The sequence below is a fragment of the Dipodomys merriami genome, unplaced genomic scaffold, assembly GCF_024711535.1.
Source record: "Dipodomys merriami isolate MVZ:Mamm:240054 unplaced genomic scaffold, mDipMer1.0.p SCAF_6, whole genome shotgun sequence".
In the NCBI taxonomy this organism is placed as follows: Eukaryota; Metazoa; Chordata; class Mammalia; order Rodentia; family Heteromyidae; genus Dipodomys; species Dipodomys merriami.
This window is the reverse complement of record NW_027206179.1, coordinates 66883346-67171703: the sequence shown is the minus strand read 5'-3', so window position 1 is coordinate 67171703 and position 288358 is coordinate 66883346. Positions and strand designations below refer to the sequence as shown.

At 40.3% G+C, this 288358-nt stretch overlaps 2 protein-coding genes across 3 annotated transcripts; one reads left to right on the top strand and one right to left on the bottom strand.

Moving 5' to 3' along the window:
* Positions 1-48144: 48144 nt before the first annotated feature.
* Wasf3 (WASP family member 3) lies at positions 48145-168652 on the top strand. 2 transcript variants are annotated; one of them, XM_070003079.1, is made up of 10 exons: positions 48145-48284; positions 98928-99019; positions 125083-125225; positions 145085-145219; positions 147519-147672; positions 151434-151551; positions 156493-156668; positions 161242-161508; positions 163316-163683; positions 165590-168652. In XM_070003079.1, exons 3-10 carry the CDS (start codon positions 125093-125095, stop codon positions 165745-165747), a joined length of 1509 nt encoding a protein of 502 aa, XP_069859180.1. In that variant the 5' UTR covers positions 48145-48284; positions 98928-99019; positions 125083-125092; the 3' UTR covers positions 165748-168652. The 2 variants fall into 2 exon arrangements, with proteins under 2 accessions (XP_069859180.1, XP_069859181.1); XM_070003080.1 differs by lacking the exon at positions 156493-156668 and adding an exon at positions 160243-160409 and having other exon boundaries at positions 48146-48284.
* A 71283-nt stretch (positions 168653-239935) lies between these two features.
* On the bottom strand, positions 239936-242365 carry Gpr12 (G protein-coupled receptor 12). The gene is made up of 2 exons (XM_070001978.1): positions 242279-242365; positions 239936-241502 (listed from the first exon to the last, which is right to left on the bottom strand). The coding sequence occupies exon 2, from the start codon at positions 241485-241487 to the stop codon at positions 240489-240491; it is 999 nt and encodes a 332-aa protein (XP_069858079.1). The 5' UTR covers positions 241488-241502; positions 242279-242365; the 3' UTR covers positions 239936-240488.
* Positions 242366-288358: the final 45993 nt, after the last annotated feature.

Sequence of the window (288358 nt, the reverse complement as noted above, 5' to 3'; positions counted from 1 at the left end):
CTCGCAATCTCAGTCTTCCACAAAGCTGGGATGAGAAGTACACATCACTATATCCAGCTATTGGTTGAGATGGGGTCTCAAGAACTATTTGCTGGAATTGCCTGAATGATCCTCCTGATCTCCCAACTCTATTTGTTTTATGCTCTCTCTCTCTCTCTCTCTCTCTCTCTCTCTCTCTCTCTCTCGCTTGCTCGCTCACTCGCTCTCTCTCTCTCTCTCTCACACACACACACATACACACACACATATATAAAATTATATATTATGCCTTATATAAAAAAGAAAAATACTATTTTTCTAAAACATTTGACATCAGTTGACATCAGTTACATGCTTCAATGTCTGTTTCCTATTAATAAGTCCTAGGATTCACTTTCAAGTGGAAAAAGGTTACCTTGATGCTAAATGTGACACTAAATGACTAAAAAGATTCCTTGGTTTACCTTAGTGTTATGTTTAGATAAACCAGGGTAAGACAAAAATATTGTAACTGGAGCATGGATGTGCGTATGCCTATATTGTCTGACTGGATAAAGGCCAAGAATGGTTTCACTCCATAGGAGAGTAGCTGTATGTTTAGTTTTTGGTTGTGTGTGTGTGTGTGTGTGTGTGTGTGTGTGTGTGTGTGTGTGTGTGTGTGTGTGTGTGTGTGTGTGTGTGTGTGTGTATGTGCCTGTACTAGGGCTTGAACTCAGGGTCTTGTGCTCTTGCTTTGCTTTTGTGCTCAAGGTTGGTGCTCTACCACTTGAGCCATACCTCCACTTCTGGCTTTAATTAGCAATGAGTCCTTGTACTTTCCTATCCAGGCTGCCTTTGAACTGTGATCTTAGGATCTCCATTTCCTAGATAGCTAAGATTATCGGAATGAGCCATTGACATCTGACTCTATGTCTTTTTTTGTTTGTTTTGTCAGTTATGGGGCTTGAACTCAGGGCTTGGGCACTATCCCTGAGCTCTTTTGTTCAAGTCTAGCACTCTACCACGTTGAGCCACAGCACCACTTTTGGTCTAGTGGTTAAATGGAGATAAGAGTCTCATGAACTTTCCTGCCTCAGCTAGCTTTGAACCATGATCCTCAGATCTCAGCCTCCTAAGCAACTAGGATTACAGGCGTGAGCCACCAGCGCCTGGTTCTACATCTGTTTTTAAAACATATCTTTCCCACATACCTTTTCCTTTCCCTGCTGACAGAGTAAGGCTGTCAGATTTATAATACTACAGGAAAAACATGGAAGCAAATGTGGCTCTGGAGATATCAATGAAGACAGTTGAAAGTATGACTTTTCTACTTTGTCATTCCCTAGTCCACTATGACTGCTACATATAAATTCGTAAAATAAGCTTGGTCAGTACACAGGTCCCTAGCAACTCTGCTGCTAATAGTTAAACACTAGAGAGAACTTCATTTAGAAGAAAGCATCTTTAATGTAAATTAAGCATTTTTAATGTAAGTCAAGCATTCTTTGGGGGAACTGTCATATACTCCTTACTTCCATGGGAGCCAGAGTCCATTGAGTATTCATTCCAGTGGCTCCGGTCTCCTGGTTCAATTTGCCTAACTTCAATTTTGGCCCTCAAGACTTTTGTTTTGACAGTGAAAAGAATTGCATAGCCAGTGTATAGACTCTAACGTGTGCAATGGTTCTGAATGAATTCTAACAAATTAGTTTATCTTTCTGGATCTTTCTGGAGATATAGGAAGATAAATTGCTTCTGTCTTCTCAGAGTTACAAAGTCAGCAGATTGTCAGACCAAGAAGGCATGAAGGGCAGCATTCCTCTAGAAGGAACTCCACAGAACCACTAGCATAGAATAAAAGCCCACAGTCTCTGACAGAGAATGGAATGGAGATGAAAGATAAACTCCACAACTCAGGGATCATTTTTGGCCTAAAGATAACATTTAGGTTATCTATAAGTCATTCATTTGGTAAATTACAATGTTCTCTGAAAAAACACTGTTGAAAATAAGCTATACAATTTGGGTGGGGGAGGAGAAGAGAGAAAAAACTGAGAGAAAGCGAGGGAAGAAGCAACATTGTCCAAAAAGAAATGTGCTCTTTTTAAAAAAAATATATTTTAATTGTAAAGATACTGTATAGATGGGTAAGAAATGTGCTCTTTACCTGACTTATGTAACTGTAATAATATCTCTACATCGCTGCTATAGTAACAAAAAAAATTAAAAAGAAAAAGGTTGGGAGTGCAGCTCAATGGTAGCACTTGCCTAGCTTGTGCAAGGTCCTGGGTTCAATCACCAGCACTGTAACAACAGCAAAAAGTATTCTTTGAGCAGAGTGATGGTAGCTCATGCCTATCATCGTAGCTGTCATACTAGCTCAGGAGGCTAAGATCTGAGAATTGTGGTTCAAAGACAGCCAGGCAAGAAAGTCTGTGAGACTCATCTCCAATTAATCATCAAAAAACCAGAAGTGGAGCTGTGGCTCAAAGTGGTAGAGAGCTAGCCTTGAGCAAAAACAGCTCAGGGACAGTGCCCAGGCCCTGACCTACAACAGACCAAAAAAAAAAAAAAAAAAAAAGGAAAGTGTTATTTGAGGCGGTAACAAAAATGCCACCAATGGTCCTCACATATTTTTTTCTTGAGAAACTCTCCTCTCTGTCTGTCTGTCTGTCTGTCTGTCTGTCTGTCTGTCTGTCTGTCTGTCTGTCTGTCTGTCTCTCTCTCTCTCTCTCTCTCTCTCTCTCTCTCTCTCTCTCTCTCTACCAGTCCTGAGGCTTGAGCCACAGCCTCACTTCTGGCTGTTTGGTTGTTAATTGGACAGACTTTCCTGCCTGGGCTGGCTTTGAATCATGATCCTCAGATCTCAGCCTCCTGAGTAGCTAGTATTATAGGCATGAGATATCGAAGGCCAGCTCTTCAGGCATTCTTTCAGGCCTTGTTTATTACTCCTTCACTCAGAGAGTTCCAATCAACTTGGTTACCTATGTCCAAGTCACAAGCAGTTAAGAGATACCTTTGGAGAAAGATATAGACTGCTAGAATCAAGTATGGGAAACGGGGGTGGGGGGACTGGGTAGGAGAAACTACAACAAAACAAAACTATCTCTAAAAACCAGTAACAATCCTGGACAAGCAGAGTGCCCTGGGGCCACTTAAAGAGAGGCAGATAACTATCTCTCAAGTTTTCAGAAGACTGGGCAGTGCCACAGAATAGACTGTGAGAAAGTGACCGCAACAAGATCAGATAAAATCCACAAAGGGTTAAAGTATGCTCATTATATCACCATTCATAAATCTATAAATACTCAAATAATAAATATAGTAAATATACCCAAATAACATGAATACACTAAATAATACATATAAAAATAATCAAATAATAATAGTAAATAGATACTCACAAGTTTTGTATTTAAAGAATGAGGTTTGAGTCATCTGGAAAATCTATTTACTAGTTGCCTGAGTCTTCTCAGGCTGCTTTAACAAAGCGCCACAGCCTGTGAGCCTGAACAGTAGACATGTATTCCTCACACGTCTGGAGGCTGGACATCTAAGAACAATGTGTCTTCAGGGTTGATTCTCTGAGGCCTCCCTCCTTGGCTGCCTTTTCACTTTGTCCTCGAGTGGCCTTTCCTCTGTGGGCACACCCTTGCTTTCTCTGTGTCCCTCCTTTAACAAGGACATCTGTCACATTGGATCAAGGCCTACCCTAATGGCCTCATTTTTACTCAAAGTCCCCTCTTTAAAGTTCCCATCTCAAAATACAATAGTCTACCATACTGGGGCTTAGGATTTCCACAAAGGAATTTGTGGAGAAAATAATTCAGTCTATTCGATTAACAAAACTTTGTTCTTTTAGTTGTGCCCTATTATGCATTATGTTAGTTATCTTTCCATCACTATTACAAAATTTCTGAGATAATTCATGAAGAGAAGGGATTTATTTTGGTTCACAATCTTGGAGTCTATGGCTGATTGCCCCCATTGCTTTTGGGCCTGTGATGAGGGAGTACATTGTGGCAGGAGCATCTGGCAGAGAAAAACTGTTCACGTTATGGCCAGAAAGAAAACATAAGGAAAGAAGGGATCGAGGTCCCTCGAACCCTCACACTCTCACACCCTCACACACACACACACACACACACACACACACACACACACACACTTAGATTCAGACTCTCCTCATTCTTTCCTGAACAACACAGCATTTTCTCTAGTCTCCCCTCAAGGTGATTTTTCTGAAATAGACTTCGTCATACCACTCTTCTACTTAAAGCCCTCAGCAGTTCCTTCATTTGCTTCCAGGAGTAAGTTCACCTTCAACTGTTAGCAAGGATTTCTTTTAGTATAATAGAATACATAGTAAGGAGAAATAGAAAAGGAAATGGACATTAAAGACTTGCAAACAATTCTTCCTGAATATCTGTCCTCATCTTCCAGTCTCAAGTTGTACTCCTTGCTAGGGGTTGATGAAACAAAGGCATTGAAGTAGGCCCTAACTCAATGTAATCGGTATCTTATTAGAGGAAATTTGAAGCTGATGACAGTGTGGCTCATGTCTGCAATACTAGCTATTCAGGATGCTGCTATTTAGAGAATCATGGTTTGATGCCAGCCAGGCAGAAATGCCCATGAGGCTCCACCTCCAAAATACCCAACAAAAAACTAGGTCGGGGATATGGCTCAGGTGGTAGAACACCATCCGTGAGGAAGCAAGCTGAGCAAGTGGCAAGGCGTGTATTTAAACCACAGTAGCAGCACACATATACGAAGAAAAGAGGAAAATTGGACATGCAAACAGATGTCAGGAGTGAACATATACACAGAGGAAAAGCCACATATGACATAGCAAGGAAATACCTGGTATAGTTTGGATAGGGAATGTGCCCTAAAGCGCTATATGGTATAAAGGCCTCTTCCCCATAGTGGTAGTTTTGGAAGGTGATGAAACCTTTAAGAGATGGGCCTAAGGCTGGGTGCCAGTGGCTCACACCTGTAACCATAGGAGGCTAAGATATGAGGGTTGTGATTCAAAGCTGGTTGAGGGCAAGAAAACCCATGAGACCCTTATCTTCAACTGACCTCCAAAAAGCCAAAAGTATAGCTGTGGATTATAGAGTACGAGTCTTGAACTCAAAAGCCCAGGCCCTGAGTTGAAGTCCCAGGAACAACCCCCATCCTCCCAAAAAAGAATTGGGCTTAGTGAGAAGTCCTTATATCACTGGAACATGCCCTTGCTAAGTTAGTGAGTCACTCAGTTCCTTCCTTTCTGTTTCTCTCTTCTCCTAGCCACGAATAGATAGATGTTGTTCTACCATATGCTGCCGCCATGATGTTCTGTCTCACCACAGGCCCCAACACAAGGGCTGATTGGCCATGGACTGAAATGTCCAAAACTGTGAATAAACTGAAAGAAGCCTTTCTTCTCTATAATCTGATTATCTTAGACATTTGTTATAGCAATAGAAAACCTGGCTAAGCACAGCTGTTACATTCTTCCAAATAAGAAGACAGGTCTCAGAAGAAAATAACACTTTGATCTTGGATGTGTAGCCTCACCACCTAAGAGAAAATAAATGCCTGTTGTTAGAGCCTTTGAGGGCAAGGTACTTTGTAATGGTAACCCGAGCAAGAGAAAACACCCCTGGCCTGTGATGCCAAAATTCCTAGAGCATATTTCTATTACCCAGCATCCTAAAGCTTGAGAATCTCTGATGCTCTTGCTCATTCATCACTGGATTGTGGATTCTTTGAGGACTGTGGGATTTTGTTAGCTAGTGTTCCCTAGTGCTCAGAGCAGTGCTTGAAATCAACACTCACAGACTGACTAAATAAACAGAAAAATCCTTATCTCATTTCGAAATCTGAAGAAACTATAGCTGCTGGTACCATTAGAGGCTTGGATTAGAGAAATAAATTTTATGAAAACTATACTTGGGAATGTAGTTTCAGCTCATAGATTGTGTGCAATATAGAAAAAAAATGTCACAAGAGCTAATGGGTTGGCTTTTATTCATATTCTGAATTACAACTCACTTTACTCTTTGCCTGTATCTTTATGCTCTAACGGAAGAAGACAATTGACTGCTTTCTTGATCTGGTTTCTCTCCAGCCACCCCTGTCCACTACATAAACCATGCTGGGCCCAACATCCTTCTTGGCACTCACATTGTGTGGTGGCTTGAATATGATTTTAGTGTATCCTCCAAAGGATCACTGCAGAAAATGTGATCTCCAGTGCAATGGAACAGAGGTGGTAGAGCCTATGAGTTGGTATTTAATGGAAGGAAATTAAGTCTGGGGGCTTTTCATCAAAACAATATTAGTTAATGCTGGTGCCCTGCAGTGAGAGCTCTCAAGAGCAAGTTATAGTTTGCCCATCCCACACATGAGGCCCCTTTGTACACTGCCATGTACATTACTCTGTAGTGATGTACCCAGGAAAGTCTTTGCCTAGATATAGGAACCATCCTCTAGACCTCTAGAAGTGTCATTTATACATCTGGCAGTACTGAGGATTGAACTCAGGGTCTTGAGTTTGCTAGGAAACTACTCTGCTATCTGAGTAATTTCCCAAGTCCTTTCATTTAGGTTATTATTCAAAGAGAGTTTTGTGATTTTGTCCCAGTCAATCTCAGACCAAGATTTTCTACCTCCCATGTAGCTAGGATTATAGATGTATGCCACTGGCATCTATAATCTTTTCTTTATAAATTATCTTTTCCTTGAGTATTTTGTGATAGCAACATAAAACAAGCTAAAACATTCTTCTTCAGTTCACTATCCCCTATAAGACTTTACTCAAACATTATTTCCCCTGGGAGCTTGTTCATGACTGATTCACATTAAGGTAAACATTCTTCTTCTATGCTGACTTTGTATCCTGTCTGCCAAAGGGAGTATCTTTGTACCTACTACATCATATCAAAGTTACTTGAGTCCAAAGAAGTCTTCCCAATATAATATAAGTTATTTTAAGGCAATAACATGGTATTTTTCATAAAAAGAAAAAAATTCTCTCTGGTGTCTGCTACAGTGTCTTGTAGACAAGATACTCAACACCATTATTGTGGTTTTTCTTCAAGTTATGGGAAGAAAAGTTGGGCACCATCTAAGGTTTTATGAATGATTTCCAAACTAAATAATTTCTGTTTTCAACTTGATATGGTGGAGGAAGTTTTAAAGATTGAATATAATATTTGACTTGGATTGTGTAATATGGATAATGAATGATATGAAGATATAAATGGAAGTGTGCTGTGGATAAGACTTCCCTGGTAACTAGCTATTTTAGCTAGTAACTGTAATTGTAACTCTATAACCCTGTAACTCTGTAACCCTATAACTCTGTAGTTCCGCTTCTGCTGTTTTCTGAACAATGTGAGCCCTAACCCAGCTGAACCATCACTACCCTTTGTTCTATTCCCCTGCTTCCTGCCAGCAAAACCTTGGCGGGAAATTTAAACTTAAGGTGAGAATTTCTTGTAACAATCATTGGCTAAAACCAACACCCAGCCTTCCCCTTTCCCAGCCCTAGCCCCAAATGCTTAAAAGCCGACGTGGGCTGGCACTCAGGGACATTTCCTGGGATCCCAACTCCAGGTGCAGTCCTGGAGCATCAGCACTTTTTGCTCAATAAAATCTTTTACATTTTCACCACAGACTGAGTGGTCTCACTGCACCTCCCCACTACAAACTTTACTTCTTTTTCTTCTTTTGTTTGTTTGTTTGTGCCACCATCCCTTAGCTTATTTACTTAAGGCTGGTGCTCTGTGAGTTGAGCCATAGTTCCACTTCTGAACTCTTGGTGGTTAATTGGGGATAAGAGTATCATAGACCTTCATGTCCAAGCTGGCTTTGACTCTCAAACTCCTGGGTAACAAAGATTAGTTTCTTTCTTAAAATACTTTGTAAACTACTTCTCTCTTTGATCCATGAGTTAAAAAAAAGAATAAAAGCTGTAGAGAGTAAGAGAGGCCATAATTAAAAGACCCTTTCAAGTTTGAAGGTAAAAAAGTTTGCTGACTCTATACCTTGTTAATAACAGATTAAATTCCATCATTGCTTCCCTTAGTGCCCCAAGGTAAGCTGCATATGCTCTGGAATCTCTGGACAGGGATTCATAATGCATCTCTCTCTCTCTCTCTCTCTCTCTCTCTCTCTCTCTCTCTCTCTCTCTCTCTCTCTCTCTCTGCCAGTCAGGGCCTGGGCACTGTCCCTTAGCTTCTTTTGCTCCAGGCTAGCACTCTACCAGTTGAGATATAGCACCACTTATGATCTTTTCTGTTTATGTGGTACTGAGCAATCAAACCCAGGGCTTCATGCATACTAGGCAAGCATGCTATTATTAAGCCACGTTCTCAACCCTCAAAATGCATCTCTTATAACAAGGGGCTGAATGTACTAATTAATGCTCTCAAAGCTCTTCAAGGATGAAGATTTGTACCCAAAGCCTTGTTCGTGTTAAACATGTCCTGTAGAATTAGCTTCACATGTGAAATTTATGCAATAAATTGAGTAACATAGCTCAGAAATAGAAAAACACATGCAAGGTACATGTTGAACATCTGTGTTCATTATACAAAAGCAACACCACCCAATCATTCCAGACTGAACTATCAATAATTGGAGTGGTAAACTCCTCCCTGTGCATTCTAGTGTGCAGTATTGCAAAGTGTAGACCTTGTGATATGTATCCTAATGCTTTCTAAGAAATTTCCCACTTAGAGAAGTCTCCTTTCTGATAGCCTTCTTTTTTCCCCTCAGTAAGGAAAAAGGTGACAGCACCGTTTCATTTTATGAGGTTTGAAGTGCTGGGTTTTTGCCATTGTGCACCCACTAGAGAGGTTATAACTAGGCTGTTATAATGGTAGTGGTTTCCTATGTCACTTCTTTTCAGTTTGCTAGAGAGTCCTTAAGCTCTTAGGAGAAAGTGCCTTTTCACTTCTGTGAAACAGAGTTTTACAGATGCTAACACTCCTACTTTATGGTAATTGCTTATTTAATGCCTGTCTTCTCCCTCAGTGGGAGCCTCAAGAAGCCTGGAAAGGTGTTTACTTCCTCATGTGGTATTTGCCACTCAGCAGGTATTTGGTAAACATGCTGCACAAAGTGGATGGGTAAGTGGAGAGAAAAAGATAATGGCGATTAGCATTATTAATATTATCGAAGGGTGAGTGTTGGATACAGAAAGGGAGAGATAGTTGAAGAATCTATGAGGGTAGAGAACAAGGGTGAAGAGTTGAACACAAGGTCAATTTTGCTAAGGTTGTCAAATCCAAGTTCAAATGATCTAGCTATGTAAATATGATCGGTGAAAAATCAAGTCATGGCTTTTTAAGTGAGTAAGATGTCGGGCAGATCTCTGAGCTCCATGGAATTCATAGCTCACTGATTTGGGGGTGCTGTCCTGGGTGGTGTTTTGCACTTGGTTGCTATTCAGTAAGATGAATGAGAGTTCATTGTTGATCTTAGTATCGGCTCTCATTTGTGGATGTCTTAATCCTCTTCAAGTTATACTACACAAGCTACCTGCCTTACTGCTGCCACACAAGATATCCTTGCACCCACTTTACACAATAGTAAAATTGAAGCCCTAATTCTGCACAGTGAATGAGAAGTAGAATGGGTTTAACCCAACTTGTTCTAAGTGACTCTTAAAGAGGCAACTTCAAAGATGCTTTTTCTGAGTTTGGTGCCAGTGGCTCAGTGCTGTAATCCTAGCCACTCAGAAGGCTGATATCTGAGGATTACAGTTCAAAGCCATCCCAAGCTGGAAAGTCCATGAGACTCTTATCTCCCATTAAGCACCAAAAAGCCAGAAGTAGAGTTGTGGCTCAAGTGGTAGAATGCCAGCATTGAGCAAACAAAGCTCATGGATAGCTCCCAGACAATGATGAGTTCAAGCCTTGAGACCAGCAAAAAAAAATAATCTTTTGGGGGGTTCTATGAATTAATTATAAGTTCCCTGACTTGTATCTCTGCCCTTTGATCTGACTATTCACTGCTGCAGTCCCTTTGCAATCTCCTTGGGCTGGAGGGGGTGGAACAGAGAAAGATTCACCTGAGTATCTTGTGTGGAAGGTAAACTGTTCCTCCAACAGGCAATGGCTTTTTATCATCTTAAAGAAAACAGCTGAAAACTCCTGAGATCACTCACCAGCCATATCTGTTTCTGTTCTGGTAATACAGTGATAACTTCTCTGGAATTCCTCCAGAGACAGAAGATAAGAATCAACCCGGCTGTACCTCTGACTTGAGACTATTTTAACTCCCTGCCCCCAATTCTTCCTCTGAAGATGTACTTAAGTTCTGTCTTCCCATAGCTACAATGTAATAAACCTCCTTTCTCTGCCCTTCACCATGTCCCTTTATTTGGCATATGGGGTGAATGGCTGGACCTAACTTGAGACTTGGGCCTGGGTCTAAAAACCTAGTTTCAATTCTTTCCTTATGTACTGTATCACTTCAGAAGCTGGATTTTTTTTTACTTTGGCATGTGATTTGTGTCTTTTAACTTTTATGAACATTAGTTCTGTCATCTGTCAAGTAGAGGTGTGAAGAGTCAACCTTTCAGGTCTATTTTCTTCTCAAGTAGAAGAATGGAGTCTGGAAAGACACAGCCTAATGAGGTGGAGCTGTCCGTGGTACTGAAAAGGCTGGCCTCAATATAGCAATAATCAGCTTATCAAAGGAAGAAGCACAAGAGGCCAGAAACGCCTCCGTTAATAAAGATCTTGCTGCTATTCTCTGGATCTCTTAAGTAATTAAGAATTCTGCCTCTTACTGCTCAGTGGAAGGATTATGTCATGAACTGAGCTATTACAAATTGAACATGCCAGTAGACTTCCACAACCTTCCTCCCACACCTGAAAAACTCCATGTGTTTTAGCCAAATAAGCTGAAGTAATACTGTCTTTACTTTTCCTCTTCTATCTTTAATTAACAATCCTCTTTTTACTGAAAGATGTTCTTGAGTCTGATTTTTCCAAACTTAACCACCCTCAGAACTAAGATTAATTTAATGAGATCTCTTAGAAAACAAGTAAGTCTCTTTGTTTAGCTATTTTTACTTCTTCGTTGATCCATAGGACTATATTATCCCATATTTGTTTGTGTCCAATAGCAGAAAAATACCATATAAACAATAGCATAAGCACTAGTTGCACTTAAGAAAAATGCTGTGACCACAGAAAATATATAGGATAGTTTCATACTTCATTTTTCAGTCAGAGTGAGGTGCTGTATTTTGTATCATCCTTTCTTATCATTTCCATAATATCCCCTAGAATATAATTTAACTTGTAAAATAGCATCAATAACAAACCTCTGTTACTTTTTACCCCATCTTTTTTTTTACTCCATCATAAGCTTTTGTAAGGCCTCTTTTAAATTGGCAATATTGCTTGCATGAGGTGGCTTATGTCTGCAATGCTAGCTTTCTGGGAGGCAGAGACTGAGGGATTATGGTTTGAGGCCAGCCCATCTCAACAAATGGCTGTGCTCAGTGTCAAACACTTATATTCTTGGAAGTGGCGCTGTGGCTCACAAGGTAGAGTGCTTGCCTTGAGCTGAAGAGCTGAGAGACAGCTCTCAGGCCCAGAGTTCAAGCCCCATGGCCGACCAAAAAAAACCCCAACAACCCCAACACTTATATTTTCAAGTTATGGGGGAAGCACAATGACTGGGTGTAGTAGCATGCACCTGTCTTTCTGGTGACAAAAGGAGGCACAAATAGGAGCCCAGGCTGGTCCAGAAATAAATCAAGACCCTACCTTAAAAATAACCCACATAAAAGGGGGCTAGAAGAATAGTTTCAGTAGTAGGGTGACTACTTAGCAAGTGCAAGGACTAAGTGCAAACTCCTACTCTACAAAAAAGTGCCACTGTGAAGGAGAGGTGTTTTCCAAATAGAGGACAGTCTACTGCATGTCACACTGAAGCATTGAGAATTAATTATGAACCAGACTGTGATAATAAGGATGCATTGGACCAGCAAAAGTAAAGCCAACAAGTGCTAAAATTATGAGTTAGGTGCTACTCTTAGTGGTTAAGATCCTGTTTTGTGTATTTGTCTCATTAGTTTCCATGCATATGCCTGCTTATATAAATATAGCTATTACTGTTTCAAATACATGTGTGTGTTCCCATATAAACATACATAAGTGAATATACATGGCTCTCTCTAAGCTATTTAGACATGACACCAAAGATGATCTTGCTTTCCTCTCTCCAAATAATGTGTCTGAAAGATTTGCAAGGGCACTTACTCATGTAACTGTAACCCCTCTGTACAGTATCTTTACAATAAAAAATATAAAAATAAATTTAAAAAAAGAAAAAAAAAGATTTGCAAGGGCAAAGGAGAGTCTGGGGCATCCTTGGACAAGCAATGAAAGAGGCAATGTATGAAGCCAAAGCAAGGAAAAGGTGCTCATTCCAGCTCTAAGGACTAAGATAGACCATAAGGAGAAAGAAGGAGAGAGACATCCTTCCTCACTTAAGAGGCAAAGTAACAATATATAGAGTTGTGGGACCTGAGGAGATCAGAAGACTATTTGGGCCCCTAGAGGCTTTGAAGCTTCGGGACTGTTGGAAGCAGCTGCCTGGGCAAGGTAACATCACCTCAGGGGGCTGTAGCAGAAACAACTGCCTGGAAGTGGGAGGCATCCAGCACTCAGGGTAGGAGCACAAGCTGGCCAGGTTTCATCAGCTATCCACTCATGTAGATGGAACAGATTCCATGGAAGGCAGCCAGGACCTGAAGAAAACATGCATTCAGCTGCATGTGAGGTAAGAAATCTCACCTCTATGGCAGTTAAGTTTATGTGTCAACTTGACTGGGCTACAAGGAGTACATATATTGGAATAAACATGATTCTGAGGACGTTGGTAAGGGTGCTTTTTGGATAGCATTAACACTTTGAACTTATAAACAGAGTAAAGCAGATTTCCGTGCCCACTGTGGGGGCATATCATTATCCAATCCACTGAACAAAAAAGGGCTAAGGGAGACGTGTGTGTGTGTGTGTGTGTGTGTGTGTGTGTGTGTGTTCACACGTGCATGTGCACATGCTATACTTGACCTGGGAAATTCACTTCTACTACCATTATTATTAAACTCAGACTGGAATTCATACTTGAAATTCCCGTGTCTTCAGCTTGCCAACTGGAGATCTTAGGATTTCACAGTCTCCATAATCATGTGAGCCAGTTCCTTACAATAAGTGTGTGTCTATCTGTCTCTGTGTATTTTTCTCTCCTCCCTATTTGCCTTCCCCTACTCTAGCTACTGTGTATCCTATACAATGTTTCTCCAAAGAACCCTAATACAATACAAAGAACCCTAATACGGCATATTTTTATCACACAATTGCCAGAGTTTATTTAAAATTTAATTTTAATTATATTAGTAGTACATGAATATATGCTTTTTTTTTGAAAGCATACAATAATTACAAAGAGACTAAGCTTAACTGTCATTACCCTGAAACCTGGCTCTCTACCTTTGTCCAGCAATAAATAAGATATGTTACTGCCACATAAAAGGAATATTTTTCCAGGAAACATATTTACTTGAATTTAATAAGACTACATATTTCAACTTTGCCTTTTTCTTAACTTGCGATGGGTCTATTAGGAAATAACCTGATTATGAGTTGAGGAGCATCCTGAAATCTCAAAAACATGAGAAAATACTGTGCAATGAATGCAAATAGCCTTCATTAAAAATAAGAAAAAGAGAACTAAGAGAGTGAAGGAGGACAAATATAAACATTGCCTTTTAAATTACAGAAGCATTTGAAACACCAAGAATTTAGTGATACAAACCAGAGCAAAAAAAAGAACTGGAAAATATTTACTACAGTAAGCCCATATTCATGAATGGAGAATTTTGTAATAGGAGAAAAATATAGTGAATGATTTGAATCTAAGTGATCAATTGACACACAAAGTATGGAAATAAAGAATAAGCAAAAAAGAGAGAAAGTCGCATACTTGAAATTTTTGTTTAAATAAAGCAAACCTCAGTTGATAATGGCTTTTTCCCAGATAGTATCTCTCACCCCTTTTATGTTTTTTGCCAGTCCTGGTCTTGGGCTTCAAACTCTGGGCCTGCGTGCTGTCCCTAAACTTCTTTTGCTCAAGGCTAGCACTCTACCACTTGAGCTATAGCACCACTTCCAGCTTGTTCTATGATTAATTGGAGATAAAAGTCTCATGGACTTTCCTGCCTAGGACAGCTTCGAACTGCAATCCTCAGATCTCAGCCTCCTGAGAGCTAGGATTATAGGCATGAGCCACTAGCACTGAGAAATCTCTCTTTTTGGGGGAGGGGGCACGTCTAGGGTTTGAACTCAGGACTCTGTGCTTTCTTATTTGGCTGATGCTCTACCACTTGAGCTTTCAGTACAGCTTTATTGATTGTTTTGAAGATAGAGTCTCAAGGTCTTTTCCACCTGGACTGGCCATGAACTATGTTCTTCTGATCTCACTCCTCTGACTAGCTAGGATTACAGGCATGAAACAGTGCTTGCAGCCCCAAATACAGTTTTTTGTTGTTTTTTTTTTTTTTTTGTATTTTTGGTTGCACTATCCCTCAGCTCTTCAGCTTAAGGCGAGTGCTCTACTGCCTGAGCCACAACGTCACCTCTGGTTTTCTAGTGGTTTTATTGGAGATAAGAGTCTCACGGACTTTCCTTGCCCGAGCTTGCTTTGAACCATGATCCTCAGATCACACAGCCTCCTGAGTAGCTAGGATTACAGGTGAGAGCCACTGGCGCCTGGCTCCAAATGCAGTTTTAATGATTTGAGGCATTGAAGAGATAGAAGCATGTCCACCTCTCAAGTGAGGTCGACTAACCATTGATTAAAGAAGGATATTTGAAAACAAATTATAAAATTTTAGAAAATTTCTTGTTTAAAATGGTTCTCAAAGCAAAAGTGGTTCATAAAGCACACACAAACACTCCAAGCCTCTGTGTTCTGGTTAATTCCTCTTCATGTGTTCTAGTGCAACTATGTGCTTATCCTTCTTTTATTGAGTACATTAAGTACTTTCACTTTCTGAAACAGGAATCGAGTGAATGGCACTTGCTGGCATGAAAGAACAAAGGTGGCTTCCAGAAGTGTTAGGAGTGTTCCCAGAGGCAGCCATGTTCAGGGAAATTCTCTCTGCCTTACTGTCCATGAAGAGTCCCCGAAACCAAGGCTAAGTGTGGTGCTGAACACTCAGCTACTTCCGAGGCAGAGAGATAGAAGGATCGAGATCTGAGGCCAACCTGAGCTAAAAGTGCAAGGTTCTATCTGAAAACACACAGGGCTTGAGGTATGGCTCAAGTAGTAGAGCATCTATTTAGCAAGTATAAGGCCCTGAGTTCAATCCTCAGTGCCACCAAAAATAATCCTTGACACCAGGGCATTTTTTTTCCTTTTTACCAACTAGATTATTACCGCCCATGACAAAACAGATGACTTAGCAGCTCTAAAGTGTCAAGAGAAGGAGACAGGATTCCTTCATGTGTACAGGCTAAACCAGAGATGAATTAACAATATCCCCATGGCTTATGAATTCCTGCTTATAAACAGCCATGTTTTTACAGGCAGTGTCTGCAGAGAAATTTGGAGGTCACACTTGGAAAATCAAGTAATTATCTTCTCTGTGCTTTTCTTTTTGCAAGAGATGATTCTGGAGGCTGTAGAGAATAAACCACCTGTATTAGCCAGCTTCATGTTACTTTAACGAAATATCTGGTGCAAGTAACTGAAAAAGAGAATATATATTGGCTTACAGTTTTGGAGGCTCTAAAAATGAGAAAACAATATGACTTTGGGCCTCTGGTGCTATTATGTCATGGCAGGAGTGTATGGTGGAACAAACCATTTCTATCACGAGTTGGAAGAGAGAGGAAGAGAGAGAGACAGAGGGAGTCAAAGAGAGAGAGACTGAGACAAAGAGAGAGTCAGAGAGAAAGAGACAAAGGGAGAAGAGAAAACAAGAGGAAGGGAGGGAAGGAGAGACCATGATTTTATTCTTTATGGTGAAATAATACTGCATTCTGTGTGTGTGCGTGTGCGTGTGCGTGTGTGTGTGTGTGTGTGTGTGTGTGTGTGTGTGTGCGTATAGTCCTTGCATGATTGGAATAGAGAAGATCAACTGCTCAAATTCCTTTGCTTTCTAGAGCATTGGCAATGGCACTAGGCCGTGCACATATTTATTAACTTTACATGTATACATATCTTTTTTAAATACCTTAATATTGTGTTTTTGTCTTTTATTTTTATTTTTTACTTTTTATTGCCAAGGTGATGTACAGAGGGGAGACAGTTACATAAGAAAGGTAATACATATCTTTCTTGTCAGCTTTGTTACCCCTTCCCTCAATTTTTTCCTACTTTCCTTTCTCCCAACCCTCCCCCCAAGTTGTACAGATCATTTCCAACATATTGTCTTGTATATATTGCTGTTACATTGGTTCCCCCCTTGTCCTTTGTCTCACCATTCTGTTGTTCCCCTTCCCTTGCCTAATTCAAATAAATGTATATACAATATCAGGGTAGCAAAATTAAATACAGTGACAACAGGGGATATACTATAGAGGGAAGAACATACAAAAGAAACAAATGTACGGTATTCTCACAATAAAAACAACCCCCCCCCAAAAAAAAACCCAACAACAAAAAGAAACAAAAAATCACAATGACCAGGCGCCGGTGGCTCACGCCTGTAATCCTAGCTATTCAGGAGGCTGAGATCTGAGCATCGTGGTTCAAAGTCAGCCTGGGCAGGAAAGTCCATGAGACTCTTATCTCTAATAAACCACTAGAAAATCGGAAGTGGCATTGTGGCTCAAGCAGTAGAGCGCTCGTCTTGAGCTGAAGAGTGCAAGGACAGCGCCCAAGCCCAGAGTTCAAGCCCCATGACCGACAAAAAAAAAAAATCACACTGATGTACACGTATCTTAACAAGTTCTTCCTTGTGCTAAATTCAGATGGCTGCAAAGAGTAAAGATCAATGCTAGATGTATCTCCATGGCAAAGTGCTTGCCTAGCAAGTGCAACATCCTGGGTTTGATCCCCAGGACCAAAATGAAAGTACAAAAAAAAAAAAACAGTTAAAAAAAAAAAGAGACAAAAGATCAAGCACAGGAAGCTGGCCTGGAACTGTATCAACAGTGGGCTGTTGCTTAGTTTGACTAAACTCATTCAGATCCACCCATTTGCTAACAAGAAGATGGATGAAGACATTCATTTTCTATCTCCATGTTTTCTGCAATATTCTGAGATGAGCAAAGAATATTTTAGGAAGAATAAAAAGAACTTGCCCAAATAGGAGTTCTCTACCTGCTAACTCTTCCGTCCTGTTACCAGTCTCTCCATCTATAAAATGGGAATAATTAGGGTTGTTATGACTGGTAGAAAGTGGCTGGGTTGCCTGACATCCTAGGTGAGATTAAGCAAGCAGAAACTGCGTAGGTTGTTGTTGTTGCTGCTGGACAAGATAGTGGTGGACAAGGGGAATTTAAAGTCTACTACAAAGGACTCAGAAATGGGAACTAAAGAATTAAAAAAGAACTCATTACAACACATTCCTCTCTCTGTGTCTGTTAAAAATAAATAAATTCAAGCTGGGCATCTGTGGTTTACACCTCTAATGCTAGCTATTTAGGAGGCTGAGAGCTGAGGATTGTGGTTCGAAGCCAGTTCATGCAGGAAAGCCCATGAAATTATTTTCTCCAATTAGCTACCAAAAAGGCAGGAAGTGGAGCTATGGCTTAAGTGGTGCAGCTCTGGCTTAAGTGGTAGAGCTCTAGCTTCAAGCAAAGAAACTCAAGGATATCACCTAGACCCTGAGTTTAAGCCCCAGGACTAGCACAAAATAAATAAACACACAAACAAATAAATGCAAAGCAAAAAAAATCCCTCTTCAGGGCTTGCTCTGTGCAAAATTTTTAAATGAGCAAAATTTATTTGTAAATTTCACTATCCTTAATTTTGTGTGTGTGTGTGTGTATGCACATGCATACCCATGTATGCACCAGGACTGGGTCTTGAACTCAAGGCCTTGTTTGTGGTCTGGCTTTTTCTCTTTTTTTTGGCAATCTTAAAAAAATGTTATTATAAAGGTAATGTTATTATAAAGGTGATGTTATTATAAAGGTATTATAAGGGTATTATAAAGGTTATGATAAATGTTATTATAAATTGTACATTTCGTTTTGGACAATGTCACTCCTTCCCTCACTCTCTCCCAGTTTTTTCCTCCCATTGCCACCCACTAGTTGTATAGTTCATTTTCAACACAGTGTCAAATGAGTAGCATTGTTGCTTGGCTTTTTCACTCAAAGTTGGTGCTTTACTTGAGCCTTACCGCCACATCTAGCTTTTTGCTGGTTATTTGGAGTTATGAGTCTCTCAGACTTGTCTGCCTGGGGTGGCTTTGAATTGCAAGCCTCAGATCTCAGTTTCCTAAAGAGCTAGGATTATAGACATGAGCCACCAGGACCAATTTCACTACCTTTAACTTATTAAAAATTATGATAAAATACACACAGCAAAACACTCACTATTAAAACCTTTCAGAAGTAGACAGATTGGTAGTGTGAAGTACATTCATATTTCTCTAATCTTCTCCTCATCCCCAACAAAAACTCTGTACCCATTACATGCTAACTCTCTCCTTTTCCTCTTCCCCAAACCCTGGCAACCACCATTTTACTTTATGTTTATGAGTTTGACTATTTCAGGGACCACATACATAAGTGGAGCCATTTAGTGTTTGTCTTCTGTGGCTTTCTTATTCCCCTTAAACAGACTCTTCAACACTTGTCTATATTGTACTATGGGTCAGAATTTACTTCCTTTTTAAGACTTAATAATATTCCATTGCACTCCAACCTAATGATCTTTTTTTGCTAATTAAGATGGCATCTGATTACACTGCATTTTATATGTCATCATGAGAAAGTCACTTTTATAGAAATGGCTTTCTGAGTGTCCTATTGATGGTTTTAGATTTGTGTTATATTTTGACTCAATTTACAAATTTAATTACATATTGAAAAATTTCATGTATTATTTATAATACGTATATATGTATATATGTGTATATAATTACACTGTATTTCATGCATGCATACACATTGTATGCATAGATGCATGTGAACATATGCATGTATACATATATGTATATATTTATGTGTACATATACATGTGCAGCACATGTGCCATGTTTTGTATTATCACATTGTGTGATCCATTCATTGCTGGACAGTTGAACTCTTTGGCGTTTGGCCAGTTTGGCTCTGTGTGTGTGTGTGTGTGTGTGTGTGTGTGTGTGTGTGTGTGTGTGTGTGTGTGTGTGTGTGTGTGTGTGTGTGTGTTTTGGTTTATGTTGGTCCTGGCGCTTGAACTCTGGGCCTGATGTCCCTAATCTTTCTAATCTTTTTTGTCCAATGCTAGAGCTCTACCACAACACCCCTTTCAGCTTTTTGGTGGTTAATTGGAGATAAGAGTCTCACAGACTTGCCTGCCAGGACTGGCATTGAACTGTGATCCTCAGATATCAGCCTCCTGAGCAACTAGGATTACAAGTATGAATTACCTGTGCCCAGCACCTTTGGGCTATGTTGAATAAAGCAGCTATGAACATGGATATCCAGACCTTCTCCCTTCTGTGTGTGTATCACCCTCTTCCTCTCCATGTGTTTCTTTCTATCTTTCTGCCTCTGCCTGTCTTTGTCTCTCTCTTTCTCTGTCTGTCTGTCTGCCTGTCTGTTTGTCTGTCAAGGTTCTGGTGGCTTCCCTCTCACTCAAGCATCATTAGGCAAGGGAGGATCTGAGATCTGAGAATCATTAGCACCTTGGTGCAAATGTGCTCAAAGTGTTAGCTCTAAATAAGAGTGCTTGCATTTTAAAAATTGGCTCAAATGAGAGGAATGAAACAGAAGGATATGAACACCAAATTGCTGGCTTCCAGTTAAGGTCCAAAAGTGTGGTGCCCATAGAGCTTTGGGGCCTTCCACAGGCACCTCAGAGCAGCGAAGGAGATCTCTGCCAAACAAAGAAAGCATGACTCTGTCCACATTACTCCAGGATGTCTTCATCTTATATACTAATCTTGAAGTGAGCCCTGTTTTAACCATTAAACACATACAGGAAATATAAAAAGTAATTAGACATGCAACTCAAACTGCTATCATTTAGTTTCCACTGGGAAGGGAAATCCTTGTAATATACTAAAGAGGTTTCATTCAGCTCAAATTATGGCAATAGTCAACCCCCCCCACACACACACCTCATTCCTTCCTGTGCAGACTCCTTCTCCCCACTGTGGGCTTGCTAATCTCTTTCTATTATCTTTGCCTCCTGACAGGCTTCTGCTCTGCCTTGCCACACCTGCCAATTCAGCCTCCTCTCCTAGTTAACCACAACCATCACATTGTTATCTAAAACATGCCTTTCCTCTGGGGAAAGATGTACAGCCTAGCAAGTAGTTTTCTTCCTACATAATATGAACACCCTGTTCTCAGAAGTTGTCAATAAGCTGCAGGGATTCTTGGTTGTCTGGTGGAATATTGCTCTTCCTTCTCCCATGACATCACAGTCTTAGCCTGTCATATCCAGTCAGTGGTCAAAAGTGATGCTTCTTTTGCAGTGCTCTTAGATTTCACACTTCTCTGTTCCAGCCAATCTGGGGATAAGAGCTATGTGGAGTTACATCAGAAAGCCTATGAGTAACTATCAAGCAGCATTCGAAACCACAGCCAAGGCTACTCGCTTGGGTGGTGCACTGGGAGCTACATGTGGGGGTGAGGGCCTGGAGCACAATTAGGGAGGAATGGATATCTAAATAGTGAGCTGAGATTAGGAACTGATGCAAAAGTAAGAGAGCATTGTTTGGTGTCTGTGGTTCACATCTATAATCTTAACTATTCAGGAAGCTGAGATTTGAGGATCACTGTTGGAAGCCAGCCAGGACAGGAAAGTCTCTGTAACTCTTATCTCCAATTAAGCACCAAGAATTTCAGAGGTAGAGCTGTGGTTCAAGTGATAAAGTACTAGCCTTGAGCACAAATGCTCAGGGATGCAGCAGGCCTTTAGTTCAAGTCCCAGGACTAGCACACACCCAATACACAGGCAGGAGCAAATGACTCAAGAAAGAAAGAGGGAAGGGAAATTAATGCTGCAACTAGCTTTTTGCTGACTCTAAAGAATGAGTATTTCATGAGCTCATGAACTCATGCCTGTAACCCTAACTACTCAGAAGGCTGAAAATCTGAGGCTCATGGTTTGAAAGCCAGCTTGAGCCAAAAAATCCAAGAGGTACTTATCTCAGCTAGCAAAAAGCCAGAAGTAAAGGTACAGTTCAAAATGTAGAGCACCAGCCTTCAGGGAAAAATTAAAGCAGAGTATGAGGCCTTGAATCTAAGCCCCAATACTGGTACACTCACACACACACACACACACACACACACACACACACACACACACACACACACACACACACACACACACACACACACACACACACAAGAATCAGGGGCTGGTGGCTCATGCCTATAATCCTAGCTACTCTGGAAGCTGAGATCTGAGGATCATGGTTCAAAACTACACCTGGAAGGAAAGTCCTAAGACTCTTATCTTCAATCAACCACACAAAAAACCAGGAGTGGAGTTGTGACATAAGTGGTAGAGCACTATCCTTGAGCAAAATTTCTGAAGGGCAACACCCAGGCCCTAAATTTAAGCCCTAGTGCAAGCACAAGGAAGAGATAGAAGTAGAGATAAACAGACAGACAGATAGATAGCAGAATTTAATACTTTACCCTATCTAATACATACACGCACCCATCTTCCACATTGCTTCTAGATAAATCCTTTGATGCTCTAAAACCCTTAATGCTCCATTTTATTCTGCGTTTAACCATGTCCTTGACCCACTGCTACTGTATGTTACCAGATGGTCCAGTTTACCTTCTGACTATCAGCATCTGCAGCTTGCTCTCATTTTTTCTTACTACTAGGCCTGCTGGCTTTCTTGTCCTGTCTCTGGACATAGGTGGCTATCCTCTGGTAAAGTTGTATAGTACAAAAGCCCTGTGTGGGACAGAAGCTAAGAAGGAAATCAGCATTAGAAAGAAATCAGCCACCTGAGTCATGAAAGCAGATACAGAGTGCCCTAGGCAGGGATTGGAACTAGGAGCAGGGTTGTTCTGAGATTACAGCAGGTAGAAGACCCTAGTCTGGAGTAGGATGCTAGCCATGGGCTTGGTGGTCCAGGGAGCAGACCCAGGAAAGGCTATGTGCATATATAGGTGGGAAGAAGATATGATACCAGTCCCTTCCTCCATCCTTCTCCATCCCATGCTTTATACCAAGTACCCAGAAAGCTGCCATCTACATCCTCTCTCCCAAGACCACAGAATTCACTCAAGAAATATAACCCCATGATCTGTGAAGTTGGTTACTAGACCCTCAAGGGTCAGGCCATGCCACCTAGGTCATCTGAGCTGCCAATCCAGCACCCCTTGCCGCTCTCAGCACTCCAAAGCCTGGGCCCAGCTCTTGTTTCCTAGCATCTCAAGTCTCCATCCTCTGGTTGATAAGAGTGACCCATTTCTGCAACTGCCCTTTCCCATCCCTTTACTCTGCTTTTTAGAAACCCTGTCACAGCATCAACCTTGACAGCCTCAATTGGCTCCTGCCACACTCTTAGAATTAGTTCATGCCATCTACTGTCCTATTAGGTTTGACCTTGGGAGCCCCTCTCCAAGGCTACTGCCTCATCTCCTTCATCCAGTGCACGATCAACTCATGGGCTGCTTCTTTGGTTCAGACCCCAAATAACCCCATGACTTGTCAGTGCACTTCATACCTCGCCTTATCCAACTGCTGTTATGAGATAAAGCTTAGAGGAAACCATTTGAAAGCAGACTATAAAGTCATATTTGTTGACGTGCAAAGATGTTTGCGTTGTGCTAGTGGCAAAAGCAGATGGCAAGATAGTTTGGATTTGTGTGTGTGCTCATTCCAAGTCTGTATGTGTATGGAGATGGCAGGGAAGGATCCTTAGCAATATGTTTTGCTCTGTGGGGTAGAAGTATGGAAATGGAAGTCTTTTAGTTTTCTTCTTTTTGTTTATCTTTATCTAATTATTTTACAGTAAACATTGCATGCGTGTGTGTGTGTGTGTGTGTGTGTGTGTGTGTGTGTGTGTGTGTGTGTGTGTGTGTGTCCATGTGTGTATGTGCTGAACCTGGAGCTTGAACTCAGGGCCTGGTGCTGTCCTTGAAGTTTTTGGCTTAAGACTAGAACTCTGCCACTTGAGCTACAGCTTCACTTCTGGCTTTTTTGTGCTTAACTGGAAATATGAATCTCATGAACTTTCCTGCCCAAGCTAGCCTCAAACCACAATCCTCAGATCTGTTTTTGGAGTAGTGTGGATTACAGGTGTGAGCCACTTTTCATTCCTTTCTTAATGTAATGTAATGGCCCTTTTCTGATGGATTGATTTTAACACGAAGTTTTGCTTTTTTAAATAAGGAAAACATGAAAACTTTTTTTGTTATTTTTTACAAACATAAATGTAACATGATCACAAGGATCGTGATTCTCAGAAATGAGGCAGGGTCCAGTTGACATCACTGGCCAAAACTGGAATCAGGTTTAGCCGTTGGAGGCTGCAGCCAAATCCCAAAATGCTGTATCCAAGTTCTTGAGGGTAAAGGAGAAGACACTGTAGTGTGTGCCTGAGTTTACATTCCAGCCCATTATTGATTTATTTATTTTTCTGGGTCTCGAGCCCTTTAAAAAATATTAATTGTATTGTATTGTAAGGGTGATGTACACAGGGTTACAGTTACAGTTACATAAATGAGTGTATTCCTTGTTGAACATCAATGCCCCCTCCCTCATTTTCTCCCACTTTCCCTCCCCTCTCCTCAAAGTTGTAAAGTTCATTTCCAACATAGTGTCTTGTGAGTAATGCTGTTGCATTGGTTCACCCTTTGTCTCACCATTTTGTGATTCCCCTTCTCTGCCCCTAATTAGTACATACAAGACACAAGGTACCAAAGTTAAAACAAACAAACAGTGACAATAGGGGATAAACCAAAGGAAAATAAAACTGAAGAAAAAAGAAATAACTTCACATAGTATATTAAAAAAAAATAACCTCTTGTTCCCATACTTGGAATTCATTTTGATTAGCATCATTTTATATGGTCATATGTACATAGCTACTGAGCTATTGTGATCCTCTGCTATGATTATCCTAGACATATACTAATTATTACAAATTAGGGAAACCATGGAGCCTATTTCTTTAGGTCTGGCTTACTTCACTAATATTTTTTTCCAGGTCTTTCCATTTCCTTATGAATGGGGCAATGTCATTCTTTCTGGTAGAAGCATAGAATTCTATTGTGTATATATACCATGGTTTTTTTTTTCTTTTCTTTCTTTGTCTTTTCTTTCTTTCTTTGTTCTTTCTTTCTTTCTTTCTTTCTTTCTTTCTTCTTTCTTTCTTTCTTTCTTTCTTTCTTTCTTTCTTTCTTTCTTTCTTTCTTTCTTTCTTTCTTTCTTTTTCTTTCTTTCTTTCTTTTTTGGTCCACTTGTGGGGCCTGAACTCTGGGCCTGGGGGCTGTTCCTCAGCTCTTCAGCTCAAAGCTAGCGCTCTACCACTTGAGCCACAGCACCACTTCGGGCTTTTTTCTTTTTTTGCTTATGTAGTACTGAGGAATCGAACCAGGGCCTCATGCATGCAAGGCAAGTGCTCTACCACTGAGCCACCTTCCCAGCCCCTATACCATGTTTTCTTCATCTATTTATCTACTAAGGGGCATCTGGGTTAGTTCCATATCTTAGCTATGGTAGATAATGCTTCAGTGAACATAGTTGTGCTGGTAGCTTTAGTGTGGCCTTGTTTGTGATCATTTGGGTAAATGCTTTCCACCAACAGTGTAGTAGTGTTCCCTTCTGGCCACATCCCTGCTAGCATCTATTATTTATTTTCTTGATAATGGCCATTCTAACTGGGGTGAGGTGGAATCTCAATGTAGTTTTGATTTGCATTTCTTTTATGGCCAGAGATGTTGAACATTTCTTCATGTGTCTATTGGCCATTTTTATTTCCTTTCCAGAGAAGTCTCTTTTTAGTTCTAACCCTCCCCCCCTTATTAATGGGGTGGTTGTATCTTTGAGGATTTGTTATTGGAAGGTATAATTTTTTGAGCTCCAGGTATGTTTTTGATATGAAGCCCTTGTCTTTTGTATAGCTAGTGAAGATCTCCCAATCCATGGACTTTCTATTTATCTTGCTAGCTATGTCCTTTACCATGCAGAAGCTCCACACTTTATTGCAATCCCATTTATCCAGACTTCCTTTGATTTTTTCCTGTTTCTGGATCTTTATTTAGGAAGTTTTGACCTGTGTCAAGGAGCCCTAGTGTATCCCCTGTCCTTTCCTGTAATACTATCGGGGAATCTGCTTTTACCTTGAGATCTTTGGTCCATTTGGAGTTGATTCTGGTGATAGGTGATATGTAAAGATCTAACTTCAGTTTTCTTTTTCTTTCTTTCTTTTTTCTTTTTTTGTCAGTTGTGGGTCTTGAACTCTAGGCCTGAGCACTGTCCCTCAGCTCTTCAGCTCAAGGCTAACGCTCTACCACTTCAGCCACAGCACCACTTCCAGTTTTCTGGTGGTTAATTGGTGATAAGAGTCTCATATACTTTCTTGCCCGGGCTGGCTTTGAACCACAATCCTCAGATCTCAGCCTCCTGAATAGCTAGGATTACAGGCATGAGCCACTGGTACCCGGCTAAATTTTCTACACTTGTATAGCCAATTCTACCAGCACCACTTGTTGAAGAGGCTGTATTTCTTGCATCTGATGATGGCTCCCTTATCAAAGATTAGGTGGCCGTAGGTCTGTGGGATCATTTCTGGGTCTTCAGTTCTATTCTATGGGTCCTCAGGCCTGTTCATGTACCAGTACCAACCTGTTTTTATAACTATTCCAGCCCACCCTAGTTGTTAAATTCTAGACAACTTGCTTATCCTCTCTGTGCCCTGGGTTTTTTTGTTGTTGTAAAAAAATATGATAGACTTATTTAATGGGAAAGTCTCATAAGAGTATTTTGGGACTTTTAAATGAACCCTACTATATAACAAGCAAGCACTTCAGTGGGTGTCTGGTACATAGTAAGTATTCAAGAAGTATTAACATTGTAGGGAAAGGTAGGCCAGCCTGAGTAGAAAACTTACTCCCACACCCTTAGCATCAGGTTTTTTGGGTTCTTCCTTTCTTTCTCCCTGAAGCCCACCCATTCTTTCAACGCTATCTCAAATGCTGTATCATTCATTTAAGCCTTTCTTTTTGGAGCTTCTCACCAAGACATGTTTCACTTGTTTCCTGCTCTCTCTGACCTATACACCATCTCTCCAGTCCCGAATGTATTAGGTATTTGTGCAATTCCTCCATTTCTCTTTGTAACTATTCCTGGGATAACTGTATTGTGCTTTACATGCAGAGGAATGCATTAATTATTTGAGTCATACTGCATGTTTTCAAGAGAATCCATTTGCCCTACAAAAATTCTAATGGAGACCACCATTCAGGCACCTGAAGTGTGACAAGATTTACTTCCTTGATGGAATTGTGTTTAACTTGTTTCTTCACACATAAAGGAAGACATAATGCACATTTAAAAATATGGTCTTGAGGGAGGGACAGGAGGGGAAAACTATGGTCTTTGGCTAGACACCAGTGGCTCATGCTTGTAATCTCAGCTACTTGGGAGTCTGAGATTGAAATATCAAAACCCATGAGACTTATCTCCAACTTACCAGCAAAAATCCAGAAGTACCAAAAACCAAAAAATAAAAAACAAACAACTTTCATTTGGAAGTGGAGCTGTGGCTCAAGTGGTAGAGAGCCCAGGCCCAGAGTTCAAGCCCCTGACCAAAACAAACAAACAAAAAAAGCTAAGAGTAGAGCTGGGGCTCAAGTGGTAGAGCACCAGCCTTGAGCAAAAAAAGCTAAGGCACTAGGCCTTAAGTTCAAACCCCAGTATTGGTACACACAAAAAATTACCATGATCTAGCTGAGCACTGGTGGCTCACACCTATAATCCTAACTACTCAGGAGGCTGAGATCTGAGGATCATGGTTCAAAGCCAGCCCAGGCAAGAAAGTCTGTGAGACTCTTTATCTCCAATAAACCACTAGAAAACTGGAAGTGGTGCTGTGGCTCAGCTGGTAGAGCGCTCACCTTGAGCTGAAGAGCTGAGTGATAGCATCCAAGCCTATAGTTCAAGCCCTACGACTGACAAAGAAAAAAAATTACCATGATCTAAAGGTGGCAAGGAATACTGCCTACATCATCTCTGCTAAGTGAGTTCTCAATAAGATCAAAATAGTACACTGATATCTAGCAAATGTCTGATAGGATCTAAATACTGAACAGCGATAGAACCACAATCTTGGCCAATTTTAATTGGAGGAGCTGTGCAAAGCTGTGTTGTTGGCCTGTAGTCAGCAGCTTTATATTTGGAGGAGGAAAATGCTAAACTTGCTAGAGTTTTGTTTTATATTTACCTCCTACATGTCTTGGCAAATAAACTATAAATCATTTGTTATTCTCTATCTAGACCAGACTTCCTTTTCAAATTTTTTTAAAAAATTATATTTGCCAGAGAGCCACAGAATCTTAATCGTGATACTGCATCAAAATCTGTCAGTGAGAAGTGTTTAGAGTATTTAGCATTTCTTTGTGCAAAGCTGTATGTTTGCCACAGGTATTGAGGTGACATGTCTGAAGATCAGAGCTCAAGGTCATGCACCTGACTCATTTTATCTGGATTAGACAACAATCTGCATCATCTCCTACCTGAAGCAAGAGCTGTTGTTGACTTTGACAAGGAGATGTTCAACGGATGCTTATTTTGGTTGATTTATTGATAAATGTTTATTTTGATTGATTCATTAATAAATGCTTATTTACTGATGGACTATCTTGTCATATTTTAAACATCACCCCTCCCTTTTTTTTTTTGGTGCCAGTCCTGGGGCGTAAACTTGGGGCCTGAGCACTGTCCCTGAGCTCTTTTCACTTAAGGTTACTGCTCTCTACCACACGAGCCACTTCTGTTGTTTTTTTTTTTTTTTTTTTTTCCTGAAAAGTTGATTGGAGATAAGAGTATCATGGACTTTTCTGCCCAGGTGTTGACTTCAAATCACAATCCTCAGATCTCAGAGTCCTGAGCTAGAATTACAGGTGTAGGCCACCTAACTAACATCACATTTTGAAAGGCAATGAATGGAGCATGTAGATATACTGTGTGTGCCTATGGTGTTAATGGGACAATGCCTTTATGAACATGAGCTAAAGAGGTGGGAATATATAAAGTGACTTTGGGGCATAGTATCCTATGTTGAAAGGTAAGACCTACTGTGTGTGTGTGTGTGTGTGTGTGTGTGTGTGTGTGTGTGTGTGTGTGAGAAAGAGAGAGAGAGAGAGAGAGAGAGAGAGAGCAGGTTCTGGCACCTGAATTCAAGGCCTGGGCATTGTCCCTTAGCTTTTGCACTCAAGAATTACACTCTACCATTTGAGCAACAGCTCCACCTCTAGCTTTTTTTTTCTATTGGGAGTTTCCTGTCCCAGGCTGGCTTTGAATCTTGATCTTCAAATCTATCTCAGCCTCCTGAGTAACTAAGATTATAAGTATGAGCCATTGGTGCCTGGCTAGAGTTCTATTTTTGTTAAGGTATTTCAGAGCACCAGAATATTGAGTGATGTGGAGATGGTGGGAATGTGTCTTCCTTGAAACCAATCACTGGAGATTTTCTTTGTCTGAAAGCATTCCTGCTTTTCTACTAGAGCTTTCTCTGAACACGTGGAAGTGAATCAAGCACAGATGGATGGATGGAGTTTGAGAATAAATCCTTAAAACAGGAAAAATATGGGCACAATTCTTCAGAATGAAAATGTATTATCTATTGATGCTGAAAGGTTTTTAGCTTTCATGTGAGCTCTAAAATATAATAAGAATAAACATGTGAATAGAATTTTTTGTTGTTGTTTTGTTACTGCTTTTTGCTGACACTGGGGCTTGAATTAAAGCCTTGCTCTCTTGCTTAGCGAAAGCTTTGCTTTTGCTTAGACTGGCACTCTATTGACACCTCCATTTCCAGCTTTTAAGTGGTTAAATAAAGTGGAAATAAAGGTCTCTCAGATTTGTCTGTCCAGGTTGGCTTCAAAGCATGATTTCAGATCTCAACTTCCTGAATAGCTGGGAGAAAACAGCACCTGGTAGGAATAGTTTAAAAGGAGAAAATGATTTCCTTTTCAATTTTTTTGCTATTTTTGTGATTGGATGTGGAGATGAAATGAGGAGTAGATATGTTAAGTTTCAGACCTAAATCTAGGAAAGAAAGAGAGGAAGGAGGTGGATAAAGGGTGGGAAGACAGGACAATGCTAAGTAAACATAGAATACTATCACTTTCATGTACATACTCATAAGGACCTTGCTTGAAGCTCAGAAAGATTGTAGGTCACTGATAGTTTCCCCAGGCTGGCTCAGCTTGACCTCTTCTGGCTTCCACTGGCAATTCAGTGGGAAACTGCTTTTAGCAGAGTTTCACTGCAATAATCAATAAGTCATTAGCTGTAGCTATATTTAAACCTACAAGAATTGATCTTTAAGATCCTGGCAATTGCTGTTGACAGATAGGCAGCTCCTCAAAAATATTTTTTATTATCCCTAAGTAGTTGCACAAAGATGTTTCAATTCAATTCATGTCAGTATATGAGCACAATGCATTTTTTTTAAAAAATTTAAGTGGGTGTACAAAGGAGTTTTAATCCAATGAATTTTGATCGTCATGCCTTCCATCATTCTCCCCCATCTCTCCCAACCACATCTATCCATTTTCACATGTGTATATTGAATATTACAACTGAGTTTGCTCTAGATCTGAGGTGAATAGATGATGAGGGACAGACGGGTAGATAGAAGCTTTGTTTATTCATATCTGTATGTAATTACCCTCTTCCAATAACATCATACAAAAGGCATAGGAAGAAATTTTAAGAATCCTATATCTGTGTTGAGAATGAAAATCTTACAGAAGTATATAGGAACTGTTTTGCCAAGCAATTTGGCCGTCAAGATGCTAAGAGAAGGGCTTAGTAATATTCAGAAGGGAAGCCAGGCTTAGGTTTATCATCTTTTTTTTTTTTTTGGACGTGGATCTTGAACTCTGGGCCTGGGCACTGTCCCTCAGCTCTTCAGCTCAAGGCTAGCGCTCTACCACTTGAGCCACAGCGCCACTTCCGGTTTTTTTCTTATGTGGTGCTGAGGAATTGAACCCAGGGCCTCTGGCATGCAAGGCAAGCGCTCTACCACTGAGCCACCTTCCCAGCCCAGGTTTATCATCTTATCTATGCAGGTGGCTAAAACCAGAAAGATTACAGTGAGAAGCCAGCCAGAAAAGAAAAGACTGTGAAACTTCATGGTGAAAATGAGAAAAATGCTGGACTGGAAGTGTGGCTCAAATGGTAGAGCACCAGCTGTGAGCAAGCAAGCCAAGTGAGAGCTCAAGGTTCTGAGTTAAAGCCCCAGTGTGTACACACACACACACACACACACACACACACACACACACACACACACACACACACACACACACACACACACACACACGAATGGATACAAAAGCACAAGATACATTTTAGGTCTTGAGTTTCTTTCTGAAATAGGATAATAACTTAGTCACAATTCCATCCAGTTCATGCTAATCACTCTTCATCCTGTTTCACTTCTCATAAAGAACCTTTGTGTGAGTACATAAGCTCTAAGTCTCAAATCCATTTGTATCAAAAATTAGGATAAAAGTGTTAGTGTTGTTGATGAGCCAGCAAGAGTGGTTTTCTTTCATCATCATATCTCTGTTGGGAACAAAGTAGGGAGTCAGTCACTAACTACCTGTCACCAAGAATGGAAGCCACAGCCTTGTTCACAGTACCATCAAGACAGTTAAGTGAATCGCAAGTGTCATAAAAAAGTGTGAGTACTAATAATAGAAATGAAGCTAAGATCTAATTAGTGTTAATATGTCCCAGTAATGTCATAACACAAGTTGTTTTTGTCATCTACAGAAACAGAATCAAAGAGGAAAAGTTTATCATTGTTTAATCTACATTGTATTGTTCTAAGTAAAAAGTATCCTGAGCCAAATGGCTCAGTTTTGCTCTTGGCAAAATCTGCTGCCATGGGGTCTACAGGACCACTCTCAGTCAAGCAGGGCTGCTGTAGGTGACATTCTAACACGATCTGGGCCAGGAGGTTCTCATCACTCTGTGGACATCCAGAAAAGCTATTCACACTCCACCTGGTTTTCCTCCATTTCTCAAAGACAGCCCTCAATAGACAGACTTTCTACTCGGTACATGCTAAATAGCGTGTCTTCCATTGACAAAGATGAATACGGGAAGGGTACTTCCTCAGAAAGCATGGGGCACTCTTAGATGTATGAAGTAAACAGAGTGCCCTGGAGCTCATACACTAGCTGAGAGATTGCGTGATGGATGGAGAGACTGCTATGGCATCATTTGGAGGATCATGATGTTCTTTGCTCCTTCATTCTGTCCCTCTGGAGAAGAGAATGGGTGTTAAAGTCTCTTCTTAGTGTTGAATTCCTCTCTTTTCTTCTATTTTAGTAGAGGAGTTGAGTTTCCTTCAGCAGTTTAGTTCTTGTACCTCAAGAGTATTTTAGGGTACATTGTGTAATTTCCATTATCTGTCTTTGTATTTTATTTTGTTTTCTTTTATTGTGCCAATACAGGGACTTGAACTCAGGGCCTGGGTACTGTTACTTAGTTGTTTTGTTGTGTTTTTTTTTTGTCCTCAAGGCTGATGCTATATTACTTGAACCATACCTTTATGTCCTACTTTTTGGTAGTTAATTGGAAAATCTCAAGGACTTTTCTACCCAGCTTTGAATCTCCATGCTCAGACCTCAGCCTTCTGAGTAGCTAGGATTATAGGCTTGAGCCACATACCTGGACCTCTTTCTCTTTTCAGTCCCTCTTTCCCTGATATTCAAAATGCTTAGATTTATTTCATTAAAATGCTTTTCATTTTTATTCTATTACTGTTAAATTTTGTTTTTACTATTGATTGTTAGTTTCCATAATGCCATCTAGCTTTATATATTTTTGTCTTGATTGTAAAAGTTTTGTCTTTTCTATATTTGGTCTTCATTGTTTATCCTTTCTTCTTTTAATTTTTTACTTTCTGAGATTATGTAGCTTTGGGTAAATTGCATTTATCCCATTTCTTGTTTTATTATTTAAACATTTTCCACTTTGAATCTTGATGTGGTTTAACAAAACTTCTTATTTGAAATACTTGATTGATGCTTAAAGTACCATTAATTAGTTGGGCCTTGTTATTTTTATATTATTATAAAGGTGATATACAGGGGGGTTATAGTTACATAAGTCAGGTCATAAGTACATTTCTTTTTGGGACAATGTCACGGTTTTCCTTGCTCTCTCTCAGTTTTCCCTTCCCATCCACAAGTTGTATAGTTCATTTTCAACAACTTATTCTCCTCTTAACAATCCTGTCTTTTGTTCATTTCCTTCTTTCCTTTTTTATTTACTTGGAAAATTAATATAAAAAATTATACATAGTTTAGGATGTTATATGAGATAATCATAAGGACTAGTAAGAGACACCAATGTACTAAGTGGGTTAGATTTGGGGCAAAAGGGGAGCAGGCAGCACAGGGCTTCTAGAAACTTCCTGTCTAGAAGGTCCAGCAGGGGTGAAAAAAACCTAAGCAAATAGCTAGAAAAAATGCAAGTGGTAGCAGTAATCATTTCAAGTAGGAATGTAGTTTTGTTCTTTCTGGTTTTTGGTTTTCTCTAAATCTTTTACAGCTTTTGTAATAATGAGAGAAAAAGTAAAAACAAAAATAAGAGACAATGACTAAAACACTGTGCCTACAAGATACAACACATTTGTTGGATGGTATGGCCTGCTGGATACAGTGTGTAATTTTTTTTAAATAAGTTTTTTATTGTAAAAATACTGTACAGAGGGGTTACAGTTACATGAGCAAGGTAATGAGTACATTTCTTATCAAGCATTGTTGCCTCCTCCTTTGTTTTTCCCCTACCATCCCTTTCCTCCCACAACTACACTCCCCACCCCCACCTAAATTGTAACGTTTGATGTTCAACAGTGTCTTGTACATATCTTTACAGTGGGTCAAACTGTATCCATATTTAAACATTTTCTTTTTTCCCTTTCCCTCCCCAAATTAAACTGACATCAAATACAGTGAAAACAGGGGTAATACTGTGGGGGAGGAACATTCAAAGCAACAACAACAAAAAAGTCACATGGAACCTTATAAATACGTTAAAAACAATAGCAAGAAAGAAAAACAAACCACTTGTGTCCCTATCTTGGGGTTCATTTCACTTAACATCATCTTATCTGGTCATATGTACATAGCTTTTGACCTTTTCTGCTTGTCCCAGACATATCCTAGTTATTGCAAGTAAGGGAAACCATAGGACCTATGTTTCTTTGGGCTTATGTAATTTTGATTTATCTTCAAAAGGGGCAGGAAAGAATGTGAGATTTCAAGGGAGCTAAAAAGCTTTGTTCTTTATGTCTTCCCTACAGCTTCCTCCTCTCTATTAAGCCTATGACTTACCCTCTCCTTCCTTTCCTCCTTCTCTCCCTCCTTCCCTCTGTCTCTTCCTACCTTCCCTCCTTTCTTCCCTTCCTTCCCTCCTTCCCTCTTCCTTTGATTCACTTTATTTTGATAAATACTCTGCTATGTAGCCCAGATTGGCCTCAAGAACCTCACAGCTTCCTGAATCCTGATATTTAAGGGTCCAGCACCTTGCCCAACTCAGACTTCTGAATTCGACAATAATTCTCAGCCGGATGCTAGTGTAATCCTAGTTACTCAAGAGGTTAAGAACTGTAGGATTGTGGTTCAAAGCCAACTTAGGCAGAAAAGTCTATGAGGCTTAATGTCCAATTAGCCAGCAAAAATCAAGACTGGACATGTGACTCAAGTTATAGAGCAGCCAACAGGAGCAAGCAAGCTGAGTGTGAGTTAAGCCCTGAATCCAAACCTCAGTACAAAAAAAAAAAAAAAAACCAGGAAAAAAGAACAGCATTCCCCAAACCATCAGTTATCACAGCTCAAAGGCTCCTGTCTGCAAAAATCACTTACTAGTGAACACAAGGGAACACTTGTTATAGCCCAGGGCTTGCGATTTCTTCTGACTATGCAGATTTCTCTTATTTAGCAGATAGTGTAACTATATTGCCATCCTGGGTTGGCAGCTAAGAAACTCAGATTAAAATAATGACCTGCCTTTAACTACAATCCAATGATTGCAACATAGCCTCAAAATGCCCAGGTTAAATTTGCTTTTGTTTGGTTGCTTAATTCTTTTCTAGTACTGAGTATTGAATTTAGGGCTCCCCAATTGCTAGATAGATGCTTTGCCATTTGGGTCTGCTCTCACTAATTTTGAGACTTTTGAGTCAGGCTTTCTACAACTTATCTCTTTTTGTTTTGGTAGTAGTACTGGGGATAAAACTCAGGGCCTCAAGTTTGCTAGTCAAGTGATCTCATAGTTGAGTCATAGTTAAGTGAGTAAACTCCTACTCACCAACCCTTGATTTTTTTTTTTAATTGTATTTTTATTTGGGAACATACTGTACAGAGGGGCTACAATTACATGGGCAGGATAATGCATACTTTTCTTACCAAGCATTGCAGCCTCCTCCTTTGTTTACCCTTCACTTCCCTTCCCCGCCTCCCCCCTCCCCCCACCCAATTTTACCCCCCTCCCCCCACCCAATTATACCCCCCTCCCCCCCCACACCGACATTGTAAAGCTGGTTTTGACATGACATTTTGTACTTCTCATTGTTGCAACAGGTCCACCTGAATCCTTAAACGACTTGTTTGTCCCCATCTCCTCCACATGTTATACTGACATCAAATATAGTGAAAGCGGGGGTTACACTGTGGGGGAGGGACATACAAAGCAACAAAGAAATAATCTTGTAAATGCGTTAGAAACACATGCATGAAAGAAATGAAAACATTAAAATACATATTTAAGGGTTCATTTTCCTAACATCACATTATCTGACCTTTTCCGCTTGACTCATACCTATACTAGATATTGCAAATAAGGGAAACCATGGGACCTATGCTTCTTTGGGCCTGGCTTACTTCACTTAATATTATTTTTTCCAAACCTTTCCATTTCCTAACAAATGGGGAAATGTCATTCTTTCTGATGGAGGCATAGAATTCCATTGTGTATATATACCACATTTTCTTGATCCATTCATCTACTGAGGGGCATCTGGGTTGGTTCCATATCTTAGCTATGGTAAATAATGCTGCAATAAACATAGTTGTGCTGGTAGCTTTAGTGTGGTCTTGTTTGTAAACATTTGGGTAAATGCCCAAAAGTGGGATTGCTGGATCATAGGGGAGATCTATGTGAAGTCTTTTGAGGAACCTCCATACTGCTTTCCAAAGTGGTTGAACAAGTTTACATTCCCACCAACAATGAAGTAAGGTTCCTTTCTGTCCACATCCCCTCCAGCATCTGTTGTTGTTAGAGTTCTTGATTTTTGCTGTTCTAACTGGAGTGAGGTGATATCTCAATGTTGTTTTGATTTGCATTTCTTTTATGGCTAGGGATGTTGAACATGGCTTTTCTATATGCCAACAATGAGAAAAGTGTGGCTGAAATTAGGAAAGCAACTCCATTTGTAATAGCCCCACAAAAAATAAAATACCTAGGAATTAACTTAACCAAAGAAGTGAAGGACCTCTATGATGAAAACTTTAAAATCTTGAAAAAGGAAATCAACACAGAACTTAAAAAATGGCAAAACCTCCCATGCTCCTGGATTGGCAAGATTAACATCGTGAAAATGGCAATACTTCCCAAGGCTATCTACAAATTCAACGCGATACCTATCAAAATTCCACCCTCATTCTTCAAGGAAATAGAGGAGGCAATCCTTGATTTTGTTTTATTTGGATATATTGCACAGGATAACTTAAATCTTTGTAATTCTGTAGAGTAAAAATGTATTGACTAAGCTAGGCACTGGTGGCTCATACCAGTAATCTTAGCTACTCAGAAGGTTGAGATCTGATGATTGTGGTTTGAAGCCAGCCTGGGCAGGAAAGTATGAGATTCTTATCTCCAAATAACCACTAGAAAACCAATGGTACTAAGGCAAATAGTAGAGCTCTAGCCTTGAGCAGAAAAGCTCAAGGACAGTGCCCGCCCAGGTCTTGAGCTCAATCAAGCCCCATGACTGACAAAACAATAACAACAAAAAGTATTTTGACTAGATGAATGCATTCAGCCTCAGTTTACTGGCATAGTACCATCTTTAACCTCTCCACTCCTCTCCTACCCCATGAAAACACACACACACACACACACACACACACACACACACACACACACACACACACACACACAAATCCAAAATGAATAGTGAAACTCACTTGAATTTACCATACTTCCTTCATGCTTCTACATTTTGTATCAACTCCTTCCAGAGTTGGTCTTACTGATTCTGACTCATTCCTGAGTGTGAACTTTGAATTTCCTCCTTGAGAGGATTTCTTTTATTAGTTTTCTTTCTTTTCTCTTACCTTTTTGGGTATGATGCTTCACTATGCTCTTGCAGAACTCTTCAGAATAATGTATATTCAAACAGTCCCCTGCTTGTTTCTCTTGATCTTTACTGAACTGAAATGTCCTCAGTGGCTGAGATTTTTTTTATTTTTAAATGTTTTCATTATGTTCAAAGAAAATATTATCCAAACATATGACCACTTTAGAATCACCAACCCTTGATTTTGTTTTATTTGGATATATTGCACAGGATAACTTAAATCTTTGTAATTCTGTAGAGTAAAAATGTATTGACTAAGCTAGGCACTGGTGGCTCATACCAGTAATCTTAGCTACTCATTCTCACTAGTGAGAACAGTTTTAAGGGCATAGCCTTTTTTGTTTGGTTGAATTATTATACCTTACATAGTTTGGGTTTTTTTTTGTCAGTTGTGGGTCTTGAACTCTGGGCCTGGACACTGTACCTGAGTTGTTCAGCTCAAGGCAAGCATTCTACCATGTCAGCCACAGCACCACTTACAGTTTTTCTGGTGGTTAATTGGAGATAAGAGCATCATGGACATTCTTGCCAGGGTTGGCTTTGAATTGTGATCCTCAGATTTCAGCCTCCTGAGTAGCTAGGATTACAGGTGTGAGCCACGGGCACCCTGCCCTTACATAGATTTTTATTTAGTTGTTTAACTAAGCATCAGTGCCAATGAGTGGCATTGTCTAAAATTGTTTGGTTTCCTTGAGAGGAAAAGATTTCACTCGATTGAAATATGTCAGGATCAATCATTTGGCTTGACATGAATTGATCATATATTAAGTTTTATGGAGTGAGACAGTTCAGTCAGGTGTCTAGCTCTGACTTGGTGAAGTTCTGCACTGATGTATTCTTGACTGTGACATTTCTATCTTTTCATTTATATAACACCCAATACATTTCCTTAGCATTCTCCCTGGATTTACTTTTGAAAATCTGCTTTTCCTTCATTATACCCTTCTCCTCCTTCCCCAAAGCCTTCAACTTCAAAATAATCTCTAATAGTTTCATCTCCTCTGGTTATATCCAGTTATGGACAAATTATGTTCCACTTCAGCTCTTCTTTTTTCTCCTTCTTTTATTTATTTGATCACCTGAGGTGATCAAATGATAATGGGAAAAGTGTTATTTTGGTTCATAACATTGGAGGTTTCAGCCCATGAAAGGCCCTGTTGCTTTTGGGACTGAAGCAGCACATCATGATGGGAGTGTACAGTGGAGCAAAGCTGCTCACCTCCTGTCCAGAAGACAAAAAGCAAAAGAAGAATGGGCTGAAGTTCCACCATGCTCTTTGGGGGACGCCCTTAATGACCATCTCTTAAAGTTTTCACAACTTCACAATAACACCACTGGAGATCACATCTTTACTCACAAGGATCTCGGGGGACACTTAACAATTATAGTGCTTCCTGTCTTCTCCAAAGTACTGTTTTTAGATGATAGAAATATTTATTAAATATACTGCAACCTATTTCACCCTTCTCTGCATGAAGCTACCCTCTCCCCTAAGGGCTCTTTATTCTTTATTGAAAGAATAAACTAGACTGCTTTCAAAGTTGCCTTATCGTCTATGTGTAGGCTCCTAGCAAGATGTTAACTAAGTGCCAACCTCTTCTTCCATCTTCTCCACAACTTTGTCCATCAATTCCCCAACTTCTCCATCACAGTGCCATCCCATCAGCCTTTCTCCAGCCACACTGACCTGCTAAAATGACATCTAATCTCCCTATGTCACTTGAATGTCACCTCTTTCATGCTTACACTGGAATAGATACATTCTCCCTCTCTTTGATGTGATCTGGTAGTAGAATTTATCACCTTCTCTCCTAGATGCTCCACATATTTTTTTCTTGAACTTACAATCGTTGTACTTAATTTCAAGCTTAAGGTCTGCCTCCTATGCTGTAGGAGTTCCTCTTGGTGGAATATTGTACTTTTGTAGCCTGTCTCTCCCTATATTAATGTTTGTTCAACAGAATTAGCATTTTGTCCCTAACCAAGTTAATGATCTCTTGCTGGTAGAGAAGTGGACCTTACATGAGGAATCACAAAGTTAAATAAAATACAGTCTTTTCCAACAAGAGTGACTCAGACTGAGTACTAAAGCAGTCAGGGAATCTGGGATTTGTTAACATAATAATACTTTGTGATTCCAGTTAAGTTATTTAAATATCTTTATGTCTTAGATGACTCCTATCAAGTATCTTATCTTTCTAAGAAAAAGTAGAATTTAACAAACACCCAAGGCAATTAAGATCTTTATGCTTTGTAAGAAAAACCATTACATCACAACCCACAAATGGTTAATTAAAAAAACAAACAAACAATAAACAAAACAAACTAAAAACTAGACTCTGCCAGGCCAGAGGAATGTGATTATAAAGGCACAGTTGTTTAGGCAGCATCAACTTGAGAGTTATTTTCTTCCTGCCAAAAGCCTGAGTGGGTTATACAACTAACTCTACCTCACCACAGAACAGATATAAAAGCCAATCCTCCACAACTGCAGCAGGTAATTTTGCAGAGTAAGCACTGTAAGAGAGTGTTGTAGGTTTCTTTTAAGAGAAAATTAGGATTAGCAATAACCCAAGCAATGAAATAAAAAACTCTGCAATTAATCAAATGTGGAGCAAAAAACTCTTCAATTTGTGTTTTGTCTGTGTGTGTGTGTGTGTGTGTGTGTGTGTGTGTGTGTGTGTGTGTGTGTTAAAAAATATACATGGGTTAAAAAGCATCATAAGTTCCCAGATGAAAACAGACAATATGGTGGAAGATCTATATGGGGAAAATCTAGGGTCATATCTCTTTCAGCTGTACATCAGGCTACAGTGGATGAGTTTTAAAACTAATTTGTTTCGGAAAACATAGGTTCATCTTATATGCTCTTTTCTATTTGTTCAAATATATACAGTGAACTCCAGTTTGCCTCATAAGCTTTGATTCAATCATTCCTAGGTAATTCTGGGAATTGTGGTGTTTGTGAAATACTGACTTGAAATGCATGTTCTTCATATGTTTTGTTAGCTTCCCATCACTATAACAAATAACTGATAATTAACTTATGAAACAGAAAAGTTTTGCAGGAGGTGTGGCTTAAGTGCTAGAACACTTGCCTTGCAAGTAGAAGGCCCTGAGTTTAAACAAAATGCTAAGTTCAAATCCCTAGGAGAGAGAGAGAGAGAGAGAGAGAGAGAGAGAGAGAGAGAGAGAGAGAGAGAGAGAGAGAGAGGGGGGGGGGGGGGGGAGAGAGAGAGAGAGAGAGAGAGAGAGAGAGAGAGGGGGGGAGAGAGAGAGAGAGAGAGAGAGAGAGAGAGAGAGAGAGAGAGAGAGAGAGAGAGAGAGAGAGAGAGAGAGAGAGAGAGTTTATTTTGGCTTAGGTTGGATGCATTGCTTTGATCTTGTTGTGAGGTAGCACAATCATGGTGGGAGTACTTGGTGGAATAATACCTTTACCTGATTGGCAAGAAGCTGAAGAGAGCAGAAATATGCTCCAGGATTTTATAGTCCTTTTTTTCAGGACATGCCCCTGATGATCTAAAGACCTCCCAGTTGAATGATGGTCAAGAGAAGATACTCATTGTTGGGTGGGGTTGGACAGTGAGAGAGCAAGGCGTGTGCACTGGCCAGCACACATGGAGCTTCACGTACTGCCATCTGAGCCACCTCTCAACATCTTTGCACCACCACCAGCAGCATTAGGACCTTCCTGGTGGGTGGAAGTTTATTCTCCACATGTTCACCATGGACTTATGCTGTCTTGAAGCCCTCTGTCTTTAAGTGGTATTTGGATTGGTTTAGGTATTAATTATTCTTAGGATATCATGAAATTTATTCAACAAATATTTACTGGATACCTTAGTATGTGTTAGGGGCTAAGGATTCAAAACCAATAAGAATAGTCTCTCAAGACAGGTGCCGGTGGCTTACGCCTGTCATCCTAGCTACTCAGGAAGCTGAGATCTGAGGATCACAGTTCAAAGCTAGCCTGGGCAGGAAAGTCCGTGAGACTCTTATCTCCGATGAACCACCAGAAAACAGGAAGTGGCACTGTAGCTCAAGTGGTAGAGCACTAGCCCCCTGAGCTGAAGAGTTCAGGGACAGCACCCAGGCCCAGAGTTCAAGCCCCATGACTGACAAAAAAAAAAAAAAAAAGAAAAGAAAAAAAAGAATCATCTCTCATTGAAGAATTCCAGGTCTCACAGTAGACAATAAAATAATGATATCAGTAAAGGCATAGGAAAGAGTACAAGAGAGTAAGAGAAACAAGCAAGGGTAACTGTGCCCAGAAAGGTACCAAGTGAACAGGACATCTGAATTGTGTATGGAAATTGAGGATACCAGTTAAGGAGAGGAGAAGGGCTGTTCACATACAGAACACATAGAGCACATTTGGAGATTGTCAGTGGTACAGGGTGGGTTAGGGAAACTTGGACTATCCTAAGTGTAAGGACTTTATTGAATTTATCTGTGGATGGTAGAAGCCCCTTCTGAAGGCTTCTGATAAGAGCTAGATGCAATCAGATCTGTATTTTAGAAATCACCCATCACCTAGTCTGAAGGTAGATTGAAAGAGAATAAAAGGGAGAGAAATGCGTTAGAAATATTGTCACCACACAGAATGGCATGGCAGTGACCTTGGCTTGGGTGGTGGCAAGGGAGAAGAGATAGTTTCAAGAGAGTATTAGCTTGTCAGAATATTGTGCACCTTATTGTTCTCAGTCTCATTTGGCAAGAATAGTTGCTTTTATAGCTGTCCTGGGTCACTAAAAACAACTTACCTATGAAAGTATCAGTCACTCTTGACTGGGAATCCTTGGGAAAATAACACAATTTCTCTGTTCCTTATCTGTAAAATGAATGTAACAACACATCCAATAGAAGCGGTGGAATTTAGGTATAGCCAGTAGTGAATTTATGAGAAGGGTCTTCTCATAAATTTCCTTGTCTAAGGATATAAGGTTATTGTCAATAAGTGTCCTGTTCTCATGAGATACCTTTTTTGGGGAGGGAGGGTTCTGGTCATGGGGCCTGAACTTTGGACCTGAGAGCTGTCCCTCAGCTCTTCAGCTCAAGGCTAGTGCTCTACCACTTGAGCCACAGTGCCACTTCTGGCTTTTTTCTTTTTGCTTATGTGGTGCTGAGGAATCGAACCCAGGGCCTCATGCATTCAAGGCAAGTGCTCTACCACTGAGCCACCTTCCCAGCCCCCCTCATGAGATACTTTGATCAATGGTTAAGATCTGGATTCTAGTTGGGCATTGATGGGTTCATGCCTATAATCCTAGCTACTCAGGGGACTGAGATTTGAGGTATACTGGGTTGAAGCCATCCTGAAGGCAGGGAAATCTGTGAGACTCTTATCTCCATTTAAACATCAAAAGGCCTAAAGTGACAGAGCACTGGCTTTGAGTGAAAAAGTTAAGGGACAGAGCCTAGACCCTGAGTTCAAGCATCAGTACTGGTATGTACACACACACAGACACAGACACAGTCACAGACACAGACACAGATACAGACACACACCACACACTCTAGATCTTAATGTTTCTTTTGAAGGTTTTATTCTTGTGAGATGCGAGTATATACATGGTATATTTATATTACTCTAATGTCAAGATAAAAATAGATACTCTCCTTTAAGAGAAAGCCAGAGTAAGTGAAGTGTATTTATAAAGATTTATGTGTGGAGCTAAATTAATTTCTGAGAACTAAGGTATTTGTAGTCATTATTTCACTTCATTCTATGAACAAGTAGAAATGAACATGTCAGAAATGATGACAATTATTGTGCTTTTATAATTTGATTTCTTACATATTCTAATTATATTCTTTTAATTAGGAACCACTCTTTGTTCTTTAGCTTCTCCAAAGTGTGACTGAACTCAGTTCCTGATATAAAACAGTTTGCAATTTTTATGTAAGATGACATGCTATTAACTAAAAGAATGACAGTTGTTTTTCCATTAACAACCTTGTAATGACAAAAGGGAACTTAAGCAAATCACCCAGAAAATATCCAATTTATAAAGTGTCTTGAAAAAGTCACTGTGTCATTGCTATCAGATTCCAAGCCAGGATAACATCAGGGTTGCTTACATTTTTAACTTTGGAAATGTATCCAATATTTTGGCCAAGCAAGAAACAGAGATGGCACATTTTAACAGGTTTGAGAAATGACAGTGTGAAGATCTTATTACAATTATGCTTGAGAATGGTCCAGTTATGATAATAACTCTAGATAGAGGATCCCAAGCATTCAGAATTGCCAACACCATGTGCCATTTGCACATGACTTTATGGAACAATAATAATCCACTGGGCCAATAATGGCTATAGCCAGGATTCTCTTTATTATCACGCCCCATCCCCACCTTTTTCACTTCCAAATTTAAAATTACTACTTTAGTACAATGTCAATGCGTGGGGATAAGAGCCTTGTCTATCAAGTTGGTCACATATTTACAAGGGGAAAAAAAAGAGGGAGGCTGCTAATTACCAGTAACTGTAATCCTAGTTACTCAGAAGGCTGAGTCTGAGAATCACAGTTTAAAGCCAGCCCTAGAAGAAAAGTTCTCAGGGCTCTTGCTCCAATTAACCATCAAAAGAAAATCTGGAAGTGGAGCTGTGGCTCAAGTGGTAGAGCACTAGCATTGACCAACAAAAGCTAAGAGACAGTGCCCAGAGCCGGAGTTCAAGCCCAGTACCAACAACACACACACACACACACACACACACACACACACACACACACACACAGACCCTTAGTTATAAGTTCCTTGTTTCTGCTTTGTAAGTTCTCATATGCTAAAAAATAAAATACTGTTGTGGTTTGGATCGTAAATGTTTCCAAAGGCCCATGTGTTAAAGGCTTGGTCACTAGCCCGACACTAGTGGGAGATGGTGGAACCTTTAAGATGTGAGACCTGGTGGGAGGATGGAGGTCATTGAAGGCATGCTCTTGAAAGGATTAGAGTCCTTACTTTTTCCTCTTTCTTTGCTTCATAGCCACTATGAAGCGAGGAGAAGCTTTATTCTACTACATGTTACCTAGCATGATGTTCTATCTCTCCATGGGCACAAAACAACAGAATTTACCAACTGGAGAGGTCACCCATGAAATCTTGAGCCCAAACAAGTATTTCCCATTTTAAATTATCCCAAGTAGTTAGTCACAGTAGTAGATGGTAACACATTTAAGGATCAAGTATTTTAGTGTTTGTATTTGCAATTTGCCTTTAAAGTAGTTCAGTCACAATCATGTGAGATGTAAAGGGAAAAAGAGGTGGAAGGGGAGCTAGTGCGGTTGTGCATAGAAAATGGTTTCCCTAGACAAAAGACATGTGGGTACTCATTATAACATTCCTTCAGTTATCCTTTGCATTTGAAAATTTTCAAAATTTTTATAAAAACTTAAAAAATAATGTGTGTGATGAAGAATTTTTAGTTTCACCAGTTGTTGAAGTGAATACAATTTTTGGCCATGATAAAAAGGTATACAAATGAAGAAAAGTGTCCTTTCTTGAAAACAAAAATGCTCTTCATGATGTTGTTAACAGTTGTTCTTACTGTCTTTTTAGTTTGTTTCTTTGTTAATGATGAACTCCTTTTATTTTTTTTACCCAGTAGTTGCAGATCTACAGAGTAACTGAACAAGTAGTACATAGAGTTCCATGTACTCTTCTTAGTTCTCCTTTTAGAAACGTCTTGCATTAGTGTGGTACATTTGTAACAGTTAGTGTACAATTCTTGATACATTCTTGTTAACTAAAATAATTTATTCTTTATCTATTGTGAGGGTTTGTACAAATGTATGACATATATTCATTGTTACAGCATCACCAGAGTAGTGTCCCTGTCCTAAAATATCTGTCCTCCACTGTTCAACAACCCTCCATTCTTCCCATCCTCTGGACCCTGGAAACAACTGACCTTTTTATCCCCTCCATGGTTTGTCTGTATTCACTTAAATTTTCTTCATGTCTTTTCATGAATTGATAGCTCACTTCTTTTGTATTGCTAAATAATATTCCACTGTATGTATATACTACAGTTCCTCTATCCATTTACTCAGTGAAGGGCATCTTAGTTTCTTCCTGTATTTGGTGACTATGGCTAAACACTCAGGCAAAAGTTTTGTGTGGATGTAAGTTTTCAACTTAATTGGGTAAATTCCTGATTAGCTGGATCTTATGGTAAAATGGTATAATGATGCTTAGCTTTGTATGAAACTGACAGACTACCCTCTAGAGTGACTGTATTATTTTGCATATCTAGCAGTAATGAATAATGGGCCCTGTTGCTCTGTAGTTATATCCTTGCCAACATTTGGCATTGACATTTTTTCACCTGTGTCATTCTAGTAGCTGTGTTGTACAATTTCATTGTTGTTTCTAATTTGTAATTCACTAATGACAATATGTTGTAGAGTACATATATATGTATATATGTATTGCTGTTCTTACTTGGATGAACTATCTGTTTAGCTCTTTTGCTCAATTTAAAACTGGATGATTGAGGGCTGGGAAGATGGCTCAGTGGTAGAGCGCTTGCCTTGCATGCTTGAGGCCCTGGTTTGATTCCTTAGCACCACATAAGCAAAAAGAAAAAAAGCTGGAAGTGGGGCTGTGGCTCAAGTGGTAGAGCGCTAGCCTTGAGCTGAAGAGCTGAGGGACAGCGCCCAGGCCCAGAGTTCAGGCCCCACGACCAGACCCCTCCAAAAACCCAGCCAAACAAACAAAAAAAAAATGGATGGTTGGTTTTTTTTACTGAGATTTCAGTGTTTTTTTTTCTAAAGTGGGTTCTACATAAAAATTGAATGATGTCTCAATCATAAATTAATTTTTTTTAGCAATTATCACAGGTACTACTCCTGTCATACCCTATATTTGCATTCTTTTTTTTTTTCTCTTACTAACAGAACTCTGCCATTTTTTCAGCTTGAAGTAGTTGGTATTTTGGACTACTTTGTAGATAGCAGTGGTCATGTGACATAGGTCTAATTGAAAGTATACAGAACATGATGTTTGGAGCTTTCTGGAAAGCTAAAAGGATACATACTTAATTGGCTTGCACCTGTTTGATCTTTTACCTTTAGCCTGAGTACTACTTCATATGATTCAATGCCAGAAGAAAAGCAGCCTTTTTGTGAAGGTGAGGTCAAGAGTCACATGACAAGGACAACAGTGCCAAGGGCTAGAAGAAGCCTAGGACACATCACACCATGAGGAATCTTCAGAAGCCCTAGTGTTCTCTCCAGATGTCTTGTTTTGAGATATGATATGCCTTTATCTAATAAGTATCTTAGTCAAGTTCTTGTGGCAGGGAACTAAGGTACTGTATTCTCTGACTCAGCAACATTTTTCAATTACTTCCTAAGGTTGAAGTAGCAATTAGTGGCTGGCACTACCAGCTTTAACAAAACTACTTTGAGCAAATTTGTATTTCAATGAATAGGAGATGTAGGGTATTTGAAATAATTTTGTTATATCACAGGCAATGATTATATACAAAAGATAGAGTTATACTTATTACACATTCAGTATTGTACAAGGCACTATGAGACAAGGAAAGAGGATAAAATAAATACTCTCAAAGAATGTAGATCTAAATAGAGAGAAAACTGATCTGTGTGAACCAAACTAGAATATTCTAGGACTCTGTGATTCAGGATTACTAGTGGGTCTTGGAACAGCTTAGGTAAGGCAGGGGTTATTGAAGAGAGAGAGAACCAGTAAAATGTTGTTAGTTACTCTGAAAACACCCTGTTGGTATCCTATCCTTGATCTCTGAAATCAATGACCTAAATATAGACAGACATGGCAGCTCTTCTTCTGGGTAAGTGAAGATGAAATGAAGGAAAGCAATTTTAATTTGAATGTCAATTCAGCTTTGGATTCAGGAGAAATTTATAATTCCAGTATCAATATTTCAAATACCAAGGACACTATAATTATTCAGGTAAATAATGTTTACCTGAATTATCAGTGTATTTCATACTACGATTTGGAAAGTTAAATATATGTTGGATTATAATAGTTATGAGTGTGTGTGTGTGTGTGTGTGTGTGTGTGTGTGTGTGTGTGTGTGTGTGTGTGTAAGCACTGGAACTTGAATTCAGGGTTTCACACTTTCCCTTTCCTGTGCTCAAATCTGGTGTTCTACCACTTGAGCCACAGCTCCACTTTTGAAATTTCACTGGTTAATTGTAGATACGAGTGTCACAGACTTTCCTGCCCAACCTAGCTGTCCAAGCTGAGATCTGAGGATCACAGCTTTCAGAGAAGCTAGGATTATAGAAGTGAACCATCACCAACTCGCTAAAACAGCTTTTAAAAATTCTTCCTTCGAAACTAATGTAGATCAATACATTAGACTTAAAGAAGGGCGCATGGTTTTTCTGTCTTTCTGGGTGCAGATTTTGCTACCATTATTAACTACTATGCATTTTTTTTACAGCTTTTAATAGATGTTATTAGCTACAACTGAGGTAGATTATTGACATGTATCTGCAAAAACAACTGAATTAATTTCTCTGGGGTTCGTTATTGGGACTTCAAGGTAGTTGCCCCACCACCATGTCTTTCCATTTTGTGATCTTATTTTTAGATTAAAAAAGGACATGCAAACAAAAATAAAAACAGCATCTATATTCAATGCTCTAAAACTCATTTCCTTTGGGACCCAGAACATACCTTGCCTGTTCTATCCTCTCCTTTCCTCCTCTCTCTTCTTAAATCTGTTTCCGCCTCAGTCGTCTGGCACCATCTGGTTATGTTACACCAAGACAGACAGGGCTAGGTTGGCGAGGTTCAGGAATCCCCTGTTTTCATAGGTACTAGCTTTCCCCACATTAGAATGGTCACATATTGGAGATAGGGCCAATTAAAAGGGAAGGAGAGTCTTCCGAGTGGGAAGATGGGAAGATTTTGAAGGCAGAGTATTAACGGATTTGGATTTGGCCAGGGCATAAGACACAGGGTTAAAAACAGGGCTGTAATCCTCTCAAGGGTGTCAGAGCTCAATCCTGCAGGATGTCTCAGCTTTCAGGACCCCGCGAAAACCAGGTGAGATTAGGCATAGGTGGAAACTCAAAGAGACCTCCGTGGGCACGGCAATCAGGGGGATGCAAGAGCCCCCAGATGGGAACTTGGGCCCTAAGTCTCCCCACCTTTCCGCGCAGAGAGGCTCTGGGCTCAAAGCCTCATTCCCAAGCACTGGCGGAGGACTAAGGGTAAAGAGCCACCTCCTCCGCAATCCCCCGCCCTCCGGCGCCGACGCTCCGCGCTCCTGCTGGCTCCCCATTGGCCTGTACGCTCGCCAATCCTGGAGAAGCGGTCCTGCGAGGGGGCACTGATTGGTTCAGCTGGCTCTGAGTCCCCCCCACTCCGGCTCCGGCCGGGCCCCCCGCCGGGAGGGGGCGTGGCCGCGGCCGTGGCCGGGCTGGAGGCGGCGTCGCTCGCGCCGCTGCGTGCGGTGTGGTGCGGTGCGGTGCGGATTGGGGGCCGCCGGGTGACCGCGGGGCGGCGGGACCATGGAGCTCGGATCGCAGTCCCGACGCCGGCGGTGGGACTGCAGGCCGGTGAGTACGGGTTTCAGCCAGTTGGGCTGCCCGGTCCGGGCGCTCATCCCTCCTCCGGGCCAGCCGATCGACGGGGCCGGGGGAGCAGGAGCCGGGCCCCCCGCGGCCGAGCGAAGTTGCTGCATCGCGTCGCGCGCGCCCTGGCCGGGTGGCCGGGCCCACTGCGGGCCGCGGCGCCGCCCCGCAGTCCGGCTGCATCCTCCTGTCGGGCTCCCGCGCCTGGTGGGCTTCCCGTCCTAGCCTCGCGGCCCGGCCACCCTTCTCTCCCGCGCCCTCCCGACCCTCCAGCACCCCCGCTGCCCGGTGCGCGCCCCTCGAGTACGGGACAGCCGCCTGCAGGTGGCACCCGGGCCTCCTCTCGAGCCCCACGCACGACGCTGTCGGCCACCCCGCGGCCGGGATCTCGGCATCCATCCCTCCTCCTCCATCCCTCCGGGCTCCGCGCGCCGTGGCTCGCATCTGGCCCAGCCCCGCGTGTTCGCTCTCTCCGGGGTCTTGCCCTGCCCGGGCCTCGGCGGCGGCGCCCTCTCGGTTCCCGCGTCCGTGGCGACTGTAAGCTCTTTTTCTCCCGAGCTGTCGTCGGTCGCGGGGGTTCCCGGCATTCGAGGCCAACTCGGCTGTCCGACTGCCGAGAAGGAGGGCAGGGCAGCCCGCCAGTGGCGCGCTGGCTCCGCGAGGGGAGCGAGGTGCGCCGCCTGCGTGCGCCGTCCCCCCGGGACTCTCCTGGCGCTGGCCGCTGGACGCGGGCCGCGGCGCCGGAGCCTCAGGGAGCGCAGAACCCTCTGCTTCGCCACTTAACAGGCCAAGGGCCACAACGCTTTCTTCTTGTTTTGGCTTCTCTGCAAGGGGTAGTTAGTTCCCTGGTGGAGAGGAGAGTTCTTAATTAACGGCCAACTCTGCGATGGGCCAGGGATGAAGAGGGGGCAGGTTATCTTGGCTGCTGTTAGGTGGCATAAGGAATCCTTTCTCATTTGACGACTCCTTTTAATATCTGATTGTTTTCTTCCAGTCATTGAGTTTTCAAACGCTTCAAAATGAGAAGGGCTGTGTGTGTGTGTGTGTGTGTGTGTGTGTGTGTGTGTGTGTGTGTGTGTGTGTGTGTGTGTGTGTGTGTTGAAGCTGTAAAATCAAATGCCTAATGAGACCTGATATTTTGACTTATGGCTGGGAACATACATTTTATAAGGGGAGAGGCTAACCTTGGAGATACTTTGTATTTTAAAAGTTAGGATCATCTAAAACTTAAAATGTCTGCCATGCCGTCAAAACTGTGCAGAAGTGTTTCTGTCTCTTTTAGGGAAAATTCTATTGAGCACTGGCTGTTTCTTTTTGTATACACTTTACCAAACTTTCCTTGTCCAGTAGAGAAACAATGCAGTGATTCTTTACAGCCAGTTCTTTTTATCTTCTTGAGAGGTTAAACAAGAGAAAGCTAGCTTGACCTTTCCCAAAGGCAATTCTCATTGTATTCCGCTTCCTTCTCGAAGTACTCATTTTTCTTCACTTTAAAAGATCCCCTGAATTGATGTGCGTGCAAGTTATGTCTTTTTAGATGTTTACAGCTCGGTTGGAAAGTTTGGTTGTTTTACTGCTTGGATCTGTATTTGTGTTGCTTTAAAATGGTGTAAATAAACTTGTTTTTAGAACTATGTACATATAAAAATTGTTCTTAGAATTCCAGTAGCTCAAACGAAGTTAGTTTGTAGCAGTTTCCATCTGTTTATGACCTAATTGTCATTGATGTGCTTCACTAATTACAAAAATTCTGAAAATAAGGCTGGAACACAGTTTACTAAGTGGTCATGCCAACCACATTGACGACCCTGTTCTATTGTGGGGTTGCCTTTGTAGACATACTTTACAGTTTCTATAGAAACCTGCCAGTGACAAGCAATTTTTTTTTTGGTTATTGGGATCTTTTGATTAAAATAATTGTCTATTTTAAGTATAAAAAGAAGCATAAAGAATATTTATGGGCATTATTAGTGGTATTTAGACTCGAAGAGTTTTCTTTGAAGAATATAGGTTATGTTTTCACTTGGGAGTAGCTCAACATTGCTATATAAATCTTAAATCACTCACTTTCTCTTCTTAGTCTTTTTATTTTAAGTGCAGGTTCTGGGTCTTGAACTTAGGGCCAGAACATTCTCACTTTTTTTTTTCCTTAAGGCTGGTGCTCTACCACTTGAGCCATAGCTCCACTAACAGCCTTTTATTGTTGGTTAATTGGAGATAGGAGTCTTTTGGACTTTTAAACTGGGATCCTCAATTCTCTGTCTCAGGAGTAGCTAGGATTACAGGCCTGAGCGGTTGTGCCTACTGCTGCCTTTTTTTTTTGGATACTACTTTAAAGTCAATTTTGTGTGTTTGTGTGTGTGTGGGGGGGGCATAGGCTTTACTTTGGGGCATTTGGAATCAAATGCTGCATCTAGTCTATGCATTCTACTTTAAGATTGGTTCTTTACCCATGACCTAATCTTTTTTTTTTTTTTTTTTTTTTTTTTTATTGCGGGGCTTGAACTCAGAGCCTGGGCATTGTCCTGGAGCTCTTTTGCTCAAGGCTAGCACTCTACCGCTATGACCCATAGCTCCACTTGTTTTTTTTGTCTGTCATGGGGTTTAACTGGGCCTAGGTGCTGTCCCTGTGCTCTTCAGCTCAAGGAAAGCGCTCTACTGCTTGAGCCACAGCACCACTTACCGGTGACTTAATCTTACGCTGGTCATTCAGGAATAGTTTACTTCATCAATATATAATTAATGCACATTGTACAAGAAATTAAATATCAGTATTTAGATACATGGACTAAATTTTAGTCTTTATTTTCTTTCTCCTTTCTTATTGCCATATTTGTTTCTTCAGGGGAGACCATACTTAATATTACAGGGTGTTTCCTTCCAGTTTGTTGCCTTTTAATGACCTTTTATATTTGAAATTCAATTAATGAATTCCTGTTAAGTATTGGACACTATTTTAATTGCTAGGGTTGCAGTAATAAGCCAGGAGAGCTTTTTTTTTTTATTGTAAAGATGCTGTACCGAGGGGTTACAGTTACATGAGTAAGGCAATGAGTACTTTTCTTGTAGAGCATTGTTATCCCTTCCCTTGTTCTCCCACTATTCTTTCCCATCCCCACCTTTCTCACTCCTCCCCCCCTCCCTGCCCAGAGTGGTAAAGTTCATTTCCAGTATACTGTCTTGTGAGTATCATTGTTGCAATGGGTGTCTGTGACCTCGTTTTGGCATTCTGTTATTCCCCTTCCTCTCCCCAAATTAGACAAATGTATATACAAGATGCAGGGTATCAAATCAAGTACAGTGACAACAGAGGATATACCATAAGGGAAAGAACATACAAAGGAAACAAAAACATCACATAGTACATTAAAAACAACAACAACAAAGAGAGACCTCTTGTGTCTATATCTTGGGGTTCACTTCACTTATCTTTTTTTAATTTATTTTTTTCTCGAGTCTTGTTTACTTTGTTCTATCTCCTTACATATTGTACTTAGCATCCATATATCAAGGAGACCATGTGCCATCTGTCTCTTTGCTCTTGGCTTACCTCACTCAAAATGATTTTTTTTCTAGTTCCATCCATTTCCCTGCGAAAGCCATTATTTTGTCTTTTCTAATGGCTGCATAATATTCCATTGTATGTAGATACCACATTTTTTGAATCCATTCATCTGTACTGGGTTGTTTCTATATCTTGGCTATTGTGAACAGTGCTGTGATGAACATGAAGGTGCATGTGTCCTTGTATCCTGGTCAGGGTAGATGCCTAGAAGTGATATGGCTGGGCCTTAGGGGAGGTTTATATTTAGCTTTCTGAGGTACCTCTAGACTGCTTTCCAATAATCTTTCAAGGCAATTATAATGCAATGTGATAAGTACTTTGATAGAGCCAGTAATAAGTGAGTGAAAGATGGATGAACCTCACTTGATTCAGTACTATAGTACACCTTATTTGTAATGCCCAGTGAGGATACAGTGGTAAATAGGACAGATATCTGTTAGCCACTGATGAGCTTGTTGTTCAGGTCTTAGGCATTCTAACCATTGGTAACCCCACAGGCCCTGAAAGGGAGTGCAAAGGAGTATCACAGATGAGAAAAGCCTCTTGGAGGAGCTAAATCTGAGGGAATTGGTCAAAGTCTGAGATAAGGAAGAAGTGTACAAACTGTTGGCCAGGATACATTAGACTAATGAAACAACACAAATTTAGCATGATAGTGTGATAGGGTGCAGAGGCAGGGAAGTAGTAAGTAGTGAAGGAGGAGAAATAATTAGGTGCCATGCTCTATAGGCAATCCTATTCTATGGGGTTTGGACTCACTTATGGGTAATAGGAGTCAAGTGAGATATTCTGAGCAAAAGATATATGGTAAGATATATCATTTGTTGAATGGATTCAAGTGGAGGTGGGGCAGGCTGGAAGTAGGGAAAGTTTAATAGGTAGAATTTCTGGGAGTTGGTCCTTGGATGAGTATGCATGAGGCAGGGAAACTGGGAGAGGAAGAGTTTTAGGGGAATGCCTGGTTGCTGTGGGTGATTTGACCATGGCACCATGCTTTCATGCTTAAATGGGGGTTAACAGCGCACACTGGGCTGGGGTGGGGAAGATGGTGTATTACTCTTAGGTTAAATTTCAGTATGTGTGGGACATGGTGTTCTGCTGGCTGCATTAGGGATCTGGATATCAGGAGATATCTTGAATGGAGATGGAAATTTGAGAGTTCCGATTCTAGCACAGGCTGAGGTGCTGCAAGGATAGAGAGATGGGGATATTTTAAATTGTTGAAGAAAGCACAATGACAAGTCAGGTCACTACCATCTCAAGATAGTGAAGTGTCTAAATGACATCATACTCCCTTCCTATTGATGGCTTCCTTTTTGGTGGTTGGTTGCTGTACCATGGGAAAATTGGTGTGGAACAGGAAATGACTAGGGCTGCAGACCTGAACTTGGAAACTGTTCAGAGAGATGAGAAAAGCCTTCAAGAGGAATTATCTGAGAAGGAATTGATCTAAGTGTGGATTGAGGACAGCCTGTGTAAAGAGATGACTAAGGAGAATCAGCATGGAACAGGAAATGAGGGAGACTGTGTCTAGTCAGACCGAGCTTTGAGAAGTTGTACAGTTAGTGCTCAGTAGAAAATACTTGAGACTGTTTAAGAAGGAGATGAGAATTTCATTTTTTTCCCTCTATTTGAAGCATACCTTTTTCAGATGGGTACTAAATACTTACGTTAACAGCCTTATTATTCAGTAAGCATTTCTTTTGCCCTGAGATGACCTGGATGCAGTGAAGACATCTGTCCTTGTCTGTATTTGTTAGTGGAGGCTGTTGAAACATATAGGTTATTCAAGGAGCAGATACACAGTAGGAATAGGAATGGGGTACAAAGATCTGTGAAAGACACATATACCTAGACTGAGAAAGAGGAGGTCATGATGTCCAAGGGAACCCCTGCCAAGAGGGAATGCTTGGCAGCCGGGAGGTCATCCTTAACTTAGGCACAGCAGTGACATACAGTACAGTAATAACACAGTGGATCAGAGCCAGGGGGTCCATCTGTACTTGTATTTAGTAGTGAGCGGGAGTTAGGAAGTGGAATCTCAGGTATTCAGACTGTCTCACTCAAAAAAACAACGTGGTGGTAAAGAGCAGTTAACAGAGAGGATGGGCAAAGAGGTTGCTTATTGGGTTTTGGTTGTTACATGGAAGGCTTTCCCAAGAGGGAGAGGAAATTGGACAGAGAGGTCCCACCAAATGGTGGTGAAAAGGTGTCCACTGCGTTCAGCTTTGGGATGTGACTAGTCATGTTGGCAAGGACTTTTGTGAGCATTTTTGAGTGGCATAAAAATAAAGATGCTAAAGGAGGGGAACTCATCAGGACAGGCAGTTCACTCTAAAACTTGAGAAAAGAGTTAGGCAGATGGCTTGGAGGAGCTGTCGGGTTTGCAAGACAGAAAAAGGTAGTCATGAAGAGGAGGGAAGGACATTAACTAGCCAGGGGTACTTGATGCATCATGATTTTTTTTTTTTAAAGCAGTGACTTTATTTGTGTAATAATGCATATATGTCTGTATTTGTGCTGGTACTCGGGCTTAAATTCAGGGCCTGGGTCCTATCCCTGAGCTTTTTTGCTCTAACACTTGAGTCACAGCTCCACTTCCAGCTTTTCTATATATGTGGTTAATTGGAGGTAAGTCTCACTGACTTAACCGCTCCAGCTGTCTTTGAACTGTGATCCTCAGATCTCGGCCTCCTGAGTAGATAGGATTGCAGGCATGTGCTAGTGGCACCTGGATTTATGTATTTATTTTGAACTGGTACTAGCACTTGAATTCATGATTTTATGTTCTTGTTCGGCTTTCTTGTTTTTGGATGACACTCTTTAACACTCTGACTTTTGCTTGTCATTTTGGAGATGGAATCTTGTGGACTTTTCATGCCTCTTCTGGCTTCAAATTTCAGTCTTTCAGGTCTCAGCCTCCAGAGTAGCTAGGATTATAGGCATGAAGGCACTGGTGCTCAGCTAAATTATTTGTTTCTTTTTTGTTTCTTTTTGGCAGGTTCTGGGGCTTGAAATCAGGGCCTGGGTGCTGTCCCTGAGCCTCTTCATGTTCACTACCACTTGAGCCACAGCACCACTTCTGTTTTTTTCTGAGTAGTTTACAGTATTGGAGATAAAGAGTCTCGCAGACTTTCCTGCCCAGGCTGGCTTTGAACCGCTATCCTCAGATCTTAGCCTCCTGAGTAGCTAGGATTAAAGGCTTGAGCCAGTGGTGCCCGGCTAAGAACAGGTTTTTTTCCATTCTCAATACATAGTAGTATGGTTAGTAGTATAGTCTTAGTATTGTTTGGTCCTTCTCACGATGAGTGTAACTGGCCTGACCTTGCCTTTCCCTGGGTGATGCTTGAGGTCATGTTGTTCCTGTGAAAGAATGTCCCTCCTTTGCTGTGCTGTTCTTCTGATGAATAAATACTCTGTTGACAATAGTCTCTTTACTCTCCTGAAGGCCAGCTACTTTTGTTTTTGTTTCCTTTCCTTTTCTTTTTGTGTCAGAGGCAGCCTCCTATCTTTGTTAGATGTCCTTAGATAGAACTTAGATAGAAAGATTTTTTCCATGCTCAGATTTCATTCTTAATCTTTGGAGCCAGCCCTGCAGTTCCTCTTTCCTTGGATCAGTGCCCACTCCTTGGTTTAGCTCTTTTCTTCTGTGGACTTTTTTCTTTTTTTTAAGTTTAGACATCCCAGTTATCTCAGGTGTCTTCTCATCTTTCAGGCCTTGAGCTTCTAGGTCTTGACTCTGAGCTCAGTATCTGGGATCTTCTCTTCTCTCTTTTTATCTTCCAAGACAGGGACTCACTTGGTATTTGCCACTTTTGCTCATTGGGTATCAGTTTATCACCTGAGCCATGCCTCCAACTCCTGGGATCAGTTTTTAATTTGTACTTTCTGAACTTTTTCCTGAGGCCTGTTTCAGTGGTGTGGTTTAGCTTCCTGACAGAGTGATCTTGACATTGATCTGAAAATTTCTTTTGTCATGTTACATATTCTTGAACTGTGTTCCCATTCTACTTTATATTTTTCTCTCTTTTCACTGTTGTTTTAAGTTTCCTTTGCAGTTAGTGTGGTAGCTTCTATCATAAAGAATACTTGAAATAACCAATTAAAAAGAGAAAAAGGTTGTTTTGATTTAGAGTTGTAGCAGCTTTAGGACATGATCCTTGGCTCTGTTGCTTTTGGGCCTGTGGCATGGTGGGAGTGTGTGATGGAGGAAGAATGGTTTCTTCATGACTTGGATGTTATGGAGAGAAAGAAAGAGACATGCTCTTGAGGGCATGTCCTGAGTGACCTAAAAGCTCCAACTAGATCCCACCTCTTAAAAGATTTTATCACCTTCCAATAGCACCACTCTGGTACCAACCTTTTAAAACATGGACCTTTGAGGATATTCCAGATCTACAGTTGATAATGTTTTGAATGCCTGCCTTCAGACTAGTTATTGGTGATCTACAGAGTTACTTTTACTCTCAAAGCTTATACAGATAAAGTATCCTTTATCTAATCTGCTTGAGAATGGAAGTTTTTTTTTCTTTTTTAAATTTTAGAATATTATTGTATTCATAAAGAGACATCTTGGGAATGAGATTCAAGTCCAAACACAGAATTGATTTATGTTTCTTTTTTTGATTTATGTTTCATATATGCTTTGTTCACATTGCTTCAACGTAATTTTACACAATATTTTAAATAATCTTTTTCATGGAACAAGGCTTCATGATGGAGAATTTTCTACCATGGCATCACATTGATGCTTAGAAGAGGTAAGATTTTTGTAATGTTTTGGATTTTGGTCTTAGCATTCTCTGGAGGTAAAATGGGATAAGTAGTCTTGCTGATTAGCTTGAAAAGTCCTGTGGTCAGGAGCCAGATAACATGGTATCTGAGAGACAATTGGTACTTTGTGTGTATATGTGTTCTCCTTGTTAAAAGTCTCTTCTTGAGGAACAGAATAAGTGGGAACAGCCTACACTGAGCAAAAGGAAAGAAATGTAAACATCACCTGATGTGGAAAAAATAACTTGTATTGTCAAAGCTCATAGAATTCACAAACTGTATAGACCATGATAATGACAGTTTGCCTTGTGAAAGTTAAAATGTGTTTGCGGCTCTAAGTATCACTTCCACAGTACTGTGAAATACGTGAAATTTGTGTAATCACTTAATCTCAAAGAAAAAAACTGAGAGAAGGGATGGGTTAAGAGAGATGGGTGACAACGTTATCAGACACTTTGTACTCATATACTGTTTTGTAGAATGGGAACTTCTTTGTACAATTACTTAAAGATAATTAAAAAAATAAAGTAAAGGGGCTGGGAAGGTGGCTCAGTGGTAGAGCGCTTGCCTTGCATGCATGAGGCCCTGGGTTTGATTCCTCAGCACCACATAAGCAAAAAGAAAAAAAACCGGAAGTGGCGCTGTGGCTCAAGTGGTAGAACACTAGCTAGCCTTGAGCTGAAGAGCTGAGGGACAGCACCCAGGCCCAGAGTTCAGGCCCCACGACTGGATCCCCCCCCTCCCCCAAATAAGTAAAATAAAATAAAAAGGAAAAAAGTCTCTTCTTGTCTGGTAAAGTCCGTTGTTCAGATCTTCGCCTTGTTTGATAAACAGTGCTACCTCCTGTCAGTAGGTAGGATTACAGGCATGAGTTATCAATGCCCAGCCATTTTTCACAATTTTACTGATGACTAGATTTCTTGATATTTGACTTTGGGTATTTTTGTTTTCTAGAGATTGAAAGCTGTGTTGGATTTTAAAAAGTCTTGCCAAAGGGCTGATGCTGGTGGCTTATGCCTGGAATCTTTACTCAGGAGGCTGAGATATAAGGATCATGGCTAAAGTCAGCCAGGCAAGGAAGTCCATCAGATGTTTATCTCTAGTTAAGCACCAGGAGGCTGGAAGTAGAGCTTTGGTTAAAGTGACAGAATGCTAGCCTTGAGCAACAAAACAGGACAGTGACTAGACCCTGAGTTCAAGCTCTAGGATCAACACACACACACACACACACACACACACACACACACACACACACACACACACACACACACACACACACACACACACACACACACACACACACACACACACACACACACACACACACACACACACACACACAGTGTTGTGCCAGTATGTGTTGGAGATTTTATTACCAGTTGCATGTATTGGGTTCATTTCTTAGTGTCTTCACATTGAGTGTTGTTACCCATTTTTTTGCATATAATTAGTTTAGAGAAATTACACTGCAATACCAAAGTATGGATGTGATTGTGAATTTGAATTCAAGCAGCCATATCTTATCAACTAAGGGGATGAAATGATGCAGTAGATGCTCATTGTGCATTTTTATACTGAGTGAAAGTATGTGTTTTGACTGATGATTTTGTAAAGACCAGAATACGAAGATGACTATAACTTGTAAAATTTGGTCTGAGTTACTTTGGCCTACTAAAAATCTCAGTTAGTTTTTAATCTCTCAAATTAAGAGATTGCATTTTGTCTTTATGTGTTTTGTTAAGTAGTTTTGTGTTAGGGTAGTACTTAAGTAGGTTAAGTTCTGATACTCTTTGCTGGGCCACATTCTGTCCTAAGTTTAGAATTGATGTTGATGGAGTGGCTCATGCATTTAAATTGCTTCCTGTGATGAGTGAAAGAAACTCACTGCACTCACTGAGGAATGATATTTACCATAATGGTGAATATCAGAGAAAGAGGGGGAGGGGAGGGAGATATTGAGTCATGCTTACATTTGTATCTATTTGGGAAAGCCTATCACACATTTTAGGAAGAGGAGAAAGGCTGACTTTCTATCTCTTGAAATGTAAGAGCTTGATTTTTGTCCATCCTCACATATTTTATAACCAATTCTGTAGAATGTAAAAACATATCTGTGTTCTTGGGTTTCCATGCTATTTGTCTCCATTTTTACATATCTTTTTAGAGTTAATGATCCTGGTTTTTATTTTTAAATCATGGAGAGACAAATCCTCCAATCCCCTGGTCACCTGTCATTAGGTTTTAATTACACTGTACAAACAACAGTGTTTCCCAAGGCTTTACTACAATTGTTCTTTGAGATATTCCAGGGAGGATGATTATTAAAATGTTAACTTCTTTTCAAAAGTCTTTATTACAGTTTATAATGTTACAAAATTTGTCAATGATAATGAAGATCATGTCTGGGCAGTCATTAAAATTTTCATACCTTCTGGTTTTGTCCATTTTCTGTTTCTGTGTTTGTCCATTGAGTTACCTAAGTTTTATTAAAAACTTCATCCTATTTTGCCATGTCCAGTTCTCTTTGTACCTGGGGTCCAGAAAGATGGAAACCATAACTTTAGGACATCATTTGAAAGAACTGTATAGTGATCAGCACTGCAGGGTTTAGGATAGCGATGTTATGCTAAACTATAGCACTTTTTCTTGACAGACAGAGTTTAGAGGTTTGTGTTTTTTATTTCTTAGGCTATTTGGTTTCTAACAATTGTCAAATTTAATTTCGACAAAATGCATTGCCTTGCATTTAATATTGACTCAGCATTTTGAACAAATGACTTAAATCACCTCTTTTGTAAGTAAAAGTTACCAAGAGTGTGGTTTAAATGGGTACATACTTTATCCACATATGTCTGAAATGGTTATGATTTTATGGACCAGAATCAAGAGAGTCTTATCCTTCTTATCCTCATTTAAATGAAGATCTGAATTAGCTTATAGGAAGTGTTTATAATAATTAAAAAATTTAACCATGAGCAGTAAGAATAAAAAGTACATGAGGATCAAGAATGAGAATAGTAATACTTCTGACTTCAGTATGATTCATGGCTTTAGGGTTCATGTCAGAGCTAACTCTTTCAGAAACTGCAGGATTTATGGGCTCAGCATGAGAAACCTCCATTGCTTGCCCATGAGGAGGCTCATCTTGATGGGATTTGTGTGGTGGCTCCAGTATTCAGCCCCCTTTCCACTTTATAGTTCAGCTTCCTGTGGAACTGATCTGGTCAGTTCTGTTGGTAGGCAGAGAAGTAAGAGCAGAGTCCTGTGGAAAGTTTTATGAGCCAGCAACTCATCACCTCCATCCTACCGGTTGTACTGTGACATGGCCTCCCTTAGCTTATTTTAGGCTGGAAATGCAATATAGCTAGAAATTCTTGGAGAAGAGAGAACATGGACATTGGTGGCATCACCAGTCACTGTCCTAGACTAGCTAGAAACTTGCTGAGCCTCCTGATGGCCATAATGAAAGGGAACATATTTTAGTTCTATGCTGTGGGTTTTCACCATCCATGTGTTTTCTGCTTTTTATTCTTGATGGTATCAGTTAACGTTGAAAAGTGCATTTGGTAGTGTGCTCAGTGGCATTGTTACAGCACATAGAACAGTGGTTCTTGTAAGGCTAATTATTGTAATGTCCTTAAATTAAGTGAAAATACAACTTAAGGGTATTTTGGCAAGGGTCAAATGAATATGACTTACATACTTTGGGTGGTAAGAATAAACACATTGCATATCTTCAGACAACCGTTCAGGAACTTAGTGAACTTAAATGGGTGAACTCACATGAACTTTTTTTTGTTGTTTTGGTCCGGTTGTGGGGCCTGAACTCTGAGCCTGGGCGCTGTCCCTCAGCTCTTCAGCTCAAGGCTAGCGCTCTACCACTTGAGCCACAGCGCCACTTCTGGCTTTTTTCTTTTTGCTTATGTGGTGCTGAGGAATTGAACCCAGGGCCTCAGGCATGCAAGGCAAGCGCTCTACCACTGAGCCACCTTCCCAGCCCCTCACATGAATTTTTTTAGTGAGAGATGTATGCAGGATTAACATTGTTCCTACACTTGCTCTTAGCCAAAGGGCCAAGAAGCCATGATGTTGTTTCTATTGAGCAAGCAGTGGCATTGTTTTATGCTGTCATTTAAAGGTGGCTTTAGAAACTAAGGAGAATGGTTGATTAATTCAGAGTCAATATGCTACATGTCATAGAGCTGAATCTGGACTTTTTGCTGGGTTGGGAAAGGAAACTGTGTTGGAGCACAGCTGTGGCCATTCATTTATGTATTATATGTGGCCCCTTTAGTATTGCAAGGTAGAATGGAGTAGAGATGAACAGTGGACAAGCCTTGCCCACAGAAAATGAAATTTACCATTTAGTTCTTTATAGCTAATGTTCCTGGCTTCTGGTTTGTTGTTGTTTTTGGTGATGGTGGTGGTGGTGGTGGTGGTGATAGTGTGTGTGTGTGTATATGTGTGTGTGTGTGTGTGTGTTGTGTGTGTGTGTGTGTGTGTGTGTGTGTGTGTGTGTGTGTGTGTGTGTGTGTAAGCCAGTCCTGTGTCTTGAATTTTGGCCCTGGGTGCTGTCCCTGAGTTTTGTTTTTTTTTTGTTTGACTAGTTGCTAGTTTGGATAGAATAGTCAGGAAAGGATGACTCTTGAAGCCAAATGAAGGTGAGGGTGAGACAGCTAGGCAAATATTTTGGGAAAGAGGAGAAGAGCATGTGTATCCTTGAGATGCTTTGAGTAGCAGGAGGAGGGCAGGCTGAGAAAGGGGATTGCCTAGTGAAAGATGGTAATAGGCCAGACACAAAGAATCAGATAGAATGGTTGCGCTTTGGCTCTTATTTTGTGGTGAAAGTCATTGCAAGGTTTTGAGTAGGAAAATGGAATAATTTGTCTCTGATGGCAAAGGATCACTTGCTCTACATAGAAGGTCGAGTGTAGTGAGCAAGAGTAGAAGAAGAGTGTGCATAAACTATGCATTGCTAGGTTCTGTGGCTCTCTGGATAAATCAGGCATTCCTGTCTTTGAGTGGCTGATGGTAGAATAGCCAAGTGAAGAGACCACTGAAATATGCTACTTTAGATGGAGAAGCAAAAGCTGTCTCAGAGGGATGCAGGTTTTGGGAGGTGTCGCAAAGTACAATCAAGACTTATTCCATACCTGTTCTGAGATTCTTGTACTACATTTCCCCCAATTGTATGACAGGAGACCATGTAGTGTGTGCTGGATTGTCACAGATTTTGCAGGAGCAGAAGTGCTTATGGCTTTAAGGGTAGGTGCCCTGTCAGTGGTGCTGTCTGGAGGAGGGTGCGAGAGAGTGGTGGTGTCTTGGTTCAGTAGGACAATGCCATGGGCAGGATGAAACTTGTCCTCTTTGCCAGAGAGCAGGACCAAAGTAATTCTGGCTTGGAAAAATTAGTCTCTGGAGCTGGAGAGAGTTCTCAGTCATTTGTCTGAAGTACAGAATGTTGTTATGCCTAGAGTTGCCAAATGTTTCTCTGAATGATTACTCTAATTGGTCACTGTCTAGAGTTACGAATATGACCCAATTAAACTTTGGAGAACGTATCTGAAAAATTATTTTACTTTTGATAAAGGGGATATTAAACCATTTTGGATAACAATTAATTGAAAAAATGCTGCAACTTTTTTGTAAGTGTAAAGGCCATTCACCTTTCTTTTCTCTACAGTAGGGTATCTAAATCACCCAGAAGTATTCTACTGATTATAATACAGTTTTGAAAAGAAGTAGGGAGAAAATATAAAATCAACATAGTTTTTCAAAGTACTGTCTGTAAAACCGATAGAACAAAAGTTGCTAAGGATTTGAATAACACAATCAAGTGCCTTGACATGTCCAGATGGTGTACAACAAATATACATTCTTTAGAATCTTTTTTTTTTTTTTTGGTCAGTCATGGGGCCTGAACTCTGGGCCTGGGCGCTGTCCCTCAGCTCTTTAGCTCAAGGCTAGCACTCTACCACTTGAGCCACAGTGCCACTTCTGGCTTATTTCTGCTTGGTGGTGCTGAGGAATCAAACCCAGGGCCTCATGCATGCAAGGCAAGCATTCTTCCACTGAGCCACCTTCCCAGCCCCGAAATATACATTCTTTTCAAGGACATATGGACAATTACCCAGGCTATCTGCTTATTGGGGAAAATGACAGTTCAGTGTGTTTTAGAAGATCAAAATGCAGCGTTAACAGTGTTTTCTAAAAAAGTCAACAAGTAGCAAAAGCAACCTAACCCATGGCCAAGGAAGATAAGACAGCTGGAATTAGAAAGCTTCATAAAATATTTTGATTACAATGAATTATATGAAGATAGTGGGTACTAAATTTTGTAGAGTACAGCCAAAATTGTATGCAAAAGAAAGTTCATTGCCTTACATTCATGTTAGGAAAGAAGAAAACTTGAAAAGTACTTAGTGACCTGAGTATTCACTTCAGGAGGTTAGAAACAAACAGTAAATTAACTGTTATAGAAATAGGTGACCTTTTTAAAAGGAGAGATTAATCAAAAGAAAAGCCAGATATACAAAGAGTTTTTCTTTTGAAGACTTGAGCCATTAATAAATTAGGTGAGAGTATACATTTTTCAAAAGACATACACAAATAGTATAAATGAAAAGGGAACATCAGAAAAGTTCTGTTAGGTAATAAAGATTTTTAAAAATAAGATATTATGGACATTAGTACAGATACATTTTAATGAACACATTCTTCCCAATGTGCTTTTATTCATACCTGGATCATTTGCTTAAAAGTCACTTCCCCATCCTCAATAATTTTATTCTTTTAGCATAATTCAACATTTTCCCAATCAAAATTTTACCAAAAGGGATAGTTTCAGAGAGTTGCTGCTCTCTATTTCTTCCCTTTGTGAGATAACCAGATGCATTTTTGTCTGCTTTCTTTGGTGAAGAAAACACGTGTTTGTGTTCTTTTCTTTTTTTCTAAAGTAGAAAGTTGCATTCTTTGTGTTCTGTTGTACATTTCTTTTTCACATAAAGATATCCAAGAAACCTGTACGCACTGTAGATCTCTTTCTTGTTGGTTAATTTTACAGCTGTACAGCATGCTCCACAGTGTAAATGTAATATAATGTGATCATCTGTCTTTTACTTTTGGATATTTAGGAAGTTGCCAGTAATTTTCAATTACAAATAATGTTGTTATGAATAATATTTCAATAGCATTTTTGTACTGCAGTGGGTTTAACTTGAGGTTTAGTAAAGATAAAGGTTGAAAGATAAAGGCACATGCAATTTTTTACACACTACTAAATCCCTCTTCCTTTATGTGTCTCTATGCCTTTATGTAATAAAGTGTATGAGTGTTTATTTCTTTATAGGCTTTCCAGTTAGTTTTGTCAAGCTTTTCTGGTTTCACCAGTGTAATTGGTGAAAAATCTTGGTGCATATTAGTATGACTAAAATTGAACACATTTTCTTGTCTAGAGGAATTTTTATATTTTTAGAGTGGTTTTGTTGTCATTTTCCCCCATGCAACATATTTTATTCTTCGTATAGTAAAGTTTCTTAAACTTTTCTTTTCTTGTGTCTGGCATCTTGAGTTGGGAGCAGGAAAACTTTATTTTACATTCATATTATAGAGAGATTTACCAATGTCATAGAGGGCTTCTTGTAGCATTTGGGTGGTTTTTATGATTTCTGTTTAGGCTTCTGATATACTTGGAGTTCCTTCTGAGATGTGGTATGAAAAACAGATTAATTTGATCATCTTCTAAATGTCTACTGAATTGTCCTACTACCACTTATAAAGTAGGTCACATGCAGATTTTGAACATTAAGTTTGATCCTGTGTTTCATCTATTCTGTTCTTTACATATTCTGGTTATTCTTTGTATATGTTAATACTATTAGTTTTGTTTGTTTCTAATCCTACCTTTTATTATTTGAATTAGTTTTACTGATTCTTGGGATTTTCTTCAAATCTGTCTAAAGTATGTTAAGGATGTATTCATTCCTGTTTATTGAACAAATTAAAAAATGAAAGAATAAATGTTGAATCTGTCAAGGGCTTTTTAAGCCTCTTTGGAGGTAATTATATGACTTGTCTTATCAGACTTATTAGTATGTGAGTTTTAACCACTCTTGAATTTGTGGTATGAACTTTTCCCATCCATCCATCCATCCATTTATGTTAGGACTTGAATGCTGTAGCTGGCACTTTGTTCATTGGCTGACATTCTACAGAGCCAAGCTGCTAACCCCTCATTCATTTTTTTTAAATTACAAGTTCAGGCTGATCTTGAACTTGTGATCCTAGACCCGAACTCACAGTAGTATTTCTGTAAATACATTTTTTTCTTGCTTGTCCTGGGGCTTGAACTCAGTGCCTGGTCACTGTCCTGAGCTTCTTTGTGCTTAAGGCTAGCTCTCTACCACTTGAGCCACAAAGCCACTTCTGAGTATGTTAATTCTTTATTTCATATTTTTGTGTCAGTTTCTATACCTGAGATTGATTTGTAACTTTTTGTGCATTTTTAACCAGGTTTAGGTATAATAAAAGAATTTAGATATTTTTCTATCATTTGCATGTTTTAAGACAATTTACAAGACATTGAGACTATATGGTTTCTCAAGGTTTGCTAGAGATTTTTTATCCTCTAACTCTTTTTTGTGTGTGTGATGGAATTTAGTTCTGTTTCTACGAGTTAATCATCAAAGGAATTTAGTTGGTGTAAGTTCTCCTTTTTCCCCTATCCCCACTGGTGTCCTTTATCCCAAACATTTCCCTAAGCAATTATGCATTCTCCAGGTTTTAAAATTTCTTGTGTACAGGTGTACAAAAAGGTCTCCTGTGACTTACATATTTTAATCTTTCTTATGTGAGTGATTTACTTGTATTTTTTCCTGGATAAAATTAGTTTGGGCTTTGTTTCATTGTGGTAAGATATCGTACTTTGTTCATAATCTTAATTTCTTTGTGTACAATTTAATGGTATTAAGTACATTCATGTTGTATAACCACCAGCCATTTCCAGAACCCTTGGCTCATGCAAAATTGAAACTGGTGTCCATTAACCAACATCTTCCCAGTGTCTCCTTTCTCTCGGCAGCTACAATTCTTTGTCTCAATTTGACTACTCCAGGTACCTAGTATTAAGGATGTCTCAGTCAATTTGACTACTCTAGGTACTTAGTTTAAAGGAATTTAGTTCTTTTATGAACAGAGATTTAAAAAAATTTTTTTTATTAATGAAGTCTGTTTTCTACCACATTTGTTTCCTACCATATTATTATTACTTTCATTACTTATTTTTACTTGTTCTCATTCTAGGCTTTTAAGTTAGGTATGTAACTTATTTTGTATTCTCTTAAAATCAATATAAATGCTTTGATTTTTTTTCTTAGCATTCCTGATGTTGGTGATTCATGCCTGTAATCTTAGCTTACTAGAACACTGATGATTGTGGATCAAAACTAGACTAGGAAGAAAAGTCCATGAGACTCTGTCTCCAATTAACCAGCAAAAAATCTGGGTAAGAAGTGAGGTGTAAATGATAGAATGCTATCTATAAGTGGAAAAGAAAGATGTGAAGAGCTACAGGCCCTGAGTTTAAACAACTGGTACTTGAACCAAAATTAAGCAAAAGCTTAAAAAAAAAACACCTAAAAAAAAGGGGACAAATAATAACCATAAAATCACATAAATGTTGTAGAATAATCCAATCAAGATAATTAAGAAATCCACTGGTTCACATACTTTTTTTTTGTGGGGTAAAAACATTTGAAGCCTATTGTTATAGAAAATTGAAATATATAATGTCTTACCATTTATTATAATATTATTCTGTGCACCAAGTGACTGAAACTTGTCGTCGCCCCCCCCCCCCCCAGTCTAACTGCCTAACTGAAGTTTTGTCCATTTTGATCAACATCTCTTTCTCCATCCAACTTTCTCTGAGGATACCTTTTGTTAACTGCACTATTTTGTTGGAAATGCTCATCAGTCATCCATTCGTTTTGCTAAGTAATATTATATTGTATGACTACACCACGGTTCAGTTTGGTACAATATTTGCATTTCTTTCAGTGCTGAGTATCTATAGATTTTTTTCCTGTTTGTGATATTTTCATTTTATGACTGTTGATTTCTTTGTGCCTTTATATATTTATATATATATTTCCTTGTCTATGAATGTTCACTATGCCCTTGAGAGCACACTTCTATTTTTGTTGTTGTTGTTGTTGTTGGTCATGGGGCTTGAACTCCGGGCCTGGGCACTGTCCCTCAGCTTTTCAGCTTAAGGTGAGTGCTCTACTGCTTGAGCCACAGCACCACTTCCAGTTTTCTATGGTTTATTGGAGATAAGAGTCTCTGGACTTTCCTGCCTGGGCTGGCTTTGAACTGTGATCCTCAGATCTCAGCCTCTTCACAGGGGTGAGCCACTGGCGCCTGGCTAGAAGCTTCTATTTTTTTTTTTATAAGGGCATGTTGTATATTATTCCCTTCCAAAACTGACATTATATTATTTAGGTCTTGTGTATATGTGTGTGCACGCACATGCTGCACATGTGCCATTCCTGGGGCTTGAACTCAGGGCCTGGGCGCTGTTCTTGAGCTACTTGTTGCTCAAAGCTAGTGCTCAACCAGTTGAGCCACAGTGCTGCTTCTGACTTTTTCTGTGGTTAATTGGAGATAAGAGTCTCATGGACTATCCTGTCCTGGCTGGCCTGAACCATGATCCTTGGATCTCAGCCTCCTGAGTAGCTACAATTACAGGAGTGAACTACCAGTTTACAAAACATGTTTTACCATTACAAAGCTCCTCAAAAAACCACATCCCCAGATTCAATAACCCAGTTAATAAATGGGCCAAAGAGCTAAATAAATACTTCTCAGAAGAAGTGAAAATGACCAATAAATATATAAAGAAATGCTTAACATCCCTGGACATAAATAAAGCAAAAGCAAATCAAAACAATCTTGAGATTCCATCTTATTCCAGTCAGAATGGCTATCATCAAGAATGTGAGCATCAACAAATGTCCTCTATGAGGATAGAGAGGAAATGGAACCCTATTACACTGTTGATTTGCTTGTAAACTAATATAGTTTTAATTGACAGTAATTTTGCATACCAGGGGGTATTTCAGTGCATATATACAATGTGTAATGATCAGATCATGGAAATTGATATTATGGACTTCAGTAGCTTTTTAAAATTACTGTCAAAGTGTAAACAGTATACAGTTGCTGCCTCAGGGTCCATTTTAGGCCTGACCTGAGTCTGGTAATTTTGCCCATTCTTAATCACTTTGGTCTCTGCTAAAACTTCCCCTCCCTGAGTGCTTGTTTACAACACAGCTTTCTTGTGCCTCATCTCACTGAGCCCAAACTCCATACGCCCTAAAGCAACTGCTGACCATGGGTAAGAAGCCGGAATGAGTATATGCCACTGCATCTAGCCATTGGTTGAGATGGAGTCTCAGTAAGCTAGCTGGGGTTACTGGTTTGAGTCATGGTTCCTGCTTTGCTTTTTTTTTTTCCTTGGTTGTGGGGCCTGAACTCTGGGCCTGGGCGCTGTCCCTCAGCTCTTGGGCTCAAAGCTAGCGCTCTACCACTTGAGCCACAATGCTACTTCTGGCCATTTTTTACTGCTTATGTGGTGCTGAGGAATCAAACCCAGGGCCTCATGCATGCGAGGCAAGCACTCTACTTCTGAGCCACCTTCCCAGACCACCCCCCCCCCCGCCTTTTTTAAAGCATACATTAGTTGTACCAGGGGGTTCCTCAATGTGACATTTCTCCACATGCAAACAATATAGTCTCATCAACCTCACACTCTCTATCACTCTCCCCCATATCACCCACTTGGCATTTGGATTAAAATTTTACTGAAAAACCAAACAGTTTGGTGGCTGAGTGTGGCAGCACATGCCTGTAATACTAGCTACCAGAGAGTTGATATGAGGAAGGGCTCAGAGATCACCCCAAGCAAAAAGTTAGTGAAATCCCTATCTCAACCAAGTATGGTAGTACACATGAGCTATTCCAGCTACACAAAGGTAGACATAGGTAGAAGGATCATGGTCCAAGGCCATCCTCAAGAGGAACCTCAAGATGTTACCCCCAAGAAAGTAAAACAAAAAAGAACTATGGCTAAAATGGTAGCATCTCCCTAGCAAGAATGAGGCCCTGTGTTAAAACCTTAGTACCTAAAAAGAAAAAGATATTAAAAAGATACAGAGCTGGGCACTGGTGGTTCATGCCTGTAATCCTTGCTTACTCAGGAGGCTGAGATCTGAGGATCTCATTTCAAAGCCAGTTGAGGCAAGAAAGTTCTCCAACAAATGACTCAGAAAATGCCAAAGTGAGCTGGGTGCTGGTGGCTCATGCCTGTAATTCTAGTTACTCAGGAGGCTGAGATCTGAGGATCGTGATTCAAAGCCAGCCAGGCAGGAAAGTCTGTGAGACTCTTATCTCCAACTACCAGAAAACTGGAAGTAAGTGGCTCTGTGGCTCAAGTGGTAGAGCACTTGAGCTGAAGAGCTCAGGGACAGCGCCCAGGCTCAGAGTTGAAGATCCACGGTCTACAAAAATAAAAAAAAGAAAGAAAAAGCCAAAGTGGAGCTGTAGCTCAAGTGGTAGAGCATTAGCCTTGAGCCTGAGTGGCTCAGAGACAATGCCCAGGCCCCCTGAGTTCAAGCCCCAGGATGGGCACAAAAAAACAGAAGAAAGGAAGAAAGGAAGAAAGGAAAAAAGAAAGAAAGACAGAAAGAAAGAAAGAAAGAAAAAAGAAAGAAAGAAAGAAAGAAAGGAAGGAAGGAAGAAAACCACTGCATTTATGGGTAGGGAGCCCAATTGGGTATATTATCAGTAGCTTTTAAAACATCATTTATACCTGTTAGAGATTATTTCCTTTTTGTCCTTAGCAAGAAAGGAGGCTTAGCAATTAGAAAGAATAGTATTATTTCATTTTCAGGGAAATGGATGGACCTAGAACAAATCATATTAAGTGATGTAAGCCAAACTCAGAGAGAAAAAAGGCACATGTTTTCTCTCATAAGCGGAAGCTAGATCTAAAACACACCAGGATATAATAAATTATACAGGTCTCTAGGCATTCACACACAGTAAGACCAAAGGAGGATACTTTTAGGAAAGGAACAGAAAGGTACAATGCCTCTGTGCATCTGTACAAAATAATATTCATCAAAATGAACTCGAGGAAATGGAAACAAGAATTTTTTGTTGTTTGGTTTTTTTTTTTTTTTTTTTTTTTTTTTTACTGTTTTTGTTTTCTGTTGGTTCATTGCTGTCTTTGGGATTGTAAGGGGAGGCACGGAAATGGAGGAACAAAGGGTAAACAAATTAAGCAATAGTTCACACTGGACACTATGTTGAAAATGAATTATAAAACTGGTGGGTGGGACTGGGAAGAAAAAACTGGGGGAGAATGAGGAAAGGGCAGCATTGTTCAGAAAAAAATGTACTCTTTGTCTGGCTTATGTAACTCTAACCCCTCTGTACATCATCTTTACAATAATAAAAAAAATTTAAAAAGCTGAAAAAAAAAGAAAAATGAGGCTTAGGCAACATCAGCACAGGAGACATTGAGGACACTGAATGTAGAGCAAAGTTTAGTGATTTGAGGCTAAGATATAAGCAGGTATGGAAGTCATGACGTTTGCTGAGAAGTTAGAAATAAGGGCATTTGGTAGAACAAGAGTAGTTGGTATGTTCATGGTTTATAGACACTAAATTCAGTCATCAGCCACCTTCCTCTTTACAGCTTCATGTATTGGCTGATGTTTCACCCTGAGCCAATATATAAAATTTAAAGGTATGCTTTTTTGTTTGTTTGTTTCATAAGTCTCATTTTGAGATTGTTTGATGATTCCATTTCTTCCAAGAAATGTTACTTACTTTTGAAACAAAGTGGGATGTATGTAAATGCAGTCTTAAGTGGGCTGTTTCTTAACAGGGTTACAAACCCGGTGTCGATTCAGGCTCTGCCTGGGTAATTGATTATCCTTAAGACCTGATGGATAGGAGCAGAGACTTTAAGTTAAGCTATTTATTAGCTGTATAATTTTGGGAAATGGGGAGCTTCTGTGAACATTGATTATCCCCATTTAAGAAATCATACCTAGTCAACATGGTTGTTTTAAGGTATATGCTTAAGTAAGAGAATGTAAATAATAAAGGGCCAAGTACTGTATGGAGAAGAGAAAATTGCCTAGTAATAGACAAAGAACAATAAGAAAATCCCTAAACCTTCAGATCTTTCTCTCTCTCTTTCCCTGTCTCTTTTTCTCTCCCTTCTGTCCTCTCCCCCCACAATATGTGTGTGTGTGTGTGTGTGTGTGTGTGTGTGTGTGTGTGTGTGTGTGTGTGTGTGTGTGTGTGTGTGTGTAAACCAGTAACAGCTGAGAGGTCTTTTTCTAGCTATTATCATATCTCCTAATGGGATAGATTTCTTGAGAAAATTGCCCTGCTAACTGTGAATGTTTTAAATGAGGGCAGACAGAAATGAATGCTAAGATAGTAATATGAAGACTGGGTTCTTACTTAGGGAAAAGATACTAACAGTTATGACCCAATGGCTGGAACAGAGGTAAGTGTGGATAGCATATTTTCAATTTCTATAGGAATATGTGGTGTTAAGTGTCTTTAATCCCACGCTATCATTGATGTTTACAACATACCGTAAGGTAGTTTATTATTTACATGCCTCAGTTCACATAGAAGCAAGTTCCAGAGTGTGCAAACAACAAGCAGAAAGAATGGAAATATTTACTCTAATGGCTGAGAAAGGGAAGGTTCTCATGGTCATAGGCCTAAGAGTTTCTCACTCTAGTCTAGGGCATTTTCTCTTAAAGTATATTGTTATTTAATTTTTGCTCCAGATAGGAGTAGTAAAGATACAAAATAGTTAAATGAGAGTAGGCAAATTAAGGTAGATCCCAGGGCTTAAGCCCAATTGTTATTTTCTGCTAGGTGGTATTATGTTATTGAAAAGTTCTTATTTCATTGGAACTTCAGACGTACCAGCTCTCTATCACTATAGCAATATATTTGAGAGAATTAGTTTATAAAGGGAAAAGGTGTATTTTTGACTCACTATTTTAGATGTTCTTGTCAGCAATTTGTTGGCTGTGCTTAGGGATTGTAGTGAGCCAGAGACTCTTTACAGGAGCTTATGGTGGAGCAAAACCACTCCCCTGATGGCCAGGAAGTAAGTAGAAAGAGTGAGGAGGGGACTGACATCTCATAATCCCCTTCACAGGTACACACTCAGTGAATTAAAGCTTCCATCACCTCCCCAGTACCATCAGCCTAGGTACCAAGCCCTCAATTTATGATCTTTGGGGGACATTTAACATCCTAACTATGAGCATATACTATAGTGTTAAGATTTGATTTAAATTTTCTTTCTCTATTTTCTTTCTAGGATATTCCATTTTATTTCTAGGCCATTCCCTTTTCCTTCTTTTTAAAGCCATGATCATCTTTCTGAAGTCACTCTTAGTTGCAGTTTGCTTTTGGATCCGGGAGGCTGCCCAAAGATAATTTCAGTCTTCAATACCCATAGCAGATAGTAACAGGAGCCAGGTAGCAGCATGGTTTGCAGCCTAGAAGCTCACCATAGACTCACCAGAAACTGAATTCACTTCAAAGGATCCTTGAAAACAGTTTGGGAAATGCAAGTGTGTTTGGGCTTACGGCATCAGACTAGTGTACTCAGTGTGATAGTACATTTTTGCCTAATGTTTGCTAATCCCTTTCAACTTTTTTTTTTTTTTTTTTTTTTTGTCAGGTGTGGGGCTTGAACTCTGGGCCTGGGTGCTGCCCCTCAGCTCTTCAATTTAAGGCTAGTGCTCTACCATTTGAGCCACAGCGCCACTTTTGGTTTTCTGGTGGTTAATTGGAGAGAGGAGTCTCACAGACTTTCCTGCCTGGGCTCGCTTTGAACAGTGATCTTCAGATCTCAGCTTGCTGAGTAGCTAGGATTATAGGCGTGAGCCACCAGTGCCTGTCAGTTTTTTTAAAAATTTATTATCTTCAGTTGAACAAAAGAATTTCACTTCAGTAAATAGTTTATCATACAGTGCATCTTAATCAGTGTCACCCCTTCCATTGTTCTTCTCCATTGTTCCCAACGCTACCCATCCCCTCAAGTTACATGATTCCATCTTTATATATGTACATTGAATATAAGGCCAGTATTTGCCTCCCTTCCTCTTTTCACTTCTAAATGGAATACCCATACCTAAAACATACACTGGATTTTACAGGATCACGAGATCAAGAAAGTATCCAGGGTGTGGGGGCGGGGGAGGATGGGAAGGGATGGGAAGGGGAAACAAAGGAGGAGGCTACAATGCTTGATAAGAAATGTACTCATTATCTTGCCCATGTAATTGTAACCCCCTCTGTACGGTATTTTCACAATAAAAAAATAAAAATTGAAAAAAAAGAAAGTATCCAAACAAAGACACTCCAGGTGGCCCTTTTGTCTCATTGTAGCATCATCACTTAATTGTGAGGGACTCACAATTTCCTGTTGCTTTTCCTTGATGGCTAGTAATTTTTATCAGGATTTTTAAACGTCTTTACTATGAAAATTAGAGTGTGAATTAAGAAAATGAAATCTGTTTTTACTCCTCTGATAATTCTGATAACTCATGCTCTAATAATTTTGATAACTCATGCTAACTAAATAGCCAAGTGGGTAGGGGAATACTTGGAATCCATCCCGTTGAAAAGATAGTGGTGAGGTAGAGTCCCTTTGAATCAGAGCTTCCACTCAGCATTCGTGATACACAGCAATAGTGTGAAAAGTTATGGAAGGGGTAATATGGATCGGTGTGCATTGTACTAATAAATTGACATGTTGAATTGAAACCACTTTATACAACTACTTGAAGATAGTGTCCCCCCTTTTCCCCTCACCCCAAGTCCTGGGGTTTGAACTCAGGGCCTGGGCATTGCCCCTGATCTTTTTTGCTCAAGGCTAGCACTCTACCACTTGAGCCATAGCACCACTTTGGCTTTTTTTGTTTATGTAGTACTGAGAAATTAAACCCAGGACTTTATGCATGCTAGGCAAGCACTCTACCACTAAGCCACATTCCTAGCCTCAAGATAGTTAAAAAAAAAAAGCAAGGGGAAAGAAAACTGGAAAAAAAAAGGAATGAAAAAAGCCAGTTCATAGTTGTAAATATTTCCGTGTCAAAAGGAAGAACAAATTGTTAAAAGACTTTGCAGCAATACCAGATGTAGCTAGGGCAGAAAGCCCCTTGGAAGTACCAAGGCAGTTGAGGATGCTGGACTAGGGTACATGTAGCACTGTTTTCCTTGCATGTGGATAGAGCTCTCCTCACTGAGCTGGCGAGCCTTTGCATTCATGTTTTCAGACTTGGGCTGAATAGTACCTGCCCATAAAACTACAAAGTCACATAGTTAGCTATGGTTGCTTATTAGTTGCTAGATAGATTGAGGTATAACTATGTTGCTAACTGTTGAGAAGCAGGTATCCTTTTCTCATGGTCCTTTTAGATCATGAGCTTCAGAAGGCAGAAACCTATGCCCCATCTCTGCTTTGGCATAATGCCAAAGGTACTCAGGCATCTTGGTGGTTCTAAATTTGGCAGCTATTCAATACTGAATTTTCCTGTTGGAAGTCAGACCATGGATTCCAGGGCAAGCCTAGAAAAATTTGTGACCCATTACTACCTTATGAAGTATATCTTCTGCTAAAATTAAACTGTGACCTCTCACCTCATTGTGGGCTGATGGTTTCTAACTCAAATGGGTAATTACTTCACAGGCCTATAGCAATAAGAAAGGTTTAAAGTTCTGTTAGAGTGTTGGATTAAAAAAAAATTCTAAGTGATTTGGGATTGTATGGAATGTAGAGAAGGCTACACTTGGTGGATGTCATAAGACCCTGTGTATATATGTTGGATAAGGCCCTAATGGACCTCATTTAATACAGTCTAGGTTTTGTGCATAGATTTTTTTTTCTTTTTGTTAGTGCTTGGGTTTGAAATCAGGGCCACATGTTCGCTAGGCTCAACCACATGAGCCATGCCTTAGTTATTTTTCAGATGTCTTTCATTTTTTTGATAAGAACAAAAGATCATCAGACAGTGACCTCAGCCGGTGATTCTACTACCTGAACTTCTCATATAGCTGGGATCACAAATGCATGCTATTTTACTTGGCTTTTTTGTTGAGGTGTGGATTCTACTAACTCTGCTCGGGCTTTCCTTCAACCTGGCTCCTCTTGATCTTTGCCTCTCAAGTAGTTAGATTATAGCCATTGAGCTACTGTTCTTAGAATCTTTTCTTCTTTTAATTAATGTACTTTATTATTATTATAAGGGTGGTATACAGAGGGATTCCAATTACATGAGTCAGGTAATGAATACATTTCTTTTTGTACAGTATCTTCTGTTCCCTCCTCCTTCCCAGACCTTTCCTCCTGTTTCCAGTCACGAGTTATATAGTTTACTTTCTTCTGAGTCCAGTGAGCTCCAGTGATCCACTTTGTGTCCAGTGAGCTCCACTGCTACACTTTTTTCCCCTTTTCCCCCTTGAATTCTGTACTAATGAAATAATATTTGATTTGTTCAAGTGATTTATTTTTGGCTTATATTGTTTTTCAGTAATATTTGAAAGACTTTTTCTCCTTCAAGATTTTTTTTTAAGTCTGTGTCTTCTAATTTGGCAGTTTCACTTTATAACTTGGGGGCTTATATTTGGGATTCTTTTATTATAAGGGATGAGGTAAGGACTTAATTTCTTTTTTCTTCTCCCTCTGAATGGTTATACTCTCTTGTTCGCCTAATGGTGATGGTTAAATAAGTTAAATTTAATGAATAGACCTTGCCCTAGTTATTTAAGGCTATATTCCTCTTAGCCTGAATTCCTAGACGTGTTAGTTTCTGAACTTTCTGATATGTTCCATTGTAGGTTTGTTTACTCAAATCATATCAATGCTACACTTTTTAATATGTGTAGCTTTATAGTGTCTTTATATCTAATAAGAGATCATTACTGTTGTTTCTTTTTTAGATTTTCTTTGTTGTTATTCATAAGAATATTGATGTCTTTCCTATGAATTATCAGAAATACTTATGAAAATTGTTTCTTCTGTGATGAATTCTTAGCGCTCATCTGTATTACCAGACCTGATGTCAAGCTTTGTTCTGACATTGACTGGTTCTGCAATTAAAACAAATTGGATGCTTGTTTGGTTATATAGGTATTTTTAAAATGTCTTAAAATAATTACTGCATAATTCATATTTTTTGTCTTCATTTTTGTCAGTTTACAAGGCGCAGAGCTAATGTAAAAATCCTTAACATTTGGTAGCACTGCACAGGGTGCTCATACTTGCAAAAACCGGAAAACAACTAGTGTTACTTGTTCTTTTTTTCCTCCTAAGATTCAATTGTAAGTGAATAAAGGGTAGTATATCATCAGCCCAATCAGGGATTGAATTTAAATCTTTGTAGCCATTGAAAGGGCTACTCTACCAAGAGAGGCTTCAGAAATGGTTCTTGGCAAGATCATTTGTCTGTTTCTTTCTTTTCCTCTGAGACCAGTTGGTGTTTTGAAAGGAAACATATTGTCTAGATTTTCAGAGTTCTCCAAAAACAGGATGAGAGAGTACATTATTTTTGAAGCATGTAACATGATTGCATCTTTAGCAAAATAAAGTACTCAAATTCTTTGTGTGTCATAGCTGGCTATTTTGATTGAAGTAAGCACATACCTATCTTCTTCCCTTTCTGAATGACCATTGTTACCTAGAATGAGAGCTGCTGGACAGAATGGTTGGTTTATAGAAGCCAATTCTCAAAAGCCACACTCCACATTTTGAAGGGAAAAACCAAATATTTGTATAATTCTATAACCGATTGGAAAATAATGGAAAAAATGATGAGAGAAAATTGATCTTCATCTGTTTGAGAATGACAGTTAAAAGAAAACTTTTTTTTTCAGTTTTGGAAAATTATTTTGAAGATTTATTGATTTGTGATTGCCAGAAGGCTGAAAAAAAAACCCTAAGAAAAAGTTTACTAACTAGCAATCCTATAATTTCATTACAAATAGTACTCTGAAATAGAAAAACTGTAAATAATGTTAAGCAAAGGTAAATATGATAATTACATGAGTGGATATAAGTGATCATTATTGTAACTAGCAAGATGAGAGAGGAGAGTTTAGGGAAAACAAGAATATAAGCAGAAAATAGTGTACGCATAGTGTCTGTATATGTTATAGTATGTAGTATGTAATACAGTTTGAAAAATTGATAGGGTTGGGAAGGTGGCTTGGTGGTAGAGTGCTTGCCTTGCATGCATGAGGCCCTGGGTTCGATTCCTCAGCACTACATAAGCAGAAAAAGCTGGAAGTGGTGCTATGGCTCAAGTGGAAGAGCACTAGCCTTGAGATGAAGAGCTGAGGGACAGTGCCCAGGCCCAGAGTTCAGGCCCCATGACCCGTTAAAAAAAAAAATCGAAGTGGAAGCCAGTTTATTGTGCTACATAGAAGTAGATTATGCCAGGAATGTGGGGCTCCTTGAGGTACAGCTCTTGATGTGAGGTTGTACATTTCCACTGTTTCAAATCATGTGTGACTAGATTGAGCCATAGTCACACAGTTCCAATTCCACATTTCCGGAAGGGAAACTCTAGCCCAGATGGGCTGGAGGTATGTGTGTGACTCAAGTGATAAAGCATTAGCTCTGAGCAAGAGCTAGAGGCCTTTAGCTCAAGCTCCAGTACTGGAACTAACAAAAAAGGTCACATAGTATGCCCAGATACCTGTATGCAGTTGTCATCACAGACTACATTTTAAAAGGAAAATACAGATTTCTTTCCTCTAGAGCTCAATTTCATTAGGGGACTCTGCAAAATTAAAATGCAAGCCATGCTTTCAGTATAGTATGAGAATACCTCTTCTACCATCCTGGGCAATGCTGGGATTTTCATGTAATTTAATCTTTGCTAATCTAAAAAATTAAAATGGTATCACATTGTGTCTCTAACATATTTCTTCATATTGCATGAAGTTGAGCTTTTTCATGTTTATTTTCATATAGTCAGTGATGACATTTTACTTTCTTTCCTGTTTTTTTGTTCAGCCAAGTTGGTGGGCTACAGGGAATTTTCTGTTTTGTTAGACTTATTAATATTGAAGAAGTTTGAGTTTGTTCCGTCAGACAAGAAGTTGCATGCCAAAAAAGAGAGGCTAATTTCAGGATTGGCTAAAGTGTAGTAGAGAGGGCTAGTTTTATAATAAAGCATAAAAAGGAAAATGGTCCAGACCAGAATATCTTGATGGGAACTGTGGTGGGGGTAGATACTGAACCTTGGCTACAGATTGAGCCCAGCAAGGATGGATACCTGTGTAGTGTGGCAAGTGTCCTGTGTGGACAAGCAGTAAGACCTACTAAGACGTAGAGATTCTGATCTGTGGTGGCATCCTTAGTAGATGCATTTAAGTGAGGGGTGTTGTTTTAGCATTAGTTGAATATTAAGAATAAAATAGGTTGCTACAGTAATACTTTTAGAATGACCTTGCCTGTATCTAGTGTTTAAGTTATTCCTTTATTTCTTCAAAGCACAACAGTATTTCTTTAAAGCATATATGTGTGTGGTATTCTTAAAATTAAATGATCCATTTAGTGTTAAGTTGAGGTGTAGGATTCCTTCTCCATCTTGAGAGGATATGTCAGATCTCATGTTTGGGTTGTGTTGGTTAGACAGAACTATAGATTTTTTTTTTGTCGGTCATAGGGCCTGAACTCTGGGACTAGGCACTGTCCCTCAGCTCTTCAGCAGAGCTATAGATTTTAATATTAGAATATTGTCATGTCATGCTTCTTAAATTGAACTAAAGCTAATGTGGTGCTGTGTAATATGTGTTTGTTTTACATTGGTCTCTTGACTGACCACGGTCTATTCCTTCAAGGATGCAACTTCCCCTCCTGTTAAGTTCATTATGCAGGAGTTGATGGAATACATGAATATGCCTTTGCACTTGGGTGTTGACCTTCCCCTGTGGAGCTGGTTCCTTTGGGGAAGCTGAAACTGAAGATCCATATCTTGAGTAACATTCAAAAAGTGTTTCTTATTAACATGCCTGCCAGTTCTGAGTTTGCAAGGCGCTGTATCCATGACCCCCTGTGAGAGGGTTTTTTTCCCCCCCACATTGCTTAATTATACTCAGGGAAAAAAGGTGAAATTTGTGGTATTTAATTTCAGTTGTTTCTGTATGGTATTTACTTTAACTTCAGAAACATTTTGATTTCAATCTTTTTTAAATTATTAATACTTTATTGTGAAAATACCTTACAGAGGGGTTACAATTACATGAGCAAAGTAATGAGTACATTTCTTATCAAGCATTGTTGCCTCCTCCTTTGTTTCCCCATACCATCCCTGCCCTCCCATCCCCCATCCCCATTCCTACATTCCCCCCCTCCAAAGTTGTAAAGTTCGTTTTTTGACATAACGACTTCTATCTCATTATTGCAATGGGCCCACCTGTATCCCTATTTAAACAATTTGTTTTTTTCCGTTCCCCTTCCCATATTATACCAACATCAAATACAGTGAAAACAGGGGTTATACCATGGGGGAGGGACATACAAAGCGACAAAAAAATCACCTTATAAATATGTTAGAAACAATAACAAGAAAGAAAAAACATTTGAGTCCTTATCTTGGGGTTCATTTCATCTAACATCAATTTGTCTGACCTTTTCTGCTTGTCTCAGACATATAGTTATTGCAAATAAGGGAAACCATAGGACCTATGTTTCTTTGGGCCTGGCTTACTTCACTTAATATAATTTTTTCCAAGTTTTTCCATTTCCTAACAAATGGGGCAATGCCATTCTTTCTGATGGAGGCATAGAATTCCATTGTGTATATATACCACATTTTCTTGAACCATTCATCTACTGAGGGGCATCTGGGTTGGTTCCATATCTTAGCTATGGTAAATGATGCTGCAATAAACATAGTTGTGCTGGTAGCTTTAGTGTGGTCTTGTTTGTAAACATTTGGATAAATGCCGAAAAGTGGGATTGCTGGGTCATAGGGGAGCTCTATGTGGAGTCTTTTGAGAAACCTCCATACTGCTTTCCAAAGTGGTTGAACAAGTTTACACTCGCACCAACAATGTTAGTAGGGTTCCCTTCTGTCCACATCTCCTCCAGCATCTGTTATTATTAGAGTTCTTGATTATAGCCATTCTAACTGGGGTGAGGTGGTATCTCATTGTTTTGTTTTGTTTTGTTTTTTAAATTAAAGGGGGAAAAACCTAAAAGAAGGTGGAAAATTGCTAGGTGTTGTGGCAGTCCCAGCACTTAGGAGATGAAGGCAAGAAGTAGGTTGAGTGAGACTGCTTGCTCTACATAGTTCCAGGCCAGGTTGGCCTACAGAGACCCTGTCTTGAGGTGAGGGAAACGAGGAGGAGGAAGAGAAAGATGATGGTTATTCTCTTTAAATGCTTTAAATGTTTTCCCTCCTACATATGTCATCTTCAAATGTGGATCTTAAAATAGAAGTATACCTTGCAGATACACTCATGGAAAGTAACCTGGATGAGAATTAAGTGTAGGCAGATACAGACAAGATCGTTTTATGAGATCAATGAGGAAGGAGGTCTTAAAAGATAGTTGTTGGTCAGTATTTCAAGGGAATTGCTTCTAGAACTCCTTTCCTTACCCAGGTGCCAAAAGCCCAAGCTCAAGTCTCATATAAAAATGGTGTACTCTTTGTGTAGAATCTGTGCAAATCATTCTGTATGCTTTGAGTCATTCCTTAGGTGACACAACAACTAATACAGTGTACATACTTTGTATATAGTTGTTATGTTGTACTATACAAGAACAATGTCTGCAGATATCAATACAGACAGATCCAGTTTTTTTTTCATATTTTCAACCAGCCATTGGGTGAATCTGCAGATGTGGAACCTGCAGATGTGGGAGAAAACTGAGTATCCAGTTATTCCACAATATCTATATTTTTAAATATAAAATATAACAATAAAGTTACACATAAGCATTCTGTTATTCTCACAACTAGTTATTGAATACTTACAATATGCCACACCCTGTTCTAGGGGCTAAGGATGCATGACTCATCAAAATATTTTACAAAAATTTTCCCCTTCCACAAAGAGCTGAAGACTAATGGGAGGCACACATGAATGAGGAAAATATTTAAAAGATCCTTGCCCTGCCCTCACAGAACTGGAATCTCTTGGGATAATTAGGCAGTGAAGGAGGCAAGTTAGTAAATTGTACACATACAACAGATCAGAAGATGACAGGTAGTAGTGGAGAAAAATTCATTATTGATGAAGTTAAGGAGGTTTGGGAGTTAGGATTCCAATCGAAGTTAGGTCACAGGAAGTAGTGTTTGAGCTGAGATTTGAAGAAGGTGTACAGAAAAAAGCCACTTTAAAGTCGAGTGGGTGAAAAAGCCAAAAGAGATGGTTACAGGGACAGATCTCCTTGTGCTCATTTCTTGGTATATATAGAAAGAAGGGAATCTAATATAGAACCCAGGGCCTCTTGCATACAAGGCAAGCACTGTACCACTGAGCTACCTTCCCAGTCCCTGTTTTCTGATTTTTGTGGGGCAAACTCCCTGAGTTTTTTTTTTTTGTTCAGTTAATATGGTCATTTTACTTTATAATGTGACTTAGTCTTCTCTGTCTGCTATAACTGAATGGCTTAAACAATAGTTGTTTATTTTTTCACACTTCTGAAGGCTTTGGCTCCTGGTGAAGGTGTTTTCTTAGTTTGGATATAGATGCTTTGGCCTCACTTGGCCTTTCTTCTGAGCATGTGCAGAGAGAGCAAGCTCTGGTATCTCCTACCTGTTCTAATAAAAACATTAACCACAGAAGTAGGGTGCCACATTGTAAGTATTAACATTTAACCTTAATTTTTTCTAAAACTGGTCCTTTCTCCACATACAATTGCATTGGGGGTTGGAGGTTTAACATATGAATTTTTTGGAGGGTGCAACTCAGTATGTAACATAAGTTTTCTCAAATTTTCTATTTCTTGGATGAAGGTATTCTTACTATTTTCTTTTTCTTTTTTTAATGCATAAATTTTTTTATTGTGAAAATACCATACAGAGGGGTTACAATTACATGGGCATATTATTATTTTCTTGAGACATGTGCAGGGTAATTTTTTAAAGGGTAAATATTATATATGTGTGTGTGTGTAGCATAACTAAGTTATTTTCAGAAGGCTTTTTTTTCAGAAGGTTTTTGTTACATATTTTTACATTTTTGTTACATATTTTTGAAAACTAATTCTTGGCTTTAGATTATTTTTAATTTTATTTGTAAATTGGCAGTTAAATTCTGTGCATTTATTATATACAATCATAGTGACTTAACGTTAAGTACTTTGTGATATGTTTAGCTAAGTAATAAATGCATTATGCCAAGAAAAGTGTCACCTTAGCTTGTTTACGAAAGGTTTATTTATCTTGTAGCATTTTCTTGCAGTAGTGTTTCTGAGAAATGCATTGTGGTCTCAACTGGTTCTGTGGAAGCATGGGCCTCTCTCAGCATATTACCTATTTGTGAGTCTTGGGTTTTTGTTGTTGTTGTTGTTTGTTTGGGAAGAGAAAAAAGATAATTCAGGAAGCTCTGCCTCATGAGTATACTGAAGAAAAACCAAAGCAAAACAAAATGTTTTGATGATTAATTTTGATTATCAATTTGATTTGATTGAGAAGCACCTAAGAGATTAGAAAAACACATCTCTAGGTAGTCGGTGAGGGTGTTTCCAGAGAAGATTAGCTAGAGGAAGAACCTCCATGAACATGGGGGCACCATCAAATAGGCATGAGAAAGAGTGAAGAGGAGAGGGAGAAAGTCAGAGGGTTCAGGTATTCTGTTGCTTTGCTTCCTATTCTCCCTGAGGTAAGCTGCCCTGTTACACCATACCATCTTACCATGATAGACCAAAACATCAGCAACCATGAGCCAGATAAATCCTGCTATAAGTAAGTTGCTTGTCAGGTATTTGTTAGAGTGATACAAAAGTAACTGATACAGAATCCACTAACTTTCTGTTTGTTAAAGCTTGAATTTTAAAAAAGCCCTTTTCTCCTAGTATTTCATTCCAGTGCTTTTTGTTGTAGATTTGTATCCACTCCCTTTGGCAATCCCATCTATTGCTAGTCTATTCTTGATCTTTGATTACAACAATAGCTGATGATTTGTGGTCTCTGCTCTAGGCTTTAGCTCTACTTTTGTTAAATACAGGTGATTCTTTCTGCATCTAAAGTTCACTATCTCCAAAAGTACAATTATTACCTTTCCATCAAAACTTGATCCCTGCTGCTCTCTTCCCTTTTGAGATGATGATAAAATGTTGTCACTGCCTGCATGGAAATGTGGGAGTGAGTCTCAGTTCTTCCTTCCGTCTTTCTTCTTTAGCTGCCCCTTTACTTTATGCTCAGCTTGCTGCCTTGGCTTGAGCTTATGACCATCTCTTTCCTGAACTGTGGTGTTATTATTCCTTTCTGGGTTTTTTTGTGTGTGTGTCATTTAACTTCAGTATATCACCCACACTGCCAAATTTATCTTCCTAAAACATCCTTTTTCTGTTACATTTCTTAGTTCAGTTATATGTACAATGGCATTTGAACTTTTTAATTTAACAGATACTCTGTGCTCTGCCTGTATACCAATTTGCCTTTCATAATCTCATAGGGATTTTCTTCCTCTTTATTCTTGGGTATCTGAAACTCTTGCTGTTCTAATTAAATGTCTTTCTCTTTTAAGAAGTACTACTGTGCTATGCTTGAGCCAGACCTTTTGCCTAAAATAATTCCCTTACTGTTTGTTCTATTTAGATTCAGCTTCTGGTAGGCTTTCTTTTCCAATAACAAATCTCTCATTTGTATATACACTAGTATAGTATTTTGATGATATAGTTGTTGTATGTTTTTGTGTGATGTTGTATGATTGATGTTTTATGTAGCAGATATTAATAGAACTAATAGATATCACAATAGGAACATGCTCCATTGTGAATTGGTATCTTTCCAGTATTCTTTCTTGTTATTTCCTCTCAGTCTGAAGAACTTCATCTTTTGTAGTATGGATCTACTCAGCTTTGGCTTATTGAAAAATATCTTTACTTTGCCTTTTTAAAAATAAATGTTTTTTTTTTTAATAACTGCAGTATCATAGGAAATTGAAAAAAATGTTTATGGAGTGCATGTATACTTCGTCCATGTTCTCCAGTGTTGATATTTGTATATTGCTTGTAGAACAATATCAAAAACAGAGAATTGACATTGGTATATTACTGGTAACAAATCTGAACCTCATTCAGTATTCACTATATTTTAAACTGCAGTTGTGTTTATGTGTATATAAAATTCTGTGCAGTTTTATCATGTATTATACAACCACATCAAGATACTATATTTTTCTAACACTGAAAAGATCTTTATGCTATTTCTTTATATTCTTTTTTTTCTTTCTTTTTTTATTTTTATTTTTTGTGAACATACTGTACAGAGGGGTTACAATTTCATGGGCAAGATAATGAGTACATTTCTTATCAAGCATTGCAGCTTCCTCCTTTGTTTACCCTTCACATCCCTTCCCAGCCTCCCCCCACCCCCCCACCCAATCCCCCCCCCCACACCAAAGTTGTAAAGTTCGTTTTTGACATGACAACTTGTACTTCTCATAGTTGCATTGGGTCCACCTGTATCCTTAAACGACTTGTTTTTCCCCATCTCCTCCACAAATTATACCGACATCAAATATAGTGAAAGCAGGGGTTATACTGTGGGGGAGAGACATACAAAGCTACAACGAAATAATCTTATAAATGAGTTAGAAACAAATGCATGAAAGAAAAAAACATTTAAATACATATCTAAGGGTTCATTTTCCTAACATCACATTATCTGACCTTTCCTGCTTGACTCATACATATACTAGATATAGCAAATAAGGGAGACCATGGGACCTATGTTTCTTTGAGCTTGGCTTACTTCACTTAATATAATTTTTTCCAAGCCTTTCCATTTCCTAACAAATGGGGCAATGTCATTCTTTCTGATGGAGGCATAGAATTCCATTGTGTATATATACCACATTTTCTTGATCCATTCATCTATTGAGGGGCATCTGGGTTGGTTCCATATCTTAGCTATGGTAAATAATGCTGCAATAAACATGGTTGTGCTGGTAGCTTTGGTGTGGTCTTGTTTGTAAACATTTGGGTAAATGCCCAAAAGTGGGATTGCTGGGTCATAGTATTTCTTTATATTCTTTTTTTTTCTTTTTCTTTTTTGTGAACACACTGTACAGAGGGGTTATACTTACATGAGCAGGTTAATGCGTACATTTCTTATCAAGCATTATATTCTTATGTATCACCCTCTCTTCCTGTGCCCTGTTCCCATTTCTATCACGTCATTTTCATAATATCCTATCCATGGGACCATATAGATGTTTCCTTTCTGGATTTACCCTTATCTTTAAGCAAAACACTTTTAATATCTGTCTGAATTGATATATCTCAAATATCAATAGTCCATTCCTTTTTATTGTTGAGTAGCATACCAGAGTTAATTCAACTATCCATCGAAACAACATTTTGGTATTAGGAATAAAGCTGCTGTAAAATTTCATAGAAGGGGCTGGGAAGGTGGCTCAGTGGTAGAGTGCTTGCCTTGCATGCATGGGGCCCTGGGTTCGATCCCTCAGTATCACATAAATAGAAAAAGCTGGAAGTGGCGCTGTGGCTCAAGTGGTAGCATGCTAGCTTTGAGCTGAAGAGCTGAGGGACAGTGCCAAGGCCCAGAGTTCAGGCCCTACGACCAATCAAAAAAAATCATGGAAGGTTTTAATGAAAGTGCCATCTTCCTCATATGTTCCTTTTTAAATGTCATTATGTCAGGGCAGATAAAATCCTGCTTATTTAGCTTTGAGCCCAGCAGAAAACGCATGTTACAAACCCTACTGAAAAGGTGTTTTAAATAAGTCCCATGGTATCTTCCTCTTGTGGGGTGGTGAATATTGGAGGCCAGATGTTTCAGTTCCTCTTTTACTACCTCATCTTGTATGGAGTCATCAGCAAAGAGGGATAGGAGTGTCTTCTCCAAATCACTATGTCCAGAGGAGCAATGATTCCATGTGGTAGCTGTCTCTTGCAGGTCATCTGTCAACCTCCTACTTGCTGTTTGGCCTCTTTTCTTCCTTGTTGTAGGGCTATGGTATAGCAGTGTAATTGCTTTTTTTTTTGTGGCTGGGCAGAGATGATCAGCATATGATTTGATTAGGTTAAAAATGCTGACATTTATGCAAGAGGGAGAGCCATGATATGTTGAAATTATTCATGATTTCATTGGCCTATGAAATTTCATGATTTCACTTTTAGTATTATTAGGTATAATAAATCATTCACTTGTTTTCAAATGGGTTTTAAAAATTACTGACCATGGGTCTGGGAAGGTGGCTCAGCGGTACAGCGCTTGCCTTGCATGCATGAGGCCCTGGGTTTGATTTCTCAACACCACATAAGCAGAAGAAAAAAGCTGGAAGTGATGCTGTGGCTCAAGTGGTAGAGTGCTAGCCTTGAGCTGAAGAGCTGAGGGACAGTGCCCAGGCCCAGAGTTCAGGCCCACAACCGGACACCCCCCCCCCAAAAAAAAAAAGTCTTGTAAGTAAAAATAAATAAGAAAAATGAGGTCATTAATTTTAAGCATTGAGATTTAAGCTACTGAGTCTATATATTTTAATACATGAAAATGAATGTAATTTATAAATTGTTAGTCTCTGAATTATACAGTATCTTAGGAAATTTCTGTAGAATTTTGTATTCTCCAAAGGTGGTGAGAATTTCATGTTTTTGGTGAAACTTCTAGTTACTTTGATTTCAGGTCTCTTGCTGCTTCCTGAGTATAGGTTTGTTGCCTCTGTGATTTCCTCAGTGTGCTTTATTGTGGCTTGCTAGGTGTGCTGGAAAACTCTAAGAAGTAGGGTTAGCTTGTGGGATCCTTGATATTTTCAGAAATACTCCAGTAGTAATGATGGTGGATGATAGTATAGGACAGAATCTGGATCCATGCTTGCAGAATTAGTAGATTCTGCTATCATGAATTCTACTGTCATGAAGAAGTCAATGCAAGTAAATGACACTTTCTTTAAATATAGTAAATGAGAATTTTTCATGTATGAAAATACCTACTATTTAGACTGTCCATACTACTTTACTTCTTCAGCGGGTAAATTAGACATTATTATTTGTAGAAATCACAGTAGTTGGTTCAGGGATCTAAAACATTGGTCATTGCTACATGCATGCTATCATGTTGTTGTTTAGAGACAGATTGGTGCTACTACCAGAACCTCATAGATAAGGGGGAAAAGGGCCTGTCACATGTCACACATATGGGATGGTGTCAGTACTTCCTCTTTGTGGAGAGTATCCAGGTAAAGCTGCCAGATGTGGCAGTTATAGTTTTCTGCCTCTCTGCTGACAGAATGTGCATTTTGCTCTTTGTAGCAGGGGAGTAATAGTTGTCATTCATGAAATGCTTCTGCAACCTTTCTATGTTTTATTCTTTGCCTGTAATAGCTCACCCTTCCCCATCTTCACACTCTGAGGGAAGATGTATTGGCTGAATTTTTACAGATGGAGAAATTGAAGCTTATACACAGCTTTTCTAAGGCTCAGAGCTTTTGGTGGTCTATCCAGGCATGGATATCAGATCTCTCTGAGGCATATATCCTTGTTCTTGCCCTTTTAGAATGTAGCCTCGATCCACAGAAAGTATCTCCTCCAAGATTGTATTGGATGCCATTAGTTGAATGATTACTGCTATTTTATTAGAGAAAGAATTTAATGCTAGAAATACTTTCGTTAGTAGTGCATTACTTTCTGGGTGACTGAAATTTTACATTTACTGTTGGGACTCTTTGTTTTGAAGTTTTAATCTTCTAATAGTGAGATGGTAAGCCATTGAGCATTCTGGTTACTTTCACTGTAGTGTGAGTTAGGGTTTGACTAAAGGCTCAACAGAATTGCATGTAGACATGTTGTAAAACGTTATTGCTGTGTTTGTTAGTCTTGTTTGAAAACAGAAGCTCCCGCTGGGTGGAAGTTTATAGACCCATTTGTTATAGTGGCTGTTACTATACTTTATCCTCAGGGAGAAAAAAAGAAAACAAACAACTGAAGTTACTCCTTGAATTGCACATGAAATCTTTATGTCAGGTTTAGTGTTACAGCTTACTGTGAAATATAGTTTGACCTGGAATATGTAAAAATTGTCACAGTAATAAAATAAATGAAAATAAAAACCCACTTCTACAATGCATTTGCTAGTTCCATCTTATACTATGTGTATTTCCTAAACTTTTTAATTTTGTTGTTGTTGTTGCACTTACATGGTGATTTTCTTTGCTCGTATTTAATGAAACAGAATGGTTCCTAATCAGTTTGTGATTTCAATTCATCAGTATCCAAGAGATTTCTGAATGTGGTGTTTTAGGCCTGGATATTTGTCACCTGTTTTGAAGTATAAATTTAAGGAGAAAGTAAGAATCATGAAGAAAGTGAGAACAACTTTCATTAGGACTATGTTTACATTTGTCTTTCTCCTGGAACAGTTGTGGACATGTAGAGCTCCAAATAGCAGCTGAAGGACAAAAGAAGGCCTGATCCTTCTTCTGGCCAGTAAAGAGAGCTCAGTAGTTCCCAGTGGAGGGGTTGAACTGTTGTTGATATGAGGACAGATTAGATAGGCACATTCAAGAGACTCCAAGTGGGGCTACAGTTAAAGAGTATCCAGGTAGGTCAAAATAGGAAGACAAAAATATACAGGTAGGTGAGTTCTGAGGGAAAATCATGTAGTCACATTCCAGGGCTGGCACATAGTTATGGGAGAGAGTCAAAGACTCAAGCGTGTCAAAGATGTTAGACAATTTAATTCACAATTCATGAATTCTCTTTTGTGCTTATTTATGTCTGCCTGTGGATGACTTTAGAAATTTTCAGGTCAGAGCCAAAGCTAAGGTTGATGCCATATTTTTGTTACTGAAGTTAGGGAATACAAGATGTTTGCCTTTTAGGTAATTCTGTTTTCTTTGGGGGAACTTGAACTCAGGGCCTGGGTGCTGACCCTGAGCCTTTTTGTTCACAGCTAGCACTCTACCACTTAGAGCCACAGATCCATTTTTGGTTTTTAGGTGGTTAACTGGAGATAAGAGTCTCACAGACTTTCCTGTCTGGGCTGGCTTTGAACCATGATCCTCTGAATTTCAGCCTTATGAGTAGCTAAGATTATAGGCATGAGCCACCAATGCCTGGCTAGATAATTCTTTGAGGTAGCATCATAAAGAGTAATTTAATATGAGATCTAGGCATTAAGAAATATGGAATTCTTGCCACCAAGGGTTCTGAACGAGTTGAAAAGAGTGTAGACCTCTGAAGGTAAAGTGCAGTGGAAGACATCATGTGTTGTCACATGAGTGATAGTTGTATCCAGTGAAGAAAGTAGAGTATCACAGCAGAATTGACTTTGGATAAGTAGGTGTGTCTCCACCTTTACTGTGATATGTTTTTTATCTTGGATTAAAATCTAATATGCTATTATTAATAATAATAACTTGCCATATGCAATGAGGAGCCTGTTGGATAACAGCTTCCTTTCAATTCATTCAACACATGTAAATGAGATGATGCTACTGCAATCAAAGGTGTTTAATGAAGGTCATGATTAGAGAGAATGAGACAGGAAATTGTTTTTAAGTAAGGTTAGTGTATACCTGATATTTCACTTACAAATACATAATTAGTAGTGAAAATTAATACTTAATATGTGTCTGACGTGATTTTTTTTGCTAATAAAAAGGAAATATATTTGAAGAGTATGTTACTGAGCTGTGGAAGAGTATTTAGTAGCAAAACTACATGATGCTTTTCATTCTGCATTTTGAAACAGGCTATTTTTAGTAACTCTTTGAATTGGGGATAAATTCTAGTTTCAGGATTTAGTGATTAAAGCAGAGAAAATAGAAAGTAGTCTAGGCAAGAAAAATCTTTTCATTTGGGTTGGATCTGTTTCAGGGTTTAGACTGCTATCTTCAAGGGCCTCCCTTGTAGCCATTGGTTTGTAGTCTTCCTAGGGTCAAGAAAATTACCAGCAGACAGGCCAAGTACATGGTGTCCTACTTTTTTAAATGAGGATTTAAAAACTTCTGGAATTCTTTTTTTTTAAACTTGTTACATCTGTGTTGCCAGTGTAATTCTGGACAAAAGTTCAGGATCCTAGGGTCTCCCTGCTTTTCCTGTCCTCAAGTTCTGTTTGCATCAGTTCCTGTCCTATCAACTCCTATCACTGTCCCCTGTACCTCTTGTCCCTTTTCTTTCTCTAGTTCTCAGGCTGCCTCTGAGTATTGCTAAAGAAAACTGCTTATTGATGCCAACTGGTACCAGTCCACATTTATATTTAATGATCACAGATTGTCCCATCTTGTTTAACAGCATTTTAACTTGCTCCTAGTCAGCAATCTTTCCTCAATCTGGAACCCTTATTTTATCTTGAACAAGTTATTATTAGTTTGTTTTTATGCCCATTGCAAAGAAGCTCATTAACTGTTAGGCTGAATGGAAGCAACTGTTCTTTTGGCTCAGATTCCCATGTTTTTGGCCTGTGTGGCACTTTAAAATGGTGGCCAGCTACCCTGTTTCCTCAGGTCATTGAGTACAAGGCATGTCAAACTTTCTCTGCTTGAAGGAGGTCAGGAAGATGCATTGTGTTTTTTTCAATGCAGGCATCTGACATCACTTATTTGCCTCTTTTTTTTTTTTTTTTTTTAGTATTGTTTATGTATGAAGTGCTGGGAATTAAAAAAGAAAGAAAAAGAATGGTCACAGTGAAGAGTGGAGCCAGTGGTCAAAAGTACTGATATTCTCATGTAATCACCCAGGGCCATACTTTCTACCAGCAAACAAACAACAAAAAAAAACAAAGCAACTTAACTGGAACTTTTTTTTTTTAACCAATCCTGGGGCTTGAACTCAGGGCCTGGGCACTGTCCCTGAGTCTCTGTGCTCAAGGCCAGTACTCTACCACTTGAGCCCAGCACCACTTCTGGCTTTTTCTGTTTATGGGGTAGAAAGGAATCAAACCCAGGGCTTCAAACACTCTACCACTCAGCCACATTCTCAGCCCATTAACTGGAACATTTTGGCAAAAAAAAAAATACAACTAGACTATCCATTTTTTTTGAAAAATAAAGTTTATTTGTGATGAATATCTGACTGTTTTCAACCACTACAATTTTTTTTAATCTCCAGCAGTTGAATTCTTTTTGTTGTGATAATGAATAGACAATTTAAGACTAGAACCAGGCTTGGACTGAACTTCTGAAATCATCCTTTTAAATACATCATCTTCTTTGTTTTGTTCTGGACTGTCATTGATGCTGGAAGTCCTTTCTGTGTGGAGCTTTGGGGAGGAGACTGACGTGCAGTGATACTCACCCATCTTTAGTGGCTCACACAGTCCAGTGGAGGAGTGGTCCCTGATGGTCATGGTGGCACATGATGATAAGGTGGCAGTGATCAGTGCTTTTTATTGTTGTTGTCATGTGTAGAGAGTAGCTCTTCTTATGCATTAGCTCATTTAATTCTCCTTAGCTCCTCTTTGTAATAGTGAAGCAGAATTAATAGAAATGCCATAGTACCCCGCATACAAGTGAGCTTTTGGCTGCATTAAGAGCCTTCTGCACTGTGGTCTTCTGCATGGGGGGCACGGAGAAGGGAGACATGGATGCCACCAGGGAAGCTGAGCTGTGCTTTGTATCAAGTGTGACTATTGGATTTGCTCACTGATAAGAGCAGGGCAAAGCTAGGAATCGGCATATAGAGAGTGCCAGTGCATCACTTGCTAGAGGTGGGGCATGCTGAGTGGGTGGAGGCTGCTCTGGAAAGGCAGCTGGCACTCCGGAAGGAAAGCTTGAGGATCTTGTTTCGAGGAACTGGACATCATTGCTTTATTGTGCTGTAGAATGTGGTGTACTGACAATGTCAGTGAATCAAGATAAAACTAATTGAGGCTAGTTGCTGCTGGTGGCTCATGTCTATATTTTTTAGCTACTTGGGAGGCAGTTCAAGACTAGCACAGGCAGAAAGTGAAGAAGATTCCATCTCAACAGAAAAAGATGGGCTGTGGTGGCATATGCCTGTTATCTCAGCCATGGTAGGAAGTATAAATAGGAGGATCATTGTCCAGGAAGAATGCAAGACTCTATCTCAAAAATAACCAGAGTAAAAATAGGCTGGAGATGTGCTTTAACTGGTAGAGCTCTTTTCTAGCAAGTATGAAGTGCTGAGTTCACTGAGGGAGACTAGGAAGAGTGTGGGCCTTCCCTACAGCCCCAGCGATGGTTTTGAGTAGACATCTCCTGAGACAAGCTAGAGAGCACTGTTGCCCTTTAGCCCTGCTTCAGATCCTGCGAGGCTGGTAGAGTTGTGGGATTCCTTAGACTGATTTAATGGGCGGAACAGGAAAGCACTGGTTTGAAGTTATTAAAGTTGCAGGCGCTTACTCTTAAGTACAAAGAAAACCTTATTTCAGATAGTGATACTTAATTATTGAGTTATATGTCATGAACTGTCTCTATGGCACAGACAGTTTATGAGCACTTTCTAGCTAGTGTTAGTGGTATCTTCCTCTGTGTAGCTATACCTTTGATTCAGTTTTATTTCTAATGCACATTAAGAGACTCGGAAAAGATGTAATTTTTTTTGTGACTCTAGGATGAGACAGCACCTTTACTGTTTGAAGCCAGAGTTAAGTTTTCCAATAAGTTGAGTAGAGGAGGTTTGATTTATAGCACAAAAGGGTTGAAGACAGCACATATTAGGAATGAAGAATGGATTGTTGCTTCAGGATTTCTTTCCTTGTAGGTTTAAAACAGAGGGAACTTTCTTAGACTATCCCAGATAAAACTAGAACTTTGCTGGTTGGTTTTGGCGAGTCTCCTGCTTTTAGAAAATGGATCCCTTTTATTGTTTAATTTGATAATGTGGCACCTAGCTTGAGTGACTCTACTCTGGTTGGTCTAGGGTCTTGAATAGGAGCTGACTTCAAAATAATGGCCTTCAGTGGACCTTAACACTAGTACACTAGTTACTAGAACACTATTAAGTGTTTAATGTGTCGATGCCCAGAGTGTTTTTTTTTTGTTTTTGTTTTTAATCTTCCCTTTTGATTCTCTGACTAAGAACTGTTAGCCCCAAAGTATCAGCAGTCCTGGGTATTAGGAATTGAGTGCTTCTCATATTTTATTAGGCAGTTATTCTTTAAATAAAAGGAAGAAAATTGTTTTAAGAGTCTTGTTTTAAGGCTGGTAATAGTCAAGTTTTGGATGCTTAAAGTACTCAAAGATGGAGAACTAAATAAAGTGGTTTTATTGATCATTAAAAATCAAGTGCATCTAGGTGAGAATGTAATATGCATAGATATATTTAATAAATAACTTCCAACCTTGTTTTTATTTTAACTTATACCAGTATCTCTATTGCTACCCATTTTATACTTTGTTTATTTCTCTTGCCCACTAATTAAATAAAAGGACTTTTAAGGGCAAGGACATTTTCCTATTGTCTCATTATTTAACATCATTTTTGCAGAAGTGTCTCTAATAGTTCATTTATATATGGGATAGAATGATGGGGCCAGTTAAATTATGTTCATACTGGCCCTAATGTCAGATATGCTGGACTATTAATGCAACAGGGACTGGAAACTCAGATAATCAACTTGTGACCACAAGGAGAAAGAGATTCTTTTTTTTGGGGGGGGGGGTACGGTCGTGGGGCCTGAACTCTGGGCTTGGGTGCTGTCCCTCAGCTCTTCAGCTCAAGGCTAGCACTCTACCATTTGAACCACAGTGCCACTTCTGGCTTTTTTCTTTTTGCTTATGTGGTGCTGAGGAATCAACCCAGGGCCTTAGGCATGCAAGGCAAGCACTCTACTACTGAGCCACCTTCCCAGCCCCGAGAAAGAGATTCTTGCTCTTTGTGCTAGATGTCTGCCTCATGAAAGCATAAAACTAAAATGCCCATATGTTCTATAGTCTAGGAGAGTCTTATTAACAGAACCTTAATGTGTGGATGGCTAATTACATTGATAATACAGTTTCCTCAATGAAAGTGAAAAGAATATAGATTGTGAGCATCATTGAAGAGGTGGTGCTGGAAAATGTGGGGAAACAGATATGCCAGGACACTTCATGAGGGAATTATGTATATACTAACATTTGAAAAACTGGAATTTGGAGGTTTAAGAGAAATGTCAAGGACCAAAATAGCAAATAAATCCAAATACAATCTAAGTAATATTGGTAGATTAATAGTGAGTCATTTAAACACAACCTGTTCTCAGGTTAAGTGTTTTTATATCACAAAATCCTTTGGTGACTTTAAAATGTCATGAATAAGATTCACAGGCTTATTACTAGGAAAAACTTTTATCATGGACCTGAAAAATTGCCCTATGGAAAAAAATAGATATTTCATGAGATAAATTCAGCGCTGGCATGACATTGGCCTATGTTTATTCCTTGAATTATGGCTTACTTTGGTTTTATGATGTGATATTTCTTTTATTTTTCTCACCAAGAAATTTTTAGCAGCATGACAAAAAATTTAACAGTATTTTAACAGCAACATCATACTTTAATCACATTTTAATTTTGAGGTCAGATACATTTTTAAATGGGATTTTAGAGGGAGAGGTTTCTTAAAGATCACCTACTTTGTTCTTTTAAAAAAAATTTTTTTTATTGTGAAAATATCATACAGAGGGGTTACAATTACATGGGCAAGGTAATGAGTACATTTTTTATCAAGCATTGTTGCCTCCTCCTTTGTTTCCCTTTCCCATCCCTTCCCTTCTCCCTCCCCACCCCCGCCCAGCCAAAGTTGTAAAGTTCGTTTTTCAACATAAGGACTTGATTTGTACATCTCATTGTTTCAATGGATCCACCTGTATCCCTATTTAAACGGTTTTTGCCCTTCCCCTCTACAAATTATACCAACATTAAATACAATGAAAGCAGGGATTATACCATGGGGGAGGGACATACAAAGCAACAAAGAAATCATCTTATAAATATGTTAGAAACAATCTCAAGAAAGAAAAAAAAATTTGAATACTTATCTTGGGGTTTATTTCACCTAACTTCAACTTATCTGACCTTTTCTGCTTGTCTCAGAGATATACCAGTTATTGCAAATGAGGGAAACTATGGGACATATGTTTCTTTGGGCCTGGCTTACTTCACTTAATATAATTTTTTCCAAGTCTTTCCATTTCCTAACAAATGGGGCAATGTCATTCTTTCTGATGGAGGCATAAAATTCCATTGTGTATATATACCACATTTTCTTGATCCATTTATCTACTGAGGGACATGTGGGTTGGTTCCATATCTTAGCTATGGTAAATAATGCTGCAATAAACAGTTGTGCTGGTAGCTAGCCATAATAATCAAAACAGCTCGTTATTGGAACAAGAACAGACCTCAGGATCAATGGAATAGAATTGAAAACCCAGAAATGAACCTACAGACCTATAGCCATCTAATCTTTGATAGGGGAGCTAAAAAATTAGAATGGAAGAAAGACAGCCTCTTTAGTAAATGGTGCTGGCAAAACTGGTTAATAACTTGTAGAAAACTAAAGCTAGATTCTTATATATCACCCTGCACCAGAATCAACTCCAAATGGATCAAAGACCTCGGAGTCAAAGCAGACACCCTGAACACATTACAGGATGGAGTAGGAGAAATCCTAGGTCTCCTTGGCACAGGCTGAAATTTTCTTAATAGAGACCCAGAAACACAACAAATCAAAGAAAGGTTGGACAAACGGGATTGCATGAAATTGCAGAGCTTCTGCATAGCAAAGGACATAGCTAGCAAGATCAATAGAAAGCCCATGAATTGGGAGAAGATCTTCACTAGCCATACAATGGACAAGGGTCTCATATCTAAAATATACCTGGAATTCAAAAAATTAAATTCCCCAGCAACAAGTCCTCAAAGAAACAACTGCCCAATAAATAAGTGGGCTAAAGACTTAAAGAGAAACTTCTCTGAAGAAGAAAGAAGGATGGCCAATAGACATATGAAGAAATGCTCAACCTCTCTATCCCTAAAAGAAATACAAATCAAAACAACATTGAGATATCACCTCACCCCAGTTAGAATGGCTATAATCAAGAACTCTAATAACAGATGCTGGAGGGGATGTGGACAGAAGGGAACCCTACTGCATTGTTGGTGGGAATGCAAACTTGTTCAACCACTTTGGAAAGTAGTATGGAGGTTCCTCAAAAGACTCCACATAGAGCTCCCCTATGACCCAGCAATCCCACTTTGAGGCATTTACCCAAATGATCACAAGCAGGACCATACTAAAGCTAGTTTGTTTGTTTTTTATTGGTTTGTTCATTCTTCTAATCAATAAATAATTGAGTGAAAAGAAATATAGTATTTGTTATATGCCTTTGTTTATATATTGGTAATAAGACCTTCAGTCCAACTATCTTGAGCCAAAATTCTTAGAGTAGTATTTCCAACATAGTAGGCACTACCCATGTGTTGTTGCTTAACATAATTAAATAAACTAAATTAAGTTCTTTAGTCATATCAACTCTGCTTCTTGGGTCTGGAGACTGCTATGTGGTATGGTATTCTCTGTGGAACACTTTCATCACTTAGGGAACTTATTTGAACTGGGTGACTCAGAGTATTTCCCGACTTCACACTCTAGGAAACATCCTCTTCCACTTCCCACCTAATATTTAGTCTGTACAATTTGTTCCCTTCAAAAGATGCTTCCTTATCTTACTTTAGGTCTCTATCATCTGTCACCTGAATTAAGGCACAAAATCAGTTTTCAGTTCTGTGAATTTCTTTCCTGCTTCTGCCTCCCTTTAGTGGTGGTTCCATTGCCTTGTGTTACATTCACATCATGTGTAATGCTCACATGGAATACCACTTGCTTGTTTTTATTACCTTTTTCTTCTGGTAGGCTGAGAAGTGCTTGAGGGTGGGGCTGTGGTGATTCCAGGGCAGGAAAATACTCGCTACCTGACCCATATCAGAGTATAAATGTGTTCATTGAGCAGATGGAGAAAGGCCCTAGTGGTTGAAGGAGGCTGTAGTAGGTCTCATCCTGAAGGCTGGAGACAGTTTAGGTCACTGGACTTTAGAAGAGAAGGGGCATTCCTGGCAGAGGCAATGTAGCTGCAGGGCCACCACCCAGCTTACCCATGGACATGAACAGAATTGGAATGATAGTCCTGAGTGTAAACATGCACCACTCTTGGCAGTATTTCACACTATTGTCACTATTAAGTGTGAACACTGTAACTTCAAATAAGTTTAAATGACCTTTATTGAGAGGGGAGGCTACACTCACATAGTGTAGTTAATTTTTTTTTATGACTTTTTTGGATCCCAGTTATTCTGGAAATGCTAGCAGCTTGATAGGAAAGAAAACACACATGTCTGTATGTTCAAAAGGAGACAGCATAATGTAATTAAGAACAGTGATTCCGTAGACCTCACCTTTATCCTTCCTTCTCCTCCGCTGTGTGATCCCGGGCAAGTAAGTCGCCTTTTGATCTTCACCTTTTGATTTTCATTTTAGTGGAGATACTATACTTCTAAAGACTAACTACATTTGTTCATGATGCAAGAACTATGAATGGTTTAGGATAAAGCATTTACTAAATAATGGGTAATAATAAAAGAGTAATTCTATAGTAATTGGAAAATTCCTAAACATAACCAATAACGCAGAAAGTACATGATATTGGATACTTTCTTCATGGGCACAGTTAACTGGATAGAAATAGCTGTAAAGTGAAGGGTATTAGTGCTGGTTGTTGCGAAATTAACAAGTCAAATCAGTAGGAGAAGTAGAATGGGGCCTGGATAATCTAAAAGTCAAGGATACTTTTCTGTATTTGTAAGTAAGATGATGACTTATGCAGATTACTTAGGCAAAAGCTCACTTTTTCTTTTTGACTTTGAATAATCAATAGCATGTTATACAGCTGCTCCTAAGAAAGGGAAAGAAAGCTGTGTTCTGCTTTTGATTTTAAGCAAAATAGGACATGTTTAAAATAGAGCAGCACTGAATGATCATTCTGTTTTTTTAAAAAAATATATTTTCAAAAGGATGATGTCAGTTGTCCTGTGTTGGTTTTCAAAATCAAACTATATATAATTCTAATCATTCTCTTTAGTACACTCAGAGTTGCCTTTCTTCATATGGAAATTGCACATTTTCTGCTTTGCCAAGCCTGACTCCCTTTCTCAAACTCTATTTCCTCCTACCTTTGACCTCCCTAAAGCTGTTAGGCACCTCACTTTGGGCTACTTTTGTTCTTTCTTACTTGTAGCTTTTTGAATTAAAATGACCTGCATGTATTTGCTACCCAAGTTCTTTGATGAAAAGTTCTTTGTCTTATTTAGTTTTGTGTGTTCAGTGTTTAAAGAGGGGCTGACTCATAAGATGTTTGGTAAAGTTTTACTGAATGATTCGATGCCTACTCTGTAACTTTTTCTTGTATACTTCCAAAGTCAACCATTACTGTAAGTAGGAAGCTGTATTATACTTTTTGTTAAATTCAAACTTGTCAGATTGTTCTGCAGGATTCCTGCTAATATCCTTTTCTAGGTAATACTTTATAGGATCTAGTCAGCAAGTATAAACTCTTTATTAATATTTTTATCCTCATATGTACTATTGAAGTACATATAAAATGATCATCAAGATTTTACTTTAAATGCTGTTGTGGGAAAAATTAATTCAAAAACTACTATCAAGTACATTTCTTATGTGAATGATCAATATTATTTGATTCATTTTGTCAGCAGTAACAAAGGTAAAATGCACATGTTACTATCAAGTAAAAATATTGAATAGTTTAGTTGAAGATACCTATACTCTCCTTCTCCCCTTTAACTGATACTAATTGAAGTAAATTTTAGAGTTTATTCCAGAAAAGGGAATTGGAATGGCACAAGAATTCACATGCCATTTTAGTTCCTTGCTTAAACAAATTAAAAAGAACTAGCTCTGGGTTTGGTTAAAGCTCCCTTGGTGAAATTACTGAAATGCAAAATTGAATTGAAGATATTGTTGAAGATTTGAAAGCATTTTGCCTACTGGCATTTAATTTTTAATTTTTTTATTTTAGTTTTAATATTGACTGCTGTTACTACTGATATCTGAGACAAAGTGGTTATGCGACAAGTAGAAGATCTCTGTAACCCCGTCAACAATTAAAAGGTAAGACTGAATAACTTTTACTCTTAAAGCCATTCAGTGCCAATAACATTATAGTCTGGCATCTAATTGGAAGGAGAACAGCATGAAATATTTAAATATATTTGAATATTTAATATTCATTATTAAGTTTTGATACATTATTGATAGCTATCAATACTTTAGGAATTTTAAAGAGAAAAATATGTTTTGGTACACTCGTCATCTTTTTCTTATGTGATTAAAAAACACAGATATCTCATCTTTGACTCACTAAATTGAGTTCTCATCTTCCCTGTGCCTTTTGTCCATTCTTATTTTTTGAGAGTTTAACCAGTTTTTGGTTTTTGTTATCTGACTCTTGCTAGTGAAAGGCATGAGAATCCAAGGTTTAATGCTAGTCATTTTACTGTAATTCTCTTTGAAGTAAGGGTAGTTCCAACTGTGACTAAAATGAGGTTTTAAAATTACTTATGGATTTTAGCTATCTGTGTTGCTGCATCTTTGAGGGATAATAAAGGAGTAATGAGACATACTAGACTAGTAGGGTAAGTCATAGCTTTGAGCTTCACCTTCCTCATGTGTAAACTAATACCATCTGTCTTGCCTTTTATAGGGTTATAAAAATCAAATGAAATGATAAATGTGTAATTTCATTCTTTTCTTTTACTGCTGGGACAGACAGAGAAGATCTAGTTCTTTGTGATAACATTGATAAACCTGTAGCCCTGTTAATCAGAAACAAAGCAGAAACTCCTATTACTAGAAAATAAGTAGGACCATTACTATATATCTTAGAATATTAAAAGTCCTATAAGGATGTATTGTGGATCACTTGATGTTAATAAATTTGATAACTTAGATAAGTAGACTAATTCTATCAAAGACATAAACCAAGCTGTATTCGAGTTGTATAACCTTATTGAAGAAATTAAATCCGTAGCTGAAACCATTCCCACAGCTGAGCACCAGCAACTCGTGCCTGTAATTCTAGCTACTCAGCAGGATGAGATGTGAAGATCACAGTTGGAAGCCAACCTAAAACATTCCTACAAAGAAAAGTAGTAGTTAGTCTTCAGTGCCTTACTGTTAGATTATACTACTATATACCTTTGATATTGTGTCAAAACTCTTAGAAATAATCCTAACTACTCAGGAAGATGAGATCTAATAATTATGGTTTGAAGCCAGCCTAGGCAGGAAAGTCTGTGAAGACTTTCTTTACAATTAACCACCAGAAATGCTGGAAGTGGAGCTGTGGGTCAAATGGTAGAGTGCTAGCCATTGAGCAACAATGTCCAGGCTTTGTGTTCAAGCACCAATACTGACATAAAACAAAAGTAAAATAAAAAACAAAATCTCTTAGAAATAGAATCAAGGGAACATGAGATTATTTTAGGAGGTCAACATTAGTTGGATACAAAAAGGGCATTATTTAATAAAATTTAATAAGTTATATACAGTTAATATTACTGAATCAAATAATGGCTGCTTGCCTATAACAACTCACTGAAGTCAAATGGCAAGGTGTGAGTGAAGGAAGCAGCTTCAGTATGCAGGCTGACTAGAGTATAGGACAGAGGATCTACGGGAAATGTTAGAAATAATACTTCAAAGCTTAGCACACAATAGGCTCCCAGTGATAACTGTGCTGGAGAGAGTTGCAGAAACGTTGTATGACTTTAGCTTTGTTAGAACTGGTTTTGAGTACAAGTTGTTATAATGACTAATTATGTCACTTGGGGTACCTACTTTTTATTTTTAACCTATTTATTCCATAGTTCCTTAATCTGTTTAATGGGAGGAGGGGGTGGAAACCACACTAAACTTGTAGTGGGATGGAAATAGCCCAACATACATAAAATGTTCTATTTTTCACATGTCATCATGATTTACTGTTATTAGCTCTATGGTTTTAATATTTCTAGTTAATTTTTTATCAAGTTACTGCCATTTTCTGATGGTTATAATGATTTTGGGGGGGATATTTTTCAGAATAGTAATTTGCTAGGATGCCAGAGTTGGATGTTTTGAGAACAAATGGTTACACATTTGAGATATTTTAGTAACTAGTATTTCATGGCTGAAAGAATTGGGTATAGTTAATGAGAATAACCAGTTGCTCTTACTTTCTTGGGTGAAATTTTTAGTTGCCAAAGATAACTCCATAAAGGTATGTCTTGTTTCTAAAAATACAGAGATCAAAGGTTGATAGTATCTGATGTTGCTTTGATTATGTCATTTAAAAAAAATTGTATCCATTCATAAGAAATTGCCAATATTTGAGAATCAACAAAAATAGTAGCTTGTGGCCACATTTATGGTGAAGTACATGCATAGAATCTAAAGATTCAGTCTCCTGCTCCACCAAAAAGAAAAATGTTTGAATTGGACTACTTGGTTGTTGGGATTTTGTTCCTGTTTTCTTGTTTTTTGTTGTTGTTGTCGATGTTTTGTTTGTTTGCTAATAGTGGCTTTGAATCCAGGACCTTGTGTTTGTTTGGCTTGTTTGCTTGGCTGTGCTCTGTCATTTGAGCATAAGCCACTAGCACCCTGCTCAACTTTCTGTTTCAGACCATAGTAACAGGATTTTCTTTATGTACACTTGGCAAATTGTCCATATTTTTTTCTCCCTCTTTATTCTTTCCTCGCTTTTGTCTTTACGTAGCCTAAGCTGGCCTTGGACTCCTGATCCTCTTACCTTAGTCTCCTGAGTTCTAGGATAATAGAGCAATGCCACCATGCCTAACTAATTTTGTATTTTATGATTTGTTAATTCCCCATAGAGTTTAAATTTGTATCTAATGTTTTTGGACTTTGGTTTGTGATTTATGTGAATGCCACTTTCAAATAATTGATCTACAAGAGTTAGGCATAGAAAAACATGATACATGTTGCTTAATAAAAGGAGTAGTGCTGATCATTTCTAAGCCTTGTAATTTATAGAAACAGAAACTAGACTTTTTAAAATTAATTGGATAGGAAGAAGACAAGTCCTAACAGACTCTGAACAACTAAAAATTCTTAATGAATTTAAAATTTCTTTGTGATCAGAAAGTCATCTTTCTAGCCACTACTACAGTACTATTGACAATTTTAGATTCAGAATATTTATAGATATATTTTACATTTATATGCTTTACATTATAAAATAATGCTGCTTTTACCATTTTAAGCTGTGCTTCCAAATTATTTATTTACTTATTCATTTATTTATTCTTTGGTGCCTGTCCTGGGCTTGAACTCAGGGCCTAGATATTATCCTTGAGTGCTAGGAGTCTGCATATATATGCTTGTCTGATGACTTAATTTATCTTCCTGGTCTTGTTTTCTCATGTCAAGAAATTTAGTCTTGTGTTTATTGATAATAGTAGATCTAATGTTTGTGTGTGTTAATAATTTGTATCTACAATGTTCCCCAAAGTTTCATAAATCTTACCTGTTCACCAAAGTCTCACCTACCTTAGTCCCAGCTTGGGGTACTATGGGAGTTTAGGCCTTTAGGAGATGGAAGCAGATCTTGGGGATGTGCTTATGAAGGATATATTGGGACCCAGCCTCTTCTCTCTCGCTTCCCTGCGGCTATGAGTTGAACAGTTTCATCTGCCATGTACTCCACCTGTTCTGTACTTCCTCACCACAGGCCCAAAGGAAACAGGACCTGAAACTTCTGACATAGTGATCCAAAAGTAGTCCCTTTCCTTATTAGTTGATTATTTCAAGTATTTTTTTCACATAAAAACTGACCTACATAGCATGCAAATACTAAATTATGTTCAGTGATGATCCATTTTGTTGTATGCTCTTACATATCTCTGATTAACTATGCCTCATTCCATTGAGGCATAGATCACTGACAGTAAACTATGCTTACTTAAATGCGCAGCTTGATAAGTTCTGAAATGTGTATGCATCCATAAAATCATCACAGTTGAGATAGTGAACATACGTTACTCCTAATAGTTTTCTTATGACTCTTATTATCCCTTTCTCCACTCTCAGACTACTGATCTGCTTTCTGTTACTTGATTGGTTTGCTTTTGGTAGAATTTATACCAATGGAATCGTATAGTCTTGTTATGCCTGGCTTTCATTATCATAATTATTTTGAGATTCATTTCTGATGTGTGTATCAATTTGTTAATTGTATATTATTGCTGAGTTATATAGTACATTGTGTATCCATTCAGCTATTGCTAGATATTTGAGGTTTTGTAGTTTTTAGCTATTACAAATAAAGCTGCACAAATGGTCGAGTACAAGTCCTCATGTGAGCACATGCATATATACCTAGGAGTAGAATGACTCTATCACATAGAAAGTTTATGTTTAACTTTATAACAAACTGCCAAACAGTCCAGAGTGGTTTGATTATTTTACATGCCCACCAACACTTCGTATGGTTGGTCTAAATTGAGTCATTCTGATGGATATGCAGTGACTTGTGACTTTGACTTGCAACCATGGTGTGCGTTTTTTAAAGAGGTTATTGCCATTGTGCATCCTCCTTAGGTGTCCAGATCTTTGCTCATTAAAAAAATCTTTGCTCATACCAAGAGTTGGGCTGGGAAGGGCTCAAGTGGTAGAGTGCTAGCTTTGAGCTGAAGAGCTGAGGGACAGTACCCAAGCCCAGAGTTCAGGCCCCACGACCGGACCCCCCCCCCAAAAAAAAAATACCAATAGTTTTTATTAGTGAGTTTTTTTGTTTGTTTGTTGTCGGTCGTGGGGCTTGAACTCTGGGCCTGGGTGCTGTCCCTCAGCCCTTCAGCTCAAGGCTAGCACTCTACCACTTGCTACAGCATCATTTCCTTATTAGTGAGTTTTGACAACTCCTACAAACATTTGGATAAATGACTTTATTTGATGAGTGATTTGTACTTTCCTCCATATTAGCATTTTTTTAACATCAGAATGGAATTGTTCAGAGTGATGTGGTGTTAATTTCTGTCCTTACTTTGGCATTTTCTCTAGTCCTCTCTCCTAAGAATTACCCCTCCCCCCAAAAAAGAAATAGTTAATCTTTGCCATTCTTTTCCCCCCTTACTTTTCTTCTTCTTCTTCTTCTTTTTTTGTTTTTTGTTTTGTTTTGTTAGAGCATTTGTGTTCTCTTGTTGCCAGTTTCTCAGCTAGCTGTACTTGAGTTAATCCCTTCAAGGGGTTGCTTTCTTCTACAGGACACAGATGGCCCCTGGTAAATGTCTTCATTTGGCTCTGGGATAGTCAGTCTTTGTTTCTGAGTCAAGGGGATCTGTCATTCCAGTTCTGATCAGCATTGACTTACCTTCTCTGATGGCATAGTCAAGCAGTTTAAGCCTAGCCTAAAGTATTCCAAAAAGTTGTTGTCAGAAGTCAGAATAGTGGTTCAGATTGAGTAATGAGAATGCTGGAGGCAGTTTGCCAACATTCCACAATTTATTAAGCACCATTTAGCTGTGATTTCATTTGCTCTACATTTATTGTGTAATTTCTATTCTTTGTATCTTGTTTACTTTTTTTGTAAGATCCACTTCATGGCCATTTTTACAACATTTTCCCGAATTTCAAAAAAGAAGTTTATTTTCATATTAATGTCTATTAGAAATAACTAGCGATTAAAATTTGTTAATCATTCAAACCTTGTTTTTTATTTTTGGTTTCTGAGAAAATTACTGTCTTTTATAGAGAGAGCAGTAAAAGTTCATGGTTATAATTTTAATGAAATTTAACCCATTAGATGTAAAATGTCTTTGTCTGTTTTATTGCTTTTGCTTTGAGTTTCCGTTGTGTCTTCTGTTAATATTGCTGTACCCTATCACCTATTTGTCAATATTTGCCTGGTATATCTCTGTAGTCCCTTCATTTTCATCCTTCCTGGTTGTTTTGGTGTAGATATGCTTTTAAGTACTATTTTTTAAAACTCAGCTGGAAAGTTGTTTTCTTTTAATAGATTCATTTAGTGTAACAGGTGTTTTACAAAAGTTATACAAGAAATGCACTTACTATCTTACATATATAACTGTAATCTCTCTGTATATTATTTTGACAATAAAATTAAAAAAAAAGAAATTTTATTGAAAAAAAGTTTGAACTTAGACTATGCCATAATCTGCCCAGTAGTATTGGTCATGTTTTCTTATGTATTGGTAACTCAGGTTTATTTCCTTGTAAAATGGAAATATTAATATTTTGTCTCATTTTTAAAGAAGTAAATGAATTGATCTATGTAAAATGTTTAATTTTAACATTAGGCACATTATGTAAGTCTTCACTACAAATACATGACTTTATTAGTATTTATTATAATTATTGGTGGGTCACCAATAATACCTTTTTATTAGGAAATAAAAAAATTCCTATCCATTTATGTCTTTGTTATAGGTTTTTCCCCCCTGTAATGGGCTGTCATTGATTCTTCCAATATTTACATACTAAATATTAGCTATACAAAGAATATTCATATACATATAACATTCTTCCTTAAAAAAATACTTATATTTGAGATTAAAATGTCCTTTAGGTGTAAATCTGCTCATCCCAAGTATAGGTACCCCATAGTTAGGAATTTGGGATGTTTCTTTGCAGACTGAACTGTTGCTGTATAAATGCATAGTCCTTTCACAAGTGGTACACATTATTCTTAATCTTACTGTTTTCATTCTACTACATTTTGGAGATCACTTCATAATATATTTGTTTTTCTCCCTTTTCCTGTTGGTAGTCATTTCCAGGTTATCACTACATCAAACGGTGTTGTAGTAAACATTTTTGTACATGAATCATAATGCAAAAGTGATAATATGTGTTAGAATAAACAGTGGAAAAGTTCAGTAATATACATGTTCTTAGGTTAGCTGTTAACCCCTTGGAGAGGCAATTTGAGAGTATTTACATGTTAAACTAACTGTTTAATTTCGCAACAGTTTTTCCATCATTTGACAGAGTCTCACATATATTTTTGCTGGACTGCAAAAGGAAACATGGTGTTTCATTGCTCTTTTAATTATGAGTGATTGATCACCATTTGTTTCTCAGATAAGGCTTGCCTGGATCTTCCCATTATGGTTCTTTTGTCATGCATACTGATGTCTACATTCTTCCTGCCATACTTTTGGCTTATGGTTTTTTCTATTATTCTTACTGCTATTAAACTCTTTGAGGTTATCTGTCATTTGTAGGTCTTTTTATTTCTGTGAATTTTAAACTAAAGGTACCCCAAGATCAGTTGCTCTGTTTACCTGATCTAGACCTATATTTATTTATTCAGGCCTCTGTTCTATTTCTTTAATCTCTATTTTTGAGTATATAACTTTTGAAATAAAAATTTTCTTTATAATTTACTTTGTTGTTGTTTTAGAAATGATATATAGTGGGTTTGCATTTATACACGTCAGGTAATGAGTACATTTCCTTTTGCATAGTGTCATCTGTTCCCTCATTTTCTCCCATTCCCTCGCTCCCATCTCCACCCACGAGTTGCATAGTTCACCTTCATCAATGTTCAGTGCATACCACTGCTATACTTTTTGCCCCCTTTCCTCTGATTCTGTGCCTTCCTCCCACCCTCTCACAGATGTGCACATGAATACACTGTATATAAGGTAAAGAATACAGAGTCATCAGGAAAAAAAACAAATTAAGAAAAAAGTCCTTTGTTTCCATATCTTTGGAGTTCATTTGAAGTAATTTTCTATAAACAGTTACCATTTGCACATACATACATATCATGCATACCTTATCATAAATTTCTTATTTCAGTTGAGAAAGATGGTTATTATGTGCTGAAGCCTAAAAGAAGAGTAGCTTACATACAATTCTAAATTGAGAAAAAGGAAATTGTCCTTCCTTATCCTGTAAATTAGTTTTTCATACCACCCACAACACTATTTCCCTAAGTCTTCTTAGAGACTGGGTAGATATCCTAGTCTTTTGCACATAGCTTCTTGGCAGATATCATATGGGGTTAGTTACCAAGGGTCGACTGAATCCTGGTCTACAGGAGTCTAGAAGGGGTATTTTCCTGGCTTGGGAAATCTAAGTTAAGACAAATATCTGTGTCTGTACAGTGGTTAACCCAATGTTAGTCATGTATATTAACTCTAAAACAGAATAAAGTAGGGATGTAAAACTTCAGCACAGTCAGATCAAGGCAGTATATGAAGCTGAGGGACCAGACAAAACAATTTGTTTAATTTGATAAAACATAAACCAGCTCTTCCCTTAGACATTCAGAGATGACAATTCTGATAAATGGTCCATTGCTTAAATAGTTAAAAACTGAAGTCTGGTGCTGGTGGCTCATGCCTATAATCCTACCTACTCAGGAGGCTGAGATTTGAAGATTATGGTTTGAAGCTTGCCTAGACAAGAAAGTCTATGAGACTTTTAACTCCACTAAACTACTGAAAAAGCTGGAAATAGAGCTATGAGTCAAGTGGTAGAGTGCTAGCCTTGAACACAAAAAGCTCAGGGATAGCACCCAAGCCTGGAGTTCAAGCCCAGGACTGGCATCAAAAAAATTGAAAAGAAAAAAGAAACAAGGAATATTGGTAGGAATCTGCAGAAATCAAGGGAAGAATGAATAGAAGCATCAGATAGAATTTAAGGATCATTTATATACTAGAGCAGACAATTTATTTATGGGACTTCCTGTTTTTTAAAAAAAAAATTTTTGTCAGTGTGGGGCTTGAACCCTGGGTCTGGGCTTTGTCCCTGAGCTCTTCAGCTTAAAGCAAGTGCTCTACCACTTGAGCCACAGTGTACTTCCAGTTTTCTGGTGGCTTATTGGAGATAAAAGTGTCACAGACTTTTCCTGATCGGACTGGTTTTGAACTGTGATCCTTAAATCTCAGCTTCTTATGAGTAGCTAGTATTACAGGTGTGAGCTACTGGCTGGGACTTCCTTTATGTCCTGGTAAGATGCAGAGCTGAAGTAGCCTTGGCTTATTGGTATATTTACAAACTATGTTCATAAGAAGCATTTACAAGTGAGGGGTAGGGGTAAGAGCACCAGTAGAAGTTGGATGCCCAGATTATAGTGTATATTCCATAATCTGGAAGATTTTAGTCTGTTCCAATGTTTGTAAAATGAAGAATTTGGTCTAGATATTTTAAAACTATACATAGTTTTTATTAAATATTGGGCTTTTTGTAAATTGTCAAAACACAAAAGGAAAATAGTTTGTGGTGAAAGCATCTCTAGTAATGTGTCAAAATAAATTTTGTGCATAATAAAGGACTATATACACTGTAGACTCAACTATAGAATAGGTTTTTATGGCCTGGTGCACTGCATATCTGTTTATGTGGAAACCAGAGCTTAGAAAGAACTTAGTTTCTTTTTTTTTTAATTGTGAAAATACTGTACAGAGCAAGATAATGAGTACAGTTCTTACCAAGCATTGTAGCCTCCTCCTTTGTTTCCCTTTACCATCCCTTCCCAGCCTCCCCCCACTCCCCCACCCATTCCCCCCCCCACAAAAGTTGTAAAGTTCGTTTTCGACATGACAACTTGTACTTCTCATTGTTGCAATGGGTCCACCTGTATCCCTATTTAGATTTGTTTTTCCCCTTCCCCTCCACAAATTATACCTACATCAAATACAGTGAAAGCAAGGGTTATACTGTGGGGGAGGGACATACAAAGCAACAAAGAAATAATCTTATAAATGCGTTAGAAACAAATGCATGAAAGAAAAAAACATTTAAATACATATCTTAGGGTTCATTTTCCTAACATCACCTTATCTGACCTTTTTTGCTTGACTCATACATATACTAGATATTGCAAATAAGGGAAACCTTATTTCTTTGGGCTTGGCTTACTTCACTTAATATAATTTTTTCCAAGTCTTTCCATTTCCTAACAAATGGGGCAATGTCATTCTTTCTGATGGAGGCATAGAATTCCATTGTGTATATATACCACATTTTCTTGATCCATTCATCTACTGAGGGGTATCTGGGTTGGTTCCATATCTTAGCTATGGTAAATAATGCTGCAATAAACATAGTTGTGCTGGTAGCTTTAGTGTGGTCTTGTTTGTAAACATTTGGTATAACAGAAAAATATTAATGTAAGTCAAACACAGTGGATATAACATTAAGCAATAAAATCAATGTAAGTTAGATACATAGGACTCAAAGGAGGCTAGGTCTGGAATAGAAGTTATTCTCTGAGTCTTTTCTGCTGTGTCCAGTACCTAGGAGGGAAGGAAAGACAGGGTTTGGAAGGATTATTCCCTACCCAAGCTCTTCACTTAAATCACTTTGTGTTCACTCTGGATGCATGGTTTTCCTTTGACTGGCTTTGAGATTTCTTCCTACAGCAGAGAAACTATAAGACAAGTGCCCATGGTACAAACCTTGGTGGAGAGAAATCTCAGCCTGGATATCAGATCTTTGCATTTCAGTTAGAAGCAGAGATTAGCTTCTACTTGGTGACTTTAGATGCCATTTTTGTGGCCCACAAAACACAAATCGCCTCTTCTTAACCTAGAATGTCTCCATAAATAGATACTTGACAAATATGTTTCATATTTATAACTGTATTTTTCCATGCATAATTAGATTCTGAAGAAGGCCAAGTTACTTTTTAAAAGTAATGGAAAGCTATTATTAAGCCTCAAGAAACTCCACTCTCCTCAAGTGGTAGAGTGCTAGCCTTGAACTGAAGAGCTGAGGGACAGCACCCAGGCCCAGAGTTCAGGCTCTGCGACTGGACCCCCCCCCAAAAAAAAAGAAACTCCACTCTCTCACCCTCATGGTGAGTAGCTTCTCTGTATTCTTGTACCATACATAGTGCTTAGGATTTAGTGTTCAGGGTTGTCCCTGATACCCCATTCCAATTATGTGTTAATGTCCCAGTAGGAAAAATACCTCCACTTGTATGGTAGCATATCCTCCCCAACCCACCACCAAATCATTAACTCCTCAAGGAAAGGGATTTCATTTTGCTGTTTTTTATCCATTCAGTCTTTATATGTCTATTGTCTACAGCATATTGAAAATGTACTAAATTGTTGGAGAGTAGATGAATCTGGCATGGCAGTTATAAAAGCTAATTGAGAGGAAATAAAGCAGATCAGAGCTGGAGGGGGAAAGCAAATCCATTTCTCCAGAGAAGCAACTGAAGCCCATTCTGATTTATAAACTTGCACAGGTTCATATAGTGTTAATTCCAGCCCACTCCCTGATTCAGTGTTGTTTGATGGAAGCTTTTGTCTGTCATGCTATAGAAACATACAGGCCACATTCCACATTGCAGACAGAGGTAAACATTTATCCCATTGAAATGCTTTGATAATATAATATGATCTCTGTTCTCCCTTGACCTCTTCAAATCACAGCTTTTGTCTAAAGCATAACTAAGAGAGGAAGAGGTAAGGCAGTGTGGATTGGAGGTTTAGATCACCAAGGCCCTTGCTTTGAGAGTGTAATATTATTGGTGGCTGTCTCGTGGGAACTGTCGGGAGGTACCTGACTCAACACAAACAGCCATAAAACTGGGATAGACAGCCACAACCCTTGCTCATCAAAATGGAAAGGGTCCTATGAAGTGAAAAGGTAGGGGAGGGGTTTGGGCCACTCTCTGGGGCATACGCATGCTTATTATGAGGTGAATACAAGCAAATGAGATTAAAAAGCTAAATATCTGCAGTAGGAACACATTTCGTTCTGTATGTATGATGTAGTCTGTACTGCCTGATTTAGCTCTTCCACGCACTGCACTCTTAATTGCCTGGCGTGCAGCAATCAGAGCAAAGGTTACCAGTATATCAGGAATAGAAAGGACAGAATTATTAACATTCCTAGCTTCTGCAAATTGGGGTACTCAAAACTCATGAGGATGTCTTGATGTCTGCACAGTAAAGAAAGAAACTCATAACAAAATCTGTTTAGTCTACACTCATCTAGCCTATTAGTAATAAGGTTCTAACATACATAATAGGGGCTTAAAAATTAATATCTTACTCTGAATCCTATCCACTCTAGCTGCAGTGGCAACATATGCTCAGGAAGAATCACAGTTGGGGTTTCATTTTAATTTATACAGCCCATTGTAGTGTAGCCTGTATGTGAAAGCTGTTTTCAGTGCTAATCTAGCAGTAGTATTCTTTTCTTTCCAAAGTTGTTTGTTCACTTTGGGGTCTCTGTACATGAATACCAAGAGTGTACTCAGTGTTCATTCATCAAGAATGTTAGTTTGCTGTTTTCCTCCTTTCTGAATATGGTTATTACTTCAATCTGAAACAAAGCTGATATGGTAATTTCATGCTTTCTGTGGTGCAGAGTATTTCCCTTCCAATTATGATCTAAAAAGTTGTGAGAGAACATGGCTTCTGCTGACATAAACCAAAGAACCCAGAATAATCACTTAAAAAAAATCTCCAAATGTAATAACTTTTCTTAAAATCCTGAAAGTGACAAGCTCTCCTAACATGACATAAGATGCTTGGGCTGCTCCATGTATGGCAGGGCACAGAAGGAACAGAGACTACTATAGAAACAAAGAACTCAGTTAAAATTTTAGTGCACTAAGGGATTCTCAAAGATTGAGTGTGAGCTAACACAGTGGTTTGAAATAACTGGGAACTGCAGATACAGGGGAATTCACTCTCAAGGGCCTAATTGACGATTCACAGAAAGACACCAGACAGAAGTCTCTTGGTGGTTCAGCCTGCAGCAGGAGCCACCTGGGGCATGCACAAAGGAATGTCTACTTCCCCAAAGCCTTCTCTTCTATGGGATAAGGTTGTTGGGAGGAAACAATCTTGTACCCAGAAGGATCCAGCAAGGTCTTCTCCTTCTGGTCAAAGAATAGTAACAGCAGTAGGACAACTTCTTTAGGTTTATGAGTTTTCACGGATACAAAGCCAAAGTTTGCCTCTGCTGCAAGGGACAGGAACTCTCATGTCCAAGACAGGGACAAATATAACACAGAGTTTAGTTGCCCTAGAAGAGGCAGATTCATGAGCTCATAAGCATAACCTTTTTAGCCCAGAATTTTATAGCCGGAGAGACATCTTAAAGTAAGTCATATAAGTTTTTCGAGACAAAAGCCAAAGAAACTTATTGTCAACTGATCTTTATTATAAGAAATATTAAAGCACATTCTTTACACAAAAGAGTGCCCCATGGACTCCTTTTAAGAGACTCTGAAGTGGCAAAACAGCTCCATGTAAGTCATATTTTCCATTATTTCACCTAACTGTTGACTGTCCAAAGCAAAAATAATGTATTATGGGCTTATAAAAAGTAAAATATATGATCACATATTCCCCAAATACACTTTTTACATTAGGATTCTCCAGTAAAGCAGAACTAACAAGGTGTGTGCGTGGGCACGCATGTGCATGGGCATGTCCAAAAGCAAGAGAAGACAGATGTCTTAGCAAGAGAATTTATCCAGTCTCCACTTTTTGTTTTATTGGAGCTTTCAAAGGATTAAATGACCCCTCCTCATTGCAGTTTTAATGTCTTCCAAAACATTATCACAGACATCCCCCAAAATAATGTTTTACTAGTTACCTGGGCTCCCCTAATCCAGTCAGTTCACCACCCCACTTATCTAAAATTATGCTAGGCACAAATAGTTTAGTATTAATCAAAGATAGGTGAGTAGGTTAGAAATGTACATTAAAAGCTTTGAACAGCCACTATAAAAAAAGTAGAGCAGAAATGAATAAAAACTAGTTATGGAGGTATAGTGAGATCGTGAAATTAAATACAAGAGGACAAAAAAGTAGAGTTGGGAGCAAAGAAGAGATATCACTATGAGAAAACCACTAGCAAGATGAAAACATATTAACTGTTCATGATCTAAACACTCAGTTAAAAGAGGTTATCAGATTGTATTGCTGTCTAAAATATACTCAATCTAAATATGAAGACCAAGGAAAATTAAAAGGAAAAAGTTACTCTATAATCAGTAAGAACAGACAATAATCCTAAATTGTGTGGGTGCTTCAAAACAGACTTTCATGAGGACTGGCAGAGTAACTCAGAGTGGTAGAGTAGTTGCTTACCAAGCACAAAGCCCTAGGTTCAAACTCCAGTACTGCCTGCCTGCCTGCCTGCCTGCCTGCCTGCCTGCCTGCCTCCCTCCCTCCCTCCCTCCCTCCCTCCCTTCCTTCCTTCCTTCCTTTCTTCTCTCCTTCCTTCCTTTCTTCCTTCTTTCCTTCCGTCCTACCTTCTTATTTTCCCCCAACTCCCCAGATTTTCAAATAGGTAAACAGAAACTACTGGAACTCAGAGAAGTTAGAGTTTACACAGTTGTCATTGACCCCTTCAACAACTGAATAATTCATAGAGGAAAATACTGAAAATGAATTAAGGCCACAGAAGAGCTCAACAACACTGTCAGCACTGTTGAATATACATTGTTTTGAAGTGCACACAGAACATGCACCAAGATTGACCTTTTTTTTTTTTTGTCAGTTGTGGGGTTTGAACTCTAGGCCTGGGTGCTGTCCTTCAGAATTTCAGCTCAAGGCTAGCACTCTGTCACTTGAGCCACAGCGCCACTTCTGGTTTTCTGGTGGTTTATTGGAAATGAGTTTCATGGACTTTCCTGCCAGGGCTGGCTTTGAACCACAATCCTTAGATCTCGGCCTCCTGAGTAGCTAGGATTATAGGTATGAGCCACCAGTGCCTGGCAAGACTGACCATTTTTTAAAAAATCATATAGACCTTGTTCTCTGAGCACAGTGGAATTAATTGGAAAATTAGTATCAGTAAGATACTGAGGAACACCTAAATTATTTTGATTACTAAAATGAACTGCCTATTGCAGAGACAATTTTTAAGATGACTCATTCAGAAAATTTTGTACTGTTTCAATCATGTATTAAATTCCTTCCCTTTTTAAGGAAAAACCATCCTGGTTCCATCATGGTATAAGAAAACTTTAGTTTGACTATTAAGAATTAATTTGACAATTAAGAATTGAAAGTATCAGTATTTTAGTAATGAATGTAATATTAATAACATCCATGCCCTATGTTGTACATTATTTATATACACTATTATGTGAACCTTTTCTTCAACCCATAAGGAAGGATTGGGAAGTATAGCTAGCACTACTGTATAGTAATGGAGGGATTAAAATCATGGAGAAATTTGGAGAAGGGAATATCCAAATCAAAGTAGAGTGCATAGTTTTTGTGCTGTGTTTAACATTGTCCACTCTATTTTCTATGCAGAATCCTCAATAACCATCTTTTTCATTGTTCTCCTTTTTGATTTTCCACCCATTATTGGTCAGCAGTTGGTATATATTGTGCTTTCTTCATTCACAATAATTTGAGGCAGGGAACATGAGACGAGAACATGTGGCATCTACCAGAAATGAACGGCCAGAGCTGAGCTAAGAATTCTTAAGGAGTTTTTTTTACAAGTGACAATAAGAAATAAAATGAGCTACTCAAGTTGCTATAAACACATAGGAATGAACAGTGGATAAAGTATACCAAAGCATGAGTATATGTTAATGCATTTCCATGCTTAAACAGATTGATAATCCCTCCATAGGAGTTATGAGCAAAGAGAGTTGAAGGGGAAATCCATACTGAACTGGTACTGAAGGCCAAGGTTATATGTAGAAGTGGATCTTGACCAACTACTAGAACTGCGACCTGACGTGTAAATGCTGGGATTTGGAAAGGAAGTTGAATGGAAAAATTGTGCTTACCAACCTTGAGGAAAAACAAAATCCCTACAGTTTGCCTAGGGCTTCAATCAGAAAACAAACTCACTAAGGAGAAATTAAGAACTTTTATAAAACAGGATATGGAGAACAACCCTCCCCCTGCCACAAGCAAGAATTTATGGTAGTGTCTTTTACCTATGATCCTAGCTGCTCAGAAGGTAAAGATTAGGAGGAACACATCCTGAGCAAAAGGTGAGACCTGCATCTTAGTAAGTTAGGCATAGTGCTCGTTACCTTGACCTTAGCTATATGTGGGAAGACTGAGGCCAGCCCTGGGCAAAAATTCCGAGCCCTACCTGAAAGATAGCTAAAGGAAAAAAGGCATGAGAGTGTGGGTCAAGTAGAGTTCTGGACTAGCAAGCAAGAGACCCTGAATTCAAATCATAGTACCAGCCCCATCCCCCAAGTTTATAATAGTACATTAAACATGAAGACATATCAACAGATGAACACCTAGCAAACAGGTACTGGAGGGAAGTTGTTCTTATCTTCCCAGGCACAGACCCAAGTGGTGGTACATATTTAAGGATCTTAAATGGGCCACCTGGTTCTTCTGCCTACTTTGTGTGAATGTAGCCAGCCAGATGACGTTCCTCTGACTCTGTCCAAGGACTTACTTTCTATTCTTTGGTCCTTAATGATACCAGAACTAAAAGTTCTGTGAGATCTTTGCTGTGCCCTGACAAGATTGAGCCCTGTCTGCCCCCATACACCAGTGTTTTAGGAATTGAGACCATATTTTGCCTTTATGAATTGTTCACAGAAATGACGAGTGGAGTCATTCTTCTTAACTCCCTGGCTTCTAAGCCCATCTCCCTTTATTCTTAGGGTGCAATACCATGTAGCAGTCTATAATTTTGTGAGCATCCTACATTGTAAAAGTTTGTTCCCTCCCTCCTTCCCTCCCTCCCTCTCTCCCTGCCTGCCTGCCTGCCTTCCTTCCTTCCTTCCTTCCTTCCTTCCTTCCTTCCTTCCTTCCTTCCTTCCTTCCTAACTTCCTAACTTCCTTCCTTCCTTCCTTCCTTCCTTCCTTCCTTCTTGTCCTGGGGCTTGAACTCAGGGCCTGGGCACTATCCCTGGGCTTTTTCTTTTCTTTCCTCAAGGCTAGGGCTCTACCAGTTAAGCCACAATTCCACTTATAGCTTTTTGGTGATTAATTAGAAATAAGAGTCTCATGGACTTTGCTGCTTGGGCTGGCTTTGAATCATGACCCTCAGGTTTTAGCCTCCTGAGTAGCAAAGATTATGGGCAGGAGCCACCCTCACGTGGCCTTTCAGTGTGTCCTTAAGCTAGTGTTGCAGAGTGCATTGAGGATATCCCAACTGTCAGTGGACCAACTGTTCCAAGGTGGTCTGGCATATGATGTGAGCATTGAATTCCATTGTGATGGATTGTGTTAGTGGCTTTCCATCACTGTAACAAAAACCTGAGATAATCAGCTCAGGAGGAAAAGTTTATTTGGGCTTGTACTCCATGGTAGGTTGGCTCATTGCTTTGAAATGTATGATGTGGTAGTACATCATAGCAAGAACATGCAATGCAAGAAACAACTCACCCCATGGCAGCCAGTAAACTAAAAGAAGGGTTGGGCCCTGGAGTCCCCTTTAAGAACACACATCCAATGACCTACTTTCTTCCCATGGGCTCCATTTCTTATTAGCAGTGGGGAATTCTTTGACTTAGGAAAGATATCTCAATATGGCTGTAACTATGGAGTCACTCAGAATTGCACTGTAGTTTTGAAGAAGGGTTGGGCCCTGTAGTCCCCTTTAAGAACACACATCCAATGACCTACTTTCTTCCCATGGGCTCCATTTCTTATTAGCAGTGGGGAATTCTTTGACTTAGGAAGGATATCTCAATATGGCTGTAACTATGGAATCACTCAGAATTGCACTGTAGTTTTGATTTGGATTTCTTTTTATGGCTAGAGAGGTTGAGCATTTCTTCATGTGTCTATTGGCCATTCTTATTTCCTCTTCAGAGAAGTTTCTCTTTAAGTCTTCAGCCCACTTATTTTTGGGCAGTTGTTTCTTTGAGAATTTGTTGTTGGAAGATTTAATTTTTTGAGTTCCAAGTATATTTTAGATATGAGATCCTTGTCCTTTGTTTGGCTAGTGAAGATCTTCTCCCAATCCGTAGGCTTTCTATTGATCTTGCTAGCTATGTCCTTTGCTATGCAGAAGCTCTGCAGCTTCATGTAATCCCATTTGTCCATGAGATTCCACCTCACCCCAGTTAGAATGGCTATAATCAAAAACTCTAATGGGCTGGGAAGTTGGCTCAGTGGTAGAGCGCTTGCCTTGCATGTATGAGGCCCTGGGTTCGATTCCTCAGCACCACATAAGCAAAAAGAAAAAAGCCAGAAGTGGCACTGTGGCTCAAGTGGTAGAGCGCTAGCCTTGAGCTGAAGAGCTGAGGGACAGCGCCCAGGCCCAGAGTTCAGGCCCCACGACTGGACCCCAAAAACAAACAAACAAACAAAAAATTCTAATAACAGATGCTGGAGAGGATGTGGCCAGAAGGGAACCCTACTGCATTGTTGGTGGGAGTATAAACTTGTTCAACCACTTTGGAAAGCAGTATGGAGGTTCCACAAAAGACTCCACATAGAGCTCCCCCATGACCCAGCAATCCCACTTTTGGGCATTTACCCAAATGATAACAAACAAGACCATGCTAAAGCTACCAGCACAACTATGTATTTACCATAGCTAAGATTTGGAACCAACCCAGATGCCCCTCAGTAGATGAATGGATCAAGAAAATATGATATATATATATATATATATATATATATATGAATTCTATATCTCCATCAGAAAGAATGACATTGCCCCATTTGTTAGGAAATGGAAAGAGTTGGAAAAAATTATATTAAGTGAAGTCATCCAGGCCCAAGGAAACATAAGTTGCATGGTTTCCCTTATTTGCAATAACTAGTACATGTCTAGGACAAGCAGAATAGGCCAAAAGCTATGTCCATATGACCATATAAGATGATGTTAAGCAAAATGAACCCCAAGATAGGGACACATATCATTTTTCTTTTTTGCCATTGTTTCTAATGTATTTATAATGTACCATGTGATTTTTTTGTTGTTGTTGCTTTGTATGTTCCTCCCCCATGGTATAACCCCTGTTTTCACTGTATTTGATGTCGGTGCCCTGCATCTTGTATATACACTTCTCTAATTTGGGAAGGGGAAGGGGAAAACCAAAATGCTTAAATAAGGATACAGGTTGACCCATTGTAACAATGAGATATACAAAACACTATGTTGTTGAAAACAAACTTTACAACTTCAGGGGCTCGGGGGAGGTAGTTGTAGGGGTGGAAGGGAAGGGATGGTAGGGAGAAAACAAAGGAGGAGGCAACAACGCTCAATAGGAAATGTGCTCATTAACTTGCTCATGTAACTGTAACCCCTCTGCACAGCATTTTTACAGTAAAAAAACACACAAAAAAAAGAAGAAAAAAGAATTGCACTGTAGTTATCAGGCTGTGAATCTACCACCCTGAGGAACCATGCATCTTACCAAGGCTTCTAGTCAAGCATCTACCATTTGCTTATTCTACCTAGACAGCATTATATTGATTGATTTCTCCCTTTCTTACCAGGGGCCAGCACTTGGGGGGGGGGTTATGGGGCATTTGTCCCTAGTTTTCAACTTGGTACTGAATAGTAAGAAATGGATAGAGTACTTGGAGATGTATTTGAGGGGAGGGAATGCTTCCCTTTGGAGAAAGGCCTCTGCAGTGTTTTTTTTTTTTTAGCTCAATGGAGAATGTACTCCATGGTAGAATTGCTCCTAGAATTCTTCTAGGAGGCCGTTGGTTAGTGTTTGAACTCAATTGTGTTATGAACATCCAGGTTATAAACATCTCTACCCTAGTCTTCTGAATGCCAAGTTTCTCTACTAGAGTCCAGCCCAACATGCTACATCAACGTTGGCCAAACATGCAAACATTTCTAGCTCTAACTCTCACCGTGGGCCTTCAGCCAACAGTTTCCTGTTGTGTCCCTTCCAGTACAGGGCCATATAGGAATACTTTACACCTTCAAGAACTTGGGTGCTTCTTTTCAGCTTTCACACTGTCATTGTCATTGCTGCTGATCATCATCACAACAATAGTTCTTTTTAGGTGTTTTCCCTTCTGAATCTCCCAGGTATCTGAGCTATTACCAAAAAGATCTTTAGCAGTTGAACCATGGCATGTTAGGATATACTCCACGAGCTATCTCTAATCTCACCACCTACTTTTCCAGACCATTCCTGTGTCAATTGTGTCGGTTTGGGTCTGAGAAACAGACACCGAGATGGGATCACAGATTTAAGAAATTGATTAAGAAAATGAAATGCACTAAAGGAGGTAGGGTGGGAGCTAGTGAAGCCAGGAAAATCAACAGACCACAATGCAAACCTGGCTCTTGAAGGGAATAGCGAGGATGTTGAGCAGAAGTGTTTTTTTCCTTGCCCCTCATCAAGCCTAAGGCAGACCCAACAAAGCAATCAGAGTCCTTGTTCTGCTCTTGTCTTTCCCAGTTTTTGTTATTTTATTCTAATTTTTGGTTGCAGTATAACTTGTTTAAGTCTTAATCTGTTTCATGTGGTAGGAGAATTATGTGTCCCTACCATTAAAGAGGACAAATCAATCTGGGCTTTGTGGTTCTGACTTCTAGATTCCTAGGGAAAGACCCTGGCCTGGTTTTATCAGTGTCTGGAATCTAGTTCACAGTCTGTGAACCAGGTTGTCTCTCACTAAATTGAGACATTTCCCTGAAAAGTGGGACAAACTGCAGATCTAACACGGATACCTTATGTAGCCTCTAGCAATCCATAAACGTTTCAGTAGCAGTTTTTGCTTCATTTTTAGTATATGGACTGGTTTGGAAGAATGATTCAGATGGGTCATGGTTCCAGCACAGGAATGGTATCTTAACGTCTCTGTTGGTAACAATTGGTTTAGCTATTTTTTTGTAATAGCGAAAAATTTTAAGAGTTCTTCTTGATCAAACATATTTTTCCTTTACCTTTGTTATGTTTCAACTTATTCCAGTCTGAATAAGTGTCAGATAAAATCAAGGCTTTGGGAGAAAAGCATACCTCTCTGAGAGTACTTCATACTAAATTGGAAAGCCATAAAAATCATTGCTAGGTGATTAGAACTTTTGAAAAGAGCTTTGAAACTTCTTTTCTAAAATTGCAAAGAGGTAGCATGGCCTCTGGTGTTGTCTTTTATATTTATACTTATATAGGAGTTGCAAATAAAGGAATAATGAGAGAAATGAAGGGTGCAGGCAGATTCGACACGGCTGAAATAATAGAACAACAGATAAAGTGCTTAAGTGAGGGCAAATAGAAATGTAGGTTTGTGAGTGTATAATCAACTCTTTTTTTTAAACAATCAAGTTGTATTGAGAACTGTTCAGGGTATTGTGTTGAACATGGAATTTAGAGACTCAGTCTCTAAATTCTGGCAGCTTTTAGTTCACCTAAGGGAGAAAAGATAGGCATCAGCCCACCCCATTCCAAACACATAGACTCCTGCAGATTGCCTGGAATATTTAAATGTGTAATGAAGGAAATACTGGCCTATTGCCTCTTTTAAATCCTTTTAAACTCTATTATTTTAGTACATGGTATAGTTATAGATGATTTGAGATTTAGTGAGGCCAGGAGATCATATGCCTGAAAAGATGGTTTATTAAAGTTTCCAACAGGAGTGAATAAACTGTGGGTTCTTTGGGAGTTGAGGGTGAGGAAATGGTGAGCACAAGACTTTATTGGGGTTTCTGTGGGAAGAAGTTGGAGAGGAAGGGCAAGCAGGCAAGTGGGTAGAATAATATTAATGGACTCTGGGACAGAGATGCCGCTTCTGGCTCTCTATGGCTTTGGCCCTGGGATGACTAGGGTAGGTGAGTAGTGACCCAGAGTGTGAGAGCTCACTACACGAGGTGATGGAGGTGAGGCCTGATTGGTATGGATTGGTTGGGGGTGGGGGGTTTGATGCATTGATTGCTTTGTATTTGAAGAGTTATTTACTCTTTCTAGGTACTGGTAATCCAGGAAGGGGCAGGTTCTCCACACTCTGGGCAAAATCTATATGACAAAGTTATCAGAAAAAAAGAAGACAGTTAATGTAGTAAGGGATTACACTTTTCTCATTTGTGTCCTAATAACATCTTAAGCAAGTCTCTAGTTAGGCACTTACAACAATACTGGGAGCTTCCCTGTGCTAATATATTGCTTAAGCATCAATCGATTCACTGGGATTGAGAAAGGGATTTCTTAGATGCAGAACTGAAGGCCTTTGATAGTGAAAGGGGGTAGAATGTGGTGATATAGAATGTGTGCTGAGGCGACACAGGACATGGCTGGGGAGATGAATGGAAAGAACAGACCTTGCTTATGTGAGAGACAGCTGACATAGCTTCATGATGTGCTAAAATGATAGGCATATTTGATCACAGGAAAGTTTTACTAAGTTTAAGAAGATGGGATGAAGCTATTTGACTCAAGATGGATATATTTTGGGGGCTGGGAAGGTGGCTCAGTGGAAGAGCAATTGCCTTGCATGCCTGAGGCCCTGGGTTCAATTCCTCAGCACCACATAAGCAAAAAGAAAAAAGCTGGAAGTGGTGTTGTGGCTCAAGTAGTAGAGTGCTGGCCTTGAGCTGAATTGCTGAGGGACAGCGCCCAGGCCCAGAGTTCAGGCCCCACGACTAGACTCCCCTCCCCCGCAAAAAAAAAAGATGGCTATATTTTAGAATTGTCAAGGAATGTCAGTGTGATATGCCTATAACTAGGGTTATGTTTATTTAAATAATTTGAGGTCTAAATAAATATGGGTGATGGCCACAAAGATGCTATATTAATGTTTCTGAGCATATCAGAGGCTTAAAAGTAGAAGAGTCAGTCACCAGTGGCTCACACTTGTAACCCTAGCTACTCTGAAGGCTGAGATCTAAGGGTTGCAGTTTGAAGTCAGCCTGGTCAGGAAAAGTCTGTGAGACTTTATCTTCAGTTACCCCAAAAAAGCCAGAAGTGAATCTGTAGCTTAAGTGGTAGAGTGCTATCTTTGAGCAAAAAAAAACTCAGGGACAGCCCTCAGTCCTGACTTCAAACCTTAGGCCTAGTACCATTTTTTTTTTAAGGTAGAGAATGGATATTTAAACATGAGTAAATACAGAATGAATGTGAAAGAAGAGAATGTTACATATACATTGAAAAGTTTCTAAACATTATGTTTACATGCTATGAAGTCTTTTTTTCTTTTGAGAAAGTGTATAGAAGATAATGAATGCTTGGTCCAGTCTCTCAAAGAACCAATACAAGCAGACTGCTGCCATGTCAGACTCCTGTTGTTCATCTGGTCCATTAGCTCATTTGCTTTGTCTTTAGAAGCTTTTTCACCCCCCTTGCTCCCCTCTTTGTTATTCTGAGTCTCTTTGGAAATGCCATCTTTTTTGTTGCTTTTGTTCCAGTTCTTTTGGAATGGGTCCCTGCTGATCCATTTTCATTATTTTTCTTTCCTCGCACTTTGTTTTTATTGGGCTTATTAATGACTTTTCTTTCTTTCCTTATGAGGAATTCCAGTTTTCTAGTTTATTGTGATATGTTATCATCCTGTTACTGCAAGTGATTCTCTCTGAAAGAAGTGTTAACTCATAATAAATCTTTCATGTTTTTGAGGATTTTCATATTTTAGCTCACCTACCTTGGTGTATGCTCTTCCTTTAATGATTTTTATGTAACTATTGCTATTTTATTTTCTCAGGTTGAGCTATTACCCTGAACCAGCAAACTTTTCTTATTTTATTCTTATTATCAGATCAGTATAGCAATCAGTGAATAAGATAATATAGCCACTGTAATCAACCCCATTTTTTGAGTGTTGCTATACTCCAAACCTGGTTCTGAGTGTTGTATATTTGTGGCATCTCATTCACCTTTCATTCTAGAAGGCACTGACCTCATCATTTCCCAGTGGGGAAATGTTTCTGTCCCTATTGTACAGGGAATCAACTGAGGCCCAAAGAGGTGGAGTGATGTGCTATAGGCAATGTACCTGTCAGTGGGGGAGTATGTGATTCTGAATTGTGGGCATTGTGCTCAACCACCATCATAGTGGTAGGCAGAAATAGCAAATAAAATACTGAGATTTATCTGAACATTTCCTTGATTCCTGCTCTTGCTAGTCTCCAGTTCATTCTGGACATCCCTTTGCCTCAGACCTCTTGTGAGCTTGCTCATATACATACTTTAGGTGTCGTTTAAGCAATCACATCTGGCAGAGAGGCTGCCTGTGACTCCTGAGGTGAGTCTCCTAATGCACTGTAAGGTATACTGTGTGATTTGGTGAACACCTTCTAACAGAGTTAGTTCCATTGAAGGAGAGACCTTGTCCATCTTCCTTTACATTTGAATTACCATCAGCTGCCATACCTGGCTACATAGAGGTGCTCAATGGGTAACTCATTGAATGACCCAAAGGTTATCAGGAAAGGAGGAAGAGAAGTAAAGATTTTGATATATGTGTGCAACACACCAACTTCTGTAACACCCCAACTAGTGTAATAGGTCATTCAGTAATCATACTAGTTGGGAATAATTTTGGCTTCAAGTAACAGAAAACATAACTACAGTGGTTTAAACAGACAAATTTTCATTTCTCCCATCTAAAAAAAAATTCCAGATTGGTCTTTCAGGGACAGGTAACTGGACCTTTCTGTGTTTTTATATCCCAGATAATTGGATTTTCTAGTGTTTCATGAGGATTAGGTTTGAAGCTCTACATACCTCCTTAAGTGGAAACTTGGGATTTTACTTTATTTATAATGTAATTGAGAACTCTTTGCTTACATGATTATCCCTTGTAATTTAAGTCTCAAGTCTAATGGATCATGTGTTCCTGGGGAGATAATTGACAAGTGGGGGTGACCTGGCAGGCAGTTCTGGGAGGGAGAAACCTTCCCCCCACCCCGCCCCCATCCCCAGAGACAGTGTTTGTAGATCTTTTCAAACATACCCCAGGGAGAAGTTTCTAGTCTGTTTGGATAGTTAGTAAAAGTCCAGGCTACCAGCATTCTGGGAACCAAGTGAAAGAGAGGCCTGAGCTAGAAAAGGTCAATCTAGGCTGCCAGTCAATATAGACTTGGATGTAATGTTTGCCTTAGCTATACCAAATTCCAGATTCTTCAATTTACCTTTTCCAGAGAGTGAAGCATACTGGGTAGGGTAGAACTGGGGACTTCTAAGAGTGAAGGAATTGTTAAATGAGTTTTAAAAAGCCATTTCGTCATCCCCATTTTACAGGTAACCTGGAGCCTCCTATTCCTCAGCTTTTATTAAGGAGGGTAGGGAAGGTGATGGCATCTAGTGGGTTTGCTTCACATTACTGTAGGTTTGGCCTTTCCTGTTTTACAGTCTGGTTACACTATCTGCTCTTCTATTGTTACTACTTATGACAGTCAGCTTTCCATTGGTATAACAAAAAACCTAGGAAAGCCAACTTACAGTGGCTCATGCCTGTAATCCTAGATTATCAGGAGTTGGAGCTTAGGAAGACCACTGTTCAAGGCCAGCCTGGGCAAAAACTTTGTGAAGACTCATCTCAACACAAAAAGCTAGCTGTGGCGATATGTGCCTTTCTTCCCTGATATGCAGGAAATATAAAATATAAATATATATAAAATATAAATATATAAAATAGGATAGCTCAAGTGGTAGAGGTTCTGCTTGGTAAGTGCAAGTCCCTGAGCTCAAGGCCATCAAAAGAAAAGTGTGGGGTGTGTGTATCTGTGTGGTGTGTATCTCTATGTGTGTGTGTGTTGTTGTTGTTATTTAAATTTTATTTACAATTTTAGAACTTTCAGCCTCTAAAAAAGCCCTTTTGCTTTGGGCGTATGGGGAGGTAGCACCTGATGGAGGGAGTGGATAGTGAAGCAGAATTGCTCACCTCATGCTAAGAAGCAGCATGAGTCAAAGGTCGCACAATCCTTACCAAGTCCTCCCACTAGACCTCACCTCCTCAAAGGTACACCCCCTCCCAAGAGCACTATGCCAAGGGACCAAGATGCAAACTATAGCAGTACTATGAACTTTTAGTCTTTTCTGTCATCCTCTCCTGAGAGAGGGCAGGAGATAAAAATACATGTACACAGTCTCTAATACTTAACTGGAATTCTAGAGCATATGTTGTTTTTTCTTAAAAGGATTGTATTATGCATTTATCTGATATCTGTAAAATTTATTGAAGTAATTAAGCATTTGTTGCATCATAAAAATAACAGTATAATGAAAACTCTTGACAGAGTTAGTTTTCAAGAGAGCTAAGACTGAACTTGTTAAAATGTGAATATGAGTTTTTTTTCAAAAGTGTCATTCTGATTTTCAGATTGTGAGCCATGCCTTTGGTGAAGAGGAACATCGAACCCCGGCACTTGTGCCGGGGTGCTCTGCCTGAAGGGATTACCAGTGAACTTGAATGTGTAACCAACAGTACTCTAGCTGCAATCATACGCCAGCTAAGTAGTCTCAGTAAGTCTTCTGGTCTTTTCTGGTTACTGATGACATTTTACAAACTTTACTAAATTTATTTCAATTCAGCTTTAAAAGAAAGAACTTTTCTTCTGCATTTCCCAGAATACCAACTGTCATGCCCCTACTATGCTTGTAGTACTTAATTTTAATGCCTTGAAGATGTTACCAACTCACAACTTATTAGATAAGACAAAAAATGCAGGTTTAAGATAATGTTAATTTTTAAATGCTTTTTGAAAAATGAAGGTACTTGGTAGTTTAACTTTTTTATTTTACTGAACTCTTCTTTAATTTGGCAAGATCAATTACTTTCTTTTAAATAATAGTAGCACTTCTGTGCTGTGTGAATAATGAGTGGATTGAATAACATTTCAAATGAGTGATAAAGACTGATTTAACCTACTAAAAGTTAAAGTACACGAATGTACTGACTTGAAAATTGTAGATCAACAGGTAAACTGTTAGATATACCTCACTGAAGTTTGTGTGCAGATTGGAGGCAAATGAAAGCACAAGAAAGAGAAGACTTTGTTATTCTACATTGGAATGTTAGTATTAAATTTCCCAAGTCTGTTCCATTTTTTAGGACTGAAAGATGCATGACAATGCTTTTTTTTTTTTGTATAACTGACTGTCTTTTTGAAGCTGTCTTCCCCTAATTTACATATAGTGATCTTGTTTTCTCACTTTATCCCACTACTTTCCATTTAGCTGGTTTATGTGGCATTTCTGGTGACAGATTTTCACAGTTAAAAATTTCAGAAAATCTGTGTTAATAACTAGAAGATCTTCCACAAAATCCCAGATACTCATTGCCTGAAGCATATAACGGTTTGTTGCTTTTTTTTTTTTTTTTTTTATTTCTGGTTTGCTTTGGTTAAGAAATTCATTTGTTTTTGAAGAAGCCCTGTACTTAAGTATTAATTTCTGTAAAAGAAGTGTACGAGGGCTGGGAAGGTGGCTCAGTGGTAGAGCGCTTGCCTTGCATGCTTGAGGCCCTGGGTTCGATTCCTCAGCACCACATAAGCAGAAAAAAAAAAAGCCAGAAGTGGCGCTGTGGCTCAAGTGGTAGAGTGCTAGCCTTGAGCTGAAGAGCTGAGGGACAGCGCCCAGGCCCAGAGTTCATACCCCAGGACCGGACCCTCTCCCCTAAAAAAGAGAATTGTACGATATTGTTGATACATTTTTAATCTGCAAATATTGGCTAAAGATAATGCAACATAGAAGTTACTTAAAATGTATCTTTAAAAAGATTTCTAAGCAAAATTACAATTGATTTTTAGGTAACAGTGATTGATAAAATATGTAAATTTACATAACTACAAGAAAATTCCTAAATGGTAAAAGTTCTTTTTGTTTGACATTGTGTGTTTTTATGAGACTGCTGCTTGTTTTTACAGTTAGAATTTACATAGGCACAAAGCATACGTGGCAAAAACCAACAAAAGTTGTTAAAAAATTTAAGATTCAATCTATATCTTTCACTGTAATATTCAGCAGTGTTAGGCTAGGTGTCTTTACGTTGCTGCTTGACCATTTTCCCTTGTAAGTGAATCTATCCACCCAATATGGTTTACTGCAGGTGTCCCCTGTGATAGGTGGAATAATTAAATCCTCTCCACATTTGTCCACATCCTTATCCTTGAAGTCTGTAGAATTGTCATGTTATGTACAAGAGAGAATTTGATTGCTAAGCACCTGACCTTAAAAGGAGATTAGTCTAGACCCTTTAAATAGGGAAGGGAGTGTGTGCTGTGTGAGAGACTCAACTGGCTCTTGCTGACTTTGAAGATGATGGAGGAACAGGCCAGGTACCAAAGAATGGAAAGTCCTAGAAGCTATGGAGAAGGCAAGGAAACAGGTTCTTCTCCCAGAACCCCTAAAAGGAACACAGCTCTGCCAATATCTTAATTTTAATAAAACAAATCTGTTTTAAACTTCAAACCTCCAGAACTGTAAGGTTACAGCTCATGGTGTTTTAAGCCACTGTGTGGTAATTTGATACAGTAGCAGTAAGAACCTTATACTTCCTCTGGCCTAGATTTTTTATGTATCCCACGTAATTATCTGAATGCATCTGTCTTAAAGCACCCAGTTCCTAGTTAGGCTCCCTCAGTGGCTTCTGATTTGGACTATCAGAACCACTTAGGGGAATATTTAAACAGAAGGCTTGGGAGCACCAGAGATGTTATTACTCATCAAATTGTGTATCTGCATTGAAAGATGAGCTCATCCTCAGATCCTTTCAGGAAGTTTGAACTGAGAAAGACTCACTGCTGAAGAAGCCATTATGACCACCACTTGAAAGCTGAAGTTATCCTGACAGAGAAAGAACCAGGAGAAAGGAGAAGTCAGTGGTAAAGAAAGTAGAAGGAAGGACATACAGAAAGAACTGCCTAAGAGAGACCTTGAGGCTCACAAGGGTGAGCCCTCCCTGTCAAGTTCCATGCATACTCCTGGATCTTGGAACTAGAAGATGCAAGTAATCTCTTACAAAAAGAGGAATACAGTGTGTGTGTGTGTGTGTGTGTGTGTGTGTGTGTGTGTGTGTGTGTGTGTGTGTGTGTGTGTGTGTGTGTGTGTGTGTGTGTGTGTGTGTGTGTGTGTGTGTGTGTGTGTGTGTGTGTGTGAAATGATTCTACAAAACTAAGAGAGCTGGGTGCAGTGTATTGAACATTTGTCTCCTGAAAATTCCTATGTTGAAATCCTAATCCCCAATATGTTCATATTTAGAGATAGAGCTTGTGAGAAGTGATAGTTAATGAATGAAAATTAGTGCCCCTATTATAAAGACCTAACAAGCTGGGCTCTGAGGACTCATAGGCATGAGTAATCCTATCTGTTTGGGAGTCTTAGAATGGGAGGATTGAGTAGAAAAGTTCATGAGATACCTTCCCCCCATTCTCAACCAGGAGCTTGGTACAGTGGTGTATACCTGTTGTGGGTAGTTGAGATTAGGAGTATTGTGGTCCCCAACCAGCTGGTACAAAAATATTGAGACTCCATTACTGGAAGAATACTAGGTGAGGCTTCACATTTCACTCATACCAACTATGATGGAAGCCTAAAATAGGCACAGTCCCAGCCTGGGACCAGATAGGAAGTAACACCTATCTCCTAAATAACCAGTGTACAAGAAGGGCTGGAGGTGTGGCTCATCAATACAGTGCCTGCCTGGAAAACATAAGGTCCTGAGTTCAGTCTTTAGTATGGGGGGTGGGGGGGTAGATGTAGCAGGGAGATCAGCTCTCACCAGACACTAAATCTGCTGGCCCCCTGACTTATCACTTTACAGCTTCTAGAACTGCTTATAAGCCACTCAGTCTATGGTATTCTGTGACAGTACCCTAAATTCACTAAGATGCTGTTATGAATTGATGATAGAATAGCAACTTGAGTTACCAATAATTTATTTGTGCTTAGTCACTTGATACCCCTATAGATATAACAGATAGCAAATAAAATTAAATTAGTCCCTACCTAGAAGATAAGCACATTTTAAATTTGTTAATAATTTATAAATCACATTAACGTGGTTATTAAATGGGAAGCAGATACCCATTTATTATGACAGCTTATAAGACAGCCCTAGCACATAATAAATGATACCCACATGGAGCAGTTTTTAGGTTATATAGATTTCCCACTGGATGTTAATATATTAAAGAAGATGAAAAAGTGATAATGCAGTTCTTTTTTATTTTGCTGGGAATCTAATCCAGAGCCTGTGCAAGCAAGTGATGTACTACGTATATACACTTCCATCCTCTCAGCAAGTATTTTTAAAGTTATAGGAATGCATAATTACCATATTAGTAACCTTCTCTTGCTGAGTAATCATTCCTATGATAAAGTCAATACAGAATGTTTTTTTCTTTTATTCTTTTTTTTTTTTTTTTTTTGGGTCCGGTCGTCTGGGCCTGGGCACTATCCTTCAGCTCTTCAGCTCAAGGCTAGCGCTCTACCACTTGAGCCACAGCGCCACTTCCGGCTTTTTTTCTTTTTGCTTATGTGGTGCTGAGGAATTGAACCCAGGGCCCTCAGGCTTGCAAGGCAAGCACTCTACCACTGAGCCACCTTCCCAGCCCCTTCTTTTATTCTTTGAGTACCTGTCAATATTTAATTGGTCCAGACGAGAATGAACCATTATCCCAAGGCATTCCTGTCCCCTCCACATTTCAAATGTAGATCGGGATATGGGATGTATCGCTACCTGGACTTTCTATTCTGACAGAGTTGGACTTAGTCTATGCAGCTCTCTTGTTGGAGAAGGGAAGGATAGGGATAGTGGAAGCTTAGGAATTTGCCCTGACTCAACATGGGTCATACCTATCTGTAAGGAGAGACTAGAGTGAGAAACATAAAGAGCATCTGCTTTAAAGGTGTGTAGTCCCTAGTTAGGCTCTCTGAGTTCCTCAGTGAGAACTAGAGGAATCAATTCTTTGATAGGCAAGGCAAAACACAACAGAACCCCAAGACATTTCTTAGTCTTTACTAACAAGAAAGATTAATTGAGGCCCTCATTCATCAGATCATTCTAAATCTTTTGTGGAAACGGTTCAGGGTCATGAGAATTTAAATGACTAACAGCAACAGCAAGGCAAGAATTTGGTCTTATATTCCAAGTAGGCCTTGAAAGCCCCTATAACCCTACACAGTTTTAGGGAAAACCATGTTTTTTTTAACTATTGCCACATTGCTGTTACATCCAAATTTGACATCTTACTTGACTCAAAGGCCAGAAATCTCAGCAGCATTATATTTTTTGTCACGCTTTATAAAATAGTGGAGTCTTTTCAATCCAGCTATATTGATCATGGATATTAAGAATAGTTGTAGCAATGAAAGAAGAAATTTATAACTTAGTCTTACCATGCGAAGGGAAGGGATGGTAGGGGAAAAACAAAGGAGGAGATAATAATGCTCGATAAGAAATATACTCATTACCTTACTCATGTAACTGCAACCCCTCTGTACAGTATCTTTACAATAAAAAATATATATTAAAAAAAGAAAAAAGAGGGGCTGGGAAGGTGGCTCAGTGGTAGAGTGTTTGCCTTGCATGCTCGAGGCCCTGGGTTCGATTCCTCAGCACCACATAAGCAAAAAGAAAAAAGCCGGAAGTGGTGCTGTGGCTCAAGTGGTAGAGCGCTGGCCTTGAGCTGAAGAGCTGAGGGACAGCGCCCAGGCCCAGAGTTCAGGCCCCACGACCGGACCCCCCCAAAAAAAAAGAAAAAAAAGAAAAAAAGAAAAAAGATCATGCAGTACAGAACAACAACAACAACCAAAGAAAAAAAGAATTATAGATTTATCCAACAAAAAGTCTTCATGAATTTTCAGGTTTATATTTTTTAGTATTACTAACTTCTGAGAGATAAAAGGAATAAGGGTATAGGAAAGCCATTTTCTAAAGCAGTTTTGGTTAATGGTGTTTTTCTTGGTTTCCAGCTTGGGAATAAATTGATTTTTTTTTCTCTTCAGATAATGACAGTTTAATGCAGCAATTAACATTAAATCAGGAGTGCTTTTCATCACTTTCCTTGATTAATAATCTGAGTGCTCTTGTTCCTGTGAGCTAGTTGCTCAGTTAAAATTGCAGTATCTTTTTTTTTGCTCTCAAATTCTTATTGGTATTATAGTGTAATTTTAATATAATTTGTCTGAAAAAGGAAATAAGAACATAGAGCATTTGTGCTAAGGATGGCATAGTCCTTTTTAAGACTTTTTTTTTTTTTTTTACTACTTTTGTTTTTGTTCTTATGATATTTTTCTTCCTTTACCCTTAAAAATACTTCCAGGATCTCAAAGAGTTAAGTATCAGAACTGTAGTGGGTTCCTCTGTTCTTCCCTCCAAAAAGTTTTTGGTATATTTCATTGTACTAATAATAGGATGTTGAAATTTTAGCACAGAAACACACAAAAGAAAAAAAGTACAAAATTCCACTGATCAGAGAAAATTATTGATAATGTCTCGTAATAACTTTATAAAAAATAGTTCACTGTAAAAATAGTTTTGGAACCTATACATACTATGTATTTTCTTTGTGTATGTGAGGCTTGAATTCCTCAGGGTCTGGGTGTTGTTCCTGAGCTTCTTTTGCTCAGTGCTAGTGCTCTACCACTTGAACCATAATAGTATTGGAGATAAGAGTTTGGTGGTTAAATGTCTCATGGACTTTCTTGCCCCTGGCTGAGTTTGAACTACATTTCTCAGATCTCAGCCTCCTGAGTAGCTAGAGTTACAGGTGTGAGCCACTGATACATTGCTAGAAATACTTTAGATTTCAGATTTTTAAAAATTTTTTTGAAATACGTGTGCATATATAATGCAGTAGCTTGGAGAGGGCTTTTCCTATCTGGGCTGGCTTCCGTCAGATAACAACCTTCTGAGTAGCTAGTGCTACTTTAAGCACCAACACTGAGCTCTAAGCCACATTTTTTTTAAAAGCTGGAGAGTATTACAATGATCTACTGTAACTTTAATTTTCTTGGTTTCCAGGATGGGGAAATACAATTTATTTATTTGAGGACAGCAATATTCTAAATCCTTGCGCACAATTGTTACATACATCTTTGATCACTTTGGCTATCTGAAGAACCACTTCCTCCTAGTGAATAAAGACATTTCCACAAATGGCCCCAATTCTGTGACTCCATTAATTTAAAATATATCTCTTTTTCTTACTCATTACAAAATCTGGTTTTCCATTAATTACCATATTTGGCATAACTATATTAATGAGAAAGAAAATCTTTCTGCTTTTTAAAGAATTTTAAAGTAATGTTTTTATTAATATTCCTCAAGGTATAAATTATATCTCATGTCAAACAAAATGCCATATTGGCAGAAAAGTTATTCCTTCTGGGCTTGCTTTATATAGATGGATATGAAATTTGGAGCTTTGTTACTTGATTATAATAAATCAGTACTATTCATAATAAATATTTAAATATTCTGAAGGCATGCACTGAATAGAGTTCTTGGATGATTTTAGCCAATGAGGTTTGGGGGGAGAAAGAAGGCAATAAAACACAGTCTGTAAAGGAAATACTTCATAAATATATTTCTGCAGATATAAGGCTAGGCTTATATTAAGATAAAATAGCATATGTATCTGAACAGAAGTTAACTAGAAGAGTCTTAACAAAAAGTTAAAATTTTTAATGATTCAAACTTAGCAGGGAAGAGAGGTAAGAACTAATATGCATTTAGGAAGCCATGGGTTGTATATTTCTTATCTAAAATGTTTTGGGATCCAGAGTTTTTATTTCTGGTGCCAGTATTGGTGTATGAATTCAAGGCCTGGACACTATCCCCGAGCTTTTTTTCAAGGCTAGTGTGCTACCATTTGAGCCACTGCTTCGCTTATGTCTTTTAGGTGGTTAATTAGAGATAAGAGTCTCATGGACTTTCCTGTCCTGGCTGAGTTTGAACTACATTTCTCAGATCTCAGCCTCCTGAGTAGCTACGATTACAGAAGTGAACCACTAATGCCTTTCTAGAAATATTTTAGATTTCAGATTTTTTTTTAAATTTTGAAATAGTTATACATAATGCAGTAGCTTGGGGATGATACTAAGTTTAAACATGCAAGTCACTTATGTACATATCATGTACATATCACCATGTACATATCACCTGAGGGTAATTTATTTTATGATTGTCTTTAAGTAATTATACAAAGGAGTTTATAAATACAGTATATCTTGATCAATGTCACCCATGTCAACATAATTACCTATCCCTCCCCTACTCACTCCTTCTCTTCTTACTCGACTTAATTTTGTAGGATATACATGGGATTATTGTCTTCATTTCCCCCTCTTCATTTGTGTACCCTTTTCCCCTGAACCCACCCCACCCCTTTTGAGTACACCCTTCCTGGTGTTTTATTTTGCTGAACTTTGATTTTGGCTTTCTAAGGAATTACACTATTTGAGCTCTCCCTTGAATCTACTGTATTTCAGTTAATACTATGTGCACTTGCATACTACCCAACTATTCACTTATATGTAAGCTAAATCTAGCTTCTACATATAAGGAAAACATGGATCCTTTTTCTCTCTGGGCCTTTGTTCACTGAATATAATGTTTCCAGGTCTTCCCATTTCTTTGCAAATTGTACCAATATCATTCTTTTTAATGGATGAGTACAATTCAATTATGCATATATACCACATTTTCTTGGCCAATTCTACCTCACTCCAGTTAAAATGCCATTATCAAGAAAACAGCTACTAATGTACTCATTACCTTACTCATGTAACTGTAACTCCTCTGTACAGTATTTCCACAATAAAAAAAACTTATTTAAAAAATAAAAAAAATAAAACAGCTACTAGGAAGGATGTGGCCAAATGGGAACCTTTAATATACTATCGGTGGGAATATAAACTTGTTCAAACCATTCTGGAAAGCAGTGTGGAGGTTCCCCAAAGAATAAACCTAAAACTACCCTGTGATCCAGTAATTCTACTCCTGGGCATTTACCCAAAAGTTTTCAAACCAGGTTACACTAAGGCCACCAGCACAACCATTTTTATTGTGCCACTATTCACCATAGCCAAGGTATGGATGGGATCAGCCCAGATGGCCCTCAATGAAAGTACTTTTATACACTACTTTGAGTGCACTTGTGTCTTCTCTGTGACTCATCACATGTCAGGTACAGAATTCTTAACATGTTATATTATGCTGACACTCAAAAATTTCAAATATGGGAGTACTTCTAGTGTTTGGATTAGGAATGCACAATCTGTGTAAAATAAAGGTTTTTCATTAGTAAAGCCAGAGTCAAGGGTAACAAGAGCTTTCCTAACCTCCCACAAGGCAGGATTGTAGTAGAGCCAAGCATTCTCCCCACCCACATTGAACTGAAAGTCAGAAATGCTTCTATAAGAGCATTATAGAGAGAATTATTTGGTTATTTTCTATTTCTTTCTTCCCTGTGTGGGTTTCAATATAGCAAGATTATTATTATTATTATTATTATTATTATTATTATTATTATTATTATTTTGCCAGTTGTAGAGCTTGAACTCAGGGTCTGTGCACTGTCCCTGAGCTTACTTTGCTCAGGGCTAGCATTCTATCACTTGAGCCACAGGGCCACTTCCAGCTTTTTCTGTGTATCTGGTACTGAGGAATTGAACCCAGGGCTTCATGCATGCAAGTATGCAAGCACTCTACCACTAAGCCACATTCCCAGCCCTCAATTTATTAAGTTTTTTTTTTTTTTTTTTTTGGTCAGTTGTTGTGGGGCCTGAACTCTGGGCCTGGGCGCTGTCCCTCAGCTCTTCAGCTCAAGGCTAGCACTCTACCACTTGAGCCACAAGGCCACTTCTGGCCTTTTCTGCTTATGTGGTGCTAAGAAATGAAACCCAGGGCCTCATGAATGCAAGGCAAGCGCTCTACCACTGAGCCACCGTCCCAGCCCCTATATTACGATTTTTACTGCACATAATTTGTAAGAGCACACGTTGGAGAGGCAGCAAACTTGAACTTTCAGTGTTGGTTATCACCGTTCTTCTCTGCAGTGATGGTTAATATTGGTTGACAGCTTGAAGGGATTGAGAAGTGCCTAAGAGATTAGTAAAGGCCATCTCTGTGTGTAAATCTGTGAGGGAGTTTTCTGAGAAGAAGAAGGGGGGGGGGCTCCATGGGCTGGGGCCTAGATGGAAACAAAGGGGCAAAAGGAGAAATCTCTCTTTCCCCCTCCCCTCTTCCCTCCCCCCCTCTCCTCTTCCCATCTTCTTCCCCCTCCATTATCTCCTCCCTATTACTCCCCTCTTCCTCTCCCTCCCTCCTCCTCTCCCCCTCCCTCCTCCTCCCTCCCTCCCTCCCTCCCTCCCTCCCTTCTTCTCTCCCTCCCTCCCTCCCTCCCTCCCTCCCTCCCTCCCTTCCTTCCTTCCTTCCTTCCTTCCTTCCTTCCTTCCTTCCTTCCTTCCTTCCTTCCTTCCTTCCTTCCTTCCTTCCTTCCTCTCTTCCTCTCTTCCTCTGTCACTCTCTCCCTTCCCCTATCTCTCTACTTCTTTCTCCTGTCCACAATGAGATGAGCTCCAAAACACCTTCCCTGCCATGGTGGACTGAAACCATAAACCAAAATAAATCGGTTCTCCTTGCTCTGTTTAGATATTTTGTCACAGTGATAAGTCTTAACACCTCCGGTTTATCGTCCATATTCTTCATTAATTTCAGAGCTTATTGCAATGTTTAAGTGATTTGTAGATTTTTTATAGATTGTTTTGATTTGTGCTGTCATTAAAGGAAGCCACCTAAAAAGTTTGAGGGGAAAATGTTAAAGGCTTAAATTAAAATTTCTTTTTACCGTAACGACTCTTATTATCATGTATATGGTTATGATTATTAGCCTAGTAAAATAATCTTCCTTAAAGGATGCCTTTTTATGGGAGTAAACATTCACTACTGTAGGCTTCATTCTGTTATACACATAAAAGGGGGAGGCTGACCAAAAAAGACGTAACAAAGAGAAAAAGGAATCAGCAGAAAGGAGCAGGAGCCACAGATGCACCCACTTTTGCAATTAAGTGATGAAGGCTTTTAAATAGCTATAAAAATTACATTGAAGGGACTCCCAGTTTCTGATCTTACTCCAAAGAAACGAAAGTAACTTCAACTGATAGAAGAAAAAAGCTGAACAAACTAAAAACCAGATTTCTTGGATCTGTCAGAGAACTGGTGTAAAAGGACAACTTGTTGCCCAAAATTGGAGAGGCAGATGCAGGACATTAAGCAGAGACCCATGGTTCACCCATGCCGTGAACCGGTCCAGGGCTGGAAGACCTGAACTGAAGTTGGTGACTTGCTGGAGGCTCAGTAGTGACAAGTTTTGAGGCGGGGCAGCAGTCATGGCGGGGGGGGGGGGGGGTCCCACACTTCTGTGTGTTTTTCTCCCAGGAGCCCTACCTGGTTCTCACAGTGAAGAATGATTTGCTTTTTAATAACGCAAGTAGCAGTTTTGAAGGGAAAAAAAAGCCCAGAACATTCTGCTCTTCTTAACATCTTAACATGCTCACCTTGTAAAGAAGTTATTTCAACAATTCAGATTTGCCAGACCTTGTAGCATCCCTGGAGGAAGGAAAATACCCAGCTTGCCTGCCTGGTACCTTTCCAATATGCCATGGTAGCCTTGTGTACCCTGTTTCTTCTACCCGTTATATTATGTTTAACTTTCACACAAAAAATTATAAGGCATATTCAAAGGTTAAAAAATAGTCAGGTGCTGGTGACTCACAACTGTAATCCTAGCTATTTAGAAGGATTGACATAGGAGGATTGTGGCTTGAAGCCAATCAGGGCAGGAAAGTCTTTGAGACTCTTGTCTCCAGTAACCACCAAAACCCCAAAAGTGAAGCTGTGACTTAAGCATTAGCCTTGCATACAAAAGCTCAGGGACAGTGCCCAAGCTCTGAGTTCAAGCCCAAGGACCAGTACACCCCTCTCCTCATCCCAGAGGGGGAAAACACGGTTTGAAAAGATACAGCAAGCATGAGAACCACATTTATTTATGGCAGGAATAGTGGAATTGTCAGATTTGGAATCATTCTAGTTACTATGCTAAGGGCCCTAATGAATATAGGAAGCATGTAAGAACAGATGGATAATATGTGAAAGATGGAAATTTTCTGTAGATTTTTTTGTGGTACTGGGTTTGAATTAAAGATTTTGTACTTGCTAGATAGGCTAGATGTGAGCTACACCTCCAGCCCTTTTTTGCTTTAGTTATCTTTCAAATAGAATCTCATTTTTTTCCTTCCAAGCTAATATGGATGATGACTCTCATATTTATACCTCCCATATATTTGGTTGATAGGTGTGTGCTACTACATCCAGATTTAGTAGTTGAGATGGGGTCTTAGGAACTTTTTGCCTGGCTGGTCTAAAATGGAATCTTTTCTGACCTCTGCCTTTCGATTTGCTGGGATCACAGGTATGAACCTCCATGCTCTGGCAACAGATAGAAATTCTAAATTAAAAAATGTCTTGATGTGGGAAAAGTGAACAACTTGTGTGAAGAAATGAGAATGTCAGCAGGAACGTGGAAACTTTTTTAAAATGCTAGAAGTGAAAAATACAATATTAGAAAGGAAGAATTCAGAACCAGGTGCTAATTGCATAGGCTCGTAATTCTTGCTACCAGGAAGGAGAAATCTGGAGGATTGAGGTTCAAAGGAAGAAATCTGGTGGATCAAGGTCAAAGTCAGTCCAGGCAGAAAAGTTCATTAGGCTCCATCTCTAAAAGAATCAGCAAAAGAGCAGGGCGAGAGGCATGGCTCATATGATAGAGCACTACTGCTTAAGTGCAAAGCCCTGAGTCCGGATAACTGTGCCATAGAAAAAGAAAGAAAAGAGGAAGAATTCAGCTGAATCCAGCAATGATGTGAATTCAGTTGATGAGCCTCACAGAAGAGGGGACAGAACAGAGTGACCAATGAGCTTGGAATTCAGTAGAATTCTACAAACTGATCTATAAGGGAAATATAATTAATTTGGATACTTTAGAACATCCAAAATACAGGGCAATATCACTAGTTCTAACACCTATAACCAGGCTCCCAACAAAGGTAGGAAACTACCGAACAGAAGAAATTATGGTTGAGGTTTTATAGTACTGACTAACAAATAAGCAAATCTCATGTTGTACATGTTACAAAAATTGTAAAACTGCACAAAAAGGAGAAAGATTTTTTAAAAATGTAAGAGAAAACATGTAGATTACATATAGGAAAGGAAAATTGTAGAATGATTACTGGATTTGCCCCCAAAACAGTAGAGACCAAATTTTATCCTTAATGAAATAAGCCTCTGAAAATGAAAGCAAAAAGTCTCTTTGTATAAAAGACTACTATTTAAGTTTATTTTTGAGTTTATAACCTATTTGACAATAAAATAAATGATATTAAGAGGTATGAGGGCCCAACGGGGTAAATTGACTTATATTGTTGTTTATATTGTTTATGAAGTATTTTATTACTTGAAAGTAGATAATGATTAAGATATTCATTATGATTTTTAGTAATCTTTAAACAGAAACGTTAAGACACTGCCTTAAAAGAGATTATTAGACTAAATAACACAAACCAAGATACATTCATTTAAGACTAAGTCCAAGATTTAAAGACAATTATGGGGGCCAGGTGCTGGTGGCTCACACCTGTAATCCTAGCTACTCAGGAGGCTAAGATCTGGGGATCAAGGTTTGAAGCTAAGATCTGGGGATCAAGGTTTAAATGATTCTCAAATATTGAAAAAAATCAAGTACTATTTTTAAATATTCCTTGGCTCAAAAAAAGAATTCAAAAGGGAAATCAGTAACTGTTTCAGAATGTTAACACACAATACTAGTATATTTGTGGGATTTTAGGTAAAGACGTGATTAGAGAGAAATTTGTAGGTTTAACCACTTACATTAGAAAAGAAGAAAGTGGGGCTGGGAAGGTGGCTCAGTGGTAGAGTGCTTGCCTCGCATGCATGAGGCCCTGGGTTCCATTCCTCAGCACCACGTAAGCAGAAAAAAGCCAGAAGTGGCGCTGTGGCTCAGGTGGTAGGGTGTTAGCCTTGAGCTGAAGAGCTGAGGGACAGCGCCCAGGCCCAGAGTTCAGGCCCCACAATTGACCAATTAAAAAAAAAAGGTTCAAAATTAAAAGCACCTTCCTCAGGTGAGCCCTTATTGTTGCTCAGCAGTGCTATAATTTCTATGTTAATTAGTTTTTGCACTTAGAGTTCCTAAGTAGTTATCTTCTCTTTTCACCTCATACTTCTGCCTTGACTCAGCTGCTTATTTGATTAGTAAAATAAACACCATCAGAGGAAATATTGACATTCCTTTCTGACTGATGAATCCCGCATTACACCTCTGTTCCTCTGCGTCCCCCTTACCACCCTTTATCACACTCCTATCCAGACTGTCTCCTTCACCCACACCCTGCATCCCATGTCCTGGGCCCACTCCAGGACCACAGTTTGCCTTCTCACCGTATCATCTTGGCCCCACCCCCAACATTTTCACCATCAGACACAACATAGAGCAAGCTCCCAAGTCTCTCTACCTCACAGATCAAACTCTCCCGCCACTCACATTTCTTGTTACCCTGCGCAGCAGGTTTCCTCTGATAACTATTTTTATTTCCACTGCCTCTACCTCCCTTGTTATCCCTTGTCCCCATTACAGTTTTGTTCTATCTACTCTTTTGAAACCATGCTTGTCAGTATTACCAGTGACTTCCAGGTTGCTAATGCTCTGTGTTCAGTCCCTTGTTACTTGATCTCATTAAGCATCTGACTTACTAGTAACTTCCTCTCCATGGACCTATTATCTTTACCTGGCTCTGGATCACCTCATTTTGGTGTTTCTCCTGCTTCAAAAGTGATTCTTTCTTTCTTAGTCTCCTTCCCAGGCTCTCTGTGTTAGAGTGCTCCAGAGCTTAGTAATTAGAACTCTTCTCTGCTTGTTCTCATTCCCTCAGTGAGCCCTTGGATTGGACTCTTCAATTTATACGTTTGGTTCTGACCTCACATCTAGACTTCAAGTTCATATATACAGTTGTCTATTCAATATCTTCACTTGGGCTTTTAATAGGCATCTAAAACTGAATTTCTTTCTTTCCTCTCCTTCCCTCTTCCCCAGGTCTGTCTTACCAACTGACAACTTTGTTCTTCAGTTATTTTTGGTTTGTCTCCTCTTTCTCTGACATCCAGTCCAATAGTAAATGAGTAAATGAGGTTAGTTATCTTCACAATCTATGTCTAATATATACACTTGATTATTCTACCACTACCACAATTCTAGTCTTAAGGCCTGTCACCTGCTCAACAGGAGACTTGGAGTCTTGTCCCTGTTCCCACTTTCCAAAAGGGTAAGTCATGTTTCTCTGTGCTTACTCACTGGGTTTCCAAATATTGCCCCCCCCGCAAACAATTTCTGTGTTCAGCCTGGATGATTCTGCCCCAAGATATATTGACATGGAGGTCTCCTTACAGTCAGTTCATACACTTTACCAGAGAGGTTTTTGGCGACCGTATGAGCACCCCTCACTTCTGATAATTCTCTAGTATCCTGCTGCTTTATTGTCTACACAGCCCTTGGTTTCTTCTGACATAGTTCCTATTCGCTTATTGTGTTTCCCTCGTGCCCCTCATGAGACTGGCTGTATTCACTGCTGTTTCTTCAAGCCACTCATAGTGCCTCACTGTCCACTTGAAGAGTACTCGACACACAGCTGACTATGCTTGAGAATCAATTAGTTCTCTAAAAATGCTTTGCATTGCAAAAAAGTTCACTGTGGATAACATTTTTATTTTTTGGGTTTTCCAAACTTTCTGCCATGTGCTTGTATTACTTTTATCATTGGAATGTTAATAGTTGATGGCTTTTATTGGATCTTGGCCACTTTTGCCTAACACCTTTCTATGTTTCTATACTTATAAATTGCTTTCAGATTGGAGAAAATAAAGCTTTAGAAAAGAAAGAAAAAAAACTTTACAGCCCACTAATTATAACTTGTTAAGTGGAATTCAGTAGCAACTATACCTAATGAAAAATACAACCATTTCCTTTATTGACTCTATTTTTAAATGATTTCAGACTTAACAAAATGTTCAAAAATAATACAAAGGATTTCCATAAACGTTTACCGTAGTTTCTTAGATATGTACTACATTTATGTTTGCAGAGACTGTCCTGCTTTCATGTGAAGTAGTTCCTTAGTCTTCCTTTGCCTCCTGTGACCTTACACATTCTACAGGGAATCAACCATTTCCTTTGTGAAATGTGACTTTTGGTATTGCCCGTAGCAGATGCTGTTGCTTCCTCCAGGTGGTTGAGTAGTTTTTTCTAATGTGAAGTTTTCTCCCAGGAAATTAATGTCAACAAACCAGAGTCTCAGTATTTGCTGGTGCTTCTTGCTGTGGGTGGCACAGAATAGTGGTTTAAGGTCATTTCATAAATTATTTTAACATTTTATTTATCGACTTTCTTCATTTTAAATGCATTTATTTCTTTCTCTTATTTATTCATATCAACATGGACGGGTAGAATTCTTTTAATTTTATAGATTATAATCCAGTCATTAACTCAATTATTTGTGTTGTGTTGTTAATTTGCTTGTTTGGTGGTATTGGGATTTGAACTTGGCCTTCTCCTTGCTAGGCAGGTGCCCTACTACTTGATCCATAGTGCCAGCTTTTTTGCTTTAGTTATTTTTCAAATAAGGCCTCACATTTATGACTGGGATAGCCTGGCTCTTAATCCTTTTATTTATGCTTTCCACTTAGCCAGGATGATAGTCACCTACCCTACACCCAGTTTTTATTTGTCTGACAAACTTTTTGCCAAAACTAGCCCCAAACTACAGTTCTCTCATTACTGCTATTCAGATATCTAGGATTATGGGTATGAGTCACCAAGCCCAGTTAATACTTCTGTTTTGATGCTCACATTTTCCCAAATTTGGCCAGTACAACCCTTTCTGCCTAGGGCTTGGGTCTCTTTTAGCATGTCTTGTCTAATCTTGAGCTAACACAATATATTCTAGACTCATCTTGTATTTTTCTATCCTTAACCCTAGAGTTTGTCCATTTTCAAAGGAAACTGATTTCTTTTAGTGGAGAATGAAAGACCTAAACCTTGACCAACCAGGATCTAGGTGCTACCCTTAGGTCTAAAAAAGGATTCACATATGACAACTTGATTGTTTCCAGTAAATCTTCACTTTTACATATGGTTGAAAATCTCCATGTTTTATGTTTGGCAATTTGATGACATACCTCTCAGCTTGACATACTTGAAAATGAAAGAGTTAGGCATCAGTGGTAGGAGACACACTATTTATTTGTGCTTCTATGGCATCTAGCAGAGAGTATAGGGTTGTTTTTAACTGTAGTTACTGTGCTCTGAGAATGCTATCGTATGGATGCTGAGATGTGTGAAGAACAGGGTTACAGAAGAGGAGGCCAGAACATGGAGCAGCACCTGGACCTGTTACATGCCCTTTGGCTTTCATTCTGAATGGAAGGGACTTAAGAATGCAGAGGAGAGCCAGTAACCTCATTTGAGTTTTGACAAGGTGGCTGTGTTGTGCTATGTTCTGGAGAATGAATTGAGGGGGCAGGTGTTCAAGTAGAATTTGTCTGACCAATTCTCTGGCAGTTAGGGAATTTCTGGAGGCCAACATGGGGTAGGAAAGAACAAGGGTGGCTGCTAAGGTTGTGTTAGTAACAGAAAAAATGGAGTTGGCACTTTTCAAGAAGAGGAGGTGATGAGAAGAGTGGGCATGAAATGGGAAGGAGCGGGGTTGAGGAATTCTGTTTCTGGCCTGGAAGTTTGAGTTGTTCAGATGATGTGGAGTTATGTGTTTGTCTGAAATAGAAGAGAATCTGTCTGAAATAGAAATGAGGCAACCATCTAGGTAGGATTTGAAGCAAGTGGACTGGGTGGGATGCCCAAGAGAAAATTGACAGGAAAGCGAAGAGGTTGATCAGTTAACACACATACCTATTTTTTTGTCAGTAGTTCTTAAAAACACAGTTCTTGAGAATATTGAAACTTTGGACTTAGAAGTAGAAGTAGGTTTGCTGGTTTCTTTTTTTTTTCTCAAGCAATAAAAAACAAACTTCAGTGAAATAAAAGAAAAGCCTTAGACCTTGACCCCGGGCTGCTGCAAAGAAGCGCTGGATCTAGGCAAGAAAGGAAGCAGCAGGGGTAGCCGAGAGGTGAGAGCAGGTACGGGGATGGCCAGTGGGCAGGCCTGCCCTGAGGACAAGGAAGCCTGAGGCCTGAGTGCATGAAGCCCTAGTGCTGACCTTCACAAGCAGGAGGGAGTCTTTCAAGCTGAGCGGACCCTTTCAGAGAGTGATAGAACAAAACCATGGCTGGAGCGGTGAAGAAGAATGAGGACAGGGACTTGGACAGGGTGGTAAACCTCTCAGCATCCTGTTGAAGGTCTTATGTCCTTTTACTCTCACACCCTTCTAAGGTTTTTTGTGCAAGCTATTGTGTATTCCTCTGTCAATCACTTGATTCCCTGACTATACACTCCCTGGCAGACCAAAACCTAAGTAAGTGCTTTGCCTACTTTTCCTTTCTTACAAGTCTGATCTAATTTCAGCCATTTAAGAATAAATGAAATTCTTCTCACCATCTAATTTCCACTGGGATAGCCACTCTCAAAACACAGAAAGACAAGTGACTAGGGAGGGAAACTCTCCTTCAAGGAAAGGGAGAAATAGACTATCATCATGAAGGGTAAAGATGACAGGTACTTAAGTTTTATATATTCTTCTCAAGCTTTTCAAATTTTAAGTTTAGTTTTGGTAAAATGCAACACAAAATTTACCATCTTAACCATTTTTAGGTGTGCAGTCCAGTAGTGTTAAATATGTTGATCTCCAACTATCCCACAAAAGTGAAACTCTGTCACCGATTAAACGGCTCCTCATTCCTTTCTTCCTCCAGTTCCTACAAATCACTGTCCTGCTTTTTATATGAATTTGACTACTGTAGGTAGCTCCTCTCAATGAAGACATGTTGGTATTTTAGTGATTGTCTTGTTTATATAATATAATGTTCTGTGGCACACATGTTGCACATGTCAGAATTTCTTGTTGCATTTGTTTATTCACTCATCTTTTGATAGGTGGATTGCTTTTGCCTCATAGCTGTCATAAACAGTACTTCTTTGAAAGTATTTAAATCCAGTTTTCTCTTTTAGCTACATACTCACATGTGAAATTGCTAGATCCTATGGTAATTTTGAGGAATTAGAATAGTGCTCTGTGTTTTGTGCTAAGGGAAGGTTGGTGAAGCATATGATAAAAGTAGAGAACTAAAAATTAGAAAAACGAGTTTTTCTTTCCTCTATTCTGCCACTTACCAGCTAGAAGAATTACACAGATTACCTTTCTGATACTCAGTTTAATCATCTGGGGTTGGAAGATAGTTGTAGGGCTGGGCCTGCAGCACTGAACAGATACGGTGTGATTCCTGCTAGCATAGAGTTCACAGACTAATGGATTCCAGAAGCAAGTACTGTAAGCAACCATGAGAGCACATAAGAGCTGGTGTAAGCTGCAGCTCACCACTAAGTCATATGAGCATTAAACTTGAGTGAACTTTTCTCGCTTGAGCAATAAATCAATAGGAAATGAAAATAAAAAGCAGTAAGTCTCGCTCTCAACCAAGTCCTTGCGTACTCAGAGTAGGCAGTTATTAAATATTTGTTGAATGAATAAAAGAATGGTGTTGGGGTTTGAAAATTCAGCATATTATCAGAAGTGTTGAATATATTTTTAGGACTATGGGAGTTATATCTAGCCCTCAGAAGAATGTCTAAGTGAGTCTGACAGAAAAATTTAATTCAAACTCAAAAGTATTGATCGTTAGTGAGTACTAGTCAGCACCATGGATCCAATTTCCAGATAGTCATTAGAAGAACTTCATGTCATTGGAAGGTCAGACGCAATGGAAAATGTCAAATATTTCCGACTGAGGTAAGGAGGTAAAGTCTTAAATTCAAAAGCCAACGTGCTGACTAATCTTGAATAAAAAACAAGTTTAATCCCTGAAATTGCATTCATACTTGAAAGGTAGAAACTAAGAACTTACTTTTTTTCCTCTGAAGAAATTGCACTTGGTAAGACAGTTCATTCAGCAGCAAGGAGTCTACTATCGGGGCCATTTTGAAATGGCAGTGGTCTTGGACCGTGACACTTTCTTTTTTCCATTCATTTGTCGGAGAGAGACCCCCATGGGTTGACAGTGAAGACTGCTGGTGTGACTGGCTAAGGCCACCTCAGCAGCTCCTTAGCAGATAGCTTTTTCCCTTTTTCTCATCTACAGGCAAACATGCTGAGGACATATTTGGTGAGTTGTTTAATGAGGCTAACAACTTCTACATCAGAGCAAATTCTCTTCAAGACAGAATTGATCGCCTTGCTGTCAAAGTCACCCAGCTGGACTCCACAGTGGAAGAGGGTAGGTAATTGCATGAAAGCAGTGAGCTAGATGTGATGTCGACAAGGCAGTAGTAATTAATTGCAGTGTAATTACTGCTTCTTCCTTAGGGTAGTGTACTGACATTATCTTGTCTTTTCCTGAAAGAATGGTGAGGGAAAAACCTCACAACATTGAGTTAATTAGTGATGAAAAGATTCATATCTTGTCTACCTCATACTCCATGGTCTTGTTTAAAAAAATTGCAGATGTAATATTGGTTTTAAAGGCTTCTCTGAATGCATTTAGAATTAGAAGTCCTAATGGAGGCTACTGATAGTTGTTTTTAAAATACTTTTGAGCTTATAACTATAATCTTAGCTATGCAGGAAGCTGAGATCTGAGAGTTGCAGTATGGAGCCAGCCTAGGCAAGCAAATCTGTAAGGCTCATTTCTCCAATTAACCAGCAAAGAGGCAGAAATAGAAGTGTGGCTTAAGTGATACAACACCAGTCAAGCAAATAAGCTGAGTGAGCATGAATCCCTGAGTTCAAACCCCTCCAGTGCTCAAGAGAAAAACAAAAAACTTTCTTATGTAAAAGTCACAGAACCACTCAAAGATTTAAAAGAACTAACAGAGAGGGTCACAGGTCCATCCTGCTGCAGAGTGAAGTTATACTGGGGCAGAGGCCTGTGAATGATGTAATTAATAACGGATAACATGTATGAATTAAGTGGTAATTATTTTATGATATTTCTGAAAGTAGGGCAGATTCAACATAATTTAAACCTTCAACAATTCTGAATTTTAAAAATTTGTTTTCAGTATCTTTTCAATGAAAGACTGAAATTAGACTGGAAAAAAATCTCCCCTCAAAATTTCCACTTTATATTTACTTTGAGAAAGTATTAGTGTTAATATTCATTATAAATATTTGTATGGTGTTTTGTAGCAATAAATAGGAAGTTAAAATGTGCTTTTTAATCAGAATGTTTAGAATTTATTGTTAAATAAAAATTTTAACAGCTGCACCATTCATTCACATAAAGAATTCTTAACATTTAAAGGTAATTCTTTACTTTTAAAATTGGCATCATAAGTGATTTTTGTTTAATATTCACCTTAGGTTTTTTTCTCATCTTTTGAAATTGGAATGCTTATGATAAAATTTACACTGATGGAGTTAATCTCCAGATTAAAGATGATCAAATTTTACTCTCCACATCATAGCTTTAAAATCCCTTTCCAATTAAGATTTTACCTTATAGCTTTCCTTGGCCTGGATGTTTAGAAGAGACTCTTACCTGAAAGCTAGGAAATCTGTGCTGATTTTTGGTCTTCTTTTCTGGAAGACCTTAAAAATCTCACTTAGCAACATTGATTCAGGCTAGTAGAACCAGTTTACCTACCTCAGGAAGATTATGTAAAAACCAAATGAGTTAACAATGCAAATGCTGTGTAACTGCAAGAAAGAATATGGAGGCCTGACTACATGACTCTTTAGTGTAGATTTGTTTCATAGATCAAGCTACTTAATTTTAATACTTATACGTATGTTAAAAAGCTGTTTTCTTTCCTTACTGCACTGTTAATTTGACATAAAGCTTAATGTTATTTATATTTACTTAATTTTTGCACAAGTACTTTCCATAGGATATTATACTTAAATTGGTATTGTTGAATTAGGTTTTCTCCCTCGCCCCCACCAGTATACCCATTTCTGTGCATCTACATGTCTGTTATATTGCTGTGCAGTGTCTGAGAAGCCCTATTTAAATAAAGAATGATGCTCTACTATTAGATTGAATTAAATGATTATTCTGGTAAGGCTAACATAGTGGCTCATATATATAATGCTAGCTACTAGGAAGGCTGAGATCAGGAGGATCGCAATTTGAGGCAAAAATCTCAGCCAATAAAAGTATGGACACAGTGATAGGTACCTGTCATCCTAGCTACATGGGAAGCATACATAGGAAAATCTTGGTCTGGGTCAGCTCAGGTAAAAACCAAGATCCTGTTGGGAAAATAGCAAGAGCAAAATGGACTGGGGGCATAGCTTACGCGAGAGAGTACCTACCAAGCAAGCATGAGGTCCTTAGGTCAAATTTCAATACTGTCAAAAAAATTAAAACTATTACAGTGGAAGAAAAGCTAATCATTTTATAGAGAAAACTCTTACGAAGGAAAACGTATAGACAAGCCATTTAAATGTGGTTTCAAATGAACTAAAAAACTACGTGCTTATTCCAGGAGATGTTTAAGTCTGAATCAAATAATATTTATTTCTAAATAAAATATTTCTGAATAACTCAACTTTGGGACTTTTTCTCTAAATAGTATCACTACAGGATATCAACATGAAAAAAGCTTTCAAAAGTTCCACAGTCCAAGACCAACAGGTGGTTTCAAAGAACAGCATTCCCAACCCTGTTGCAGACATTTACAACCAGAGTGATAAACCACCGCCTTTGAACATCCTGACACCTTACAGGTATGGCCCATGGTGTTCCCAGAGCTTTCTCAAAGGAGGCTGAAGAAAGGAAAAGGGAGCTGGAAGCATGCAATGCATTGGGTATAAAACCCGTTGATGGCTAATTTGGTTCAAGGAAGATTTCTCTCAGACTTTGAGAACAGTAATTGCAATAGGATGCCCAGTGAAGTGCAGAATTATGAAAAGTTTTCATAATTTCAGGCTATAGATAGAGTTACCAGAAAAAGCATGAGCTCTAACGTGGGCTTTCAGTGGTAATGGTATATAGCAGCACTGTGTGTGGTTATATTGTTCCCTCTACTTCCAAAACTAACTCTGAATATAAGCACAGAACAATTAATTATACATGCAGTGAAATACTTGCCTCCACTACAGCACCACGGAGATATTTGGTATTTAATTCAGAGAAACATGCTGCATTAAAGGTTTGTAACAGTGAAAACAGTCACCAAAGTACCCTTCTATTATTGTTAAAACGGTAAAACACATTATCAGGATTATACTTCTAAGAACAAGAAAATCGTTTCAAAAAATTACTCTAAAACTTGAGGGGAGGGGTAGGCTTGGGAGGGATGGAGAACAATGATGAAAGGGGTGATAGCCATCAAGCTGTTTGTTGAATGGTAACCCCTTTGTACAACTACTTAAAGATAATAAAACGTAATTTTTAAAAAGAAAGAAAAATGTCTATGAAGAGGTGGTCTACACATGATTGTGTTAGACACTGCTCCTACATCCTGTCATCACAATGCTTTCTCTTACACCTCCTGATACCACCCTCCCTTCTTTCTTCCTCATACTGATTCCTTGTTCATGACAAGCCTTGTTTCTCTGCCCTTCTTGTTTGTTTTTGTTTTTGTGTCCAGTCGTGGGCCTGAACTCTGGGCCTGGGCACTATCCCTCAGCTCTTCAGCTCAAGACTAGCGCTCTACCACTTGAGCCACATCGCCACTTCCGGCTTTTTTTTTCTGCTTATGTGGTGCTGAGGAATGGAACCCAGGGCCTCATGCATGCAAGGCAAGCGCTCTACCACTGAGCCACCTTCCCAGCCCTCTCTGCCCCTCTTTACTACCCATATAGAGTCCACTCTGGGCTCTGCTGAGCACAGGTGGTGGTGGCTAGTGACCCGCACTGCCCCAGGGTCAGCATTATAGCTGATGTTCCTGTGTGGACCATAAAGAATCCTGGGAATTCTTTCCCTCTGGGACAACCATCTTGAGATTCCTACTACAGGCCTTTTGGTCCTTATCAGGAAGGTAGGTCCAAGAGGTTTTTTTGGGCAGAATTTTTTGTCCTTTCTCCGAATCCATAAGGAGAGGTTTGGACATACCCTGTATCATTCTCTGCCAGTAAAGGGCAGTTCAAACTGCGACCCTTCCTTTCTGCCAGAGTTCTTTCAGATAGATGTGAGAGACTCTGGAAATTAACAGAGGAGGAGCAACATGCCTCACTCTCCTTTCCTGTGGAACAAGTATGCTTTCCAGAAGGTGAACACATTTTTTAAAAATGCTGTATACAAGCAGAAGCATCATAAGCCTGATGTTTTAACTTGTGACTACTTTGCTAAACATTTCCCCAGAACAGTTTCAGTTTTCCTTACAGCCAAGAGCATCAGTATACCTACTGTAGCATAAGTGTTTGATTGTCAAAAAAAATTCTAAACTATAAAAGTTCACAAAAGCAAACTGGTGGTTCATGCCTGTGTAATCAGGAGACTGAGATCTGAGAATCATAATTCAAAACCAGCCCAGGCAGCAAAGTCCATGAGACTATTATCTCCAATTAACCACCAAAAATTTGGAAGTGGAGCTATGGTTCAAGTGATAAGAGTATTATCCTTGGGCAAAAAGTTTAGGGACAGCACTCAGGCCCTGAGTTCAAGCCCCAGGATCAGCTCACTAAAATTAAAAACAAAACTACTATATTAAGTATGTGCAGTGATTAAAAATTTTAATTGCATGAAAAATAGTATGATTTAATATGTATACCAAATATATATATATATATATATATATGTTCTGTACATTGTGGGAAATGAAGCATACCTTTGCTGTTTTAATGATGTGTTTAAGAATAGCAATGCCAGCCCAAATCTATTATGCAACAATGGTTGGGGCGCATATGACATGAACTTATGGATTTGAATCTAAGTATGGCACAGGCACCATGCTGAAAAGCTCAGAAGTTAAATGGTATCAACAGAGAGGTGATTATAATCCTGCATCAAGAGTAAATATTTATTTATTTCAGTGGCTTTCTGTCTTTATAAGAGTATTAATTCTGTTTTTAAGACAAAGAATGTGCATTTCATTTATCTCAAAGTTTTCAGTAAGTTTCTAACTCCATTTTCCTATGCATTTATCTATAGTATCCTAGGGAAACTATCTTCGTTCACAATAATATTATTAATAAAATGTTTATTATATAGGTTGTTCATAAATCAGGAAATGAGGAAAAGAAAGAAAGGCTGTTAATAGCCCAGTGTTAAACTATAAGTGACTTGCACTGGTTTGTTAGTGATTTAAGCACAGTGACTAGAGTAGCTATTATAGGAATAAGGAGGCGCTTGCAGGAGATGATGTGGCAGGAATTCTACCCTCTTTTCCCACTGTCCTAAATTAGCTTTTATTGTTCAAGCATAAGTTCGTTCCTGTTCATACTCATTAATCTGATTTTGCTTTTCCTATATGCCTTAAATGACTTACTACAATACAAATATGAAATGTAAATGTAGACCTCTTACAGATGTTCTACAAGCACATGGTTTTAGACATTGGTAGACTATAGTACTAACTTGCTCATGATTGTTTTGAGCTTTGCCATATTTCAGTTTTGATTCACAGTGGATGCACTGTCATTGATTATATGATAAATGAGTAATTCATGTAAGGACTTTAAATATTCTTTAAAGTCCAGTAACTAAAGAAGTAACTTATCCTGAAATGAAGCTTCTTTGAAATATATAATTCATTACTTTGTTTCCTGGTCATGTCTATACCCTGTGAACATTTTGCTTTCTTCTTTTAGAATTGAATTTATAGATGTTGGACAAGCCTAACTGAGAACAAGAGACAGAATGTTTGCTAGTTCTTGCTATAGGAATATTGAAGCTCTAGAGTAGAATTGAATATATCTGTACTAAGAATTCATCCATCCATCTTTGTGTTTAGTCCCCTGTACAAGTAATAAAAATATTTCCTTAAGCCGGGCGCTGGTGGCTCACGCCTGTAATCCTAGCTACTCAGGAGGCTGAGATCTGAGGATCGCGGTTCAAAGCCAGCCCGGGCAGGAGAGACCGTGAGACTCCTATCTCCAATAAACCACCAGAAAACCGGAAGTGGCGCTGTAGCTCAAGTGGTAGAGCGCTCGCCTTGAGCTGAAGAGCTGAGGGACAGCGCCCAGGCCCAGAGTTCAAGCCCCACGGCCGACAAAAAAAAAAAAAAAAAAAAAAAATATTTCCTTAAGTAATTGAGCTGATAAAACTTACTGATTAAGAGCTAACTATCCTGTGAATTTTGCAGAACAATTTTCTCTCAAGTCTAAGTTTTCAAGAGTATTATCACCTAATTGTCATAGATCTGTCATGTTTCCAAATAAGAAAGCATTTTTTCAACTAAGAAAACAGTGAAATAATTAGTGATTAGTTAAGATGTTCCATGTAGATGTTAAAAATCCCATGGTTAAAATTAACAATATTAACATGCAGATGAAAGTGTTTGACCATCTTTTTTTCCCCTGACTTGTAACACATTGATTCACAGAGATGATAAGAAGGATGGGCTGAAGTTCTATACTGATCCTTCCTATTTCTTTGACCTTTGGAAAGAAAAAATGCTACAGGACACAGAAGACAAAAGGAAAGAGAAACGACGTCAAAAGGTAAGTAATTCCATCTGTGAGAAATGTGGTTATCAGTTGCATGTTTAGAAATAAAGCATTGAGGTGTTTATTTCCAAGTTGTTTCCTGCTGAAGCTTTTTATTAGAGGTTACACTTTCACAGGAAGATCCTCACTATTCAGTCTAACATAGTAATACTATTTTTTAATCAATACTATCTGTTTGTTCTCCAATATTTGCTTGGCCTTGGCTTTAACAAAAATGGTGGCTAAATTTCAGTTTTGTCTGTGACTGCATTTTGTAACTGCTCTCCTGCTTCTTCAAATTTTCATACTCTGATCAACATTCCATATCAGGGTGAGCTTTTATCTTTCTTAGTTATTGTGTTGCCACCTTGCTGTAACTGAGACCTTGATGAGCGTTTCATAGTAGGTTGAGAAGAACGTATAATATGCATTACAAGTGTAGTACTACGCAATTATTCTCTCTGTATGGATGGGGTAGGCAAGAGAATCGACAGTCAGAATACTAGGAAAGCTCTCTTCACAGTCTTGGAGGTACATTGGCTCTGCTCAGGCTAAGAGACCTCTACTCTGAAAACTGTCCCTTTGGTGCCCCAAATTCAGAATTTAGGCTACACCATGGAGGAGAATCATTCTGTAAGGATGTCTGCTAGTGTTTTTTTTTAATATGTGTGCTATGTTTGAAACAATCATCCAGTTTGCTTGACAGATATTACAGTGTACTGATTAACTCGAAGAAGTACTTAGCATTTTGTAGGCTGATGTTAGTTAAGGGTTTGAAGCACTTCAAGTGCTATTGGTCTTGTAGGAGTGAGGGTTTAGGATGGAGAAGAATCTGTGGTTTGAAAGCAGGATTTAAGAAAGGGAATGTAGAAACTGGGGTATAGCTTAGTGGTTGAGCACTAGATTAGCATGGGCAAGGCCTTGGATTTTCTCCCCAAAACCACATAAAGGAGGCAAGTAAAGGAGGGAAGAATCCATGTTAGAGGTGGGTTCTGGGAAGGGATTCAAAAGATGTAGTTATGAATACTTTGTTTTGTACTGATTGCTTGGGAAATCTTAGAACCTTTAAGTTCTGTAATGTATCCAAGCAAAGAGAAATGAAATAAATATTTAAAGGCATGCTTGTCTTTTTATGAACCCTAGGCCTGTGCATGCTAGGAAAGTACTCTGCTTTTGAGTTATATATTAGCCTAGGTATGTTTGTCTTTTGTTTTGTAGTAACAGAATGAAACACAGGGCTTTTGAGAGTACCTTCCTTTAAAACTTTCTGACCTTTTTTGGGGGGGGAAGGGGGATCTGGTCATGGGGCCTGAACTCTGGGCCTGGGCGCTGTCCCTCAGCTCTTCAGCTCAAGGCTAGCACTCTACCACTTGAGCTACAGCACCACTTCCAGCTTTTATCTGCTTATGTGGTGCTGAGGAATGGAACCCAGGGCCTCATGCATGCAAGGCAAGTGCTCTACCACTGAGCCACCTTCCCAGCCCAAAACTTTCTGACCTTTTAAAGGGCCTTAATTTCCATTGTCAGTGATATTTTAGCATATTGTTTAATTTTCTTGAACACTGTCCTTTTGGAGGAAAAATCTTTATATATGATTAGTGTATCTTTAAAACATCTGTCATTTCCTCACTTTTTTCTCACTTGTTTTTAATTATTCCATATTCCTCCAACACATTCTGATAAGTACTTCCTACTCATTCATTTATAAGAATTGCTTATTGAATGCCTTCTAAATGCTGGATAAGCAATGACAAAACATCAGGAGATTACAGTACAATAAGGAGTGCCTTTGGTAATCGTGTGACCCTTTGGATCTTAGAAAAACAGATAGAGAAAGTTGGCCCTGTCAAATCAAATCTTCATAGCAGAATATATAATGAGGACTTCAATTTCCAGGATGTCAGACACCCACGTCATGTTCAGTTTGCAGTTGACAGACCTGAAGGAAAAAATCAGAGAATTTGTCAGGCACTGTGGCTCAGGCTTATAATCCTAGCTACTCAGGAAGCTGAGATCTAAGATTGTGGTTCGAAGCCAGCCCAAACAGGAAAGTCTATGAGACTCTTATCTCCAATTAACCCCCAGAAAACTGTAAGTGGAGCTGTGGGTCACCTCCCAGGCCCTGAGTTCAAGCACCACAACCGACAAAAAAATAAAATAAAATTAGAGAATCTGGGGATAAGAAATACCCTGGTTTTGAACTTTGACTATGAAGCTTTTCAGTATGTAGTTACACTGTTGTTATTATGAAGGAAAAGTACAGATTGCTGTGGGTGAAATGATCTGGTGGGTGGCAGTGTACCCCAGTGGAGGGTCAAGGAAGCATGAGGAGGTGTCACACAGCAGGTCCAAGGGTTGACAGCCAAGAAGAGTGAGGTCTGCACAAGGTAAGCTGTGTTTTAGTCAAGAGCCTTACAGTTGAAATGCAGAGGAGCAGGCTAGGGTAGGAAGCAATGTGGCACGTTTTAGGGATTTGATATAGGCCAGTGTAGCCGGAGTGTAGATTCACTATTGTTAATATTTTGTGATGATTAGCTCATATGTGTATGTGTATTTGTTTGCCTTGATATACATGTCACACATACTTAAGCCCTGAGTTTGTCAGTGTGCATCTCTTAAAAAGCAATAGTAGGGGCTGGGAAGGTGGCTCAGTGGTAGAGCGCTTGCCTTGCGTGCCTGAGGCCCTGGGTTCGATTCCTCAGCACCACATAAGCAAAAAGAAAAAAGCCGGAAATGGCGCTGTGGCTCAAGTGGTAGAGCGCTAGCCTTGAGCTGAAGAGCTGAGGAACAGTGCCCAGGCCCAGAGTTCAGGCCCCACGAACGGACCCAAAAAAAGCAATAGTAATACATTGGTTTTAATTAAGATGCATATTGCAATCACATTGAAAGTCTCTCTCCTGTGTTTGGGTTTTATAAAAGCAATATATGCTAGTTATAATATAGTCAGGTACCTCTGCAGGAAATAAAGGCATGCCTCTCCCTGGAAGAACCTAGTCACTCTATTTGGGACATTTTTTTTCAAACTTTTAAACATGTGTACATACATATATACACATTTAACCAATATTTTAATACATAAAATTGTGCTACACCTAATTTATATACACAGAGACATTATTAAAAATGTATGATAGTTCTAAGAATTGGATAGTCCTCTAAAATATAAATACTTCATAAATTATTTACCCATTACTGTTTTAGAGCTATAGGTTGGTTCTAAGTTGCTGCTTTTACAGTACTGCAGTGGCTATTCCTATACTTGTGCAGACATTCTATAGGGTTAATTTCTATAAGCCAAATGGCTATGAATAGCATGTTTTGAAATATGCTATCATATTCCAGCTAACCGTTAAAAGACTGAAGAATTAATTCATACTCCTAACAGGTCTTCCCCAGCCCCAAATATGCTTATTTTGTTTGATAAATGCTCCATCTCATCTACATGAAAATTTACATCCTTCTTAGCTGTTTCTGTATCTTCCATGATTCCATGTTCTTTGTAGGTCCAATTCTAAAACCTCCAAATACCCCAGAAAACAATCTAGTCCTTTTTTATTTCATCCGTAAGCCATCTGGGTCTCCTCACCTCAGCCTCCTTAGAAGCTTTATAACTGGTGTCTGTCTTCTTTTCATCCTTTCTCCAGAGCCTAGAAGGTCTTTTCTAATGCCCCTTCTTATCACTCACTACCTACTTATTGCTCAATGGTTTCTCATTGTTCATGGAATAAAGAACAACAGTTTTAGCATGGCCTTAAAGGGCTGGCTATCTCTCAGATCTTAGACCATTTGCCCCCACTTTCCCACTGGCCTTCTTTCATTCCCCCTAAATCAATGCTACCCTTCTTGTCCGAGCCATGGCACATTCTATCCCTTCTTTATGCAGTGACCCATATTCTCCACAGAATTAATACCTACCCAGGGCACAAATCTGGTCTCTTCAGTTACTGTAGGATGTCTTCTGGACTAGATAGTGTTATATTTTAAATATGTAAATACCTATATACAAACATATCAACATACAATGTTTATGTGCAATATTTTTATGTATGAAACTATAAAAATAGCTTAAAATAAAATCCATATTGCCACACTTTTTACCACATACTTGTTTGTGTCATCTTATGTACATCCCCTGCTATACCATAAGCCTCTTGAGAGCAGAAAACCCTGCCCTGTAGAAGCTCATGTTTGAGCATGGTGACAGTTTAATGATTTAGCCAACATCGATTGAATATGTGCTGTTTATAAAATAGCATATTAAGGTTTATAAGAGCAGAGAGTAGGAGGCCAAGCACATCGTTTTCATCCTTAAAGATCTGAAATTCTTAGAAGGAGAGCAGGAAGACCATAGAGTTGCACATAGAAATCTGTGCTCACCTCTGAAGAAACACTTGGGTAGAGTCTCAGAACATATTACATTTTGACTGGCTAACAGGGCTGGAGCAAGAATAGCCCTATGTATGGGCAGGTAAGTTTCCTCATTTTATTTTGTGTTAAGCTAGTTTGAGGATAGTTTAAATATTCTGTCATAATCCTAGAAAGGAAATAGAACATTTTAAATTGTTTTCTTGGACAGATGATTATATGCTAACAAATCAGGAACAATTGAGTAGTTGTATGACACGATTTCTATGAATGACAGAGCCTGGTGTTTTGTATATGTAATATAGACCTAAAAGATTCAAGCTCTAAGCCTGAACTAGCCAAATGATAGTTCTCTACCAAAAATGATGGCAAGCAACTCTCAAAGTGGCAGCACAGTAGCTTTTTGTTTGTTTAAAGACCAAAGTCTCTTTACTTCTTATAGGGTAAGGAGTTACCATGTTAGAATTTTCTTAACTGTGGATTAATTGTGTGTGCATCAGGCTAATTTATTGCTCATTGTAACTGCATTTAACCAGCTGTTTTCCTCTCCCTTCTGTCTTGGCATGCTTGCTTTCTTTTCCTGGACCTCAGGAGCAAAAGCGTATAGATGGCACCACCCGAGAGGTGAAAAAGGTTAGAAAAGCCAGGAACAGGCGTCAGGAGTGGAACATGATGGCGTATGACAAAGAGCTTAGACCCGACAACAGGTTGTCTCAGAGTGTGCACCACGGAGCATCTTCCGAGGGATCCCTGTCCCCAGATACTAGGTGTGTGTGTGTGTGTGTGTGTGTGTGTGTGTGTGTGAGTGTGTGTGTGTGTGTGTGTGTGTGTGTGTGTGTGTGTCTCCATGTCCGTCCATCCGTCCATCCGTCCGTCTGTCCGTTCTATTCCCCTCCTGCATGCGTGGGCCACTGTGTACTGCCTGCATTTATCTTAAATTGGTATGCCACCAGTAGTTTTGGGATGTATGCATTCCACAATATGTTTCAAAACTTTCTTTAAAAATCACTTATAGCTATATACTTACTCTGAAATAATACTTTAAGTCTGTTATTTTCAGTTGGGTTGTTTTATGACTTTTAAAGCTCTGATTTAAATGTGCTATTAAGTTAATCTGGAAGTGGTTTTAACTTTGGTTCTGAATTTGGACTAATGCAAATAACTTCAACTTTAATAATCATTTAATCCCTTATTTTTAGCTTGGAGGTTTGAATTTCTTTTGCTACTTGTTATCTAAAAATGATTGGTGGTGATGATTGCTATGACTTAGGAAGACTGCACTGTTCTTTTTGATAATCCTTTGGAAAAAGTGATTAACAAAACAGAAATTGATGTCTCATGCAGACAACTAACCTGATTCTAATTTCAGAAGAATTCTAGCAGAGTCTACTTCAGAATTTTGTTAGCCTTTAAGTCAGGGGCTGGTGGCTTTCTAAAACCTAGATATTTGAGATGCTGAGACCAGGAGGATCACAATTCCAGGCTAGACTTGGCATACTCAGATCATTATTTTCCCCTCCCATAGCTGAACAAGGTGGCATGTGCCTGTCATTCTCTCTGTGTGAGAGGCTGAGATCAGGTGAATAATGATTCCAGGACGGACCAGACAGAAAAGTCTCGGAGACTTTGGGCATGATGGTAATGGTTATCTGACATCCTAGCTATGGTGGAAACTAAAAATAACTATAAAACGGATAGTGATGTAGTTGTACACTTGGACACAAAGACCCTGTCTGAGAAAATAACCAGTGCAAGAAAATCCTGGCGGCATGGCTAAGAAGTAGAATGCTTCCCTAACAGACATGAGGCCTTGATTTCAAACCATAGTCTTCATTCCCCCCACCAACAAAAAACAAAAATAAAGAAAGGTTAGCCCTTTGAAGTAAACAATGTAGTTACTAGGTCACATTGTCATAAAAGGGATTCATTGGATGACAAAAACTGACTAGTCAATTTTAACTTTTGGTTTAATTTCCTGCTTCTGAATTCATAAAGTTGAAGTCCTCTATTTGCATAAGATTCAAAGTCTTCAGCATTTAAAATTTTACATAGAAAATTCTTATATGATTAAGAATCTTTCATATTTTTGAAAGATTCAACAATCGCTGGACCTTGTATTTTATCTCTGCATTTTTTGGTCTTTTTTTTTTCTCCTCCTCTGTAATGTCAGCATTTAGTGTTTCTGGCTTGTACCGAGATGCAAGGTAGGTGCTTGCTAGGAGACACATCTGGTCTCTCAGTATTTCCATCTTAGTGGGCTTGTCAGCCATCTTCAGAATTTCAGACAAGTTCTATATAATGTTTCTATGAAGTTGTTTCCTGATGCATATGGAGAACTGTTGGAGCCTTGCCTGAGCTCTAGCCTCCCATTGGAATTGTATTGTCAGTTTCTTTCTTTGCAGGAATTGGGAACAGTGATCCACCTCTTCTGAGTCTCTGGGTGGGGAGGGGTATGTGAACTGGATCGTTCTCACTGATGTCAATTTGCTTATAAGTTTTCACAAATAGGTGATGAGTCCTTTGGCTTAAAGATCCACTTGACAACTTTTGATCCCTCACTTGACTCATTGGTGCTTATCCTAGCATCTGAAATTAGATTGTTCCATGTTGAAACAGTAAAATTAACAATCATTTGAATTAGGTAATATTTTGTTTCCATATTTATGTTGTCTCTCTCTCTCTCTATATATATATATATATAAACAATTCTCTTATCTTCCAAAGAGTAAATCAAATTGTATGTTTTATTTCTTCAGCACTTCCATTTGTCTGCTACTATTGTCCATGGCCTCTTTAACCATTTGCATGCATTATTTACTGACGGAGAAACAGATTATAGTTCATCACTGTACTTGGATTATAACCCTAAACTTAATTTAGAAACTTTAATTTTTATTTTATGCAACTTCTTCCTTTATACAAATAGAGCATAACTTACAATATCTGGAAATTACAGAAAGGAATTAAAATTAAATATCCATAATCTTAACCGGCCAGAGAAACCATTATTTACATTTTAATGTATCTCTTTTTTGTACATGTTTTTGTTTTACAAAATTGGAATCATGCCATGTATTTTTCTAATATTTCATGTTCAAAGTATTATTTAGAAACATGGTTCTTTTAATGGTTGTATCCTCTCATCTGTGTGTATTGAAGATACTGAGGGAAAATTAATACCAAGCTTCATGGCATGTATATAAAATACTCATATCAGTATATATTTTAAATCCACATAAACTAATGTTATATTTTTGCCCTCTCTCTACAGAATGCTAGGCATGGCTTGTTTCTAAACCTGAAGGCCATCTCTCAGCTAACCAGTTCTCTTTCAGGAAACCCAAGAAGTGTCACACCTCCATTGTTTCACAAGCCTTTGTTTTATCTCATCCAAATCTGGATCCTAATAACATCACTCTGACTTTATTGTCCTGTTGACTCCCAAATCCTGGGAGTTTTATGACATTCTCCCACTGAGTCTCCACTGCTGGACCAACTTGGTGACCTGTTTCAATGTCATCTCCACACACTGGTTCTCTTTGCTGCCACAGATGGCCACTGATTATCATGGAGCTTCGAGACCACTCCACTAGCCTTCATGTGGCAATGGTGGCTCATGGTTGACTTCCAGAAGCCCAGCAGGTGCCCTGCTCCTGCCTGTGGGCAGCCCCTGTGTTCTCTAGTTCCCTCTGCTTTTCCTACTCCATCCTCCTGGTTGTCCCCCTTTACCTAAGTCCTGCCCTAGAGAAATTATCTGCTCTTACTTATCCTTCAAACACTTGGTTCCTCTACCTTTACCTCCACATCTATCTGGTGAGCCCCTTTGTCTTGGCTTTTGGAACCTATGTGAAGGGGCAGTTTTACATAGGTAGCTCTCACTTAGACCACAATACCTGTCCTGTGTTGCCAGGCACTTCGTCCACAGCACTCCACATGGTGCCTGTTTCCTTCAGAGAGGCCCACACAGTCACTGGCATAGTTAACTCAGGTAGAAGCAAGCACATGTCCTCAGCAATCCCAGATAGCTAGGCTATCTGTATTTTATGTTTTTGAACTGTACCAAATCTAAATACAGGTCAGACTCTTCTCCATTAAAATATTTTTAGAATCACTCACTAGCAACTGGCAGAGTTAAGACAATCCTCACAAACACACCATAATCTAGAATTCATACTCCAATTAGAGAAGGAAAAAGAGGACGAACAGGCTGTTCTGATTTAACTTTTCTGTGCAGTGCTCCACTGTGGGAAATTGATGTCTGAAATCCCAGTGGTGGAAGTTCAGTGTGTATCTTCTTTGCTCCCTCCATACTCCCAATATGTGTTTGCCTGTTTCCTTCAGAGAGAGAAACACAAGCTGAATCCTAACAGGAGCCAGCAAGTACATGTGAGAAAAGTCAGAACAAGAAAAGAAGAGTGGGAGAGAAGGAAAATGGGCATTGAATTTATGAGTGACCCAAAGAAACTGGAGCAGGCAGGGGGCGTGAAAGAGGACAGGATGTCCAGAGGGTTTGTCCTTTTGCTTTCTTTGGATTCCCGGCCCCAAGCTACTCGTACTGCTTGAGCATTGTGAGAGGTTGTGTGGTTCCCCTACTGACATGTGTCCTGTAACCTGGGTGGGAGCGCGTGCCTCTTACTAACACCTGGCTGCACAGTGCCCCATGTTCTTGGTCTCCTGGGCTGAGCTAGCCACCAGCACCCATCATCTTCCTGAACTCTGCTCACTAACATGAGGTTTCCAGTCCTTTCAGAGTTTCATACTTGTCTGTGTGTTCCAAATTCCAAGAAGCTTTCCATAGCTCATGACACTGCTTCTTTCTCTCTGGGTTAAATACATTCCTTCTGTTTAAGAAAAACACAGTTTACCCTTACATTCTGGATTTCTCTTGCCGTTCTTACTGTTAATATTTATCCTGTTCCCCTGCCATTTTGTAGTTTCTAATTAGATGCTGTCAATTTCATTGCCATTGAAATCCTGTCTTGTCTGAGGGTCTGTTTCTAAATGAAATGGGATTTGCCTCGTAGCCTTGTCTCTTAGAAAAGAAGTACGTGAAGTGCTGTGAAAATGAGGCTCTGCTGGCTCCTGCTTGCATCTGTCTTGACTTATTCACTTCAAAGCTGTGATTCTAAATCCACGTAACACTGGGGCTTGCTACTAAAATAGTAATTATGTTGCTGCTGAGAAGCTCTCATGGGGCTAGATCTAGCTGATCATAAAGGATATAAATGTGTGATTCTTGTGCACTGGCGATGTGACAGCTTATAGAGATGCTTCTGCCTGTAAGGGCCACTTTTGAAAACCTAATGTAAATTCCGCCCATTGCCTTGTCTCCAACATCAGGTCCCACACCTCAGATGTCACAGATTACTCTTATCCAGCGACACCGAACCACTCTCTGCACCCGCAGCCCGTGACCCCTTCATATGCAGCCGGCGAGGCCCCACCCCATGGGGCTCCAAACCAGGCCTCTGAACATGAGTACCGGCCCCCGTCAGCCTCAGCCAGGCACATGGCTCTCAACAGACCTCAGCAGCCACCACCTCCACCTCCTCCCCAGGCTTCAGAGGGGTCCCAGGCCTCTGCACCAATGGCTCCAGCAGATTATGGGTAAATTATTGATATTCCTGGTCACGGCTTGTTCTTATGTTTGAATCTTAATCTAGGTGGTAGAATTTTATCATTGATATTTTAGAAGCCAGAACCCAAGAATGGTTTGGATCAGCTTGGACTGGTGGCACACACACCTGTAATTCTAACACATGAGAAGGGGAGAAGGAGGATGGCAAATTAGAGTCCAGCCTGGGATAACCACATAGTGAGACCCTGCCTGAAGATAACAAAAGAATGGTTGTCCCAGTACTGGTGGCTCTTGCCTGTAATCCTAAGTACTCAGCAGACTGAGATCTAGAAGACTTCAGAAAAATTAAGAGACTCCCATATTCAAAACAATAAGCAAAAATCTAGGTTGGAGGCATGGCTCAAGTCGTAGGGTACCCCAGCCATGAGCAAGCAAGTAGAACAATAATGAGGCCCTGAATTCAAAGCTCCTTACTGGCAACTAATGGTTGGACATAGATACTTACTAATGTTACAGTACCGAGGGTTGATCCAGGCTTCACTTAAGCCATGCCCTCAGCCCTTTTGTTTTGCATTTTGTTTTTGAGAGAGGGCCTCCTAATTTTGCCTGGGCTGGCCTTAAACTCACAGTCATTCTGCTTCATTTCCCAAATAGATGTGTGGTTGGTACCACCACACCCAGCTTGACTCTTTCTTATTACAGCTATATGTCAGGTTTGAAGTGTTCATGGGTATGCTCTTTCCACACATACTCCCATGGGTTTGGATGGATCTTTAAGCCACGATGTTCATAAAGGGACAAAATGCTGATTTGTGAGCCTGTCCGAGCCCTCCAGTTTGTCTGTGTATCCCGGGTGGACCAAAGAAAATGCTTGTCAAGGAAGTCTAGAGTGATCTTCACACTTTCTTCTTTCTTGACCTCTGGGCATTTAGATTGTTCTGTCTTTAGGCTGTCATGTTTTCTGTTGAGGGCAGAACTATCCCATCTCCTATAATAGGTCTTCCTGTTCACAAGAGCTCCTGTCAGTATTTGAGCATCCACCTTTATTTTGATGAGTGCCTTTAGCTCTTTTTTGTTGTTGTTTTTTACTTTGCCCTAATCTTTAAACGATCATTCAGAGTGATCCACCAGAAAAACTGAATATATGTTTCAGACAGCGTTTACTTTCTACTCCAGAAATCTGGTGTCACTTTCTTAAAGGTATGTCCACAGCCCTGAGAAGTGACACCACACAGTCCTGCTATGTCTTATCTTTGTTGGGTTTTTGCTAAGCTATGATCCTGGGGTGAAGCACAGTCCAAGGCTGCTGGGTCAGGCACAGAGAGACTCTGTGCTCAGTTGGCCTGGAAACCTTTGTCTAAACAGTTTCTCAGCTGTGCAACTTTGCAAAGCATTTTAGCACTCTATGAGGTGTATCCTGGCCCTGGGAAGTACCATGGGGCCAGGCTAGAGAATGAAGAATTCCCCTAGTCTGCAGGGCCTCAGAGTCATGAGACAAGACTGTGAGCCACATGCCTCTGAGAAGCCCAGGATGAAGGAGTATTGCTGTGTTCTGACCTCAGCAGCCAGCTACATTACCCTAGTAGTCCACAGATTCCAAGCCGTCCACTTTTTAAACACTTCAAAGGGTCTTGCATTGCATCTGGATGATGAATAATGTAGAACTGAGGAACAAACTGAACTCAAGAGTTGTAGAACTGTGAAAACAACTGACCTGTATGTATCCAGCTGGCAGTGTTGTATATCGGGGAGCTTCTCTGTTAAGCATAGTAGAACTTGGGGGACATGACCCTCTGTGGTTATTTGGGTGACTTTTGTCTTTCATCTGTTCATTAGGATGCTCCCAGCACAGATAATCGAATACTACACCCCTTCAGGACCACCACCTCCTCCCCCTCCACCCATGATTCCCTCAGCACAAACCGCCTTCGTCAGCCCTCTTCAGATGCCCACACAGCCCCCCTTCCCCACATCAGCTGGCTCCACATACTCAGCTCCCCCTCACCCATCTTCTGCTGGGCTCCTGGCCACAGCGCCACCGCCTCCAGGCCCACCACCTCCACCGCCAGGCCCTCCTGGCCCAGGCTCTTCTCTTTCATCCTCTCCAATGCATGGGCCTCCTGTGGCTGAGGGAAAGCGTCCGGAACCTGCACAGCCGCCCATCAGTGATGCTCGAAGTGACCTCCTTGCTGCCATTCGAATGGGTAAGTGGACACCAAAGACCATCACCTTTTCTTTAGGAAAAGGTTTATTTTCTTTCTTTCTTTCTTTCTTTCTTTCTTTCTTTCTTTCTTTCTTTCTTTCTTTCTTTCTTTCTTTCTTTCTTTCTTTCTTTCCTTCCTTCCTTCCTTCCTTCCTTCCTTCCTTCTTTTTTTTGGTTGTGGGGCTTGAACTCTGGGCCTGAGCACTGTCCCTCAGCTCTTCAGCTCAAGGCGAGCACTCTACCACTTGAGCCACAGCACCACTTCCAGGAAAAGGTTTCTTTACATCTCCAACTAGCTACAGTATCGGAGCCTTCAGATGGTGCCTATCTATATTACATTGCTTTTAGGACACAGATAAAAGAGCTGAATTTGATTGTTTTTTTTGGTTTGGTTTTTTTTTTTTTGGTGGGGAGAGTATTAAAGGAGTTTTTTTCCAGGTATCAGAAAAACATATTATGATAAAGAATTAAGAATTCAGGGCTGGAGGAGTGGATCGAGCAGTGAATCACGTGCTTAGTAGAAAAAAACAAAGTAGAAGAAACCCTAGAGGGAGGGAGGAAGAGAGGAGGGAGGGAGGGGAGAAAAGAGAAGAGAAGAGAATAAAAATTGAGAATTCAGGAAAGCTTTACTTGACTGGAACCAGAAACTAGATAACAGGTATGACCAGTTAATGAATCCTACTTCAAGAGCACAAGTGTAAATGAAAGAAAGACATTTGAGTTCTTATCAGTGGTTTTGTTTTTCAGAAATAAATCCAGGGTCTATCTGGGACTTGTTTATTTAGTATAATATGCTAAGCCAGTGATTTTCAGCTTCTCTTGTTCGGCAGCACGGTGGTTCATCTATTATGTGAAAGGCCTATCCCAATCCTCAGTCCTTGGAACAGAGAAATAAAGTATGTTTGGTAGGATGGTGGTGGAGAGCCTGCCCAGAACCCCACAATGAAAGTGTATCCCACACTATTAACTCTTACTAGCCATAGCCTGGGTCATCAAGGGTCCCTTACAGGTGCAGAAATCTTCTCGGAGCTTCTCAGGTGGTCAGGAACAGCGCAGCCTCTTGATCAGTTTAGTTGTTTCATCTGGAAGTGACTTCAGAAGGTGCCTGGCTACAGCCCCCAACACCCATCCTCAGTGAGGCATGTCCCTCATAGGGTGCCTGTGGCATTACTGCTTAACCTCTGCCTTCTGCCTGAGCACCTTGAGTAAGCCTCGGGGTGGGTGGTGGTACACACCCTTCTCCCAAGACCCCAGAGGCTCTGTGGGTCTTGAACATCATCGTTGTCTTAGAAGAAAAAGAACATTGTATGCCACATACTCTCCAATAGTTCGAGAAAACTGTCTCCACGTGCATGTCTGAGAAGGACTAGAGAATCTGGATATGTATGGTGTTCAAAATACATCTATACAGTAGTGTATGAGAATGCTTTCCTCTTAGTCCTATAGCTATTCTATAAATCTGAAATCATATCAAAAGAAAAAGTTAAAAACAAATGATAAAATGTGATATTGGTTACTAAGCAGTTGAGTAGATGGTTGTATTTTACAGTGATTCTTGTCAGATTTCTCAGCAATAGCTGACAACTATTAGTTCAGGGACTGCTTCCAAGCCTGTGGGCTATGGCACTGCCCTGTTGCATATTGTATGCCATGTTCTTCTGTAAGTCACATGTCGCTTAGGCTTTTAGAGCAACCATGTAGCCCATGGTGGCTAAGAACTTCAGAGGTGTGCTTATGCATTGTGCTTATAACTGACTTTCCTAAAATGTACTTTACACATTCTTTCTAAAATGTTGTATCCTTTGGCTCAACAGAAAAGCCTAAGAATAAACAGTAGACCTGTTGTTTATTGTCTTATTTGGAGCCTGCCAAGGGATTTGATTCTCAAGCACATGTTGTGTCTCTAGGAATTCAGCTGAAGAAGGTACAGGAGCAGCGAGAGCAGGAGGCTAAGCGGGAGCCAGTTGGGAATGATGTAGCCACAATCCTATCCCGACGGATTGCTGTGGAGTACAGCGATTCTGACGACGACTCTGAATTCGACGAGAATGACTGGTCCGACTGAGCCATGTGGAGCAAGTGACAAGTGGACAGCCAGGATACTGTGTGTGGAAGTGTCCTGGGGGTTCACATGGTCTCTGCACCTAAATAGTGGTATTATAATCCTGTAGCTTAGCACCTTTTGTATTAACAGTGTGATATTGCTTCTGCACATCCACAACTTCTGGGTTTTTTAGTATTTACTGTGTAATATGTAAGTGCCACTAAATATAGCACATCATGCTGCACATGAGGAAATACGCTGTACCTATTGTATTGTCCTGAAAACAGCATCCTGCTTCCCTCTTGGCCATGAGAGTACTTTATTTACTCTTACTGATCTTACTGATCACTGATCCTATGGGCTTGCTATGTGTTCGTGAAGCTGCCAGGTGTCAGGTCTTTGCAAGATTAATGACCATGTGTCATAGTGATGTCTTTTGACCAGTAAGTGATGATTGTTTTACCATTTATTTTTCTTTTTTACAAAGGAATTGAGAAGAAGTTGATTCTACAGGGAAAGGTCTAACAAATCAGGGGAATCAAATGTTTCTACATGCAGTGTCTTGGCTTGGGAGCCTCTGCATGGATTTGTGCTCTGTTGAATAGTTTCTTTGCCTTTGCACACGCTTGTCAAATATAAATTTAGAAAGGGCCCTTTATAGGCAAGGTTTCCTGTGGGCATTCACTTGGTCAATGCCTGATGGAAATTTTTGGTAGGAGGTTGCAGCAGCTCAGTAGCAATGCAAATGAGAACAAGATCCTTTCCCCTTTAGAGGCCATTGGGATGACACAATGTTGGCCAATCCTGATGGCTTGGGCACTGGCCAGCCAGGACAGACATGAACCATCCCGGGGCTGCAGTGTCCAGCTGAGCTGCCATGTGTGCACCCCACCAGCTCCCAGTGCGAAGGACCTGCCTGCTTCATTTCCTGGGACCTAGATCCTAGGCGAGGCTGCCAGAGTTCTTGGCTCTTCAGTGCACAACAGAAAGAGCAGAGAGAAAGAACATTGTCAGTCTCTCTGCTTGCTCTGAACCTTAAAAGCTCAGGGTTGCGTGAAGGATTCTGATAGCCAGTCACTTTTCATGGTGCTATGGCCAGATTAGGAGCCAGCCCTGTGAGCAGGGCCTTCTCCGGGTTCTAGAAGCACACAGATTTCTTCTGTCATATTGTTGTTGGCACATTTCTATTTTAAAAAGTACCTCACAAGATATGGCAGAGCACCCTGCTTTCTCCTCTTCCCACCCTGCTCCTCATCCTACATGATGATCCCAGCAGACCTGGCTAAGACAGCAGGGCCTGAGACAGACTGCCTTGTGATTCTGGATGAAGGACAGCTGCCTGTTGAGATAAATCATTGCCCTAGGCATGGGTTATAGATAGGACATCACAGATACCCTGAGACTTCCTGAGGCATTCCTGCCTACTTGCAGCATTCAGATTCGAGGCACAGTTCCTGAAGCAGAGTTGGGTGGCTTGATGGAGAATGTCAGCAGGATGGTGAATTCTAGGGACAGAGCGGCGATCCGTGATGCACCCTGTGTCTCTGAGTGGCCAGCTGTCATCCTGGGGTTGCCTATCTTGGATCTTAATTTTAACACCTAAATTATTGACACTGAAAAAAACCCTGCTGTGGCCATTTGTCTGAGTCCTCTTGTCTGTGCCCACTGCCTGAACCCTCAACTTGGAACCTGCCCAGGCTTAGCTAGCACTATTCTTCTATAATTTTTTTTGACAATTAGTAGTTATGTAGGACCTTTTAATTTTTTTCCCCTGTAATTTCTCTTTTCTAATGTAGAGACCTATTGTGTTGACTTTATTTTCAGGACTTTGACCATTTTTAGTCCCATTTTGTCTTCATTATAATTGCTGTTGTTATTTTTGTGTGCAGCATGCCCTGCACAATTCTAGAGCTCACATTTGGCAAAGCATCTTTGCTTTGTCTGGCCCTTCTTTTCTTAAGATGGAAGGAACACATTAAAGCTACTAGCCATGTCAGGATTTCTTCTATTTATACCTTATAATAAAATTAGTGGCATTTTACTCATAAATATTCATGAACCTAGTAATCATTAGTTGTCTTTCCATAGTTTTCATCAAGTTATTTTAAATTTGGTTTTATGTCTAGGGAGAAGGCTTTGCCCCTGTTGTGTTCTAAAACCTTTAAAAGAATGGAAAATTACTACAATTCAAGTTAGATTATTTTTAGAGTATCTTTTTCAGCACATTTGGTTTCATCTGATATTTCAATCCAGATTTTTTTGACGTTGCACAAAAAAGAACAAAGTGAAGTTTGAAGTTTTAGTTTTCATTTTCAAAAACTGTGTATCAAAATAAATGAAAATCATCTTAAGAGCAAGCATATTTGATTTCGGTTGATTTTACATAGTTATAAATTAAAAGGTTGTTTTAAATTACCCTCAGTTGATTTGCTCTGAATGTATTTTAGCTGGATGCTTCCCGGCATGGACTCAGGCGGGTGGAGGGTGGAAGCATCTGAGCCCACACGCGCTGCCTAGCATGGTGCGGCTGAGCAGAGGGCGGGTGGCATCATCTTTAGCCCCAAACCATGAGAATCAGGTACACTCCAGTTTTTATTTACTAAGAATGCTATTAGAAAATACATGTTTTCGTTTCCATAAATTTTTTATGAGCATCAAGTGACTAGGTTGTGAGAGTCTGGTAATATTTGCAACTGAGATACATGATGCATTTTTAATCTGTTGAAGACTAGTTGGGAATGTATCAGCCAAAGTAGCAAGTAATTTTTGTTTCATGAAGCAGAGTATCTGTCATCTTGCAGTATTATCAATGCAGTTGTAAATTGAATTTGAAGTGGTATTAAAAAAAACTGTCAAACGATTTTTATCTGTTTGTATATCTTACTATAGATTATGTACAAGTAACATCTAAATAAAATTACACTTTTAGCCCTACAAGGTTCTGATTGTTTATGAGCATTGTGTATTTGACTCTTTTGGAGAAGTTTGGAGTTAATGTGGGGTTTTTATTTTCTGTATTGGATAGCAGGAGATTCTGTCCTGATTTCTTCTTAAATTTCTGACATTTCTGTGCTACCCCGAGTTGAGATGACTTCTGTGTTGTTGGCAGAGCAGCTCTGGGAGCAGAACCCACATCCTGAGAGGATAAAAGCATGAACACAAGAGGGTCCTAGGCATAGTCTCCATAGAGAAACAACCCATGTGTGTGTGTCTGTGTGTGTGTGTGTGTGTGCGCGCATGCGCGTGCATGTGCGTGCACACGTGCACGTGTCTACCAGTCCTCAGGCTTGAATACAGGGCCCTAGTGCTATCTCTGAGTTTCTGTGCTCAAGGCTAGCTAGCACTCTACCACTTGAACCATAGCTCCACTATTGACTTTTTGGAAGTTCATTGGGAATAAGAGTCTCACAGACTTTTCCTGCTCAGGTTGGCTTTGAACCATGATCCTCAGATCTCAGCCTCCTGAGTAACTAGGATTACAGGCATAAGTCACTGACACCTAGTTTAAAACAGTCTTTTAATTGAGCATTTTTACCATGAGTTGGTGGCTCATACCTGTAATTCTAGCAGACTGAGCTCTAGAGGATCTCAATTCAAAGCCAGCCTTGAGCAGACAGGATCATATGACTCCATCCCCAAAATAACCAGCAAAAAGCCAGGCTTAAGTGATAGAGTACCAAGCAAGAAAGTGAGCAAACTGAGCAAGTACATGGCTTTGAGTTCAGTACCACAGCAAGCAAGAAAGAGAGAGATTGGTAGGGGCGGGGATGGGGGAAAGAAAGGAAAAAAAAAAACTCTAGGCTACACGTAAAAAAACTGAGGTGAAGCAAAGTTGCTCGCTGGGGGACTGTGATAGATATAAGTTTGTGAGTAGGAAGTGTCTGGCTTGAGTAGATGGGAGTGGCATTAGGAAAAGGGGGCTTGAGTATGTGCTTCCTGAACAGCAGATTTTGAGTGCTGACACGGACTTTGTGTGGCTTCACCCAGCGTTTATCAGACAGGGCAGCTGGTTCTTGCCTTCTACCAGGCTGTGCTCTGTGTATACAGACCATGCTCATTTTTGTACCTCAGCACACTGTCCAGTGTACTGGAGTGTGAGTGACTGCTTCTTAAAAGATTAGTTGAATGCATGTGTTTCCTTATTTTTAATTTCATTTTATTGTAAAGATGCTGTTCAGAGGGGTTACAGTTACATGAGTAAGGTAATAAGCACGTTTCTTCTAGAGAATTGTTACCTCCTCTGTTCTCCCACTCTCCTTCCCTCCCTCCCTTCCTCTACCCCATCCCCCCGAAGTTGTAAAGTTCATTTCCAATATAGTGTCTTATAGGTATTGTAGCAATAGGTCATCCTGTGTCCTTGTTTCAGCCTTTTGTTATTCCCTTTCCCTCCCCAAATTAGATAAATGTATATACAAGATGTAGGGTACCAAAATCAAGTACAGTGACAACAGAGGATATACCATAGGGGGAAGAACATACAAAGGAAATCAAAAACATCACATAGTACATTAAAAATAGCAACAACAAAGAAAGACCTCTTGTGTCCATATCTTGGGGTTCATTTTGCTTAGCACCATCTTATATGGTAATATGTACATAGCTTTTGAACTTTTCTGTTCATCTGATAAAATTATCCTAGATGTATACTAATCATTGCAAATGAGGGAAACCATGGGACCTATGTTCCTTTGGGCCTGGCTTACTTCACTTAATATGATTTTTTCCAAGTCTTTCCATTTCCTAACAAATGGGGTGGTGTCATTTTGATGGAGGCATAGAATTCCATTCTCTCTGTGTGTGTGTGTGTGTGTGTGTGTGTGTGTGTGTGTGTGTGACATTTTCTTGATCCTTTCATCTACTGAGGGGCATCTGGGTTGGCTCCATATCTTAGCTATGGTAAATAACGCTGCAATAAACATAGTTGTGCTGGTAGCTTTAGTAAGGCCTTGTTTGTGATCATTTGGGTAAATGCCAAGAAGTGGGATTGCTGGGTCATAGGGAAGCTCTATGTGGAGTCTTTTGAGGAACCTCCATACTGCTTTCCAAAGTGGTTAAACGAGTTTACACTCCCACCACATCTCCTCCACCCACCTGTTGTTAAATTTCTTGATTATAGTCATTCTAACTGGGGTGAGGTGGAATCTCAATGTTGTTTTGATTTGTATTTCTCTTATGGCTAGAGAAGTTGAGCATTTCTTCATTTGTCTATTGGCCATTCTTATTTCTTCTTCAGAGAAGTTTCTCTTTAAGTCTTTAGCCCACTATTAAATCAGGTGGTTGTTTCTTTGAGGATTTTTTTTGAAGGATTTAATTTTTTGACTTTATATATTTTAGATAGGAGGCCCTTGTCTGTTGTATAGCTAGTGAAGATCTTCTTCCAGGCCATGGGCTTTCTATTGATCTTATTAGCTATGTCTTTTGCCATGGAGAAGCTCTGCACTTTCATGCAATCCCATTTGTCCAACCTTTCTTTGATTTGTTGTGTTTCTGGGTCTTCATTAAGAAAATTTTAGCCTGTGCAAAGGAGCCCTAGAGTTTCTCCTATTCCTTACTGTCATGTTTTCAGGGTGTCTGCTTTAACTTCAAGATCTGTGATCCTTTTGGAGTTGATTCTGGTGCAGGGTAATAATAAGGATTTAACAGTTTTCTACAGGTCTTTAACCAATTTTGCCAGCACCATTTACTGAAGAGGCTGTCTTTCTTCCATTCTATTTTTTTGGCTTCCTTATCAAAGATTAAATGGCTTTAGTTCTGCCAGTTCATTTCTGAGTCTTCAATTCTATTCCATTCGTCCTTAGGTCTGCCAGTACCAAGCTGTTTTGATTACTGTGGCTTTGTAGTAGAGTTTGAAGTTTGATATTGATATTCCTCCAGTGCTGTTCTTTCTGCTGAGGATTGTTTTTGCTGTTTGGGATCTTTTATTGTTCCATATGAATTTTTGGATTGCTTCTTCTATCCAAATTACTTTTTAAACCTAAAGGACAACTTTGTAAAACATTGTAAGGAAACACCCACCTCACAGACCTAATCTTTGTCCTCTATGCCAGCACCTGCACAGTAGATGAGGCACCTCCCACTTCTGGCCCACGACACTATAAAAGGGGCCTCCAAGGAGCGAGATGGCGCCATTTTCTCCCTTTCCTCATGAGAACTTGGGCTTGTCAGCTCCACTGGCAATAAATCTTTTCTTCTACTTGACTTCTGTCCACGTGGTCTTTTGTATTAACTTTCTTTGGGGTTACTTTCTGCCTAGGTTACATTTTTTTTTCTTCAAACATGAAGTACTTTACTGTATGCTTTGTCTTTCCTCCATATTATCGCTTGTTATTTGGTGCACAGTTCGTTTGTTTGGGTGGATTCCTTGCCAGATGGATCATCTAGCAAGTATGGGCTTCCTATATACTGCTATAGTCTGTTTTTCAAATATGTCTAACACACTGGATGTCAGTAAATATCTGTTGAGTGAATGTCCTTTTAAGAGCAAAAGAGAAGTCTTTAACAAGTACTTGAGATCCTAGTAAGAGTATAATTGTGTGCACATGTACAAAGTACTCAGCAGAGTGCCTGGTACCTCACACAAGTGTGTGAGGATGAGAGACTTTACTATGGTCTGCATGTCATTTTCTGTACAATGAACACCAGCCTAGTCCCTGCTCTGGTGGAGCTTCTTGTCTGTCATTCAGTACAAATCATCTTCAACTTACAATGAGATTGTGTGTCCCACTAAACCCACCATGAATTGAAAATGCATTTATGCCTTCCAGCCTCTACTGCATGTCCTTGCTTTGCAACACTGCATAGTAGTAAAGTATTGGTTGTGTCTCCTCCTGATCGTGATGCTGACTGGGAGCTGTGGTCAAGATTGTTATTGTTGTCCATCAGCAGGAAAAGATCAGATTTCATAGTGCTTGCCTAGAAAAAGATTCAACTTCAAAATATAAAGGACAATTTCTACTGAATAGGGATTGCTTCCACATTGTCATAAAGTAAAAACACAGAACATTAAGCCAAGCCAGCATCAAGTCAGAGAGCATCTATCTTATTAAGCAATTGATACCATTTTACATAGACTACTGTTGGAAGTAAAGTGGGAAGTGCCCCAATCTGTGGGCAAAGGGAAACTGGGATTTAATAATGAGCTGGAGCAAAGGAATGAGACAGGCATTTTTCCAAAGAGGCATTGTATTTATTCCATTTACTCATCTACTATCCATCTGTCTATACATACATGCATGTATGCATGCACATACATGCACTTCCCCATCTGTCCAGCCCTCCATATATATGTGTGTGTGTGTGTGTGTGTGTGTGTGTGTATGCAACCACCCATCCATCTATACGTACATATATACATATGTATATATATGCACTCACCCACCATCCAGCCAACAACCCATCTGCCCACCCACCCATCTAGTCACCCATCTATCCATCCACATCTACCCATCCATCCACCCATGTATCTTAGTTTTATGTATGCTGAATTTTTTTAAGATGTGCAAACTTTTTGTTTGCAAAGTGACTACACACAGAGTTCCTTCTCATCCTTAGGTGTGATTGTCTGTAAATTGATTCAGCTTGAGGTTCACTGAGCTTCAGTCAGTAAATCTTTCATGAATTTTGGGAAATAGTTGGAGATGTTACTTTTTCAGTGTATGCCTCTTTCTGGTCTCTCTCCATGCATTCCTAACTAGGTGCATTAAGTATCCTGATAGTGCCTAAGTCCCTTCTGCTCTGAAGATGACACTGTAATATGCAATTTGCTCTTAAGTCCATATGGTAATTTTTAAAATTTCAGAAGGTTGTATATGTTTTCCCCTCAAATTTCTTTGTTAGCTTTTTCTCCCTCTTGTCTGTGTGTGTGTGTGTGTGTGTGTGTGTGTGTGTGTGTGTGTGTGTGTGTGTGTATGCATGCACGCACACACATGTCAGTACTAAGGCTTGAACTCAAGGCCTGAGCATTGTCCCTTAGTTTTTTTTCTTCAAGACTGGTACTCTAACACTTGAATTGCAACTCCATTTCTAGCTTTTTGGTGGTTAATTGGGAAGTCTCACCAACTTTTCTGCTCAGCTGGATTGGAACTAAGATCCTCAGATCTCAGCCTCCTGATTAGGCAAGATTACAGGCATGATCACTCAGTTTCCTATCAGATCTATCTATCTATCTATCTATCTATCTATCTATCTATCTATCTATCTATCTATCTATCTATCTATATCTATCTATCTACCTATCTACCTACCTATCTATCTATCTATCTATCTATCTATCTATATCTATATCTATATCTATATATATTTATATCTGCTAAAATTCTCCATTTGTTGATTTACTCTAATCTTACTTCCTTTACATCTTTCAGCACAGGAATATTAGCTCTTTCAAAATCCTTACATGACAATTCCAGGCTCTGCTTTCCCCTCATTCCCCCCTCCTCTGTTTCTTTCTTCCTCTCCCTCTCCCCCCGCCTCATCCTTCCTCCCCGTCTTGATTTTTCTTTTGAGTAGTTTTGAATAATATACAGAACCTGGTATGATAAATTTTAGAGACTCTAGATTCTGCTCTATTCTAATAGCACTAATTTTCTTTTAAGGAAATCAGTTAACATAATCAACTTCATCTTCTAACTCTTTACCCCCTGTCCCCATGCTTCTTGTAATGCATAACAGCAAAAAAAAATCTCTCCAAGTTCTTTTAGCCTTTATACAGGCTGCTTTTGAGTGGTTTATGCAGAATATTTGGATGTTCTTCTCAGGATCCTCCAGCAGTTTCTGCTTTATTCACTCTGAGCCTGATCCTCTGATTTTCTTTTATTATTGTTTTTAAGCAAGTGAAATTGAGTTGAATCAATACAACATCTGATGGCAGATAGTCTGTTGAAGCTTGGCTGACCTGCTTGGGGGGCCTGCACTCAGTCAAAACACAATTAAAAATCAAGAGGATACAACCAGAGTGTTTCCTTCTTCCAAGCATCAGCGCCCCTCTTGTCTCTGGGATTTTTCTTTCTGACAAGTGCCTTCATTCGGACTGAGTTCATTTTATCAAGATTTAATTTTATCTATAGACTTTGTTTCAAATAGGCTCATCCTCAGTCCCAGGAGCCTCATCTATAATAATAATACTATATGCTATAAATACACTATTTGATGCATTGTTTATTTTCTTTGTGTGTGTGTGTGTGTGTGTGTGTGTGTGTGAGAGAGAGAGAGAGAGAGAGAGAGAGAGAGAGATCTCTGTGTCAGTCTTGGGGCTTAAACTCAGGACCTTGGTACTGTTCCTGAGCTTTTTCTGCTCAAGACTGACACTTGAGTCACAGATCCACTTCTGACTTTTTGGTGAGTCCTTGGAGATAAGAGTCTTACAGACTTCCTGCCTAGGCTGATCTCAAACCACAAATCTAAACCTCCTCAGTAGCTAGGATCCCAGGCATGAGCCACCAGCACTCTGCACAATATTTATATTTTAAACATTTTAAAATGTAATTTGTAAATGGAGAATGGAACCAGGTGCTGTTGGTTCATGACTATAACATTAGCTTCTCAGGAGGCTGACAGCTAAGGATCAAGATTCAAAGCCATCCCAGACAGCAAAGTCCATATGACTTTTAACTCCAGTTAACCACCAAAGAGCTGGAAGTGGAACTGTGGCTCAAGTGGTAGAGCACCAGCCTTGAGCACAATAAAAGCTATGGGACAGCACCCAGGCCCTGAGTTCAAACCTCAGTATTAGCTATACATTCATTCATTCATACATACATACATGCATACATACATACATACATACAATGCAGAATTGGTTGAATAAAGGGTTATAATAGTATTTTGGTTTTTCTCCTAGGCAACCTTGTATTTGCAAGAACCTTGTTGAATCTTTTCTAACATAGTAGTATCAAAGAATTGCATGGCACACTATGAAACACTCATTATTTGTATCTCTTGCTTTCTGCGAATCAGGATGCTCAGTAATATGTGTGAGACAAATCCAAGCACAGCAGTAATTGGAGACTTGAGACTACTTAACAGAGTGTCAGCCTTAACCCCAGTTTCACTATTTATGTTCACCAAATAATATTTTCACTGAGTGCTATATATTTAGATTCAGGAATAGATTGATACAATGAAAACATTTCCTCTTCTTTCATTAAATTTTTTTTAACATGTTGTAGATTGAACCTAAGGTCTCATATATCCTAATTACCACTGAGCTACAAGCCCAACCCTAAACTACTTATCCTTTATTATTGAGTTTCATTTGAAAACAAGGTTCCACAATATAAAAGATTGCAAACCGCTGCTTACAAATTACCTATCTTACTACCTGATTATGTTGAGACTAGTAAGAATTCACATTATAATAGTACCTTATACAGTCTTCTGAATTCATATTCTATAAAGATAAGGCTAGCCAGCCTGGTAGTGGTGGATCACATCTGGAATCCTAACTACCTTGGAGGCTAAGATCTGAGAATTGAAATTTAAAGCCAGCCCAGGCAGAAAAGTCCATGAGACTGCTGAATTACCCAAAAGCTGGAAGTGGAGGTGTGGCCCAAGTGGTTGAGTGTCAGCCTTGAGCAAAAAAGCTAAGGGATGGCACCCAGGCCCTGAGTTCAAACCTTGAAAATGGAGAGCGCCATTGCACACACATTTTGTCAAAGTTTGACAAGACATGCATATTTAACTTGGAAGTGTGGAAACTTCTAGAGGTATCCCAGCAGAAGCCTACATGGTTAAGTGTACTGCCTTTGCAGAGCAGACACCTGAAGGTTTATTTGCCTGGAACAGGATCATGCCATCCAGTGGCTGCATAAGTCACCTCGTGAAATTTCCTTCCATAGCATGTTGTGCATTTGTGATTTGAGTAATTAGTTCAAATAAACACCATGAGATGGTGACTCCCTAGATGATTTACTGTGAAGAAAAGTTATAGGTATACATGGCATGGAGAGTCATTTAAAAACTTACCAAGTGGTGCCATGAAGTCACATTTAAACACATTTACTATTCTAGGCTGCGCTTCAGCTGCTCTGGCCGCAAGCCAGTTCAAATAAAATTCAAACAAATTTAAGAATATGAAGGCTGTACTTCCTGACATTGTGAATGTCCTTAGCATTTATATCCTGTCTCCTCTTTTGATATGTGAACTTGATTATCTTGATAATTAAATTAGAGTGGCAACTTTCAGCTCTTCCAAAAGGTCTTTGAGTATTTCAAAGACCTGGGTGTTGATTTGATTCTAGATAGTTTCAAAAAGATTCCCGCTTTGGTCTAAGGCAGAAGCAGCTCACTGCAGCAACACTAGATAATTTGTCATTAAGATTCCCTGGATTTATCCAGCTCTGGGGTATGACTTTGCCTTTGGCTACTCAGTGTCAAGGAACTTGGCTATGTCCCTCCTGGGTGACTGTTTCTGGGTCCCCGTTTCTGGGTGGCTCATGTATCATGCTAACCCTCTCCTCATTCATATTTCTCATTCTCCAGGCTTTATCTTCTTCATGGGCAGTGGTCCCTGTGGCTTACACACATCATCCTATAACCCCTGACATCTCTCTGTCCAAGGGCTGCTAAGGTTGTGGGTATTCTTCTCCACCCTCTCCCCACCCCCCACCCCACCCCCATACACACCAGGCTTCCATTCATGCCAGGCCAGACCCTGCCACTCTGGCGTCAGTACTGAGGGTTGAAGAAGCCTTGGAAAATTAAGAAAGGAGTAGGCTTCCATGCATGGTAATATGATTGTGTCTGAGCTGGAATGTTCCTGAGTCCCAGGGAAGTTGCCAGGTAAAGGAAGTCCCCTTTGATGACTTCTAAGCTGACACTGAGTTTTCTTCCAGCCTGATTACCACACTTTCTATATCAAAATTAGCTGGGCTGTGGGTTAATATGTCACTTTCTGGGTCCTATCTCCAACCTATTGAATCAACACCTCAAGCATGGACAGTACCTTCAGTGATTCTTACTAGACATTACCTGGGCTTGAGGCTGGAGCCAGGCCCCACAACCGCCAAACCACTGGTGCCTGGTTGCAGACAGATGGACCAACATGACCCATTCACTTTCACCCATGAATCCGCATACAAGGATGCAGACTCGCCATGCCAGCGTCCCATCCAGGATGCTCCTCTCGGAGCAGCTCTGCCTCTCAGGCTTCTCACTTAGCTTTCTTGTTGGGTCTTGGCTGCACAAAGCACATAACGTCCACTTTGTGCAGCTTTAACAGAAAACCTGAGACTGGGTAACATAACAAGAATGTGTTGGCTTATAGATATGGAGGCTGGTAATCCCAAACCCACCATGAAATAATGTGCTTACTCATCTCTTCTCCCATACAGTGCTGTGAATTTGTTACTGATGGGAAGTCACTGAGGCAAAGATCCCAGATTCTTTTTCCCCCCCCCTTTTTTTCTTTTCCTTTTTTTGCTAGTCTTGGGAGTTGAATTCAGGGCCTGGGCATTTGTAGTCAAGACTAGCACTCTGCCCCTTGAGCCCCAGCTCCACTTCTAGCTTTTTAGTAGTAAACTTGAGCTAAGGGTCTCATGAACTTTTCCTGGCTGGGCTGGCTTCAAACGGTGAGCCTCAGATCTCAGCCTCATGAGATGTTAGGAGCCCAAATTCTTGATGGCTCCTACCGAAAACTGAATGAAGACACACACAGAGAAATATAAAGTGGTAAAGCAAGAAGCTGGAGGAGAGAGAGGCAGACAGAAACACTATTAAGGAAAAGGCAGGCTTGCGCTAGATGGCTCAAGAGCAAACACATAGTTAAGATTTTTGTTTTATAACCAGACACTGGTAGCTCACACCTGTAATCCTTGCTATGAAGGAAGCTAAAATCTGAGGATGGTGGTTTGAAGCCCGCTGGAGCAGGAAAGTCTGTGAGACTCTTATCTCCACTAAACTACCAAAAAGGCTGGGAGTGGAGCTGTGGCTCAAGTGGTAGAGTGCTAGCTTTGACCATAAATGCTCCGGGACAGCACCTAGTCCCTGAGTTCAAGCCCCAGGACCAACACACACACACACACACACACACACACACACACACACACACACACACACACACACACACGTTTTCTAGGATTTGGGGAGTATGGGAGGAGTAATGATCTTGGATTAATCTTCGGGATTAATGAGGGGTTGGGAGGTTTCTGCATATACAAGGTTACCATCCCATAGTTTTAAGGAAATAAGATGCAAAATGTACACACAAAGTATACCTAGAAGTATGCTGCAAAAAGGTCAGATTGAGGAGACATGGAGCTTGACTGCACAGGTGCCGCAGCTGGGTCAGAACTGGTGTGGAGTTTTTCTTCCCCTAGGAAGAAGGCCTAACTATAAACTGACCACTGATTACCCCCAAAGGAGGAGATAGGACTTGTGGGTATATCCAAGGAAACTCCGGAGAGGTGGTTGGTTTCAGTATTCTTTCCCTATAGCTAACCTGCCTCAGATTGAACCCAGGGTCTCGTGCATTGTAGGCAAACACTCTACCCCTGAGCTATGTGCTAGCCCTTACCTCTAAGATAACACTCATGAGGGCATCTCCATGATCACTTGATCATCTCTCCTTAGGCCCTACCTCCCTTCAAGGTTTTGGTGAGATGTCCAATGCTTTTATTTATTTTCTTTATATTTATTTGTGTGTTTTTTATTTTTGACAGTCCTGAGGTTTGAACTCAAGGCCTGGACCTGAGTGGTTTTTTTTTTTCTGTTGTTGTTCAAGGCTAGAGCTCTACATATGAGTCACAGATCCACTCCCGGCTTTTTCTTTCTTTCTTTCTTCCTTTCTTTTTTTGATGGTTAAGTGGAGATAAGAGTCTCATGGACATTCTTACAATTGGCTTCAAACTACAATCCTCAGATCTCAGCCTCCTGAGTAGTTAGGATGAGAGGCATGAGCCACCAGTGCCTGGCTACTTATATCCCAGTGCTGGGGCTTGAACTCAGGGTGTGGGTACTATCCCATAACAGTTCTTTGTTTATTTGTTTTCTCTCAAGGCTGGTGTTCTATCACTTGAGCCACACCTCCTCCTCCAGCTTTTTGTTGGTTAACTGGACATCAAAAGAATCTCATGGACTTGGCTTTGCCCCTCAATCCTAAAACCTCAGCCTCCTGAATAGCTAGGATTAAAGGTGTGAGCCGTGGGTACCTGACTCAACCCCTGCTTTCTGAGGGCCATGCAAGAACTGTAGCAAGCCCAAGCACATCCCCTTACAGCTCTGGATCTCAGTAATGAGCAAACATGACGTCTGACCTTTACCTATAGGCTGCGCTGTGCTTGTTGATATTGGCTCTGGATAGGCCTTTTCCTGGCTGGGAAAGTGAGGGGAGGCGGTTGTGCAGACAACTGCAGGTCAACCCTCTGTCTTCAGAGCTTCCTGGACTCAACACTCTCACTGTTCCCTCTACCCACCACTATCGAGCTGCATCTTCTTCCTCCTGACATCTTTGCTGGCCTGGGTGCTCCCTGAGTCTCTGGTGCAGCTGGAGCCCTTGTCTCTCTAGCAGGAGGTGGGGGATGGAAGGAGAAATGAATTCCAGTGGTAGCAACTCCAACGCCTTGGCCCCTCCTGGGACAGGCGCCTCAAAAGGAAACATTGAGGAAGCAAAGGCCTGCATTGATTTCCTCTGGGTCAGATATTACACAGAGATGCTTTTGTGGAGGGCTGGCTGTGGACTGTCACACTGAGGGTGATCACTCCTCCTGCCGGATTCTCCTGAGGTGTTCCTCATCGCCCCTCCGTCAGAAGGGCACCTCCTCAGGGGTGCTCCTCTCTAGGGGTTCGCTTTCTCATCAGTTCATCGGTCTTCAATAGAAAACAAGATAAATGTATTTGGTAGTCTGGCTTCTGCTAAGACAAATGGCCAGAGACAGATTTGTACCCTGGTGGGCCCACGACCTCACTGTCTGTGACAAAGGCCCTTGTGCTCACCCCTGGTGGCCTGGGATGGCACTGGGATCTGATGGCTGAGCAGGCTGGAGCCAGCAGTCTCCCTCTGGACTCCTTCCCAGCCACACACTGACAAGGAGCAGCCACTTTGTTCTGAGGCCTTGGGAAGGAACACTGTGAAAGTAGGTTAGGACAAATGCATTCCTCCAGGACTCCTGAGGGCAGGAGGTGGGATTTCTTGAGCTGGGAGCTCAGTGGGAGGTATAGTTAAGGCAAATAAAGGACAAGGCTACTCCCCTGGGTCCTGGGGCCTCCTACAGGGGACTGAAGGGCACAAATCCAGAGTTCCCTGTAATCCAGCATAGCCTGGCCCGGTGATTAGTCTTCACTCCGGGGGGCTGGAGAGAGATGTCTGTCTCTCAAACTGTTTTCCTAGAAGGACACATATAAGTCCCTCATCAACTGAGCGCCAGTGGCTCATGCCTATAATCCTAGCTACTCAGAAAGCTGAGGATTTAGGTTCAAAAGTCAGCCATGGCAGACAAATCTGAGAGACTTGTCTCCAGTTAACTTGCAAAAAGCCAGAAGCAGAAGTGTGGTTCAGGTGGCAGAGCGCCAGGCCTTGGGTGAGTATAAAGGATAAAAGAAAGCACCTTCGCACTGAATTCAAGTCCCAGTATTGGTGCGCGCGCGCACACACACACACACACACACACACACACACAAACTCACACTCACACACACTCACACACAAAGTCTACCACTGCATTTTTAGGGACTTGACAGGCCCACAGGGGGCCTGGAGCTCCATAGAATGAGTGCTGTTGAGGCTTGGCGGATCCACATCCTCAGGGAGTATAACTAGAATGTTCCATCATGTTTCCCAAGGGGCACGAAGGAGCTGGATACAGGCCATTGTTTAGCTGTGAGCTGTGAGGTCAGCAGAAGGCCAGGATAGTAAGAACTGTCTGCATCTGGCCCCACCTCTGCCAGCAGAAAGGCTAAGACTTTTGCTTTTGTTGGCTCACTGAATGCACAAACTGTTTCAATGAAGTAGGAACTGTCATCCATCTCATAGTCAAGAACACAAAGGCCTCACCACTTGCCCAGGGTCAGAGCAATTGAGATTCCAGTCCTGGACTTCCTGATGCCAAACTCCCTGCAGCTGGCGAGCCTCCCATGGCCTGACTCCTCACCCCTCCTAGAGCTGCACTGCTGGGGCTCAGTGATTGGAATAAACATCCCCTGTCAAGAAGGTAGACATCTGCCCATCTCCCCTGACTTCTCAAATACATTTGCACGTGATAGAATTATATCAAATTGTACTGTCCAAATGAATGCTGAAGTGTTTAAGGAGAAAGGTATCTGGGCCTGGGCCCCACCAATGGAAGACACCCTAGTCAGGCAGATGGATGGGGAGAATGGACAGCAGATTTAGGGTGTATGGAAGGTATCAGGAGCTAGGCAGCTATGGATGGATGATGAAGTAGGGTGAATCAGGCTAGTAGACCTACCTATATACGGGTGGGAAGTCTTGCTTGGTACCCCTACTCCCTACCCCTGGGATGTCATACCCAGAATCCTTTTTCCCTCCTGGGCAGAGGAAGGGTCAGACTGAAATTGGGTCTCAAAGTCCTGCTTGGCATTGAAGCACCAGCTCTGGTGAAGGTGGATGGGGAAGGAGCTACAACTATAGAGTGTCCAGTGACCCAGGCATCCAAGTTAGGGATTTGTCTGGAACCCAGACATAAGAAGGTCCTGGCCTCCTCTGGTTAAAGCAAATGTCACCAAGGTGCTAACAGGACCATGTCCCTTGAACTTCTATAGTGAAATGCCGCCCTCCTGTGGCCAATTGATAAATTACAGCCTCAGAAGACCAGCTTCACAATATTCAACTTATTAACTCTACCTCTGGCCATCAGTCCTTCATTAAACAAATAAGTAGTTCTTGTGCATTTCTGTTGAACACAAACTGGCACACCCTCTCTGCAGGGCAATTTAGCAAGTCTTTATCAAAGATTAAACCATACATATCCAGAACAGAACAATTTCCATGTCTACAAATAATATCCCAGAAAGAATGGATTTTCAAAAACAAAAAAAAAAATCCAGAATCTCACTTCTTTCCACAAAAGGAGAAAGAGATGGACTCTATTTCCCACCTCTGGCACTTTTGGAGCTGCCTCACTTGTATGCATGATTGTCTTCAGAGAATGGGCTATGAAAGACAATGAGACTTTTGTCTGGACACTGCTGGAACCGTGTCTCTATACTGTCAGGAAGTCCAGGGCATATACAAGTGTGACCATGTTAGTCTCCAGTGGTCAGTCAACATGCCTTTCCAGACCTGTGAGTAAGCAAGGTGTGGGACCTTGACATCCCAGCTTGTGAGTAGCCCAACCTGCTGTCCAGAGACAAAAATCCTCCAGGTTCCTGAGCTCTACTGTTGAAATCAGGTGTGTGAGCAAAAGTAAAAGTACATGTGCTTATAATATCAGATTACTAACATTTGGAGTGTATATTACCTGGGACACACATACACACATATCAGATATACATGTACATATATACATCAGATATACATGTGTACAAAATGACATCTTCACCACAGCCTTGGTTGAAATAACAAAAGACTGGAATCATCTACAGTTCTAGCAACAGAATCTTTATTATGGTATCTGCACTACGGGGTATTCTGTAAGTGGAAAGAAAATGAGGGTGGAAACTGAAGTATCTTCCAAGAATACCAGAGTTTTTTTTTAAAGGAAGAAGCAAAAATTATATGCTATTCATTAGAGGTTTTTTTGTTGTTTTGTTTTTTGTTTTATGTCGGTCGTGGGGCTTGAACTCTGCACCTGGACGCTGTCCCTCAGCTCTTCAGCTCAAGGCAAATGCTCTACACTTGAGCCACAGCACCACTTCAGTTTTCCAGTAGTTTATTGTCAATAAGAGACTCATGGGCTTCCCTGCCCAGACTGGCTTTGAACCTGATCAGCCTCCTAAATAGCTAGGATTACAGACGTGAGCCACCAGCACCCAGCCCATAGAGATTTTTTTTAAGGGAGGAAAAAAGTCCAGGCCCTGGTCTTATGGCTGTAATCTTTGATAAGCAAAAGACTGAGATTCAGAAGATTTTAGTTTGAAGCCAGCTCAGGCAGAAAAATCTGTGAGATTCCATCTCCAAAATAGTCATTGGAAAGCAAAGCTGGAGACATAGTTCAAGTGATAGAGCACCAGCTGAGCAAACAAGCCAAGCATGCACAAAGACCTGAGTTCAAACCTAGTATTGGAAAAAAATAGTTTTAACATCACTTAATGCCAGGTCTATGTTTTAAGAAATGTATGATTATGTAATTTTGTTGTTTAATTTTAGGTGTACTTACTCAAACTTGAATAGCATAGGCCAATCATAAGGGTGCCTTGTTTGTGTGTGTGTGTGTGTGTGTGTGTGTGTGTGTGTGTGTGTGTACACGCACATGACAGTAATGGGGCTTGAAATCAGGGATTTGGGTTGGTATTTAGCTTTTTTTTCCTCCCTCAAGCCTGGGACTTTTCACTTGAACCACAACTCCACTTTTTGGTGGTTAATTGAAGATAAGAGTCTCTTGGATTTGTCTGAACAGATTGACTTCAAACTGGGATCCTTGAATCTCAGCCTCCTGAGTTGCTAGGATTTCAGGCATGAGCCACTGCTGGCCAGCCTGATTTAAGTGAGACATGAGATCAACACAGATGCCTGAGGCTGCTGCTGAAATAATATGGCATGCACTATTTTCAGTAAACTTTTTTTAATTAGTAGAAAGACCATACTCTTAATGACAAAGAAGTATGGTGAATGAATACAAGAATTAGTAACATAGTTGCTTACTGTCATTGTCACAGATTATGTTCTATGTTTAATTCACACACTATACTATTTCTATGACTGACACCTCAATAGGTTATTCACACAGCATGGCCAGAAACACACAGGCAATGCATCATGATGCCATGTTACTATGGTTACCATCATTGGACAATAGGGAGTTTTCAGCTTCGTTGCAATCTACAGAACTACCACTGCCTCTGTAGCCCTTTACTAACCAGAATGTCATTACATAGCACATGATGATGTATCTATTTTTCTTTATATATACATAAAGTATTTCTGAAAGGATCATTTAAAAAAGTGATAGCACAACCTTGGAGGGGGGCTCTGGGAAGTCTCAGGGAAATCATTCTTTCAGATCTCTTTAGTACCTTTACCCATGTGAATATTCACCCAACTGAAAATTTCCTAATTGGGTTGTTTTTTTTGGGGGGGGGGGTCCAGTTGTGGGGCCTGAACTCTGGGCCTGGGCGCTGTCCCTCAGCTCTTCAGCTCAAGGCTAGCGCTCTACCACTTGAGCCACAGCGCCACTTCCGGCTTTTTTCTTTTTGCTTATGTGGTGCTGAGGAATGGAACCCAGGGCCTCAGGCATGCAAGGTAAGCGCTCTACCACTGAGCCACCTTCCCAGCCCCCTAATTGGTTTTAAACGTGAAATCTCTAGGAACTGCTAGGCAGTAGTGGCTCATGCCTGCAATCCTAGCTACTCAGGAGGATAAGATTTGAGGATTAGAGTTCAAAGTCAGTCCAGGCAGAAAAGTCTGTGAAGCTCTTATCTCCAATTAGCCAGCAAAAATTCTAGAAGTAGAACTTTGGCTCAAGTGGGTAGAATTACCAACCTTGAGCAAAAAATGCTAAAGGAAAGCCCAGGCCCTGAGCTTTCAAGCTCCAGTACTATCATACACATAAGCTTTGTGAATACATTGATATATGAATGGTGATGTAGAGAAGAAAGACAACTTTTACAATACAGTTCATTCTACTTCCTTTATGGTAAGCCAAACAATGGAGCATAGGGCTATATTGTTCCAGGTTGTTCTGAGAAACAGAACTAATTGAATGACTACTTGGAAGAAATGTATTATAATGAATCAGTTAAAATAATGGTGGAGGCTGAGAAGTCTCAGGTTCTGCCTTCTGGAGACTCAGGAAAACCAAAGTGCAGAGGATGGGTGAGAGACACATCCTCACGCAAGCAGCTAGGCACAAGGACCAACTCCTGTGTTCTCTGCAGGCCTCAGCATCCTGGTAATGCCGCCCACGGGGGAAGGCCACCTGCTTTACTGAGTCCTACACCACTTCAAATGAAACACTCTTGCAGACAGACCCAGAAACTCTCTCTGCTGCTCTAGTAAAATGCCCGAGGCCAGGTGTATAAAATTTAAAATATATAACATATCATAATATATTTATATATACATAAATTATATATATATGCATATATATGAATAGATGTTTGTCTCATAATTCTGGAAGGCTGGAAGTCTGATAGCATGGGGCAAGGTAACTGCATGCATCAGGGGACTTTGTGCTGCATGGTAACATGACACAGGCCACTTTGCAATCGCCTTAAATTCCAGGAAGGCTAAGAGGCACCATCGACTAACGGGTCACTAAATATCTTTTGGGGGACTGAAGCCACCCCCTGGTGGCCTTCGTGACTGAGAAGGGAGTAGTGTTCTTTTGAACAACATTGTCTTGGTATGTGTTTTTGCACCACTTTACTTTCAACATTCTGTATCCCTGTGTCTCTTTTTAACCATCAAGATTGTCATTTGCAAAACCCTGATGTGGCACCTGAGCGATGAGAGGAGTTACATTGGCTGTCATCATCGGTGGATGTTATTGGGGTAGATGTATTAAATTGTAACATGTTACCATGTATCAAACAGAGCAATCGTGCTAACTTTGATCTCTCTTCTTGGTTGCTAATGCCAGCATGAGGGTAGTTTCAGTCTCCATAAAGACATTTATTGATGTGTTATGAGATGTTGTCTTGTATCCTTGCTGGAGTTTAAGACTGCAGAGTGACTGCAGAGAGACTAGCTTAGAAAAGAAACATACATTTTGTAAAGAGTAATGTAAACTATAAATGAATCTAAGGCCTAAAAAGGGCTGTGTAGTTTTGTTGTTTAAAGGAATCATAAATGACCATACTTGGAGAGAGCAAAAATGACAAGTTTTACTAAATGCATAGAAAAACAAATCTCACTTGCTCTCATATATTCATTGACTCTCATTTAGTCATTCACCAATCTCATTTGTTTTTTTAAGACCATCTTCATTTTCTTAAGCACGTTGTATGTTTCTACAGAACCTGTGTTCATGCTCACCTACTAAGGATGTATTTGCTTATGGTCAATTACTATTGGCAGTTTTGCAGAAATCTTGTTTCACTGGACCAACATTGTGGCCTGGCCCTAAATGCCAACATTTTGAGGAATAGCAGCAAACCTACAGAGACCCTGGTTGATGTTGCTACTGCTGCTGCTGCTGCTTGTTTGTTTTGGGTTCCCTTCCCTTTTCTGAATCATCAGGGATGGCTGGAAGGTAGAGAATTCATGTGTTACTCCCTCCACTAGTAGCTCTGAATGTCACGTTTAGTATCAATTTTTAACATGATTCTAGTTAAATGTAGAAAAAAGAGAAAAGAAGTATTCACTTTTTAAATACACTGATCAAGAATTTTGATATCTTCTATCAGTAGTTCTGAGGCAATGACAGCATCCTTAATTTCTGCCTTTATATTGACAATATTGAGGCAGGATGAATAACTAGGGCATATTTTTCTTTTCTAGTGAGCGGTTTCATGATGTTTTCTGTGGAATTTCTGGATAAGTTCAAGAAAGTGTTCTGCATGTTTTATGTAGTCTGATGTATTTATCCATCTCATTACAAACAAAAATATACAGACTGCATTTTGTAGCTCTGGAATCCTTGAATACAGAAGAATTTTCTTCTTTCCTAACTTTGACATTATAGCTATAATGTTTTCATTTTGATTTTGCCAAATCCTTTGGGTCTCATTCTGTGAGCCTATCTCTAGCACTGGATTAAAATGGCTGCATCATTTCTTTATTCAGTTAACTTTAGAACTGTTGTAAAAGTATATACCAGCCTGTGACAGTTAAAGAACTTATTGTTCACTTTTCATGATTAGCATGTAAGGAAGAGTGATGATGTTGTATGCTGTCCTGGGCCATATTCATTACACTTACAATGTATTCGTTCCATATCACAATGATTTGTCTCCCAATGACTCTTTTACCCTTTCTAGGCACACTTTGTGTTGTTGCAGTTCCCTTTGCCTTATAGTGCTCTGACAACTGTCATTTGCATCAGGTTTTCAAGAGGTCCAGAATAAAATATATTTTTTGAAATTAAAAAAAGAGACAATGCCAAGCTTTTAGTTAATTCATGGGCCCAATAAAAAAAGCTTTTATGCACCTCATGACCATGGGTAAGATCAGTTTAATTTTTCTCTCCTAATTTATTTGCTTTTGTTTTCAAGGTTATGTTTGCCTCGTGCAAACATGACCAGGAAAAGATTCGCGCTTCTCTCTGTTCTGTAGAAGAATGTGTATACAATTAGCATTTGGAGCCCTGAGTTTAAGATGAAAGAGTACTCAAGAGTGAACGCATCTGAGTCTGGCCTTCTCTTTGTAGAAAGGCTTTTTAATGCTGACCTACTTCCTTTCATGTTTATAGGGCATTTCAAAGCTATTATTTCATCTCAAGTCATTTCTGATCATTTCTCTTTCATACACATATGAGCTCTGGGGTTTATAGACAAAGAACTAGGGGCAAGAGGAGGGAGGTATATGTGACTTTTAAACAGACTGGTCCAAGTATGGCCTGGTGGAGCATTATTTCAGACCCTTTCTTTGAAGAAAGGGTCCAGAGAAATCCTAATCACTTCATCAGTCGAGAGGAGCAAAAAAAGTCACTGTTGTCTGGAGGGCACAAAACACCTGTTATGCACATGCATCCTAGGTCCTCTGATGTGATGCCTACTGTGTACGTATGGTGCAAATGAACATCTCTCTGATTGCCTTTGCTCCATACTAACTCAGTTGTGTCTGCCCAACTGCTCTCTTATTTTCATTTACATGGGAAGAATTTGTTGAAGGTTGCCCAAGGAGTGGAGTCTGGGCAGTGGTGGCTCACACCTGTAATTCTAGCTACTCAGGAGTCTGAAATCTGAAGATGGGGGCTCAAATCAGATCATGGTTCAAAGCCAGCTTAGGAAGAAGAGTCTTTTCGCCAATTAACCACCCAAATGCTGGAAATAGAGCTGTGCCGCAAGTGGTAGAGTACCAGCAGTGAGCAAAGAAAGGTAAAGGGGCTCATACCCAATTCCTAAATTCAAACACCAGTAGTGGCACCAAGAAAAAAAAAAGGAAAATCAGAGCTGAAATTCAAATAGGCAGGCTGTCTGGAATCTATTCTTTTAACCAAATTTATAGCTCTTTCTGGTGAATCAATTTCTGTCATTATGACAGACCATTTTTTATGTTTTCTTTGTCTTAAATCTAATATTAATAATAGCATGAGTGTTCTGTGTTCTTTTGTGTTTTTTGTTTGTGTGTTTGTGTGTTTGTGTGTGTGTGCACGTGTGTGTGTGTGTGTGTGTGTGTGTGCGCGCACATGCGCGCACAGGTCCTGAGGCATGAAACTTAGGGCCTGGGTGCAGTCACTGAGCTTTTTTGCTCCAGGCTAACTGTCTGAGCCACAGCTTCACTTGCAGATTTTTGGTGGCTAATTGGAGATAAGAGTCTCATTGACTTTCCTTCTCAGGGTGGCTTCAAACCACGATCCTCAGATCTCAGTTTCTTGAGTAACTAGGATTATAGGCATGAGCCACAGGCATTAATGTTCTATTTTTGATATGTTTTTTTCACCTTACTTTCAACATTCTGTATCCCTGTGTATCCCTGTGTCTATGTCTCTTTTCAACAATCTGGATTTTCATTTGCAAAACTCCTGACATGGCAAGCCAGCCCAGTTGTCATCATTGATGGATGGATGCTATTGGGGTAAATTTATTAAATTGTAAGACCACTAAAGCAGCAACAACAACAAAACCAATTTGGAATTTTTCTTTATTCTGACATGTGACTTTTGGTGTTTATAAGGTAAATAGTTAATTTAAAAATTGAGGGGAAAACTGGGAGAGAATGAGGGAAGGGGTGACATTGTCCAAAAAGAAATTTGCTCTTTACCTGGCTTATGTAACTATAACCCCTCTGTATATCACCTTTATAACAACAATTTAAAAACAAGTTAAAAATTACTTCCTACATGCTATTTTCAGTCAGCAAGTTAAGCTGTGTTCTCTATTTCTCCCTTTTTCTCTTTCCCTCCCTCCCTTCATTCCTTCCTTCCTTCCTTCCGTCCTTCTTTGCTTCCTTCCTTTCTTCTTTCCTTCTTTCCTTCTTTCCCTCCCTCCTTCCTTTCTTTTCTCTTCTCCTTCTTCTTGATTTTCTTCCTTCCTCTCTTTCTTCTTCCTTTTTTGAGTTTTTCAAATTTATTTTTTAAAAATCATTTTTTTCAAGCCGGGCACCAGTGGCTCACGCCTGTAATCCTAGCTACTCAGGAGGCTGAGATCTGAGGATTGAGGCTCAAAGCCAGGCTGGACAGAAAAGTCCAGGAGACTCTTATCTCCAATAAACCACCAGAAAACTGGAAGTGGTGCTGTGGCTCAAGCAGTAGAGCGCAGGGACAGCGCCCAAGCCCAGGATTCAAGCCCTATGACTGACAATAAATAAATAAATTAATTAATTAATTTTTTTTTCAAGGCACTGGTGGCTCCTATCTATAATTCTAGCTACTCAGAAGGTTCAGATCTTTGGACTGTGGTTCAAAGCCAGCAAGCCTGAAAGACTCTCATGTCCAATTAACTAGAGAAAAGCTAGAAGTAGACCTGTGGTAGAACACCAGCTTTTAGAAAAAAAAAAAAAAAAAAGCTAAGGGACAGTCCCCAAGCCCTGAGTTCAAGCCCTGGCTGGCATACATGCATGTGCACCGGCACACACACTCACACACATACAAAATCATTCTAATCTTTTCTTTAACAAATTAGGAATTGATACACTGCTTCTATTTTTAAAATCGTTACTCTGAATAATTACAGTATGGAAACTTCATTCATCAAAGTTGAAAGTTAATCAAGTATTTTCTCCAGGGTTATAGAAAACCTTTCAGTAGTCAGTGTGGCACATACGCAGTGGGCTAAGGGGACACGGTCTTTAGCTCTGTCCGGAGGATGATGGAAGCAGGCATCCCAGATTCCACCCTGTCCTTCCACGTCTCTGAAACAACATGGGAGGCTTCCCTCTATCTGCCTGTCTCAGTCAACTTAGGCCGCATAACAAAATACCCAAAGCAGGATGTGCCTCAATTTATTTTCTCATTGTCCTGAGAGCTAGACGTCTGAAAGTGGTGATTGGGAGGTGAATTCCAGCCTGCAGTGGGCTCTGTTCCTGGCTTGCAGACAGCTACCTTCACTCTGTCCTCATACGCAGAGAGCAAGCACCTCAGCGGTTCTTCTTCTAAGAACACGGATCTCATTCTGAGGGGCACACCACCACGACCTCATCTAATTACTTCCCAAAGACCTCACATCCAGATGCTTTTATGTCTTTTTTAAAAAAAGCTAAATGTGTAAGATAGAGTTGGGTAAGGTATAGTAGAATACACTGTACTCACAGCTCTGAGGAGGCAGAGATTGGGCAGATTTAGCTCTGAAGCTGACTCTAGGCAAAAACAAAAGATTCTACCCCAAAATTAACTAAAGCCAAAAAGGGGCTTTTGACCCCCCCTTTTTTTCCTCAAGCGATAGGGTGGATGTTGTCTGACAAGAACAAAGACATAAGTTCAAATCCTAATACAGTGCGCGCGCGCGCACACACACACACGTACCTATATGTGTATGTATGTATATATGTGGATATGTAGGCAATGTTATTTTTTATTTAGCCTACTCTATACCATTATTTTTAATAACCTCCTTGACTATTTCAGACCTGCAGTTGATCTAACTTCCTTCTCTCTTCAGAAGTACATTATTTTAGATTTTTCCTTCAGTGAAGAGCTGCTCACAGCATTCTTACTGCGTTTATCTGAGAAGATTTTGACTGAGCCTCTATTGCAGGCATCAACTCCCTGCCTCTCAGCTCCCAGCACTTCCTTCCATACTCTACTTTGGACAAGAGCTAAGAGGGAAGAGACAACGACATCAGTACAGCAGACTAGCAGACAATCAGGTCACCTTCAAAAGGGAAATGAAAGTCTTCAAGAAAATGCTGCTAGATCAACTAGACATCTACATGCAAAATGCATATGACACAGACTTTATACCTGTCAGAAAAATTAACTCAAAAGGGATCATAGGCTGGGCACCAGTGGCTCATGTCTATAATTCTAGCTACTAAGGAGACTGAGCTCTGAAGATTGTGGCTTCAAGCCAGCCTGGGAAGGAGAGTTGGTGGAACTCTTATCTCCAATTGACCACCAAAAAAGCTGAAAGTGAAGCTGTGCTTCAAGTGTTAGAGTGCTAACCTTGAGCAAAAATCTAAAGGGCCATACATTACTCTCTCTCTCTCTCTCTCTCTCTCTCTCTCACACACACACACACACACACACACACACACACACACACCTGTACTCTGGAAAAGACACGATTAAGAGAAGTTAAGAGAAATAAAAGGCACGCCAAAGTCTAACAGAAAAAAAAAATCTTTGTGAAACATGTATTCAACAAAAGGCTTGGGAAATCATGGCTAGTTACACTTGCAACTTGTGTTAGCAGACTATCTGAAAGTTCACCTTCATGGTGACTAATGGTCTGGAAATGTTGCTAGGGGGTTGGGAGGCAGAGACATGAGGACAGGCGTTTAGCAACTGGGCCCCCTCCTTCCCAGAGGTGATTGGTTCTAGATTTCGAGGCATCCCACTTAACAAGCTGAACTCATATTCCCTGCTATCTCCCTTGAAGTTGGTCACCTGTTTGCTACTGGGTGCCCCTGGCGTGCTGGCTTCTAAGGTGTATGGAGAGATGTGTACCGATCTGTTCTTGAGTAAAACCAGAGAAGTACAAGCTCTTATTTGTAGCATCTGTGGGTTTCCATGGTGTGAAGACTCCGTGGCAGCCGATGTTACAACATCCTCAGAGTGTCACCAAATGCAGAGTGGAAACAGGTGTGGAGTGGGCACAGGTGTGGAGTGGGCCTGTGCCATCTTTAACTCCTCGTAGCTATCGCTACGCTATTGCTATTGCTCTGGGGGAGCATGGGTGTGAAGTGCAGCCGTACATATCGAGGGCCGGGCATCTCACCGGGCACTTACTAACTGCTGAGTGAATGTTTGCTGTTGCTGCTGGTCCTAGCTCCTCACTGCCACATGGTCCCCCAGCTGATGACTAGGGCTGCGATAGATCCCTTCTCTGATTTCCTCAATGCATTTCCTCTTCTGTTGTCTCTGATGGTGGATGGATTCTGCAGCCAGAAGAGCTACCTAGATTTCACTTCAGCTCTGCCATGAATGATGAGAGGAGACTGTGTCTGCAAAATGGGCCTCCTTCACTTTTGCTTCACAGCATTGCTGTGAGAATTACTCCCGTTATATCTGAAATGCTTTGATTTAGAAGGCACAGTGAGTATATGGTAGATAATCCTCAGAGAAAAGGTGCCCAAGGGTGCATCACACAACACTGAGTCAGTACCCTGGTGGTGAGGCGAGAGCACCCACCACTGAGTTCTGTGGCAGTGGAGAGCCCAGGTCCAGCTCCTGGCTGCAGGTAAGTGGGTGCATGGACACATCAGAAGGCCTCCACTTTATCTTCCTTTGTAAAACAACCTGTAGACAACCCTGCTGCTCGCCTCTACACCTTATTTCCTGAACATAGATTCCTGACTTATGAATTCAGGTATGGAGAGCAAGTATGTCCTCCAAGAACAGCACCCCTTCTCTTCAACCTTGATACCAACACATGTATATCAAAGAGCAGAAAAGCATGGAAATGAGGCTTACTGTTGGAGTCAGGGTTGTTACTGTTGGAGCAAGGGCTGGTGTTAGAGATGGGGTAAGGACTCGTGTTGGAGCAAAGCTTTATAGCAAAGTGAAGTTGGGAAGAGTCAGTGTGGAGCTTCGGGGAATAGTTTGGCTTTCTGACAAAGGATTGAGGTTGCCTGAGGAGGAGGTTGTAATTCACCTACTTTGTCTTTATCCAAGAAGACATCACCAATCAGTTCTCAATCTCGGTGTGCAATTCAGCCTGGAGAGACCTTAACTGTTTCCTATTCACTTTAGATACGATGTCTGAAGGGGGCACTCTAGCATCCAAGTTCCATAAAACTGGCAGGCTATGTCCTTGCAAATAGCTCAAAACAGCCTCTTGTGTGTGGGGAGGCTGAGGGCGGGGCTTGAACTCAGGGCTTAGGCATTCACCTTGAATATTATTTTGCTCAAGGCTAGCACTCTACCACTTGAGCCACAGCTTCATCTCTAGCTTCTTTGGTGATTAGCTGGAGATGAGGGTCTCACGGACTTTCCTTCTCTGACTGGCTTTGAACCATGATCCTCAGCTCTCAGCCTTTTGAGGAGCTAGGATTACAGGTGTGAGTTACCAACCCTCAGCTCTAGACTCTTTACTATGCTTGATGAGCCCCTGGTGCTTATTGAACTATTTAATTTACCAGTCCACAATGTCTTCTTATTATGCATGATGATAAATGTTTTTTATAATCTAAGCAACTCTCGTTTGGGAAATCTTTTTACTTGCAGCCAAATGCATTTGCAGAAGACACTGCAGTGAGCTCCACTGGCTCCATTTCTGCCCCCTCCTAGTGCTTCATTGCCATATGCTTTTCCAGAAGCTGGAAAGCTGACACCTGCATTCATCAGACGTTCTTGGGAGCCACATCTTGCATGCGGATTTTTATAGGGGAAGGTGAACATTTTGGGACACAAGACCCCTCCACCCTTTCTGTTCCTTAACAAGTTTGGGTAGGCATTTTGTGTCTGTGCCAACCTGGCAGCAGAGGTTGGTGTGTCTGGTCCCCCGTTGTACAGCTGTCCAGAGGCAGAGCACAGAATATCCATATAAGGGAGCCATGGGTCATGGCAGAGGCTGTGTAGAGCAGCAGCATCTTTGGCATCTCCTGGCTTTTTGTGGGAGACAGAGGCAGTTGGCTACCTCAGTGGGTGGCCTCTAAAACTTCACTCCCAAAGCACAACCCCACGCTGCTCCTGCAGCTCTTACCTGCCAGCAAAGCTTTCTGAATGAGCACAATGGATTATGGTTATTTGCAATTGAAATCTGACCAATGAAGCATTACGATGGATATGACAAACAGATCTCTGTCATGGTTTGGTTAGGGCTGGCATTAAAGAATACGATGGAGGTGACTGAGCAGTCCTGATCACCTCCCATCTTCCATTCCTCACTTCAATTCCCTCCTTTCACAGCTTTGGAGAAAAAAAAAACCACAGGTCCTATCTTATCCATTTTCTATTTTCTTTGGGAGTGGGAGGTGAAGTATCATTTTGTTACAGACATAAAAATAACAGTTATTGTAGAAGATTTGTAAAAATATAGTAATTAGACAGGAGAGAAAGAGGAAAACCATTTATAACTCTCACTTTTGATATGGATCATTTCTATGTATTTTTGGTGCCTGATAAGCATTTTTAAAATGCAAGTTGTTTATTGAATATTGCTATGTGGATTTTTCTTCATGATCATATTATTCTAAAAATTATTTTAAATTACTGCATAGGATCATGTGTATATGTTATAGAACATTTTTGCTGTTCCTAAGTTTGTGATTATTTCTATTGTTCCAAACAATACCTTGATGTATATCCTTGTGAAGTTGTTCTGTTCAGGTCATATACAGTAGCTGATTCTCTTAGGCTAAGATCCAGGAGGTATAATTACTAGGTAAAAGATGATAAATACTTTTAAAATTTTTGGTTTGTATTCACAGAATTTTATTCATTTGTTATATCAATTATCTTTTCCCACCATCTGTGTAAAAGGGAATCTTCTCAAATTTATGAATAATATTGTTTATTATAATTCTCTTTAATGTTGATTGACATGTCAGGTAAGAAATGGCATCTCAAAAAAGAGAGAGAGAAAAGGCATCTCTTCTTCTATTTGCCTTCCTTAAGTCTTGGTGTAGTTACATATATATATATATATATATATATATATATATATATATATAGTTTATTGTAAAAATACTGTCAGAGGGGTTACAGTTACATGAGTAAGGTAATGAGTCCATTTCCTATGGAGGATTGTTACCTCCTCCTTTGTTTTTCTCCTACCATCCCTTCCCTCCCCACTGCCCCATCTTCTCCCCCGCCCCCCCCCCCAAGTTGTAAGGTTCATTTTCAATATAGTGTCTTGTACATCTCATTTTTACAATGGGTCAACCTGTATCCTTATTTAAGCATTTTGTTATTTCTCTTCCCCTCCCCAAATTAGAAAAATGTATATACAAGATGCAGGGCACCAACATTAAGTACAGTGAAAACAGGAGTTATACCATGGGGGAAGAACATACAAAAGAAACAAAAAAATCACATGGTACATTATAAATATATTTAAAACAATGGCAAGAAAGATAAAATCACATGTGTCCCTATCTTGGGGTACATTTCACTTAACATCATCTTATATGGTTATATGTATATAGCTTTTGGCCTTTTCTGCTTGCCCTAAACATATACTAGTTATTGCAAACATGGTACCTATGTTTCTTTGGGCATGGCTTACTTCACTTAATATAATTTTTTCCAACTCTTTCCACTTCCTAACAAATGAGGTGGTATCATTCTTTCTGATGGAGGCATAGAATGTGTGTGTGTGTGTGTGTGTGTGTGTGTGTGTGTGTGTGTGTGTGTGTGTGTGTGTGTGTGTATGTGTGTATCACATTTTCTTGATCCATTCATCTACTGAGGGGCATCTAGGTTGGTTCTATATCTTAGCTATGGTAAATAATGCTGTGATAAACATAGTTGTGATGGTAGCTTTAGTATAGCCTTGTTTATGGTCGTTTGGGTAAATGCCCAAGAGTGAGATTGCTAGGTCATAGTGGAGCTCTATGGAGAGTCTTTTGAGGAACCACCATACTGTTTTCCAGAGTGGATGAACAAGTTTACACTCCCACCAACAATGCAGTAAGGTTCCCTTTTGGTCACATCTCCTCCACCCATCTGTTGTTAGATTTCTTGATTATAGCCATTCTAAGTGAGGTGAGGTGGAATCTCAATGTTATCTTGATTTGCATTTCTTTTATAGCTAGAGAAGTTGAGCATTTCTTCATGCATCTATTGGCCATTCTTATTTCTTCATCAGAGAAGTTTCTCTTCAGTCGTTAGTCCACTTATTTATTGGGCAGTTGTTTTTTTGAGGATTTGTTGTTGGGGGATTTAATTTTTTGAGTTCTAAGTATATTTTAGATCTGAAACCCTTTTCCATTGTATGGCTAGTGAAGATCTTCTCCCAATCCATGTGCTTTCTATTGATCTTGCTAGCTATGTCCTTTGCCATGCAGAAGCTCTGCAGTTTCATGCAATCCCATTTGTCCAACCTTTCTTTGATTTGTTATGTTTCTGGGTCTTTATTAAGAAAATTTCAGCCTGTGCCAAGGAACCCTAGAGTTTCTCCTGTTCCTTCTTGTCATGTTTTCAGGGTGTCTGCTTTGACTTCAAGGTCTTTGATCCATTTGGAGTTGATTCTGATGCAGGGTGATATATAAGGATCTAGCTTTAGTTTTCTACAAGTAGTTAACCAATTTTGCCAGCACCATTTACTGAAGAGGCTGTCTTTCTTCCATTCCATTTTTTTTAGCTCCCTTATCAAAGATTAGGGAGCTATAGGTCTGTGGGTTCATTTCTGGGTTTTCAGTTCTATTCCATTGGCCCTCAGGTCTGTTCTTGTGCCAGTACCAAGCTGGTTTGATTACTATGGCTTTGTAGTAGAGTTTAAAATTTGGTATTGATATTCCTCCAGCATTGTTCTTTCTGCTAAGGAATATTTTGGCTATTTGGGGTCTTTTATATGTATTTTTGGGTTGCTTCTTCTATTTCATTGAAGAATAAGATTGTAATATTGATAGGTATTGTATTGAGTTTGTAGATAGCCTTGGGAAGTATTGCCATTTTCATGATGTTAATCCTCCCAATCCAGGAGCATAGAAGGTTTTTCCACTTGCTTAGTTCTGCTTTAATTTCCTTTTTCAGTTTTTTAAAGTTTTCATCATAGAGGTCCTTCACTTCTTTATTTAACTCGTAGGTATTTTATTTTTTGTGGGGCTATTAGAAAAGGAGTTGCCTTCCTGACTTCAGCCGCACTTTTCTCATTGTTGGCATACAGAAAACCCATTGATTTTGGAGGGTTAATTTTATATCCTGCTACTTTGCCAAAGTTTTTGAATCAGCTTGAGTAATTTGGGAGTGGAGTTCATGGGGTTTTTTAAATACAAGATCATATCATCTGCAAAGAGGGAGAGTTTTACTTCATCTTTCCCTATTTGGATCCCTTTTATGTTTGCATCTTGTCTTATTGCTCTAGCTAGGCATTCTAATACTAAATTGAGGAGAAGTGGAGAGAGTGGACATCCTTGTCTCATTCCTGAGTTTAGAGGAAATGGCTTTAGCTTTTTGCCATTAAGTATAATGCAGCCTGTAGGTTTGTCATACACAGCCTTTATTATATTGAGGAATGGTCCATGGATTTCTAGTTTTTCCAGAGCTTTCATCATAAAAGGGTGTTAGATCTTGTCAAATGCTTTTTCTGCATCTACTGAGATAATCATGTGGTTCTTATCTTTGCTGTTGTTGATGTGATGAATTATACTATTTAATTTGCATATATTGAACCGTTTGAATCTCTGAAATGAATCCTGTTTATTTGTGGTGCATGATTGTTTTTTGATGAGTTGTTGAAGTCGATTAGCCAAAATTTTGTTGAGAAGTTTTTCATTGATGTTCATCAAAGAAATGGGTCTATAGTTCTCTTTCTTTGATGAGTCCCTGCCTGTTTTTGGGATTAGGATTATGATGGCCTCATAGAAAGAGTTTAGTAGTGAACTTTCATTTTCAATTTCATTGAAGAGTTGGAGAAATATTGGTGTGAGTTCTGCTTTGAAGACCTGGTAGAATTCAGCTGTAAATCCATCTAGTCCTGGGCTTTTCTTAGGTGAGAGATCACTGATTGCTGTTTCTATTTCAATGCTTGATAAGTTGGTTTAAGTTGCGGTTGAGTTGGTTTAAATCATCTTGATTTAGTTTGGGCTTGTCGATATTTGCTAGAAATTTGTCTATTTCTTCCAGTTGGTGTAGTTTTTGTTGTTTTCAATAACTGACTATTTCTTGAATTGTTTGTGCTCTTTGACCATATCCCTACCCATATATTTGAGATTGTATTTTATTTACTTGTAAGTACTCCTGATGTATATGGTTATAGCCCTTGGTCAATTAAATTTTGTATTTTTCACAACTATTGATTACAGTTGTCCTTCCTTCCTTCCTTCCTTCCTTCCTTCCTTCCTTCCTTCCTTCCTTCCTTCCTTCTTTCTTTCTTTCTTTCTTTCTTTCTTTCTTTCTTTCTTTCTTTCTTTCTTTCTTTCTTTCTTTCTGTTATGGGGCTTGAACTCTGGACCTGGTCGTTGTCCCTCATCTCTTCAGCTCAAAGCTAGTGCTCTACCACTTGAAACACAGCGCCACTTCCCAGTGGTTTAGTGGAGATAAGAGTTTCATGACTTTTCTTGCCAGGGCTGGCTCTGAATTGTGATCCTCAAATCTCAGCCTCCTGAGTAGCTAGGATTACTGGCCACTGGTGCCTGGCTTCAGTTATCCTTTTGTAAGGGTTCTCTCTCTAAGGTGTGAAACTTAAAAATCATAACGTCTACTTAGCTTCCCAGGTTTTTTTTCTCTATTCCATTGCATATTTATCAAAGTTACCAGACCTGAGATACTTGTTTATCTAAAGAGATAGTACATATGGAGAAGAATGCTACACTGTCAGGAGCCATGCTAAGAAGCATGTGGGGCTATATAGTGATAATAACTAACATATTGTTGTGCCACTGAATTTAACATATTTAAATCGTCAAGTCATCTTTTAGATTTGCCCACTTTTCTCTCTTACTGCCAATTTTTGCCTCATGTAGTCTAGATTTTTGTTATTAGTTGCATATACATTTTGGAATGCTATATAGTTATTATGCAGCTGGTTGGAACCTTCACCAGCAGCCCTATTGCTAGAAGCAATGGAGCATTTTTGCATTCCATTACCATATTTCTTCTTCCTCAGGGACAAAACGAATCTCTTCCCCACAGGTTAGGGGAGCAAGCCTGAAAACTCCCATCTTCCTCCATTTTAGGACAGCCAATGTAATTGGCTTACTGGTCAAAAGTTATTGAAGATTCGTTGCAGATTACCTATGCAGGATACCAAGTGCTCTGTGTTTCCTTTTCTTTCTCAGGGAACTAATGGGGTTTCAGTGGAAAAAGCCCACCACAACACTGGAAATCATAGGTTTAAAAACTACCCCACTTTTAACCCAACAAAATGGGTCCCAATTATTTTATTTGCGCATTCCTTTGATCTTGTTAATTAAAAAATATTTTTACTTTTTAATTGTGATAAAAGACTCATTAAACATATCCTGTTAGAAGTGGAGGCATGGCTCTATTGAGTTCCAGCCTTGAGCAAAAAAGCAAGAGCACGATGCCCTAAGTTCAAGCCCCAGTACCCAGCCCTGACCAAAATAACCTTACCACCTTTTTTGGGGGGGGGAGGGGTCCGGTCGTGGGGCCTGAACTCTAGGCCTGGGTGCTGTCCCTCAGCTCTTCAGCTCAAGGCTAGCACTCTACCAGTTGAGCCACAGTGTCACTTCTGGCTTTTTTTCTTTTTTGCTTATGGTGCTGAGGAATCGAACCCAGGGCCTCATGCATGCAAGGCAAGCGCTCTACCACTGAGCCACCTTCCCAGCCCCAACCTTACCATCTTAACCAGGCCTAGTTACAGTTCTGTAGTGCAACCATCATTGTCACCCATCTCCAGAAGTTCTTTTTTTGTGTGTGTGCCAGTTCTGGGGGTCTTGAACTCAGTGCCTGGACACTGTTTCTGAGCTTTTTGTGCTGAAAGCTAGCACTCTGCCACTTGAGCCACAGACCCATTTCTGGCTTTTTAGTAGTTAACTGGAGATAAGTGTCTCACAGACTTTAAACTAGGATCTCAGCTCTCAGCTTCTTGATTAGCTAGGATTATAGGCATGAGCCACTGGCACTTGGCTTCCAGAACTTCTGAATCATGAAAAGTTAAAACTCTACCATCCATTAAACAAAAGCTCCCCGCTTTACTTCTGCAGCCCCTGGCAATCTCCATTCTACTTTCTGTCTCTATAAATTTGACTTCACTAGAAACTTCTTGTAGGCCGAATTGTACAGTGTTTGTCTTTTTGGTACTGATTTATTTCCCTTGACATAATGTCAAGTCTGAACTGGCTTTTTATCTCAGTCAGGACTCTGACTGGTGCAGGCAGAAACAGCATGGACATGGACTAATGGATGCAGATTTCTGTCCCTTCTCCACCTTTCAAGACTTACTTAATATTCTCTGGCTCTCCCAGAAGTAAAACAAGTCTTATACAGTTGTCCATCCTTACTAGAACATTACAGTGACAATGATATCTTGTATTAAAAGTGATGCGAAGCAGGCAGGGTTCATGCTTATAATCCTAGCTACTCAGGAAGCTGAAATCAAAACCACACAAGAAAACTCTTATCCTCAAATAACTCTTAAATCCAAATAAACTGGAAGTGGAGAGGTGGCTCAAGTGATAGAGTACCAGCAGAGACCGAAAAAAAAAGCAAAGCAAGTAAGAAGCCTGGAGTTTATGCCCCAGAAGTGCCCTCTTCCACACACAAAGTGATGTGAATGTACTCTTTCTCGCTCAGATGTGTCTTACTGTGCTGTTCTTTCTCTTCATTTCCTTATGATGCTGGGAGATGGTATAACTGTCTGCATGACAAGAGGAAAAGAAGTGGATGATGCAGGCATTATGACAGTGTTACACTACTGCTGACCTGTGGCCATCAGCAAAAAAAAAAAATCATATATCTCCCTTCTGAAGATTTCATCCTGACATTCAGAATGGCCCACAATTTCTGGAATTTTCTAGGTAATGTTTCCCTAGTAGAATTGACTTCTAGTGATTGAATTAGTAGAAAACCGAGCTGAGAGTAAAGGGGGGCTGCTATAATATTTCTCTCACAATGTTGTTGAGAGGGCTAAGTAGAACAATGGAGACGTACCTAGCTGTGCACTTGACACAGTAGATAGGGTAAAGTGAGTTAAGTTTCTTCTGTTAAGAAGGAGGTTCTGACTCGTGGCTTTGCTTGGGAAGCCTAGCTACAGCTAAGCGGAGTGTCATCAGGTGATTGGCTGCTTCCGGCCAATGTTTTCTGTTTCTGGCCAGCAGAAGGCTTATGCCACAAAGTGAGCTTGGATTACATCCATGTCTGAAGTGCAGAGTATTTCAAGGATTGCTTTTGCCTTTTGAGAATATTTTAAAATGAGCTATCTGCTCTGTTCATTTTTTTTCCTCTCTTGTCTCATTTAAAATGCAGTGCTAACAAAATATTTTTGGCATAGTAAGCATAATATATCTTAGAGGTTTTTTTTATATAAAGGATTAATGTTAACTTGGAATCCAATTAAGACTAAGAAAGCAGCTCTCATTAAGGTTCCAAATGATTCCAAGCAGTATAATTTTATGATGATTAAGAGAGGCAAAATAGCAAGACAGCTGAGTTTTTTTTCAGCATAATGCAAATTTCATATTATGATTATTTAAAGCTGCCAGCAGCTATATTCCTGTTCACCAGGTGACCGGTGTTGGTTAGTATCAAAGGGCAACCAGAGGTGCCACTTAGACCTCAGTGCCCAGTGCACACATAAATAGAAATACCACTGAACAAGACCTCTCTGGCCTGCGGTGCAGCATGCCAGTCATTGAAATAATAAGTTTGGCAAAAATAAAGTACTTCAGGAGGCACCATTTGTGAGGAGATAGAAGAACCTCATCTCAAATCTGTTTTTCAGGGGTAGGGCTCTGGGATAAAACAGCAGGATGCCCTGGGTATATAGGGTGGCAACTGGATATAGAACCTGTGCATGGGGCTGGGAAGGTGGCTCAGTGGTAGAGTGCTTGCCTTGCATACATAAGGCCCTGGGTTTGATTCCTCAGCACGACATAAACAGAAAAAGCCGGAAGTGGCACTGTGGCTCAAGTGGTAGAGCACTAGCCTTGAGCTGAAGAGCTGAGGGACAACGCCCAGGCCCAGAGTTCAGGCCCCACAACTGACAACAACAACAACAAAAGAACCTGTGCATGCTCAATCAAGCCTCATAGCTCTTCAAAGGACATGTGTTGAGAAAAGAGTGGTCAGGGATCTGAGGATAGAATGTCTATCCTGACATCAAGTCACTCATCTGGCCAGGTGCCAGTGGCTCCTGCCTGTAATCCTAGCTGATCAAGAGGCTGAGATCTGAGGATCATGCATCAAAGCCAGACCTCACAGGAAAGTCTATAAGACTCTTATTTCCAATTAACAATCAAAAACCTGGAAATGGAGATATGACTCAAGTGGTAGTCACAGCACTAGCCTTGAAAAAATAACCCAAAAAAGCTCAGGGACAGCATTCAGGTCCTGAGTTCAAGTCTCAAGACTGGGACAAAATAAAAATAAAAATAAAGTCACCAATATGACATGTATGCTGATGCAAGTGCAGGCTTGGTAGTTTCGAAAGATCTAATGGAGACTAAAACAGCCTCTCAGTTCTGGAAAAACAACAAGCAAACAACAAGCAAAAAGACAAGGAACTTTTTCCATGGTGGCCCAGCCATCTGAATTACCATTTTTCAAAGCCAATAGGACTATACAGCTTAACTATGACTTTAAAATGGGTGATAAAGCAAGTGACTAAAAGCAAGTTCAGGGTTTCCTTCAATTTCAGGAATCCATGACTTTAACACACACACACACACACACACACACACACACACACACACACACACACTGCCCCTAGCACTTACTTTCACCCTCAGAATACTTACATTAGGGTAAACACTTACTTCTAGGGTAAAGGGTGAGCCTAGCAGCAGTGTGTTTAAGTCTCAGCCACTACCACCTGCCATCTTCCACATGACCTTAATCTAACAGTGTACATATTTTACTAGATTCTTTTTTCTGGGATGAGCATTGGTGTAAACAGCAGTCTTTTACATTATAAATTCCAGCTGTTCATTGCTGGTATAGAGTCATTGACTTTTTTGTATTAACCTGGAAATCTTGACGATGGTTCCAGGAGGGATTTTGTTGTCGATTCTTTCAATATTTCTACAAAGACAGCTTTGTTAACTGTGAACAAAAGACAGGTTTATTTCTACCCTTTCAATCTGTCTGTTTTTGATTTCCTTTTCTTATTCTGGCTCAGACTTCTAGCTCATTGTTGAAAAGCACAGTGTGAGCAAAAGCAGGCATCCTCATTTATTCCTGATCTTCTCAGTTCTTCACCGTTGATTGTGATATTAGCTGATGGGTTAGTGTAGATATTCTTTTTTTAATCTTTGAATAGCTGCACAAAGGAGTTGCCATTTACCAAGGCAGTATGTGACTACAGAGTATTTTGATCAATGTCACCCCTTTCAATATTCTCACACATCCTTCCCAACTCACCCCTTCCTTTACTTTTCTTAATCTTGATGTATATACATTGAGTGCTTGACTGCCTTCTCTCCCCTTCTCTTCACTAATCTACCCCCTCTCCCCTTGACCCAACCCTACCCTTTGCAAGTACTTACTATCTGGTGCTTATTTTGTTGGCTTTGACATTGCTATGACCAAATAATTCTATTCTGGGCATTTATCTAGAAAATTACATTCCAGGATACAATAAAGCTACCAGCACAACCATGTTCAATGCAGCACTATTCACCATAGCCATGATATGGAATCATCCCAGAGGACCTTCAATGGATGAATGGATCAATCTAATGTGGTATATATACACAATGGAAAGAATAATATTGTACCCTGTAAAGAAATGGAAAGACTTGAGGAAAATTATATTAAGTATACAAAATTGGGCCTAGAGAGACAAAGGTTGAATGTTTTTCCTTATATGTGGAAGCAAACCTATAAGTAAGTACATTGGGTGATATGCAAGAGTTTACAAATGTGTTAACTGAAATATGGTAGATTTAAAGGAGAATGCAAATAGTATAATTCCTTAGTGTATGTGTTCTTTATCCAGTTGAGAAAGTTCACCTCTATGCTGCTTAACTGAGATAAAGGGGTGTGTGTGTGTGTGTGTGTGTGTGTGTGTGTGTGTCTGTGTCTGTGTCGGTGTGCGCGTGCGCACGCGCACATGAGCGCGCTATCCTTCAGCTTTTTCCACTCAAGACTGGCACTCTACCACTGGAACCCCAGCTTCACTTCCAGCTTTTGGTGGTTAACTGGAGATAAGAATCTCATGGACTTTTCTGTCCCAGCTGACTTCAAACTGCAATCCTCATATCTCAGCTTCCTGAGTAGTTAGGATTAAAGGTGTGAGCCACCAGATCCTGATGACAAGGAGTTCTTTTGAAGCTACAAGCAAATTGTCTTTGTGTGTAAGTGTTTTGTGTACATATGAGAAATAGAGACAGACAGAGAGAGACAGAGAGAAACAGAGAGCATGCTTAGTAAACTACCAAGATCTTGATTTTTGTTGTTGGCTTTTTGTTGTTTTCTGTTGTTGTTTTTTGAGAATATGTAAGGATAAAAATTCAAACTCAGTTTGTAAGGGGTTGGCCATGAGTCTTAGGTTTTAAAAATGGAGAATAGTCCTAGACAGGGACAAGAGTAGAGAAGCAATGTGCTTAGTAATAAGGGAAGAGAAAGTTGTCTGTGAGAAAGGGCAGGATGACAATGACCTAGAAGACAAGGAACTTCTGAAGAAATGCCAAGGGTAAATATGGCCCTGAGTACTGCTACCAGCATCTTGCACATACCTGAGTAGTGCCGAGTGGTAGAGAAATGGAAGAATGCCTCTCTTTAGGTCTTCTCCTTTGATTTCACTATTTCTAAGGACATTGACATCTTGGATGATGTAGGGATAATTAGGTCTGTTGGAAGTCCAACTCAAATTCAGTTGTGCTCTCTCAAAGCATACTCCTGTCTAGGTGAAATCAGATGGAAGAAAACACTGTAGCCATTGTGAACAGGTGAGATGTCATGCAAGAGCTTCAAGTTGCTTTGGAGCATAGCTGCACCCTTTGTTAAGATCTGTCTCCATCTGATCTTCTGCCACTTGAGCCATGCATCCAGTCCTGCTTTTTATTGTTTGTTGTTGTAGTCTAGATGTAGCTTAGAATACTTCTTTTGTTCTGGCCTGGCCTGACTTCAAACTTCAGTCCTCTAGTAGTTAGGATTACACAGTCTCTGGTGCCTGGGAGTTCTGAATTTTTTATTAAGGCAGAGATGATAATATGTAGTGATTGTCTCATGCTGTATTTTGGAAATTTGGGTTTTGAGAATACTGGACTGATGTGCTTTCAAGAGGGAATGGCTCTCATTGCAGAATTTAGTTTGCAAGGATATGGTTGCTGTCTGATCAGCAAGTTTAGATTCTTTGATTTCTTCTCAAAGAATCTAGAGGAGGAGGTGTCTACCCTGTTCACTGAGGTCATTTTGCTGCCTTCCAATGAGAAGGAAGAACTTGGGAACAGCAGCTGTCTTTATATCCCTCTCTCACATCAATATCTAAACTCAGAGTTCACGGAACAAAGGAAATGGCCTAGAATGAGCCACTTCCAACTGAGAAGCTACTTTCATGAAGCCCGTATTCCTGGAGGGAAGGGCTTTAACCTGACATTTCCAGTAGCAGTGATTAGAAAGTAGCTCCCACACAAAGCCAGCTTGCTGAGAGCTTCACTGAAAACCAGAGCAGCGTGTTTCTCCAAAGGGTGGGTGACACAGGACAATGACTTCTCACTATTATGCGACCCCCTCCCCCAGACATCAAGCACCCCCCCTGGGGGGGCAGCTATGGGCATTTTGATTGTGCCTGGACTCGTCTCCATCCTCCCAGAATTCAGTTGGAGGTGGTAGGGGGAGGCCCTTCCTGGGCAGAGCTGCAGGCACCAGCTCCACAGCTAACTTCAGATTGTTCCTTTCCTACTGGATGTTTTCAGCTACACAGCAGGCCTGGTCCTCACACTGTCAGAGACCTTTAACTATGGCTGCTGCTCACAGGAGAAATGAGTACCTAGCAGTGGAACCTTCATGCTTGGGCGATTGTAAGCTGCCAGTAGGGAGAGAGTGGGTGTCTTGCACCACCAGCCAATGGCTGATGGAGGGGGTCTATTTTAAACGGTTTCATTTTTTTGCTAACCACAATGTTTAGACCATCTGCGCTGGAGGTGGTCTTTCATAGACTGTACTGGTTGACCTTCATCTCTACAGTGAGGCGGGAATTTGAGCCTATTATTACTGGCTTAACTAGAGGACTTGCTTATTTCCCCCTAGTTTGCATAAGATAATAACATAGGATCACATAGTATGTGACGGTCACATTTTTGTATATTTCTGATTTTGTATACTTCCTTTCCTGCCCTAGTGTGCCCCCCTGTCAGTGCTGGCTGGCCATTTCAGAGGGGCATATGACAGAAACAGCTTGGATGTAAATCCTGCCTCTGATGTCTGTCTGCTGTGTGGCCTCGAGCAAGTTACTGCCTGACAAGTGGTCCTGCCCAGCAACGCACAGGATGTGGCTTCTTGGGTAAAAGCATTGTCCTAAACACAAGAAGGTTTGGTCTTCCTAATTGGATCCTCCAACTGGGCTGGGTGAACTTCTCTTCACTGTGGTGTAGGAAGAGGATGATGTGGCCAGTCTCTATCTCTTTTCACTAAATTTTAAAAGGGTTTCTTTTGTTGTTGTTTGGTTGTTTGTTTGTGTCTGTGCCAGTACTGGGGCTTGAACTCTGGACCTCATGCTCTCCCTTGGCTTTTTCTGCTGCAGACCGGCATTTTGTTATTTGAACTACGCCTCCACTTTTGGGTTTTGATGGTTACTTGGAAATAAGAGTCATAGACTTTCCTGTCAAGGCTGGCTTTCAAACCATGATCCTCAGATTTCAGCTTCCTGAGTAGTTAGGGCTTAAGGCAAGAGCCACCAGTGCCCAGCTTGAGGCATTTTAACAGGCTTTTCTTTGCTTATTTTTAGTTTATCAGAAGAATTGCACAGAAAGTACAGAACTCCTATACAGTTACCCAGTTTCTTCTATTACCATCTTGTCAGTACCACGTGTATAGTATTTGTTATTACTGAAAGACCATAGCTGACATTGTGGCTCACTGTTGCTGTAGGTTTTAACAAACGTGTATTAACATCACTTTATGGAAGAAAATATATATGGACTCAGTTTCTCTGTTTCTTCTCTTAGTTTATTTCCAGACTAACACTAATGCTGAAGATTTGGTATAACTTTGTAAGCTGCTCTGAAAACAGCGCCCCTCCCCCCGCAACTAATGCCCCATTATTGAGCAATGTTGATTTTTCTTTAGCGTCCTTTGACAATAAGACAGATGAAAAGAGCCTCACATCTCACAGCAACTAGCTTCATTAATTTCCCATTAGAGACTTTGATTTTCACTCAGAGCTGTTCTTTGAGGCCTGGTCTCCAATCTTACTCTTTCTTTACCAACTTCTACTCAAATTTTATACCCTTCCTAATTATTCATAGTCACTGGCCTCTGCCAGCTTTTTCCCTCCAAAGATTTCTTTATTGAGATTAAATAACTACATAAATTTCACAGTATGGTAGTATAGTTTCTGCCTAGCGGGGTGTGTGTGTGTGTGTGTGTGTGTGTGTGTATGTGTGTGTGTCTAGCTCTGTGTGTACGTGCATGCATGTGTGTGTGTTCCTATACTAAGGCTTGAATTCAGAGTCTGGGCTTTGTCCCTTAGCTTTTTCACTAAAGGCTGATGGTCTGTCACTTGAGCCACCACTCCATTTCTGGCTTTTCTGCTGGTTAAATTAGAGGTAAGAGTCTCATGGACTTTCCTGCTTAGGCTAGTTTCGAACTGTGATCCTCAAATCTCACCTCCTGAGTACTTAGGAATATAGATGTGCACTACTAGCATACAGCTCTGCCTAGCTTTTTTAGTTCAGATACTCACAGCCTTCTCTGTGAGTATTGGGTTATCAACCACAGCAAATCTAATATTGCAGAAATTTTTTTCTGCCCCACCTGGTGGTGAATGTCTTTAATCCCAGCACTCAGAAGGCCGACAGAAGGATTCTAAGTTTGAGAGCCAGACTAGCCTCAAAGAGACCCTCTAAAACAAACAAGCAAAGTTTTTTTTTCCATGTTATTACAGATGCCACAATCCAGTCTGAGGAAAACTTTGAGAGGTATCCTCAACATTATAAGGCATTTCCAAAAGTAGCCAGCTGCTAGTGGCTTATGCCTGCAATCCTAGCTACTCAGGAGGCTGAGATCTGAGTATCTCAGTGTGAAGCCAGACCTCAGTTTGAAGCCAATTCAGACAGAAAAGCCTGTGAAACTCTTATCTGAAGGGAGTTTGGGAGGCATCGCTCATAGGGGTGATTGTAGCATGTACAGAACACTGAGGTTTTAAGAACTTCTATAGGTTCTGGTCATAGTCAATATATCAAAAGCAGCAGTGAATTTAATCAATGCACATACATAATTCCATTGGAATTAGCAACAGGAAAATCAGCTTGCATTTGCACCAGTTGTCTGAGTGGCATGATGGCTAACTCTGATTTCACTAAATCCCTAGGTCTTAGAAGGCAAAGCATATTTATAAAGTTCACACCATGCCCTGACCGGAACAGCTCTGGTATTTACTTGCCTTTCTGGAAGACCATGATAATAAATCCAATTTGTGGACCGACAGCAAGACTCTGGAAAGAGCCTTAGCTAGTGGAGACCCCTTTGCTCAAACTCTTACCGAAGTTTGATCCCCTATTTCAGCCCACAGAGCTTCTCCATTTCTTTCTTCCCATATCTCTCCATACCTCCCCATTTCTCCAGTCCTGTTCTACAGGGGGTCTTCCTAGGCTAGGGAAAGGAGTGGAGAGGACTTAAGTGAGCAGAGTGAATTTCTCTTAGTGGGGAAAACATAAGAGGAGAAGGGGAATAGTGAGAACAGCTTGACTCTTGCATAGCACAGAATCTCCGCCGGCAGTGCATTATTCCAACCATGGGTTCCATCTTTGTGGGTATGGAATTTGGACAGCCCAAAAGTAGGGGCAGCAAGATGGGTCCCAGGCTTCTCCCAAAATTCTGCCTAGCCTCTGAGACACATTCTGGGGTCTAAGGACAAAAAGAGCTCATACTGTTTGGTTTGCAAACGTTTTGAAAGCTTTACCCTGAAAAATTTAAAAATGGTCTTGTTTTCACTACCATGAAAATTCTGCCTTACCTGCTACTGCAGAAGTAACATGTTCCAGTGTGTCTGGATAAATGTCACTGCCAATAAAATGCCAAAGCCTGAATTATTCAAGCCTGTGTACGACAGATCCAGGGTTAGCTTCAGAGTCATTCTCAACTTCACTTTTTCTCTTGAGTGACATTGAAATGAAAGGACTTACGGCCTAGTGCAGGTGGCTGGCTGAGGAGCAGGTCTCCCCTGGGAACATCACCCAGCATGTGTACTGAGCTGAGGCTCTATTTCACTTTGACCTCAAGACATAATCTCAGTGTTCTCTACAAAAAAAGAAAGAAGGAGGGAGGGAAGGAAGGAGGAAAAGGAGGAAGGAAGAGAGAGAGGAAGGGAGATGAGAGAGAGAGGAAGGGAGGAAGGAAAAAAGGAAGAAGGGAGAGAGGGAAGAAGGAAAGGAAGGAGGGAGACAGGAAGGAAAAGGGTGAGGAGGGAAGGAGGGAGGAAGGAAGGGGGAGTGAGAGAAGGAGAGAGGAAAGGAGAGAGGGAAGGAGGTAGAGAGAGAGGGAAAAGGAAGGAAAGGAGGAAAAAGGAAAGGAAAGGAAAATATAAAGATATATTGTCCTTCATCAGCCCCACAAAAAAACTTTAGCTTGGTTAGAATTTTTAAAAACAATGTTAGCCAGGCACTGGTGGCTCACACATGTAATCTAGCTACTCAGGATGCTGAGATCTGAGATTACAGTTTGAAGCCAGCCAGAGCAGGAAAGTCTGTAAGACTCTTATCTCTAATTGATCACAGAAAAAGCCAGAAGTGGCTCTGTGGCTCAAGTGTTTAGAGTGCTCGCTAAAAGAACTTGGACACAGTTCCAGCCCCAGGACTGGCAATAAAAATAAAAACATAAGTAAGTTATAGATTTGAAACAATCTAAAACTCCATGTGCCCTGTTTCTCTTGGCTTGTAGTGGCAAAAAGGCTGCCTAGAAAGCCTGTGGTTTGAATATAAAGTATCCCACCAATGGATTCATGTGTTGAAGCCTTAGTCCTCAGATGGTAGCACTTTTGGAAGGTGATTGGATTGCAATGGCTCTAATCTCTCAATAGATTTCAATTAGAATTGAATGGACTATCAAGAGGAGTTGGAAATAGTAGACACTAGTCTATTTGGGGGAAGTAGATTACTGGGGACAACTTCAAGGGGTATATTTTATATCTATTGATCTGTCCCAGCTTCCTGGCTCCATTGAGTAAACAGGTTTCCTCAAGTGTGGCCTTCCAACTTCCCCACAGCAATGGAGCCAGCCAAAAATCCACTGAAACCTCTAAAACCATGAGCCAAAATAGATCTGCCCTATCTTACATTGCTCTTCTCAGATATTTGATTACAATGACCAAACATGACTAATAGCTGGGCACCCATGACTCATACTTGTAATTCTAGCAGTTCAAAGCCAACCCAGGCAGAAAAGTCTCTGAAATTCTTATCTCCAATGAGCCACAAAAATGTTAGAAGTAGAGCTGTGTCTCAATTGATAAAGCACCAGCCTTAAGTGAAAAAGCTAAGGAATAGCACCCAGGCCTTTAAATCAAGCACTAATACTACACACACACACACACACACACACACACACACACACACACACACACACACACACACACACACACACACACACACACACACACACACCACAGAGAGGTGACTTTTATAGAACTTCAAGTAGTAACAAAAGTGTTGGTAGAATTCAACTTCAAAATTTCATTGAAGAGGGGCTGAGAAGGTGGCTCAGTGGTAGAGCGCTTGCCTTGCATGCCTGAGGCCCTGGGTTCCATTCTTCAGCACCACATAAGCAAAAAGAAAAAAGCCGGAAGTGACACTGTGGCTCAACTGGTACAGCGCTAGCCTTGAGCTGAAGAGCTGAGGGACAGCGTCCAGGCCCAGAGTTCAGGCCCCACGACCGGACGCCCCCCCCCAAAAAAAATTTCATTGAAGAGGGCTTATCTAAGTGCATAATTACATGTGTGTACTTCTTCCACACAAAAAAGTTCAAAGTCCAGGCTGGGTAACAGTGGCTCACACCTGTAATCCTAGCTACTCAGGAGACTGGGATCAGAGGATCATAGTTCCAAGCCAGCCTTAAACATCATGAGACTCTTATCTCTAGTTAATCACAAAAAATGCTAGAAGTAGAGCTGGGCTCAAGTGGTAGAGCACTAGCCTTGAGCAAAAGAAGCTCAGGGACAGTGCCAGGCCTTGAGTTCAAGCACACAAATTCTAAATACAAATTTTCAATTGAATTTCAATCCAAAGAGGATACTTTAGGAAATCAAACTATGTCTCTGATAAAGAGACTAGTTGCAGTATGACAGTCCACTTGTCCATTGTCTCTCAATTTCTTCCTGAAACTGTGTATACCTCACTGCCCCTTTCTAGCCCAAGACAGAGTTCAGAACTGGGCTATCATGGCTCCCCCAGGGCAGGTGAGCAGCCTCTAATTCTTCTTAGAGGCATAATTGACTTCCATTGTCTCAGAGATTGGAGGCCCAGGAGCCACACATGGTATCTTTTCAGGAGACCTGAAGAACCAGTGCTGGGCTGGATTGAAGAGGCAGCCTGGGCTGGGTGGTAGGCCCTGTGCAGGAATGGTCAGAAATGCTGTAGCTCCTGCTGAGGGAATGCTTTTCTATCTTCATAGCAGACAATACATATTACCAATGAAGGTGATTGAGAGTTAAAAGCCATTTTTTCAGCCTGTGGCTATTTCCATGTGTGTCTTGGGATTCAGGGTAGAAGCCAGGCTCCACGGCCTGCAGGCCACTTGCTACCCATGATGGAGAAAGACTGGGAGCTAAGATGAGCCTTGAAAAGCATTTGTACCACATGGATGAGGTTGATTGTCACCTAGGCAATAAAGACACTGGACGAGGGCAGAGAAAGACAGAGGTGAGGTTTAGAGAAGAAACACACCATGGAGACACTAGGGAGTCAGGTGACATTTGTACCATGGGCTCTTCCCTTGTCCTGAACAGAGTGTCCCACACACCGTAGGCGATTCATTCCAGGACTCCCAGTGGATGCCTGAAGCTGCAGACAGTAACAAACCCTTTATGCACTTTGTTTTTGCTCTAGTAATTATAATGTAGAATTTGTAAATTAGGTTCATGAACCAATTACAAGCAATAGCAGATAATTCAATAGAACCATTGTAATCAAAGTTATTTATTTCGGGTAATTTTTTTCCATTTAATATTTGATGAACTTCTATTGACAATGGGTAATAGAAACTGTAGGACATGACACTGCAGATAAAGGGGGGCAATTCTATAAATGTAGAATTGGTTGCAGCCAGTCACATATGCTTATAAGTAAAGCTGACGAGACAGGATTTATGTGCTACTTGCAGGAAAGTAGCTGACACTTGCTTTACCTTGATATTTAAATGCCTTAAGCACTCACTGTACCTTGGGGACAGTGTTGTCCACTGGTTAGAGAATGCACGTGGATTCTAGCAGATCTAATGACAAATCATAGTGCTACCATCTTTATTCTACATTGAATAAGTAAATATTTGCTAACCACAAACTTTTTGCCAGGCATATTGCCAGATGCTTGGGTATTCATAGTGAGTAGAATACTGGCTGCGGGTATATTAGCAAATTAAATAACTTGTTTGTGTGCTTGTGTGAGTAAATTGTAAGTGATACATGGGTCAAAAGGTTGTTATTCAGATTAAATGAGATAGTGCACTGAAAGCCCTTTAATTCTCCACAACTAGAAATATATATATATATATATATATATATATATATATATTTGTTTTGTTTTAAATTTTGAGCTATCTTTACCCCCAATTTCAAGCCCATTACTAGGACTTGAACTCAGGCCTGTGCACTGTCCCTTCACTTTATCATTCAAGGCTGGTGTTCTACTGCTTCAGCCATACCTCCACTTCCAGCTTCTTGATGGTTAACTGGAGATAAGTGTCTCATGGACATTTTTGCCTGGGCTGGCTTCAAACTTTGACCATCTGATCTCAGCTTCCTCAGTAGCTAGAGTAACAGGTATTGAACCACAGCACCAAACTGATCTATCTTTCTTAGTCAATGTCCTATTCTTATTGAGAGAAATATTCTCTTTAAAGTTCTTTATAACTTTTATAGAAACTAGGTCACTGGCCTCCTTGATTTTGGTTTCTTAACGCTTTAACTACCTTTTAAACTAAATGCATTCTTGTTTGTCAATCTTTTCCAATGTTGTTTTCATCTTTTTTCTATTTCTGAGTGTAATGGAAGGCTGCAGGTTGAGTAATTTATACCAAGCAAAGGTCTATTTGATTCATTGTTCTGAACACTGCTCTGGTGGGCTCTTTCTTGGGAGTGGGCACTTCCTGCCATTCTGAGGTGATGCAAGGTGTCAGATGACAAGGCTGAATATCCTAGCTCAGATTCCCTCCTTCTCTGCTTATAGAACCAGAGTTCTATTGTATTAGGACCCTTCTCTTATGGCCTTGTTTGACCTGAATAAATGTTCCAACCCCAAATATCATAGTCAAGTTTCCACCCTCTTTGAACCTTCCAGTGGGTTTTGTTGGGGATATTCAAGTCAGTGCAAATATGATTCACCTTTAGATGGACACAATAGATTTGTAGAAACTGGATTGGTGTAAAGATGAGGGGATAGGAAGTTCTCCAAGTTTGATTGGTCCTTCCTGCCTCACTAGTTGCTCCTTGCCCTCTCTCTTTAGGATGAGACTAAGCCACCATTAGCTACTTCTGGGTATGACAGGTAAGTCCTACTGCTCACACCCCAGAGTTATCACAATCATTCTGCCTTCCTTGTCTGTGTGGATGTGTCCAGAATGGAATCCAAAATCTATTGAGGACATCTGTATACATGTTGCTGGACTATCAACAACTATCAGCCATGTACTGGGTGGTTCAAGCCTGTAATTCTAGCTACTTAGGAGGTTAAGGTCAAAGAGTTGCAGTTCAAAACCAGACTTGGCAGGAAAGTCTGTGAGACGATCAATCTCCAGTTAACCACCAAAAACAGCTGGACATGGAGTTGTGGCTCAAGTGGTAGAACACTAACCTTGAACAAAAAAAGTTCAAAGACAGAGCCCAGGCCCTGAGTTCAAGCCCCTGGCCCAGCATACACACACACACACACACACACACACACACACACACACACACACACACACACACACACACACACACACACACACACACACACACACACACACAGGAGTTTGTCTGGAAGGCAGTTTGGAATTCTGATGCCAATCTTATTTCAGAATTGTTTATGGGGAAAAATCATAGATACAGGCAGGTGTACACTGGGAATATAGCCTTGAAGCTTGTTTCCAATAATAAAATTGGAAATGGCCTAGATAGTCAATAGAAAAGGAACTGGTTGGGGGGGGGGGGGGAAGAAAAGGAACTGGTTGAATAAGTAAAGCTATTTCTGTTCAATATAAATTCTAACTCATTAAGAATTATGCCATTGAAGACTGTCATGCTTATCGAAATATGTTCACTGTACTGGAGAAAGAAAACCCTCACATTTGAAAAATCAGGTCATAAAACTAAATGCCAGTAAAGCACTTAGCACTCTGCCTCACTGTGTGTGAATGTTAGCTGTCATCCTTCTTAAAAGCATGATCTCAGATTTTAGAGATGTATTTATAAATAATAGAAGAAAAGAATATATTATGATATAAAGTAGAACTCTAGATTTTGGGGTCTTTTGTGCCTTTCTGAATTGTCTGCAATTAACTAGGGCTTTTTCTTTTCTGTGATTTCAGAATAATTTTGCTGAGCTCTGCTAACTTGCCACAACATCTTAACTTTGGAATGGATTTCATTACCTAGAGATAAGAATCTCATAGACTTTCCTGATCAGGCTGGCTCTGAACCTTGATCCTCAGAGCTCAGTCTTCCAAGCAGCTAGGATCACAGAGGCGGGTCACTGGTGTTCAACTAGGGAGGTCATTTCCAATGAACTTTAAAAAATCATGATATGGGATGCACTAATGGATTGGGGTTGTGGCACAATTGCACTAAAATGTCCTCAGAAAGTGAGGCACAATGAATCTAGGCCAGACTTAGTATCCTCAAACAGGGAGGAGGGTCTTCCTAAGAGAACTTTGCAACTCGGTAGAGATGTCTTCATTGCACATCTGGAGAGGAAACAACATCTTAAGAAGCAACTCCTTAATGAGAGGTGGTTAGCTGTGAAGACTGAGCCAGTGCTCTGAGGAAAGAATGGTGGGCATATTCACACTCTTTCCATGAACTCTGGGTTATAAGGAAGGCCTGACTTATAAGGAATGCTTCACAGTAAAGTTCATTTATTGTCCCCCAAACCCATTGTTCTAGGAAGTTGTCTGCTTCACTATTGTCTAGATCCAACCAAAATCCTGAGTCACTTAAGTTTAATCCTTAACCAAAAATCAACAACAGAAGCTGATGCCTCTGTTTGGGTGGCGCAGTCTTAGTAACAAGGTCTGCTTTGGGGAAAGGCCTTATTCACCTGTCTCTAGGAAGAATGAGGAAAGCTGAGCTATTCTAAGCCATATCAGCTTTTGTCTTGCACACAATTTTTACAACTACCCTGTAATAGTCAGCCTTTCATTAATATGACAAAATATCCAAGAAAGTCGGCTTAAAGAAAGAAGGACTCAGGGCTGGGAAGGTGGCTCAGTGGTAGAGCGCTTGCCTTGCATGCTCGAGGCCCTGGGTTCGATTCCTCAGCACCACATAAGCAAAATGAAAAAAGCCGGAAGTGGCACTATGGCTCAAGTGGTAGAGCGCTAGCCTTGAGCTGAAGAGCTGAGGGACAGTGCCCAGGCCCAGAGTTCAGGCCCCACGACCGGACCCCCCCCAAAAAAAAAAAGAAGGACTCATGGTCTCAGACGTTTCAGTTCATGGTTGGTGGCTGGATTGCTTTGGGCCTGAAGAGAGAAAGAGCATCACAGAGGTGATAGATAGTCTGATGTAACAGGACTGCTCACATGATAGCTGGGAAGCAGAGAGAAGCAAAGCAAGCAAGAAGCCACAGACAGTATATATCCTTCGAGACAAACCTTCAGCAAATTCACTCCTGACCATCAGGCCCATCATCCAGTTTCTACCACCCCAGAATCCAGTCACTTCCCTACGGCCCCATCTCCAAAAATTGTATTGGGGACCAATCCTTCAACATGTGAGAATTTACAGGGGGAGGGGGGAGGGATGTTATAACTAAATAACAACACACTCATCATTCTACACTTAAGCTTGTATGAAAAGTTTCAAAAACAGAGAGGTATAGATTCTTGACTCTCTCTTTTGTTTCTGTACATCTCTGGTGGGAGAGAGTTAATATCTTTTCTGAGATGGGACTTAGTTGGACCTGCCCTTCTTTGCCCTGCCTGGCAGGTACCTCAGCAGGCACCTTCCTGAACCCTGTCCTGGGGTCCTCCCTTATCTGTGATTTCATTTACTCCCAGTCATCTGTGTTCTGAAGAGTTTTAAATAGAAAATTCCAGACATAGACAATTCATGACTTTTAAATTATGTACTGTTCTGAGTACCATGACAAAGTCTCCCCTGGTCCAATATATCCAACTGGTTATCCATTCTTGGTTATCAGATCTGTTATTGCAATGTGGCAGTGCTTGTGGCACAGTAACCCTTGTTTTATACACTTTCCCTCCCAAAACAGATGATGGCAATTCAGAGATGACTTAAGTGGGCAGAGAAAAGGTGAAAATTACCACAAGGACTGGAAGAAAATTGTATTCTGCAACTGCTAATATCTGTGGTGCAATAAACTGTTTTAGAAAAGATGGAGACATCATGGTCACATAATTTATAGCATATTGTTCTATTTTTATTAGTTATTATTGTTGGTCATTCACTGAGTTGAATTTGTAAATTAAGCTTTATCATAGGTATGTAAGTAATGGAAAAAGTATAGTATACAATAGGGCTGGGCACCGGTTGCTTCAAGCATCCAGTGGGGATTTGAAGACACCTTCCCTACATATAAAGGGACTAGTGTGTGGTAAAGTTCACTACTTTGCGAGAAGATACAGAGAATGGGGGAACCAGCCTCTTCCGCCATCACCCCTTTCTGTCCACAGAAAATTCACAGAGAAAAAGGAAGTACTATTGCTTGAGGATTACTGAATTCAGACTTGAGAGAGGTAATTCTAATTCTGCTCCTTTCCTAATCTTTTGTAGCATACTTTCTTTCTTCCTTCCTTCCTTTCTTCCTTCCTTCCTTTCTTCCTTCCTTCCTTTCTCCTTCCTTCCTTCCTTCCTTCCTTCCTTCCTTCCTTCCTTCCTTCCTTTCTTTCTTTCTTTCTTTCTTTCTTTCTTTCTTTCTTTCTTTCTTTCTTTCTTTCTTTCTTTCTTTCCTTCTTTCCTTCTTTCTTCTTTTTCTCTTTCTCTTTTTCTTTCTTTACTTCTTTCTTTCATGCCAGTCCTGGAGCATGAACTCAGAAAATGCACAATATTTTTTAAAAGCAAAATTTGCATTGGGGATGAACTCATGGCCTTGAGCTTGCTAGACAGGCACTCTACGATTTGAGCCATGCTCCCTCTGCCCTTCCTTTTTTGTACTGGTTATTTTTGAGGTAGGATCTCACTATAAACCAGAGCTAGCCTGGGCTGTGACCCCTCCACTTGCGTTTCCCTCATGTCACTGGGGACACATGCATGTACCACTGTGCCCAACCACTGTGCTTCTCCCACTGCTGGAATAACAGGCACATGCCACCATACCCAGACATTGATTGAGATGGAATCTCATGAACTCCTTTCTGTGGAACTTAAATTAAGTAGATTACTATTCAATCCAGGCTGTACTTAATCCTCAATTCCCAGATCTCCAGTTCCCAAGTAACTAGGATAACAGGTTTGAGTCACCTTGCCCTGGTGATAACTGTTTTGTTTTTAACCTAGCTATTACCTCATGGAGTTAGAAAATCTTCAACAGAGTTTTAGTGTCATGCAATTGTGATATTTAGCATCAGAATGACTGCTACACCATTTTTTAAATTAATGTAAAACTTCCTATTAGGCAGATTTTAATCCATAATTGGAACTTTGAGAAAATAACATTTTCAATATATGACTTTTAAAGACTAGGTTTCAGTGTGTCACAATAATTTCTTGGCAGCATGAGCATTAATTACGGATTCTTCCCTTCACTGGCCAGTAGTTAGCATGGCTGTGAACCAGTGGACACTTGGAGCTCCCATCTAGTGTCATACAAAGTCAACACTGTTAGCTTTCAGTACAGGTTTTGCACAATGTGTGTCTCATAGTGAAATCACCCACTGCGATGAAAGCAAATTGAATTTCCTGGGAGAGATGATTTCTGAAAAATGACTATTGTCGAAGACTATTGTCGATTAGAGTTCATTTTCTTTCTTCCCTCCTTGCTCAGAAATCAATGGGAGAGAAGGGAAATGTGTATGCTGTGCACAATTTCAGAGATAAAAGGGTTTTGTTAGAATCAAAAGAATGCATTCCTGATTGCAGGTGATCTGAGAGGATATGGAAGGTGGCTGTGCTTCTGATGTCTGTTATACTGTACTCTGCTTGAGAGTCTGCTGTGCCCAGAGAGGCATCAGACTGCTTCCACTTTTATTTATGTCCTTCCTGTCTGGTGCCTGCTCAGCCCTCCAGTCCTGGGACCTGGGCTATTTTTACTCCATTTGGTGATTGGTTTATTTTTTGTGTAATTTTTTAAACTGTTGTTATATATGTGATGTACAAAGGGGTTACAGCTACCTAAGTCAGGTAAGGAATACATTTCTTTTTGGACAATGTCACCCTTCCCTCACTCTGTCCCATTTTTTGCCCCCAGCTCCCACCTACAAGTTGTATAGTTCATTTTCAACATTGTGTCTAGTAAGTTCCACTGCTGCACTTGTTCACTCTTTGTCCCTTCATTTCTGTGCCCTCCCTTTATCCTCCCAAAGACAGATAAACAAAGAAACAAGACAAAAAGAAAAGAAAAACATCAGCAGAAAAAACTCACCTCTGCTTCCATTTCCTGGAGTTCATTTTGATAAATATTATTTTATATGATCAGGGGCACATAGACATTGTGCCTTTGTGTTCCTCCCCTGAGAGTATTCTCCTTTGGTCTCACTATGTGTGAATACCTAGAGTCCTCTGTCATTTATCATGTTCCAGTGAAACACGAACATTTTATGCTGAAGACATTGTTTCTAATCCTAGCCTCCCATAAATTCCTTTAGCCCTGCCATGTGAGCAGGGCTGGGTAGCCACCTGTCACCTGACCTGGGTTCTTAGCCATCTCTCTCGCTCAGAACTAATTGGTGGTTGAGAATCAAGGCTGTCTACAACACCTGGCCCAGGTGACAGAGTATAATCCATGTAAGAATCTGAACAAAGCCAACAATGAAGTCTGCTTATGGTAAACATTGCTAGAAGTCAGTTGATTTTTTAAAAGAACCATTTAAAATCAAAGGCTCAGGAAAGAACTGTCTTTCAGAAATGGATGGGTACCAGAAAGGAGGTTGAGTATCTCTGTGTTTTCACCAAATAGTATATATCACTTCACTTTCTACAAATTAAGTCTAATTTGAAGGAGAAATGTTTTAAAAAGTATATTATTTTAAACAGATGTGTGGCTCTTTCAAAGTAACAATTATTTTGCAAAGTAATAACTCGATTTTTTAGTTTCATCAATTGGAAATCTATACATATTCAATTTTCTCAATATAGGGTTAGTGTTTAATTTCAAGTTAGTAAAAGGGAAAAGAAGTCTCAGAGGCAGAAACCTGATTTTTGAAAATAATACCTGCACTTATTATAAAAATAATGTCTAATGGATGTTCCCATAAGTAATTTACTTTCTTCCTAGATTTATGCTGCTCAATATGGTAACTATAAGATTTTAAGCTCTCAGTAGATTAAGAGACTATCTTGAGGGGGAAATCATTAGGAAGGGAATGAGGAAAAGAAGACAATGCTAGAGGTAAACATGACCAAAGGACATTATATATATATATATATATATATATATACACACACACACACATTTATGTGTGTGCATATATACATACATGTATTATGCATATGTGTATATGTGTTACACTTATATGTCCATCTACATATAACTGAGTGTGCACACATGTATAGGCATATGTCTGCATGTGTATGTATATATGAAGATAGTATCACAAAACCCATTAAATACTGTTTTAGAAGGAGGAAAATGAATTATGCAAATGTAACAGGAGGGTTAAATTTGGACAAAGTACTCTGCACACACAGAAATATCAAAATGAGACCCCAATTAACTTATGCTAATAAAGGAAACTTTTTCTACCAAGTCTGGCACTCTTAAAATGTGTGTGTGTGTGTGTGTGTGTGTGTGTGTGTGTGTGTGTGTGTGTGTGTCCATACCAGGACTTGAATTCAGGGTTTGGGTAATGACCCTTAGCTCTTTTGTTCAAGGCTAGTACTCTACCACTTGAGCCACAGCCCTACTTCCAGCTTTTTGGTGGTTAATTGGAGATAAGCATCTTAGACTTTTCTTGCTCAGGCTAGCTTCAAATCATGATCCTCGGATCTTGGTCTCCTGATTACTGGCATGAGCCACCAAACACCCAGCTTCCTAAAATGGTTTTACTTTGTGTTTGAACTCAGGTCCTTGAGCTCTTGTATGTTTTTTTTTTTTCTCAAGACTGGCACTCTACTACTTGAACCACATCCTTACTTCTTCCAAAGGTAAATACTTTAAAATCATATAAACATGGCAAATAATTAAATTAAATGCTTTAAAAGATATACAGGAATTAAAACACTCTAAGTTTTACTGAAAAAATTCACATTTAATACTGTAAAATCTTTTAAACTTCTAAACTGTTACAAAAGCTGAAAGAAAAACAAGGCATTATAGTACCTTTAAATGAAAAAAAATAGTAAGTAGATTAAAATTAAGCAAAATTTAAAAGTTCCTCCACTCAATAACTACATTTGATGGGGAGTTCCAGAACCAGAAAGTTGTACTCCAGAAAGTTCAGATGGAACTTAATATTTTTTTCCTACATCTCTCTCATAGCATTTTTCTGCATGATCAAACTAAGTAGAAAATAAAAGGATTGTACTTTTAAAATACTATCCTTTTCACTTGAATAGCAATATATTAAATACTTGAAAACTAAGGTTTAATAATCCAAAATATGTGCAGTAATATTGTCATTAAAAACAATTCACTATGGGGCTGGGAAGGTGGCTCAGTGGTAGAGCACTTACCTTGCATGCATGAGGCCCTGGGTTCAATTCCTCAGCACTACATAAGCAAAAAGAAAAAAAGCCGGAAGTGGTGCTGTGGCTCAAATGGTAGAGCACTAGCCTTGAGCTGAAGAGCTAAGGGACAGTGCCCAGGCCCAGAGTTCAGGCCCCATGACTGGAACCAAAAAAAAAAAAAAAAAAAGAATCACTAATTATTTGTGTAATTTCAAAAATATAGCATATAGCCAGGCTCCAGTGACTCACACCTGTTAATCTTAGCTACTTCAAGAGTGGCAATAAGGAGAAATGCAATTTGAACCAGTCCAAGCAGAAAGTTTGTGAGATGCTATCTTAATCAATAGCTGAATGTGGTGGTACAAGCCTCTTGTCCTACCTATGATAGAAGATGTATAAAGGAGGATCACAGTTCAGGCCAGCTCAAGCACAAAGCTAGACAATATCTTAAAAAGTAACCAGAGCCTGCTGGGCACCGGTGGCTCACACCTGTAATCCTAGCTACTCAGGAGGCTGAGATCTGAGGATATCGGTTCAAAGCCAGCCTGGGCAGGAAAGTCCGTGAGACTCTTAACTCTAATTAACCACCAGAAAAGTGGAAGTGGCGCTGTGGCTCAAGTGGTAGAGTGTTCGCCTTAAGTTGAAGAGCTCAGGGAGAGTGCTCAGGCCCAGAGTTCAAAAGCCATGACCACCACTACCACCAACAAAATAACCAGAGCATAAAAGGCTGGAGGCATGGCTTAGCAGTGTAGCACCTGCCTAGCGAGTATGAAACCCTGAGTTCAAACACTAATATTGTAAAATAAAATAGAATACAGTCTATAAAACACAAGTTTGGAAAAATTGGTTATGTGCTATTGAATTTTAGTTTGGCCCTATTTCCATTTCTCTTACTTGGTTTCTCTGTAGTACTGGTGTTTGAATTGGGGACATTGCACTTGTTAGACAGGTACTCTACCACTAGTCATCTTCCAGCCCTTTGTCCTTTACTTTTCAAACAGAGTTTCACATTTATACCTGGACTGCAATGAACTACAATCCAGCTAGCTGTGAGGTATGAACCCTCATGCTCATGCCCAGCTTTTATTCATTGAGATGGAGTCTTGCGAACTTTTTGCGTGGCTACCTCAAATTGTGATGCTCTCAATCCCCACAAGTAAGCTGGAATTACAGATATAAGCCTGATTACTTCATTTCGTCTTCTTTTCTTAATTTTATTTTTTATTTTGAATATTTTGTATTATCTTTAAGTAGTCATACAAAGGGGTTGTCATTCACCAAAGCAGTTTATGAATGCAGTGCATCTTGATCAATGTCACCCCTTTCAACATTCTCACCTACCCCTCCCAATCCATCCCTTCCCTTACTTAATTTTAGGTTACTTTAATTTTTTGCCACTTAAAAATCAGTTTATGTGTACACTGTATCTTGATCTGTGTCAGCACTGCAACATCTTCACCCCCTTCAACTCACCCCTTCCTTACATTTCTCAGTTTGGTGGTATAGACAATTAATTCTTGCCTGCATTCTCCCCACTTCTCCCTTCATTCTTCTCCCCCTCTCCCCTTGGCCTGACCCTCTCCTCTTGCAAGTACCCATTTCCTGGAGAGGTTAGGGGACCTAGGATTCCTAGGTACAGGTTGAAACTTTCTAAGTAAAGATCCATAATCACAACAAATCAAAGAAAGACTGGATAAATGAGATTGCATTAAACTTAAAAGTTTCTGTATGGTAAAGGACATAGCCAGCAAGCTAAATAGAGAGCCCACAGAATGGGAGAAGATTTTTACCAGCTATATATCATAAAAGGTACAATATCTAAAATATACTCAGACCTCAAAAAGTTAAATCCCCCCAAAACAGACCCTCAAAGAAACAATTCAATTAATAAGTAGACTAATGACTTAAACAGAGACTTCTCAGAGGAAAAAGTAGAAATGACCAATAGACACATGAAGAAATATTCAACATCTCTGGCCATAAAGGAAATGCAAATCAAAACAACATTAAGATTTTACCTCACCACAATGAGAATAGTTAAAATCAAGAAAAACTAACAATAACAAATACTTGCTGGGTTATGGCCAAAAGGGAATGATACTATAGTGTTGGTGGAATTTAAGCTTATTCAACCACTCTGGAAAGCAGTATGGAGGTTCCTCAAAAAACTAAACATAGAGCTTCCCTATGACCCAGAAATTCTAGTCTTGGGCATTTACCCAAAAGAGCACAAACAAGGGGACACTAAAGCTACCAGCACAACTATGTTCATTGCAACATTATTACCATAGCCAAGATGTGGAATCAAATCAGATGCCCCTTAGAGGATGAATGGATCAAGAAAATGCAGTATATGCACTATGCTCCCATCAGAAAGAATGACATTCATAGGGAAATAAAAAGACATGGAAAAATAATATTAAATAAACCATACCTAGAGAAACATAGGTTGCATAGTTTACCTCATTTGTGGTAGCTAGAATGTGCCTATAAATCTACCAGTAAACACACTGGGTGGTAACCAAGGGGTTATAAATGAATTAACTGAAGGGTAATAGATTCTATGAAGAATGCAAATAATATAAATATTTTAAAATGACTAAGTCAATGCCTGGCTGCTTCATTTCTCTTGCAGAGAAAAGTAAGCTTTATTTTTTTATACGTACTCAATAATTGTTCATGGCCAAAATCTAAGTAAAAGTGCATAGATTGTGTGTCTGTGTTAACATGTACACACCCACCCACCGTGGAAGTATACCTTGAATAGACTGCCTGTAGGAAGGGTTATTATTTGGGTTTTTAAATCTCAGGGTAAGCTGATAGCTCGATTGAAATTCATTGCCTGGTGAAATCCTTTTCAAATAAAAGGATATATCATATTTTCAAAAAGCAGACTGGAAAATAGCTGATCTATGGTTTTTTCTCAGTCAATTAAAAGTAAGAAAGCAATTGTCCTGCTTTGCAAAAATTGCTATTTTTTCAGTTGATTCATTTCTTTTGAGGGTTATTTGTCTTACTTTTGTTTCCATAATTTCAGGAATCTTCTATGCTTCCTCTGAAAAAAAGTACTTGAGTCTGGTGAAATCGTCTCATATTAAAAGTAACAGAGATAGGCACTGTTCTCTCAGGCCTGTAATCCTAGCTACTTAGGATGCTGAGATCTGAGGATCACAGTTCAAAGCCAACAGGGGTAGAAAAATCTGTGAGACCCTTATCTCCAATTAAACACCAAAAAGCCAGAAGTGGAGTTGTGGCTCAAATGCTAGAGCATTAGCCTTGAGCACAAAGGCTCAGGGACAACTCCCCACCCCAGGACTAGTACACACACACACACACACACACACACACACACACACACACACAGAGGACAAGGTACAACACACACACACACACAGAGGACAAGGTACAACACACACACACACACACACACACACACACACACACACACACACACACACAGAGGACAAGGTACAAATCCTTAAAGTAGTTCACTTAAGTAATGAGCAGGGTAAAGGCCAAGGCAGGGAACCTGCCCACAATGTGTAGGGAAGACAGATTTCTACTCAAAGGTATTTAAATCCTGAGTGCTCCTGTCCTCAGCTATGGCAGCTGGAATCATGAAGTCAAGTCTGTCAGAGACAGACACTCACATTCATCCTCAAGGACAGATCTCAGGAAGAGGGGTTAGAGGTACAGCAGATAGTGATGGTATTGAGCATGCCTGACACCTTCCAGATGGAGGGTCTTGGGCACATTACTTAGTCTCCCAATCCTTAATGTGCTCATAAAATGAAAATAATAAAAATGCCAAAAATCACTGGGTCATTGCAAAGCTCAAAAGAGTTCTTTTATGGAAAGTGCCTGGAATAAATAGCACTCATCCAACACATTTTGCTATTTGCTGTGACTTTTAATAGTAGTCATGCCATTATCATTTTCATATGCTTCACACCTTGCCAAGTGTGAGGTTGTGAAGTCTGGCTCCAGCTCCACACCTTCTTCCAGGACAGAGATAGGTTCTGGACATTCACATATCCATATTCCTTCTTAAATCTCATCAGTCCTCCTGATGTGACTTACATGTTGTATACTGATTATCTGGGCATGCACACAATCTGTACTAAAAAACATAGTCATTCATGAAATGAAAATTGTTACAGAACGTTAGCCTAGACACTCTAAAAGTACATTAAGATCCTGGGATGAGTAAAATAGCATTAGAGACACAGAAAGAGAAGGGTCAAAGGGATTGCTGTGTTTACAAGCATCCCCCTCCCCACCTAGTTAATACTAGAATTCAGTTTCAAATACTACTTTTGTGAATGTAAAGAATGAGTAATAAGACCGGTGCTGGTGGCTCATGCCTGTAATCCTATCTACTCAGGAAACTGAGATCTGAGGATGGTGATTTGGAGGCAGCCAGGGCAGGAAAGTCTGATCTCCAATTAGCCATCAGAAAAACGGAAGTGGAGCTATAGCTCAAAGGGTTAGAGCACTAACCCTGAGCAAAAGAGGTCAGGGACAGAGCTTAGGGCCTGAGTTTAAGCTCCAGGACCAACCAAAAGAAAAAAAAAAGGAATAATAGTGCCAGGTGCTGATGACTCATGCCTATAATTCTAGCTACTCAGGAGCTGAGATTTGAGTATCATGGTTCAAAGACAATCCAGGCAAATAACGTGCAGAGACTCTTACCTCTGCTTGATCAGTAAAAACATCAGAAGTGAAGCTGAGGCTCAAGTGGTGGTAGAGTGCCAGCCTTGAGCAAAAAAGCCAAGAAAGAGCATGAGGTTCTTAATTCAAGTCCCAGTATTAGAAACAAACAAGAATGATGAGCAATTTATGAATATAAATCCCTGAGAATGGCTGCTGGACCAGAATGAGAGAATTTTAGCCCCTGGAACAATAAATATTATTTAACTATCACTATGGTGACTAATAGCTAAGAAAAACAAAATATCACTCCAACCTGGAGGACATACACTAAATAAGGCTTTTTCCTTCAATGAAAATCTGCTTCCGATTCAGGTTTTGATAAGGAATGGTGACTCCACTGTTCTGAGTCCCTGGCTAATGACTCTGCAACTCTGCCTGGCAGTGACTCAGGCCTGTAACCCTAGCTACTTGGGATGTTGAAACCTGAGGATCATGACTCAAAGCAAGCCTGGACATGAAAGTATGTGAGACCCCTATGTCCAATTAACAACCAAAAACAGAAAAAGAGAAAGAGAGGAAGAAGGAAGGAAGGAAGGAAGGAAGGAAGGAAGGAAGGAAGGAAGGAAGGAAGGAAGGAAGGAAGGAAGGAAGAAAGAAAGAAGGAAGGAAGGAAGGAAAGAAAGAAGGAAAGAAAGAAATGCTGGAAGGGGAGCTGTGGCTTAAGTGGTAGAATGCCAACTTTGAGTAAAAAAGCTGAGGGATAGTGACCAGAGTACAAGTCCCAGTGGATACACACACACACACATACACACACACACACAAGCAATGGAGATTCTGTGAGGACAACAGATCCATTTAAAAGGAAAAATTCCATGTTATGTTTTATGTTTGAAAAAGCTTGCCCAAGTAATAGATTTTTTAAAATTAAGAAATATTTTATTTATGTAAATCCATGTATCTACCAAGGCAAACTTTGATTTTCTAATAAGCTATTTTTTCTGAGTACACACTGTGGGTTTTAAGAAGCATGAATAAAAAAAATTTAAGCCCTTTATCATTAAAGTTTACAAAACATCAAAATGTGGGCTTTTAGTGAGTTGAAACTCATCTAAATGTACTTAAAACTGAAAGCCTTAGGCAGATGCAAGAAGCTCACTCCTGTAATCCTAACTACTCAGGAGGCTGGCATCTGGGGATCATAGTCTGATTCCAGCTCAGGCAGGAAATTGTTGGTGTTCCTTTGAGACTCTTATCTCTAACTCACCAGCAAAAAATACCTAAAACTAGAGATATGGCTCAAGTGGCAGAGTGCCAACCTTGACTGAAAAAGCCAAGCAAGATCTCAAGGGCCTGAGTTCAAGCCCTATTACGGGCACAAAACAACAATAACAATAGAAACAATAACCACAAAAAAAACCCTGAAAAACATTGGTCCAACTTAAATGTCATTTTATATATATTCTCATAAGCCCAATTCCAAATCACTTCTTCAAATCCTGCCACAGTTCTGCTTCCCAAGAAACTCTGGCCTTCTTTATACTTTAGATCCAGCCCCACCAGCCCTACCTCATCTCATTGTCTCCTTGGAACCTGCCTGTCTTTCCTGCCCTCCTGAACTCAAGGCTCAGGCCTCTGTGTGCATAAGTATATGTACACTATTCCTCTGGCCCTGAGCCGGGCTATGTTAGGAGAGCCTCTTCACTTCCTTATAAACAGGCCACTCTTGGCTGACTTGACTTTTTCCTAGTAAGCACTACTTACTGCTATGTGCTCGCAGTAAGTTGTACAAAGGCTGAGTGGTTGCAGACAACTTCACCTGCAGTGTATCAGTTCCCTTATTTGTGACAAAGGACAATCCAAGAGAAAATGCTTATTATCTGGGCCCCCACTTCATTAAAGAGTGGAGCCAATATCAGTCATTGACCAAAATAGTAGTAATAATAATAAGTGGCAGCAGAAGTAACAATAACACGAACAGAAAATGGAATCCACTCAGATGTGTCAGTGCCAATGTTGTTTGAAATACAATGCGGTTACATCCTGGTGGGTCTTTGGCAAATTAAAAATACTGCAATTCCAAAATGGATGTAATCTGTCAGGCACTGGTGATTCACACCTGTATTCCTAGATACTCAAGAGCTGAGGATTGTAGTTGGAAAACAGCTTGGGCAGGAAAATCTGTAGAATGCTAATCTCCAATTAATTACCCAAAATACAACAACAACAACAACAACAACAAAACAACCAAGCCAAAAGTGGGGCTGTGGCTAAAGTGGTAGAGTGCTAGCCTTGAGCAAAAGTAGCTCAGGGGCAGGGCCTAGGTAGGCCTGAGTTCAAGCCCCACGACCAGCATGAAGGAAGGGGGGGGGGGGAGTATGCAACCCACCCAACATATGAACAATAGCTCAGGAGCACAGCACACTGTAAAGGGTTGTAGTTTCCTCTCATGATCACTTGGCTGATTGGGAGCTGTGGCTGCTGCTGCTGCTGCTTCTCAATATCTCAGGAGAGGATCGAATATCACTATTTGGGAAATCGTCCAAATTCAAAATTAGAACTATATTTTCTACTGAATGTGATTCGCCTTTTGCACCATCATAAAGCCAAACAGCCTCACATGGAGGTCTGTCTGCAGTGTAGATATGAAACCTTCCGTGGATCCTATCTCATCCTGCCTATGCTCATTTTAGCAAATGAAAGCATGAGGCTGGGGTAAGTGATTTGGCCTGTCAATTAGGAGATGACAGAGATGGAGAAGGAGCCCAGTCAGCCTAAGTCCTGGGCTCCTATAACCATCTCCCAGATATGAAGACATCTGAAAGTCTCATGAGAAAATGCATTATACATTGGGCTTGGAGAGCAGCTATCTCTTTCCCAAAGCTCATTCAGAGGGAATGGTTGCATTTGCTGCCTAAACAGAAGCAAGAACTTACCAAAGAGAAGCTCTTCAATGAGAAACATTTCTAAATACTTGAAATCTATTCTCCAGCCAGCGCTGGTGGTTCACACCTGTAATCCTAGCTACTCAGGAGGCTGCGTTCTGAGGATTGTGGTTTGAAGCCAGTCTAGGCAGGAAAGTCCATGAGCCTCTTATCTTCAACTAACAAGCAAAAAGCCAGAAGTGGAGCTGTGGCTCAAGTGGTAGAGCACTAGCCTAGAGCAAGAAAGCTAAAGGACAGTACCCAGGCTCTGAGTTCAAGCCCTACTACCACTACTCTATAGTATATATTACATAATAAACTATATTATATATATATTCTTCCTTCTAGTATTTTTAAGTAATGAGGACCAAATCAATGTAGTTCAAAAAGACCAAAAATACTCCTAAAAGTGACAACCTTCTAGGCTAACTAGCAGTAAATGCAACTGAGTCCTTAAAATCAAGAAAAGTCCTGCTTCAGACCTATTTATTGTTCCTTTTCTTTTTTTATCTTTCTATACTAAAGGACCATAGGGTGGTGCAAGTGTAGATAATACATAACCTAACCTGGCTCACCCTGTATTTAGTGTAGGCCACAGAGATATTTTCCTGCATGAGGATTGCCAAGCCTGAACCAATGGCAAACCACAATGCTAGCCTGAAGGCAGACTCTATGCCAGCCAACCTGAGTCTCAGGACATCTCACTGAAGCCTTCTGGTCTGGGATTGGAGAATGGAGGTAGAAGTATACACAGTGTGCATGTAAACATGCAAGCATTCATGTGTATAAATGTATGTGCCCCATTACATTGTCACAGAAGTGGGTGTGGATGGGCAGAAGATGCATGGTTGAAGGGCTGGACCCCTGATTTAGAACTCTGGCCAATTGACAGATTATAAATAGGAAAAGGAAAAGACTAGTCACCACAATGCAAAGAATGCAGTTGATTTTTGTTTTCTTCTCTCTGAGTTGTCCTTCTATCCAAGCTGCTTGAGACATGGCAGTAGGGTCCTGGTGGATGAAGCCAAAGTTCAATTGAACTTAACAAATTAGAAAGCTGTGGAAACAAGAACTTCCACCGAATTTCAGTGCGACGCAACCACTTAGCAACTTGAATCAAAACCCTCTATATGGGTCCAGAGTGAGGATTGCCAGACAGAGTCATGGCAGGAAAAGGTGAGATATTATTCAAAGATATTAATGTTCTGGTTAACATCAGGATGATGAGATTCTGTCAGAGGTATGCAGCAGAGTGCCTCTGGATCACCTGGAGGGCTTGTGAAAATTCAGATCACTGGGTCTCATCCTCTGAATTCTGAGAAGTAGGTCTAGGGTGAGCTCTGCAAATTTGCACTGTAACATGTTCCCAAGAGTGGCTGCTGGCTGGGATCCATTTCTACAGAAGCACTGAAGTAAGGTCAGCAGAGCACAGAGTGGTCCTTGCTGTTTGGGGTTGGACTCCCATTAGTGCATTTCTGCTTCCCTGTTTTGATGCCTAGACTTAAAGAAGTATAGAGTGAAATAATAGATGGCATGGGAAAAACAGGTAAAGAAAAGGATTTTTAAAAAGGATGTGAAACAAAATAAATGAGGTAAGTAATTATGATAATTAATTAATTGGGTTAATTGAAGAAGAGAGCAGTACTGTTTAATGAGCCTTTTCAATATGTAAATGCTGACTGACAGCATGGGGTAAGAGGGTGATATCTAGATCTCCAGGTATTGGGCTAAGTGTGGAGAGGGGGAATATAGACTTAGAATTAGGCTTTTAAAATGTTGCTAAGTATGGCAGGAAGTATACAACTTCAGTTTCCAAGGAGATTTTGACTTAGGTGATAGCACTGGTGGCTCATGCCAGTAATCCTAGCTATTTGGGAGGTTGAGATATAAGGATTATGGTTCAAAGCCAGCCGAAGTAGGAAAGTGTGTGAGACTCTTACCTCCAATAAACTACCAAAAAAGCCAAAAATGGAGGGGTGGCTCAAGTGGTAGAGCACTAGCTTTGAGCAAAAAAGGCTCAGGGACAGTGTGCCAGCCCTGAGTTCAAGCTCTAGAACCAGCAGCAGAAAAAGAAAAATGAAAATAAAGAGAAAATTCTACTCCATAGATTTTTCTTCCAATTTTCAGATTCTATAAAGATCAAGAATACATTTGCTTATGGTTGAAAAGGATCCTAGAAAGAATAAGGGTATAGTTGGACCAGAACAAATTTTCCCCTAGATTTCCCCCTGATGAACCACATAGTATCTGTAAAAGATAGGCCATTGTCCCTCCCTATGTGAAAGATTTATATTTTCAGCAACTCAAATAAGAATCCTCTGCATCTAAACAAATATTGTTTGCTAAGAAATGAAAAATCGAATCCTTATAGCCAATTTCATAAGCTGGCCTTTCACCTTTTAAAATACTCTACCTGAAACTGTCCATTCAAGGAATCAAATACCAAGGGAATCTTTCATCTAAGTCAAAGTTTTTAGATTTTTATGAGTGTATATGCCAGTGTTAGGATTTGAACTCAGCATGTCATGTTCTAATTTAGCTGTTTTCCCCTCAAGGCTGCTACTCTGTCACTTGAGTTATACCCCCAGTTCAGGACTTTTGTTCTTAGATTGGAGATAAGACTTGTTTGATTAGGATGGTATTGAACCTCAATCCTCAGATTTCAGCCTCTGGAGCAGCTAGGATTAAAGGTATGTGCCATCAGTGCCCAATAAGTATTTTCATTTTTGCTCCAAGCTTATTTTAACCGGAAGTTTGTACATTGTTGCTTGAGACCAGAAAAAAAAATGTTGAGATGTGGTATAGCCAAGGCCAGCCTTGAAAATCTTGATACTTTTATCTCTGCTTCCAAAATACTGAGATTACAGGCCTGTGTCAGCACACCTAGCTTGATACACAGGAAAATTCAGAGTCCAGGGCTGTATAGTAATATTCTATCTAAAAAAACCGAGCTTTACAGATCTTTTCTTTTATAAACACGTTATACAATGGGGAGATTTAAGTTATATGTTGACATTCACTTTGACTATATGCTTTAATCCTCTATTACATAAAAACAAATGTTATCACCATCTTAGACACAAAGGATAGCATAGTAGATAGGAGAGTTAGTCTTAAAACTGCCTGGGAGCTGGTTGCTCTGCTCATAGCTTCCATGAGCTTCCTAGGAGAGGCTGAGACAGGTGGTTGGAAGCCAGCCCAGGTGGAAAAATATGAAAGACTCCATCTCCAATTAACCAGCATAAAGCTGGGATGGAGTTGCGGCTCAAGTGAGAAAGTGCCATCTGTAAGTAAGAAAGGGAAATAAGCAGAAAGCCCTGCCTTTAAACCCCAGTAATGGCAAATAATACTTTGATGCAGAAAAAATAAGATTACAGATAAATGGCAAATGAAAGTGAAATAGTTAAATTTTTCTCTGATGAGCCTGTGTAGAAAAAAATGCTTTGTGATGAGTTCAGTTGAATTTTAGAAAATTGCAACATGAACTCATGCAGGCACTTGGAGCCCCTAAATGAACCATTTGTGTCACAAAGAAAACTGTCCTCTTTGAAAACATGAGCCAAAACCTTTGTTTCTAGGTATCTTTAGCCACACATATAAAAGCTATATTGCATGCAAATGAGGTTTCTAAGAGAACTATGTTACAAAAATAAGTTTTTTTGTTTTGTTTTTTTTTTGTCAGTCATGGGCCTGAACTCTGAGCCTGGGCGCTGTCCCTCAGCTCTTCAGCTCAAGGCTAGCACTCTACCACTTGAGCCACAGTGCCACTTCCGGCTTTTTTTTTCTGCTTATGTGGTGCTGAGGAATTGAACCCAGGGCCTCAGGCATGCAAGGCAAGCACTCTACCACTGAGCCACCTTCCCAGCCCCTGTTGTTGTTTTTTTTTTAAGTGAGAGCATTAATGTGGAAAAAATACAATTACAGATTCTACTAGATATGTACTAAGAAGTTCTGGGGAAACATTTAGGTTCATATCTTTTGGATATAGACTGGTTATCTATTAACCTCTGACAGGAATAAGTACTCTCTCTCTCTTTCTCTCTTTCTCTCTCTCTCTCTATATCTCTATAGTTTTCTATGGCATTTATATGTAATATAATTTTCAGAATGCTAAAAAATGTGATACTATCCTTGAGATTCAGAATGGCATTTACAGGCCATCAATACCAGGAGTATGTGACACATTCAGCCATGTCATTGACCTAGTCATAGATAAAAATAAACACTTTTTAACAAGATAAACTTTACACTTTAAACATTGCACATTCTAAGAGTTCTAGTCAAACTGACTTTTTTTGATGAGCGTTATTTGCCAGAAGACACATTTGTATGCTAACTAAAACCATAATGGACAAAACTATTAGTTTAAAGATTTTTTTTAGGAAGAGCCCAGGCCAGGAGATGATAAGAAAGTATTCATCCAGCGAAATGAGGGCCAGGCAGCAGTGCTAAAGGAAGAGAGCAAGAAGAAAGCAATGGAATGAAGTCATTGACAGGAAACTTCACTTTGTGTGCAGTTACATTATTTATCAATAGATTAAAACATTAATGTGTAAACAAACAAACAAACAAACAAACATTCTTGCCAGGCACTGGTGTCTCAAACCTGTAATCCTGGCTACTGCAGAGGCTGAAATTTGAGGACTGACCTTCACAACGAGCTCTCCAGAAAAGTCCATGAGAGTCTTATCCCCAATTAACCAGCAAAAAGAAAAAGAAGGAAAGAAAGAAAGAAAGAAAGAAAGAAAGAAAGAAAGAAAGAAAGAAAGAAAGAAAGAAAGAAAGAAAGAAAGAAAGAAAGAAAGAAAGAAAGGAAGAAAGGAAGGAAGGAAGGAAGGAAGGAAGGAAGGAAGGAAGGAAGGAAAAGGAAAGGGAAGGAAAGAAGAGAAAAGAAAAGAAAAGAAAATAGAGCTGTGTAGAGCACCAGCCTTGAGTGGAAAAGCCAAGTCAAGAGTATGACAAGAGTGTGAGACCTGACTTCAAGCCCTAGTTCAGTATACACACACACACACACACACACACACACACACACACACACACATACACACACACACACACACACACACTTCTTAAAGTTCAAACCAGATTCCAAAACTATTCAGTAATCATTGCAATTGTGTGTGTGTGTGTGTGTGTGTGTGTGTGTGTGTGTGCACATGCACACGCGTGCATGTTGGTACTGGGGCTTGAACTCGGCCTGGGTGCTGTGCTTGAGTTTTTTTTCCCCCCAAACTAGAGTTCTACCATTTGAGCCATACCTCTACTTCTGTTTTTTTCACAGTTAATTGGAGATAAATAGTCTTACAGACTGTTGCCTGGAATTGGTTTCAAAAACTCAACCCTCAGCTCTCAGTCTCCTGAGTAGCTACAATGATAGATATGAGCCGGTCCTTAAAGGGACATGGCACAAAGTGGAAAAACACCATAGTAGTCACCTATATAGTATGTATTTAAAATCTGAAATTGTAGGTCATCTTTACTACATACAGTATGTATATAATCATTAAATAAAGGCAACTATCTTAATGATGGAATATTTCTCTTAAAGAGTTAAGAAGTTCAGAGATCAAGATACTGTGTGTGTGTGTGTGTGTGTATGTGTGTGTGTGTGTGTGTGTGTGTGTGTGTGTGTGTGTGAGAGAGAGAGAGAGAGAGAGAGAGAGAGAGAGAGAGAGAGAGAGAGAGAGAGAGAGAGAGAGATGGTCCTGGGGCTTGAATTCAGCACCTGGGCACTGTCCCTAAGCATTTTGCTCAAGGCTAGCACTCTATCACATAGGCCATAGCTCTACTTCCAGCTTTTTGCTGGCTCATTGGAGACAAGAATCTCACAGACTTTACTGCCTGGGCTAGTTTTGAACTGCAGTTCTCAGATGTTAGTCTCCTGAGTAGCTAGGATTACAGGTGTGAGTCACTAGTGCCCAGTTCCAAGATACTCTTTTTTCTTGGCTGTACTAAGGTTTGAACCCAGGGCCTTGTAACAGATGCCCTACCACTTGAGTCGCACCTCCAGGCCCTCCAAGATATAATTGGCATGGAATATCTCTGTTCTTCATGGTCTCTTTTTGGTTTCTTGTTTCAATCCTACCTTAAATCCCAGGGTGTGGGGGATTTTTCTTCCTCCTGAATTTGGTTCAGGTTCTTTGATTTAAGCTTCCAAGGAAGGACAGGTTCTGCCTCCTCCCATCCTAGGCACTAGGAAGGAAAGTGGTGCCTTCTACAGTTGAGAAATACACCTGAGTTGAGGAGTTGTCTCAGTGGTAGAACACTTTCCTGGCATGTGCTAGGTCCTGGGTTCCATCCTTTAGCACCATAAAAAATGAATGAATAAATGAAAGGAAGGAAGGAAGGAAAAAACAAAGGAATGGAGTTAAAGAACTATTCTGGGTGCTGGTGGTTCATACCTGTAAATATTGCTACTCAAGGGCTGGGAAGGTGGCTCAGTGGTAGAGTGCTTGCCTTGCATGCCTGAGGCCCTGGGTTCGATTCCCCAGCACCACATAAGCAAAAAGAAAAAAAGCCAGAAGTGGCGCTGTGGCTCAAGTGGTAGAGTGCTAACCTTGAGCTGAAGAGCTGAGGGACAGCGCGTAGGCCCAGAGTTCAGGCTCCACGACTGGACCCAAAAAAAAAAAATATATTGCTACTCAAGAGGTTAGAATTAAGGATCAAGATTTGGGCAAACAAACCCCAGAGATTGTTATTTCCAATCAACCAACAAAAAGTTACAAGTGGAGCTGTGGTTCAAGTGGTAGAGCACCAGACAGCCTTGAGGACAAAAGATAAAGGATAGCTTGTAGGCCCTGATGACAAGCCCTAGTACTGGCACACATGCAGGCATACATACCCACACCCACACACAAAATAAATAAATAAGCAAAATGAAACACCTGCATCGTCACAACTAAGGTAATTCCCCTCAACCAAGAATTCTGGTAAGATAACTGCAGTATCTTACTTACAAAGATAAATATTTATACTGAACATATATAAATCTCTTTCTTTTTCTTATTCCAGTCTTGGGTTTGTACTTCAGTGCCTAGGTGCTGTCCCTGAGCTTTGATTTGCTGAAGTCTAGTGCTCTGGTACTTGAGCCACAGCTCCACTTCTGGCTTTTTAGTGGTTAATTGGAGATAAGAGTCACACTAATTTTCCTGCTTAGGCTGGCTTTGAATTTCAATCTTCAGAGATCAACCTCCTAAGATTACAGGCAGGAACCATTGGTGCCTGGCTGAAAATACTGCAACTTCTTGACAGCTAGCAATGATCATTACCTAGACTGAAAGATTGCTTACTACCCCAAGAATGCTGAAAATGTAAGTTTTCTTTGATGTTTTCTTTCAGTTCTGTATTAAAATTGGTAGTATTGAATACATGTAAGCACACATATACACACAGACATGTGTCAAGATACAAGCACAATTCTTAGCAAATCTTGTTGGCACTACTTAGACATCCAAACATATCCACAATGTAAAGAGTAAGGATGTGTTGCACCTGAAGGGAAAACATCTCTCAGCTAAAATCAGGTGTTTTTAAGACATAGGTCAAAAACTACTGCTAAAGCTGAATTTCCAAGATCATTAAACATTAAGCAGGCCAAGAGACAGTCACAGTACAGTCACTCCCCACGATAGTACAAGCTGAAATATTCTTTTCATTATAACCACAGTTTTTGTGACATTACTATGTGAAAAAACATTTTTTCCTCCACTAAATAAGAAGAGTGAGTCTTTGGAAAAACGGCCTTCAAATTCAAATCCTAACAGGGCGCCAGCGGCTCACACCTATAACCCTAGCTACTCAGGAGACTGAGATCTGAGGATTTTGGTTCCACGTCAGCCCAGGCAGACAAATCCAACAGATTTTTCTCTCCAGTTCTACACCAATAATCAGAAGTAGAGCTGTAGCTTACATGGTAGAGTGACAGCCTCGAGTGAAAAATCTAAGGGAGAGTACTCTGACCATGACTTCAAGTCCCAGTGCTCACACACACACACACACACACACACACACACACACACACACACACACACACACACATCTAGCCCTACCTAGCCCTGGGGCTCAAGTAGTCTCAGCACATTTCTCTCCTCTCAGCCTTAGTTTTCTTACATACAAAAGTGTACTTACTGTCTGTTGCTTCAGCAAGAGTGGGTAAAACACTAAGTATAGGCCTTAAAACCAATAGCCATCTAGCTACTAAAGAGGCTGAGATCTGAGGATTACAGTTCAAAGGCAGCTCAAGCAAACAAATTTGTGAAACTCTTTATCTCCAATTAGCCAGCACAAAGCAACAAGTGGAGGCGTGGTTCACATAGTAAGGCACAAGGTACCTTGAGTAACAAAGTGAAGTAAGAGCATAAGTTCCTGAGTTCAAGCCCCAGTAACAGCATACACAAAGAAAAGACACAATGTGTAGTCTAAAACAGCACATATTGCTGTCTTCAGAACAATATTTTAGATCAGGATATGCAAATGAGGGTCACTCTTCAGAAATTTCTATTTATTGTTTTAAAAGCTCATTATGGATATTTCTCAGTCTCAATCTAAACTAACTTAACTTTGTTAATTCTGCCATGGAGAGATACTATTAAATTTTAAGTGATAAAACCAAAAAAAACTCTGTCAGGGACCAGTGGCTCATTCCTATAATCCTAGCTACTTGGAAATCTAAGATCTGAGGATCACAATTGAAAGCCAGCCCAGGAAGAAAAGTCTGGGGAGACTCTTATTTTTAATGAACAAACTAGAAGTGGAGCTGTGGCTCAAGTGGTAGGTGACAACCTTGAATGAAGAAGCTAAGGGACAGTATGTAGGCTCTGAGTTCAAGTCCCAGTACCAGCACACACACACACACACACACACACACACACACACACACACACACACACACACACACACACACACACACAAAGAGAAGAGAGACTCATAATATCTCATCATATCATAATATTCAACCTACTAAATCCATCTGTGTACAAAAATGTTTTAAAAGCATCCACTGGATTAGACTGATCATACATTGATTTGCATTGAAAATCCTTTCCAATCCTTAAGTATTTCAATCCCTCTGCTGTTTTCCTAGGTAACCTCAGTCAGGAGACAATTTTCAGAAGAGAGTTAGCTACACTTGTGTTTTGGAGAGGTTGCATGGACATGCAGGCTACCGGAATAGTCTTGAGACTGCAAGCATGCTGTTTAGGATAAACCAACAGGCTTCATTCTAAATGATTCCCCACAAGATCTTGCATGTACTGCCTTGCTATTGTCTAAACGTTGGTGTGCTGTTCAAAGTTCTTCCATTGGTTGTATAGAAACTGCTATAAATACACTGCAAACAGGGAAGTATCCATGTTTACCTGTCTGCAGTGACAGAAATGGCCCTCAGACACAATGACTTTTCAGTCCATTTACAAGTCAATTCTTCTGTGTAATTTCCCAACTACGTCTTTACTTTCTGAAAACAAGCAATACAGTTTTTATTGCATTTAAGGATATTTTTGGGAAAATGAAGAAAAATTTAACTTTTCATAAATGGCCACATGGACATTCTGCTTGTGAAATCACAAGATATAGCTGATGTATACCATAGTCATGTATGTGAGCTATGCATTCACAAACTAATTATTAAAATACAAGTCTACCTGATTCAAATGCATTTTGTACTACCAATAATAGGAACCCAAAACATTTGGTCTATAATAATTCTATTTGTCTCATTCAAGAATCACTTATTAAGAAATGGGAAAGGTATGTTTGCATGCTTTATAATAGCTTCACATTATTTTTCAGAATATATTAAAATAAATTGAACCTTTCAATTGATTTTTTTGCTTTCTGAAAACAGATTATGGCTCAAGAAACTACAGGGATAGATTTAATCAAGCTTACTTGGTATGTAAAGCAAAACATATTTCCTGATTTGTTGAGACTATTCTTTTAATTCTGGATGTGCATGGCAACATTTGAAAGGAGTAGTCTAGCTAACTCAGGTAACCATACAGAAGTTGTAACATTTTAATTAATTTTTATAAACAGCAAGTGCTAAAAGAGAAAAGAATGTAGCTTTTATTAACTAGTTCATGGTTTCAGTGTTGATCATTGAAACCAATTATCAATTAATTCATGCTGATATAAATAGATCTCTTCCAAATGGAATTATGTAAACTATTTTTGCTGGCTGCTAGATACATGCAGAGTTGAAAATATACCTTGATTTTATTTAAAATTTTATTTTTAAAAAGTTCAGAAAAAGGAATTCCTTCTCCATTCTCCGTAATAACTGAGATTTATTTTTTTAAGTCCAGGTAAAAATTCTGGGAATTGTTAACTTCAATTTTTATAGTATCATGGCCACATCAAATCTCTGTCCTTCCCAACCTCCCCTCCCCTCCCCGAAATAAAACAGAAGATAAAAAAGTACATCCCAAATAAAATATAAAACAAAATGAAATAATGTTGAACACCAAAGTCAACAACTTTTTTTTTTAAAGACAACACTGGTAACATTTTCACTTCAATCACTTAACTTTATCTAAATGATGTCATTGCCCTGTCAGTGCTAAGTGCTCCTGTGTCTTGAGAAAGGATCCAGAGCAAAGGGTTTATGAGAAGCCTGTGTCAATCACTGGCTGGGCAGTGGAAGTGCTCGGTCTGTCTAGCCAATGTCCTCTTAGGTGGAGGCTGCTACACATCACTGGGTGACCGTGCCCTCTGGGACAGACTGGATGGGATGCAGCCACAGCAAATGAGGCAGAGAGCCTTCTGGATCTCTTGGTTTCTGAAAGCATAGATGACAGGGTTGATGATGGAATTGTAGGTGGCGGGCAGGAGAGTGGCATAGGTGTAGATGGATGGATAGGTGTAATCTGCTATCAAAGAGTAGAGAGTGAAAGGCATCCAGCAAGCAGCAAAGGTCCCCAGGATGATGGCCAGGGTGGAGACCCCTTTCCGGGTGGTCACATAGTGCGAGGTGGCCAGGAAGTGGTGCTGTAAGGCTATCTGATGGGCGTGTCTCATCACGATCTTACAGATCTGAATGTAGAGCTGAAGCATCAAGGCGAACATGAAGAGGAAGGAGACGGAAAGGATGGCGGCGTTGTTCTTGGTGAGAGGTCTGACCACACTGCAGGTGGACTCATCTCGCAGACAGTTCCAGCCCAGGACAGGCAGCAGCCCCAGGCAGATAGATGTCCCCCAGAGCATGGTGAGCATGACATAGGTGAAAGTGACGGTCCTCTCCGAATGGTACGTCAACGCGTAATACAGCGAGAGATAACGGTCCACCGTGATCGCCAGCAAGCTGCACACAGAGGCGGAGAAGGAGGCCACGATGAGTCCGATGGTGACCAGCTTGGTGGCTTCTGACTGAAGCAGGTAGGCAAACACAAAATTGATGATGAGCCCAAGACCGGCCAGCAGATCTGCCAGAGCCAGGCTGCCAATCAGCAGGAACATGGGCGCTCGCAGGCTGGGGTTGTGGAAGATGATAAGGACCACGATGGCATTTTCACAGGACATGAGGGTTCCTGAGGTGCACAGGACAATGTCCCAGGGGTTGACTATGAGCTCGGGCTCTGACTCCACAGCAGGAGCCTGGGGGGAGCCAGCAGCCGATGCGTTCTCCGGAGCATCTAGAGAATCCCAAGGCAGCCCGCTTAAATTGACCTTCAGGTCTTCATTCATTTTAACCCCTGTCCTCTTCAACGAAAAGACAGGCTTTTTAATGTTTAGGTACAGCAGGGTGACAATCCAAGACCATGCAATACACAACACAACACAGAAAAGCCAGCCCTGACTGCAATACCAGTTACCAGTGGCCACGAACCGATGGGGAAATAAAAACAAAAGCTCCCCCCCCATCCCCCTTCCCCGACAAAAGTCTCCTTCAGTTACACCCTACCCAAACATGCGGTCTGGCACGGGGGCAAAGCCAGGGGAGGACCGGCGCGCACCAGCGCGAGCCTGGCAGGCACACGCGCGCTCGCCGCCCATACCCTTCGCCAAAGCGCTGCACATTTGACAACCGCATCTGGTAAGCGGAAAACCAACAACTGGTTGACATCTGGGCGGCTGCGGAGAACACCACACACGGCAGGCGCGGGCCTCTAGCCGCAAGCCGCCATGGGGATGGAGGGGGGGGGTGTCTCGGACCCTCCAAGAGCATCCCGCGCGCGCGTGTGCACACCCTCAAAACACACCTCCTCCCACCCAAACAAAGAGGGGAGGGGGTCCCAGACCCTCATCGTGTGCCAGGGGCAGTCGGGGAGGATTCCAAGAGGTAGGTGTGTGTGCAATGGAGATGCGGAGACAGACACGGACAGACAGACAGACAGACGGACGGACGGATGCTCATGCATTGCTACCGCTCCCTCGCTCAGCGGGGATGCGCGGCGGCGGCGCACAAGACCGGGACAGGTGGCCTGCAAGGATGGACGGGGTGGGTGAGAGGGGGGAAAGCCATCGAAGGGGGTCACCTTGGCACGCCCAGGCCGGGAGGAGGGGAGGTCCTCCGATGCTTCCGAAGAAGAGTGCGGGGGCTACCGGCGTCGCATGTCGGCGGCGTTGGTGCCCGCGGCGGCGAGCGGCGGCGGCGGCTTCCCTCCGGAGTGGGCCGCGAGGGCGCGCGCGCTCCGCAGCAGGTGAGCCGCGCGGCAGCAGGTGAGGGCGGGCTCCGCTCGTGCTCGCGACTCTCCCCTCCACCCTTCCAGCGCCCGCCCGCCCGCCCGGCCCGGCCCACACGCTCCCCCCGCGCACCCCGGCGCGCGCGCCCCGCTCCTGCGCGCGCCCGCCTGCGGGCAACCCCAGGAGGCCGCACCCCCCTCCTCCTCCCCACACACACCCTACCCAGTGACACACGCAGATCGGGGCCGCGCGGGGGCGCGGGCGGGCGAGCGAAGGTGGACCACGGAGGAGCCAAGAAGCTGAGAACTGCGTGGTCACCCTGCCCTGCCTGCTGCACCCGCCTCGCCTCCCCCACGCTCCCACCCCCTCCCCCGCTGGCGGCTCGGGGCGGGCACCCGGGCGGCAGGGGAGCGCTGCTTGAGAGCCCGGTGACCTATTTTGTTCCCAGTGGCTTCCCTGGGGAGCCCCCAGCCTCTAGGGACCCGGCTGCTCTTAGCCTGTCCCTCAACTGCTACATTTCATGACCCAAAGAATTGTGTGGGGTGAGTGGGATACTGTGTGTTCAGGGTTAGCGGGAGGGATTTACGGAGCGAGCAGCTTAAAGTCTGTGGATCCTTAAAACAGCAAAATGCTCAGCTCGCAGTTGCAGAATTGCAGATGGCCACTTTGCAGAGGGGCTTGCTGCCTTCCTTAGCTGCAGCCTGGACCTCCTGGTTCCATATCAGCCTTCCCCGGGAACAGCAGAGATACTGCTATGCGGACCATCCTGACAGTGGACCATCCTGACAGTCACCAAATTGTACTTATTAAGTGCTCTTTGAGCCAGATTTTCGAATGGAAATCGTTTACTTAGTAAGAACTGCCAGAGCTTCCTGCAGACACTGGCCAAAACCACCCCAATTCATTTAAGGCACTGAAGTGGCGCTGTTAATTTATCTTTTCGCTTTACTACTTCAATCGATTCTAAGATTAAGAACCTGGTGCAGGACGCCCGTGGCTCAGGCATGTAATTCTGGCTACTCCAAAGGCAGAGATCTGAGGATTACCCTTGGAAGCCAGCCAGGGCAGGAAAAGTAGAGATACTTTTATCTCCAATTAGCTTCAAAAAGCCAGAAGTGGAGCTGTGGCTCAACTAATCCGGCGGTAACCTTGAGCAAAAGAGCTTGGGACAACACCCCGCCTCAAATTCAAGGAGAGGAGGCACGCAATTGTGCCTGTGTGCAGAACCTTGGAGTGCCTCAGAGATGCATCCGGCAGGCTTATCAGTCACAGACAACATTTCCTACTTCTACCCCCAGATTTATTAACACACACACACACACACACACACACACACACACACACACACACCACCTGATAGCTGTCAGACTGGGTCTTTCCTGGCCACAAACACCAGAGAACCTTGCAGATCAGATCTTCAATTTAAATTCCCAGTTTAAATATGAGAGAAGGAATTCTATTCAATATGAATAGAGATGGGACACACTGGCATCAGGGGCTCATACAGAGACACCGCCACTCATTCTCCTGCTCTAGGTGCTGAAAGTCCTTCCTAGCCCAGCCCAGCAGGCTCAACCCTTTGACTCTTTTCTCCCTTCTCTCTTTCCCACCAGTGACAGCTCTGGATTCTTCAAGGTTGCCCTCACTTTGCTGGCACACGAGGCCTTCTCTCCCCAGAGGCAGCCGTTCTCATCTCTCAGCTGTACTTTTGGTACCCACCTCCTCACTCACCCACACAACACACTCTGCCAGGGTGTGGCATCACCTTGATGGATATCACTATTCCATCTAAGACCTCCCACTGTTTCCAGTAGAATCTGAAGTATAGTCTAAAAGCTCTGCCTTGACAGTTTTTGCTTTGGATTACATAGGCTTTTGGTTTGTGGTTGTTTTGCCATGTCCTCCAGAAGGTCCAAGATTCTGAGTATTTTGTTTCTTGAGGCAGAGGTGGAGATACAGATATTATATTTGCATCCTTTTCCTCCAGGGATGCTGGTGGTTCACACCTGTAATCCAAGCCGTTCAAGAGGCTGAGATCTGAAGATGGACGTTCCAAGCCAGCCTGAGCAGAAAAATCTGAGAAACTCCATTTCCAAAACAACCCAAAAAAGCCAGGCACCAGTGGCTCATGCCTGTAATCCTAGCTACTCAGGAGGCCAAGACCTAAGCATCATTTCAAGCTAGCCAAGGCAGGAAGTTACACAAAACTCTTATCTCCAGCTAACCACCAGAAAGTTGTGAGCAGAGGTGTGGCTCAAGTAGTAGAGCACCAGCTTTGAGCAAAAATGCTAATGCAGGGGGCTGGGAAGGTGGCTCAGTGGTAGATCGCTTGCCTTGCATGTGTGAGACCCTGGGTTCGATTCCTCAGCACCACATAAGCAAAAAGAAAAAAGCTAGAAGTGGCACTGTGGCTCAAGTGGTAGAGCGCTAGCCTTGAGCTGAAGAGCTGAGGGATAGCGCCCAGGCCCAGAGTTCAGGCCCATGACCAGATCCAAAAAAAAACCCCAAAAACGCTAATGCATAGTGCCCAGGCCCTCAGTTTAAGCCCTAGTACCACCACCACTAAAGAAGCAGCATGGTTCAAATGACAGTATGCCAGCTGAGCAAGCAAGCTAAGTGCAGACCCTAAGTTCAAACCCCAGTATAGACAGACAGACATACTACCAAGCAGCAAATGCTAAAGAAGTGAACAATTTCTGAATCAAAGCATTTTAAGAATAAACCCATAGGAAGTGGCACTGTAGCTCAAGTAGTAGAGCGCTCGCCTTGAGCTGAAGAGCTGAGGAACAACACCCAGGCCCATAGTTCAAGCCCCACAACCAAAAAAATAAAAAAAAAATAGAATAAACAAATAAGAAATGAGCCAGTTAACAATATACAAGTAGTCTTAGTAGAATATAGTTCAGCTTACCAGTTCAGATTTTTAGGGGCTACATATTGCGAATGTGATTTAGGGAAAAGGAGTGCATAGGACTAGCCAGACATTATTCTAGTCAATAACAATGAAAACCCTAGCCTCATAGAACTTGCAGGAATGGAATTTAATTGCTTTTTGTCTGTTATAGTTTAAAAAGTAAGCAACTGAGAATTGAGAATTGGGGGAAAGAAGTAGCATTGAGTTGGATGGCAGAATATGTATATTTTTGCATTGAAATCTGGAAAGAGTCAAAGAAGGGGACATGTCCTGAGGGCATCACACATACTGTCCCATGGCATAGCCCCAAATTTCCAGCAGAAGCCCACAAGGAACTGTAATGTGGGCTGAGGTTGTGTACCCAGCTACCCACCAACCAAAAACAATGAAACAAATGACAGGCCTGGGTCACACACAGAATCCTGAAATGGAAATTTGCCATAGTTAGAATGTTTATCTCCAATTAGCAGCAGAAAGCCAGAAATGATATTATGGCTCAAGTGGGAATGTCAGCCAAGAATGAAAAAGCTAAAGCCCAGGCCCTGAGTTCAAGCTCTGTTATTGGAACCAAAAAAAAAAAAAAAAAAAAGAAAGAAAAAAAAGGAAAAGAAAAAGAAAAAGAGCAAAGAAGGAAGGAAACAAGCAAACCAGTCAGTAGTCTATGTGAGAGTAGATGCAGAGGGAGAAAGATGAAAGATTAGAAGATTCCACATGGCTGGTTTAGGATACCCAGGAAGGGGCAGTACTCAAAGGCTGAAGGCAACTTTGGGAGCTGGAAAGAACAAGAAAATGGATCATTTGTTGGGCCTATAGAAGGAATGTAGTTTTTCTGGCCCATGTAGGCTTCCAACATCCAAAATGAATCTATGAGTTTTTAAAAATAGGTATAATATGGGGCTATATAGGAGAATGAAGAAAGGGAAAGGAGAAAAGAAAACTGGTAATTTGTGATGTTTTATGGCATGAAATTTGAGGTCATTTTTTATAGCAACAATAGGAAACCAATGAAGTCTTCCATCTTGAGTCCAGAAGACCTAGGCTGACCCTTCGAACTAAAATCCCTCCACCCAGGTCAGGTAGTACAGGTTGCTAGCTGTTAACAGCAGGACCAAGTATTTATTCCAAACCCCTTGTATGCCAGGCACTGTTTTGTAAGCTTTAGAATTACTTTATAATTCAAGCCAGGCACCAGGGGCTCACGCCTGTAATCCTAGCTACTCAGGAGGCTGAGATCTGAGGATCACGGTTCAAAGCCAGTCAGGGCAGAAAAGTCCATGACACTCTTATCTCCAGTTAGCCACCAGAAAACTGGAAGTGGAATTCAAGTGGTAAAGTGATTGCCTTGAGCTGCAGAGCTGAGGGACAGCTCCTAGGCCCAGAGTTCAAGCCCCATGACCAACCAAAAAAAAAAAAAGGACAGAAAGGAAAAGAATTACGTTATAATTCAATCCTTACAATAACAGCATAGAGGCTCTCTTCTGTCCTGTTTAACAGGTGAAGAAAGTGATGTGTAAGGTGATATGCATGTCCCAAAGCTAGACAGTCACATGCCAGAATCTGCTTCTTAAGCCATTGCTGTCAGCCACCATCAGAGCAATGGCCAGTCATCTTAACCTTTAAATAAATTTACAGAAACTTACATTGACCTGACACTGCTCCTTATTTGCATTGCTTTAAAACAGATGAGAGTATGCACCGTGCAAAGTTACCCTCCAATTCTGGATTACTATTCTCAACATTGTGACAAAATACTTTACAGAAACAATTGAAAGGAGGGAAGATTTCATAAGATCCGTGGCTTCAGAGATTTCTGTACTTAGTCCTTGGCTCCACTGATTTTGGGCCCACGAAGAGGCAGACCAAGATCAAGGTGGCAGGAGTGTGTGAAAGAGGTGACTTCTCACTTCATGCTGGACAGGAAGCAGAGATGGAGGAAGGTAGACTGGGGATGATGCATAATGTTCAAATCCCTCCTCCAGTCACCATCTCCCAACATCGCACCAACAGCAGGGAACCAAGGACATTTCATAGTCAAAACCGTTACAGACTCCATGATGGTCACATAATTTTGGAATCTGGTTACAACCTAAGAAGGACCAGGTCAAACCTTCTGCTGTTGTTATGAATGTTACCCATCATCCCCAAACCCTTCTGTTAAAACCCTAATTCCCAGTGTGATAATATTAGGGCCTTTGGGTGGTGATTTAGATAATGAAGATGGAACCCTCGGAAGAGGTTAAAGACAGTCTTCTTTTCCCTCTTCCGTGTGAGGTTTTAAGGGAAAGCCAGTATTCTATGGGATCTCACTACACTGAATTTTCCAGTGCTTTGATCTTAGATCTTCAGGCCACCAGCACTGTGAGAAATAAAGTTGCATTGCTTGGTTACAGCAGCCCAAATGGACTAATATACATTAGAAACCCACTTTGGAGATTTCTTCTCTCTTAAGGTTATTGTGAATATAATCAAAGACCCTTTGGCTGACTATGCTGGGTCTCAGGGTCTCCACCCAACAAGCAAGGAGGGAAAGGAGGCAAATCCCTGGCTACCTCTTAGTATTGGCTTTGATCGATATTTGTCATGGTAGACGTGTGGAGGTCATGGGCAAAGGATGAGAGCCCCCAATTGCTGAACCTTTTAGGATTGCTGGTGTGAGTGTGGCATTGGCAGCTGCCTTTGAGAGGCTGTTTTCTGTGCTCCTTGATGTAGTCCCAAGACCCTCAGCCTAAACAACAGAAACATCAAGACACTCAGAGGCTGGCACTGGAGTCCTGGGGGGCAGGGCTAGGAGGAAAGGGTCCCTGGCATGTCCACCTCAGATAATGGGAAAAGATGATGAAGAAAGAGACAGTGCAAAAATATGGAGGCCGAGCTTACAGATCATCAAGGAATCTATCATTCAAACGTCTTTGGGGATTTCTTGAAATCACTAGAGATTGCCATAAAGGCATCAGAGCTTCAGTAATCAAGTCAGTAGAGGCCTGGATGACTACCATAGGCATTTGCCTAGAATTTTGTTAGGTTGTAAGAAGAGATTGTCCTCATCTGGACTCACAATTAGCATAGTACGAAACGGGAGTGAACTGACAACTCTGAATTGCTGTACACTGGGTCAGGGATTCTGGAAATTTTCCTCCTGAGATTCTGACACTTCAGCTGCATTCAGGAAGAGCTAGAGGAGAGGAGCAAGTGATTAAGAATAGTGTTGATTTTATGATTGAAGACTCCTTATGTGTGCAACAAGAATGCTTTTGTGTTTGAGATGACAAGTGAAATGTCTTTGCAGGCCAGCTGTACAGCATACACTTTCTTTGCAGAAAAGCCTTCCTCTGGGATTTATGGTTAATGCATTTTGAATCACATGTCTGTGAGCTCTCCCTTTTCTTATGACCTACATTTAATTGCATTTGATGGACTTCTATGTGCCATTTGGAGGAAATGGGTACTGGGAGCCAAGATATAGCTTTTTCTTTGCATGAGGTTTGTAAATTTCAGTGCCTTCCTCTTGGGTGTAATTTTTTAAAAATTTAATCAGAAACTAGATAGACCAAAAGTAGTTTTAAGTGAGAAAAATAGAGTATTTGGTTCATGTACTACTTTGCTTCTACATTTTCTTTTGTTATGTTAGTTGGCTTCAGAATCCAGTTGTAAATGACACATTTTAACAAAAATATGATTGTTCAGCATGTCTTCCATTCCCTTCCCATCTAATGGTACTCCAAAATACAGGCTTAACATGCTGGTGAATGCTAGACACTGGTGACTCATGCTACTCAGGAGGCTGAGACCTGAAGATGGGAGTTCAGAATCAGCCAGAGCAAGAAAGTCTGTGAGACTCTTACCTCCAAATAATTGCCAAAAACCTGGAAGTAGAGTTCCAGCCCTAGTACTTACTCCCCCGCCCCCGCTCCCTCAAATGCTGGTGAGTGAGAGTTGTAATAAAGGAGACTTGGGGAGGAAGAAATGAGTAGGCCTCAAGATACTGGGTAAGGCTCTTCTTTTTTTGGGGGGAGGGGTCCAGTCGTGGGGCCTCAACTCTGGGCCTGGGTGCTGTCCCTCAGCTCTTCAGCTCAAGGCTAGTGCTCTACCACTTGAGCCACAGCGCCATTTCTGGCTTTTTTATTTTTGCTTATGTGGTGCTAAGGAATCTAACCCAGGGCCTCATGCATGCAAGGCAAGCGCTCTACCACTGAGCCACCTTCTCAGCCCCAGTAAGGCTTTTCTTGTAGCTTTATTAGTAATTAACATAGTTTGCCTCGATTCAGTTTCTCCAGCAACACAAAAAGATTAGGCACAGCAAATATATAGCCCAAATTCTGCAAAGTAAATGCACAGGGTCTAAATCCTGCGGTCTTGTGAACAGTGAAGGTGAATGACAAGAGCTGTGGTCTTGTGTTTAGAGACTGTCTTCCCAGTCCCTTGAGTGCCTTTGCTTGGTAATACACCTTAACACTGGGTCATTCTATATGTATTTATACATTCCACTCTTTAGGCTTACATACAATTGAATTTACATTGGTTATGTAAGCTTAGCGGTAGCCAGAAACTTGGGTTTCATGTTTTGGTGAATTTCTCTATCTATTACAACAACAACAATAAAAAAGAAATGGACACAGACTTGTCGAATTTCAATTTTGGGGGGATTGAGGGTCAGCACTGGAGCTTGAATCCAGGGGCCTTGCACTTTTACTTAGCTTTTTTGCTCAAGGCTAATGCTCTACCACTTGAGCCACTCCTCCAGTTCTGGTTTTTGCATGTCCATTGGAGATAAGAGTCTCATACACTTTTCTGTCCAGACTGGCTTCAAACTAGGGTCCTCAGATCTCAGCCTCCTGAGTAGGTAGGATTATAGTCCTAAGTCACTGGCACCTGGCCTAATTAAATGAGCATGTTACACCAACCTATATCTAGCTATTTTCATGATCATTTCATGGCAAAGAAACTATTTTTATCTTACACACATAAGCACACATATCATTCAGTCAAATAGAGAATGAATTAAACATACCTAGCTTTATAAGTGCTCACTGCATTATTCTGACTTTTCTCATGTCCTCTCAAGCATAGTAAAAACTGCTATGTCTCAGAGATGGAGAATGGCTCCTGAATATTGTTGATAGATATAATGATTCAGCTTTTGTGTCCATTGAAAGATATGATAAACATTCTGTCCAATCAACAGAGGAAGTGTTTTCTTTTAGGAACTCATGAATAGTCACTGCCTCCCAGACTGGGAGCCAGTATGTTGGGCTCTGTGCTAAAGCTTGATACTTTAAGGAAATAAGGATGTACACGTGATGGTATATTGTCACCAGGAAAATGGCCAATCCATGGCAACTTCACAAAGTGACAGTAACTTCTCTGCAAATGTAGCTTTCGGCTTTACACACCTGAAGCGACATTAATGTCAGCATATTATAAGTCACTCTGGCTTAAGGAGAAGATTCACGTTGACCTGATTTTTATATACAGTAGTATTTATTGTCTTGCCAGGCAAGGTGGCTCAAACCTGTAATCTTAGATACTGAGAAGGCTGAGATCTGAAGATTAGGGTTCCTAGCCGGCCTGAGCAAGAAAGTCTTTGAGATCCTTCCCTTCAGTTATCCACCAAAAAGCCAGAAATAGAGCTGTGGCTCAAGTTGTAGAGTGTTAGCCTTGAGTATTAAAAGCTAAGGGACAGTGCCCAGTCTGGCACCAAAATAAAACAAATATATGATTGACTAGCCAAATATGAGCAAACTTGTGTAGCCTTGAACAGATAAATACAGCATCTCCTGCCTAGGGCTAATGTATACATTGTATGGATAAAGCACACAGTTCACTTACCCAGCTTGTCACAGAGCCACGGCTCAGTTATTAAAGATTGCTGTCGCTGTCACCATCGCCTTTTGGCTTCCCTATATATGTAGAGATCCACATATATTCCATTCTTCAGTGTCACTAACACCTGAGCATTATCCTTAGAGTTGCTGCTCACAAAACATCTAACCTGTTTCAAAACCCTATGAACTCTATCTAGAAAGCACGTCTTAAATCCAAATTTATCAAAACTTGGAAGAAACCAGAATTTTTTTTAATGCTGGTACTGGGGCTTGGACTCAGAGCCTTAGTTTTCTTGCTCTAGGATGGCTGTCTACCACTTAAACCCACCTCCACTTCCAGCCTTTTGCTGGCTAATCAAAGGTCAGAATCTTGTGGACTTTCCTGCATGGGCTAGTTTTGAACTGCAATCCTCAGCTTTCAGCTTCCTGAAGAGCTAAGAGTATAAGGATGAGTCATCAGCACTCAACGTCAGCCTCTTCTTAATGCCTAAGTCAGATCATGGTTTTCTTCAACGAAAACCGTCTACTTGGTCCCATCCTCCCTGCCAGGAAAACACAAGCTCCTAAACCATCTTTAGAAATCCAAAACCTCTGATCCTTCTAGCTCTTTTCATCCTCTGCCTCTTGTTTCAGTATCTAGACCTTGCTCTGGCTATTCTCTGCAAAAAGCTGTGTCTTGTCAGTTCCAAAACTGAGCCCTACCTTCCTCAGTCTTTCCAGGAAGTTAACCCCACATACCCATCATCAAACAGGAGTCCAAGACAAGATTTTTGTCTTCTGGCAGTATTGCTAGATTTCCAGGGGACTTAGGAAATTGTGGCTATTTAGAAGGACCTAATTTCCATGACTCAATCAGTAGAATCGAAGGAACAGAGGAAGAGAACTAAAGGTAGGTGATTGGGCTGAGCTAGCTGCAAGTGCATCTCATAGCCTAGCAGGTTTTCCTAAGGCCCAGGACCCTAAGTGTCCAGTGGCCTATGAAATCCTGGCCCTAGGCTGGCTGGTCCTCAAGCCACCATACCTGGAAGACTTATAATCAGAACAAGATAAGATAGCTGCAGCATCTGGTTGAAAGTGAGGCCTGCTCACCTCAGAGCCCTTTTGCCTTCTGCAAGTGACTTTCCCTGATGCCAGTAAAGGCACAAGTAATGTGTGGACTGAAATGTGCCCCCCTCAAACTCATGCATAATTCATACAAATACATTGGGCTAGATTCCATGACACAAAGCCCCAAAAGACCTGACCTGTGCTATCTTGGAGATTCCGGGACAGCAGAAAGGAAAGGGAATTCCAGATATCTCAGTAGAGTATCTGAGCCAAGACCAGCATCATGTACCATCTGCTCCCAGCTGCTGGGACAGTAATGATGGAAGTGGTCCAGAGAGTGGCCATTTACCTGCTGTGTGTAGAGCCGTGGAGTGCCTCAGAGATGCATCAGGCAGGCTTATCAGACAACATTTCCTACTTCTACCCCCAGATTTATTAGAACAGACAATTACTTCCATGACCACTAAAAAAAAATGCCTCTTTCATTTCCCCTGGGATAAATCAGATTCAATGATGCTGAAATAATGTCTTCAGTTCAACACTAAATCATACACACTCATATCCTAACTATTTAAAAGTGTTATTTATGGGCCAATATTCTTCGTATTAAAATTAAATGGCATGAAATTTGAATTAGCTCAATTGAATTTAGAGCCTTCCCTAATGTATTTATTTGTTACTCAGAGGAGCTGGGAGAAAGGCTTCTCTGGTTCTTTGTTATTGTGGAACTTAAAGTGACCATCGGCCTAGAGGGAGTGAAACACCCCAGATTCTCATCTTTCCTTGCCCAGCTGAGCAACAGAAATACAAATGGCTCCACTTTCTTAAGATTTGCCTTCCTAGAATAATGTTATGTCATTTGCGGGGAAATGGTTGGACCTTGAGAGAAATTATATTAAGAGAAGTCAGTCAAACTCACAAAAGCACATGTTTTCTCTCATATGTGGAAGTCAGATCTAAATTATAAACATATAAGAAGATATATTAAACACATATATTGCCATGCATATACCTACAACCAAATTAACTATCGTACATGCAGGAGAGAGAGTGAAATGGGATAACTCCTTTGAACAACTAACTTACAATTTAACACGATGAATACCAGAAAGCTGAAGCCTGTATTGGTGTGGGGGAGGGCAGACAAATGGATAGAGGAAAGGCAGGCAAATGCAGTCATCATATTCAATGTTCACATGTGAAAAGGGAACTACGTAGCTTGAGGGGCTGGTCGGGCTGGGAGAGATGGGAGAGAACGATAAAAGAGGTGACATAGCTCAAGATGCATTGCACTCGTAAACTGACACGATGAGTTGAAATTCCTTTGTACAGCTACTTAAAGATAATTTTTAAGAGGGAAAAGGATTTGCCTTTTTAAATGGGCATTTCCCATTCTGGCACAAGGAATGAATTCTAAGCACTGGGATAGAGTGCCAAGATCTGGATTTAGGTCTAGCTTTTTCCCCAAACTTGAGGAAGACCATGCCCTATTTTTCCCTCTGGGTGTCACATTTCTGATGTCCAAAGGTCTTTCCAGATTGGAAGGAGTGCCATTATTGGCTAGCAGGTGAATGGCTGTGGTGGCAAGTCTCCAAAGGAGCCCTGTTCCCATCTCCACTAAACCACTTGAGGTACATTATGGTCCAGGTGAGTTCACTGGTTTTTGTTTTGTTTTGTTTGTGCTGGTACAGGAGCTTGAACTTAGAACCTCCAGGAGCTTGAACTTAGAACCTCCAGCTCTTGCTTGGCCTTTCCAATCAAGGCTAGTGCTCTCCTCCTTGAGCAATACCTCCACTCCAATGTGGGGAGAGTGCTACAATCAACACCTAGGAGGAAGGGAAGAAAGGAGGGAAGGAGAGAGGGAGATAGGCTTGGCCAGAGAAAGAAGGCAGATTAAGGTTTCCTTGTGGCAGAAATCCCTGTGGGTTTCAGGAAAGCTCTGGCTTGCCTCAGGATCACCCCAATTGACAAGAGCTTTGAGCCTCACAGTGCCAGGCACTGCCCCTCCCCCAGCACAGCTCTAGGAAAGGGACCTGAGCAGGAGTGACTGCAGCCAGCAGTCCCACAGCTGGAAGGAGGTGCAGGGGGCTCACCATGCCTTCCTCAGATGGAGAGCCCTAGCACCTAGAAGAGCAAGTCCTTCAGAAATGTTTTATTTCAGCCAGGCACCGGTGGCTCACACCTGTAATCCTGGCTACTCAGGAGGCTGAGATCTGAGGGTCATGGTTCAAAGCCAGCCTGGGTAGGAAAGTCCGTGACACTCTTATCTCCAATAAACCACTAGAAAACCGGAAGTGGTGCTGTGGTTCAAGTGGTAGAGTGTTAGCCTTGAGCTGAAGAGCTGAGGAACAGCACCCAGGCCCAGAGTTCAAGCCTTACAACAGACAAAAAAAAAAAAAACGTTTGCTTCCTGGAAGCCGATTTTTGGTTTGTAATCCAGCCAGCCACTTTGACACTAGATGAGTTTGCACTATGAAATCTTGCAGGATTATTAGTGAGATTTCAAGGGGAGCAACAGGAAAAAATAGAAAAGAGAATATATACATATATATATATATATGTGGTTTTCTAAATGTATCTAAACAGCATGTTTAATATAGAAAACAAAATTGTCCCTATTTGTGGGGCTCCAACATTTTGAAATGTTTAAAGTAAGGTAAACAAATATATCTCCTCATGTTTATTTTCTCTCTCTCTCTCTTTTTTTTTTGGGGGGGGGTGGTTACTGGGCTTGAACTCAGAGCCTGGGTACTGTCCCTGATCACTTTTTGCACAAGGTTAGCACTCTACCACTTTGAGCCACCACAGCTCCACTTTCAGTTTTCTGGTAGTAAATTGGAGATAAGAGTCTCATGGCTTTTCCTGCCTAGGCTAGCTTTGAACCACAATCCTCAGATCTCAGCCTCCTGAGTAACTAGGATTACAGGCATGTGCCACCAGTGTCTGGCTTTATTATTTCATTTTAATGACATATATGACATTATCAGATCTATAGCAGCACCCAGAACCTCTTGAAGCTATCTACCTACAACTTGGTACCCATTGAGGATGGATAGGTAATCTAGATAGATGGATGGATGGATAGTTGTTAGATAAGTAGAGATAGATAGATGATATACAGAGAAAGATGATAGGTGATAGAGATAAGAGAATGAGAGAGCTGGATATGATTCATATAGATAGATGATAGACACATAGATATAAGAGATAGATAGGACATACATAGAGATTATACATAGACAGACTTTTTTGAGTTGTGGTGATAGTAGAGTTTGAACTCAGGGTTTCACTGTCACTAGACTGGGCAGGTACTCCACCACACCTCCAGCTCTTTTTGCTTTAATTATTTTTCAAATAGTATCTCATGTTTTACCTGAGGCTAGCCTTAGACTTCAATCCTTCTTGTGTGTTCCTAATAGCTGGGATCACAGGCAGACACCACCATGTCCAACTTGTTGGTTAAGATGGGATGATGCTTTTTACCCAGGTGGGCCTTGAATTGTGATCATCCTGATCTCTAACTTCATGAGTAGCTGGCATTATAGACATGTATCACCATGCTCAGTATGTATATATATATATATATAATATGTCATATATATATATATATATATCTTTTGTCAGCTGTGGGGCTTGAACTCAGGGCCCAGGTGCTGTCCCTGAACCTCTTTGTACTCAAGGCTAGTGCTCTACCAATTGAGCCACAGCTCCACTTCCAGTTTTTGAGTGGTTAATTGGAGACAAGAGTCTCACAGGGACTTTTCTGCCCTGGCTGGCCTCAAACTATAATCCTCATATCTCTGCCTCCTGAATAGCTAGGATTACAGCCATGAGCCACTGGCTCCCAGCTTAAAAAATATCTCTACATATCTCTACATATATATATATACATATATACATATATATGTAGACGTATATATACATATATGTATATATACATATATATATATGTATGTCAGTTATGGGGCTTGAACTCAGGACCTGGGCTCTGTCCCTGAGCCTCTTTGTGCTCAAGGCTAGTGCTCTACCACTTGAACCACAGCACCACTTCCTTAAAAACATATTTTTAAGGACAACATTTGTAGAGTTGTCTTTATGACTCTTGAAGATATCCTATAAGGGATTATAAGATAACCCTAAAAAATGTCGTTCTCAGCTAGTCCCCACAGACTCAGCTCTGGTTAGACTAGGGTACCGGCTGTGTTGGAATTTCCATAACTTCCCAGCTGATTGTACGTAGGACCAAAGGTCAGGGGAGGCGTGTGTGATACCAGACCCTGACTCTGCAATGACACATCTGGCAAATGGTACAGCTCTGGGAATGCAGATACTACAAGGGCCAGGAAATGCAAACACTTGTACACTGGAGGAAAATTTGATTTTCATGGAATTCAGCCATTTGGCAACCGCTAGAAGCAAAGTTCCCCAGTTCATTTGACAGGGTGTCTGCTTTTATTTATCAACAAGATAGTTGAGAACAAAGTCTAAATAAAACCAGTTACACCTGCTTCTATAAATGATGCTGTGTCCTAGTTTCCTCAAAGTTCAGACTTGCTTGGTTCCCCGTTTCCCGAAGTCATTACCTCTGTAAGTTCAAAATGTTCACACACAAAAACAAACTGTGCAAGACCATGTTGGAAGATTTTTTTTTTCTTAGCTGAGATAACAGATTTCATTTTTTTCTTCTCGGTTGTCAGTTTGGGGTATGTGTTAATGCTTTGTTCTATGGTTAGAATTTGAAGAAAGTAATTTTGCAAGACAAGAATTATACTGTGCATGGTGGCTCACACCTGTAATCTTAGCTACTCAGGAGGTGGAGAGCAAGAGGAACACAGTTCTAGGTCAGATTGGGGACAACTTTCATGAGACCTCCATCTCAACCACTAAGAGTCTGGGCTGTGGTAGGCCATCTGTCTTCGCAGATATGTTGAGAAGCATAAAGATGTCCAGACAAGTCTCAAGCCAAGATGGAGAGTCTATTTCAATGACAATCAGCACATAAGAGACAGAAGTGTGGTATAATAGAGCTACCTAGCAAGCTTGATGCTCTGAGTTCAAATCCCAGTACAGCCAAAAACAACAAGAAGAAAAAACGTAGTTACCATTTTAGAAATTCTTTTTCTCTATTTGTATTATGATAAAATACATACAATATAAAATTGACCACTTTAACTCAGGTGCTGGTAGCTCGTACTCCTAGTTACTTGGGAGGCTGAGATCTGAGGATCATGGTTCAAAGCCATCCCCAACAGGAAAGGCCATAAGACTCTTATCTCCAGTCAAGCAGCAAAAAACAAAAAGTAGAAGTGTTGTTCAAGTGGTAGAGTTCCAGCCTTTAGGGGAAAAAAAAACTAAGGAATATCACCTAGGTCCTCCCAACCTTCCCAACCCGCTCACCAGCCTAATGGAAAATCTACAGTTGTTAAAACACCAGATTCCATTCCCTCCTTGCCCCCAACCCTGACAGCCCCCACGCCTCCTTCTGTCTCTGTAGTTTTTTTTTGTCAGTCATGGGGCTTGAACTCTGGGCCTGGGTGCTGTCCCTCAGCTCTTCAGCTCAAGGCGAGTGCTCTACCACTTGAGCTACAGCGCCACTTCCGGTTTTCTGGTGGTTTATTGGAGATAGGAGTCTCACGGTCTCTCCTGCCCGGGCTGGCTTTGAACCGTGATCCTCAGATCTCAGCCTCCTGAGTAGCTAGGATTACAGGCATGAGCCACCAGCGCCCGGCTACATTGTAGATTTTTTTTATTGTGAAAATACTGTACAGAGGAGTTACAATTACATGGGCAAGATAACGAGTACATTTGTTATCAAGCATTGTTGCCTCCTCTTTGTAGATGGTTTATATGAAGGGAATTATGCAGTATGTATTCTTTTGTGCTGAGATTATTTTATTTGGCAAAATGGTCTTAAGATTCATCCATGTTGTCACATCTGTGCAGATTTCCCTTTCAGTAGAATATTTTTGTGTGTGTGCACAGGTTCTGGGCTTGAATTCGTGGCCTGGGTGCTATCCTCTTTTTGCTCAAGGTTAGCACTCTACCCCTTGAGCCACAGCTCTACTTCTGGCTTTTTGGCAGTTAATTGGAAATAAGAATCTCACAGACTTTCCTTTCAATAGCTGGCTTCTAACTGCCATTCTCAGATCACAATCTCCTGAGTTGTTTAGATCAGAGGCATGAGCTACAGGTGCCCAGTACGATTTTTCATTTTTGTTTGTATAAAATACATATAGAATATCATCTACCATCTTAATCTCTTTTTTTTGTGGTACTAGAGTTTGAACTCTAAGCTTTGCACTTGCCAGGAAGGTGTTCTACAACATGAGCCACACCTCTATCTTCTTTTTGCATTTGTTGCTTCCTGAAGTGAGGTCTCACTTGATACCCAGAAAGGGTTGGGCCAAGATCTTCCTCCTTGTGCTTATGTTTCAGGGATTAACAGGAGCATGTCTCTGTGTTCAGACACTGTGCTTCCCCCATAGCTAAAATAACAGGCAGGTGCCACCTGTGCCCAGCCCATCCGTTGAGATGGAGTCCCACAAACTCATGCCTGGACTGGCTTCAAACCACAATCCTACTGATGTCCACCTCCCAAGTAGCTAGGATTACAAATTGAGCCACCACACCCAGACTTCCTTTTTAGGGCTGAATCATATTTTATTGTGTGTACATCCTGCCATTTTGTTTGTCTGTTCATCCATCAATAGACATTTGGGTGATCTGTCTCTTAAGTCTGTTGTGAGAACACTGCAGTGAATGTAGATTCACATTCTTGAATGAATTGTATATGAACCAGAGCAACAATACAACCCAGCCATGACACATGAAATCATCATGTAGCTGTGAGTACAATGCCCTCACAGGCCTGCTCACAACACTTGATTAGGCTCTGCTGGATTATGTTGCAAGATTTTACTTTCTGGCATAAGCAGTTTTCTATAGCATCAGGCTACTTCACAAAGTCATTTGCAACCAGAAAGCATTTCTGATCATGTTCTTAGGAGATCCGTTGCTTAGGAACCAGTTGATAATTGCCGTTGATTTCACCAATGAATAGAGAATGAAGGAGGTGCTCATTATCTGTGATGTCCTCTTCCATGTTAGTTCATCCAACACTGGAGGCCATTTTGCAAGTTATTTAGGTTGTAAATTTTGTAGAGCTATGGAAGACAATAATTGGTTTTAAGTCTAGACCATTTTTCTGTGTCTGAATATTCTCTGTGCATGAAGAGGGTGGTAGCTACAAAATTTGAAATTAAACACTCATTTGACAGTTACTCAAGAGATATTTAAGAAGATGGGGACCGGGCATGAGTGGCTGGTGTCTATAATCCTAACTCCTCAGGAGGCTAAGATCAGAGAATAATGATTGGAAGCTAGCCCAAGCAGGAAAGTCCATGAGACTCATCTCCAATTAACCACCAAAAAGCCCAAAAAGGAGGTGTGACTCAAGCAGTAGAGATCCAGCCTTGATTTAAAAAAAAAAAAAACAACTAAAAAAAACTAAAAAAAAAACTAAGCCAGGGCTCAAAGCCCATAGTTCAAGCCCTAGTACCAGAAAAAGAAATAAAAAAGGGATATGATCAGAGACAAAGACAGACAAAGCTATGATATCAGACCAATAGCATAGCTAAGGTGAGAAGTCACATGTAGAGGTAAGGAATGTGCTCATTGAGTAGCCTCTGAAAGATGTGAGGATTATGTTTTATGATTCTAAGGGTCCCAAAGGGAGTTTTGCTTTCTTTCTTATTTGGTGGCAAAACATGATCCAAAATCATGTAAGATAAGTTAGAATTGTAATTCATACCCTTACAGTCACTGTCAAGGAAATGATAATAAGTTTAGTTATGAGTATAGTCATGGGCTGTCCCTAAGGAAAAAGTTATAATAAAATATGATATCTATATTATACTATTTTCCTGAAATGTGGGGGTTTTTTGCCATTATTGTGATTTGAACTCAGGGCTTTGCACTTGCTCAGTTTGTTTGCTTGGCTGGCACTCTGCCACTTGAACTGTTCCTCCAGGGCTTTTCTGTCCAACCTTGATATTCTACATCTCCTGAGTTCTCAAGATTACAAGTATGAACTGCCAGCACCCAGTGGAAGAATTTTGAAACCTGGCCTTACAGGTTTTAAATAAAGGACTAGAGATCTGTTTTGCACACATAGAGGGAAGATAATAATAGTCACCAAAAATGACTCGTAAAAGTGCAATTTATTTGCTTTCAGCATGCTGTTTCATTTGTACAGTTCTCTATGAAGAATAAAAATGACCTAGTGAACAATTAGATATACTTCTGCACTCATCTGAATGAAAGAGCTTCTTGGGGCACTGAGTTCTGAACAAAAGTTCAAAGTGAGTAGAAAAGAAATGGAGCTAGTCCCAGAGCTCTGCCTGGCAAAATAGACAAGCTGTGGTGTACCAGAGATACCGAGTGTACAGTGTGTGTGTGTGTGTGTGTGTGTGTGTGTGTGTGTGTGTGTGTGTGTGTGTGCCCATGACTGCTTGCACATGTTGGCTACCTAGGAGTAGAACTCCAAAATGATAAAGACTAATGCAGAAAAAAGGTTAAGTGCAGAGTTGTTGTGTGTCTGTCCACCACTGTTTATCTAAAGTCTGCAAGAACAGAGTCAGCAACTTCAGTAAAGCTCGTTTCTCTATCTTGAGCTTTGCACAGAGCAATTTTGAGGGACAGCTTTGCTCCTATCTGTATCAGTCTTAAATGACAAAATACATCCAACCACTTTGTTCAAACCCCTGTTGAAGTCTTGAAACAGAAAAATGAGTGGCAAGAACTGTTCTTAAAGGAGGTTCTGTGCTTGTCCATACAGAAGTTACTTAAGTATAGGGAGATTGGTTTCAACTACCACACAGAGTTTGGGGTGGAGGGCATTGTACTGGGTACTTCCCTTGAACTCAGAGCCTTGCACTTTGATTTGGCTTTTTCAATCTTTTTTAAAACTCATACATAGATTTCTGAGGGTTTTTTTAATTTTTAAGACAAAAACATTGCATAACATTGGTTTTTATTCAAGAAAAATTCATTTTAATCATTCAACTTCAGAAACATGTTTATGAAACCATCATTGGAAACAAAAGCAAATGTAGTTTCAGCTATTCTCACAATGAAAAGAGCTGAGGAATTGTAAATAATGATGACAATGAACATTGTTATATACTGTCTCTTCTTCATTTTCTCAATTCTTTCCTTCAGAATTTTAGTCACATGTCCCTTAGATGGTCTTATTCAATATTCCATACATCTTATAATATCTGTAATATGTTCCACATCCTTAGCTCTCTGCTACATTCTGAATAATTTCTTTGGGCATAACTCATACTTCACAGCTCTTGCTTCAAATATGCTTGATACTTCACAGCTCTTGCTTCAAATATGCTTGATCAGCTTGATCCATTCATTGAGTTATTATCTCAACTATTTTATTTTTTCATTTTGATTTTACAACTTAAAAAACTATCAAATCCTTCTTAATCATTTCTTACTGATCAATAATATTTGTGGTTACAGTTCTTCGATCTCTAATATGTGACTAGTCTATGTTCTGTACCTGACCATTTGGTTTTATGCTTGTCTCTAGCATGCCCTGTTACAGTGCTGGTTTTCCTGTACTGACTTACCTTCAGTGGTGAGCTCATTCTTTGGTATTAATCTGTATGAGTGTGGTGAATACAACCAGGGCTACAGAAGCTTTCCCATGGTGTGTTTGCCTGGGCTTTTGCCAGAAATCTCTGTCACCATCTTCTTTCTTTGGAAATTCCCAATCCCTCCCCATCTACAGCCATTTGCACACACCCCTGGAATGCCTTCCTCTCCCATCTAACGTGCATTTGCCCCCCCCCCCCCCCCCGTCTGCTGCTTGTCATTCACTACTTCTGTCAGGACAATCTTTTTAGAACCTTCCAGTTTGGTCATATCTCCTATTTATTCAACATGTTTACATTCAACAAGCCTCTTTTATATGCATCTTACTCCGTGTGTGTATGTGTGTATGTGTGTGTGTGTGTCCATACTAGAGCTTGAACTCAGAGTCTGGGTATTGTCCTTAGCTTTTTCACTCATGGATAGTGGTCTACAATTTGAGCCACAGCTCCACTTCCAGCAATTATTTGCTCATTAATTGGAGATAAGAGTCTCATTCACTTTCCTGCTGGCTTTGAACCATGATCTTCAGATCTCAGCTTCCTGAGTAACTAGCATTATAGGAGTGAGTCATCAGTGCCTAGCTCTGCACCTCACATCTCTAAGTTTAGATTTGTGATAAGATTTTACCTTTGTCTATGGTCTCTAAGGACCTCTGTGAGTGTTTATACATCCTGTGTTTTTGTTGTTGTTCAGGTTTCATTATCTTCCATACTTCATTTTATTGCTAGAGTAAGCCAGTCTCTTACAGGTCTGTCAAGTGAATGAATGAATGAACCTAGAACCATAGGACTTATATCAACAGATGGCCCATCAGGCACTACCAAGAAATCTTGGAGTTCAGATAGTCTGAAAGTAGCAGGGTTATCTAATCTCTGAGGACTCATCAAACAGGCAAATAGTATAATTCTACAGCCATGAAGGAGGATGTCTAGGCAACCAATGGTTGAAGGGAAACAAATAGGGTACAGATGACCAAAGGAAAGAAAACAGAAAACAGGGAGAGGTAAGGAATGTGCTCATTGAGTACATGGCTCTGTTCATCAGACTTTATTGTTGCTACAAACACTTGAGAGAAACCATTTAAAGAAGGAAGGATTTATTTTAGCTCATGGCTTTGGAGGCCCCGGTTCAGGGTCAGCTGACTCCCATGTGTCTGGGTCACATGAGGTAGAAACTATGGCAAAGAACAAAATTGTATATCTCATGGTGGCCAGGAAGCAGACAGAAACCTGATGAGGCTGAGGTTTGTCTTTCTAGGACACATCCTCTAGGAACCTACTTCCTCCAGGTAGGTCCCACTTCCTACTTCCCACCACTTCTCAATAATGTCATTGTATTATATATCTGACCAATCACTTTCCCAAAGCCCCACTGCTAAACATTGCTGCATTTGGGAACCAAACCTTCAATGTCTGAGCCTTTTGATAGGCTATCTCCTATATAAACCATAACCATGGCTTAAAGATATTCTTTTCTTGCTAAGATCTTTGTTGTAATTTCTTCCTTACTCACTGAGGTCTGGGACTATTCTGTGTCTTATTTAATCTTTATATTCCCAAGTCAACACACAATAGGTACTTAAGAAGTGCTTGTCGAATGGAAAGAGCAATATGTGATTTAGAGAGATATGAACACAAAAATAGTATTTCCCATTACATAAATAATTGATTGTGGTCACTGAATTCATTTCCTTTGATTTCATTAACTGTTTGGTAATCCATGCAATTATATTAACCTGCCAGTCTGTTTCATGTAACTGAATGTGATGGCTGGAGGGGCTTTTGTAACAAGGTTAGGAAAGTTCCATGGTCTCAGTTGGCTTGTCTCCTGTTTGGATTCACAGTGGGTTTGCATGGCTCTGGGAAGCTGATGCCACAAGCTCTTCATTTTCTCTCTCCAGTTCTCCTCTCCAGCACTCTCAGCACTTCTCAGCTCCTGAGCACACAAACACAGCTTTGGAAGCTGCCAGCTCTGATTGCATAAAACCACAGTTATTTAACCTAAGGGTTTACCTCAGTTCTATTTATTTCTTCAGAAATATGTCTTTCTTTCTTTCTTTTTTCTGTGAGAAATTCTGAGGCTTGACCTCAGGGTCTGGGCACTGTCGCTGGGCTTCTTTTGCTCAAGGCTAGCACTCTACCGCTTGAGCCATAGCTCTACTTCTGGCTTTCTGGTAGTTTATTGGAGAAAAGAGTTTCACAGACTTGCCTGTACAGGCTGGCTTTAAAGCTCAATCTTCAGATCTCAGCCTCCTGAGTAGCTAGGATTATAGGCATCAATTACCAGCATCTGGCTCATCATTACTTTTCAACGGTTCTCTGAAAGCCTTATTCAACAGACGTGTTCTCTATAGACCCAAAGCAAGGGGTCAGAATCTATATAACCACATAGCCTGGGTACATGGTTGGACATAGACCGTCTCCAGGGCCTCTTCTGCTAACATCTGGTGCCTTAATTATGATCAGAGGCCTTGGCTCATGCGCTTCCTCCTGTCTGGAATCTTTTTCTCTCTAGTCCTCCATCCCTAGCTGACTCAGCTCTTCCTTGGTTCCCTGGAAGAGATTTCCACACAACATTATTTATTTCTATCCCACATTAAACCAAAGCTGAGTGAAGCCAGGAGCTAAGACAGAGCTAACATATCTTCTGTGTATCCTGTGTCTTAGCACCTGCTATGTTCCCATGACCTAAACTAATATATGGCAGTGGTTCAGACTGAACAACAATTTTCTGACTGAAAAATCAACAGGTCCAAGATCCTTCCTAGTTCACTGAAATAGGCTTGGGTAAATGGATGATCTGGAACTTTTTGTTGGGGTCAGAAGTTTGATGCTAACTTGTGTCTAAGGGCTAGCCTGGAGCTCTCCCCTACATATGCATATTGCTAAGTTAAAGGTTATCTTTTAATTATTTCACTAGAAACTTCCTTTATACCAGTGTTATTCTTATTGTTGTTGGGTTTGCTTTTGCTTTTGTTTCTGTAAAGTTTAAAAAACAACAATAACAACAAAAGGATAGTCCTGATAACCGGTCTGCTATAGTATAGATGCTGACTGTCCCTAAAGGTTTGGTTTTGGTGCTGTTTAGAGACAATGGATCTTTTAGGAGACAGGGCTTAGTGGGAAGTCCTTAGGTCCTTGGTCTGTGCCTTGAAGGGGTTTGTAGGACTCTGGCCCCTCCCTTGCTCTCATTGCTCCTTGGCTCATGATGCAGTCAGTTTTGCTCTGCCTTGTACTTCCACCATGCTGTGCTACCTTGCGTTAGGTCCAATGTGATGGGGCCAAATGACCATGGTCTTGACTGGAACCTCTAAGACCATGAACCCCATTGTCTTTTTGAGTTTAATTATCTCTGACACATTGTTATAATGACTGAAAACTGACTGGTTCACTGTCTAAATACTTATTCTCTCTTATGAGAAAACAGCCAACAATGAAAAGAAACAGCAAAAAATTAGCTATAAAATCATATCAATTTGATTAATATAGCCATATATTGCAATAGCATTTTTTATTAATGCTAACTACAGTCTTTTGAGGAGAAGAATGTCTCACAGTTGCCTTTTCATTTCAATATCTTCCTGGAGATAATTTATGTTAAATTGTATGTGCTATAAAAACACAATCTATGCACACTTAATGTTTAAGTAAAACTTATTAGCAGAAGATTGTATCATCTCTTTTGGCTTAGCAGAGTCTGCTAATATTTTACAATTCAAATGAATTGCCTGTTTGTAAGATAAGACCATTTTCATACCCTTAAAGAGGAAGAAATTTTCTTATTCTCCTGCAAGCATTTTAATTAGATACTGGCATATCCAAAAGATTCTATTTCTCAGATTAATTTAGGGAACAATACAAGGCTGCTTTCGTTTTGGCTTTTGGGACACAGCATGTTTAGCCTTTATAACAATGATCTTAATCTCTCTTAATGTCAAGAGATGGTGACAATGTGCATTTGAGTGTTTTCACCTAAATTACACATTATATATCACCTGTAAAAAATATTAACTTTGACCAGCATTGGTGGCTCATGCTTGTAATCCTTGCTAGCTACTCAGGAGGCTGAGATCTGAGGATGGAGGTTTGAAACCAGCACAAGGAGGAAAGTCCATGAGACTCTTATTTCTAATTAACCAGAAGTGGAAGTATGGCTGAAGTGGGCTCAAGCCCAGAGTTCAAGTCCAGAGTTCAAGCTCCATCACCAACACTCATACACATGCACACACACACACACAAACATAAACTTGAACTTTGGAAAATTAGATGTGTACTGCTCATAGACACACAAACCAAAGTTTAGCATTGCGCTGGTCTTCAGGACTCTCCCTAGGATTTCTTCAGCATGGTAATTTATTTTCTCTCTGTGGAAGGTGGAGATGGTAGATTTTCTAGGGAAGACAGGTTGAAAACTTGTTTTTCCCTCCTAGAGAATGTCACTAAACAAAGCAGCAGTGTTTGCACTCCCACAAACAAGAACAGGCCTTCATTTCTTACTAAGTTGTGTTACTCTGTGTGGACTGCAGGGAATTAGCCTTACCACTCAGTAAAGCAGGTACTAGGTATAGGAATCTGTGTGCAGGGACCAGAAAGGCTGGTTAGCAAGATGTGGACACTCTATCTCTGCTCATCTGAATAATGCCACTCCCCAGAAGAGGACTATGTATAGGAGAAGGTGCTGAAAACAGACAGCTAAGCCAGGGTAGGATTGCAGCTCCTTACTTTCTGGCTGGCCACCACTACCTTCCAGCTTCATCCCTGAGCCTTCCCCTTCTTCCTTATAATACTCTCCTTCATTCGTGGACTATCAACTCCAGCATCTGAGCAGGCTATATTTATAGCTAGGGGAAAGGAAATGACATGCAGAGAAAAGAAGTGAGATAGAGATAGCCCTGTTAGTTATAACTTGCACCTGTCTTATTTGAACATGGCTTGCATGCTCTCTCTCTCTCTCTCTCTCTCTCTCTCTCTCTCTCTCTCTCTCTCTCTCTCTCTCTCTCTCTCTCTCTCTCTCTCTCTCTCTCTCTCTTTCAGTCTCCGTATGTGTCTCTCTGTCTCTCTCTGTGTCTGTCTCTTTCTGTGTGTGTGTGTGTGTGTGTGTGTGTGTGTGTTGGTACTAGGGCTTAAACTAAGGGCCTGGAGTTCTCAGTTTACTTTTTCCCTTCAATGCTGGCACTCTACCACTTGGAGCCACAGCTCCACCTCAGCTTTTTGCTGGTTAATTGCAGATAGAGTCTCATGGATTTTTCTGCCCAGCCTACCTTTGGAACTGAAATCCTCCTCAATTCTCAGCCACCTGAGTAGTTAGGATTACAGGTGTAAGCCAGTTAGCTCCTTTTGATTGGCTTAGACTTGGCTAATTGTTACAAAGGCAGGTTATATTCTGTTCACATATCTAGTTAGGTTACAGATCACTATTACTGAGAAACATTTAGGCCACACTTAAGTATGGTAGCAGCTGTACTGACAAATATTTCAACCGAACACTTCTTTCTATTCACTTTTGCATATGCCCTGCTCCTGGAGTATGCCAGTATTGCTCATCTTTATAGCCTAAGATACATATCCTGATGATTTTTTTTTAAATTTTATTTTATTTTATTTGAGAACATACTGTACAGAGGGGCTACAATTACATGGGCAGGATAATGCATACATTTCTTACCAAGCATTGCAGCCTCCTCCTTTGTTTACCCTTCACCTCCCTTCCCAGCCTCCCCCCTCCCCCCACCCAATTATACCCCCCTCCCCCCCAAACCGACATTGTAAAGCTTATCCTGATGATTTTTAAATAAATAACATCATCAAGTCTAATGTCTTTGGGATTAAATGAGAAATGAATGGATAGTGTCTTAGCCATGGTCACACAGCTGGTTTATCACTGATGGGGTTCAGAAACATGCTACGTTAGCTTTGAGAAAGCAGCTAGAGCAGGGAGGTCCTTTCTCCTTTTCCCACTTTCTCACCCAAAACAGATCACAAAAGAATCCCCTGACCTTCCTCTTATGTAAGAAGTACCTCTCAGAGAAAATGTAGACACAGTCACAGGTAAGAATCTGAGCAAACAGCTTTACTAAGTTCCTTCCCGTCGATGACCATACATCAGTATGACTACCCATTCCTCATCAGAGGTGACTGTAAAAAACACATATTTCCCTGTCTCTTGGGGTCTGAATTTTTGAAGGATCTCGTGTCACTGTTGGACTCAGAAAAAAAAAGTGCCCCAAATTATGCTTCTCTGTCAAACAGCCTTAAGGTCTCTCTGACCTCCTCTCCATGCCCCCAAATCCTCTCATTCTTAATCCTCCTTCTCTCTCAAAGTTCAGGGAGGGCTTTCCTCTGATTTCTTTCACATACATGAAAAACAGATCATAAAATAGGAGCACAATTGCCTCCAATCTTCTTTCTGAAAGTTTATTAACCAAGGAAGATTAAACTATCACAGAAGGGACAAAATCAAGCATAACACCCGTAGCCTACTGGTACTTTGTCCTCTGGGCTCATTTACTTCCCTAAAAATCATTTACTACTTCTCTAGAATTTTCCACAGCTCTACTCTGTTCCCTGTGAAGAGGCTATTTAAGCTTCAACTGTCTGTCCTTCTTTGAGTTTTTCAATTTCTGTAGCTCCATGCATGCATGCATGAATGGGAGAGTGTGCTTGTGTGTGTGTTAGTAATTAGGCATACCCTTTCTCTTGTTAATCTGCATATTGTCCATTAGTTTCAGTAGACTTAATTACCTTCAAAAGGAAAGCAAACTTCTCTATATCATCTAAAACAGATGTTAAATAAATTTATATGCAGGCTGGGAAGGTGGCTCAGTGGTAGAGTGCTTGCCTTGCATGCATGAGGCCCTGGGTTCGATTCCTCAGCACCACATAAGCAAAAAGAAAAAAGCCGGAAGTGGCGCTGTGGGTCAAGTGGTAGAGTGCTAGCCTTGAGCTGAAGAGCTGAGGGACAGCGCCTAGGCCCAGAGTTCAGGCCCCACGACTGGACCCCCCCCAAAAAAAAAGAGAAGGAGGAAGAAGATGAAAAGGAAGAGGAGGAGGAGGAAAAGAAGAAAGAGTAGGAGGAGGAGGAGGAGGAGGAGGATGAAGAAGAAGAAGAAGAAATTTATATGCTTTCCTTGTTAATCTCTCATTATAAGAGCTTCACTCATCAACCTAGTGATAGTTGAAAAAGTGTTTTCTTCTCTAAATTGCAAGGTTGATATTAAAAGTGAAGTCTCTGGAGGTTCTATCATACCCTGCCTCCTCAAGTGTTCACAAATATGTATTATTCTACTCTGGACTCAGTCTAATGTTACAGGGTTTTGGTGTCTCTGATGTATTGTTGTTTAAATGAAGAGTGGATACAAAACGATATAAACTATCTCTGATGAGTGTCCAAATAAAAATTTATGATATGGCTCTTAACCAGCCTTACAGATTTGAGGAAAAAATGGGCATTGAAAGTCGGTTTAGGAATGTAGAGTGTTGCTGGTAGCACCTTCACTCTTCAGGAGGCTAAAATCTGAGGATCAAGGTTTGAAGGCCATCCAGGGAAAGAAAGTCTGTGAGACTCTTATCTCTAAACCACCAAAAAAGCCAAAAGTGGAGCTGTGTCTCAAGTGGTAGAGTGCTAGCCTTGAGCAAAAAAGCTCAGGGTCAGCACTCAGCTGCTGACATCAAGCATCAGGATCAGCACACACCCACACACTCATTCACACACATACAAATGGAGAGTGTTGGGTGAAAGTTGTGGCAATTTGATTTGATGAACAGTCAAAGAACTTAGAAGAATAGAATGAAATGTTTTTTCCCCTCTTCCCTTAAAAAGAGTGAGATTCAGGTAAAGGGAAAGTAGGTAGAACCAAGGCTGAACAGGTAAAGGAAATTAGAACCAGAAAGGTTCAAACACAATCTAAAGCCCCTGTAGTGCAGGCTGAGCACTATTAACTTGGGGAATCTGTCACTCTATTCTGCACTCCAATGGTTTAATGCTACAGCATTCTTTTTCTGTACATGTGCATGTGCATGTGTGTACATGCACATTTTCCAGGGAGGAGAATCTTGAGAGAATAAGAATGCTATTTAGCACAGTTTTATCATTTTTGATAATCACACATTTCTAAATCGAAAATCACAAAATGAGAATGTCAAACATAATGTGAGACAACTATTAAATGGTTCAGTGGGTCCAGGGACTTTTGCTTCATTAGCCAACATTTGTCCCCTTTGATTATAATTCAGAGTGATTGAAATGGGTCCTTCAAGGTAACCTTTGCCCAGTAATTATGCTTCTAAGGCATGTCTGTGGAAATGTATTCAAAATTTCCCTTTATTTTCCCCCTTTACTTTAGACAGCTTTTCTTTTAAAAAAATGTAGGGCTTAGAAATTATTCTAAAGAGAAGACTATGGATCACTTTTTATGCTCAGTCTTCTTAGAACATGCTCTGTTATTTCCTAAAATCTTATATTTCCACCTATTCTGCTCAAGGTGGAAAGCTTGTATTTGACCTGGGCTGGCAAAAAATTTCTTTATATGTTGTCAGTCTTAAACTATTTTCTCAAGCCTCTCAAGCCTGCGGAATTTGGGGCCATTTTTATTTTCTCAGATTGTGTGTGTGTGTGTGTGTGTGTGTGTGTGTGTGTGTGTGTGTGTGTGTGTGTGTGCCTGTGTGTGTGCATGTGTGTATGTGTGTGTTGTTATATAAGAATTCGAGAATTCTAAAAAACAACTTTAAAGTTGAAATAAACATTTTGATCTTGGTTTCACAGCTTGCTCTGTATGAACTATAGCTCTATCCCTGAATAGATGTTTGAATAGACTTTTTTTTAAGTTCTGAATTTGAGTTATCTAGGTATTCCTTTCCCTTTAACAACCAAACAAAATTCCTCAGGGCTCTCCCTTCCAAATGCAGGAAGTTCTGCCTCAGTGTTTTGAGGCATTTGTAGACAAAGGGGGACTGATAAAGAGGTCACTTCTGACCTGTCAGTTGTTTCCTCAGACTCTGCACCCCAAAAATGTGAAAGTTACCCAGACCCCTGAATTGAAAGATGTACATTATGATAGATTTTTATGAAAGGTTAGGAGAGTTTGGAGATAAGGGGAAATATAGCAGATAAAAAAAGATAAAGCCAAGCACTGGTGGTTTATGCCTGGAATCTTAGCTACTCTGGAGACTGTGATCTGAGGATCATGGTTTGAAGCCAGTCTGGATAGGGAAAGCAATATATAATATCCAATTAACTACCAAAAAGCTGGAAATAGAGCTATGGCTTAGGTGGTAGAGTGTTATTCTTGTGCAAAATAGTTCAAGGGGCAGTGCCCAGAACCTAAGTTCAGGCCCAAGCACTGGCATACACACACACACACACACACACACACACACACACACACACACACACACACACACACACACACACAAGACAAATAAGCTTTGTACATTGGAGAAAGCTTATAATCCTCACTACTTGGAACATATTGATTCAAGGATGGTTGTTCAAGATCAGCCCAGGCATAAAAGTTCATGAGACTCCATTTCAGCCAATAGTTCCCATGGTGGGACCTGCTTGTTATTTTAGCCATCAGGGAAGCACAGAGGCTGGGCACAGTGACATGTATCAGCTGTCCCCAGTGATAAAGGGAAGCACAAGTAGGAAGATAAAAGTCCAGCCATAAAGTGAGATCCAACCTTAAAAATAACTGACTCAAAAGACTGAAATCCAGGTGCTGGTGGCTCATGCCTTAATCCTAGCCACTCAGGAGACTGATATCTGAGGATCATGGTTGGAAGCCATCTGGGGCAGAAAAAGTCCCCATGAGACCCTTACCTCCAATTAACCACTCAACAACAACCAGAAGGGGCGCTGTGGCTCAAGTGGTAGAGTGCTAGCCTTGAACACAAAGAGGCTCAGGGACCGTGTACAAGCCTTGAGTTCAAGCCCCACAAAAAAATGGGTGGAGGGGAGCTGGATATGGCTCAAGTGATAGAATGCCTGCCTGGCAAGCATGAATCCCTGCATTCAATTCAAGAACCACCAAATTTTTTTTAATAAAAAGAAAAGGAAGAGGAAGAGGAGGAAAAAGATAGAAAGAAAGATCAGAGAGAAAAAAGGAAGGAAGGAAAAGAAAAAGGAAAGAAGGACAGAACCCAAATAGGAAACAGCTTTAAACCTCAGCCATTCTCCTCTGAAATCTAGCTGTTTCAGCCACAAACTGAAAAAGGTTTGCTCTTTTAACTCAGACTTTCCTTCTCAAAGAGTCCATCTCCTTCTACCTCTGGGCACAACTGAATGTTTTCCTGTTAACTGACAGCCATCTTGGTGTTAGCAAGAAACAGGTAGAGCATGAAGGAGTTTGAATGAAGGTAGTTGAACAATGAGACTCATAATAGGTGTGAAAGGAAGCCACAAAAGATCATGAATCCCTAGGGATTAGCAATGGCAGGAGGTTGGACCATTCCTAGTCAGATTGGTATTGCCAGAGCCTGGTAAGGGCTGAAGCCATTGGAGTGAGGTCCCCATCAGGAGCTGTTGCTTTTAAGAAATGCAGTCGATGTCTTGGAGTTCATTTTGATTTCCTTTGTTGTTGTTGTTGTTAATATACTATGTGATTTCTTTTTTCTTTTGTGTTTTTCCTCCCTATGGTCTATCCCCTGTTGTCACTATATTTGATTTTGGTACCCTGGGTACTGTATATATGTATATGTGAATCTAGAAAGGGAAGGGAACAACAAAATGGTGAGACAAAGGACAAAGAGAGAACCAATGCAACAGCCATACTCACAAGACAATGTGTTGGAAATGATTTGTTCAAACTGGGGGGGGGGGAGGGTAATATTGGAGGGAGGGAAAATGGGAGAAAAATGAGGTAACAAGAAATATACTCACTACCTTACATTTGTAACTGTAACCCCTCTGTACATTGCCTTGAAAATAAAATTAAAATAATAATTAAAAAAAGAATGCAGTCAAACGGGACCTTTGGGCTGGTAAGGATTGAAGGCTGAGACAGGGTGGCATGTGATGAATATGAATACTTTCGATCCTCTCCTCTTCACTTCTGCAAGGGCGTCCAAAAAACTGAACACAACTGAGAGTCACTTGGCTGGAGATTCTGGGCCATATCCTCTAGTGCTCAACTTCTCTGAGTCCGAACAAACAAAATAGGGAGGAACACTTGGGAAACAGTAAGATCCTAGTACCAGCACATTTGTCATTCAGGGAAATGTTTTATGAATGTCTCCCACTAAATCCAACACCAGTGATGTTTGCACAATCAAGTCCATCAAGTATTTCTTTTCTAAATTAAAGAGCAACTCTCTCTAAGAGTTCTGACATTGTCTTAAAGCAATTGACTTAAGTTACATTTATGTTTAAAAATTGTTCTTAATTTTTTGGTTATTATAAAGGTGATATACAAAGGGGTTACAGTTACATGAGTCAGGTAAAGAGTACATTTATTTTTGGACAATGTTACTCATTCCCTTGCTCTCTCCTAGTTTTCCCTCCCATCCCCACCTACAAGTTGTATGGTTCATTTTCAACATAGTGTCTTGCAAGTATCACGGATGCATTTGTTCACTCTTTGTCCCTCAAAAAGATTTGTTCTTATGTGCTTCTTAAGACTGAATATCACCTACCTACTTTAAAGATGTTGTGGGGCTTGAACTCAGGGCCTGGGTACTGTCCCAGAGCTCTTTTTGCTCAAGGCTATTGCTCTATTACTTTGAACCATGGCACCACTGATGGTTTTTGAATGGTTAATTGGAGATAAGAGTCTCAGGGGGACTGTTCTGCCCCAGCAGGCTTCAAATGGTGATCCTTAGATTTCAGCCTCCTCAGTAGCTATGATTACAAGCATGAGCCACCAGCACCTGGCTTAAATTGTGTGCATTTTTTCTAAGTCGTGGGGCCTGAACTCTGGGCCTGGGCGCTGTCCCTGAGCTCTTCAGCTCAAGGCTAGTGTTCTACCACTTGAGCCACAGTGCCACTTCTCGTTTATTATGCTTATGTGATGCTGAGGAATCGAACCCAGGGCGTTATGCATGCAAGGCAAGTACTCTACCACTGAGCCACCTTCCCAGCCCCAAGTTGTGTGTATTTTTAAATAATCTTTTGAACATGTCCACACACAACATATACAGCCAAAATCCGAGCTATCTAAGTGGTCCAGCACATAACTAGGAAGTGTCTTCACTGTCTTTGCCAATTAATATTCAGGAAGAGAGAAGATAAGATAATGATGATCAGGTTTGATAAACTGTTAAATGTTTGGTTATGACTATTTGCTAACTGCTTCTTGGAGAGACATCTTTGCCTTTCTCTTTCATCTCCATGGGGTCTGATTCCCAAATCACTTTTGCTATAAAAAAAAGATTGGTAAAGCCGGGTACTGGTGGCTCACCCCTGTAATCCTAGCTACTCAGGAGGCTGAGATCTGAGGATCACAGTTCAAAGCCAGCCCGGGCAGGAAAGTTCGTGAGCGGAAGTGGCACTGTGGCTCAAGTGGTAGAGCACTAGCCTTGCGCTGAAGAGCTGAGGGACAATGCCCAGGCCCAGAGTTCAAGCCTCATGACCAATAAATAAAAAAGATTGGTAAACTGGGTACTAGTTGCTCATGCCTATAATTCTAACTACTCAAGAGACTAAGATCTCATCAGGAATCAAAATCAGCCCAGGCAGACAAATCTGAGAGACTCATAAATCTAATTAACAAGCAAAAAGCTAGAACTGAAGCCATAGTTCGAGACTGGAATCAGGAGGATCACTGCTATAGGTCAGCTTGAGCAAAAATTTCATGCGACTCCATCTCAACCAACAAAAATCCTGTCATCCCAGCTGTGGCAAGAAGCATAAATAGGAGGATCACAGTCCAGAATTACTCAAGAAAAAACAAAGCCCTATAAGCAAAAATAACTAGGTTTTGTGGCTCAAATAGAGAACAGTAGAACATCTCCCTCCCAAGCAAAAGGCTCTGAGTTTAAACCACAGTACCATTAAAAAAAAATAAAAAGACCTATTAGATATTCAAAGAGGTGTAAAAGGTCATTAACCCCTATTGTGGGCTTCCTAATCCCAATAGAAAAATGAAAGATGAACAAAAAAGTCAGCTAATGTCTATGACTCCTTCACTGCCTTCCCCCTTAGGAATAAGTACAACATTTTATAACTGGTGAATTTATTGAAGCTGTTAGCAACTCTGGTATTGCTGATGGCTTTTAAGGTCATTATTCAATTCCTGTGAAGCAAATTATTAAGATCAAGTATTTAAAATGAAATAAATAGAAAAATAGGGTGGTTATCCAAGTAATGATGACTAGTGAAAATGGCTCCTATCTCAAAAAGATCTTTCTTCTCTCTCCCCAATCAGATGGCTCAGTTTGGTTCAGGTGGTAAAGGGGGAGGCTGAAGGCATTGGTGAGGAGGGAGAAGAGCGCCCTCTCCTGGAGAGTGACTGGGGTGACACCTCTGGTAGGAGAGGCACAACCTCCCTTGCCCCTTCTTTTTAAATTTTTTTCCATATATATTTTTTTATAGTAAAAATACTGTACAGAGAGGTTACAGGGTAATGAGCACATTTCCTATCAAGCGTTGTTACCTCCTCCTTTGTTTTCCCCTACCATCCCTTCCCTCCCCACCTCCCCAACTCCTCTCTCCCCCACTCCCAAATTGTAAAGTTTGTTTTCAACATAGTGTCTTGTACATCTCATTGTTACAATGGGTCAACCTGTATCCTTATTTCATCATTTTGTTATAACCTTTCCCCTCCCCAAATTATAAACATGTACCTACAAGATGTAGGACAATGAATGGAATCAGATACAATGAAAACAAGGATTATACCATGGGGGAAGAACATACAAAAGAAACAAGTGCATTATAAATATGTTAAAAACAATAGCAAGAAAGAGAAACCCACTTGTGTCCCTGTCTTGGGGTTCATTTCACTTAACATCATCTTATATGGTCATACGTACATAGCTTTTGAGCTTTTTTGCTTATCTTAGATATGTACTAGTTATTGCAAATAAGGGAGGCCATGGGACCTATGTTTCTTTGGGCCTGGCTTACTTCACTTAGTATAATTTTTTCCAAGTCTTTCAATTTCCTAACAACTGTGCGATGTCATTCTTTCTGCTAGAGGCATAGAATTCCATTTTATGTGTGTGTAAAAAAAAAATATATATATATATATATCACATTTTCTTGATCCATCTACTGAGGGGCATCTGGGTTGGTTCCATATCGTAGCTATGGTGAATAATGCTGCCATAAACATGGTTGTGCTAGTAGCTTTGGTATGACCTTGTTTGTGATCTTTTGGGTAAATGCCCAAAAGAGGGATTGTTGGGTCATAGTGGAGCTCTATGTGGAGTCTTTTGAGGAACTTCCATACTGCTTTCCAAAGTGGTTGAACAAGTTTACATTCCCACAACAATGCAATAGGGTTCCTTTCTGGCCACATCCCCTCCAGCATCTGTTGTTATTAGAGTTCTTGATATTAGCCATTCTAACTGGGGTGAGATGCAATCTCAATATTGTCTTGATTTGCATTTCTTTTATGGTTAGAGAAGATGAGCATTTCTTCATGTGTCTATTGGCCATTCTTATTTCCTCTTCAAAAAAGTCTCTCTTTAAATCTTTAGCCTACTTATTTATTGGGCAGTTGTTCCTTTGAGGATTTGTTGTTAGGGGATTTAATTTTTTGAGTTTAAGTGTATTTTAGATATGAGACCCTTGTCTGTTTTATGGCTAGTGAAGATCTTCTCCCAGTCTGTGGGCTTTCTCCCTTTCACAACCTCCCTTGCCCCTTCTTTTAAAAAAATTTTTAGTTTTTATTGTTAAGGTCATGTACAGAGGGGTTTCAGCTACATAAGTGAGGTAATGAGTACATTTCCTTTTGAACAACATCACTCTTGCCCTTGCTTTCTCCCAGTTTTTCCCTCCTGACTCCCCTGCCCACAGTTGTATAGTCCATTTTCAACATAATGACTAGTGAGCATCACTGCTGCACTTGTTCACCCTTGTCCCACTATTTTTGTGCTTCCTTCTTACTCTCCCCCAAACAGATAAAAGGTACAAAAATTGAAAATGCAACAAAGGAGTAAAAAATAACATAAAACCCTCTTGATCCATTTCTTGGAGTTCAGTTTGATAACTGTCATTTTATTGGATCATATGCACATAGCTATTGAGCCTTTCTTATCCTCTCCTAGAAATATACTCCTTTGGTCTCACTGTGTGAATGCCTAGAGACATGAATGATTTATCATGTCCATGTGTAATTTTTTTGTCTTTTACTATCTAGTGTGTTTACTTGTAAATTTATAGGCACATTTTAGTTATAACAAATGAGGGAAAGCATGAAACCTGTGTTTCTTTGGGTCTTGATTACCTCACTTAATATAATTTTTCCATGTCTTTCCATTTCCTTATGAATGGTACAATATCATTCTTTCTAATGGAAGCATATAATTCCATTGTGTATGTATACCACATTTTCTTGATCCATTTGTCCATTGGTGGGTATCTTGGTTGATTCCATATCTTGGCTATGGTAAACAATACTGTAATGAACATGGTTGTGTTGGTAGCTCTAGTATGATGTTGTTTGTGGTCTATTGGATAAGTCCTGGCCACTTCTTAATGGTGTGAGGGATGGATGTGATGAGAGGACGATGGGATGGGTGATGGAGTTATGGGTGACATGAGTAACTAGCTCCAAAAATAATGCTGTAACTGGGTCCCCAGGATGGGAACTACAAAGCAAAAAAAAAAAAGCCATGTTTCCTAGATGGCTGTGCAGCTCTACTTCCCAATTCCTGGGCTATTGAGACCAAGCTAGTCTCAGCACTTACACTTTTAGGACCAAGGTGACTAAGCCATTTTTCCAAGCAGAACAAGAAGCTATTATCTCTGCGGTCATGGTACCTGCAAACCAAGGCATAAGAGGAAAGAGAACATGCCATACATAACCACTTTTCTTCTCCCTACATCATCTCTGGGTAATGATGCCTGTGGGCTCTTCTCCCTGGAAGAGTGTGACTGATATATGAAGTATATTTTTTCATGTTTTTTGTTTATCTTTCTTTCTATTGATTTAGTATACACCTTCTGCTGTGACATGCTAAGAAATTTGTGTGGGCAAAGTCACAAGTTATTGATCCTTTTTGCTACTAGTTGAGTCTTTCTTCTTTTAATGATTAACTCACTCCTGATCCACAAGCAAGAATTCAGAAGAATGAGAATTAGGAAAACTTGTCATGTAAAACAGTGAACGAGAAACAAAAACATATTGAGTCATCAAAGCAACCAGATGATCAAATATCGCAGGTCCAACTAAATACTGGCTATCTCAAAAAGTACTTCTTGAAAGGGGACAAGAGGGGCTGGGAAGGTGGCTCAGTGGTAGAGCGCTTGCCTTGCATGCATGAGACCCTGGGTTCGATTCCTCAGCACCACATAAGCAAATAGAAAAAAGCCAGAAGTGGCATGGCTCAAGTGGTAGAGGGCTAGCCTTGAGCTGAAGAGCTGAGGGACAGCGCCCAGGCCCAGAGTTCAGGCCTCATGACCAGACCCCCCCCAAAAAGGGGGACAAGAGCCTGTCTCCAATGCTGTGCCTTTTCCTTTAGCATTTGTACCACCTGTTGCAATCCTTTGGCACTTTTCCAGTTATTTATTCTTCTATTCTTTGGCTGTCTTAAATTTCCTTGTCTGTGAAATAGAGATGTTAGAAGTACCTTCTTGGCAGCATTACTGTGAGGTTTAAATAAGCTATAAATATGAAGCAGTCAGACTAGTGTGTTACCCTTGTGGACTACTGAAAACGTTTACCCTAACATGTAAAAAAATACCTATGTAAATAGTCTTTCAGGAGTCCAGAGACTCTTCAAGACAGTTCCCTCCCATGTGGTAGATCAGGGATCTAGGTAGGTTTTATTGTATGGCTCTCATGACAGAAAGGTGAACAAATGTCTTCAGAGAAAGGAGATAACCCAAGAAAGCATTCAACCCTTTGATGCCTGCCCCCATATCACTGTTCCATGAATTTGGGAGAAGCAGCATTTTTAAGAAATAGAAATGTAGTCTCCAGGGGCTGGGAAAGTGGTTCAGTGGTAGAGCGCTTGCCTTGCATGTATGAGGCCCTGGGTTCGATTCCTCAGCACCTCATAAGCAAAAAGAAAAAAAGCCGGAAGTGGCGCTGTGGCTCAAGTGGTAGAGCACTAGCCTTGAGCTGAAGAGCTGAGGGACAGCGCCCAGGCCCAAAGTTCAGGCCCCACAACTGGAACCCCCCCCCCAAAAAAGAAATGTGGTCTCCATTGCTTAGGGCTTAAACAGTGAGAATTAGGGGTCCTTTTCTTTCAGTAGATATACAGTGCTTTGTCTGAGAAACAACTACTGTACAAGAAAACCATGTTTACACCTTTGTGTGTGTGTGTGTGTGTGTGTGCGTGCGTGTGTGTGTGTGTGTGTGTGTGTGTGTGTGTGTGTGTGTGTGTGTGTACTCGTGCACACATTGCTACAAGGACTTGAACTCAGGCCCTCAAGATTTTGCTTGGCTTTTTCTACATGGCTGGCACAGTATCATTTGAACCATAGTTCTACTTCTGGCTTTTGCTGGTTAACTGGAGCTAAGTCTCATGGATTTGTTTGCTTAGGCTGGTTTCAAACCTCAATCCTCAGATTTTAGCCTCCAGAATAGCTAGAATATGAAGCACAGGCACTCAACTACCTCCACCCCTTCTGTCATCTTAACAGATATCTCCAGAAAGTAGATAGCAGCAGAAAGTAAAAATTACTGATCATGGCTCAGACATGGACATTGATGAGAGACAACAATGCACAGCATCCAGGGGTACCTGTAGCCTTTGGAGCAGAGCAAAGTTTTCCTTAGAAATCAAGACAGATTAATACTTTCCAATTTTACTGTAAGAAAGCATTTGAACAATGGTTTAGAATCCAGATGCAGATGTCCTAATCTACATAGGCATGGGGGAAAAAGAAGCAAATCGGATAGTGCTAGAGGGACTATAATAGAGCATTATGAGCATTATTATAGGGGGTACCACGTGACTGCTTTGTTACAACAATAACAAAGACCACCCAAAATCACATAAAACCAGCTGAGAACAACATGGCTGACCAAAAAAATAGCCAACTATCATTTGGTTCATTATAATAGCATCCCCATATCATTAGCCTTGCAAAATTGCTTTCTCCCATCATGCAGCTGACACCATGACACATCCAAAAACACAATATAAAAGCCAAGAAAAGGGGTAAACCTTATTCTGGGGAAATTCCAACAAATTCTCTCCCTTCTGCCAGCTTTACTCATGAATAATCTTCCCTTACGCATGAGATACTATCCAAAATCCCAGGTGATATAATTCTGGAAAAGCCTAGAATCCTCTTGAGTGTGCACTTTCATTCCTTATTACATCTCTTTTCTTCCCTTAATTTTTCCTTTGACAAAGAAAACAACCTAGACATGTTGGATGAAAATATCAGTCTGCTGTGTGTGTGTGTGTGTGTGTGTGTGTGTGTGTGTGTGTGTGTGTGTGTGTGTGTGTGTGTGTGTGTGTGTGTGTGTGTGTGTGTGTGTGTGTGTGTTCTGGGCCCTAAACCCAGGGATGGGGCACTGTCCCTTAGCTTTTATTCACTGAAGACTGATGCTCTGCCACTTGAGTTACAGCTACACTTCTGGGGTTTTTTTGTTTGTTTTGTGGCTTATTGGCTATCAGGGTCTTACAGATTTTCCTTCCCAGGTTAGCTTTGAATACTTATCCTCAGATCTCAGCTTCTTGATTAGCTAGATATATAGGAGTGAGTCATCAGCACTCAGCTTTGGTTTGTCTATTTCTGAAACTTCCCCAGCCTTCACCAACTAGCAAAACTAGGGCAGGCATCTCTGCAACAAGAACACTTAAAAGCACAAAATTATCCACCTGGACTAGTCCATGAATACTGGTTAGCCACAGAGATGATTGAGCAGCAGAATAGAGATTGGAAATGCACTGAGCTCTTGCAACATTCTATTTCTATTGGTGCAAAACTTTAGTCATACAATTTAAGAGGTAGGTAATGTTTTTATTTTTACCTGGGACCTGTAGAGGTTTACCCAACTTGCCTTCAATCTACACACTTGATTATGATATTAACTTTCTAAAGACAGATGTACCCAGTCTCAATGAACCCTTTATAGTCTTGGGGACAAGACCTTCTAGGGACAGGAGAGAGAAGGTGGTAGAGGGAGGGAGGCACTGTTTTGGGGTATAGGTCTGGCTTAATGAATTTTAACAGTACACAGGTGCCCCTTTGTGCTCATGAAGGATTCATTCCAGGATCCTTCACAGATACCCAAATCCTTGGAGACTCAAGCCTGTTATGTAAAAAAATGTAGAATCTTCATATAATGTACACACATTCCCCTGTGTACTTCCAGTTACAGCTTTTACCTAAAATACTTAATATATCTTGTATTATATATAGTATACTGGAAGGGGGAATAATGACAGAAAAAATGTCTACACACTTAGTACACTCATCTATATTTTATTTTCCAAATATTGTTCATCTACAGTCCGTTGAAGCCATAGGTGGACTTTGCAGATGTATTGAAGGCCGTTTGTATATTTTCCCATTGTGTGCATCAAAGAAAGGTATAAATTATTGACATGATTACAAATGGAATTTATTACAAATCCATAGTACAAAGTATAGGGATTTCTCATGAGGTGAACCTTCACGCTTTAACACCCAGAAGCAGTTTCTGTTCAATACATCCCTAACACTCACATTTCCTGTGCAACCTGTGCTCTTCCCACAGTGCCTGAGAACCTGGGAATTGGTCACATGTACTGTTTTAGATCAGGAGAAGCAAAGAGATTGGCACAACTATACCGGAACATACTTTGGAGCCCAGGAGATATCTCTCCCTCCACATTTTATTTTCTACCTAAGAATAATTCAAAGAGCAATTATTTTCCTGAGGAGATTGCCATCCAGGGCTGTGTAATCCCTGCTCAGGCTGGAAGTGGCAGTCAGCCTTGACACCAGCCTGTGTTTATCAGGACTTTCAAGCAAGTCTGGACTTGTGGAGCTATTTACAGAATAGGCACCTATTTATGTGACAGGGTAAGGGGGTCTCTCGGGACCCAGCAAGCTCAAGGGAAGGAGCCCGTATACAGGGACAGTGATAGCCAGTGGACAGTTCAGGGTACAGCTGAGACCCTAGACTCATTTGTCTTTCTTTCTGGTTCTGTGAAGATGGTCCACTTGGAGCCCTGGGGTATGAAGGCAAGAATGCATAGCCAAATTATAGTCAATTGGAGGAACAGATAATGAGAGAAAAGTCTCTGCTTTGGCAAAGATTTCAATTTCATTTGATGCTTTGAAGATCCCAGATTATTCCACACAGCAGTATCACTTGCAACATAGGAGGAGTTAGGTTTCCAGGGAAGGAGAAATGAGCAATATAAGGCTGGCTGGGGAGACTGGGCAGAGGTAGTAAAAAAGAAAATTCATTAAGACCCAGGGTCCCATGTTAGACTAGTAGGCCAAAACTAGATGCAGACGAGATGCTTGCCTCAATCCCTCCTTAGTGCCCTCTAGTTTCCATAACTTTCTGGTGACCTTAGGGAGAGGATTTGCAGAAGGGACCTGGCTGGGAATTAGCAACCAATCAGAATGTTGTAGAACATAACCAATAAAGCATTGCCTTTCACAACACCTAATTATAATAAGGGCAAACAGTAAGAGCACAACCCAAGGTTGTAAGAGGTCCCACGGTCCCAGAGAGGATAGACAGCTGACCAAGCAATGGTGACTTTTAAGGGAGATTCTTCACTTTCGAAAAAAAATGTTCTTCACACTTCTGTTCCATGGTCATTGACTTGTTTGATAACACTCCTGAGACAAGAACTCAAGGGCACCACAGCACACTGGCAATGGAGCTGCTACACTGGCAGGCATCGTCTGTTGCTGAGATGCAATATGCAGCACGAAACAGGCTTGACTGCTACAGCCTCCCTATGGTCTCTGCCTGCTGCTGAGCCTAAAGAGTGTTATATAGGCTCTGCTCATAGACAGCAACTGAAGAAAATTCCAGATCATCAGGAGTAGGAAGTGAACGTTTAGACTGTCATAGGAGGTTTTATATATATACATACATACACACACACACACACACACACACACACACACACACACACACACACATATATATATAATTTTGTTTGGGTATGGGTACATTTCCTTGGATTTCTGGTATATTTAGAAGCATCCAAGGCCTCAGCCACAACCATCTCAGGGACTTGACAGGGACTAGGCCTATACTGACTCTATTATTGGGAACCTGATTTTTTTCCACGGTATTTAAAAAATCATGTTTAAGTAATTTTGCACAAGGGTTTCAATTCAACAAGTCAGTTTGCAAGTACAATGCATGTTGATCAGTGTCACCTCTTTCTATCAAAGACACTGATTTTTTTTTACCCTGAAGTTGGCTTGTTTCACAGGCTGAAGGAATACTCTTTTCTCCCATGGCTCCAAGCAAAATCAGAGCCCACACTATATGAGCCTTCCTTGAGGTCCCTTTCTGTGTAATTAGGGCAAGACCAAAGCCTGTGTGTTCCCTTGCCCAAGGTGACAATTAAGCAAATGTAAGCAGAGATTTGTCATCCTTTTCAGCCAATATTCTTTCTGTTTTTCTTTTTAATTTTTTGTGTTTGTGCCAGTCCTGGAGCTTGAACTCAGGACCTAGGTGCTGTCCCTCAGCTATTTTGCTCAAGGCTGGCATTCTATCACATGAGCCACAACTCCACTTTCAGCTTTAATTGGAGATAAGAGTCTCACAATCTCTTTCCTGCCAGGGCTGGATTCCAACAACAATCCTGAGATCTCAGCCTCCTGAGGAGCTAGATTACAGGAGTAAGCCACTAATGGTTCCTAGCTTCAGCTAATGTTCTATAAGTACAAGTTTTTACTGTCTATTTGGGACAGAGATCAAACACTGAACAGGACATTAGCCAGGACTACAACTCCTGCCCCCCATCCTGTGCTGGTACTGTGAGCATATGGGTGGGACAATTCTGTGTGTGTGTGTGTGTGTACACACACATGCTTGCGCACATGCTCACACAAGTGTGCATGCACACGTGAGTGCATGTGCCCTTAAACTCCAGGCTCTGTGTTCTCGCTTAGTTTTCGCACTCACAGCTGGCACTCTACCACTTGAGCCATAGCACCCATTCCTACGTGGGACAACTCTTCATGATACATTTCCCTGGGCATTCCTGGTGTCTGGCATCCTGGTACTGCTCATCACATGCTAGTAGCTTCTCTAGTTTCACCATTTCCAGTGCCCCTGGGGAGACAGGATCACCTTGCAGAGAGCAGCTAGCAGGGCTGCACATACTCCATGTATCACTGGGCTAAGAGAATCCGTACAGATACCTATCCCACCCCCCTCCACAGACAGAAACCTCTCAAACATTGAAGGACATATGGATACCTTTTTTGGGGGTGGGGGTCTAGAACCCTCAAAGTGGTTTACTAAAACACTCACTACAATATGCCTACTTTATTCTCCATCGCATTTCATTTAGTGTAGCCCCTGGAGCTAGGCTGCTGGAATAATCCACCTTGTAATTGGTCCTTAGAGCCTTTCCATCCTTCTGATAGAATATGCTTTTCTGGCTGATCTTCTGGTTGTTTAAATCCTGTTTATTGGTTTGTGAATCCATGGCTCTTTACTCAGGTTTTGGTTGAGGATCAAACATTTTCCTTTTAAGAACAGTGCATTTTAAGTTATCTCTATCTTCTGTTTACTTTTTTTCCTCTCTGAAATTGAAGGTCCACTTACATATTCATAAAAGCATTCACTCAAAGTTCAGATGAATTAATGACACTATTGAATATTTGAGTTACTGGCCTTATTGCATCCATGGATTGTGAAAGATGTTTGTAAAATGGACACCATTCCTGGGCACCCATGGCTCAGGCATAATCCTAACTACTCAGGGGTCTGAGATCCAAGGAAAGTCCATGACTCTTACTTCCAATTAAGCACCAAAAAGCTGAAAGCATAACTGTGGCTCAAGTGGTAGAGTGCTAAAGGACAGCACCTAGGCTCTGAGTTTACGCCCAAATGCTAGCACAAGAGGGGGGGGAGGGAAAGGAGGACATTAAACACTGATTTATTCCTAAGGTTTCATGAAGTTAACTATTTATTCCAGGCTCCTTATACCTACACTTTGATGCTCAGTCCTTGGACACCTAGCTGGATGAGGATATGGAAATTTCTACATTTATCTAATCATGATGGAGCTTCAGGATCCGTCCTAGCCTTAAAGAATAGAAAATAGTGCAAACTACATATTTTATAAGTTTTCCTTTATTGGGGGACAGGTAGCAAAAGATGCTGATCTCTGAGAAAAGAGGAAAAAATGAAGTGTTTCAGCCTATCACCTAAAGAAGGTCCAGGCTGAATTCAGAGACAGAAAGTCCAAACTGAGCATGATCATTGAGAACACAGTCCAGAGTTCAGAGGGCCAAAATGCCAGAATTTTGGGGACAAAATTCCAGACACGAGGGAACTTCCCAGATTTCCCCATGTATCTGCAGTTTTCCTTGAATATATGAATGAAGATGGACTGAAGTGATAGGAAGGGAAGGGAAGAATCATCAAAGGAGGCCTCAGAGAGCTGAGAATAATTTGTGTTCTTACCAACAAGGACGGAATTGTGGTGTTACATGGAGATTTCAGACTATTACTTCAGTAATAGGACTAAATTAGCCCAGAGCCTACCCTAAATAAATGAAAAGGTAGGTTTGGAGATGTTAATAAATAAACAAAACAATAAACAAAGAAATGCAACTTAATCCATCATCCAAAAGTATAAAACTTATATTATTCAGCATCCAATAAAAATGATCAAGAATACAAAGAAGGAGACAAAAATCAACATATAACTAAGATTGAAAATCAATAATAGAAATTTATTTCAAAAGACACAGATTGTAGAACTGGTGTACAGATGTTATAAGTGTGCTCCTGCCAACAAGAAGATAAAGAAAAGGATACCATAATGAGAGACATAAAGAGAAAAGCCCCAAGACAATTTTTTAGAAATAAGAAAAACTATAGATGCTCTTTGACTTACAAGGAGGTTATAGTCCAACAAACTCATCATCAATTGAAAATATTCCAAGTCACAAATGCATTTAACCCACCGATCCTACCAAATATCATAATACATCAACACAGCACAATGTATAATACAGATTGCTTCCTCTGCTGATGGCAGGGCTGACGGAACCTCAGCCCACTGCTGGTGCCAACCATCTCAGAGAATCACACTGCATCCTGCCAATCCAGGAAAAGGCCAACTTGTAAAATTTCGCCTGTGCTTTCTATGAAATACATATCACTTTTGCACTATAATAAAATAAGAAAAAAATCATAATTCAAACTATCACAACTGTGGGCTATATGACTTTTTTTGAGGGGAGTGGTATTGGAGTTTGAACTCAGGACTTTATGCTTGCTAACAAGTACTCTACCACTTGAGCTACACCCTTCTAGCCCTTGTTTGCTTTAGTCATTTGTCAGATAGTTTCCTATGTTTGCCTGGACCCACCTCATACCATGAACCTTCTACCTCCTACACAATACACACAGATTAGATTTATGGATGTGACCCACAAAACCTGGCTTTTTGGTTAAAAATGGGTCTTTCTGACTTTTTTCTGACCCAGGCTGGCTTTCAAACCATAATTCTCTCAATCTCTGCTTCTTTCGTAGTGGGGATTATAGGTATGAGACACCATATTGTCACTTCCGTCACCCCAAATCTGTATAGCTTAAATAAAAATCCATTTGACAAGAGGAACAGCAGCTCAAACATTGCAAAGGAAAGACATAAAAATAGAAATAGTTAAAAAGGAAACAGTGGAACTGATAAACATTTGAGAAAAAATCAGTGGATTGTAAGCCAATATCAAGCAAGTAATCTAATGCAGGTAAATGGGGGGGGGGTGGTTGGGGGAAAAGGAAGGAACAGGAAAAAAAAAAGAGAAAGAAGAAAATATTTGAAGAAACAATGGCCAAAAAAGTCCAAATCTGATATCCACAAATTCAAATTCACTGATTAAAAAAAAAACTCTATGTGTGTGTGTATGTGCATGTGCATGTGCGTGTGTGTGTGTGTGTGTGTGTGTGTGTGTGTGTGTGTGTGTGTGAAAGAGAGAGAGAGAGACAGAGAGAGAGGGAGAGAGAGAGCACATTGGGGTTTGAACTCAGGTCCTTGTACTCTCACTGTTTGTTCAGGGCTGGCATGCTGCCTCGAGTAACACCTCCATTTCTGACTTTTTGCTGCTCATTGGAGATAAGTGTCTCACAAACCTTTTTCTCTGAGATCACTTCAAACCATGGTCCTCAGATCTGTCTCCTGAATGGCTAGGATTACAAGAGAGCCACCAATGCCCAGCAAAATAATCTTAATGTATTCTAAGTCAAAGAACACAAGGAAAATCATATCAAGTCACATCAGTGCCAAATTCTTTAAAACAGATGATAAATAAAATTAAAGGTGGTTTGGAAAAAAGACATATTACATACAGAGAAATGAAGAACTGCAAATTTCTCATCAGAAACTACAAATCAGACCATGGAGTGATGTCATTAAAATACTCAAGGAAAAGCAGTCACTATTCTGCATACAATAAAATATCTTCAAACAATGATGGCAAAAGAGTTGTCCAGACAACTGGACGTTGAAAGAACTCACTGTCAGCAGACTAGCATCGTATGAAATGTTAATGGAAGTTTTTTTGTGGGGAAAAGTATACCAATGGAAATTAGATATTACACAAATGAATATAAATATTGGAAATTATAAATATCTGGGTAAATGGGAAAAAATTCCCTCATTTCAAATATATTTTTGAATTTAAAAATATTTGACTGAGCTGTGAGCCAGTAGCTCTCACATGTTACAACCTAAGCTACTCAGGAGGCTAAAATCTGAGGATAGTGGTTCAAAGCCAACCTAGGCAGGAAAGCCCATGAGACTTTTATCTCCAATTAACCCCCAAAAAGTCAAAAGTAGAACTATGGCTCAAGTGGTGGAGCACCAGCCTTGAGCAAAAACACTAAGGAAGAGTACCCAAACCCTGAATTCAAGCCCTAGCTTGAACCAGCAGATACACACACACAACTGTTCCAAATGAAATGCTAGCAATGGTCTGGGCACCAGTGGCTCATGCCATAATCCTAGCATTTCAGGAGACTGACATCTAAGGATCGTGGTTAAAAGCCAATTGGGGCAGGAAAATCCATAGGTCTATTATCTCCAATTAACTACCAGAAAACTGGAAGTGGCACTATGGTCAAATAGTAGAGTGCTAGCCTTGAGCACCCAGGCTTTGAGTTCAAGCCCCACAACTGACCAAAAAAAAATTACTAGCAATGTACTATGGGGTTTAAAACA

Bases quoted from the DNA above. Each gene is read 5' to 3' on its own strand.
- Wasf3 (XM_070003079.1), top strand. From the start codon at position 125,093: ATGCCTTTGGTGAAGAGGAACATCGAACCCCGGCACTTGTGCCGGGGT. The intron at 145,220-147,518 runs GTAGGTAATTGC...TTCTCTAAATAG, and splicing joins GGACTCCACAGTGGAAGAGG to TATCACTACAGGATATCAAC. The intron at 156,669-161,241 runs GTGTGTGTGTGT...CTCCAACATCAG, and splicing joins TCCCTGTCCCCAGATACTAG to GTCCCACACCTCAGATGTCA.
- Gpr12 (XM_070001978.1), bottom strand. From the start codon at position 241,487: ATGAATGAAGACCTGAAGGTCAATTTAAGCGGGCTGCCTTGGGATTCT.